This window comes from Corvus moneduloides, chromosome 9 (assembly GCF_009650955.1).
Source record: "Corvus moneduloides isolate bCorMon1 chromosome 9, bCorMon1.pri, whole genome shotgun sequence".
Taxonomy (NCBI): Eukaryota; Metazoa; Chordata; class Aves; order Passeriformes; family Corvidae; genus Corvus; species Corvus moneduloides.
Genome location: NC_045484.1, coordinates 23,564,475 through 23,808,840, shown reverse-complemented (window position 1 = coordinate 23,808,840; position 244,366 = coordinate 23,564,475). Strand labels below are relative to the sequence as shown.

At 51.2% G+C, this 244,366-nt stretch overlaps 10 protein-coding genes and 1 long non-coding RNA gene across 18 annotated transcripts; 5 read left to right on the top strand and 6 right to left on the bottom strand.

Annotated features, from left to right (window-relative positions):
- Positions 1–5,029: 5,029 nt before the first annotated feature.
- LOC116448253 (vitamin D3 hydroxylase-associated protein-like) lies at positions 5,030–14,904 on the top strand. Its single transcript, XM_032118407.1, has 15 exons — positions 5,030–5,351; positions 6,685–6,798; positions 7,118–7,261; positions 8,510–8,643; positions 9,027–9,233; positions 9,702–9,742; positions 9,958–10,082; positions 11,210–11,335; positions 11,717–11,814; positions 11,986–12,085; positions 12,186–12,229; positions 12,676–12,715; positions 13,158–13,266; positions 13,524–13,669; positions 14,338–14,904. Exons 1-15 carry the CDS (start codon positions 5,142–5,144, stop codon positions 14,461–14,463), a joined length of 1,764 nt encoding a protein of 587 aa, XP_031974298.1. The 5' UTR covers positions 5,030–5,141; the 3' UTR covers positions 14,464–14,904.
- A 548-nt stretch (positions 14,905–15,452) lies between these two features.
- On the bottom strand, positions 15,453–20,402 carry NSUN4 (NOP2/Sun RNA methyltransferase 4). Its single transcript, XM_032118319.1, has 7 exons — positions 20,380–20,402; positions 19,090–19,201; positions 18,043–18,464; positions 17,745–17,899; positions 17,424–17,578; positions 16,616–16,740; positions 15,453–15,879 (listed from the first exon to the last, which is right to left on the bottom strand). The coding sequence occupies exons 1-7, from the start codon at positions 20,400–20,402 to the stop codon at positions 15,606–15,608; spliced, it is 1,266 nt and encodes a 421-aa protein (XP_031974210.1). The 3' UTR covers positions 15,453–15,605.
- A 693-nt stretch (positions 20,403–21,095) lies between these two features.
- On the bottom strand, positions 21,096–22,424 carry LOC116447916 (cytochrome b-c1 complex subunit 6, mitochondrial). 2 transcript variants are annotated; one of them, XM_032117685.1, is made up of 4 exons: positions 22,309–22,424; positions 22,202–22,222; positions 21,799–21,960; positions 21,096–21,352 (listed from the first exon to the last, which is right to left on the bottom strand). In XM_032117685.1, exons 1-4 carry the CDS (start codon positions 22,330–22,332, stop codon positions 21,320–21,322), a joined length of 240 nt encoding a protein of 79 aa, XP_031973576.1. In that variant the 5' UTR covers positions 22,333–22,424; the 3' UTR covers positions 21,096–21,319. The 2 variants fall into 2 exon arrangements, with proteins under 2 accessions (XP_031973576.1, XP_031973575.1); XM_032117684.1 differs by having other exon boundaries at positions 21,799–22,222; positions 22,309–22,355.
- Positions 22,425–22,521: 97 nt separating this feature from the next.
- Positions 22,522–30,993, top strand: LRRC41 (leucine rich repeat containing 41). 3 transcript variants are annotated; one of them, XM_032117678.1, is made up of 10 exons: positions 22,522–22,764; positions 22,850–22,936; positions 23,258–23,328; positions 24,088–25,222; positions 25,635–25,880; positions 26,757–26,921; positions 27,256–27,354; positions 27,830–27,952; positions 28,829–28,904; positions 30,047–30,993. In XM_032117678.1, exons 1-10 carry the CDS (start codon positions 22,638–22,640, stop codon positions 30,279–30,281), a joined length of 2,364 nt encoding a protein of 787 aa, XP_031973569.1. In that variant the 5' UTR covers positions 22,522–22,637; the 3' UTR covers positions 30,282–30,993. The 3 variants fall into 3 exon arrangements, with proteins under 3 accessions (XP_031973569.1, XP_031973570.1, XP_031973571.1); XM_032117679.1 differs by lacking the exon at positions 26,757–26,921; XM_032117680.1 differs by lacking the exon at positions 22,522–22,764 and having other exon boundaries at positions 22,929–23,012.
- Positions 29,523–30,047, bottom strand: LOC116447917. The gene is made up of 2 exons (XR_004241739.1): positions 29,949–30,047; positions 29,523–29,904 (listed from the first exon to the last, which is right to left on the bottom strand). It is a non-coding gene; the product is annotated as an uncharacterized LOC116447917 (long non-coding RNA).
- A 2-nt stretch (positions 30,994–30,995) lies between the features above and the next one.
- Positions 30,996–49,427, bottom strand: RAD54L (RAD54 like). 3 transcript variants are annotated; one of them, XM_032117681.1, is made up of 18 exons: positions 49,343–49,427; positions 49,129–49,218; positions 47,974–48,093; positions 47,166–47,226; positions 45,467–45,602; positions 44,622–44,691; positions 42,167–42,455; positions 41,621–41,745; positions 39,751–39,901; positions 38,470–38,596; positions 36,274–36,348; positions 35,735–35,865; positions 35,525–35,635; positions 35,258–35,381; positions 34,862–34,940; positions 34,577–34,756; positions 32,993–33,156; positions 30,996–31,863 (listed from the first exon to the last, which is right to left on the bottom strand). In XM_032117681.1, exons 1-18 carry the CDS (start codon positions 49,343–49,345, stop codon positions 31,662–31,664), a joined length of 2,238 nt encoding a protein of 745 aa, XP_031973572.1. In that variant the 5' UTR covers positions 49,346–49,427; the 3' UTR covers positions 30,996–31,661. The 3 variants fall into 3 exon arrangements, with proteins under 3 accessions (XP_031973572.1, XP_031973573.1, XP_031973574.1); XM_032117682.1 differs by lacking the exons at positions 47,166–47,226; positions 49,343–49,427 and having other exon boundaries at positions 31,593–31,863; positions 49,129–49,217; XM_032117683.1 differs by lacking the exons at positions 44,622–44,691; positions 45,467–45,602; positions 47,166–47,226; ... (1 more) ...; positions 49,129–49,218; positions 49,343–49,427 and adding an exon at positions 42,956–43,071 and having other exon boundaries at positions 31,593–31,863.
- A 59,638-nt stretch (positions 49,428–109,065) lies between these two features.
- LOC116447990 lies at positions 109,066–121,419 on the top strand. The gene is made up of 3 exons (XM_032117855.1): positions 109,066–109,823; positions 109,924–110,969; positions 120,873–121,419. The coding sequence occupies exons 2-3, from the start codon at positions 110,492–110,494 to the stop codon at positions 121,046–121,048; spliced, it is 654 nt and encodes a 217-aa protein (XP_031973746.1). The 5' UTR covers positions 109,066–109,823; positions 109,924–110,491; the 3' UTR covers positions 121,049–121,419.
- A 7,437-nt stretch (positions 121,420–128,856) lies between these two features.
- On the bottom strand, positions 128,857–134,736 carry LURAP1 (leucine rich adaptor protein 1). The gene is made up of 2 exons (XM_032117853.1): positions 134,497–134,736; positions 128,857–131,501 (listed from the first exon to the last, which is right to left on the bottom strand). Exons 1-2 carry the CDS (start codon positions 134,713–134,715, stop codon positions 130,812–130,814), a joined length of 909 nt encoding a protein of 302 aa, XP_031973744.1. The 5' UTR covers positions 134,716–134,736; the 3' UTR covers positions 128,857–130,811.
- POMGNT1 (protein O-linked mannose N-acetylglucosaminyltransferase 1 (beta 1,2-)) lies at positions 134,001–149,676 on the top strand. 2 transcript variants are annotated; one of them, XM_032117851.1, is made up of 22 exons: positions 134,001–134,167; positions 135,897–136,091; positions 138,087–138,195; positions 138,581–138,696; positions 138,953–139,018; positions 139,427–139,540; positions 140,197–140,314; positions 140,613–140,711; positions 141,192–141,319; positions 141,893–141,963; positions 142,240–142,315; positions 143,711–143,794; positions 143,925–143,966; positions 144,136–144,194; positions 144,645–144,717; positions 145,028–145,156; positions 145,449–145,574; positions 145,730–145,794; positions 146,135–146,179; positions 146,358–146,493; positions 146,811–146,920; positions 147,197–149,676. In XM_032117851.1, exons 2-22 carry the CDS (start codon positions 135,981–135,983, stop codon positions 147,297–147,299), a joined length of 1,980 nt encoding a protein of 659 aa, XP_031973742.1. In that variant the 5' UTR covers positions 134,001–134,167; positions 135,897–135,980; the 3' UTR covers positions 147,300–149,676. The 2 variants fall into 2 exon arrangements, with proteins under 2 accessions (XP_031973742.1, XP_031973741.1); XM_032117850.1 differs by lacking the exon at positions 134,001–134,167 and adding an exon at positions 134,994–135,078.
- Positions 149,677–153,882: 4,206 nt separating this feature from the next.
- On the bottom strand, positions 153,883–158,720 carry TSPAN1 (tetraspanin 1). The gene is made up of 8 exons (XM_032117854.1): positions 158,624–158,720; positions 158,432–158,496; positions 157,207–157,413; positions 156,758–156,832; positions 155,955–156,053; positions 155,448–155,585; positions 154,888–154,971; positions 153,883–154,633 (listed from the first exon to the last, which is right to left on the bottom strand). Exons 2-8 carry the CDS (start codon positions 158,486–158,488, stop codon positions 154,580–154,582), a joined length of 714 nt encoding a protein of 237 aa, XP_031973745.1. The 5' UTR covers positions 158,489–158,496; positions 158,624–158,720; the 3' UTR covers positions 153,883–154,579.
- Positions 158,721–164,185: 5,465 nt separating this feature from the next.
- Positions 164,186–242,049, top strand: LOC116447986 (phosphatidylinositol 3-kinase regulatory subunit gamma). Of its 2 annotated transcripts, XM_032117848.1 has the most exons (16): positions 164,186–164,313; positions 164,903–165,586; positions 169,606–169,701; positions 169,938–170,015; positions 178,346–178,477; positions 181,275–181,476; positions 181,828–181,913; positions 224,990–225,101; positions 227,406–227,504; positions 228,939–229,119; positions 229,933–230,058; positions 230,820–230,962; positions 232,053–232,229; positions 232,706–232,780; positions 233,093–233,263; positions 234,691–242,049. In XM_032117848.1, the coding sequence occupies exons 2-16, from the start codon at positions 165,271–165,273 to the stop codon at positions 234,890–234,892; spliced, it is 2,196 nt and encodes a 731-aa protein (XP_031973739.1). In that variant the 5' UTR covers positions 164,186–164,313; positions 164,903–165,270; the 3' UTR covers positions 234,893–242,049. The 2 variants fall into 2 exon arrangements, with proteins under 2 accessions (XP_031973739.1, XP_031973740.1); XM_032117849.1 differs by lacking the exons at positions 164,186–164,313; positions 164,903–165,586; positions 169,606–169,701; ... (2 more) ...; positions 181,275–181,476; positions 181,828–181,913 and adding an exon at positions 209,793–210,117.
- The last annotated feature ends 2,317 nt before the right edge of the window (positions 242,050–244,366 follow it).

Below are 244,366 nucleotides of genomic sequence, written 5' to 3'. Positions count from 1 at the left end.
GTGTGTGTTGAAACAAGGCACGCTCATTAGCGACGATCATTAGGGTGATTCTTTCCCCAAGCCTGCAGGCAAAGGGAGAGAGGCAAGGGGTGACACTGCCCCTGGTACTCATCTGCCTCCCCGGGGCTGTTCGGGGATGCTGCAGTCACCCAGCTGCCTGCCGTGGCCACCAGCAGGTCTGAGTCACAGAGCGAGCGTGACAGTCACACAGCCTGACTCACCACCCTCTGACCCCAGCGGAGCCGGAGGAAGCTCCATGGCACACCTTGCTCCGAGGAGATGCCCTGCCTCTGCAGGATTGCTGCCGGGGGCACCAGCCACGGAACCCCTGCCTGGGGGGAGCCTGTGGAATGACTGTGACCCTCTCAGGCCAGGAGCAAAGGGTCTTTAGCTGAACTCTCATAGGGAAGATGGGAGCTCTCCATTAAAGTCGTAATCTGCTCAGGTAACGCTCCTGGCTAGATGTGAGCATGCACAGACCTTGTTTTGAAAGGAAAGGACTGTGTCCTTCACTCCTATATCTCTCCATATCTTTGCAAGGCTGAGCCAGGTGAAAAAGTCCTGTTTCTAAAAGGAATTTCCCCAGGCATACTTGTGCTCTGCATTCCAGCTGCTCCTTGTGGATGGCTCTAGCAGGGATTTGCTGTTCCTCCCACTCTCCTCTCTCCTGCCTCCAGCTAGTCACTAGATCTCAGGATCCTGCAGCACTTGCTCCCAGACCCAGCAGCCAAAGGGAATTTCTTCTAATGGTCCAGTAGATGCTGAAGTAGAGTGCATGGATGCTCCAGTAAAGCTCTCCTGGCGCTGAAGTGGATGAAGTGGAGAAGACATGCAAAGAAGAAGGTTGAAAAAGTGTGAGGGAAATAAGATACATGTTTGGACCTGACTTAGGGTCTGCCCAGGAATTTAGAGACCAGGTAAGCTCCTCAACTGGGCAGAGAGCAAAGCATCTTCCTGGGTAAAACTCAGGGCCCTTCTCCAGCCGGGTTGTCCATGACATCAGTTGTCATTGCTGCATAAATGTAGGGAAAGTGGGGAGGATGATGCTGAGAGCAGTCTGGTGAGCCCAGAGGCTGAAACACTAGCAGAGCAAGGCCTTTAGCAGGGTATAACCTTAAGTTTTCAGGAGAGTTCTTCCCCCAGACCTCCTCCAGGCTGGAGAAGGAATGTCAGCCTCTTCCACACCCACCAGCACAGTGCTGCTGTTTCCAGCCCTGCTGCAGCTCCTTCACCAAGAGCTGTCAGCTCGGGCTGTGCAGCCATTGCAGACCTGCACCATGTGTTTGCAGAGTGCTTGTCCAGCTGCCTGGCACTGACCAAAGTCCAGGCTTTGCTCTGTCTCAGAGAATTATGTACAAATGCTGCTTGAGCCAAAAGGGCTTTGTTTTTACTAGTTTCTTTCATCTTCAGCACAATGTCCTGGAGGCGGTCTTTGATCCTTTTTCCTCCTCCCTCTTTATTTGAATACTTTAAATCTGCCCTCCTTAATCCATCTTCTATTCTGTGGCCAGATAAATAACCAAGCAAAGTTGAGAGATTGAGGTATCAGGAAATCCAGGGGTTTTATTTTATTTTATTTTGCAGGACTTTTTCTTTTGTTTGCAGTTCACATTGGTGTGTAATCACAACACCAGGAGCAAATAAAACTCTCTAGAAGGATTTGCACCAGCAGAACATGAGTGGTTAGAACGGGTCAGTTGTCCCCTTACAGTATCCAAAGCACACAGAGCTCTCTATGTAGCAGGCAGTGGCGGAGAAAATTAGGGATACAAACATTCCCAGGACCCCAGACATTCACTTCAAATAAGTTTCAAGGAAGGTGGAAGTTGAAAAGCTTAAAGCAAATGTTTAAAAGTGGGTGAATTGAAACACCTGAATATAACAAGGCTCACCCTGGAAAAACAAAACCAGCAAGAATTAGGGTTGGTACATCTTTCCCTCTGAAACAGCTGTTTACTGCACAAATCCTCACCCCTCCAAAAATCTCGATCTGCTCTTTCTTTCTTTCCTGTTATTGTTCTCCAGCTTCCTACATTCCCTACTTCCCCACAGGAGACCAGTGAAAGCCCAGTTTGCTGCTGTAAGCTTTGTGCCCAGCCATGGAGCAGCTGGGAACATCCCAGTCCCTCACCCTCAGGGCACTGGAGTCTCAGCTGTAACTCAGTGGGGACAGACCTGTGCAAGACACCAGACATGATGGAAGAAGTAGGGATGCTTCTGGACTCCTGGTGAAGAACTAAGAGCTCTCTGCAGCACCCTTTCTGATCATGTCTCTGTCTTGCTGGACAAGTTCTAAGTAGGATTCATACAACCCACCTGGCTATGGAAAGGCTAAAGGAAAAGAGTGCAATACCCACAAAAGTGGGGAAAATGTGGGAACGGTCAGGAGAGAAAGCAGCCCCTGCTGTCAGAGGTCTGAGGATTGCTATGGGAGTTCTCTGTTCCCATCCTATCGCAGTTTATTCAGGAAAAGCCAGCAGGGTCCTGGGTGAGCAAGGTGAAAAAGAGCTGATAGAGGCAGACCCTCACCTCTCAACTGATGCTCGTGGTATTTGGAAAGGTGCAGCTTAGGCAGTGGCAAGTTTCTTAGCAGCTGTTATGTTCTGTGAGTGCCAGTGGAGCTGGCCTGGAACTGAGGAAAGTGTTATGCTTCCAATGGATATTCCAGGCTGAAATGAGTCAGAAACTGGAGAGTTCCCAGAAAACATTTATTCAGCCCTCTGAGCCAGATTGAACAAGTTCCCTGAAGGGGTCCAGTGCATTTCACTATGATTTCAGTATTTTGTAAAATGTCTAGAATTCTTTCAGAGCAGCATGGTTAATACGCCTCGTTTTGTAAATCATTTTAAAAAGAGCATCAGGGTGTTTGGTTACAAATACATGAACACAAGACACAGATGTCAGGATTCATTCTTTGTCATTTTAATCAAGGCTGACTTAAAAATATTTCTTACCAAATTGGAGAGAAAACAGTTCAGTTATAAAAATTTCTGACAAGACCCAGCCTGCTTGAGAGCTGAACCTGCTGACAGTGAATCAGTGCAGTTTTGCTCTTGCAAGCAAGGATGGTGCAGCTCTTGCTGGGGACACGAGGGGACTCTCTGACTTGGTTTAACTGCCTTTTTCTGGGATGGTCCAAAGTGAAGGACGTGTTGTGGATGCCACAATGAAATCCCACATCAGAAATCCCACGGGCTGACTCTCCCTTTGAAAAGGGTCATGGTTGTCATCTGAACTCCACTAGTGGAGTTTGACCTTGGACCTGGATCAACTCAGGTGACAAAACCAACATGGAGGAGTGAACATCAATCTGCAAGTCAGGCAGGTCTGTCTCCTCTGCTATGGACTTGAAACTGGACTTGGGACATCCCTCTACTTCCCTCCTTTACATTCCCTTGGATTTGTGGCCTTGTGGTGGCAGGAGGAGCCATACCTCGGATTCATGAAGGATGTGGAGATGCTGGCACATTGATAGGAAAAGGGTTTTCCCCAGCAGCATCTGGCCATCTGGAAATGCAGCAGTGCCTGCTGAAAAAGCTGTCCTTTGAAATGCCAAGTCAGTCTGGACACAGCTGTGTCTGTCTCTGTTAAACATTTACCAAGTGTCTAAAGGGCAGGATCAGGGCACAGATCCCAGTGCACAGGTGGGTGTGGGAGGCCAGTGCCCTGACACTTCCCAGCACAGGGAGGAAACCCTCCCACATCTGCTCAGCCCATCACAGAGGTTGCAGTGCTGTCACACAGGCAAAGAACCCACCTCTGCCTCAGGAAATGCTTGCATGGATTCCTGGAGGCTGGATGAGGACTGGGAGAGGGCTGGGCATTGCTACATGCTGACTCTGCTCACATGCACCCTCTGGAAGCTCCTGCTGCAGCCAGCACCATGGAGCAGGAGAAGGATGAGCTGCAGGCGCATCCGCAAGCTGCAGTTCTTGTCACACCAGCAGTGCCATAGCTGAGGGAGCATCCCCCAAGGAAGGGTGCTGCTAGAAAGGACACAGGAAAAGGCCAGCTCAGTTTGTTACCACATTGCTGCCAGCTCCAGAATGTTTCCTTGAGGGCGCCAAAGCCAATTTTGTTCAGAGTCCATAAATTTCTCTAGTTAAGAACATTCCCAGCTGACACAAATTGTGACAGAAAACAGCAGTGAACTCTTACAAGTGCTAAGAACAGACATGACAATGGAAAACTGAGCACTAGAGGACCACGTAGCCCTGAAGGGAGAAGGCTCTTCAGCCTCCTATCCAAATCCAGTTCCACACTCTGCTGGAAGCTTGCAAAGTTTTGTAATGCACAATCCACAGCCGCCTAAACACTTCTCCCAAGGAGGGGACCCACAGGGAGGACCCACCATCCAAAAGCAACAGAGGAGATTGCAGACAGACCATGGCTGATGTTGGCTGGATTGTTGCCTTCAGCTCAGTGTGTGGTTCTTGGTGCTTGTAGTGAGAGGTATCTGTGCTGGAAAGATGTCAGACACCAGCCATTCCAATGTCTGGTGGAAATCGCTTGCTTCTGGCCTGCAAGCCTACGGGATTTTCCACTGCTGAGGCAATACCAGCATGCTTTGTCACAGGGTGGAACAGCCTCTCCTTCTGGTGCCTGAGGACACCACAGCAGTGCCAAAACAGCCTCTGGCCACCAAGGCAGCAGCAGAAGGGGCTTGGTGAGCCCAGGGTACCCCGCAGATATGCATCCCCTTGGCATGCCACTCCCCAGCCCTGTGCAGGGAAGACTTCTTATTTCAAGCTGGTTTTCCTCTTCTCCCATTGTCCTCTCAGGCTACACAGGAAATAGGAGAGCAGCTATTCCCTTGCTTCATTTGTTCAGTTGACCCTACAGTCTTCCCCAGCGGAGAACCTCCCACAGCCCAGAAAGCCCCTATAAACCCAACACCCCAATGAACCCAAGGTTCATTGGCCAAACTTTGCATTCTGCATTTAGTGGTTAATCATTTTCACTGCATGCTCCACCTACGGTAGCTTTGCAGGGGTCAGCTTTGGGCTGAACTATCTGAACTATTTGCTGACCCTGAATAGTGGTGCTGGGGGGAGGGATGGGCCTGGGGAGTCAGGGAAGGTCTCCTGCACCTGCCTTGCTTTTCTTCCTCATTCCATCCCTGGAGACCAGAAACACACACGATGGTCCAGCAGCTGCTGAGACAGCTCCTGCCAGAGAGGAAGGTGGACACTTCTGCTGCCCTCGCCCTGCTTGGCGGCTCCGTGGCAGCCCTGGTGCTCTGGAAATGGCTGGGCAAAAAGATGATCCAGAAGAAAATGGAAGAGGCTCGGAGGACCCGAGACGAGGGTATGAAGAAAATGGCAAAGGCTGTCCAGCAGTTCAGGGAGCAGGTAACCCGTCCTTCTGGGGGGTCTGAGTCCCACTGGGGTGTCTGCTGATGTTGTCCTTCAGCTCCTCCGTCCAGCTCATGGTCCCATAGGTTTTATAAGGAGGAGATGTGCCAGCAGCCCTCAACAAGAGGAAAGGGTGCCTTAGGAGAAAGGGAGATCACTGCCCTCCTCAAGCTGGATGAGATGTGGTGGGAGCCTACAGCTTGGGCAATGTGAATTACTCACTGAGATGAGGTTTTTGAACAACTCAGGTGATCATGCACCAGAACTTCATTGATGTAAACTCCAGTTCTTTCACGATCTGCAAATGTCTCTTGCCTATAATGGGTAGAAGCAAGAAAGATTTTTCCTCTACTTAACTCTAAGTTTGCACATCTGTTCACAGTCCTACACCTTTGTCTCTAAAACCTGGCCTCTGGATGGCTCTTGGGGTGTCTCCAAAAGAACTTTTGCAGTGTTCCCAGTCAGTGGCACCTCCCATCAGGCTGCCCAGAAGGTGCCTGGTCTAACTTAACACTAATGAAGCACAGGGTTTTCAGTGTCCCCTGGGAGCAACCAGGAGGTGATGTGGGGGTGACTGAGCCAGGCATCCAACCAGCATAGCCCTGAATTCCTACTGCAACTCACATTTCTAACCATCTTTGCGTTCTGCTCTATTCACTTCTGAATACGTACTGGATAAACCAGCTCATGTTTACACAGGTAACATACCTGGAGATAAAGCCTCCAAGTGATACATATCTCTACAGCCTTTTTTCTTAAATATATATCTATATACCTATAAATATATGATATAAAACCTCTAAAAACCTGATGGCACTGAGAACTGCCAGTCTTCTTTACCTGAGTAGGCCACCTGTGAGTCCCTGCTGACTTCCTTGCAGTTTGATGGGCTGGAGCTATTAAATGTTTTTTCTCAGCCTGGGCTGTCCTGCACTGCTTGTACCTGTTCTGAGGGATGAAAGGACAGCCTGAGACTTGTGTACAAGGACTTTGGTACCTCCTGCCCTGGGCAGTGTTTGTTCAGCTGAGGTTATGTTTTGGTCAGTGGGTAAATCCCACTGCGCCAGGAGGAAGGCATTGCCATGTCCTCTGCTGCAGTGGATGGACAAAGCCCTTCTACACCTGGGTTCCTGTGTTTGCATCCTGTTTGTGACATCCAAACTCAGGATAAAATACTTGGCAGCTCAAGGTCTGAGCCCCCACGTGCAGGATCTGCCTTTCCAGCTAGCTCTGTTGATAATGTTGACAAAACTTAACAACCCTATCCTCTGAGCCAAAGGGTAACTGGAGCTGCTGCCCTGGATCCCCCTCATCTTCCCCCTCTCTGCAGGTCCCCAGTGTCCAGACAGATGCCATCCTGTCCCTGCCCCTGCTGGAACTCACTGGAAGACTCCGGGAAGGGTCTCTGTCCCCCAGGACTGTCCTCTACACCTACTTAGAGAAGGTGAGTGTCCATCCACAGTGAGATGGACAAAGCAAATCTTTTACATTCTCCACACCATGGTGTGTGTGCTGGTGGCTGAAAAAGCTCATTGGAGCTGGATTATGACCAGCCTTTAATATAGCAGCTGTTTAGAGAAAAACATGCTGTGTCTCCTAGGTCAGATCCATCACTGGGAGAGTCCTTTGAGATGGCTTGAGCTGGGATGATCTGGGGATAGGGTTATTTATGCCACATTTTGTAGATCAAGGTAGCTACTGAATGCAGCTGTGTAATGATGCTGTTCTTATCTAACCCCTGTTCCTCCACACATCCAACAAAGGCCCTGGAAGTGACCCAGCAGACAAACTGCTTGCGACACTTTATCCCAGAGTGTGAGGAGCAGCTCCAGGAGATACAACGGCACAAGGAGAAAGGGCTGCTCTACGGCATCCCTGTCAGCATCAAGGATCACATCGGCCACAAGGTTCTTCCCTTTGTGCTTGTGGAGTGTCCCATCGTGGGCTGGACTGGGTGCTGAAGTGGTGGGACACAGGGAATGGGGAAGGGGCCCAATCCCTCCCTGCCTGCACCACAGGAAACCTGTCTGTGTCTGAGGCAGCTGCAGCCCAGGAGGCACTCACTCACTCCCTCAGTCACTCACTCCCTCAGTCACTCACTCACTCACTCCCTCACTCCCTCACTCACTCCACACCCAGTGGGATGGGGGGAGAGAGAATAGAAAGGCTAAAAGTGAGAAAACTTGTGGGTTGAGATAAAGACAGTTTATTAGGTAAACTGTGGACACAAGAAAAGCAAAACAAGGAATTAATTCACCACGGGCAGGCAGGTGTTCAGCCACCCCCAGGAGAGCAGGGCTCCATCATGTGTGATGGTAACTGGGAAAGGCAAACGCCATCACCTCAAAAATCTCCACAAAATCTCCCCTTCCTTCTTCTTCCCCCAGCTTTATATGCTGAGCATGACTCCATATGGTATGGAATGTCCCTCTGGTCACTTGGGATCAGCTATTCTGGCTGACCCCTCCCAGTTTCTTGTGCACCCCCAGCCTGCTCACTGGTGAGGTGGTACAAGAAGCCCTGGGCAAGCCCTGCTCAGTGATAACAATAACATCCCTGTGTTATCAACACTGTTTATAGCACACAGTCCAAAACACAGCCCTGAAGTAGCTACTGTGAAGAAAATAAACTCTACCCTGGCCAAAAGCAGCACAAACCTCCATCAGCAGATAAAAAACAGGGGTGAATAGTTATAGACACAAATGATTTCTCCTCTGATACGTGACACAGTACAGGCTGCACTAAGGTTGAGGGCTCTAAGCCCAAAGCAAGCCCCAAATACCAAGGCTAACTGAAAAAAGGTCACACTCTGTTTACCTGGGATTATTCCTTCCCTGGACATCCACTGATGGATTCACTTGGACAGCAGGATGCTGGGTTTGCTCCTGAGCGAGTGCACCTGTGGAGTAGGGAGTTGCATTTGGGTCACGGGAGAAAAGGAGCATGGAAAAGAGCAAGGAGAGCTTCAGGAGAAGCTTTAACCCAGCTCTCTGCCAAGGATGGAAGGAGAGGGAGTCCTTGGCCCTTTGAGCAAGGGCTTGCAAGGGAGTGGCTTGGTACCAAACACACAGCCCCTGAGGGAACACCGGATGATCCTTCCAAAAGAGCAAGGGAACTGCACTGACCGTGTCCCTTGTCACTTCTCCTCTCTGCAGGGGCACTTGGCGACCTGTGGGCTTGTGCAGTGCCTGGGCACTCTGATGGAGGAAGACAGCGTCCTGGTCAAGGTCCTGAAGAGACAAGGGGCCATCCCATTTGCAATGACCAACGTGCCACAATCCCTCTTCAGGTGACACACATCATTAAAAATCTTCCCTCTGGTTGTGCTTCTGAAGGAAAAACCCAGCCTGTAGGTCCCTGGACAAGCTCCTCCCTGGCTCCTGAGATGTGGCCTGGAGAGTCCCTCTTCCATTATCTGGCAAAAATCTCAACTGAAAGAGCCGTCAGATAAGATTAAGAGGGGAAGAACCTACCATGGTTTAAGAGAAATCAAGTGCACTTGTGCATGGGAGGGAGAGCAGAGGCTCGTGGGAATGAGCCATGTCCTGAGGGACTTATGGGATGGAAGGAAGGGGTTGGCTCTGCCACACAGGCTCCCTGCAAGGGAAAGCAAACAAACCCAAAGCATTCAGCCGTCCCTCACAGCCTGTTCCCTGGCTTTTTTCTCTCCAGCTATGACTGCAGCAACCCCATCTTTGGCCAGACCTTGAACCCCCTCAACCACCAGAAGAGCCCCGGGGGCTCCTCGGGTGGGGAGGGAGCTCTGATTGCGGGGGGAGGCTCCATCCTGGGCATCGGCTCCGACGTCGGCGGCAGCATCCGCCTGCCCTCCAGCTTCTGCGGGCTCTGTGGCCTCAAACCCACGGCTGAGAGGCTCAGGTGGGTGCTGGGTCTGCCCTTCCAACCCTCCTCATGGTCAAGCTTGGCCGAAGGGGCAAAGTACTGGGCGAGTACTTGGAGGGAGGAGAGAGAGTGGCTCTTAAAGGGTGGCTTGCTTTGCTCAAAACCTCTCCCAGGAGACAGCATGGTTAGATTTTGTGGGAAATGGGCACATTTTCATTGTAAATCTAGCCTGGAGTTAAAAGTAAAAGGGGGTTAAAGCAGTTAAATAATGCCAAAAGGGAACAATTTTGGTTAAACCAAAACTAAGATTTGTTGGGGTTTAGGTTTGTTTGTTTGTTTTATTTTGGCCAAAAGTTCCTGTTTTGCACTACTCAATTCGAATTTTTGAAATAAGTTCTTTCTGTTTCTGGTCCTGAGCTGGAGACCCCACCATGCTATTCAAACACACTGGGAATATTTCCCCATTACTGAAACGACAATATACTGCTTTTTCTTTTCCCACAGCCTATCTGGAGTGACTGGCCCTATCAATGGCATCCTGGCAGGTACATGAATTATAAATTCATTTTCCCTGGATCCTGTGGAGAGCCTGATATTCTCCTGCAGGCCAGAAGAAAACCTAAGACAACAAAGGCCTGCCTGGAGTCCATCTGAAGCACCCCTCACTGCCTGCTCACCCCAGCATGGCTGTGCAGAGGGGTGGGACGGTGTTTGGCACATCCATCTGCTCAGTGTGGGTGTTTGCTCTTGTCCCATCCAGTCCCTTGTGCACTGGGGCCCATGGCGAGGGACGTGGACAGCCTGGCCCTGTGCATGAAGGCGCTGCTGTGCCAGGAGATGTTCCAGCTGGACCCCTCCGTGCCCCCCATCCCCTTCAATGAGGAGGTGAGGCTTTCAGTCAGCGAGCCCTGGTTCCCCCCAGGGTGCTACACACCTTCCTGAAGGGTCCAGTTACCTCTACAATACTGGTTTTCAGTAAAATAGCTCTCTTTGAGGGCACAATTCATAATCCTCATGAAAAAAAAATAGGCAAATCAGTAGTTATCCTGTCTGTCTTCTCAGCTGGAATGCAGCTTATTGAATTGAGAGAATCCAGGAAAGAGTGGGGAAGAAAGCAATACTGGGAGCAAATAGCTGGAGATCTTTAGGGCAAGATGAGACAGGATCAGAAACTGCTGCACAAAATCTCTTAGCTGAGGGCATTTACTTTCCCTCTGCAGCAGAGCAGCTGCAGAAGGTTTTTCCACCTCCATCCTTTGCAGCAGTGGTTGAATGTACTGATTTGAAGTAGCTGGGCTTTTTCTGAAGGGTGGGATGAAGAGGGGTCTGGAAAAAAAGGCAGGGGTAGACATTTGGAAAGGGTACCTATAATTAGCAAACCAGAAAATTAGTCACTCCTTAACATTTGGAGCTCTTGCCCTCTTCTGCAGCGGGTGTCAGCATGGGAGCAGACCTACCCCCAGCAGGGTGGGTGTCACGAATGAGTGATTTAGGTCACCTAAAGAATCACCGGCAAAGGCATTGGAATAATCAGGTTTTAACATAAATTTGCAGAAGGGTGACCAAGTTCAATGACAGGGTTCACTCTGTTACTCATTACGAAGATGGAGCATCCAGAGGAAAATCAACTCTGGAATGATTTGCATGGAGCCTGGGGATGCAAAGGACAAGGGTGCGAAGGGCAGGGATGACCCTCCCATTGAACCACGAGGTTCAGAAAGGACCCCCTTGCTTTCTGAACTCCTGACAGAGTCTAGGTACAGCTGAGTCCAACCCTAGTCCCAGACTGGCCAACAGTTCATATCTGAGTTTAATAGGGAACTACAAGGAGTAGGGGAGACCCTCCCACTGCATCACAAGGTCCAGAGAGGCCCCCCTTGCTTTCTTGATGGAGCATGGATGTGGCTGGATCCAGTCTTGATCCCAGACCTGGTCCATGGTGTATGTCTAAAGGATTTTCACAGCAACCCCATTAGAAATAGGAACGCTAACGTGGTGTCTCCTTGCTCCAGGTGTACTCCAGCTCCACTCCCCTGCGGGTCGGGTACTACGACACTGACGGCTACTTCCCGCTGCCCCCCTGCATGAGGAGGGCAGTGAAGGAAACCAGGCATGCTCTGCAGGCAGCTGGGCACCAGGTGAGCACCACCACCCCCTGCTCTTCTCCCCAGGGTGTCCCCAGCCTCACTCCACGCTGAGGAAATCACCCTTCAGAAACCAGACGCAGCTCCCAAGCCCAGCTGTGGGAAAAATGACCCAGCAGAGGTATGGGATTAGGTTACCCCAGCCACGTAACACCAGGCAGAGACACCCCTGCTTGCGGGAGCAGTGCATCTCATGGGCAACCAGCAGGAATAATCTCATGGGGAGATGGCTGGATGGAAAAGGGTTGAGGCAAGGCTTATCTTGGCACGTGGAGCCCAGGGAGGTGCTTCTCTGCCTTTGAGGAATATCCACATTTGGGTCTTGGAAACTCTTCACATCCCCAGGCCGCAACATAATCTTGTGTTTTGGTGCAGCTGGTGCCCTTCTCTCCTCCTCGGATCCCCTATGTCATGACTGAACTGTTTTTTAAGACCTTTTTTGCTGATGGAGGCCGTGCCTGGTTGGACGTGTTGTAAGTAGGAGCCCTCTGGCAGCAGTGCTGCCAACACCTGCAGCCCCACTCCATGAGCACGGCACAAGCACAATGAGCCCAGCTCTCCCACCCCAAACAGGAAACACCCAGGCCTCTGAGAAAGGGCAAACAGCTTCTGTGGCATGACCCCATCCTCTTGTCATCTCTCAGCACAGGAGATATTGTTGATCCAGGCTTGAAACCACAGGTGAATTCCTGCAAGATGCCAAGGCTGGTGAAGAAGCTGCTGGCTCTGCTTCTTAAGCCTCTGGTGAGTCCCTGTCCCTCAGGAGAGGAATGGGGGCTTCCCAGGGTGACACAAGTAACTGCACCCCCACTACATGTCCCTAAGGAACCTCCTGCCTTTCCAGTTTCCCCGCCTGGCTGCCTACCTGAGTGCCTTGGCAGGAATGAGGTAAGATGGCATTGTCCTCATGGATGTCCATGGAAATGGGTGGTACCTTCTCCTCTAGGCATCCATGGCTGGGGGGGACTGGATTCACAACAGGCTGTGATCAGCTCTCTGCAGGGGTTGTCCTTCATTGCTGGACATGGCTTCACTGCCTCTAGTGATATCCTGACAGGAATGAGGCATTTGAATGGATAAGGTCATTACAGGAAGCCTGTGGAAGAGATGAGTATTAAATCCAGGCCCATCAGGGAAACCTTCTCTCCAGCACTTCCAGACATTTGCTGCTTAATTGCTTGGCCAGATGCCAAAGGAAACTTTAGGAAGATTGTGAAACCTGTATTGTTTTAAGCAATTGCCTAAATCACCAGGGCTTATCAATCCAGAGGACTATTTAAGCAATTCCTCATCCTCTTAAAGCTTAAAGATGTTGCTATGATTTCCACTTGCAGGTCAGTGAAGGAGATGTGGAATCATCACCATCAAATACAGGTGTGTTTTGAGAACTTTACTCTCTGGCATCATGCCACAAGTTGAGGCTTTGTGGCAAGCACCAGGTCAGAAAGTCATCGGTTTGGAAAGGGATTGTGCAGGGGAGGGATTGCTGGGGAGGAGACAAGATGGAGGGAAATGCACAAAGAAGGGTAGGAATGGGTAGATGGGCTTTTGAGTCAGCCCAGACAGGACTTCATTGGTTGCCTGCAGTGCTCATGCCCAGGCACAATGAAGGCTGTCCTGGGAGTGGGGATGACTGAAGTGGGACCTTTCAAATTCCTGGCCACGGTCTGGCCACATGCTGTGGAGGCAAACACACACTCCTCTGCCTCATCCCTCAAGCACTGCTGCCTGCTGCTGCCTCCTCAGCTCTGCCTGGAGAGGCTGAGATGCTCCAGGCATGGACATGGCTCCATGGCATCCCCCTCTCCTCGCCCAGGTGTACCGCTCCCAGTTCATCGCCCGGTGGAAGGAACTCCAGCTGGACGTTGTGCTGTGCCCTGTCCTGGGGCCAGCCTTCACCACGGGATACCCTGGGAAACTCCTCAGTAAGTGAGTCTGGGGCCTTCCCAGGAGGGCAGAGAACCACAGTGTCTGAGACTGGCGGGAAACATCCACCACCATGGAGCTTCACTGCCCACCCAAGCATTTTATGGGAATTGGGAAGGAAAAGTAACTCTAAAGAGCTCTCTGAGCAGGTGGAGACAGACACATAGTTCTCAGGGGCTTCAGTGAATATGGAATGTGTAAGTTTGAAGTAAGACAGGAGGCTGTCACTGCCTGCATCCTCTCCTGCTTCTCTCAGCTGCCATCTCCTCCACGATGCTGTACAACGTCTTGAACTTCCCCGCCGGGGTTGTTCCTGTCAGCACCGTGACAGAGGCTGATGAGGAAGAGCTAAAGCTTTACCAAGGATGCTGTGATGACCCCTGGGACCGGACACTGAAACAGGTATGGGAAGTGTGGAGCAGAGACTGCTGATGGAAGCTCAGGTAACAGTTTCAATGATATCAAGGGCTCCTAAATATCTCCATCAGCATGGGCACAGTGCAAAAAAATTCATATCTTTTTTATACACCCTTGCTAATCCCCAAATCCACCTTGAATACACCCCTTGTTTTTTGCCCAAGCCCCCAAATGGTTAAGTGACTAAGCTTTGGGGGGACTAAAGGATCTCCCCCAGGCTGGGTAGGCTGAAGCCAGCAAGGAGCCATGCAGCAAAGCTTCTGGGAGCAGGTCCTTGCAACAGCCACAGCCCACAGCACTGCACTGCACTTTCCCCCTGCTTCATGACGCCTTCAACCAAGCCCAGGCTGTCACTGGAGCATGGATCAGGAATGAGGATGCTGAAGGAAAAGGGATCTGCCTACAAGACAGCTCAAAGCAGAGCTGGCTGGGGTGTGTGCGGGGGAAGGTGTTTCAAACATGTTACCCTAGATTTGGCAAGCATTTCCATCACAGAAGAGCAAGAACCTTCCCTCTGCCCAGCACATTAACAGGGCTCAAACTCCAACCTCCACACTCTCTGGGATGAGTCACAGGCCTAAACCAAGTCCCCAAAATCTGCTGGAGGTCTGAGCCCCCCAGATGACCCCTCACTGCTTGTCCACCCACTACAGGCTGTGTCAGGAGCTGTGGGGCTGCCCGTGGCCGTGCAGTGCGTGGCCTTGCCGTGGCAGGAGGAGCTGTGCCTGCGCTTCATGAAGGAGGTGGAGACCCTCAGCCGTGACAAGAGAGTGGCATAGTCACCATGGTCCCCAAGGAGAAGGGACGGCGCTGCACGACTGCCACCAGCAGTGCAGAGACTACACTGAGGAGGGGAGGAGGAAGGAAACGCCACCTCCTGACCCCTCTCCTTGCCAATAAGGAACCAAGGATGCCCTGCAGGAGCTGGCTTAAGATAGGTTCAAACAGTGATAAATCTAGGAGCTGCACCTTCCTGCAGGGATGGCCATGGATGTGGGTTCAGCCCTTCACCCCCATTTCCGTCAGTGCTGCCTCTCACAGCAGGGCGGTGCTGTGAGGGAAGGATTACAGAAATTCAATAGTATTTTCTTGCTGGCACTGGAGTAACTTCATAAGGATGTAACTGTGGGCTGCCCCATGAGGAATACAGCCGTGTCCGTCACTTCCCATCACTATATTTTGCTCATAAAAATAAAAATTTAACTATTAAGCAACTCTTATCATGAGCTCCAGTAATCCTTCACTGAAGGTGATGATTCTATAAACAAAGTCACTGCTCAGAATCATACAAACACCTGCCTACTGGACATTAAATGGCATCTAGCATGGGAACATTCACACTTATCCACAGCCTTGCTAGATGTGAGGGACAGCAACAGTCGCTGGCCTCTCCACAGCACCAGATCTCCAGCATCCCAAGCACATTTCCAACCCCACAGGAGGGGCACTCTTAGGAACCTCTGATTTCAGGACCTCAGGCTGCTCTGTCTGAAGGCAGGAGATAAGGAGAGACAGATGCAACTCATTTATGCAGATGGTGAGATCCCGGACAGAAAGGCTGAGATCCCCGACAGAAAGGCTGAGATCCCCAGATGGTGTTTGTTAACCCAAACCTGCTCATGTAGGATCAAAGCAGACAGGAGGGAGAGAGCAGGGCCATTTATCCTGTCCCACACAGGCAGATAACTAGCTCCCTCTAATAAGACCTCTCTCTTTCCTAGATTAAACACCTCAGTCTCAAACAGATAAATATTCAGGAAACACCACAGCAGGTCTTTCTCATTTATTCCCCATGTCTACAGTAAAAAAGCAGACTTCCTTTGGGACATTTTAGAAAGAAAAATAAATATAAAGCAGTTCTGCTTTCCCTTAAAGATTGGGGTATCTCCTGACAGCAGATGGACAGAGTCTGTCGCCCCTTCTACATCCGACGTAATTTGCAGAAATACATCGGCCCAAAGTTGGCTGTGAGGTGAGGCAGGACAAGCTCCCCGAGCCGGCAGTCTGAGAAGAAGGAAAACGTGTCCTGGAAGAGCGTCCGGAAGTGGCTCAAGTCCTCAACGTGGATACTGATGTTGAACTGGGCTTCTGCAATGTCCAGTGCCCTCTCCACCACACACTCGTTCTGCAGCGGGGACAGGGAGCACGTGGAATACACCACCTCTCCTCCCGGCTTCGCGGCGAGGATCCCAGCCCTGCAGGCAAGGTGAACACATGCGTGGTCACGGGATGAGGAGGTCTCTATGGGACATGGGCATTCCCACCCACCGAAACTGGGAAGCCAACAGGGAACTCATAGGAAGTGACAGACAAACCCCCCTTGAACTCCACAGGCTCGGCAGTCTGGGTCACTGCAACATGAGGAGTGTTTTGGGCCAGGGCAATGAGTCAAACAGATACTTAAATTGATAAAGAATTTAACGTGGGAGAGATGCTTCTGGAGAGCAGCTGGAAGGTGTAATCCTGCTGTCACATTCAAAGGAACGGGATACACATACAGGGGAAGGAATTCTTGCAGTTCAAGTGCTGCCATGGGACTCTCTAATCTGTTTCCTTATTGCCACAGCACACAGTGACAAGCTGTGGCACTTTCCAGCACCTGCCGAGTGCTGGGAGAAGCGGGCACTCAGGAATCCTCCAGGGTGCCAGGACCCAGGAGATCACCACCCAAAACAACTGCACCCATCCTGTTCCTTAGACCCTTCTCCCTACATGCTACAGCTACTGCTGGGGACAGCAGGACACTTGACCTGACCAGGAACACCTGCACTTTCTTACACTTACTGTGATTTGATGTGTTCCAACTACTGCCAGAAAACTACACGTGGTTTCCACATTTCCCAGTTGGGGACAGACAGAGTAAGAAGAGGTTTCAGTGCTGGAGAGCTGCTCCCAGCACCCGAGGAACACAACACAACCGAGCTCACTCACATCAGCAGCTGCAGCTGCAGCATGGGCAGCATCTGACGCTCCTTGGTTCGCCTCTTGTGGAAGATGTTGTTGTCCTCCTCCATGGCAGAGTGTCTGTCTGTCGTGCAGGGCACATCCACCAGCACCTGCAGCAGCAGAGGTCCCACCTCAGACTCCTGCCCAGGTCAAGCTCAGCAAATCCCCTCCTGCAGCCAGCCCTGTGCCCACCACCTCCACCCCTGCCAGCAGCTCTCAGTGCCCAAGCAGAGGTGTGCACCACACTGAACTGTCATCATCTGGCTGCTTCGGCATTTTGGGAATGTGCAAAAATGCTGGAAAACATCCTGCACTAACTCGTGTCCTCATTTAATGTCCCTGCTCTGCGTGTGTCCCTGGCAATGTTCCTGCAGCACACACAGGCGGTGCTGCTAGAGCGACGCCTCCCGGAGTACCCAACCCAGCCCCAGGAGTACCCAATGCAACCTCTGGAACACCAAACCCAGCCCCTGGGCCTGGACATAGCTGAGAAGCCAGAATTATCTAATCTTCACATTTAACCCCTTCCAGGTGATGGACAAGAACAAGATTTCTATGGGGGATTACACAGGCAAATAAAGGTACAAGTCTAGATGCACACATGCACCAGATCCTGCAGAAAGGGATATCAGGTGGAAATCCTACTCCTTATGTGGCTTGGCCTTCTCTCTTTCTCTGCACTTAAGATTATGGAAAACCACACAATTATACAGAAAGATAAGCTGCTGTCTTCCTCAAAAAGAGGAGGGAAGTGAATTGATGGGTTTATCTTCACTGGTTCCCAAACACCTACCTTATGGAAAGTGCCACCTTTCACCTGGTCCCAGTCCCTTCCATCGTAGGACGTGACACTCACAGTATCCCTGACTTCTTTGGGGACATAGCTATGGAGAATCTGGTACAGCCTCTTTGTCCGGGAAACGGAGACGTCGTTGGCTGCCAGATGCCCTGACAGGACAGAACAGGCACACTGGGAATGTCACTTTTGCAAAACCACACCTGATTCCCAACTCTTGCACACAGAAATTATTAATGGTCAGACACGAATGGGCACAGCACACTGCTCCAGCCCTGTTGTACACACGGGAACAAGGCAATGCCCACCCACACTCACCACAAATCCCAGTCTGCAGCAGAGCCAGACTCTTCCCACCCGGAGCAGCACAGAGGTCGAGGACAAAGTCATCTGGCTGCATGTTGAGCGCCAGGACTGGCAGGAGAGATGCTGCATCCATGAGGTAATAGTCGAGGAGCCCCAGAGCATCTGGCCTGGAAATCATCAGTTTGCGTAACAATAGCAAACATTGGAGGGGAAAAGAAAAGAAAAGAGCAGTTGGAAGTGAGGATGGAGACACATGGAAGGAGCCCCTGAGGCTGGCAAAGACAGGGCGGTCTGTCCAGGGGTGTCTCACCGTGCAGGGCGAAAGCGCGTGATGTCGCCCCTGGGGAAGGTGTAACACTTGATTTTGGAGCTGATGGAGGCACTAAACAGTGGCGATGTCTCTGCCTGTGTCATTATTTCTGCCTGCATCACAGTCCTGCCCTCATCAGAGCCCTCCTGGCACCCTCTGGCCGCTTCCCCTGCAGCTCCAACCCGCTGCCATTGCTGCGCCTTTTGGGAGGCCTCAGAAATGAAATCGGTGGCGTTGAGCAGCTCCAGCTCTTGGGGAATGTGGTCAGCAGCAGCGAAGTTGTTGAGGAGGGCCCCGTACTTCTGCTCGCAGAGAAGCCCAGCACGGACCGAGGGCCACAGGGCCCCCAGGTGCAGGCTGTAGCTCGTGTCGAAGTGGTGCAGGGCCAGCCGCGTGGACGCGATGCGGGGGGCCGTGGCAGCCTTGTGGGGAAAAATAAGTGGTGTTAAAAGACAAAATACCTTGATATCCCAGTACCCAGCCCCTCCAGCCAGCCTTCGTGTTTTTCTGGGAGAAGCCAGCACTGGGTTACGTGCTGGCAGAAGTCCATGGGGCCTTTCTGGAGTGTGAGTGTGACAGGACCAGATGGAATGGCATAAATCTGTGACAGGGGGGCTTAAGTTGGGTAACAGGAAAAGGCTTTTCACCCACGGGGTGGCTGGGCACTGAAAGAGGCTCCCCAGGGAAGTGGTCAGAGCACCAAGCCTGTCTGAGTTCAAGAAGCATTTGGACAATGCTCTCAGGCACAGGGTGGGATTGCTGGGGCGTCCTGCGCAGAGCCAGGAGTTGCACACGATGATCCTGATGCATCCCTTCGAACTCAGCATATTCAGCGATTCCAGGATTCTGGGAATGGCCGAATGGGGTCGGGGCCCTGGGTGGGCACGGCTGCACACAGAGCGGCGGCACGGGGGTGCAGCGAGAGGTGAAATGGGGGGCTTAGAGGGGGATTTGCAGTGGGGTGCGAAAGGGTTAGTGGGGAAAAAAGCGGGGTGAGAGCAGCGCCGCGGGGTGCGGGTGCTCTGGTCCCGGCCCGGCCTCGCTCACCCACTTCTCCTTGTGCCGGTGCCGGCGCGGCCCCGCTCCCAGTATCGCTCCCGATGCCGCTCCCGGTGCCGCTCCCGGTGCCGCTCCCGGTGCCGCTCCCCGCCGCAGCAGCGCGGCCGCCGCCCGCCCGCGCCCGCCCAGCGCCGCCATGGCCGCGGCGCCTTCCGGGGCGGGACCGGGGAGTGCTCGGGGCTCCGAGCTGCAAAGGGCTCCGAGCTGCAAAGGGCTCCGGGCTGCAAAGGGCTCCGGGCTGCACAGGGGCTCCGAGCTGCAAAGGGCTCCGGGCTGCACAGGGCTCCGAGCTGCAAAGGGCTCCGAGCTGCAAAGGGCTCCGGGCTGCACAGGGGCTCCGAGCTGCAAAGGGCTCCGAGCTGCAAAGGGCTCCGGGCTGCAAAGGGCTCCGGGCTGCACAGGGCTCCGAGCTGCAAAGGGCTCCGAGCTGCAAAGGGCTCCGGGCTGCACAGGGCTCCGGGCTGCACAGGGCTCCGAGCTGCAAAGGGCTCCGGGCTGCACAGGGGCTCCGAGCTGCAAAGGGCTCCGGGCTGCACAGGGGCTCCGAGCTGCAAAGGGCTCCGGGCTGCACAGGGGCTCCGAGCTGCAAAGGGCTCCGAGCTGCAAAGGGCTCCGGGCTGCACAGGGCTCCGAGCTGCAAAGGGCTCCGGGCTGCACAGGGGCTCCGAGCTGCAAAGGGCTCCGCGCTGCAAAGGGCTCCGGGCTGCACAGGGCTCCGGGCTGCAAAGGGCTCCGGGCTGCAAAGGGGCTCCGGGCTGCACGGGGCTCCGGGCTGCAAAGGGCTCCGGGCTGCACAGGGGCTCCGGGCTGCAAAGGGCTCCGGGCTGCAAAGGGGCTCCGGGCTGCACGGGGCTCCGGGCTGCAAAGGGCTCCGGGCTGCACAGGGCTCCGGGCTGCAAAGGGGCTCCGGGCTGCAAAGGGGCTCCGGGCTGCAAAGGGCTCCGGGCTGCAAAGGGCTCCGCGCTGCAAAGGGGCTCCGGGCTGCAAAGGGTTCCGAGCTGCACGGGGCTCCGGGCTGCAAAGGGCTCCGGGCTGCACAGGGCTCGGAGAGCGTGTCCGTGCCCGCGGCGCGGGGATGAACTGAATGGCCTTTAAGGTCCCTTCCAACCTAAACGTCCTGTGATTGCTGAGCTGGGTTTGGGCATCAGCTGCTGAAAAGGGTCCGGCAACAAACGTGCTTTGCAGCAGAAACGCACAGGCACAGCTGGACCCTGCCCCGTGCCACAGGAGAAAAAACACACACACCAAAACCTGATGGAATTTACATGGTACGCTTACCCTAATAAAAGTCCGAAATCCATCAGCAAAAGGACCGTGAACCACTACATGGATAAAGAACAGCCAAATTTATAAGGTGGTGGCCTTCATTCCACTTTGAAGAATAGCCAAGAAATTTTCTACCCCGTGAGATACCCTTGTTTTCCTCCTAAACATTCTCTCTCGTGAAAGGAGCAGGCAGAGCATGGACAGGACAGTCCCAGGTGAGGAGAATGGGCTGGTAACTCACACAGAAAGCCTTCAGCTCCCCCCGGTGACCCTGAGCGGGCTTTGAGCAGGTGAACCACCCACACGCGCCTCCACAGCCACGGGGTTGGTTTCCTGGGCAAGAGGGCAGAGCTGGCTGCTGCCAAGAGGCTCTTCCAGCCGCTGGCAGCAGCAGGAGACAGTGAGGGACAGGTGACAGCTTTCCGCTGAGGGTGGGGAGGAACTTTTCTCTCCTAGAAAAGGGTCACTCCCTTCAGTCTAACTTAGTCAGAACATACTGCTTGAACAACACTGGTCTTGAGGGGCTTGGAAATAACCTTTGTGGCTCCAACAGACAAATTCTTCCCCATGGGACTGGCCTGCAGCAGCTGTCCATCACAGCAGCATGAAAAGGATATTCCCACAGGTGAGGAAAACTCTCCCGCCCTTACCTGGGTTCTGACACCCAGCAATTTCATCTTAACCCAGTACGAGTCAAGCACAAGAACTAGGAAATAAACACAGGGCACTTCCACAGGAACTCTCAACGTTTAATATGGAAAATTACAGAACATCAACACGTTTGTGGTTTTTTGCACGGCTGCACATCTTCCAGGAGCACAGAGGCAGTGACAGGCTGCCAGGAAGCCGTTTCGTTCATGCTCAGCATGGAGGATGGACTGCAGGAAGCAGAACTGTGATCCAGGAACCACTGGCACTGGCTGTGGAAGCAGATGGTCAACTATGCCCCCTTTCACTTCAGCTTACTGAAAAGCTTGTGAGCAACCTGCAAAGAGAGAGAGAGCCCTCAGTAACTCATGGTTTAGGGATGGAAATCAGCAGGGTGTCACCACCAGCCTCTTGGTTTTCTGGGCCACCAATGCACACATCCTCACAGCCCCTGGCTCTTGTTCTGCAACAAGTCATTCAAAAAAGTTACTGAGATGCCTTGGAAAGCTTCAGCTCAGGTTAAAAAGGTTTAACTGTAAAATGGCAAATACAAGACTGAAATAGCCGAGTGATTTACTGCACACAAGCAATGGGTTTGAGTTACTTAACTGTGTAATAACATACCGAATCCCTGCTAGATCTGTTGTAACAAGGAGGAACCCAACGTTAAACAAGAAAAAGCGACTGAACAACTACCACAGCTCACACTCGACCTGGCAGCACTGTCAGCAGCGTGGCTGAAGGCAGCTCTGCTCACAGCCGCAGCAGGGACGCTGCACTTACACAGTGGTCCCTGGCGTGCAGGAAGTCGAAGAGCTCCTCTGTGCACTGCTCCTCCGTCTCGGAGCGGGAGGACACCCGCGCGTCACACAGCTCCAGCCGCTCCCGCGCCTTCACGCATTTCTCCGTCTGCTCGCAGTGCTCCCGCACCGTGGTCAGGGGGTCCTGCGGACACGGGGCTGCGGTGAGCACAGGGACACCCGCGCACGCCGCTTCCCCCGAGCCCCAGCGCTTTGAGAGGGAGCCGCGCATCCGCACCGCGCATCCACCCGGCCTCCCCACGGAGCTCTGGGTCGCCGGCACAGCGCGGCCCGGCCCGAGCCCCCCGAGCCTGTTAGTCGGTGCTGACGGCCCCGGGCAGCCGCTCCTGGCAGCTGCGAGTCCCAGCCGCGGCTCCCCGTCTTACCACGAGCTCTTCCTCTTCCTCCTGCAGAAAGAAAAGAGAGCACAGCGTTACCGCCCGCCTGCCCGTCCCGGTGGTCCCGTGCGGGCCCGGTGCCGCCCCGCGCTCACCTCGGGCTCCCCGCGCTGCCCCATCGCGCTCCCGCCGCACAGAAGGACTCGCCAGGGTCACCCGCCGGAAGCGCCGCTGCCCGCGCCGGAAGCGGAAGCGCCCCTCCGCAGGGCGGTGCTGCGGCCCTTCCAAACATGGCAGCCGGCAGCGGCCGCGCGTGTGGCCGCGCCAAGATGGACATTGCTGCGCTCCTTGCCTTTCCTCTCCCTTCTTCCTGTGTGTCTCGGCCTCGGAGCCGGCTCGGCCTGGCTGCCGCCGCCGGCCTCTCCGGTGCCGCTGCTCGACGCGACCTCCTCAACATGGCCGCTCGCTCCCGCCGCCTCCCAAGATGGCGGCGCGGTGCGGGCGGTGCGTGCCCGAGGCGGCCATGGTGGCGGAGCGGCCGCGCAGCCTGTTCGCGCTGAGCGCGGCCGTCGTGAGCCGCAGCATGGCCGCCCTGGAGCGGGACGTCTGGGGTAAGGCGCGGGCGGCGCGGGGCGGCGGGGCGCGGGGTCCGGGCCTGCCCGCACCCTGCCGCCCTCTCCCTCTGGCTCTCCACAGCGCTGCCCGGGCACCTCCTGCGGGGGCTCCTGCCGCTCCTCACTGTCTTCCATCTCGAGCGGGCCGAGGACGCCGCGCGGAGAGCAGGTGACACCGGCGGGGACGGCGACGAACCCGTGGGGACACCCCTGGGCGGGAGGGACGAGCCCCTCAAACTGATGGGGCGAGAAACTGGGGAGATGCTTCCAAACCTGGCGGGAGGAGCCCCAGGGACCCTCAGCTGGAGAGAGGAGCTGCTCTAGGCTGGAAATGGCAGCCCTTAGGCAGAGGGGTCCCAGGGACACCGCCCTGCATCCCACACCCGGGCACGGTCTGCGGCTGTGCCTCCGGCACCCCAGCAAGCCCCGGAGCAGGACACTGGGAGAGGGAGAGGGGTGAAAGCGCCCGGTTGATGCTTCTTCCCCCCAGGCGTCTCGACACAGCCCATCTGGCGCAAGCTGTGGGACGATGTGATGAAAACCAGGCCGCCCAACTCGGAGGTGAGGAAACGCTCTGGTGGGAGAAGGGGCTCGACACGGGTGCCCTGTTTCTGCTGTTTTCCATGAGGTTTTGTTTCTGGCTGCCTCCAAGCAATTCCTGGCGCCTGTTTATGTGTTTGTAGAGCTCTGGACCGAGGTGTGATCCTGGTAATACATTTTGTGAAACGTGGTTCATGAAGGAAGTGTAGTGCACAGCCACACCCTTCATCTCCCCACAGTGAGTTTGTGAAAAGAGCAAATCTGTCTTCAGAGATTATCAGTGAAACAGAGGATAAAAACAGTATCTTATATCATGTTTACACCCATGCTGGCAAAAAAAAATAAGCTGATGTCTTAGAAAGCATGAGAAAAATGAAGAAGACTGAGTTTGGAGAATGGTTTTATGTAGAAAAAATGAAGCAGCTTCATTGTTTCATCATCTTAAAAGAATTATTAACAGACAACTTAATGACAGCCGGTAAAATAGGTGCTCTGGAAGAAAATTGCTGGTGACATGGTTTTTAATAGGCAAAAAAAATGGCCCAGCTCCAAACCAGTGAGTGTTTAAATTAGGCCAGAAGGAGGATGAAGAGAGCAATGGGATTCACTCAGGTTTTCAAGGAATACACTGAGGAAGGATGCTGAGAACTGGAGAGGTGGTCCCAGTGGAGCTAACAGGAGGGGTGACACCAGGTTAGCGTACAGCAATAATTTTACTTTAAAAGAATGAGAAAAATGGATTCTGACTTTCTGTTCCTACACCCTGTTGTTCTATTGCAGAGCATAACCTGCTGGAGGAAGAAGTTCCTTGAAACGTTCTTCTCCAACGTCCTCCACGGTGTCTTGGACGTTTCCTCTGACTGGCGCCTCAACGACCGTCACTTTTCGCCACTGCTCCACAGCTCCCCGCACGTTTCCCAGCTCACCCTCTGCAACATGCTCCAGGGGGCCGTGGAACTCACTGCCGAGCACAACCACAAGGTGCTTGAAAACCTGGCTGGCTCCCTGCAGATCCTGAAGTTCCAGCACCTCCTCTCCTGCGACCAGTCTGTGAGGCGCTCGCTGGTTTTGCTCCTTCACCGGCTGATCCACCACGGCTCTGTCAGCCAGGTGTCCATGTGTTCCTGGCCTGTTCCTGACCCAGTTCTTCTCGTTCTCATCTTGAGCATGAGCGCTGGGTTTTGGCGCTCAGGAAATGCCCTTGCCTATCACGGCAGCCCGTGTGGCCTTTGCAGAGAGGAGGACAAAGCCCAAAGCCAGGAGTCAGCACAGGAGGGAGCAGAGAGGGGCTGTACTGCTGAGCGGGAGGGGAGCAGTGGTGAGGACCAGAAGGGATCCCCAGAAGAGGCTGAAGCTCACATGAACTCTGTCCTCTCTGACCCCAGAAATCCTCCCACCTGGCAAAACCCAGCGTGTGAGGAAACAAGCAGCGAGGTGCCCTGTGACCACACCAACATTCAGGGTGGATCTTCCCCTTGTTCCAGCTCAGAGCAGCTGTCCTGTCACCCTGTTCCTCAAAAGACACGCAGACGGCTGAAACCTGCAGTGGGGAGGAAACGTCGCTGCCTCAGACGGAGCAGGGGACGCTATGCTGACCCAGAAGATCTGTATGATTTTGTTTTTACTGTTGCTAGAGAGGATAATTCAGGGTTACTGGACAAAAGCAGGACCACAGAGGGAGAGAACACTGAGAACTGGACTAGTTCCTCCCCAGGATCTCCATGCACTAGCCATGCAGGCTGTAAGAAAAGAGGAGGATCTGCTGGAATCTTTTCTCTGAAAGCTGCTCACCGCTTCCGAAGTGTCTCCACACTGGAATTGTTCTCCATTCCTTTGACTGGGGAGACATGTCGGGCTCTGAGTAACCTGCTGAGCTCCTGGGTGTCTTTAGAAAACCTCATTCTGTCTTACAATGGTCAGTGCTGGGAATAGGGCATTTCCTTCCAGTGCTGTTCTAATGGTCTGGCTTACTGCTCGGGTTTACCCTGGTTTAATTTTCACTGGAAGGGGAATTTTAGGAGTATTGGTGCCCCATCTTGAGAAAGGTGTTGGGTGAGATGTTTAATGAGTGTGAGGACTTGAGGGAGAGAATGGGATCCCTCTGCCCCAGAACAGCCTCTGGCTTTGTGCTTAAACGCCCTTCAGAGCGGGCAGAGGGAAGAGCCAGATCTCCATCTCCCACGCACACAGTGTAGCTTAAGGATGCGTGGATAAAGCGGTGTGTGAGTTTAGCCTTAGACTCGGGCTGCCATCGCTGCGGCCTCATCTCTGCGTGTCGGTGTCTGTACACACACAGCTGATACTTTTCTGTACAAATGCTGTTCCAGGCCTGCATGCCAACATCTCCTGCATCCTCTCCGGGCTCCGGGCCCTGTCCCGCCACCCGGAATGCCGCTTCCGTGTGCTGCGCGTGAGCGACATGTTCTCCCACATGCCTTGCATGGAGCTCGTTCGCTGCGTCCTGAGCGCCCTTCCCCAGCTCCACACGCTCTCGGTCAGCTTCGACCTCAAAAACCATCTGGAGGGCAGCAGGCCGGAGGAGAGTCCAAGCTGCAGCGAGGCAGAAATCCCAGGTAGGAATCATCATTCTGAAAGATGGCCAGGACTTGCCAGGCAGGTAGAGCTGTAAAGGCTTGGTACATGCTTCACTCTACACTATTATGGTGGTTTGTTATTAGGCAATTACAGCCTCACCTTTCTGATTTAGATGTTGTTACAGTTTGTCACTTCCAGTCTGAGGTGTTCTGTGGAGCCGGAATCTTGGTGAAAATGTTTTATTGCTGTATCCCAGCCTGCTGCAACAGCAGCTTTGTACAGGGCCAGTCATAACCTGCTACCTGTGACTGTCCATGGGAGTCTATCCCACCAGATCTGTAAATTGATCAGGAGCTTCCACTTTGTCCATCCCCTTAACTGTGAGGCTGTAAGCCTTAGACACACCCTTAAGCAGAAGGAAAGCATCCTTTGATCATCACAGTACCACAGGGGATGGCAAAGCACTGCCCAAGCCTTTGGATTACAGCCTGGGAGCTACAGCAGTGTGTGCTCAGCTCACAGGTCTCCCATCACCCTTATTAGCCCTTGAATTGCCAGAAAAGCAGTGAGCAAAGCCTGAGCGAGTTTGGAGTGGGGTCAGGAAAGACCTGTGCTCTGGGAAGACACTGACTGGTTTGTGCATTCAAGGGTGAGCTTTTCTCAAGCACTGTTGAGCACAGTAGAAATTGGTGGCCCTGTGGTCTGGCAGGAATCCTGAATGAGCTGTAAGTGACTGACATCACTCCAGGTCTGAGTTGCCAGAGCTTCTCAGGGCAGGGCACGTTGCATAGGCAATTTCTACCAACCTAAAGGACAGTGGTGTTGGGCAGACAGGCTTTCTGCTTGCTTTACGACCAGCTACACTGAAGACAGGCACTCCAGAGCAAACTATTTCATTGTTTTTCTTCCCTTAGAAAGCTGCCTGGAGGTGCTGGACATCCGATTCCCCAGGGAACCTCTGCACACCGCATTCCTGCTGCCAGTGCTCAAGGCGTCCAAGTCCCTCCAGCAGCTGTCCCTTGACAGTGCCACACTGCCCTGCCCCCAGGAGCTTGGGCTCCTTTTGGAGGTGCTCAGAGGTACTCTGCTAACCCATGGGCAGCATCACTGGGCACACACAGTGTGGCTTCCATGCTGTGGTCTTCCATCCTCTAGCATGAAGGCAGCTTACTGGGTCCATTTCTTCAGTGTGGACATCATTGACGTCTCCAAGAAAAGGAAATGGGTGTCAGCCATCCCATATGCCGTGCTATGTGGATGATCCTGTACAGCATAATGGTTCCTTTTTAATTCTCCACAATCCAGCACAAATTACCCAGAGTCTAAGCCAGTTTCTGGGTGTTAGCAGGTAGCTGGGTCAGGGTCTTTTTATCCCAAGGATGTGCAGTACCTGAGAATTTGTTTTGGTTTTAGAGTGTACTCCAAATTTGAAGAAACTGAGCTTTCATGATGTGAACCTGGCTGAGCACCAGAGAGAAGTTCTGCTTTTGCTTCAGGATCCCGGCCTGCAAGGTACAGCCAACTCCTGGGTGCTGTTGCTTGGAAAGGTCCTGCAGGTGGCTGCTTTTGGGTGGCTGACATTTAAGGGGGGGATCTTGGGATGTGTAAGGTTTAGCCAAATGTCACAGTCCCTGGAGCAGATCTGCAGGTGTTGTCAGAATGGGAACATGCCTGGTTCTTTGTGCCAGTGGAGCAGAGGAGCTGCTGGGCGGCTGGCAAATGCTGCAGGGAAGAATCCGTAGTCTCAGCTATAAAACAAAGATTTTTAACCTGCAGAGCCCATCAGCCTTTAACTGGGTGAGCTGGCAGAGCCACTGGCCTGGGTGTGATCTCTGCTCTCTGCAGAAGTGCTGTTACATGCAATCCACTGCTGGGGGAGCTTTGCTTTTGCATGTGGATTAGGGGCTGGAGCTGTCTGCAGAAAGTAATTATGGAATCATGAAGCACAGGGAGTACTCATATGTACTGTAAATGCATTTCTTCACAGAAATCACGTTTTCCTTCTGCCGGCTGTTTGAAAGCTCTACTGCTGGGTTTTTGTCAGAAATAATCAATACAGTGAAAAGAAATTCGTCGCTGAAGAGCCTCAAACTGCCCGGGAACCGCCTTGGTGCGTACTGGGAGTGTTGCTGTGGGGCCTCAGAGCAGCTCTCTTGGAGGGAACTTCAGGGCTGGAGTCAGGACCATTGAGAGTGCTGAACTTACCACATGCAGGAACAGAGTGGATTTAGTTCACAAAATAAGGAGCACTGGATCCCTTTTTTAAAGGCAGAATTTCAGTTGCATTCAGCAATGTACCAAGGGCCCAGGTAGTGTGCAGGAATTATGGCTGCTCTTCTCTGCAGCAAAAGCAAGTTCCAGCAGGTCTCCAGATTTGACTGAACACTGATCTGCTTCAGACTGTAACAGGAACAGATCCAGCAGCAGATGCACTGCCTCTGATGCAGACGCACAGATTTTGCCCAAGTTTGGGCAATTTGTGTCTTAACAGTTGTTGGCAGCTACTGGAGGGATGAGAACAAGTAAAGGAGGAGTTTGTGTAAAAGAAGTGGAATTGAACTTACAGGAATGATAGGCTTTTTGGATCACAGGCCAAGTAGAAATGTTTGAGAAATTAATTTCAGATAAATTCTGAGTATTGGTTCCTGTTCTTTTAATGAAGTAAAACAGGAAAGCTTGGGATAACCTGAATACACATAATTTCTAAAAAAAAGCTGCATCTGGACTTCTCAAACAAAACCAGGATTTTTCTAGGGAAACAAACTGCTCTATCAGCAAATGCTTTCATTGCCTCGAACACTGCTCAGGGGGATGAACTCACTTGGTGCCACTAGGGGAACAAACTGAGGGTGCAGAGGTGGCCCCTTTGTGTTCCAATCACATGTTTACAGACTCCTTTTTTGCCCTACAATCCCAGCCCTATGGCCACTTAAATTTTAAGACAGTTTCTTATTTGCATCTAATAGGTGCGTTTCTCCCCTTTCAGGGAATCAGAGGCTGGTTGCCCTTGCAGACATTTTCTCTGAAGATTCCTCCTCTTCTCTCTGCCAGCTGGATGTCAGGTATTCTGCTGCTCTAAACACTGAATTTCTTGTTATTGGAGGGAGAGAGCTGAACTGGGCTCTGACAGCAGGAGAACCTGAGCATGGCTTTGTTCCTTCCTTGAGGGAATGTATGCCCAAGAAAAGCTTAGAGAATACTGCAATGGGCACATACAACCTCAAGGGAGCTCCAGGATCTCTGAGACATTTCACCTTTATAAGGAGTCAGGCTCCATCTTTAAAGCAGCTTTGGTTTGCTGCTTCCTTGGGATTCACCTGCAGGCCTTCCCTGAGCTGTAGTTAGGACTAACTTGCCTACATACTTTTATTCTTGGGCATCAGTGTGAACAGCTCTGTTCCCACTGCCCCTTCATAGCAAGGGAATGCTGTCACTGTTCCTGGCAGATCCTGAGAGTGCCTCTGCATTCGTTTCCTCATCTTTGGGCTTAAGAATGCTGCTCTCTTCTTGATCCTGAATGGCCGTACAGATAGGCAGTAACCTTCATGAAGCACATGGGGGTGGCATTTCTGCAATACTAACAACTGCTTTGCTTGATTCTGCCCCTTCTTTACATCCTAATGGGGCAGGCTGCTCAGAGTACACAGGCTTGACAATTTATGTAACCACGGCCACACTCCTTCAGCAGGCTTGAAGCTTGATTGTTACTGTTCCTCTGACAAGATTTCAGTCCAGCATGCAACTTGATACTTACTTACACATCTCTGCATGGGAATTGACCTTTTAATCTCTTAGAAATACCAGGACCTGACACATGCCCTTCAGATTTTCTCAGCAGGAAGAGAGAAATGATCACTTACTGCTGAGTCTTGCACTGGGACTAGGCAGTTGGGCCAGGCCGCTTGGGTCCAGCAACATTTTAAGGCCACAACTAGGTCTACTTGAGTAGTAGGAGGTCTGGATAATGAGTTTAACTTGGCCATTGTTACCACCTTGGTTTAAAAAAGTTTCCAGCCCTTCATACTCAGTTTTGTTTTTCATAAGAAACACTCACACTTTATACTGCTGAAGGAAGGTGCATTTTGCCTTGAAACATCCTCAGGTACCTGCACAGGCAGTTACTAGAAGGAACAGTAATTTAAACTGCTCAAATTATAGCCTAGACTCTTAATGGCTTTCTTTTTCTTCTTCTTTCCCTGGAAAGCTCAAACTGCATCAAACCCGATGGGCTGCTGGAGTTCACAAAGAAGCTGGAAGGCCACATCCAGCAGAGAGGGGGACAGATTCCATTCACACACCTCCGCCTCTTCCAAAATTGGCTGGACCAGGATGCAGAAACAGCCCAGGAGGCGCTGCGGCGTCTCAAAGCCCTGTGCAGTGTAGTCAATGACTCGTGGGACTCCTCCCAGGCCTTCGCTGACTACATCAGTGTCATGTGAGGGACACAGGAACAGGAGAAACCCATGAGCTTGAATGAAGCAATTCTGATTTCACAGCACAGGTGGAGGTTTCTTCCCCAGTTCAAGCAGTACAGAGTTGTTCTTTTCACTTTGGTGTTCATTTGAAGAAGGGGTGTGACACTGACATGCCACACCAGACCACGTGGGCCAACAGCTCTATTTCCAGGTGATCTAACCCTTACCATCTTTTTGAGTATTTTAAATGGGACATTCATCAAATGAGCTTCTGAACAAACAGTTGTTTATGTCATTGGGTGTTGCGACAAATTTCATGTTGTTTCAGCTAATGCCTCACCAATAACCATCTCCAGCGTGGGAGAGACTCAAAAGCCATTGGGTTGTGGTCCTTGGAAACCAGGTCTAGGTGATCTTGTTTTTGAGGAGGGGTATTGGACAGTATCACCTGACATCCCTTCCACCTTCATTATTCTGTGATCTGTGAATCTCATGTGAAGAACTCCTTCCTCTACTTAAAGGGAGTAGAAAACAAGCTAACAAAGCCCCCAGCCTTGACCTTTTCCATTTGGAAAGTTATACTTTATACCAAAAAAGTTCTTTATGTACCAAGTAGCTTGCTGTTTATTTGCAATCACACTGCCCTTTTCCAGTGTCTGCAGTCATTTTACAGAGGTTTTGAATAGTTTGTTATTTTGTAACATTTTTATAATAAAATTATAATTAAGACCCATAATGTACCAAACTGTGAATTTTATTACTGTCATGTAATGTGATCTCATTAAAACACTGCTAGATCAGGGGATCCTGCCCATAACAAATCAAGTGGTTTTAGAAATGGAGTTACTGGAATAGAGCCTTGCTTGCATGATCTTTCAGGCCAGATGTTCAACATACAAGCTAAAAATTTTTTCCCTTGTACAAAATCCTCTTGTTCCCAAGTAATCAGCAAGGTTCACATTTCACAGCAAAGTGGATCCTGCAAGTTTTGATCAGCAGCTGTAAGCTGGAGCTGTCAAGGAAAAAAACTTGACTGCACATCAAATGCTATAAAACCTGAAGACAAAACCTGGGTGAGTAGAAGGCACAGACACCAAAGGCCTAGAGTGAACCAGTGCTAAATCTGATCAAGCATGGAAGGTCCCGTTATTCCCAGTTCCCATGGGGGTGTTTTTCAGGCACACAATACAACAGGAGAAAAAAAGCCATGGACTCCTTGCTGCTGCAGTAGACTGAACACTGCCAAGGGCCTTCCAGCCACTCCGAAGCCATACTGTTCTGCTGTCCCACGGCCACACAAAGTCCAGCATGCACAGCTGCCCACTGTCCCTTTCCTTGAAAGGGATCAAAGTGAGGCAGGCTGCCACAGAGCCTGCCCTTGCCCCCATAGGGGACAGTAACCTCTTAGGGAATCCCTCGCTGCTCCTCATGGGAGTGATGATGGAAAGTGAAGGTGACAGCAGCATCCCATGCAGCCTTCAGCACAGAGTCCTGCAGGCCCCGCTTATCGGCGCAGTGGTGCCACTGGGACAGGTCCGAGGTGCAGTCGGAGCCGTCGGGAGGGGGCCGGACCTGGTGCCCGTTCACACAGCGGCGACACTTGATCCTGCAACAAGGGCAGTGCAAGGGCAGTCAGTGCACGGCTCCTCTGCTGCTTCAGCACAGGGGCTGTTTAAAACTGCAGCCCCCTAACGTTTGGATTAACTCCACTGGAGCTGGATTGTCAGTTTCTGAATTACTACTGCATTTCATTTAAACACACAACTACCTTCCGGTGTGTGTGACAGATAAGGAGTGACTCGCAGTTTGAAAACCTGGGGTTCTGTTTCTAATGGCAGTTGCTCTTCATGTTTGCACATGGTTAAATGGTCCAGCAGGACGCAGAGGAAGTTCAGGAGGAGTTTCTCTTAAAAGGTGTGGGATGTTGCTTAAGGCAGATCTCAAGTGACTGCTGCTGTTAGTATTGCATCAGGACTCCTGAATTCAAAGAGCACACCATGCTCCGAAACACTCCATTCTGGCTCCCACCACAGCCACCACGATGTACTGAGGCTGTTTTGGAGAGGCCCTACTGAGCTGTCACTTCAGGAGACAAAGAGCAGCAGCAGCCCTGCCAGCAAGGGCTGTTGCCATGCAGAATGGATACCTACCCCGAGCTAAGCTTTGAGTCAGCTTAAAACTAATCCCCTTCACTTCTTGCCTGAACTAAGAGTCTTAATTTTCACAGTGAAGCATTTTCCTGCACTCCCTGTCCTCTCTTTCTGGTGGCTATAATACCACAGGTCTCTGGGCTGGGGGAGAAGGGCAGACAATGGAGAAGAGGATTCTTTTAGTTCCCAGAACAGCTTTATAAATTCTTAGCCAGTGGAGAAGGCCTGGTATGAAAGCAGTTCAGCAGTTAGAGACCACAGACCACCAGGAAGAGAACAGCAAGGAAGAACCAATAGGCTCCACCAATTTGAACAGTTCTGATCAGTTTTTTCATTAGCTGCAGTATTTCAGTCTCCAAAACGGGCAGCTACAAGATAGTTTGCTCACCTGTCCAACCAGCACAGCTTTTCTAGACAACAAAAAGGGAGGACAGCAAGAAAGTGCTCATGTCTAGGTGGTTAACAGCTTCAGAAGCAGAACCACTTGAGGCTCACTCTCTGGACTTCCTCCTGCTGCCTGGGAAACCCCTGAATTACACAATCAAACTTTTGTTATCCCAGCCATTAGTCATTCAGAATACTCACTTGTCATGGGTGTCACTGGTGGTGGTCTCATTCAGCGTGAAGAGCTCCTTCAGCTCCCCAAGTGAGAAATGCCTTTCTACATCCTGCTCTTCATCCACCACGCAGCTGCTCAGGGCCTTCTTGTGGGTCTGGCGCTGGAATATCTTCTCCTCTATGGTCCCTGTCTACAGGTGAGTCAGAGATGAAGCACAGTTGGAACACTGGTGTTAAAGCAGCACTACACTGGGAAGGTGTCACAGATCAAACAGCACTAAGATGTCAGGATCACTCAGTGCCTCGCCAGTACAGGTAACAGGCAAGTTTTAGTAGCTGCACTCCAACCACGTCTGTTTTATTGCAGATCTAACCCAACTCTGCTTGTCTTTCCCTGTGGCTACAGAAGTGGATCCAGTGGAGATATGGATGAGGAAGAGGTGGAACTGCCACTCGTGGCTAAAGGTCACACACTGCACCAGGTTGTGCTGACAAGAAGGAAGGGAAAGGAGCTGAGCAGCTACAGCTGCTCCCTGACAAAAAATCCCAACCACAATCTCCCCAAGAAGCAGCAACAAGGTCTAGCCCTGGGTGACACCATCAGCACTATTTGCTGGTTCACCCACACACGGATCAATCACATCCTGTCTGGAGGGAGATGTCTGCTTCTAGAGCAGATGTGCAGAAAGCTCAGTATGCTACATTTCTAAGGCAAAAATCTAAGAGCAACATGTCTGTTTTGCAAACGAATGTGTACCAAGGAGCAGGGTGATTAGTCATGATTTGCAGACTGATTTCCTGTTTCTAAAAGCAAAGGAGCTCCCTGCTTCCAAGTGCAGCCAGGTCAGAGAAGAACTCCATTAAGAAAAGATAGGCAAAGAATGTCTGTTTTCTCAAAGTAAAAATAATAATTGACCACGGAACCCAAACTTACACAAAAAAAAGAACCAAAACCAAAAACCACACACAAAAAAAACCACCCAACAACTTCCCCCTCCCAAACAAAACAAAAAAATCCCACAGTCTGAACTAAAGAGAGAGAGGTGAACAAGGGCAGAGAGGGGACACTTCTAAGCAGTAATCACTACTGGCACTGCTGGACAAAGTGTTAGAGCAGCCTGAAAAGATTAGTCTCCTTCATGGTTTTCCTCTACAGAGCAGCTATCCCACCTGCTCACTGGCAGCTCATCCCAAATGCTGCTGGTAATTCCAGGAATGTACTTGCTGTTTCCTAAGTACACGTACACCCAACTGAAACAGACTGCAGCCTGGCTGAAAAACAGCAACTTCTGCATCAGCCACCCCATGAAATTAAAGAAGTCAGATGCCTAAATGACTTCAAAGGAACATCTTATCTGCAAAGCCACAGTTGTTTCTATTTCTCAGAAGCCAGCCACTGCTAGAAACCAAGGGCTGCAGTAATGACCCTCCAGCTAGAACCTTCATGGTTTTCCATGGCAACACATCTAAGGGCAGGAAGCAATTAAGTTCCAATCAATTCTGGTCACCAACACAAAAGAGTTCTTTCCCTTCTGGCCCCCATCAGAGCAGCTGCAGTCTGGGCTGGCACCCAGAGCTCCATGCTGAGGAGGGGAGAGGAGTTTGCCTCACCGAAAGCAGTCGGTAGATGTAGCACATCTTCTTCTGGCCATCCCGCCACACGCGAGCCATGGCCTGCTCGTCGTTGGCGGGGTTCCAGTCAGGGTCGAACATCACCAGTCTGTTGGCCCCAATCAGGTTCAAACCACAGCCACCTGCTTTGCTGCTTAACATGAAGATGAACTCGGGGCTCTGCAAAAAGGCAGGCTTGGATTAGAGCACAGAGGCAGCCATGCTTTTACTCACAGCACTCGGAACTGGCAGGAGAGCTGCTCCCATCTGGCAGGTTCTACTCACCGAGGGGCTGTTGAATCGCTCCACGATCTTTGCTCTCTTTTTAATGGACATGGTGCCGTCCAGGCGGACATACAAATACCTGGAACAGACAGCATTTACTACAATCAGACTGCTGCTATCTTTAGAGCATCCTACTTAAAACAGAAAAATCTGTCACCATCAGCCTTATAACAACAGAATGGGCTTTAGAAACGTTAGCAGAGGGCCAGAGACTTTCTGCTGAGTGACCCCAGGAGACAAAGCACAAGCCACATTAGTTCCAATTCAGGAACACCTGAGCTACAAGACAGATCACAAGTTCCTGCTGATAGAAAGTGTAGAAATAGCCAGTTCTTTTACAGCATAGGCTACAAGTCAAATCTAGCAGGATTAAACCAGCAAAACCCAAAGACAAACCTTCTGCTCCTGCAGAGCTTTTCAAATAGATCCAGTGTCTGAGTGTAGTTAGACACTAAAACCACCTTGTCATTACTGGTGCTTTTGGTAACAGCAAGGATGTAATCCAAAACCAGCATCTTGCCTGGATAAAAAGGAAAGAAAGAAAAAGCTAGAGCAGAATTCCCAAATTCCAGATCTTGTAGGGGGCACTTGGTAAGATGTTAGATACAGTCCCATGGTTGCCTGTGTTAGGCAGCACATCTGTACTCCTGAGTTCCACAGTACCTGAAAGCTGGGGCTCCACAGATTTGGTGCTGTAGCCAGCAGGGAACAAGTCCAGGGCTCCCATAAATCCTTCTTCCTCTTCCACACACTTATCATAGATAAGAGCAGGATCTGGAGAATAAACAGAGCTCAGAGACTGTGGTGTGCACAAGGGAGACCCAAAAAAGTTCCACCAACAGTGCAAAACCCAAACCCAAGTGAACAACTCACGATTACAGAGCTTCTTCAAGGAAGTGATGGAAGAGAGAGATGAAACACTGATTTTGCCCTCCTTCAGCTCCTCCACTGGCTTGGCTTGCTTCAGGAAGTTCTTGTACAGCTCAGTCTGCAAAGGTGTCAGTCTGAAACACAACAAGAGCTCTGCAGCCCCAGTCTGCAGCCAAACAAAAACCCATCCTGCTCAATCTACACAGTTCCTTTCAGCTCAGCTTTTTTGGCTACAGCACAGACAGCTTAGAGCCCCCAAGGCTGCTGGTAGAGCACTGCTATCTGCCAGAGCTGGAAGAGAAGCTTGCAGAGACTGCACAGCCCAGGGCTCTGCCCTACACAGCTGCCCAGAGCTCACCAGCTGGCTGGCAGAACCACCAGTTGTGGGCTGTGGCTTCAGGAGGAAAAGCAACATTGCCAATGCCTACAACATCATTCCTAGAGGGAAGCAGTCACCACAAGAATGGAAGGGCTTTTTGCAATTTTTCAGTCCTTCCTACAGCTTCCACTATTTCCCAGACACAGCAGATGCTTTTTGGTACCTGCAGCAGACCACCTGTTCAATCTTCACTGGCAGGTATTTGGACAGGATGTCTGAAGTTCTCCGGATTAAGCACCTGCAGGGAGAGACATTACCATCAGATGCTTGGATGACTCTGTTTTATCACTACTATTCCTCAAGTGGTCAACACACAGTCCCTCTGATGTCTTCTCTCCATGGGTCTGTGACTGTCCAACACATGGCAGAGGCCAGACACCCACCACCCACATGTATTACAGGGCCTCATATAACCCCCTGTCTTTGCAAGGCTTCCAAACGTGGTTCATGAGATTTGGAGGGATCAGACATGATTCCACCTACAGAGCTCAGTCACAAGAGAATCTCTGCTCTTCCTTAGACTACCAACAGCATTTGCAATTTGAACTACAACAGACCAGCAGCATGGACAGCAAACAAGGACAGGAATCAACCACCACAAACCGGGGGCATAACCCAAAGTACAGGCAGGCAACTCCCCATTTAATAAATCAGTAGCCATCCTTGGCCAAGATGGGCTCATTGCCTGGCCCAGGATTCCAGAAAAGGACATATCTCCTTTGGGGCTCTGGAAATGCCCCATGAAGCAGTTTTTGCCACACTTCGGGAAGGTGGAATGGACTAGAAAAAGTGCTGAGCTGAGACAGAGTAAAAGGTGCAGAAACCCAGTTCTGCCAGGAAGCATCAAAAATATGTTACAAAACCTATAGAAGAAAGACAGCAGGGATATATGACAACCCCAAAATCAGTCAAAGGCTGGTAAATAAAGGAATAATCTGGTCTCTGAACCCATAAGCAGAAGGATGAAAAGTAATAGGCTTAAACTGCAGTAAGGAAGATTTATGTTACACATTAAGAGCATTTTCTAACTGCAAAGAGAGCAATGCCCTGGAAAAGGTGTCCTAGGAAAATTGCAAGGTCTTCAGTGCTGGGTGGGGATTAAGAGATGGTCTAGGTCTAACACCTTCTACCTTAGGACAGCAAGACTGATTAGATGCCTTCTCCAGCACCCTTCCAGCCTTACATCCATGATTCTATATGTCTTTGCATCACTGTCCCATTTGCAATTCCTACCAAATTCAACAGATTCATCTGCCACTACTTTTGTGCCTTGTCTTCCCTATTTGTGTATCACGACTGTTGCACAGTAAAGGGAAGGACACAGACCTCAACAGAGCCAGGCACCGGCATTCCTGAACACACTTTTACACCCATTTTCCATCAACTATAAAAAGAAATAAATGCACTTCAAGAAAGAATAAGCTTTTCTCCTCCCAACCTTTCCTTTTCCTTAGGCTTCTGCAAGCTGATCTGAGTCAAGGTCAGGACTGTCTCTATGGAGTGACTATACTCAGTGTGAAATTTAATTTACCATGACCATAAACTGCAGGATTGTATTTGTGATGGCTGAAAAAGATCAGATTAAAAAAAACAAAACAAAACCAACCAAACAAAAACCACCAAACCAAACCCACAAACAAAAAATCAGATAAAGAACTGAAGACACCAGCAGTGCTGAGAATTCAAGTCTTTTCTAGAACGTTCTTAGAGACAGCCAAGCAATTGCCAGCAGATGTGGATAAATTGGTTGTATTCATGAAAAAACACCAGGTTAAAACAAATACCACAAATCAACCAAAGATAAATAAGACAGCGCTTCACATGACAGAGGTGCTTCTTGAGGATCAGAAGTCCCATCTCTGACACTTGTAGTCTCCTATCAGCCCTACACAGCCAACACAACTATTAAAGTGTTAGCTGGACTCTATTGTGACTTGGGCAATCAACAGCACAACTGAGTGACATTCCTTATTCTCCTTCTGCTACTCAGCATCTGGGCTGGATGGATCTCAAGTCTGATCCAGCCCAAACTTGTAGTTATCTTAAAATAAATAAAAGGATGCTGCCTGATTATTCAGATCCCAGGAAAAACAGAAACATAGGAGTCAAATAATAATTCAGTACCTGAGAGTACTGCTTGGGGGTGACTGCAGCTGACTGTGCCATGTCAGTACCATTTAGCAGACAAAAGCTCCATGCTATGTGGATTTCTTAGGCAATAAATACTTGCACAATCACTTGCTGAATAGATGTAACAGGCAAGAGAATTCATTACAGCTACTGTAATTTGGAAAGATAGCAGGGCTTATGCAAAGGGCTTATGCAAAAGCCTTGCAAAGAGAAGAGGGATGAAGTTCACCTGTTCACAATACTGATCAGCTCTTTAAGCCTCTCTTCTCCCTTGTGTCGCTCAGCTTCACTTGCATCTGCATCTCTTCCTTTCAAGATGGGCATTTCAAAATGTCTTTTAAATTCCTGTGCAGTTCCTGTATAAAACAGAAGTGAAAAGGTGACAACTACTACCAAAGAACCTTTGATCAGCATCCCACAGCCCCAGTTATCACTCCCCAAGCACAGAGCCCAGCAGATAAAACAAACCCTCATCCCATCCATAAGATTGTTTTTCGTTCTAGCCAGGAAAGACTCCAACAAGGCAGGCAAATCAGTACAACAGAGAATCATTTTGTACTCTAACAACAGTGCAAAGCCAACAGTTACATGATTTTACTTCAACAGTTAGGCACATACTGCTTTTGCTCACATTCCAGTCATACTTTTATTCCCAGATTTTGTCCTTGCAAACAACAGCACAGGCATTATCTGTGCCTGCTCTAAAATTATCTGTAATCAGTTGCTTATTACTGGCCAGAGGCTGAAAGTGGGAAAAACACCTACTGAGTACATGCAGCTTTGCTGCAGTAGTTACACCATTAACCTCATCTCAGAAAGCACGAGCTGCAAGTACAGGGAGAGTCATCTTGCCCAAAGTACAGGTCAAGGGGGCCAGGTAAAATCCCATCAGCTTCCTGTAATAACTACCCAAATTTGAAGCACATGAGAAAAGCAGATGTAGAACATGTACTATCCCATTCCATCCTTTCCTTGAGAACATCTGGGGGCAGAACAGCTGAACGGAAAAGATTAAGCCCAAATTCTGCTTGCAAGACTAAGAATCTGATGAATTATGTTTAACTAGAGTTGTGCATGCACTGGAATTAATGAGAAGCCTCTTGGACTGAATGCCCAACAACCTGAGACAATCATGGGTGACGAGTTACAGCAACAAAGAAATCATTTACAGTAGTACTCAGTTTCACATTTTTATTTTACTCTGATTCCCCTTCCAAAACACCTGTTAAACTGGTGTACTTTGCTTTACAACCTTGTTGAAACAGATCAGATGAGACACGGCCTCTAGAACAGGGCACCCTGACCTAGGCTTTCCGGTTACAAAGAGGAAGAGACTAAGTCTCATAGAATCACAGAATGGTTTGAGGTGGAAAAAACCTTGGAGATCATCTAGTTCCAAGCCCCTGACATGACTTTTCACCAACGTCTCAGTTGTTGCTTTTGCTGGCATTGAGAGAAGCCTGGCCAGCACCTGCCCCTCCCTCACATCTTCCACACATTGATCTCTTACCCAAGATGCCCGAATTGACGAAGTGCACCAGGCTGAAATACTCCAGCAGGTCGTTCTGAATGGGGGTGCCTGAGATAAGGACTCGTCGAGGTGTGTTTAAGCTGTTGAGAGCCTGGTAAGTTTGGTTTTCTGAGTTCTTCAGTCTATGGCCCTTTGAAAAACAGAGAAGAGGAATAAGGCTGATAAATCCAGTGGCCCTGTTAGGAAGCAGCTTGGAGAGCCTCATCAGCACTGATAAAAAGCATCTCACCACTTTTCGCATTCCTGGTAGTGGAGTAAGTCTTGCAACAGACTTGTTTCAAAGACAAGGATCTAGTGCAAAACCTGAAGCCATTATGTGAGGGAACAAGACATTACAAGCTTCCAAGACCAGGAATATCTGAGCTCCACCCAGACAAGAAAGTCTACTATGAAAGTAACAACCATCGCACAGTATAACTCTAGGAACTGTTTCCTACTCAAAGATGGGAATGTTTTCAGCTATCAACACAAGCACTGAACTCTGGACCAGTAAAACTGCACCACCCAAGGTCAAGATCACAAGCCTCTCGGACCACCTATGTAGAGGATTGCCAGACCTTTGCACACTAATAAAGAGAGATTCTTCACCTCTTACAGGGGTAATCTGAACACAGGTGCAATTTCTCATGCCTGGGAAGAGAAACTTTATTAGCATCTGAGTGCTGTGTAGGATAAAGCACAAGTGATAAGAGGCTTTTTACGAGTGCCAGACAGCACCAGAGGTATTTATTGGAAATATACAGAAGCCACATGGCCAAGGATGTGGGTTCCCAGACTCCCTAGGTGCTGGTCCCATCCCAGGGGCACTGAGAGGTGGGGGCAGTCACAGACTGGCAGATAAAAGGTTTATGGGAGCTACATTTCTGGGGATACTCGCTCTGTTTAAGCCTCTCTCTGGCAATTACAAAGCCAAACCACTGGGTGGCACCGCCATTTAATTAATCCTCTCAACCCCTGCCAGGCCCCAGCTTGATAGTTTCAAGGAGGCAGAGGACACTTCCAAAGCATCTCTGGCTCGCACTGCCTATAACCACAAGTAGGGAATGACAAATGAAAAAACAACTCAATTTTGGCCATGTGAAAGCAGAGCTTGACAACAAAAGCTTGGCAAAGCTCGATCCAGTGCGCAGGGAGTCAAGCCAGCCCCGTCTCCTCTTGAACAAGCAGCATGAGTAACTCCTCACCCAGCTCTCCTACCTCTGCTCCAGGCATGAGAGTACAGAGAGAGGAAGAAGGTCGTGCCATGGGAGCATCCTTCAAACTCGCCCATAAGCACAGAATGCCAGATATAATGGCTGACAGCAGCCAACACTACTCACAAGAGCATGCTGAATCACAGAATTATTTAGGCTGTGAGAGACCTCAGAAGCCTCCAGTCCAACCTCTTGCTCCAAAAAGAGACAGGTTAAAAATTACTGTGCAGAACATGAGGCCAGGCCAAACAGGAAGTACTTCCCACTTTAACAAAGACACACAGCAATGAATGAAAACCAGTAAGCCAGGGCACTACCCAACAGAGTCAGAGACAGGCATGGACCTCCTTTCTGGTACATATTTCACATGGAGAGGGCCCTAGTAGTAGGACCTATCAGACACCTACAAGTGGACACAGTTACCACCAACTGGATTTTCTTCATATCTTGGCTCATGAAGACACCATCTCCCATTTCACACTCACAACAGTATGGTTGATTTTATTACTTAGAACCTCTGAAACACCTGAATGGGTGCTGTCCACAGCCACATCTTATTTCCCACTGTCCAGTCGCTTTTTAAGAAAGCAGATCCAGTCTCACCCAGATGTTGAGAAAATACCAGGAATGGATTCTCCTTAAAGGTGCCCCCATACCTCATCACATATGACCAGCCCAACACTGCCCTTCTGCAGCACCTCGGCGTGGAGTCGGAAGGTTTCATAGGAGATAATCAGGATGGGTGAAGGCACTCGCAGGCCACGCTGGTTCATAAAGCCAACTGCAGATGGGAAGGGAACAAAGGAAAAAAAAAAAAGAAGGATGAGGAAAACGGGTCAAACAATCAAATATTTTGTCTTAAAAATCTAGGAAAACCCTTCCATCCATATATACCCATTCTTCCTTCCCCAAAACTGTTCCCATTTCCATGGCCCTTCTGCCTCCTTTCCTGCCTTCCAGCTGGAGCAAAATAAGAGCACTGGGACTACTATAATACCTGACTAGATTTGGATTATGCCAAAAGATCAACTATTACCAAACATGCAAGGGTCTGATCTAAACATGTAAGTGGAGAGACAGCCATCAGTGTGCAGAGATCCAGTGACTACACGGAGATGTTCACATGAGCTGCTGCAGGCTTCTTCCAATGCAAGATTTTGACCTCAACCAGCCCAACGCACAGATTGCAAACATTTCTGTACCTAGTTTACGGTCAATCTCTTCTTTGGAGCCTCCATCAATGGCCAGTGGCTGGATCCTTCCCCCCAGCCATTTCTCTACTTCATTGTACCAGTTTCTCACCAGGCTGGAGGGAGACACCACCACGGCTTTCTCGATTTCGGGCTTGCAGTCCGGGCTTTGCCGGAGAAGCGTCCACATGAGTGTGATGCACTGGAGAGTTTTGCCCAGCCCCATTTCGTCTGCCATGATACAGCCATGGCTCCCAGGGATCCGCCGGCTCGTCACACAGTCCCAGAGGAATTTAACTCCCTGCCAAAAAATTGTTCTCTCAGAGCAGGATGGGGACATCAGCAGAGCGACAATTTCATTACCACAATGCACAGGACCAATAGCACAACAAACAGCAGATCTGTGTAGCACACACATCCCTGGGGACATGCAGTGTTCTAATGAGACAGAGGGAAATCACCCGAGGCACAGCTAAAATGCCACCACATCTGGAGTGGAACAGCATTACCGGTGCCAACATGTACCTCATAACATGCATAAAATCTCAGTACATTTTATTTGTACAATTATAACGAGCTTCCTAACATGAATTCCCAGAAATTTCTACCATTGGCTGCATTAGACAGGGTCTGGCCATGAACTAACATGCATTAATCATTTCAAAGAGGTTTATCATCTTAACAACACCCAATCAGGTAATTTTAAAGAATCAGAGTGAGTAGAGTTGTTTCTGCTGCCCGATTAATTCCCAAAATACCATCATCAGCCTTCATCACTTCTGCTTAGAAGCAGTGACTCACCTGGGGGCTCAAGGTCCAAAGCAGATTTAGCTTTAGAGAAGACACAGGGCTGAGGTTATAACCCACGTCACATGGTGGGAGAAGAGCTCAGCTCTGCATTAGGCTCTGACACATCACTGAGACAGATAAAGGGGGGGGAAGGAGGGGAAGGGCAAAAAAAAGAGAAAGACAAACTGCAAAATGTTCATGTAGCATGTGATGACAAGAGAGTCAGAGAAAACCAGGGCATTGTGCTGGGAAGGTACAAGCTACCTGCATTGTGCCAACGGAGCAGGGAGTGTGGGACACAAGCTAAACACAGCTGTAAGGATTCACTCCTCTCTACTCCACTATTTAGGACTTGAAGATGGAGCACCTTGACTTGCACTTTCAAGTTCTTTTCCTTCTCTCTTTCTTAGGCCTTTAGTTACAGGTTAATGGAATTTATTTAAGCCAGTTGAACATACATGAAGTTCATTACTGGCTACATGACTTCATTTGGCTGCAGAACCAGTACCTGGGCAAAAGTCACAATAAAGTTGGAGCAGAGCTGTACTACCATTTAGGAGCATCAGCTGAATAAAGCAGCATAGGAATCTTAGCATGCAGAGACCTATTAATCAGACTAGAGCAGAAACTGCTTTATCATCGATATTTACCTGGCAAAAAAAAGCGTGCCTAGGACACCAACATAACTTTGATTACTTGACAAAAGCACCAGCAGGCAGTAGCTTACCCAAAACCAGAGTGCCTCCAGCTATGTAGCCAGAGATGAGCGTAACACTGAGACACAGGTTCAGTACCAAATCCAAGATAAAACTACAAGCCATGAGCAGCCTACAATGCTCTCAGACCCATCTGAAGATCTCCCGAGCAGGGAGACATCCAGCTTGACCTGCTTAGCCTGCAAGATCAGCAATCACAGCTTCCATCTGTGCTGCCTCCAGGCTTAAATGATAATATACTGCATCTGGGATGAACTTCGAGCTGTCCAGAAGCCTATATCAGATATTTGGAGAGTTGTACCCACTGCTGCCATATTATAATGTCGCACATATTTACAACATAAAATGTTTTTTGGCAGTCTCCACTATCGAATTTCAAGTCTGCATAGGTCAGGGACAGCTCACACCTACCAAGAGCAGCCTCCAAACAAAGCACACTGAAGTAGGAACCTACTCTCCACTTTGCTGGGAACCATGGTACCAGAAATTGGAGCCTCAGTGCTTCCCGGCTCAGGGACTTGCAGATCCAGTCAATTCTGCTGAGCAGTAAAATGGTGGTGGACAGTCTGCCCTGCCTGACTCAAGACTGGGCTGCAAAATAGTTTATTGCAACTATGTCCCATCACCTTCCACACCAAATTCCACCCAGCAGAGCTACATCTCCAGACTTCAAGGTAAGTAAAGGCAGGACTTTCAGCCCTGACTCTTTGCTTGAAAAGGGACAGGGAGTATCGGCAGCATTCAGGCCTCTCAGAGGATGCTTAAAACAAATGTTTCACTTTGTATTTGCAACAGACTGGAGTCTGTTAGACTGTCAGTCTGTGAGGTCTGTGCAAACCTGTTACAACTCCAGCAGAAGAACTGCGGCTTTTTGAAATGGACCAAATCCTCCAGCCACATCCTCAGGTCCCAGTGGAAAACTTAAGTTCTCTCTGACCTTTAGGTCCTAGTGGAAAACTTACTTCTCTCTGATGGGGTCGTAAAACACGGCTGAGGACAGGATCCACCACAACATGGACAGGTGCCTTGTCCCTACAGGAGGGAGTCAAGAAAGAAGAGAGTGTGATTAAGGAATTCGGCACATGTTTAGGTTTTGTTAAATCTCACTGTTATACTGAGGACTCCCCTGTGGCACAGGCGAAGCAACTTCAAACAAGAAAGTGAAAAATGGATTAATTCAGCTTTGAGAATCAAGTTAGAGACCGACCCACAGTCTAAAACATCAGTGAAACCATGTATGTGGGCTGTGGTTAAAACAAGGGTAGAATGTGGTTCCGAGACACAGTTAAAAAGTCAGTATTATTTTTCTTGCTTCTGTAACAATATTGTAATTGCATTTCTGGAGAGAGAAAACCCCCTCTCTGTCCATGAAGATCCAGTTGACAGCCTTTTTAAGTTATAACAATAGCACAAAAGAAACCACCTCAGAATAAAAACCAGTAGGCAGCCTAACATTTGTCAGTCATGTCCCTTTGCTTGTCCTTAGATGCTGATGTTTCCTGACACACGTCTAAGCCATAATATTTTCTAAGCAACTTCTCCGTATGTGTATGCTCATTCCCTGCAACAGGTTTAAATTTTTGATGCATGAGAGATGGAAAAGTCAGTGAAAGAACCCGAACAATCCAGCATGGGTACATTCCTTCTTTGATTGTAACCACACCTGAACCAATCCAGGCAGAATACTTGGAATCAAACTCCCCCTTGATGTTCAGACCCCAGCTCAAACACATTTGGGAGAAAAGCACATAAACCCACACCCAGAAAGAAGCCAGAGCTACAGCATTCATGCCAGGTGATGACTCACTTGTCTATTTTCAGCTGGTCATGGGCACTCAGCACCGGGGGCTCATACAGAACCAGAGCTCCATCCTCAAATGGGTCATGGAGAGGACTCCTCACTCCCGCCCGTTTGACACCCAGCGAGCGCAAGCCCAGGGGCCCTGAAAGCAAACAAAGGCACAACTCAAACAACAACATCTTCCTGGAAGCAAGCAGAGCCTTGCAGCAGAGTCTGATTACACTTAGGAACAGTGAATTAATTGGGTGCTGGAGTGGAGGTGCACGCACAGATGGTGCAGACAGCAAACCTAAGCAGGGCCATTGTTTGGCAGCACTCTGGAAGCACACAGTGGGAAGCTCAGAGGCAGGAAAAAACAGAACGAATGAACAGAGGCAAAGATGGAGCAATGGCACTGGTTGTTCTAGATTTTTGAAAGCCAAGGAGGGTTCCAGAATGTACATCTCAACAGCTCAACAAATACACTCCTACATATAGAATAAGCTGGGTGAAATCTTCTTTTGGGGTCACCTAACCCAGTCTTAGCCAGTTGTATCTTTGATGCAAGGTCAGGAATTGATCTTTAACAGTGACAAAATTCTACAGTATCACAGTCAGCATCATATTGTCACTACCTGCTCTGGGGTATTATTTTCTCTCTGCTGAGCAATAGTAGATGTTTGGCCTTGGAGCCAATTTCTGTGAAAAGTAGAAACCAAGCATGAGTCCCTTTCCCTAGTACTGTATTTTGATGTCACAGTTTTGAAATGGAGATGAACACAACAACCTACATAGAAATCCCTTTTCTCATCAAAACTCAGGCAACTGTGCTCCCAGGATTGATTTTGCTTGAAAAAGATTCAATCAGTCTATTTGTCCATTGTTCGCTAAAGCTCCTTGCAAAACAGAAGTGTATCACAAGCTGAGGCAGCAGTGCACACACAACAAGAAAGAAAGCACAAGAAACAGCCACTTTTCCCAATTAAGAGACTGAGGTAACAGCCACAGAAAGCCGCTTTGCCAGTTACAGTTCTGTTTGAGCCTCCTGACAAATCCGCTTCTCCAGAAGCGAGCTTTGCCAAACTCTTTTGGGGCTTGTCATTCCATATTCAGTGGCTGCTTAAAAACATTTTTATAACAAAAGTTTGAGTGAAACTGGTTGATCTGCATTCGTGTTTTTAAGCTGGAGGGTGAAGGGGAAGCAGGGGACATGAAAAGGCCCATTTGTTTCCAAGATCTTATGTTTCACTGATTCAAACCAGCTGACGCTTTGAACTTCAAAATGATCTTGTTTTGAAGATCACCTTGAGGCTGAACACACCAGGCCAAGCAGAAATAAAACTGGCACATACAATCTTTTTCACCTCAGCCTTCTGTCTGTTAGCATCATTATTTAAATGATAAACCTTCGTGGCTTGGAATTCATTTTGCTTTTGTATTTGTGATATGGTGTAAAATCTCCTGGCAGTACATCAAATACATAGCAGTAAGACTACAAAATCCAATTCTGAAATGTAGGATTATCCAAACTAAACACTAGTAAGAAATATGAAGACTTTGCTAATATGCCAGTATTTTTCTTTCAAAATTAAGTCAGGATTTCTGGAACATATGCATCAGTGCAAAAAATAACAATAATCCCCACAGATATATTTGACAGGCCTAAGCATCATCTGTTTTAATCAAGTCAGCCAACATAGACAATCCTTAAACCTCCTCATCTTACCTTTATAATTTGGAATGGGGACTTTGAAGGGTTTGGACAAAATGCTGCGGATAAAAGCCTCCTAGGAATCCAGAAAAAAAACACATTTCAGAAGTCTGAAATCAGAGATTGCTCAAGAGAGCAAGTCCAGGACATTTTTTGAGAACTCAGTTTTGCCAAGTACTTGGAGTCCCTCTATTTAATCTACTCAAGCTTCAACTCCAACTACTTTCAAGACTATCCAAAAGGAAGAAAGTAACAATCCAGCACAATTTCCTCCACCAGTTCTGCTTTTCAAAACTGTTTTCCTTTGGGTTTTCTAATACATGAAATTGATTTTTCATAGCTCCCATCTTCCTAAATCCACTGGTTTTATTCACTTCTTTAAAAGCTATTGCTTTCCCCTGCCTTGGTAATTCAGTCAGGCAACTCATTTCCTGTAAAGGAGCTGGGTTACCATTGCAGGAACATCCGTGCTGGATCAGCAAGCACCCAGCCAGTCCAGCATCTGGTCTCCAGTAGTGGAAGCCCAGAGAGAACCAGGCAGGCACACAGCATTTGACCCACCTGGGTGGAAAGCAACTCACATCTCTGGGCACTGTCCTTCACCAGGGCCCCATGGAACAACCTCACCCAGGACTTCACTATAGGAAGTTCTCCCCCCACACCTCCATCAACATTGAAGGATTGGAGCTGGCAAAAAGCCTCTCCAAAAGACTTTGTGTGTGCGTGGCACTTCCATAACACCTCTGATTAAATGGGGCCATGAAGGCACTTGGAGTTGGTTGCTGAGTGAGCTCTGTGTGTGCCAGCAGCAACCCCCACTCACGTGCTGACTGCTGTCCAGGCAGTGGGGTCTGTTGGTCAGCTGAGCCAAGGGTTTGCGGAAGGGCGACCTGTAGCATTCTCCACTCTCCGTCTCACTGGCTGCCTTCTGCCTCTTCCGGCTCTGGAAAACAGAATCGCAACTGAACAACTCAGGGGCAGCTGGGGAGAGCAGAAGATGCTCTGCTGTCACACTCAGTAAGCACCAAAGCACACACTCCATCGCCCAGGCAGCCGAGCAGCTCTGAGCCCACACAGCCATCACTCACCCCTGCTGCCAAAGGGCTCACACAGCAATGCCACCAAGGTCACTGCGCCCTAAAGTTTAATTTATATGAAGCTTAAAATATTCTCCTAGTTAAGAAAATAACTACCACCTTCTAACCTGTAAAAGGGCAGGCTTGTCCACACTAAGATTTGTCCTGTCACCCAAAAAAAGCAGAATTAAGAAAAGGAAAGGTCAGTAGCATGGAACAAATGACATCAAAGTCCCCAGAGGCTCCATGGCACCTGGTGTTATGCAGGTGAAAGGCCTCGCACTGAACCCTACATTTCAAACACTTAGAAAAGCATGAAAATAAATGTCAATGATCTGTTTCCTGATTTAACACATTCCTCTTCAGCGTGAAGCATGGTTTCAACCACCTGCTGGCACAGAAAAATGGATTTGACACAGAAAACATTAGGTGAGACTCTTTGACCTGTGTGACATAAAACATAACTGTATACTAGGATTAGGGCTGGGACTAGTGGCTAAACGAGGTCTTTACTGTTTCTTACAGATAATCGGTGAAATTGATCCTCCCGTGTCCTGTTACAAAAAGATGCAACATTCTGTCTTAAACATTGACCTATTCCTAGTTACCCAGTCACCCTTCCTTTCACACAGCACTCGGAAGCTCTCACAGGAAGAAGTTTTCCCGCAACCACGACGCACCACCTGTACCCAACGAAGCTCTTCCACCAACCACACGCCGAGACACAAAGTTTTACGGCAGCATAAACCGGGGGCCTGATGCCAAGAGGATGAGGGAAGGCTCAGGCACCAGGGAGTGACTCGGATGCAGCCCCGCCCCGCATCCCCCTGCCCACGGCTGCGGGGTCACACGGGGCCGAGAACACGCACACACCGAGCCACGTCCCGGGGCCCCTCGCTCACCGTCGGGGGTCGCCAGTCCTCCTCCTCCTCTTCCTCATCTTCATCGCCCGCCTTCCTCTTGGCCAGCTGGCTGGGGGCCAGGCTCCTCCTCTGCAACAGAGACACAACACACACACACACATAGAGTGAGGGGCCGGGAGGTTCCCAGCACAGACACCTCCCTTCCTCCCCCCCCTCGGTCCGGTCCCGTCCGGTGCCCCTGCCCCACACCCACCATCGCCTCACGGGAGCGCGCGGACGCGGTAACAGCCCGCGCTAACGGCCCGCGCGCGCCGCCGGCGGGAAAAGCGCCGGGCCCGCTCCGCCCCCCCGCCACAGGCGTGGCCAAGCGAGCACCGAGCCGCATCGACCCGCTCGGGGCTCCGCGGAGGGAAAAAAGAGAAAAAGAAAAAGAAAAAGAAAAAGAAAAAGAAAAAGAAAAAGAAAAAGAAAAAGAAAAAGAAAAAGAAAAAGAAAAAGAAAAAGAAAAAGAAAAAGAGAAAGAAAAAAGGAAGGGAGGGAAGGGAAGGAGGAAAGGGGTCACGGCAAAGACATACACTCCACTGCTTTTTATATATATATATATATAGATATATGTGTGTGTGTGTATATATGTATCAATAAGAGGCTTGAGATTTATCATTAATTTCTGTGTCAAGCAGAGCTGTTCAGAGGGGGACTGGGAGAGAAAATGGAAAAAAAAAGAAAAAGAAAGTGGGGTTGTTTGGTTTTTTTCTTTCCAAGAAAGATCCTGCCAGGTCTGTTCCCTTCACACAAGGGTAGCGCTGGCCTACAGAAGTTGTGCCACAGGAGAGTCAGGGTGTAGGGAAATCAGTCCAAAGGAATATGCAATTAAGCCATTTCTTTCAGCTCTTCAGCAGCTCGGGTGCTGGCAGGGAGATGAAGGGAGCTGTCTCCACACAAAGGTGTGAAGACGAGAGTGTGGGCGTGGCTGCAGAGAATCCTGGCAGCAGGAATTACAGCCCTGGGTGTTGTCATGAGCAGATGGGTGACCCTTGGCACCTCGGAAAGAGCAGTGCAGAGGGAGAAGCTGTCCCTTTAGAATTTTGTCTCAATTTGGCACAGTTGTACGCTATTTTGCGAGCTTACCTGTTCTGACAGGTTTGCCTTTACCTATATTTTATGTGACATTATGGCTGACCCAAAATCTCTGCATATGGGCCAGCATAGTTTTTTGCACTCATGGAACAAAGAGAAAAATCCCTTTGGAGCACCCTAAAGGGTATTTGTGAGACTCCAGGGCAAAAAAGCAAACTCAGGGCAGCAGCAATTTCGGCACAGATTTGTTTTCCTTCAAAGAGAAGGGCGGGCTAGTCCTCAGGAAAGAGCGAGGCTGCTGCTGTTCCATGGATCACAGCTGACATGATAAATGAAGGCTGGTGCTCACCAAGCAATTTAAAGGACAGACATTTTACAGGGTGCAAAACCGCAGCATTTTGAAGACACACAGCTAAATTATCCTTCTGGCTACACAGGGAAAACCCCAAACAACTGAGCCAAGTCCTCTGACACATGCAGTTAACCCTTCCATTGCTGGGTAGGAAAGGCATCCTCATCAGGATGAGATTCCCACACAGCTTGTGGGGAAGAGGTGCTGCTCACAGGCCTCAGAGCACATCTCCCAGAGCCTGTGGGTTCCTGGAGGCCTCAGCAGCTGATAACATTAATAAATCTTGAGAAAACTGACAAATCTCTAGATGCTGTCCATGGAGCACCCGGGGACAGGCAGGGAGTGAAATGTGGCCTTCAGTCCAGCAGAGCAAACATATTCAATGCCCTGCAGCTCTTGAAAGGACTTTGTCTTCTCTTCCTCCTCCAAGGAGGAAAAGGATAAAGGGGAGGATGGGTTTCCCCTCTGTTGGTTGTTTCACTGGTAAACCCGGGAAATAAATGCAAGAACTTACTTGTGTCACAGTTGCACAGCTGACCTTCTTATACACCAAGGAAGCCCCTTTGGCAGTATCCCCACCTCAGTCACAACCTATTTTACTATTCAGTTTATTAAACATCTACATTAATACAGTTACGGACCTTTAAAACATAAAATAGAGTGGATATAAGACAAAGCCAAATCCTTGCACCTGTAGGACTTGAGGGGTAAGTGGGCATGGATTCCCTGCAGCCATTTTACACCCTCTGAATATCCTGTGCCTTAAGTTTACTTTTTTCCCCTGTCTTTTTCAAGTCCATCCATTTGCCAGTATTTTATTCCCGGAGTGCTTTCAGAGCTCTGTGATGAATGTTAGCTGTTGCAATTACTGGCTCACTGGGCAGAGAGTGGTTCTATAGGAAGGTAATTGGCTATTTTTCCTGGCATGAATAATATTCGCATTAATAGCCTCCCTCTCTGTGGCTCCGAGAGCAGTTCTGCTGCGTGCTTTTTTCCCCTGCAATGGGAACAGACACACTTTATGGCCCAGGCCAGGCTGGGTCAATAATAAAGGGAAGGGGAGGCAAAATTCCTGCTCCATGTGGAGCAGCAGGAAAGATCTTAGTCATCGTACACCCAACACAGAACTGCTGTGGGTTCCATCCTGCAACGGCTCTTCTCTTCTAACCATTCATGACAAGTCCCAGAGGGAAATTTGGGGTGATGCCAATGTCTGAGTACAGCCAGTCGACTTGTAAGGCAACCACACTGCAAGCCTGGGGCAAGGTGGACATGCACGAGGGACTTTCTTCGCAAAGAAACTGGCCAAGAGTCTCAGCAGAAAGAGATATTTTGTTCTTTGTCCAGAAGGGAAGATCAAAGGGCTCACCCAAAGCAACAAGAGCAGCCAGGGACCAGGTCAGCCCTTTCTAGGGCTGTGGGGCCCAGCACAGACACTGCTCAGTGTTCTCTTTTCCACTCTTCTCTCCAAACCAGCACCTTCAGGCAGAGGTTAAGTCCTCCCCTCTTCCCCCTCTCTAATTACACAATTTACTCCTTTTCTGCTGTAATCAGCTCCCATTTATACAGAGAGATCCTGAGAGATCACAGGATAATCACCATGGGGAATAATCCTGTCATTTCCCTTGCTGTCTCTGCAGGATACTGAGTCCCTCCAGTACAAGCAAGGGGAGGATGCCAAGCATCTTCCTCAGGGACTCTAGAATTAAGCAAAAAAGCAGTCCAAAAATATTTCTCATTTATATTGTTTGTCCACATCAAACAGAGCCTGTCTTCCAGTCACCACCGTGGTATGAGCTCGTGGCACTCCCTGGGTGTCAACCACCACCACATCCCCCGGGACCACTGCTGCATTCAGACCCCGTGGATCTCCACTGACCTCCCTGAGTTGTGGCATTCCCTTTCTTTTACACCCTCCCCATTTTTTTCTTTTCTTTTTGAGGGTCCTTCCTTTTCTGTGGAAAGCAGGCCTTGCTCAGTTCCCCATGGAAACTTTTAAGAAATGTCTTGGAAGAACTGGGGCCTCTTATCCAGGTCTTCACAGGCAGAAATAAGGACAGGTCCTATGTAAGAGAACTTGTGACCTTTGTAGCAGGCAGAAAACAGCATGAGGGAGAGATAAAGTAAGAAAATATCTCCTAATGGAAGGACACTTCATACCGTGTCCAACAGCTCCAGCCATTCTGCAGTGGAAAGCAGAGGCAAAAATCTGTAATTGTGACCAGAAGGGCAGAGATACAGCTTTAACAAAATTCAGCAGTGCCACCTGCATCTTCTCAGGTGAAGCTCTGAAGGGATCACAACTGCAGGATGCACCAACATAGCTTGACCATATTCACCTCAGAAAGTAATTAAATATCTTTCCAGTTATTTCCTTTGCAAACCACGAGAGGGAAACTGAGTATGATCATACCAAGTTACTGCCAGCTGGAGTTGTGATCCCGTCTCATCACCACCAGAGACAGCTCATCTGCCCTTTCAACACAGCTACTTACTGAGAGGGGGGACATTGAGTGCTTTGAAAATATTAACTTCAGGCAGAAGAATCCTATTCCTTTCTGGAGGCCTGGTGCCATTCTACACGCGGCCAGGTCACAGGCTGGAAGGAGACAGGAGATCGGCAGCAAGGATCCCAGCACTGCTGCTGCTCTTGGCACGTTTGCATGATTACCACCCAAAGGAACACAGTCACGAGCCCAGAGTGATGTGAGTCAGGCGCTGATCCACATCCCACCCCCGGCCGTCTGGATGCTGAGCTGGCACAGCCTCCAGCTCTTACAGCTGTGCCTGGCGGGGAAGGGCTGAGGGGGCTGACCCTCATCCCCCCCTCCATCACCCACTGCAGCCTGAGCACACCCGGGCACAGCTCTGTGTCCCTCGGCGGGGTGGCACAGCCGGGTGACCCTGTCTGAGTCACTCTGGGGGCCCTTCACCTTCAAATATTACGTACCAGATTTCACTGTTTCTTTTGGTTCATTTGTCTGCTGTCCCTTTGGCTCCAGTGGTAGCTAATCCTTATTACTGTTAGAAGAGAAAAAAATAAATCTTTGCTAATCGCGTTTATTTACAAAAAAAAAAAAAAAAAGAAAGAAAGAAAGAAAAGAGACATGCAAAATCCTATTTCCTTAAAGCAGCAAAGGCAAAAGGAGCAGGGAAAAATCTCCACAGCCACTGCTCCAGTGAGCTCCGAGCCCCAGAAATGCTGCAAGCTCACTTTCTTCCTCATGGATTTGCTGCACCCTTCTCCAAATACCTCCTTGCCCCTGTGCTGGAAATCAGCCTGGAGGACAGAGACTTCCACACCGTGCTGAGCCACAGGCCATGGCTTGAGAGTCATGAGATGGAGAAGGGACCAGTGACCCAGAGACAGAGGAGGATGTGGGAGCAGCGGCATAGCAGGAAGAAGGATAGCCTCCAGGTAACACAACAACCTCCTCCAGAGACTAAACCGGGAACTTTCTCCTTCTATGTTGTTGCTGCATCCAACATTAATCACAGAATGTGGTACTAATTTCACATTAATCATCTCTTCAGGCTCAGGGCACTGGCTGAAAAGTACCTGTAAACAGAGGCTCACCCACCAAGTGATATCCCCCCACTCTGAGAAAAACCATCAGCAGCTTGAGTGCTTCAGGCATTTTCCCACTTGTCAGGACTGCTTTCAGGAGCCAGCCCTCCATTCAAGAGGAAGGCAATCCCCACAGGGTATTTTCCCCTGCACCACCTTTGCCTCTAATTTAATTTTTTTGCCAAAATGTTTTTAAACATGCATAAGTCTGACTCAGCTACCCAAAATATTTCATTTGATGCAAAGCAAAATGTTCTATTTTGTTTACAAGCTAATTAGCCAGTCTTATCTCACTCACCTTTATAAGCACATGCAAGCCAACAAGACAACCTGTGAATATGAAAAAGCCTGGATTTACGAAACATCAGAGTCAAGCTATATTGGCACTTCCAAAAACACATCCCTCATTTCTTATGGGGAGGATGGGAGGCTGAAATGACTTCCCAAATTCACCTTGATTTTGCAAATTGGCTTAGCCCTGATGAAGGTCCATTTTTGCAAGAAATTTACGATCAGTTACAATTTTCCTTGCCAAGCTCAGGTACTTACTGAGCACTCAGAGAGCTGCAGAGCAAATCCAAAGGCAGATCCCAGCCTTATGGACCATGTACAGCCCCTGATCCTGCTGGGTCCTTACCAGGTAGTAAGGGATGTGTCTCCTCTAACCGTGTGGGACTGCTCTCCCTAACCCCTTTGTCTTTGCTTAGAGAAGTCCTCCGTCTGGCAGGAGGCAAAATATTATTCTCTCTGCCCCTGATTAAATCTCAATACAAAAATAAAAAACCTGGCTTCTGTAAGTAATGGCTCAGGACAGAGGAAACATCATTTCATTGGGGCAATTAGAGCAGTCTAATTAAACCCAAGTCTTCTGATCAGGCTCTGCTGATTAAGTGGGTTACAGGCACTCTGGATTATATTAACGAAATGAATCAGTTAATTATATGACAATCAATAAGCAGCAAAAAGTAGGACAAGCAATTTGCCTTTAAATGACCATCTAAATTCATCAACATGATACGTTTGTAAGTGTTAAGGGAAGGAGCAGATCTCTTAGGCACTGAGACAATCATTTCTGATAGCTGCAATTCCTGAAAAGCAAAGAACTTAACAGCATCTCCCAAAAAAAAAAAAAAAAAAAAAAAAAAATTTCTTTTTAAAAATAGCTTGCAAAACAAACAGGGCACCAGTGAAAAAAGCTACTGGGAAAAAAAAACCACCTTCAAACTCAGGGCTTTAATAAACTGAGAGTCTTAGTTTAGAGTTGTGAGCTCAAATGGTCAGCACTGCTTTGAACCAGACATTGTGGTCTTGAATGATTATCTGACTTAGAGCTCCTGTCCAAACTGAGAACCTTGGTTAAGAGGGAGCTGGAAAATGACATTGTTAAAGAGGCAATTTTTGCCCTGAAAAGCTCACAGCCTGAATGGAAAGACTTAAAAAAAATAAAGGGGAAGAACTATTTCGTGAAAAATACAGAACTATCTGTTGTTCTCATTTTGCTGGGTTCAAAACAGGCAGACTGTGAGGGATTTTTCACCATTTGTAGTGAGGGCTTTTTAATCATTTGGGGTTTTTAAAAAAACAACAGAAAGCATTATCAAGATGGCTATTGGGAAGTTCTCTCTGAAAGCAGGGTTTTCAGTCAAGCTAAAAAGCAATAACATTTTCAGGAAAAAAAAATCAGTGAAAATGTCATAAAAAATGAAATGTCTGACAAGCACAACAATCTTCAGCCTTGAAAAAAGGGATTGGGTATTTTATTTTTGACTTTCCGCTTTATGATTTCAGCTGGATGGGTAATGCAGAATCAGGAAGGTGACTTTGCCTTCTACAGGAGATGGAGACCTCAGGACCAGAGAGATGAGTTTTACCCCAAACCATGCCTGCAATCACAGACTCATTTAGGTAAGGAGGGACCTCTGGCAGTCTCTAGTCTAAGTTCATGTTCCAGCTTCCAAGGACCAGCTTCAAAGATTAAATCAGTTTGCTCTGGGCATTTTCTGGTTGAGCTTTGAGGACCTCTGAGGATGGGCACCCCTACCCCCTGTCCCACTCACACTAACTCAAGTTTTCAGCCTTCTGGTTCAGTGCCCCAATAAAAATGTCCTAATGCCTCTCACTGCCCTGGGATTGTCATAGAAGGAGATCTGGGATGTGAAGTGGCATCTACAGTCATGGGGGAAGTAGCTTTTAAAAGGAAGAGATGTGGGCCAGAACTTCTGAAACCTTCAGGCTCTGTCCACAGCAGGGACATGAATAATTGAGTGTGGATGTTCTCCCAGCCAGCTTCATCCAAAGCAGCCGTGCTGGACACACTCAGCCCCACCACAATACAGACTTCAAGATGTACTCTAAAGCTGTGACACCTTGTTTGTCATCCTTGTTTTCTCCTCCTGTACAAGAATGTTTATGAGTCTTGGCAGGAAAAAATTTAAAAGGAAGAACCTCAATGCCATAGCCTGGGCTGCCAGGCAAGGAATTGACTTGCTATTTGTGGGCAAGCGCTTGCCATCTTGCACAGGAAGTGGATCAAACTACTGGGGGACTTTCAGCTCAAAAAAAACCACTGTAAAAAACTGAAACTGCCAGGAAGCAGAGGAAAGCGGATTGCAGTGAGACAGCTCCGCTGTCCCAGCAGCAGGTTTTACTGACAGTAAGAGCTCCGGGCTCCTGGAATTGCTTTCCCAAATTCTCTCCAGCTGGCTGCCGAGTTAGAGCCTACAGAGAGTGAAGGCAAATACCTTTCATCTTTTTTAAGCTTTATTTTTGAAGGAAGCAGAATTATGCTGCTGTTTCCTTTTTTTTTTTTTTTTTTTCCCCTAATAACTTTTAAATCCTTTGGCTGCTTGCACCAAATTTTTCACAGGGGAACCAGACATGCAGTTCTGACAGGTCTGGAGTAAACAGGCAGCTGGGGAGAGGAGGGAGAAACTCTGCTGGTGCAAAATGCCTCTCAACAGCGACACCGGAACATGAAACATCTCATTTACAGGACACCATGGACTCCAAGCAGAGCTCATCCTCCAGGAATAACTCCACGGGACATGGGCTGTGCTTGATTCAACCCACGTGTCTCCCAAGTAACTTGTCATGCTTTACAGCAGGGTTTTGCAGTTTGCTCTGAGCAGTGCTTGTGTGCAAGCAGCAATAATTTCTAGCGTGGATGGAGATTGTGCTCAGGGCTCCTTTAAGTCCTCAGCTGCTGGAGCCACCACATGTGCAGCTCTTAAGGAGCTCTGCTGCATCCTGGACTGTATCATCAGGTATAAACCATCAGATGCTGCACAGCATCTTTCCCTCAATGCTGCAATTCTGTGTCCAGTGTTGGCTATCCAGTCTCAGTGTGTTTGGAGGTGAGAGTGAGCAGTGTTATCAAAGCCCTTGAAAATAGAAAGTGCCGGGGGAGACTGAAGAGGCTGTGATTGTTTTAATCTTGGGAAATGGAAATATGAGAGCAGTCTGCAAATTTATAAGAAGTTTTTGCGAAGTAGGGCATCTTCTCAGTGATGACAACAAGTAGGAAAGGAAGTGGTAGGCTTCAGTTGCAGCTCAAGAGGATATGTATGGGTCAGAAATTAAGGAAAACCTTGACTGGACAGGGACAGCCTTCCACCTCTGCAGTTTTTAAGAGCAGGCAGTACACCCTTCAGCTGAGTTTATGCTTTGGGTGGAAGTGACCCCTAGACCTCCCTCTTGACTTAATTTCTAGTTTTCTGTAAGAAACCACCATCTCTGAGGAGACCACCAGCAGCTTAATGCTCTGCTTGATGTAGATGGGCAGGATACACATCTTGGAAGGGAGGATGTAGTTTTTTCAGCTTGGCTGGTGTGCTCAGTGCTGCACAAAGCCCAAGGACAACTCCTGCCCCATTGCTGTGGACAATAAGGATGCTGCAAATTCCAGATTATCATTCATGCTTAAGTGTCCTATCTGTATTCAGGAAAACCTTAGGATTTTCCTCCATGCCACAACTAAACTACAGTGAATTGGCATTTTAAAAGCTCTGCTGAATCCATATTCAGTAAGAACAATGTGATTGTTGCCAATTTAAACTCAGTCAAACCACCATCCCACTATATAGTGGAGAATTTCCATCTGTATCTGGACTTTGGCATTTCCACCCAGGACATTTAACTGTCTGCAGTAAATCAGCCCTTGCAGCTTGAATTGCAAAACGTCGCTCACACAGGAGGCACCTATCACACAGCCCCCAAATCTCTCTGCTTGCCAGAGCAAAGAACCCACTGCCCACGTCCAGGACATATGTGAAGTGCATATGGATGCTCATGCTGGACACTGTTGATGCCACTCTGAAGATTAGGAAGAAGGCTTTTCCCCTTCAAAGGCCACTTACTAACTTGTTCTTCTTGGAGGGTCTCTTTGAAGGCACAAGGGCTCTGATTGTGCCACACACAGTCTAATCAGCAAACCTGGCACGTCTGTGTGCAGGAAAGGAAATAAAAACCACCTTGATCACTACTTGCCTTTTACCTTAACTAAGCCTGCCTTGATCTCACAAAACCCAGGGTGCTTGGAGTACAGAGACACAAGTTCAAAGAGACAGCAAGAAGTTAATCTGAAAGCAAAAGGTGCTCTTCAGGCAGGTGGGAAGAAGTAATTAGAAAGCACAGCTATTCCAAAGCTTCAATAAATGACATCAAGGCAGCCATTATACACTCACTAAAGCACGAGGGTCCTTCACTCTTGTCAATCAAGGAAAAAAAGTGCACAAGACTGTAGACATATGGGCCAGACTGCAAAGGCAGGAGCTCTAGGGCTCCTCATCACCCTGCTCTGCTCGAGGCAGAGACTCTGCAGGAAACAAGCAGCTTCAGGAGGCCTGTATCTGTCAAGACTTTTTTTTCATTTAGTTATGCTTCTCCTATCTCCTCCACCATCAATATTTACTCTGTTCCATGAGCTCTGTGGAGCTCCATGAGGTTCAGCTTTCCATGGGCGATGTCCCATTTTGGTGTTACCCAACAAAATGTATTGTTTTTTTCACTTCAGCATTTTAGTTATTTCATTCACCTTCAGAAACTGTAGCCTGTCCCTCTCTGAAGCCTGGTGTCAAATCAAAGGGTGACTTATATTTCTGAGTCTCCCACCCCCAGGCAAACGTAGCCCTGGATTCAGGATTCTGTTGCTTCAAAACTGCAGTTGCAGAGGGAGATTCCTTCCCTCAGAGTTCTTCCATCTCTCGCTCCTTGTCTGTAAAACGCAGCTGATCGCTGCACAGCTTTCGTCTGTGTAGGCTGTGAGCTCTTGGGGGCTGTCCAAGGACACCACAGGCGAGCAGCCCCTCTGTCAGACAACAGAAGATGATCTGCATGCGCTGAACACAGGCAGGTTGGCAGAGATTGCATCTTTTATCAGAAAAATTGATTCACAAAAGCCGAGAGGAGCAGTTTTCTCTCTGTGAGCAACATCAATACACTCATATGGATCCAGAGTTAGTGTTTTTCCCATAGCATTTCATCGCCCCGTTCGACCATCCCTTTCTACCCCTGACTGACTCGAGCTTTTCACACGCCACAGCTAGGCCTGCCTCCCATGTGGCAGTGATGCAGACCCAAACCCTCTGTTCTACACCAGATGTGTGCCAGCTGCAGCAGAGCAGCACGAGCTGCGATGCTCTGCTCAGCTGCCTCCGGCTGAAGGAGCAGGAGGAGGTTGTGGTACCCAGCTGCTGCCAAAGGGGAGCGGTGCCACTGGGCAGCAGAGCACATCCCTGCTGCAGGCCAGCAGCTCCTCCCTCCTTCTTCCCCAAGCCTGGGAGGCACCTGCCGCATTATACAGCGTGATGCTGCTTCTGATCCTTGCGGGCTCAGGGAATCGCCTGGACACTGAGTCCTGCTGGACTTGGGAAGGTGCCCATGTGAGTCTGTGATTCCAGCCTCTGCTGTCAGCTCTGCTCACAGGCAGATCCCTGTAAGCCACCCAAGCTGCTGCGGAGCTGCGGCTGCCGGCAACAGTAGGAGCCCTTTCCCGTGCTGTAAGCACTGATCCCTCCTAAAACCTGAAGCGATCGCTTTAATCAGTTTGCCTCGAAGTAGGCCATGCGAAATGTGTTTGAGCCTGGCTGATAAAATGGGGAGAGGAAGAAGTTCAAGGAGATTAGAAAGGAATCATGCTTAATTTGGGAACATCTCTGAAGATTTATTCCAAAGCATGAAAGCCATGGAGAACGCTCCTGCCCAGAGATTAAAGATGCTGTGACTCACATCTCTGAGGCCTGACAATAGCTTATTCAGGAGAACTGCCTGTAGCCACGCGACAGAGGATACAGTTTTCCCAAGGCATTTCAATTTTCAAGAGAAAAAAAAAGATTAGACTTCATTAATTTCACCAAGTAACATGAGACACCATTGGCCTCATCTCTCCTAAATGGGCTATAGATCTCCAAGCTTTTGTCAGCCTGAAAAAAAAACAGGGCCAGCAGCTGGAGGGAACTTCCACCTTCTAGCATTTCCTATTGCATTTGACCTCCAAACAAAAGCAGAGAGAAGAAGCCAGTGCAAGGCCCTTGCCACTCAGGGTGGAATACAGCAACCATTGCTTGCCTGTGTCTCCTTCTTCCACAGAAATGAAATCCAGGGGCTGAAGGTGTTCAGCTGTTTTATCATGTTCTACTTGCTGCACATCCAAGTGTGTGAGGATCACACAACTCCTGAGCAGGTGTCCCCATTCTATGGGGCAGCCCACTGAGCACTGGCTGAGTGGATGGCTCCAGGACCTCAGCATCTCTTTCCCCACAAGCTCATGATGGTCCCACTGTCCATGCCAACTCCAGGTGAGCCTTCAAAGGAAATGAGGTGGCACCTGCAAGAGGGTGTGTGTAGGAATTAGTCTTGTGTTTTCTGCTTTGCTTCTTCCATTAGGTGCAGAAGGGAAGGCGGTGGTGAGTTTGGGAGAGGGGGTAAGGCAGGTAGAGGGAAGAGCGGCAGAGCAGCCGTGGCACTGCGTTGCTGATGCTCAAGAGGTTCCCCTGCATCGTTGTGCTGCAGATCATCTTTGGTACAGCATTACAGATGGTCCTTGCTGAGCAGCTGCCACTGGTGCTCCTTGTTCTGTTCTCCAAGATAGCTGGGGCAGAGACAAGCCCAGCCCCATAAGAGGCTCTGCAGACTTTGTTTTGATCTTCCTGCTGATGGGCAAGGACAGCCAGAGTCTGCTGAACCTAAAAGGCTGTGTACCAGCTCTAGGCATGCAGGTAATTCTACTCATCTCCCATACATCATCCTCGTAATGGCAGCCTCTCTTGCCAGATCTAATGCCCTTTATGCAATTTCTTTTGTGGAACCAGCTTGAAATTGATTTTGAAAGAGCAGCAAGAGGCTGTATCAGTTTTCCCCTTGGAGGTGTGACAGCCTGCCTGCTTTCTGCCGGGTTAGGTTATTTCTGTTCTCTGCTGTATGTGTGTGTGTTCCCCTGGCACTGTTCACTGAGACAGGTAGAAAGAATCCCATCTTTCCCAAGTTGGGCTGGTGGGGAGAGGAGATGACTGATGACGTGACATAGCAGAATTACAGCCACCCCCACACTTCATGCTGTGTCCATCTCCTGCATTTTGTTTGACAGGAGAAGGGTTCAAGGCAGAGATCTGAGGCACATCCATCCTCTCCAGCTTAGTCAGACCTTTCCAAATCGTGAAATCCATCTGCCAAGCTGTAGAAGAAAACTGAGCTTAAAGGCTAATACACATGGTTGCCTCACCTGTGGCAAGAGGATGCCATGAAAAGGCATCCCCAGATTTCTAAGCAGTGCAAGGTCATACGATTGCTTCTTGATGTCTTTTTTTTTTTTTTTTTTTGAGATTCCTGCTTTAGAATTTGTCTCTCTAACTCAAACCTGTAGCACCAAAGAGGTGACAGCCATGCCCACAGGTGCCCCTCTTCTTCTGTAGCTGTGCAGCAACATTACAATCTTCTGACTGGAGATGGAGTTGCAGGAGAAAACCCAAAATCAGAAAGAGTGTGGAATGTGGGGGGTTTTTTCCACACAGCTTTCAGTTTAAATATTAACAAAGCAATCAAGATTTCCCCCAATCTTGAGCAAAAATCTTCTAGCACCATCTGTTCTTGAAGATTCCTGTTAGCAGCACAGTGTCACTGAGCAAACGCAGCTGCTAGGTCTGGTCCGGTGGCAGCCTGAGACACTGCCAGCTGGTGCAGACCTGGTGTGAAGATACTCCTCTCACCCCCAGCCAGAATCCAGGCAGGACTGGGGGAGCCTTCACAAGGTTAGTCCATCCTCCTAAAAGAGTCTGAACATGTATTTGTTCAACCTCCCCTTTAAAACCTCCTCAGAGTCACAGAGCTTCAGAGTGGTTGAGGCTGACAGGGACTGAAGGTCAGCTGGTCTGCATGGCTCAAACAGGGCCACCTTGAGCTCTTTGCCCAGGACCATGTCCAGTCAGCTTTTGAATATCTCCAAGGATGGAGACTCTACAGCCTCTCGGGGCAACCTGTACCAGTGCTTGGTCACCTCAGTGGACTGGTGGTGCCTGGGGCAGGACTTTTCACTCTTGCTGAACTTCATGAGGTTCCTGTCAGCCCATTTCTCCAGCATGTCAAGGTCCCTCTGGATGGCAGCACGACCCTTGGGTGTATCAGCCACTCCTCCTAGTTTTGTATCTCAGGGTACACTCTTGCCCCATCATCCAGATCATTAATAAAGATGTTGAACATGACTGGGTCCAGTACTGACCCCGGGACACACTGTTACCTGCTGGACTCCAGCTGGACCTTATGCTGATGATCATCACCCTCTGGAATGGCCCTCCAGAGAGTTTTCAATGCATTTCACTCTCTGTTCAACACAGAGGTCTTGCTTTTGTCTGCAGATCTGTTGTCATGCTTCGCTGTTCTCCATCCTGGGACTTTTTTTCCTTCCTCAATGCCTTTTGAAGCTGACTTTCAAACAGTCCCCCCTTGCACCTGGCTAAGCCTCGGTGCCACATACAGGGGCAGGTGGGAGAGATGCTGCTCTTCACAATGTGCTCTGTCACTGGAGTGGCCCTGGTTTGTAGCACAGGCTCATGCAGCAATGTTTCATGTCTGTGCATCTGAGCATCTCGTTTTCAGATTACTCCGGGGCTGGTTTTATTAGTGGTTGACTGAGTGGTCTCAGCATGGCTCTTGTGGAATACCCACATTTTCCGCTCACCATGGAGCGGATGGGAATGTTCTCAGTGAGACACTCATACATGTGTATTATCTACAGAGGAAATATCCACATCTCAGGTCTTATTGCTGCTACCACCCCCTGTCGGCTTCTGGGGAAATTTGACTGGTATTTATTTGGGCTCTATCAGAATGGAGTCCTGGCAGAAAATTCCCCAAGTCATGTAAAAATGCCATTGATTCTCCTGGTGGAAAATCCTCAAATGCTGTAAATACCCTATTGAAGTTGGTTTTTTTTGTCACTGTGGGTTGAAATCTTGACAGAAAGCCTGGGGGAAAAAAAGTTCCTTATGAATGTTTTGACCACTTTTTCAAAAAGAGTGTGATTAATAAACACAATGGGCTTTTTTTTTCCACTTCAGCAGCCCTTTATACCTGCTGGAGTCTTCTGGGTGAACGAGATGAAGGTATGAAAGACTTCAGGAAGCAAAACCACCAACAGATCTGGAAAAGACAGAGCATTAAAAAGGAGCAGCAGACACCCCCATTTAGGGATATTCTGGAACTGGCATTAAATCACTTTTGTGCTGCCCAAGGGTTACGTGGCTAAAAAAGGACATACAAAGCAGTCCCATGACTGGAGTGGCAATTTTGGCACCCTCATGTTAGGAGGAACAAGGGAGCAAGGAAACAAGTGGAAGTGTGCTCTCAGCAGCTGTAAATGGATGCTGTGGTTGATGCACCTGCACAGCACAAACACGTTTAGGTTTATATGTATGGCTGAGTGAATTATGATCCTGCAAATTCCTGTTTGTCTGCAGTACAATAGACCATCTTTCCTCTCCCACCTACCGTTCTTAATTATCATTGGTTTGGGATTTTTAATGTTAAAAAAAGTCATGTTTTCCATCAGTCGTGTCCATTCTCTAACCATCATCCTGGATCCAGACTGCCCCTCCACTGACCACAAATATCCCTCAGTCAAAATTGTGATGTCCTCAACAAGACCCAAAAGGTATAAATGTTTCATATTAGTAGAAGTTGAGTTTTTCTTGATCTCTCACCTGTAGACACAGGTCTCTGTAAATCCTGTTCTGAATCCTGTGAAATGCTGAGTGGCAAAACAGCGAGGCACCAGGCTCAGGCCATGCTTGCACCAATTTGGCTGATCCCTGACTGATGTGTGGATGTTTTATGCTTTGTTCACTAATGTACCTTCAGCAGCACTAATAAAATTTCCTTTGAACAAGCGGGAACAGGTGATCACACAATTATGTGTGTCTTGTCTGTCTGGATGATTCAGCCTCATGTTGTTGTCATAGCAGCATGTCTCCATCATGGGCTCGCACATCGAGGTAGGTCTGGTTTGCGATTTCCAAATAATAAACAAAGCCTGGTGCCCTGATTTGATAGAAGAGAATGTGTTGTGTTGTTGGAATTGTGACTGTGGGAGGAAAAATGGAGCTGATTGTCAGCACCCTTAGGATACCCCGTAAGGAGTTCCAAGGATGCAAACTCAGCCCCAGCTGGGACTCAGCACCAGGCTGTGACAGTGCATGTGAAGGGCTTAAGTGAGTGTCACACACAGGTCCTGAGAGCCAGCAGGTCCTTGGGGGTCACAGGGAGAGCACCTCTGCTAGGCAAGTCTCTTGTTACTGCTTTTGAAGGGGCAGCTCTCCTTGCAGCTGATCCCTGCAAGTTCAAAGTGACAAACACGGAGGCAAGATTCTCAGTCAGGGCAGATCACCATTTGACTAATTCAATTTGTTCCATGCAGAGAGGGCCTGAGCCATTGTAAGCTCATTTGAAGTTGATTTCAACCAGTTGTGGTTTGGGGCATGTTAAAACAGCACAAAAAGCCAACACACTTGCACATAAAATGGGTAAGGAAGAGGAGAGTAGAGATCCTGAAAGAACCCTACCTAGGACCACTCTAAACACCACTAATTTTCCTTCTTTTTTTTTTCACTCTGGTAGACAGAGCACAACACGCTTCAAGTGTCTAAGGAAATTTTCAATCATACGGAGAGAGAGAGGAAACTGCAAAATGGGATGGGATTGCACTGCAATGCTGTGACCCGTGTGCACCCAGAGCTCTGCCTCAAATTGGAAGAAAAGTGCCTATTAATCTGACACTGAGGAAGGCATAGGCAACAAAACCATTTCATGTCTGCTCATTTCCCCCCATGACATGTAGTCCTCTCCACCTTGCTAATTGGAGAAAGCTTGCTAACAGGGATCTGATGTGGGTTTAATTAAATATCTTCTGAATGCCTCTGAGCGGTGGGGAAAGCTGGTGGAGTCATTCCAAGTCTGACACACTTAGGAAGGGCTTCAAATCCAGGGCTCATTGCTTCATCAATGAAAAAATGCAGAGGCTGTGGGAGCACTGGAGGATCTCTAATAAAAACAGTGCTAGAAACTAAAGGCTGACAACATCTAGCTGCAAAAAGCAGGATTTTCCATATCCTGCAGTTCTTATAATATGCAGAGAAGATGCTTGGTCATCCTGCGGCAAAGGAAGGGCACTGAGGGAGGGAGACACCTCTGCAAGGGCCATGTGCGGGGTGAGGATGCTGCTGTTGTGTCCTGAGGAGAAGGGCTGCAGGCCCATAAAGGGGGTGAAGCAGTGAAGGGTGGAGGAGAAGAGAGGAAGAAGATGTGCTCTGGGAAGGGGACAGCTGGAGAGAGCAGCACCAGCTGTGATGGGGCACAGCTCTGTCCCAAGTCCACGAGAAACACTTTGGCAGGTCTGTTCAGTGGGTGTTGAGTGCTCCAGGTGAAGAGAAGGATTCCTGCCTGGGAACTGGGGCTGACACGTGCTGAGACCATTTGTACCCTAAATAGGAGAATTCATTTTATGAAGGGTGAGTTCGGGCATGTGTAGATAAAGAACGAGCATGCCATGGGTATCAGATAGGCTGTGGGCAAGTAGATGCCCCTGTAGAAAAGTCAGACCCTAAGCCAAAGCCTCAGCTATGCCACAACTCTTCCCATTTCTTTAAAAAAAACATATTCCACCTCCCCATCCTAGGAGGAGTCCGGGAGCGCTGTGCTCAGGCTGAGTGCTGCAGGAGAGAGCTTGCAAATAATCTGAGAGCAACAGAAAAAATTTCAACAAGACCTTGAAAGAGTCTATTTAGCTTATCAGAAAGGAGGTCAAGAGGTGATTTGATTACAGTGCCTAAGTGCCACCAGCGGAAGAAAACACCAGTTTCTAAAGAGCTTTTTAATCTATCAGAGAAAGCCGGAACAAGAGCCAGTGGCTGAGAGATGAAGGCAGACAAATGCAAATAAGACACGGGGAGCATATCTTTAGCAGAGGGGAGATAAAGGGCAAGAGCAAACTCAAGGAGAATGGCCTCAGTATCTCTGGGTGCCTTCAAGTGGAAGCTGGATAATGTGCTCAAGCCAGAGAGGAGCCGGATTGGTTCCAAGGTGGCACTTAGAAGCCTGTGGTATGTGGGTACATCTATAAAGTGCTCTGGCACTTCTTTGTCTCCTAATTGCAAGAAAATCCAAATTCCTTGGTCTTGTCAGAAAAATGTTTGAGCACAGGCTTTGGGCAAAGCCTGGTTCCGTCACCAGGAAGAATTCAGCTCAGTGTTCGTGGTTTCTAAGTCAAAACTGAATCCTGGGGGCCTGGCCTTCCAAAGGCTTGGTGGGCTGAGCGTGTTCCTCCTGGCATTGGACTGGCCACATGCTGGTGAAAAATTCCAGTCTAGTGGAAGGAAAAGCTGTCATGGGTAGGAATTAAGGCATTGCCAATGAAAAGCATAAACCAAAAAAGATTACCAGAAGTCCATCTGATCCTGCACCTGTATCTGGCACTGGTAGGGAACTCTAGCAGGGGGTTGTTTAAAATAAAAAACCTCAAGTCTGGAGTGATTTTTCCTTGGAATTTCTTCCTTCTTTCAAGCAGTTTCTGACTGATGGACTCCCGAAGTGGACGTTGACACACAGCTGTTAACAGGCCCTCGTGCTTCTCCCATGAAAACTTCAGGCTGGTTTTGGATCTATTACATTTTTCCCTGGAGCAATAACATTCATCACTTAATAATTCAGAGTGGGGAAAAGTTTTTTTTTTTTTTTTTGCTTGTTTCAAGTCCTCTGATACTCACTGGTACCCTTTATTTTTTTGGTGTGAGGAGCATGATATATTTACTAATTGCCATTTCTTTGTGCTATTCAAGATTGTTGAGGCTTCTTTCTCACCATTTTGTATGTACAAATAGGATGTGAGAAAATGCTATTATTTTGGATTTTCCTTATCTTGGATTGGCCAGGAAAATTCTTATTTTTTAATTTTAATTTGACCTATTTCTTACTCAAACATCTTTGTGCGTCTCTGGAGAACAGACACTAAGCTCAAGCGAAAGAACTTCTAAGCACTAATTTCTGTGTTTCTCATCTGAATCCCCCCTGTTTGGTGATAAGAGAAGGTTTCTAAGTCTGGATTCTCCTGGGATGTCTGGGCAGCTACCTCTTTAGTATTGCTGTGTTTTCTCCTTTTTTCCTCTGTACAGCTGTGTTCAATAAAACAAAACTATTAACAAAGAAACCAAGCAAGACCTCTATGGCCCAGGGGCTGTTTACTGGTGAAATCAGTGTTTAAATATTTGCCACTTGAATATGAAGGAATTTCCTGGGTTGTGCTGTCTGGCAAATAAGGCAGATTATTCAGCATACAGTTAGAGTTCTGGTGAAGTACAGGAAATAATTTCCTGTCAGTAATGGGTGTTTACCAGCGAGTGAGTGAATTCTACTGTGACTGGACCCATCTTCTTTCTCCTTAATTCCATGAGCTGTTGTAGTGAGGGTCCACCTACAGGTGGGAAAAATAGGCCAAAGATGGGTCACCCCTGCCAAATGTTTGCCAAACCATGCTGAAGGCAGCTATTTTGTCTGAAACCAGCAAACAAAAAAACCCAACCAAAAAAACCAACCAATCAACCAACAAAACAAACAAAACAAAAAAAAAAAAACCCAACCAAAAAACCCCCAAAACCAAATTAAAAAACCACTCTGATTCATTTCACATTCTTTCTTAATATGGCTATAGGAATAAAAAAAAATCCAGTTTCAGACATCAGCTTTTTAAAAGTTATTAATCTTTTCAATTTAATTAATTTAATTTATAAAATAAAAGTTCAAATAAAGTTTAACTATCAAAAAAAGAAAAGGAAATATAGCCACTTATCTAAAAGAAATATATTACTTGACCCATGCTGAAGGTGAAGGAGTTTGGTAGCGGAACAAAAGTCAATGTTCAGCTTTCCAATCCAGCCCATGCTTGGAAAGTTTTTTTCAACTCTTGAAAGGTATTTTAGTTGTGACAGCTGTTTCCTCTGTTTGTTTGGGTGGGAAACCTGAGTGAATAATCCTGCCTATTCGAGTCATTAGGGACATACAGGAATTCTCTTCGCTGTTTGCTACAAAACAGCATGTGCCCAGTTTCTGTCTGAAAATTAGACCAACAATTCCCAGCTGGACGAGCTAGGAGATAATCTTGATGTGGAAGTGTTTGCAGTGTAAATACACAAACCACAGATTGTTAGCCCTGCTTTACCAAGTCCATAATAAAGGCCAGAGCCTTAAAATTTGGAATTTGATTGTTCCAGTAAGGGCTAGAGAGTCTGCACAGAACTTAGCTTTGATTTTCTGAATCTGTTCCTTGTTTTGAGCAGATCACCCTTCCAATGAGGGAAAAAACTTGTCCAAAACATCCCTTAACAGCACGAACTTTTTTTTTCAAGTACCTACTTAGGGATGAGGGAAACACACTTAAATGTGGCTTTACCAGCTGTGTTTAATCACTCTTAATGCTTGGAAGCCTCATGAGGATACAAACATGTGAGAGCAGCCATCTGGAGATGATTCTGGTCCAGCCAGACTGTCCCTGTTGTCACTCACAGCTGTACCACCCATCCCAAGTGTGTGGCAAGGATGGCATGGGATCCTGAGCACATGCTGGAGTCATTCCTGTTGGGATGCACATCAGGCTGTTTGCTCAGCACCACCAGTGCTGCTTTTCCAAAAAGCAGGAGTGACAAATCCTGGCTTCAAATACATTCATGGCATCCCAACACTCCTTCCGTGGAGACCATCCCTGTGGACAGTGGCAGAATGATTGAATAAACAATATGTTGTATTAAAGCCCCCAAGGTACAAGCTTGTCCTGCTCTGGGTAAAGAAATGACCAGTCTTGAGTTCACTCCCCTTCCTCACCCCAGGCAGTAAATTTCCAAGGTTCAAAAAGCACATGCATGGCTTCAAAACATAATAATCCACTTTGCTCTTTTTTATTTTTTTTCCCTCTGAGCCTTTTGGGGCCGTCTGCCGACATTTCTCAGTTTGGGATTTCATCCCATCACTGTGAAGCTCTAAAAACCCAAGTAGAAAGGCAAGGTGTGATCCTCAGCTCACCCTGTGGCTCCTCAAGGCTTTACCCCGAGCACTGGTTTTTATGAGGCTTATGCCACAGCTCCCAAGGAACACAATGCCAGCAGCCACAACATGACAGCATCCAAATGACATTCATCAAGCCAGCATGGTTTGCTTTCAGCTGCTTTTAATCTTTCCCAGTGTCTCAGAGGGAACAGCTTGGATGCTCCTGTGAATTGGAGAGTGCAGTCTCCCTCAGCAGACCCCAGACACGGGCAGTTAGCAGCAACAGGCTTTTCAGCAGCCACAAAATAAAGGGCTGGATTTTTTTTTTTTTTTTAATGGATGCTATTAGTGTTCTGGGAAGAGCCTGGACTCATGCTCATTAAGTCAGCAGTTTCCAAAGTATTTCTAGAGAGGAAAAGAGCATAACTGGTTGAAATTCTTATTGTTGTAGCAAATGATCAATGCACTCACTCACAGAGCCTCAGTGGCTGTGATTAATTCATAGCCAGAAATAACAGTGGAGGACCTGCTGCGATGCCATTACCTTATCTCTGTCTCACTGGTCGATTCTCAGGTACAAGTGAAAACAACTCTTAATTGCTTGGTTAAAAACCTGTTGGCCACTGGGGAACAAATGAACTGATACAGCCACCTCTGCCATCACAATTCAGAGCTCCCAGAGATAATTGAATGGAAGAAAATGCACTTCAAAGTCCTCCAAGAGCCAGCACAGAGAGGAAATACCTGGATGTGCCCAGTGGAACAGCCAGTGACCAGGGAAGGGCCAGCTGCAGGGATGACCTGCACTGGGAGCACACTTCCCACTGCTGGAGGGCTGGCTTATTCCTATGGTGCTTTCAGGAGCACCTTCACCATCCCATTCAGGTGCCTCTCACCAGTTTTACAGTCATCAGCGCTGTTCCCTTTTTTTAGAGAGAAGTTGATGTCTTCAGACATGTAACCCAGCCAGCAAAGCTTAAAGGTGGCCAGCCAGTACCCCTCTGGTACCAGCCAGGGACAGCTTTGTGCAGTCAAGGCTTGAGTATCTCTAAGGACTCACCACCTTCCTGGGCCCCTGTGCCAGGGTCTCACCATCCCAAGGGTGAATTTCTCTCCTAATGTCTAATTGGAATTTCACTGGCCACAAATTGCATCCATTGCTCTCTTCCTTTCACTTGGGATCTCCAAGAAGAGTCTTGCTCCACCTTCTCACCCCAATCAGTGGCCCTGTTCTCAAAATTAATTTTTATCCTCTTTCCCCTGCTGCCTTGCTGGCTGTGCCAGCAGCAGAAGAGCTATCTCATATGGAGATGTGCCTGCACAGTGCTTCTTCAGGTGGATTAGGGCATCCTCTTAGAGTCCAGGCTTCCAGGGCTGTGTAAGTATGGAGCAGGCATTCAGCTGCCCTTGACAGGGGCGAGCAGCAGGGCTTGTTCCTGCTGCAGTAGGATGGATGTCATTGCTTCTGAGCTGCTCTCTTTAAGGACACAGGCAAATAAAAATGCAGGAGAAAATCCGCCACTTTACATGGTGATGCTTTTAATTGCCTTGGCTAAATGGGAAATTAAACGCTGGAAACTTCAAGTCCTGTTTGATGTTTAGCATCCCTGCTCCAAGAGCTCGAGTTCTCCAGGCATAGCTTTGGTCCGCCCAGGGAGCGTGAAATCACTCCCAAATTGCTCAACGTGTAAGGTAATTGGCTTCCATTGCCTGGAACACTCCGGCTGCAGGCTTGGGGAGCAGGCACCACCTCCCAAGGGGAGCAAACTCAGAGATCCCTGAGAGCCTGTGTACGTGGCATCAAGAGCTCCCTGTGCAACTGCTGCAGAGAACATCTTCTGTTTCTCTGGAGGAGCTCGGTGCATGGCAAGGTTGGGGAAATCAGTCCCCAGAGACAGAGCAAGAGAGACTCCTATCATCAGCCCTGTCCTATGCATTTTCCATCTTCTCCTTGTTTCAAGGCACATTTGATTTCATATTAGGAGCATCAGGAAAGAGAAAATATCCCAGGTGAAAGCATGTTTCTGCTCCAAGACCAAACAGTCCTGTCCCCTTTGTCCTTTGCACAGACACCTCACACACTGGTGGCCATCCTCACTGCCTCTCCCAGTCCTACCATGCCTTTGGAGGACTGGGAGACTTGAGGACTTTGGGTGTGGGGATGAAACCCAATCTTCAAGATTCACGTTCATGGATTTGTACAGTGGCTCAGAGGTATTTCCTGCTCTCTTTTGTCCTTTCCTAATAACTCCTTGCAGCAACAGGAGAGGTCACAAGAGTGCTTTGCAAACCTGTGCAACTCTCCAGGACTGTGGAGCAGGGCTGAGATCCAGTTCCAAGCTCATGACCAAGCTTCAGAAGAAATCCCACCCTCACATTTCAGGACCCTCTCCCCACAGCTTCTGTAATCTCCAGAAGCCCAGACACCCCCCAGGGAACGTGCAGGAACTCCCAGCCTTCCACACTTCAAAAAGCTGTTTCATTAGCAAAATTCCTGGGCATGATCTGCTGCCAGACTGCAGGAAATCTTGGCAGGCTCATGGGATGTCAGGACTTGGGAATCAGCACAACAGTTCCTTTCCACACACATCATCCCTGTAGTCTGATGCTGCTGGCCTCTCCTGTTCACTCTCCATATATTTACTTAGATGTTAGGACCAGAGGATCAGACGACAACCTGCAAGATTCATGTGCAGCTGTGACTCTTTTGGCAGAGAAGGGGGCTGGTGGCCTTGAGAGGAGTTACTCTCCTCTAACTGAAGGAAAGAAAAAAGGTGGTATTTGAAATCTTGGTTCTTTTCTTATTTTTTAACCTTTTTTTTTTCCCCACTTCAGACACAAAAGGCCAGACCAATAAATACTTGAAGCTATGTTAAAACCTATTTACAGCTGCTGAAAAATTTCATGTCTTCGGATTATTGTTTTTAATGGTTGATCGTTGGTCATTTGGGGAGCACGGGAAGGATCTTTGTATCAGTACACTGAAGAAGGTGAGAGATCACCTGACCAAAACCAAGTTCCAAAACTTTTAGAGAAGGCATTTCCACCTCTTCCCCTAGGAGATACGAGGCATCAGTATCACAATGCTGGTGAGAAAATACAGGCTAACAGGGAAAAATACAACCCTGCTGCCAAGGGAGGGGGACAGCCACTGGCAGCACGAGGGAGGTACCAGGAGCAGAGATGCTCCTCCGGACACGGCACACTCCGCGCATAAAGTGCTTTTGCTGGCCAGCAGGAGAGACAGGAGGGAGGCAGCAGAGCTTGCCCAGTTTTTCTCCTCCACAAGGGATAGACTCAGCCGATTTCAGCACTCATAAAGATCACCTCATTATCTCCGACAAAGACCACACAATTACTGAGTGTCTTTGATGGGCGTGGTGATAAACACCAGCATGAGCTCACCTCCTCCATTCACTCACTTGTTTGTTTGGGAGGTTTCTTAATATGCTAAGAGGCATATTAAGCAGTGAAACCACTGCTGTTCCAGCCCCCAGAAGGATCTTGGCCAGGAAAGAGGAGCTGTCATCACCACCACATCCTTTCAGCCAGACACTAGAGATCAACAGCTGCGATACTGCACGGAAACTCCCAACAGCGGCTCCTGGCATCAGTGTCTCCTCCCTGCAGTCCTGGTCCTTGCCCGACCCCCTGTAACCAAACCGTCTCAGTCCCTTCCCGTCAGCCGAGTGCCAGGAGCAACCTCAAGGACTGGCAGGTCCTGGAAGGGCTCTGGTGACACCAGTGCTTGATGCTGTCCTCTCCACCCGCTCTACTCTCTCTTCCCAGCCTGAATCCTTTCAAGAACAGGTGGGTGGATCTTCTCAAAGCCCCCAGGATTTATACAGCTGATCCAGCACACAGCTGGCAGGGAGCACATCCATCACACATTTCCAAAAGCCCACGGAGCTTTACTTCTCCCTGCTTTCTTCCTCCTCTTCCTTTTATTTTTTATATTCTCGGGAGAACACAGAATATTTCAAAGAGATCTCTGCCAGCACTGAAGCTTTGAAGCCAGCTGGTGGAGCAACCTCAGGTGACATGGAGAAGGAGCAGGGCCCAGCTGGGTGTCTTCCCAGGAGAACTGAATCAAAGCCAGAAGAAATGACAGCACAAGCTGATCCGACTCAGTCTGCCTGGGCTTTCTCCCTCCCTCTGTTACTGAGCCCAGCCCAACAGCCCTTCCAGGTTTAAAATTAGCAAAACCTTTGCTAAGCTTTAGATTAAGTTCCTGGGTCACCAGCAGAGATGGCCTGTAGCAAAGCCCTGTATTTTATCTTTAATTATCAGCAGAAATACTATATTCTTGCAGAAACTGAGCTGAGAAAAAGCCAGCATCTGTGATCCCTGCTGCAGAGCTGAGCATCTGCTCGAGGGAGGGCTGGTAATTAGGAGGAGAGGGGTCAATAGAAGATGATCTTCTAAGTATTCCTCTATAGACTGAATCTCTAATATGTTTACTTAGCCACATGCAAATCCTTTTCGCAAACTCATGGCACTGCTGAGTACAAGCACACACAGAAAATTAACAAAGCTGGAGCATCAATTCCTCGCCTATCGCCAGTGTGAGACTCCTGGTGACTACGTGGGAGGAAGGAAAATGTGCTCTTTCCAGCATCCAGGGAAACAAAGCTGTGTTTCCAGCGGTGTTCTCCAATTCTTAACCAAGAAATCCTGTCCAGCACCTCACAGCTTCCCACTCTCTCCTGGGCTGCTCCTTCCCTGTGTCCCCAGGGGTTTGGTCTTGCCTTTGTCCACACCCAGCAGCAGAGTTTGCCCACGGCCAGTGAATTAAGGCTGGAGAGCCTCAAAACACAGGAATGGCATGAAGTGCAAAACCATTGCAGGGCCAGCAGTTGGACTTTGGTGATTTTTGTGGGTCCCTTTCAACTCAGGATGTTCTATGGTTATATGGTGTCCAAGTGTGCTCAGAAGCAGATGAAAGAGGACTACAGCAGCCTGGGATATAGACCCCACACCTGGGCATCCTGTGACTGCGGGAGACAATCCTGCTTCCTCCTGCCTGCTGGTTGGAGGTTATTTTCCTTGATGGGAACTAGAGAAGCATCCTAGTGACCACTCTGCTGGAGTAGAAACCTCTCATGGCCACCTTATTTCTTGCTGGGGCAAGGACAAAGTGTCGCTTGGAAAGTGGGGACACTGACTGCATTTATCTGTTCACATATGTCTGATCTGTGATGGAGCAGGAGGAACTGGAGGCCAAGCTATGGATTATTACATGGCTGTGGAGCCACCAGAAATTCCCTGTATAGCATCATGGACTTGAAAGGGTGCTTTCCCTGGAGAAGAGGCATGGGCAGGAAAGGACAGGAAGGCAGCACAGCGTGGGCTGAGCTACTCACAGCATGGATGGCCCTGGCTTGGGGCAGGTCAGCGTATCTGGAGCTCATCTTTTCACGGCTCCTTCTTCTCTCTGCTCTTGACAAAACACGCTCAGATGAATGTGCAGTGTGCCTAAGGTTCAAGGTCACCTTGTATCCAACCCAGCACAATGAAATCTTAAAGGAATGGGGTATAACAAAAGAGCTGGGTGGCTTTGAGCCTCTCAAGGAGTGAAAGGACTTGAAATAGATCACAGCTACCTGGAGCTTAGAAAGCCCTCTGTCCACTGCCTTTGCTGGCCACTTCGTGAGACATCCTGCTCCTGTAGTGCAGAGGTCTGGGGATCCCCTCTGAGCTGACGGTGACAGCTGAGGAGGAATGAGGCTGGCTGAAGCAGTGCCTGTGTAATGCCATTCCAACCCAGCCAGCCAGGTCAATTAAAAAATAAAGACAAAGGCTCTTGGTGTGGGTCTGCCGTCCCTATCAAATTCATTATCTCCCCCCACCAACAGAAAGAGGGCAACTGTTCACGTAAGACACAGCTAATAATATCTGAGTACAGGACATTGCTGCTAAATTATAGGGAGGGCTTGGGAAGGGAAATTAGTGTCATTTGCAAGCCCAATAATAGGGGCTGTGCAGCATGAATGCCGATGCGGGAGCGGGCTGGAGGACAGACAGTGGCTTATGCAACCGTCCCCGTCCTCCCGCGGCGGCACAGCCGGGCTGGCAGGAGGCACAGTGTGGGGCTGAGGAGAGGGAGAGCACAGGAGAAGTGGGCTTGAAACCCAAAGGCAGGTAAAAGCAGAGGGCAGAGCAGATGCCTCTGTGCAAGGGCGAAGACATCAGAAGCTTTTCTTAGGGAAGAAGGCTCGGTCCTTCCCTCCCAGCTGAGCTTTGGCACAAAAGACCCAGAGCACAGTGTAGGGGCCTCACAGTTTAGGGTTCCCCCCAGGGCAGTAGCTACAAGGGGTGAGAGATCTGGTGGTTTCAACTGAAGGGGCACTTTCTGGGCAACTTCTAGGAGCAGTCAATTCCAGTGGGGAAACTGAGGCACAGAGAGACTGCACAGTCTGTGCTGTGGCTTGAACCCTGAGGCAATTCTTGAGCACTTCTCAGTGATGTGAAATGTCATGCTGCTCCCTGGGACAGCTGCATTCCTGCAGCAGGCAAAGCTTTTCCCATTTCTGACTACAGACACATCTTGAGCAAAAATCATAGAATCATTGAATAGTTGGGATTAGAAGGGACCTTAAAAATCATCCAGTTCAAACTCCCATGCCATGGGCAGGGATACCTTCCACTAGACCAGGCTGCTCAGAGCCCCATCCAGCTCAGCCTTGAACACTTCCAGGGATGGGGAATCCACAACTTCTCTGGGCAACCTGTTCCAGCGCCTCCCCACCCTCACAGTAAAGAACTTCTTAATATCCAATCTAAACCTACTCTGTCAGTTTGAAGCCATTCCCCCTTGTCCTGTCACTACAGACCCTTGTAAATAGTCCCTCTCCATCTTCCTTGTAGGTTCCCTTCAGGTACTGAAAGGCCACAGTTAGGTCACCCTGAAGCCTTCTCCAGGCTGAAGAACCCCAATTCTCTCAGCCTTTCCTCATAGCAGAGGTTCTCATCCATCAACACCCCCAAACCCTTCTCAGCAGGGCTGCTCTCAATCCGTCCATCCCCCAGCCTGGATTGATACCAGGGGTTGCCCCAACCCACATACAGCACCTTGCACGTGGTCTTGCTAAACCTTATGAGATTCCCATGGTCCCTGTGGATGGCATCCCATACTTCAGGTGTGTTACCCGCACCACTCAGCTTGGTGTCATCGGCAAACTTGCTGAGGGTGCACTCAACCCCCTCATCTATGTCATTAATGAAGGTATTAAACAACACCGACCCCTGGGGGACACCACTTGTCACTGATGTCTGTCATGACTGAGCCATCGACCAATGAGCAGAAGTGCTCTCTGACCAAATGCTCTCAGGCTGCTGCCAAACCTAAAGGGTACCTAAACAACAACAACAAAAAAAGAAATGGAGCTGTGTCCAGCACCTGCAAAGACCAGTATCCCCTTCCTGCCTGCTGAGTTATTTTTCAAATTCCTCGACCTTGGACCCCTCTCAGTGCCCCTCCTGTGGCTGATTAGGAAGTGCTCCATTCCTGATGAAGAGGTGAAGCTGTGATTATACTAATCAGCTGCTCATTAGGGTTGCTTGGCTTCAGCTGATGGTGTATGGCCAACTCCCTCAACTGGGGATGTCGAAGATCCTCAGCTCTGTTGTTGTCCCCACCTGGTTTTGCTCACAGACAGGGAAGGGCTCTCCAGGGCACAGCTGGGATCTGGCAAGCAAATCTCATCCCAGCACATATGAGCCTCTTTCAGGCTGTGGATTGATCGCCACAGAGCTGTGCCTCTGACTCTCAGATAGGGAATTTTGGACACTGAGAGACCTGACCCCTCAGGTGGAGGTAGCAGGGACCCTCAGTGGTAGAGCCAGCAGAGGCTGGTTCAAATTCCTTTCCATGTTCCTATGGATGTGGCAGCTCCATGAGTCGGGCCCTGGGCAGGCAGAAGAGTCACCATTGATCTCATCCCACCCCCTTCACAGCTGTGACATGGGGCAGAAATCCCCCTGGGCTACCTGCAGTCTTTGGAGACTTCCCTGAAGAAGCTACTGCTCTTCCTTTTGGGTCTGTCATCCTGACAGCTGTCCCCAAGGAGATCTCAACGCCAAGACCCCAGCACAGCAGAGTGCCAGAGACACACACACTACTGCACTCTGGCAAATCTCAGCCTCCTCCAGCCCTCCTCACCAAAAGCTGGGGACATGGGCCATGCTCTTCTCCTTCTCTTTCTTCCTTTGTTCCATCCTCTCAATCAGGCTCTGGCTCAGAAAGGTTTCATTGCACAACAGCTACACTGGCTTTAGAAAGATGCAATTAAGATGAAACCCACTTATTTAAAGCAGCTCCTCTCCCAGCACTGCTCTAATGTCACCTTTGATCACTGAAACCAACCCAGCTCACAGACTGCCAGGGACATGTCCTTTCATTTCTCCCTTTCCTCCTCGCTCCATTCAGACAAAACTGGTTTCTTTCTTCCTGCTGGTGTTCCGAGCATTTTGCAGAGCAAAGGACGGTCATTTTTGCATTGGCCAGCAGGAAAAAAAAGAGTGAAACGCCCTGGCTGTGGGCCATGAAGGTTGGAAAGGTCACATAGATCATGCTGCATTTTGGGCTAAGACAGCTTGGCCCAGGCACAGCACTGCCCTGGGACTGTGCTGCAAATAAAGGTGGGCTTGGGATGGGCAGGGACCCCTCTACTAATGAATCTGAAAGGAAGTGTCCTGAATTTGTTGGGGAAGGCTAGACCATTTCCCCCACTTATAACAGTCAGTTCAGCTCAAACCATTACTTAGGCATGGCTTAGCTTTAAACCCCCCGGCAGATCCTGCTTTCACCTGCACACAGGAGCTGCTGGATCAGGACTCTGCTCAGCAACCTCCATCCATACACACATACACATTTGATTGTCAGGCACTGAAACCCCAGATTTCCTTGTCATTAAATGCATCCATCAGGTAGCGTTTTCTATTAGACTGGAGGTGTCCTGGTTGTCAGTGCTTCCACCCACACAGGCAGGGCGCTTCTGAACTCCATCTCTCTGCCTCCAAACCTCACTGCATCGCATTTTCTTTGGAAATGGAGAGCAAATACATGTATATCCCTCTGTTCTCCCAGGGAGATGGCAGAGCAATTTGCAGGGTTCCCTGGGTGGACAGGTTCCTTCATCTGAACTGTTACTTCAATCTATTTTGTTCTGATCTGCAGGAGAGATATCTCTTCCTGTGGGTGGAGAGAAGAGCAAGAAGCTGTCCTGTTAAAAAACACCAGTGATTTGCAATTCATCACCAGCCCAGGGCCAGGTGCACTCCCCACTGCCATCTCAGGGGGACATTTTTTTCTGATTCTTAGAAGTGGACGTTGTCATGCCAAAAGTCTCAACACTGGCATTACAGATTCCTTCTGATCTCTCCAGGTATCTCTGATTTTGCAGCTTCTGAGGATTTCTGAGCACAGAGCAGATTGCCACCCTACCCAGGTGACAGCCCATGGGCCACAGTCTGTGTATCAGTGACTGTTGGAGTGACACTACAGTGAGGGACCCCAGCCCCTGGCTCAGCCAAATCATTTGGTCACCCCTGACAGGGAGAAATTTGTCAACTCCCAGCAAAAGATACAATTTTAGAGGCATCCTACTCCATCGGACTGCTGCGAGGGGCTGCACCCTGCATTCCTGCTTTGATTAGGAGCTGGAGTTAGCAGGGGTTAAATGCACCCTCTCTCCCTCCCGATCCATGATGCCAGCTGAGCTGAAGCTGGCTCCCAAGATCTTGGTGCTTCCAGAGAGAGGTGTCAACGATGGCTCTGGGGAGGACAGCGAAGAAACCAGCCCAGGTGCTCCTTCTGCCTGTGAATCAGTCCAGATGGGCCATGGCTGCCCTGCTGAGAGCCGAGTGCTCTTCCAGGCAGCTTGGACACAGATGGGGTATCGAGCATGGCAGGGCTCCCACAGCACACCCTGCTCAGAGCAGCCAGGGAGGGTGAAGAACAAAGCAAGTGGTTTCTAGGGAACGCTGAGATCTCCACAGCACACCCCGCTCTGCCCACAGTCACGGGGCCTAAACAGCCACTGCTTGAGAGGCTGTGCCTGTGCCTGCCTCCTCCAGGTCTCTCCTCCTGCCTTCCCCCTCCATGGAGACTGGCTTTTGTCTCTTAAAGGTGTGATCGGGAAATGGAGGGCTTTAAAAAACACTGCTATTAAGAGCAATAAAAATAATAGAGCAGGAACATATGTCTCTCCACAGGCCCATCACCTTCTGCTCACTTGGATTGAAGTGTTTTACCACCAGAGCCTGACAGCATGCTGATACCTCACCAGAGCAGCAAAGCTGAAGGCTTATTACTGTTATTAACCTGGTTTTCTGAAGAAAGGCAACAGAACACCACATGTGCCCATCAGTGGGTCAGCCCAGCCTCATAACTCCTTAATCGGTCAGCTTATTTCAACCCACAGGGCTCAAGAGGTGGAGGCTGCCAGAAGCCTCAGTCTGTGCACATGCCACCAAACAGGCAGAGGGACAGGCAGAGCCCCAGTGAACACCCAGCTGGACAGCCCATGGGGACAGATCAGCATCTTCCCAGACCCAAGAGAGCACCCTGGGAAAGCATGCAATCCCCACCTCATACCTTTTAGACTGCAGGGAAACAGAAAGACAGGGTGTGGGCTTTTTTAAGCCCTTCTTGGTTCCCTGGTCCAGGATGGAGCCAGCACCAAGCTACAGGACCCAGGGGAGGCTGGGTCTGAGCTCTTTGTCCCCATTTGTCATGTCACAGCACTGCCAGCAGGCAGTTCCCAAAGCCTTGGTTTGATATAAGCACTGATACATCCCATGTCCCAGAGAGACTCCCAAGGAGTTTTCAGGCCCTCCAGGCTGGGCTGGCTGAACAGGGATAACTGGACACTCCAACCCAAGCTCTGCAGCTGCACAGGGCTCCTCTCAAGGGACCCAGAGCTGGTTTGAGCAATCGACCATCCCTCTTCATGGTCATTCCTCCAACACACACAGCTCAGCCCCGCTGCTAACACCACACATCCCAGTCACACCTGTTTGGGCACTGGCTCTCAAAGGCTTTCCATTTCATCCCTCTATATTCTTCAAATAATTGTCCCTAGGACTGTTGGTTTTCCGTAGGCTGCTCAGGGAAGCAAAAGGCACATTAACTTTCCTCCAGGGAGGTCAGAGCTGCCCATGTCCTTCAAGAGCCATGGGGAAGAGCAGGGAATATGAGCCTCCACGCACAACCACAGGCAATGCCGCGTGTCCAGGAGCACAGCACCAATCCATCACCCAGACACTGACCCAGGCAAGCAGCCAGGCTGACAAGGACAGGGAGGGTTTCCCATGGAAAGCCAAATTCAGTCCAAGCCATGGGCACAATTCAGCCAAGAGTCCTTGCTCCTCACGCTCCCTGAGGAGCAGGGAGAGCTCTCCATCCATTACCTGGAGCTCACGTGTTTTGGTCTGTCACTTTTGCCCACTCCCACACTGCTGTGACGAGGCTTCTCGCTCTGTTTAGCAACACATGTGGACAGGCTAAACAGCAGGTCTGGAGCAGTTTGTTCTTGCTCACATTTTCTTCTTTCATTACTGAGGTAAATAATCTGTTTTAGTAGGCAGAGGGGCATTGCTACTTTACATGCTGCTTGTTGAAAGCAAGGTTGCCCTGATGTCAGCCTGTGTGAGGCAGATTAAGGCCTCCATAACTGCCCTTTCTCTAGTAAAGTCTCAGTTGTTGCTGCCATGATTGAAGTTCCCCTGTCCCCTCAGTGGTGGCAGGAAGGAACAATTTCACCCTGCCCAGCAGTTTAATCCCTGACCCGCACCAAATTGGTGAGTGTTGTGCACAAACAACACTGATCAAGGGTTGACCAACTTCCTCATGGTGAGAAACCCCAAGGGCCTAAATCACCTCTGGGGTGAAGCAGGTCTCAGCACCAGGCTGTTTGGACTGGCAATAGGCAACTATAAAGAAGCAGGAGTGGGAACTAAGGATCAATCTACACCAAGGGCTTAAAACTGAGCTGAACTTCTGGCCAGGTTAAATCCTCTCCAGGGTCTAAGCTGCACAGCAGCACACCCTCAGAGTAAAGCAGCAAAACAAATGAAGTCACCGAAACAATCACACTCCCTTTAAGGTCAGGATTTTCACACCATTCTCTCTCCTGTGTTTTGGCTTTCAGAGGTCTGTTCTTCACAAGTACAGAGAGTCACAAGTCTCTGCAAGGGGGAAAGAAAACACAACAAAACCAACAAACCAGGGAAGTGACTTTTACCGTTGTCATTTTCCCTGTCTCCCAGCAACAACCGTGTCTTCCTCACTTTGCTCCCCTCCCAGCACCTCACAGCTGGCAGAGATCTTACGAACAAACAAGGCTCCCTGCAGCGAGGGCTGCCTGGCAAGGGTTGATGCTTCAGTCTAGCATGAGGACGATCTTTTCACCTGCAGAGGTGACAGCTCTTGGTTTATGTCTAACCATCAGCTCCCAGCCCCCATCTGTGAAGACTCCCAACCCCATTCCAGGGTGGAACAGATGGTGACAATGTCTGGGCTGATGCCCAAGTGTCAACAAGATAGCTTCTTGTTTCCACACAGACATATCCCAGGGAAGGGAAATGGAAAAAAAGCATGTGATAAGACACTGCCACCTCACCCTGTCTAAACGGTCACACTAACCCCAGGACAAGTTCTCTGGGTTTGTGTTATTAATGTTCCCTCTCTAAGGCTGAGGGAGGGCTTCCAGGGGGTGGATTTTCCTCCAAAAGACCTTTCTGTGCCTGTCTCAGGAGGGGAATTAGCAATCGGAGCCACCTCCAGAGCTTGTCTTTTTTCCAATTAATACCTGAATAATCAGCATAATTTCATGCCAATTGTTTTGTGTTTTGACACCACAGATATTCTGTGTTCCTCTGCTCCTTTTAATGGAATTGATTAAGTGCTAAACCACGACTTCCACATCCTCAGAATCATTCACACAACAGGTGCTGTGACAGAGCTGGGCACAGGCAGAAGCACATCCTCAGAAGGATGTACCATTGGCACCTTAAAGTCAAGTACAGTCAGTGTTCAAGGACAAAGGGCAAAGCTGTTGAGAAGAGATTGTGGCTGGGTGGCTCTGAAAGGATCCCATCAGCTTACTCACATGTGTGGTCAACCGTGCCTGACTGGGGACAGCAGAATTTGACACCTCTATAGATGTGTTTTCCTGACATTTTCATCATCAAACACTTATTTCAGCTTCCAGATGGCTTGGAATGCCTGCATGCTGGGGAAAATACATTGCTCTGTACTGCCTCATGAAACCCATTCTGGAAACATATTGTGGGTGTCCATCCATTGCTTACTGGTCCTAGTGGTGATGGAGGACCAGAAAGCTTTTCTTCAGAGCACTTGTGTGGAATTTTTGCCACCCCTTTATCTATGCCACGCAGGAGATAAGGAGACATGCTCTCTACACCATGAGATTTCCTCTAGAAAATTTCAGGACAAAAATCCACAGACAAGGGTAGAAAAATGTCCCTGAGCAGTTGAAGTCCATAGGGCCATTGAGGAACTCAAAGATCCCAGTAAGGCCAAAGGCAAGATGAACCTCTGTATCCCTGAGGGCAGACCCGTCTGATCTGCTGTTCATACTGCCACCAACCTCAGTGCCTTTGTGTGCCATCACAGACAAATCACAAACAGTACCTATGAGCAAGTGCATTCAGCACACTCTGGTCAGGCAGTGTCTCAGCCAGATTCAGGACCGCTGAGGAGCAGGGGAGCACCAGCAAAGTTGTATTCAAAGAAATTGTGATCCGTGCTGAATTTAGCCGGGGAAGCAACAAGGATTTACAATCCATCACAAATATAGGACCATATTTGAGTTCATTAACCCCGTTTGCATTCCAGTGGCACATTGTGCTTGGATTCACAATCTCTCAGGCAAAGCAGGCTGGGCCCTGCTCGTGCCACATGTGAGCCATCTCTATTAAATTCAAGGGAATCTCTTATTTGCTGTCCAGGGATGCTGGATCAAGGCTTCCTTACATGCAGGGCTGCCAGGAGGAGGCCAAGGGCTGTGAGCCATGAAGGTCCTCCGGTAGTCCAGAGCCACAGCTGCTTACAGGCACCACAGGCCTCCTCCTGACCCTTTTCCTGTGAGTGCAGAACAGCAGCAGAGTTATTAAAACACCAGCTGGGCTGGCAAAAATAAATCTCTCCAATCTGCCTGCAAAACCAGAGTGGCACAAGATGACTCTTGACTCCCTCTTGGGTGCCCCTCTGAGGCACCTGCCATCCTCCGTCCTGCATGTGTTTGTGGGCACATCCTCAAGCTGTGTTTACAAAGGGATTTCAGGCTCCTTTAGGATAAGATGTTGCTATAGAAACAGCAGAAAGGAGACTGTGCTCTCTGGGAGAAGGCCTAGACTCTGTTGGCTTAAACAACGGGAAAGCCCAGGAGGGGAATACAATTGTCTGGAGACTGAGCAGGGAGCACAGTCTGTTTTAATGAGCACATCCTCCTTTTGGGGCATGTAGGAAACTGAGTTTCTACAGCCCTCTACAAGACAAAAAAGTTTCCAGTGCAAGAAGAAGGTGCCCAAGACGGAGAAAACCAAGAGATATTTTCCAGCCTTGAGGTGGTATCCTGAGCTTAACCACCCTGCCAGAAAACTTCTGCCCAGCTGGAGCTTGAGCTATACCTCACCACTGCTGTCGTCACTGCATGGTGCCTCTGCATGGCAGATGGGGGTATGACTGGCCACAGAAAATGCAGAGGACCAGAGTCAAGATGCAGCTGGATAATTGAAACCTCTTACAACAGATGAGCTCTGAATAAACCTGCAACAGAATCATTAAGAAGGTGACCAGTTCTGATCCAGGTGAGAGCCATTTCAAAATGCAAACTACAAACCAAGAAAATAGTAAGTCAGACCCAGGGCCACATCCTCCAAAAGGAGGAATGTGACCATGGAAGCCAAGCTAAGATGTTTGGCTGCAGGTTGATGTTTACCCCTTTTCTTGTTTCCTCCTGCAGCCTCAGACAGGAGGGGGAACAGAAGATTACATACCACACACACACAAAAAAAAAACCAACTCACACCACCTGGAATAAAAACCCTCCAAAGAAAAACCTCTGTGCAAAGCTGAGCCAGGGCTCATCAGCAAAGGGCCATGATTAACTGCTGAAGTAGCAGGGCGGGTGTTTCCTTTTCCAGAGGCAGAGCTACCACACAGCCCTGAGAACACCTCTTCACAATCAGCCTGTGTTGAAACAAACCCAATCAGTGAGACACTGAGAATGAGTGTCCCTCCATGGATCCCTGCCGGGAGCTGATCTGATTACAGAGTGAGCTGGGGAGGGACCAGAAAGCACCCAGTGGGGAGTTGTGGAGAGGAAAATCAGAGCAAAGTCTCAGACCTGAGAGCCTGTGAGCAATAAACTCCACTGGGTGCAAGTAAGAGACACTGGGGGAGAGTCTGCCTTGAAAAAGCTGCAGCTCCACAGCTGCACCAGCCTGTACTGAAGTGGTCAGCTGGGAAAAGGAGAGCACAGAGTCAGATCTCCACAGTGGCCTGAACAGCTGAGAACCCAAGGGAGGAAAGCTCCAGCCATGTTAAAGCCTGGTGACCAGGAAGAGAGTCTTTCTGCAGCTACAAGCCACAGCACAACGGCTGCAGAGCCAAGAAGCACTTCCCACACCCACAAGGATGGAGCCTTGGCATGGGCACAGGGTGCGGGTGACACTTCCTCACCCTCACGAGCAGGCAGGGTAGGGCTTACAGGTGTTCCCTGAGGGCTCCATCCCCAGTCAGGCTCGTCCCACTTTCTGGCAGGTGACAGGGCTCAGATGTACTGTCAGCAGTCCATACCTCGTGAGCACCCCTAATGTCAGCTCCAGGGAGATGCTTTCAGAATGAATTTGACCCCACCATGCACAGGAACCAACATGCCACCAGCTGCCCCTAAGATGAACACCTTGGCACTTCTTGTATGCTGTCATTTGTCATTGGCCTCTCCCCAGGACTGTTTCCCAGAATTTGCCTTCCCCAACAGCTGGGTCACCCAAACCCTGCCAAAAGTCCTATTTCCCCTCCCCCCAAAAAAGCGGCAGAACTTGTGCCCCCAAATCAAAAACCTGCTGATAGTGGGGTCTGAACCCAAACACAACTTCCAGGAGACACCTAGCTCTCCTCAAAAGCTTTTGGATACACTGCCTAGAGCTAAGCTTGTGTGTGGGACTGGTGCTTAGGATCAAGTCCTCTCTTTACCTGTGTCAGACACCCCGAACAGCAGGAAGGGCCTGGAGCTGGTGACCCCGAGCCCCCTGATTGTTGTGTGGCACCACACAGTGCACAGTCCCTCCTGTCACGCTGCGAGCTGGGAGCTATGAAGAACCTTATGAGACAGGCACCAGAGGGAAGATGTGCAAAATCATCTGCAAACCAGATGCAAATCTAATAATATTGCCAGCTCCCCAAAGGGAATGAGGAAGTGAAGCAACCTGGAACAACTGTCAGAATAATACACTCCCCAGTGTGGATGGGAATGGGTTTCTCACTAGGTGCCAGAGTCACTGGTTTAACCTTTCTGCTCACCCCTGTCTTCTCACTTTAAAGTAAAATGCTTATTTAGCACCAAGGAAAAAAAAAAAAAAAAGAAGAAGAGCAGAAAACAGAGTCAGAGCATCCCCTGGAAGTGGGGATGAAAGGACACTGGAGGACAGAAATAGACCTGAGAGAAAGGCAGGTGCTCTGGGGAGGAATGTGTGCTCTGCTCAGGGTCAGAACACCCTCCCCTTGGCCAGATCCTCTTACAGGCAGCAGGGTTTGGATATACACAGAGAAATACAGAGATACAGTGATGGCAGCTGAACAAATCCTTCTGTAGTCAGGCAGGAGCCTTTCCTCCCATTACTTCTGGAGTCTTAGACAAGGTCCCAGCCAACAGACCCTTAAGTGGAGCAAGAGGATAACACATTGAAAGACTTTGGTCTGTCTACACCACACTTGTGTTTCTATTGATTTCATTCATCTTTCAACTCCTTTATTCCTACCCACATCTCTCTGATTTACACACCCATGCATGCAGAGCAGCACTGGAGCTGTTTGGCAAAGTAACATCAAAACTCAGGAAAAATTCTTTTCTGAGCCAGAAGGACCCATCCATCTCCCAAACATTCAGGGAACAAGGCATTTCAATTTCTCGAGTCCTGCATTTGGTAACAACAACTTTCCCAGAGGAGAAATCAATGTCAGGACCCTTGAAGAAGGTAAGGTGCCTGTAGCCTTCCCTAGGATCATCCATCTGCAGGCCATGGGAGCATGATCCTGATGTAATTAAGAGTATTTTTCAATGCTAATGGCACCAGCAGGACACAGATGCAAGAAGCTCTGTTACACTGACACCAGTCCACGAGGAGAATCTCTTGGCTGGGACCAGCTCAGTTTGCTTTTCACGTAGGGGACAGTTGGGGAAGTTTTATTTGAACAAAAAGACAATTCAGGTTTGCATCAGGAGTAAGATAAAAACACACGTTTTCTTTCAGCTCCCAAAAGAGAAAAACCAGTTTTGGAGGTCAAGGTCCAGGTCCTGCTCTCAGGTGAGGGGCAGGACAGCACCCATTTAACTGGCGAAAGGGGCTTAACTGGAGCTCTATAAGGTAATAGGATAGAAGTAACCAAAAAAAGAGGAGGTGGAAGGACACTTAATCGCTTCAGTAAATAGTCACGCTAACATCTATATTTGTGCATTTGCTGATCACAGTTGAGTTGGAAACAAAAGTAGACTGGGTGGCAGAGAGCACCAAGAGCCTGGACGCTTCTGAGGAGCCGGGAGCAGAGGTGGAGGAAGCCCCAGCACCTGAACAGGAGGAGCAGAGCAGGTGCTGTTGTCAGGTCCATTGACAACCCAGTTAAGGCAAAATGATAAATCAAGCCCAAAGAGACAAGTAAAAATAAATCTAAAGTAGCAAGGGGTGTTTCTAGATTTTTTTTCTCATATCTTATTGCCTGCCAGAAATAAGAGCAAGGGAAGAATTCACTTCTTATCATACCTTCTCAGAGGTGCTGAGCAGGGTAATGAAATAGAAAATCTCTTTCCAAGGTACATTCAGCCCTGAAATGTGAACATATTTCCCTGGATGGTTGTAAAAGGAAAAAGAAATAAATCATAACTGTGGTGTCCCAAAGTCATGGCAGAAATTGAGGTGTTCCTTAAAAAAATAAGGAGGGGATATGTTTCTGGAAGAATATCTCAACAGAACTGGTCGCTCTGATATTTGCCAGGCAAATTCAGGGTATGCCATGTCAATGAGTAACTAGAGATTCACTGTGTCTCAGCCACTGTTTGAAACAAAACACTGCATTTTGGGATTCAGGGCAACACTTCCTCTCAGCTGCATTAAAAGCCAATGTTCAGATGCTCCCCGTGGGCCATATCCTGGACAGCCTGTATAGACAAAGCACACTGCTTATCTCCTGAGCTGGAGCATGGTACAAGCAGCAAACACAGCACGTGTCTGGGAGCATCCAGGGAACTTTGCCTTCACAGTCCTCTTGCCTTACACCTCACAGCTGAGGCTATGGATTAGGGAAGCAGGTAGAGACCCTGGGAACAGCACCTTGCACTGCACTGCAAGGATAGTTCAGAACCGGAGCTTGGGGTGCAGGATCCTCAAAGCCACCCAGACCTGCAGACTGGAACAAAGCTCTCGAAGGAGCACCCGAAGATAAGGAAGGTATAACTGAGTCCATGTGGGAGCGAGTTAATCCCAGTCCTTTTGCTGGCTATGTAAAAAAGATTCCAGTAGCAAGAAACCAAGATCTACATGAGCAGCTCTTCACATTCTGAAAATCCCCTCCTGCTACCCCTGCCCCCGAAGAGGGCAGGGAGGCTGTGCACCCCAGCCCACAAGCACTGCCCAAACATCCTACCCTTCTTACACAAACCTAGCTAAAATTTATAATTATTTGGGCCCCATCCAGCCCAGTTCCTGCGAATCTCTTCATAAGAAGAGATCAATCAATCTCTTTGAGCCCCCATTGACTGCAGGGACACTGTGCTGCCCTGCCCCCCTTGGACAGGTCTTCACCCTTTGGTGCTTCTCTCCCCTTTCATGCCATATTGCAGGTTACTCTCCTGATGAAACGTGCTGAAAAGCCCATCTGTCTGCCTGCAGGACAGGCAGCTCCTGACAGATGTGTTGCCAGTGTCCACACTCTTCCATCACTTTCCTGTCTGCCACTGCCTCTTGGATATTAAAAATCACCTGGAGCGATGATTCCTCATTACTCTGCACTCCCTCCTCCAGTCTGTCACCATGTAAGCCACTTGACAGGTGATTATTCGGTCATTGAAGCCAGGGAAGCCGGGCTGAAGGAAATTAGTGTCTCCTTAAATAAACGCGCCGGCCGATTTGGAGAGGGTGTCTCGCTGGACAAGCAGGCTATTTTGGGCTCACACCACTAAGCTGCATTATGGCTGTGTGGACAGACTGGCTCGGAGCAGCTGCCCTGCTGCCCTTTTGCACCCCTTGTTCCTCCCCTGAGGCACTGCTTAGCCTGAGCCATGGCCCATGTCCATGGTTTTTCCCTGCCTCTTGGTCAGGCTGGGCTCTTCTCCCTGCACAGTCACGGACTCGGTTCCCTCTTCCAGGAAACACCACTGTCCCCTCCGTTATGTAAGATGAATAATAAGCAGCGTAATTTCCCTGGACATGCATTGTGTTGTTCTGATTAAGGCAATGCACTTTTTGGCTTTAAGAATTGATTTGGGCAGTGTTAGTCTCTGGTGGTCTGCCACCCCAGCTGGAGATGTCTTCTCTTCCAGGAGATCCCTAGATCAAAAGTAGTGTGGAACCATCCCTGTGCCTGGTGAGTGCATCACCAACTTCAAAATGGCCGTGAGAAGCTGTGCAAAAGTCATGTCTCCCTGCAGTTCTTTGCTTAATGACCCCTCCAAACTACGTTTCAGTGGGAGACAAATACTGATGATGCTTCATACAAGCTCCTCTACATTCCTGGCTGTGCTTGCTGTGGGATAAGACACCCTCTTCATCACAATCCCTCAGAAAACCAGTGGGATGAAAGTGAAAAGATTACTTTTGAGACTGTCCACAGGCTGATTGGGTCCAAATTATCATCCCCTTTTGCACTCATTTTCCATCCGTATTTTTATTTCATAGTTGGAGAACTGGCCTACGTTCTTCACTAGCTGAACCTCCCACTTCATTCGGCTCCCATATGCTGGGAGTAACTGGCACAACTTGAGGCATTTCCTCTCATTCTATCACTCATTACTTGGAAAGAGAGATCAACAGCCACCTCACCCTCATTCAGGAAAAAAAATAGGATATTTTACATGCCATGAGTGTTAGAGCCAGGGGTTGATTTTCTTGCTTACTGACACCACCCCATAAATTTTCCTGAGACCAAACCTCCCAGGACCTGCTGGGAGATAATCTCTGTCCTTCAGCATGAGCATAAAGCAAAGCCTGGGCATGGTCAGAGCCCTGTAAGACCCCTTTTAGCACTGCTGACCGTTTAATCCCTGCCCACTGTGGCTCCTCTGCCAGGTGAGCACCCTCCACATCAAAGCTTAGTCTGTCATGGCCCAGCTCCTGGAATCACACGTGTGTCAGCTTTCCCACTAAACATGTGGAACACCTTCAGCTGGACCCTGAGTAATTTTGTATTTTCCCCTCATATTTGCATCTGGAGTATTTGTCCCCCTGCAGGTACAGTCTCGTGAGCAGTTCAAAGGGAATTTTCTCTGGCTACAGGAGCTGCTCTGTGGATGGAGTCAGGATGGATTTCTACTCTGCCCTCAGCTGCCACTTCTCCAAAAATATGTTAAAATACATGAACGTGAACTTCTGATTTGAAAACCCTTTCCACAGAGACACTGGGGTGTGCCACCAGAGTTCAGATCAAATGTGATCTATTTTGAAGTGGAAAGGATTGCTTTTTTGCCCATATTGCTGATCACACCGGGCTCCTCTTGGTTCGGGTGTCACTGAATTCTGCTCACTCCCATGACCCAAATGTTTGCATTATTTGTAAATGAAGGCAGACACTGACTCTGCACCTGAAGCTTCTTGAAGAACCGAGCTGAACATTTCCACAGCAGTCACAGTCAACAACCAGTTGCTTTTCACTCAGCATCTGCCTGCTGTCAACCAAGGTGAAATGGAAACAAGCCCACCCCCATTCATCACCTTAAAAAAACCCCATCACTTAACATCATCCCTGACACAAAGATCTCCTCATCCCCAGAGCTGATGCACTGGTCTCCACGCAAGCTGCCAGAGCAATGCTATCAGCAGCACCAGTGGGAGGTTCTGCAGTTGGATGTGAGCTGGGCATCCAGGCATGAAGCACAGCAGCAAGTCCCCTGAACTGAAGTGATGTGTCACGTCACTCCCCAATACTCTCAATCTGCTTGAACCTGACGAGTTGGTTCCACTGTTTTCTGTGCTGCTGGTTGTTTTCTCTTCTCATGAGCGATTCCCTGTTTGATGAAAATGTTTTGCTTCTTTCCAAATGCCTGGGGTTTCTGGAAATAATCATCTGTGCCCCAGACAGAAGAGCTAATAGCCAGGATTAAGGAACAGGGAGGGGAAAAAAACAAGTTCATTCACAGTTTGATACTCTGACCTGCTTCTCCTCAGCTGTCTACCTGTCATCCTCCTCCTGGCCCCCTGAGTTAGATAAACTTTGCCCTGCTGCTGCTATGCACTCAAAAAAAGTCTTCATTTCCTCTGTCAAATTTGCCTTCTTGAAAACGGGTAGAAATCAGCCAGGAAAGCAGAGGGAAGTGCAATAATCAGCACTGTTTTTCAGGCCAGGGAAATCAAGGCTCAGAAAAAGGAAAGTGAGTTTCCAGAGGTCACAGGGACTGTCAGTGGCAGAGAGGGAAGGGACTGTGGGACTGTGTCCTTCTAACACCTTGGCTGCATCTCACAGCCTCTAGAGACAGACTTAGAGCATAGCATATTTCTCTGGCCCTCTTACAAAGCATTTGCCTGCCAGCAGCTCACTTCTCAGGGAGGGAGTCCGGGAGATGGACCCACAGCAGCACTGGGAAGCTGAGTGACAGCAGGACTGGTTTGCTGTCCCAAGGTGCAGCCAGACCCTGGGGACAGGCTCCCCTTGGACAGCACACAGCCCTCCCTCTCCCCCTTCACTCCTGCTCTGATCTTCACCGTTCCCATTCATCTTCCCTCTCCTCTTCATCCCCAGATAATCCCATCACTTAAACTGATGTCAAGCTTCTGCTAAGCACTGTCACCTCTACCCTTGGCTGGGCTACAAAGCTGCCCTGAGCACAGACACACTCAAGAGGATGCTCCTACTGGCATGGGCATTGCTGGAGTCAATCATTTGGCTTGGAAGCTTCCCTCTGGGGCCATGAGAGTTTGAAAACATGACCCTGAGTTGTCACCTCACAGAGAGATCCCAAAAATTTGAAAGAAATTGTCTGAAAGCAACTGATGAAATACAAAGTTCTGCTTCAAGGAGAAAACCCTCTGGAGTCAGGGCAGTTTGGTCACAGGTGAAAAGCAGATTCATGAGGACCACTAGTTTTTAATGGCACAGGGGTCCTGTGCCAGGTTTACAGCTGTGAGCTCCTGGCTCACAAGCTGCAGGCTCACATGCTGTCCGCAGCCCCTCCACAGCCTGCTGCACTTCCCCAGGCCAGTGCCTGTTCCCTGAGCAGACCTGGAAGAGAAGACGCACTACATAAAAGGCAAAAAGGGCTACAGGGGGAGAACATTAAAATGAAACATTTAGAGCTGCCTCTTTCTGTTGTGTTTTCCCCCACACTGTCAGCCTGGCATTTCCTTGCTCGGCGCTGTAGGAGTGACTGGCTCTGATCAATCGCCCTTTAATTCCATATTAAGTGAAGCAGTTGGGGCATGAGTATCTCCCTCTGCCATGCAGCCCCGTGCATAATTTTTGTTAAAAGGTTGTTAACTTGCCCTTTTTATTACTATTATTATTATGATTTCCTCCTTCCAAAGTCTTTGTTTCTACATGCCATTTAGAGAACCATAGGAAAGAATTTTAAGAGTTATGAAATGCCAAATTATGCTAAATAGATTCTGGATGACCTTAGCAGAAAGCTGGCATGTTGACAGACCTGCTATACCACCCACTGCGTCCAATATCAAGTCAAAGTCCTGTTTGAATCTCCTCCATGAGTGCCACATGGAATCCCACCAGCTCAAGGAATGGTCCCACCTGATATTGCCCAGTGAATATTCCAGGGCACTGCTAAGATCAGCTGCTCAAAGAACCAGAAACCTCTCTGCTGCAGTTACCCCATTCTCCTGACACTCCAACACAGGACATCTGTACCAGACACTGGTCTATAGACCTGGCTTTCATCAGTCAGGTGTCTGTCCACATGCTGGGGCTGATGGGCTTTCCCTCCAGAGCATTAGGCAGCTTCCCTCCCTGGAAAGAGCTGCATCTTGTACCACCCCATGGCAGAGGAGTGCAGGACAGCACAGAGCTCGTGCGACCGCTTCTAGGGAAGATCCCTCCACCGCCATCTCCCTGGCTAATTGGGAAGCTCAGGAGGTGCTGTGGAAAACAAATATCTGCCCCTCAGCATGCCTGAGAGCTCTCCCTCATCAGGGAAGGCTCAGCATTCAGATGAGCTGTGTGTTTACATCTGCCACGCTCGCTCCGAGAGCTGCACTGCACACACTTGGATGAGTACGACAAAAGGTCACTTGGTCCCGCTGCATGGGGACTCTGCACTCCCTCATGCGTGAGCCTGGCAGGGAGCTGGACAGGCACCTTCAGGGGGAAGGGCAAGACAGGCTTTTATCTCTTTTGCCCACAGAGGAAACAGCAACGGCAACCTTAGAAATTCAGGTTAGGAACCTTTCAGGGGAAAACGCGGCTTCTTCCGCGTACCTGCCTGCTACACTGGGACATGTCGCCTGCCAACAGAGCAGCTGAAAGAGATGTGTGCACAGGCTTCATTCAGGTCACCTCTGAGTGTCTTTGCTTGCAGAACAGCCAGCTGAGAGCTGTTCTTACTTAGCCAGAAGAGAGGCAGCTTTAGTGAGCCCAGCAACAGGCAAAGACACAAAGACATGAGGCTTTCTTCCACGTACTAGTGCTAAGAGCAGGCTGGGAAAAGGGTTTACTTCACAAAGCTTCTGGAGATTTCTTTTTTCCTCTCCTGGTCAAGCTGAAGATCAAAATCCCAAGATCCTGTGAAACTGAAGGAAAATAAAGCCACCTGGTTTGTGCCAATTAAAATGTTTTGTTTCAGTAGCTTCTGAACATGCTGTTAATAATCAGCTTAAATTGCAGAACAAGGGTGTTTCAAATTAGAAAACTAAAAATCTTGGTTGTCAAAAGGGGACTTTTCAAGAATTTGAGGGCTCTTTTTTTAAACTGAGATATTTGTCAAAGCTGCTCTGTTTTTACCCCAAAAAAAAAAGTTTCCACTTCAGTAGATCTGCTACCTTTTTGACACAGAGACAAGGAGAGAGAAAGGTAAGGCCCAAACCTGGTTGGAAACCAAGGTCATAACCAAGGTCACTCACTAAATCACCATCACATCAAAGGTTTGAAACTATATATTGAATTCCTCACTGGCATCTGCTATTGCCTTTCTTAACACCAGGATTTCGCTAATGACTTAAAATCTCCAGCCCATCTTTCATCCTCACGCATTACATGGAAGCCACATTTCCTCCTTGGGAGATTAACGGGACCATATTGCTCAGGAACTGGAGGTTCCCTCATCATCCACACTGCTGATCCAGCATGTTATGACCACTCTGCCTGGGCAGCTTGGACATGACTGAAGTGATAAATAACCACCTCTGCTTTGTGTGCAAGAAGAGACACCCCCTCAGCACTGGTTCTATTGCTAAGGCAGAGCAGAAGATGACGTTGCTCTTCACAGCATCAGCTTGGAACCCCAAGAACCACATCAAAAATGATGGTTTGTCACCTGAGTTACTGCCAGGGCTTCAGGCATTGTCAGATTCCTGGGCAAGCAGCAGCAGTGTTCACTTAAGAGCAGGAGGCTCGAAGGCAGCAGTGGCAGAAAGAAACCTGCATGTCTGAGGACTCCACAAAGGCAGCGATGACAAGAATGCAGCCAGGAAATAGTTCCCAGTGTGTTGTGACAAGGACGCTTCCACACAAGAGTTAGCAGAGGGAAAAAAAAAAGGAAAGATGGCTCCATGGAGCCACCTCAGCCACTTCCCCATGCCAATATTGGGAAAACAGCCTCAAAAAGATCCATGAAGGAGGAAGGGATCTAGCGAAACAACAAAAAGAGATTTTTAGAATTCCTAGGAAGCATCCAGGCAAAATCCTGCAAAGTGACATAAAACTCCTAGAAAGAAAAGAACTTCCTAGAAAATACTTTTTTTTTCTACAGAGAATCCTGGAGGAAACTGAGGAAGTATTTACAAAGTTCCTGATAAGCATGCTAGGACATTTCTAGAAAGCAACACAAGAAATGGCTTAAAAACAACATTGACATGGAAAAGCAAAGGGGAGATTTCTAGCACGTAATGTGGAAATTTCTGGGAAGAAACTTAAGAAGTCCTGGAAAGTAACCTGAGAATTTCTAGAAATCATACAGAGATATTCCTTGGAAGGAACCCAAAAAATTCCTTGGAAGCATCCTGATAAAATTCAAAAGAAATCAAAGGAGAAATTTCAGAAAAAGGAAAATTATTGGAAAACATCCTGGGACATTTCTAGAAAGCAGAGAAGAGATTACTGGAAAGTGACTCCTGTGGTAAAATGTCTAGAAAACATCAGGGAAGTTTCTAGAAATCAAATCTGAAATTCCTGGATAGAATCTGAGGACAGTCCTGGAAGGCTAGGGGAAAATTCCTGGAAAACAACCTGAGAAATTTCCAAAAAGCAACATGGAGCTTCCTAGAAAGAACTCTGGAAAATTTGGAGAAAACTTACGATGTGTTCCCAAAAAGCACTGCAGAACATTCAGAAAAAACAAATCAGAAATTCCTAGCAAGAAAAAATTGGTGTCAAAATTGCTTCAAAATTGCTAGAAATCAATGGGGCATTCCTGGAAGATGTGCTGGGACATTCCTAGAAAGCAATGTGGAAATTCCTGAAAAGAAATGAGGAAAATTCCAGAAAAGAACTCGAGATAATGTCATGATATCCCCAAGATGCCAAGAGTGCTGAAGGTGAAAGGTAGAGGAGCAGCACCCAACCTCAGGAAGGTCCAGCTCAGTGCTGGAATGGCAGGAGACCAGGAATGTCACCTCAGAGACCAAGACTCACACGTGAAGGCACACAAAGTCACATTAAGTCTGCCCACATGGTCCTGATCCATATGCATCTAGTCTGTTCCTAGAAATTTCCAGTGAAGAATAAACTCCCCTTTCCATGTCAAGGCATCTCTGTATTTACCTCTCCATATTTCTGGAAGGGCTTTCTTTGGTGTACAGCTTCAATCTCTGAACCTTCTCTCTCCCTGTCCCCTCGGGCACTGAGAAGGATGTGTTCCTAGGGCCATAGGATAATTCAAGTGGAAAGGGAGCTCAGGAGGTCTTTATGTCTGACTTCCTGCCCAAAGCAAGGTCAGCTCTTGAGCTGAGACCAGGTTGTTCAGGGCTTTGTCTGCTTGGGGCTTAAAATCCTCCAAAGGCCGAGACTGCACAGCCCTTCTGGGCATCTGTCCCACTGCTGGACTGCCCTCACACGAAAAATCTGTGTTGTATAAGGAGGATGTATATATAACCTAAGAAGCATGTATATATAACCTCTCTTGTTCCACAGGATGTCCACTGCTGCTCATTCTCCTGCTGTGTTCCACTGCAAAGAGCCCGATTTTGAGTTCCCCATAAATTCCTTTCTAAAGTCTCCTGAGCACATTCATGGTTGCCCTCCCTTCCTCCCTGGCAGATGATGGGCCCATCTGCCCAACTCCCTTAAGACCAACTCTGTTTTTTTCCCATGGCTTCTTCAGAAGCTGTTTTTCTGACCATTTCTGCTCAGAAAGAAGAAGAGATCACAGAGGAACTGGTGACATCACTTCTATGATGTTCCTCTCCCCGGCTGACTCAGCTGTCTGGGAGAGAGCCTAGCAATTATCTCCAGTAGGCCTCTGCACATCTGATTGACTTGCCTTTGCTTTCATGCCTGGCACTTCAAACATCGGGGACAGCAAGGCAGGGGGAGAATTTTCCGAATGGAATGAAACAAGGGCTCCAAAAATTGTAGCTGCCTCATCTGGAAAGCAGAGCATGTCTCAGCCTCCCCACTGCACTCAGCCTCCAGGTTATCACCCACATGCCCAGGCTCAACAGCACTGACAGTAATCTTTGTAAACAATTAATTATGGAAGTGGAAGAGATAGCACTCATATCGCTCGCTGAAAGGCAACATGGAATATGACCTCAGAACGTGAAATCCACTCTTGGAGGCTCCTGTTAGGTGTGGAGAGGGATGTGACACATCCTAGAAAGCCTGAGCTCCTACCTCTGCCACTGACTCCAGGCAAGTCCCTTAACTGGTTCGTGCCTCAGTTTCTCCACTGTTTCACCTGGGAATGGCTCCCGCTGTGCAGGAGGAGAGTATCCAGCACAACAGCCCCTTGATCTGTAGCTAGCCAAATAAAACAGGCCCGGTTCTGGTCGCAGGCCAGTGGCCACGGTACAGCCCCCATCTGAGAGTCAAACCAAAAGGTCTCCTCAGAGCCAGGTGACTTCATCCATATTGTCACATGGGAACGGGTCCTGGCCTGCCTGTCCCTGTAGCTGGGCCGAGTCACTGGCCAGAGGATGTTAGCTAATGGTGAAAGAGGGCAGACCACTCTGGGACAGGGCCCTCTCTCTCAGGTCTAGTGTAGATACGGCCACCATGGCCCCTCTGGGGCAATCTCTACACCCTGGGGGTAAAAGGAGATTCCTTTCTGTCCCCGCTGTTCAACTGCAGCCCAGGTTGCAGGTGTCCAACTTGGGCTCAGGAAGAGCTGAGTTGAAAGCATCTCTGAGGGAAATGGCTTCAGCATCACTGTGTTCAGCCTCTCCCACACCACCTGGGCATCTCTGTGGGGTGGTGGCTGCTCTCCAAGGGAATTCCTGCTGTAGCAGAGTGCGGGTACTGCCTATGAGATGACAGCTGCTGCTGGGGCAGAGCCACACACCCACATGCTGTCTGAATAATGAAAACAAAAATGCCTCGCTCCCACTGGATGCTGTTTTATTGCCTGACTGGTGGTTGCTGCCATGTGAGTCACTTCCAGGGGAGACCACAAGGTACTTCTGTTGCAAAAAGAAGAAATGATGCAGAGCCCAAGCTGCTGTGCGCTTGGGAAAGCAGATCAATACATGATCAGCAGATCAATCACTGGGCAAGGGAATTCTAGCTGGAAAGGCTCTACTGCTTTTTCTGGGTCATTAGTAGAGCCCCTATTCTAAAGCAGGGCCTCCATCTAACAACAGTGCTCTACTTGATTAATGCTGATTAGCCCTGCTTTGCTTGGTACGTTGATTAAAAAGCAAGGTTCATTTCCCAGGTTTCCTTCCCAATCACATTCCCTAATTTCTTTTGGCACTGCCACAACCTCTTAATTCTTCAGTCCTTCAAGAAGCTCATCAGACAAGGACAATGCTGAGGCAGTAGCAGGCAAAGGTCAGGTGTGGATTATATCCAAAGGGAAGCTCTCTCCTGGACTGTGTTACTCTATGTAGTGGGCTGGCTAGTGGCATTGTCGCCTTAAAATGTTGCTCATGACAACTCTGAAGGGAGACAAAAACCCATCACCACTCAGGATATTCCTACAAACTGGCCTTCTCAGACACATCTGCTTGATTCCCAGCAACCGTAGAAGCAAAGGGCCCCGTATTGCCTTTTCTCCAAATTATCAGCTAAATTGCTGTAGAAATGGCTTTATGGTTTAGACCAAAGGCCCACCCAGCTTGTTCAGTCGCTGCAGCAGATGCAAAGAAATCAAGGGAAACAGGGCACATACAAAGTGGTCTTGGCCCACTCTTCCCATCTTTGGTGGTCTGTGGTTCAAGGGTCTCCATCAGTTCAAAGCCATACTCAGCTTATGGGGTTTAACATCCACCAATGCTTTGTTAAATCCCATGTGGACTTGTGTGGCAACAGGATGGGCAATGCAGTCGCACTCCGTGGGAATGCAAGAGGGACTTGCTTCTGTCTGTGTCAAATCTACTGCTTGCCTAATTTCAGAAACACCTGGTTATGAGGAAAGGGCAGCAATCCTTCCCTCACAGCTCCGTGCTGTCCATGATATGAGAGGTCTCTGTCGTTGTCCCTTTAGGCACCTCTTGTTCTAGCCAGGGAGTCCTCCCTTCACACAGAGCCAATTTTGCAGTTTATTGGAAGTTGTTTCAATGAAACAACCAGGGCTCAAGAAAACAAACATCCCATTACTGCCTCTTTCACAATAAGAAAGTGGAAATACAGAGTATCTTTATAACACAACCAAGTAAATAGCAATTTGAAGCAGAGAGCAATGAGTTAATCTGACATCTGAATATTCACTGCTATTAAGATGAAGACTTGCCTCCTTCAGCTCTTATGTAAATAGAACTCATCTGCGATGCAGATTTTATTAATTAACTGGCAAATCGAGAAAACCCCAATAGGCTGTAATTGAACTTCGTGTTGATGATAGATGAGGAGACACTTACAGGCCATCCGCTGTGTCTGCACAGTGACTCCTGGATCTGCTGCCATCCCTACCCATCCTCACAGCAGAGGGGCTGCCCCATCCTGAGCAAAATCAAGACTATCTGAGGGGCAAACGCCTGGAGCTGATGGGATGCCTGAAGCTGATGAGATACCTGGCACGTATTCCTCCTGAAGCACCCTCTGGCTCATCACATTGCTTTTGTTCATATTTTCTGCAGCTCCCAGGTGCTCTCAGGAGGCAGGCACTAGCTGCTGAAGCTCTAACAGAAGTGAGGATGCTCATAGCTTTGAGGGGACATAATTCCCCCTAACATGAAGAGGGGACACTTGTTAATGCTGTGGAGAGCTGGGCTGTTCAGATGTCCCCGGGAGTGCCAAGTAACCTGGGAAATGTAAGATTTCTCTATATCTGGGGATGGTACACGCCAGTGATGATATGCCCTATAGAAACACACCCCAAACCAAGACCTTAGGTGAAGTGCAGACCAGTCAGATTTATGTGTGTCCCAGTGGTGACTCCCTGCTGGGTAACATGGATAGTGGCAGAGCAGCCTGTGTGTGGAAAAGGCAGCCCTAAAGCCCTGCAGGAGCACCATGCTGCCCTTCTCCGTCGATGCAGCACACGGCAGAGCCCAGCGGGAAGGAGATTAAGGCATTATTGATGCAGGAGGAGAAGGGATGAATGAAACAACCCCCTGCACGGGTGCTTTGCAGTTCTTGGAGGGGAACTAATTTTGCTTTTATTTTGCTAGAGAAACAGCAAGGCAGCAGCAAGGAGCCCACCCTCAGAGCTGCTGAAGCCTGGGTTCTTCTCAGTGCGGGAAGAGGAAGTGGTATTTGAAGCACTGAGATATGAGAAGAGTTTCATTATTGCTCTGGATGGCCCCTTCATTAGAGGAAAACACAGTATTTAATGAAGGGGAAAGAAAACAGGAGCTCCCTGCTGCATCCAGAAAGCCGTCTCTTTTCAGCTTTGCTTCTTTCCCCTTATTTACGGGAATGAGGGAGGCTAGACCTATTCATCCACGTAGCAGCCCATCCCTGAGTCTCATGAGGAATGCTCCGAGGCCACCCCAAATGAAGATCTACCTGCACAGACCCACAAGCACAGTCCCTGCTGGACTCCCCAGCTTTGGGATAACTCCGGGTGGGCAGAGGCTGCTGGCTGTGGGTGCGGATATGGGATACAAAGATCTACCCCCCCTCCAATCACACCCACACCCCCCAGGAGCTCTACACCAGAAATTCAGTGCCATCAAGGAGAAGCTGAGGCACAGTGGATGTGTTACACACACCTGTGAAGACCATGCTTGATTAAAAGGCACAGGGAATGCTCTCCCCATGGCTTCCTTGCAAAGTGCCTTCAGATTAACAGGGAAGGACTTGGTTTCTCATGACTGGCTTAACAAACCCAACATGGGATTTACACGTCAAGCTAATTCTTCCCAGCTGGCACCAATTATTTGCCAAGGTAGTTTTGATCTCTCAATTACACCCCACCAAGTTTTCAGCATGGAAAAGCAGAATATCTTTTCTTTCTCTTCCTCCTCTCCTAATAATTGGGGTTTTTTATAGCAACATGTCAACAGACTTCAGGAGTAGAACTGGCTCACATTCCCTTTGCTGGGACAACTCTAGCTCTGCTAGGAATTGAGATAAAAGGAAGCTTGCTTTCATCCCAGCATAAGCAGGCAAGAAGTGGAGCATGAACAGAGAGAAGACAAGCAGAGAAGCGAGCACTGTGATTTTATTCTGAGTCTCTGCACCTAAAGCTGTCCTTAATCACCACTCATGACTCACAGCCATTTCTTTCACTGGGAGCTCTAGACAGGGTAATTTGGTTTCAGAGGCTCAGAGCCACATTGGCTGCAAGGAACCTCTGGATGTCTCCCATTCAACCACTCAGAATTTGCTCTCAGAATTTGCTTGGGTTCCCTCATGATCTGTCCCGTTCCCAAAGTGATGAGCCTTGAATGTGTCCTGAGGTGAGAAAGCTTCCTGCAGCAGAGAACATGTGGGAGGAAGAAGAGTAGTTTCAACAGTTGCCTGCTCTCTTGGCTGCTCTGGAAAACTCCCCAGCCCCAGTCACCAAGTCAGCTGTGCCAGGAGATGGACTCTGGGGCCTGTGTGGGTCAGGGTTCATGGAAGACAGCAGGAGGAGGGGATCCATAGGATCTCAGGAGACTGAGAAAAACATAGGACAGGGGACACAGCTTGCAGGAAGCAGTGAGGTTCAGGATAAGGTCAGGAGCTGAAGAGGGGCTGTGTGTGTGAAGGTTGGATAACCACAGACTCGGACCATCAAACCCAGCCATCATCTGACATTAATCATTTTTTCCTGCTTGATTCTCAGCTGCAGCTGGAAGCTGGACTGAGGTTTGACTGGAGCCAGGATCAGAATCTGCCTGCTCTGCCTGCTTCAGAGACAAAATCCTTCGTCCTGGGCCTTCCTGCATTATTTACAGAGACCACAGCCCATTTTCAGTACCATCACCAGGACATTCCAGTGATTTCCAAGCAAAGGAGCAAGTTTCCTGTAAATTACATTTCCAGCAAGCATCTCTGCTAATTAAAGATTATGAAATGAATTTACCATTGCGTCAATTAAAATCCATTCACAGTTAATACCTTCCTCTTTTCCAACGTCATTTATTTATTGAGGGTGGGGAAGGAAGGAACCGTGCTCGGAGTCTCCAGAAGTTCTCTGGATTTGGAACAGACTTGGCTCTGCCTCGTTACATGGAATAGGTCCCTGGAGAATGCAGACTGATTGCAATCTAATTTATGGCATTCATCAACATATGAATTAATGCTGGGGTCTCAGATATGAGATCTCTCTATTTTCCCCTCCCTCCTCACACAGGCTCAGCAGCTCAGTTCCACTGCCATACTTTCTTCCCTCCCAGTACTGCCACTTTCCCGCATTAAAGAAACAACCTTCGCTTTGGTTAGGAAAGCTTGTTTATCATGAACAAACCAGGCATCTCACCTAAATTTCTGGGAACTGAAGTGAACTGAAACCAAGGAGAATCTGATCCCTGTTTTGAACGAGTTTGGGATCTGGTGCTCAGCGGCCGTGCGCCTCAGCTTCCCCATCTGTGACACAGGGACGCTGTTCCCAGCTTCCCTCTGAAAGCCACAGGGAGAATAAAAATACACTCGTGCTTTGGAGCCCTGCAGAGAAGTTTGCAGAGGGCTTTTGTGTGTTTTACTATTGCTTCTCTGTATTGTTCTTGGTTTTGACCTTGGACTGAGCTGAACCAAAGAATAATCAAACAAAGCACTTACATTTCAGGTGCATGTTGGACACTTGTTAAAGGAAGCCTAAAACTGCAAAGTCTTCTGGTAGCAGCCATTAACCCATGTAGTGACTAGAAGCCCTGGAGGTGCTGGCAGGGTTATAAATCATGCAAGTGGTGGATGAAGGGCCGCTTGTTTGCTCTCTGCTGAGAGGCTGCCACAGACAAAACACGACAGCAAAACAAATCTGAGGACAGAAAGTCGGTGTGCAGGATGCCTTGGGGCAGACAAGGCAGGTCAGGGAATAGAAGGAGATTGCAGAGGAGCAGAGTGCATTCAGCTGTGGAAAGGGGAGGCTTCTGCTTCGTTGGCATGAGCAAGCAGTAGTTGCACAGGGTAACTGAAAGCAGGCATAGCCTAGGATGGGAACTATAGGATGTCTGGCTGCTGAGGTCAGGCTTCCTTTCCTTGGGGCACAACTGCACAGACAGACCTGGTTTTGAGACAGAAATCTCAGCATCTGGGCTCTCTCTGCTCAGATCCCAAGGTCACCTTCAGCAGAGTTCAGTTCTGGAGGAAAGGTCTGTGTGCAATGTCATTGAAGCTCAGCATCACCCTGAACAGAAAGGCTGCTGTTCCATCACTCACCTGCTCTTCCTCAATTGTCTGAATGTGCATGGACTTAGTGCATGTGGCTTAGTTTCTTGCTCTTCTCTCTGATGAAAGAAATAATGCAAGTAAAGTAATTTTTAGACTTACCTATAGATGACTATGTCCATCAAAAGCATCAAAGAGTGCTCCAGGGAAAAAGGAAATATGAAGTTCCCTGTGCTTGATGGCACAGAGAAGATGTGGATTGCAGCTGCACTGAGGAAGACTCAAGCTGGAGTCACCAGGAAAAGCCATAACTCAGAAGGACAGGAACTGACTGCAGAGCTCCTCACTGATGGGAGACCTCCTTCATCTGGGGAACAGCAGGTTCAGCCAGAAGGACACACAATGCAACCAACATTTTAAAAACCAAGGGCTTTGGTGAGCTGTGGACAATTTGATGTAGCATTAGTAGACATTTAATACCTTCATAGCAGTAAAGTGCAGGAGTCAAAGGATTCTGTCTCCGTATGGTAAACAGCTTATGCCAAAAAAATCCTGCCCTGCTCATTAGGAAGGTCACCTTCACTCTTAATTTCAGACTTCTCCTGGGGCTTCAACTCAAACTTCAAGTGAACATTTCCCTGGCTAAATTACTCCTTGGTAGCAGTAGGGAGGCAGATTGGTAAAAAAAAAAACATGCAGCACTTCCATCACAAAATAAAAAGATGGAAGGGATGCAATCCCACCTCTGGCTGCGCATGGGTTAAAAGTGGTTTCCATACTTGTTGAAAATACTTTTTTCTTTTCCTGGTTCCACTCCTGAGTTTATCCTATCCCAAAGTAATCAAGCATTTTGCTGCCATTGCCAATCACAGCTGCCTGCTGCTGACAAGAGAAGCATTGCTGCTAGAGCTGGAGCACCACGGGATGCTCGAGGCAATGCCCCTGCTGGGATGCAGCAGAGCTCAGGCCAGGCTGGAGCTGTTTCATGCTCCTGTCACTCAGTGCAGGGCTCCTACAGTTCACCAGGAGCTGGCTGACCTTGCCAGACCTGAACGGGGAAAAGGGATGCTCTCACTCATTGTCAGCCTTCAATCCAGGAGGGCTGTGCCCACTCCTTTCCTCTTTCCAGCACCCACAGCAGCTGGATGTTCCCATCCAGGATCCACCATCTGCACACATTGCTTTGCTTTGGAACACAGGAAAGGGAGTGTTACTCACTCCCATTCAGGACACAGGCAAATGTTACTGTGCCCCTCTGCCATCAGTTCCTTTAATGTGATCGTGCCTTGTATGGCAGGGATGGCCAGGATGTGGCCCCAGGGGCTGCTTTCCTACCTGTGAGGTTGGGATCAGTCTGCAGACACAGTTACAGCCTGGGCAGGCAACAACACACGGCTCAGGCACGCAATGAATGCACTGTGAGACACTGAATGAGTGCCTGGGAAATAGCAGGTGAGGGTTCTGAAAGGTGGTGGGGAAAGGGCACGGCGGGAGCACAATCTGCAATGCAGAAGAGAGCACTGCATCACCTCTCGTGTGAGGTGGCAGATTAATCAGGAGGCACAGAGTGCATTTGTAACCTGCCTGGCAACCCAGCAGCACTTCTCAACCCTACCCAGCTCTCCCTCCACACCTGAAACACCAGCATAACTTTACAGGTTCCTCGTTAGAAACGGGTCCTGCTCTGGGAGGAGAAAACACTGGAGCAAGGACTTTGTGAGGGACAGGCAGCAGAGCCCCTCCTGGGTGTGTGTCTGTAGGGAATGAGGACTGGCATCTGGGGAGGTCTCTGCTCCTCTACCTCTGCCTGCAATGAGAGGGATATTTCAGGGAAGGAGGTAAGTTTTCCTGTTTGCCTTGCTCAATTCCTTCATTTCTTCCATTTCTCTACCACTGTTGACACTTAAAAGTTTCCTTCTGAAGCCCAGATATCAGCAGGTGGACAGGCACCTCAGTCCTGCCCTTTCAAGCTCTCTGAAAACCCAACAGGTTTGCATCCACACAGTTTTTTCTCCATTTTGCTTGAAAGAAACAGCAGGTGAGGGTTTGGGTTTTTTTTTTTTTTTTTTAGATCTACATATCCAGCTTAGATGGCAGAGAAGATAGAAAATGTAGAGACTTCCAGCTTGTCCCTCCAGAACCCTTTGAGAGGCTTTGGGAGGTGTTGGATGCACACAGCCTGGCTCACCTTCTCACTGGATTTCAGGATAGCAAAGTGAGTCAAAAGAGACGTGGAAAAACTACTTTCCCACCTGTTGGGATGAGGCCTTCCTGTTCTGCTTTGTGTCACACTTAGCCCAGATAACCCCTACAAATGCTTTTCAGCTATTTTTACCTATTTCCTGGCCAAGCAGCACTTTCCTGAGATGCAAACAAAACATGTAATTCATTCTTCCCACCTCACCTCCACTGTAACTACTCCTGTTGCCCTGGCTTTGTTTATTTGGAAAATGTTCCCCTTTCTTTCATGAAGCCAGCTTTTCTTGCTGGATAATTTTGTGCTTGCCTTCAGCCTCTCAAGTCCTTTATATAAGCCAGGCTGTCCATGAGATGGTGCCACATGCAGAGTTAAAACCCTACTTTGCTTACCAGAGACAGCAGACTGGGAACAGTCTTCCTAGGCACTGCACTTAATATGGCATGTTTATTATGCCTATTATTATTATAATCTGGACTTCTTCAGCTTTGGGAACATGAATAATACAGCATCAAAAAAAAAAGTTTTTAAAAAGGTGTTTTTATATATAGATAGATAAAGATAGCTCACTCTGATTCATCTGCTAAAAATTGCTGCTGCTCCTTGTTTGTTTGTTTTGTTCAAGCAGAAATCACTGGGCAAGATGAATGCCAGGAATGGGAATACAGTATAAGCCTATATTTCACAACTTCTTGTCATGCAGGAAGGTTGCTGTCAAAACTTTGGTACAGGTCTGGAATTTGCTTAGAGATGAAGTCGCTGCTCCTGGGTGTAGTGCAGCAGCTGAGCACAGCCAGGCAGGGAGGCAGGGAAGAGCATCTGGCCCATGCAGGAGTGAATGAAGGTCCGCATGCCTCATCCAGGGGAAGGCTACAGGGACTGGAACAGGAGCTGTGCAGCCCCCATGAGCCAGCACCTGGATAGGAATGTGGATGTCACCCTGCACAGCTATAATTTGAGTGCTCTGAAGAACTCCTGTGATGACTGTTTTACCTTGTGCCATATGAGGGTGTAAATTGTGCCTGCTCTTCTGACCAGGTGCACTGGTTTCTCTGGTGGGGATCAGGGTTTGGAGTCGGCAGCCAGCTCAGAAAAGAGACACAAAAAACCCTTCAGGCTGTAAAAATGACTCTTGGGCAGACAAATATCTCACTCAAAAGTACAGATGGAGGTATTGCATAGCTCTGAGCCAGGGAGAGACACGACGCCTTCCCAAGCCATGGCACAGTGCACAGCAATAAACTCCAACTCTGCTCTCCACCCCTCTCCACAGTTCTGTTTGCACCTGACAGATGCTGCCACATCCACAGCCTGTGGCCTCCTCGTCCCTCACATGTCACAAAGGAGGACACACAGCCAGCAGAGGAGCTGGGAGCAGCATCAGATCTCCAGATATGGTGTAGAACCTGGGCTTCACCTTCTGTAGAGACCCTGGGATCTGGTCCCAGTCACAGACAGGAATCCAGACTGTCTGCTCTGGGCAGTGCTAGTGATGTGTCAGAGGGGTTTTTCAGCTCTGCATGGACACAGCCATTATCAGAGTCGTGTCCCAGTAGTCAGTTGGATCCTGCCTTGCTGGAAATAAAACACCACTGCTTTGACTGTAGCTTCACAGAGGGTAAGCCATCAAATAAAAATACTGAGGAAATAGCTGAAACAAACACTTGACATCCATCATGAGGGACAAGATCTGTCTTGACCCACTAAAACATTATTTGTTCTTTTTCCCAGGGGCCAAAACACTGCTCTTCTGCATGAGATATGTGTGTCATTGGATATGTGTGTATCCCTAAATTTAATTTGTCCAATTGCACTAGGACAAGCAGCTAATTCCGAAATTCATTTTGTTCCCATAATCAACCCCTCTGCCAAATGGCATTTGGGTGGAATTGTGGAGATTGTGATTTTTATTTAAAGTGATTTATTGAAATCATTAGCAATGTTCCCTAAGTGGAATCCATGGCAATCCTTTTAATCTTCCTCCCATCACAGTAAATGCAAACATTTTTTTTAATAACAGAGAGTTTGAAATATAAGGTTATTAAAATCCACACTTGTATATTTCTCCATGCTCTCTCCCTCTGTAATGGGTTGGAAACCATAATTGTGGAAATAAAGGCTCCCTTTCAGACCGGAGATGCAGAGACTGTATAATGAACAGTTAAGCATCTATTTAGTCACTTTGAATTGATAAGGGTGTTAATGAAACTGAAAGGAGCCAACGTTATTTCCGCTGCAGGGAAATACAAATGGTGCGGGGGTATTTTTTTGGTATTGCCCTAAGCCCCTTTACTGGAGTTAATGTCTGCAGCAGAGCTCAGAGCTTCCCCAAGTGCTTTTCCAGCCTCTTCCCAGATGTACTCAACGGAGGCCTAGGAAACTGAGGGGGTTTGCCCTATGTCCCACTAGAGCAAGGTCTGGGCTGTTGTCACCAGCTGTCCCCAGGCACACAGAGAGATGCCCCTGTTGCCCTCAGCTCTGATTAATCCTCCCAGGTACACCTTTGCAAACCATTTGCCCCAAATCACTCAGCTCCATCCCCTCCTGTGAATGAAGGGGCACAGCATGGTGGGAGCCTGCCTGGGACACTCGCAGCTGGAGCCAGGCACAGGGATGGGTCAGCCTGGACCAGATTCTCTCCTGTTCCCTCTGGTTGATGCACTGGTGCCATGGCAACTGCTAACACCAAACAGCTGTGGTGAAAGTACAGCTTCAGAGTAGCTTCAGTCCCCAACGACCAGTGGGCATCTCCTGGGGTTGTCCTTTCCTCCTAAGAACCCAAGCAAAAAGATGTGCCTCTGAGCAGGGCAAAGCCAGACTGGACTGTGCCACCCCTGCACAGAGCCCAAAACTCACTTCACATTGAAAAGTTCTTATAAAAAAATAATCTTGCCATATTTTCCATCTTGGAAGGATGAAATCTGGTGTGGGAGAATGTGACAGAGGAGCCATTTGCCCTTAGCTCCTAACTCCTGCTCTGGCCCTCCAAGTAATCTGCAGCTTCATGCTCTGGAGGCAGAGCAGCAGCTCCATCTCTGGGCGTCAAGATGCTGGGGGCAGGGGGACATCAGGACCTATCCCACTGCAGGATATGTATCCATGCAGTTGCCCAGATATCCTTCTGTAACCACTCACAGCTCCGTCACTGGTGAGAAGAAATTTTAAGATGCTGTTAAATGGTCCTGGGCACCAGAATTGGCTGTGACATGGTCCATGCACATTCTAGGGAGGACAGAAAAGCTTTTTCCTCCACATTTTCTTTGCTTCTGGGCTGCACAATCTGTCCATCACCAACTCAAACCCTGTTGATATTATTGTATGGGAGAGATGTTACCATTTTATTCTATACTCTTCCAACCCCCAGGCAGCTGGCAGGATTGCTGCTGGCTGGTAACAACACACATACACACACACACACACACACACATACACAAAGCTAATCTTTTGCTATTATTTCTCAGAAGCTCCATTTGGCTGCTTTCAGGCGTAATGTGGTGATTTCCTTGCCCTCGTGGCAGCTGTTTCTTACACGGGGGAGCAGCACCAAAAAAAAACCCAAAAAAACAAATAGGTGAAAAATGGAGCTGTGACTTATTTTCACTATTTTCACCTCCAAATATAGAAAGACAATTCCTCTCTGAGATTTCCTCTTCCTCCTCTTTAAATATGTCCCACTGCCTTCGAGCCAAGCCAACACCCCAGTGATGCCAGAGATCCCATCACCAAGGCAGATGAGATGTATTTGTAGGGAACATGAACCAGTTTAAGACCATTATCAAGGTGACCAAGGACAGGCTGGTTCTTACCAGCTGGCACAGACACCTTACGAGGGAGGGGAGATGCTGAGGGAGCTCAGCCTCAAACCCTCCGTGCTTTCTGCAAACCAGGCACCCCTCCGATGCCAAAACTTTGCTGGGTGGAGGCTGCCGGGGAGGCAGCGGGGCTGTGGGGAGCATCACTCTTCCGGGATGCTGGCGGTGGGATGGATGATGTCCTCCCCGCTCCCGGCAGCGCCCGCGATGTGATTCCTCCCTGCCGGCGGCAGCGCTCCCAGACAAAGGCTGAGCTCAGCACCCGCGGGCGGCTGGACCTGGGGTACCCACGCGCACCCACGCGAGCGCTCCGGCTGCTCCCCACCTTCCCCGGGAACATCCAGCAGACGGATCAAAGCTCATCGTTTGTCATCGAGAGGATTAACTCCGCGGGGAGCAGCGGCGGAGGCTGAGCCGACGCTCCCGCCACGCATCGCCTGCTTCGCAGCACGCTCAGGAGTTGTGGAGCCAACCTCCCGGCAGCTAATCCCCCTCGCTGCTGGAGCCGGGGAGGCTGGGAAGAGCCAGCAGGGCTGCAGGGTGAAGGGACGGGAGGGAAGAGGACGGGAAGGAGTGTCCGCACACACACACGCGTGCACCACCGGCACCCCGCACACGGCATCGGGCAGCGGCACCGGATCGGCGGCTGCTTGCGGGGAGCTCCGCAGGGAGCCCAGCCCTGAATAAAACAAGCTGGAGCATCAGGCGAGAGGATCTGTTCGCTTGGAGAAGTCTTTAAGGTAAAACCCGAGACCGGCCGCTTTGGGGCTGAGCTGGGGGCCGGGTGCCAGGCTCTCTGCCGGCGTGCTCGGTGTCTCTGACTTGGTTCTGTTTTTAAAGGAATCGATCGGGAGATGCCGGTAAAAGAAGTTGCTGAAAGCCAAGCAGGAATGGCCAGGAGCTGCGCGCCGCCGGCCCCGTCACACACCGGGAGCAGCTGAACTTTGTGGGGTCTGAACATTTTTCTCCTCCGCGAACGCTCTGGGCAGCGCTGACAGGAGAGTCAGGACGGCACCGCACACCTTGCGCCTGACCGAGTCTGGGGCAGAGCCACGGGGGAATTTCTCTCTCCCCAAGGACCATCGCCTCTGAAAAAAAAAAAAAAAAGCTGGAGAAGGGCAATTTATCTTTCTTTTCCAGATGACTGAAAATATCTACAGGATCCTGTCTCTCCAGTTTTCATCAGTGAGTAGCATAAGGGAGAGGCGGCTGAGGAACAAAAATGATATCGGTCAAAATCATTCCAGCACCTACTTTTTCCTAAGGAACTTCATGCCCATAGGGGTTTTCTGCAGGCATTTCCAGGAGTGAGACCGAGGTACCACAGATGCATCCCTACCAGATCATGTAAGAATTTGCAAATGAGAAACCTACCCCATCCAGACCTTCTCTGCCTGCTTTGCAGTACATGGTTTGGTGTAAGCAGAGCAATTCTCACCTCTTTCTGTCCTTTTTAAGTATCTTGAGCTTGGAGACCTCTTTCCTCATTGCAATTATGATTATTTGCAACATCAGTGCCATCAAAGATTGGAGCACTTTCCTTTCCCAAATCCTCCCCAGCGTCAACAAGACTCTGAACTTGGTGCAGCAAGTGGAAGCCACCACCAGCTCGGTGGTAAGTGTCCTCCAGGACCCCGAACAGGACAACTACCTGTCCAATAGCCAGTCCATGAACTCCAGCAACTTCACAGCTGGCCTGGACCACTTGTTCCAGTACTCATACTCGGACAATGACCAGCTCTACAAGGAGTACAAACCCCCTCCTCGAGACGCCATTCCTTTGCCCAAGGCTGTCCTCTACCTTCTCATGGCAGCCCTGGTGGTGGTGGCAGTGGCGTACGCCATCGTCGGGCATCTCATCAAGGACCTCATTTACGACTTTGTAGGTGAGTGTGGGCTTCACGCGTTGTGTGCTTGTGGCCAAAAAGAGCCTGGTGCCAAGCCTGGACGTGCTGGCTTGTGTCTCTGATTTGTGTGGGGTTTAGACCAAGCCTTGACCCTTTCACATTTGCAAGAGTGTTAGATTATTTAATGTGCTGGGTTCTCCAAACTGAGTTCTGTGTTGACCACCTTCCCAGAGAAAATCCTTGGGTTTAGCCGCCTTCCTAAAGAAGCAGATCTTGTGCCTCTGTGCGTGTGTATAAATGTGTGTGCATGAGTCTGTGTTGCCAAATGACTGTAAAATCCCTTGGCCAGTTTCAACTGAGCTTGGATTAGAGGTCTCCAACATTAAAAGTTTCATGGCAACAGATACCTGAGCACAGGATAACAACCCACCAGCGCACTGCAAAAGAAAAGCTGCCATAGGAGCTTAACCCCTTATTAGACACCAGTGAATCCACAAACTCCTAGGAAACACTGCTCAGCAGTCTGGTTCCCTTGTTGCCTTAGAAAAGCCATCACAGCCCCTGCAACAAATCCCTGTAATGACAGCCCAAAGAGGGTGCATTTTTTTGAGGTTTGGCTTCCTGGCTCTTTGGTTTCATCCTGTTGCTGATGAGTGCTGTCCCTCACCATTGGGGCCGAGAGCACAGACACTTGGCTGGCTGCTGTAGTCAGGCAGCGGGGCAGGCAGAGGTGCTTGGCTGCTTATGGCAAGCCCTCAGTGGCAGTCTTGCTCTTTGCCCCATAATTTGTAAGGCTGGTCACGCTGGGGAGTGTGAATGTGCCCAGTTCCCATCTGAATCCCTGGTACTTTTGGCCCCCACACCCCGACAGCCAGTTCACTGTGTCCTTTTGGGGGTTAGGGCCTTGCTTCAGGGTGCTGGCGACAGTTTTCCAGCTTGGATAGGGAGCCAGAAGGGATCCCCAGAGAGATTTAAGCTCCTGGCTCCTGCAGTTGTGCATATCCCCCAAAAGCTGTGGGGAGCAATGCCCTGCACAGGGGAGCGGGGCTGAAATCCCTTTGCACGCCCTTGCTCTGAGCCTGACCCCCAGTCAGGGTTGAAGCCCTGCAGGCTCCATCTCTGCAGGGGGAGGGAGATCACACTCATCTGGAACAAAATCCACGTGTTCATTCATGATTCTGCTTTATCTCCCTGCTCCTGGGACACAGGAGACACACACCCACTAAAACTCTGACCAGTGCCTGCGGGTGGGCAGCACCCCTGCCTCGCTGAAGGGAGGGCAAGCCAAGTCCTGTGGGCAGAGGGTCATGACTGGGCAAGGGCCGACAGATGCAGGGACACAGGGATTTAGAGAGAAGTTACCTGGGACAAGAAAGGTCAAACCTCCTGGCAGGGAGCAGTACTTGGGGTCTCACATGAGGCCGAGCCAGGAAAACGGCAGGGAGCTGCTGCTGAGCAGTCTTTCTTTGCCCCAGATGGAAGGGAATGGATATATTGTCTTAAAGTGATAAATTTAACACTTAATCAGCAGCTCGCTGGGGTTGTAACATCACCTGGCTCTGCTGCTCATCTGATTAAGTGTTGCCTTCCCCACAAAGGTAGGCAGTGGGGATAGCACCTAAAAATATACATGCTGCTGCCCCAAGATGCTCAAAGGACCAGGTCAGGCCAGGTTAGAAACTCCTCCGAGGAAGGGGCCGGTCCAGCCCCAGTGCCCCCACAGAGTAGACACCCCTGCCCCCATTGCTGGGGTCCCTAATGCAGGAGAGCACAGATGTGGGTGCTCAAAACCACCGCTTGCATGGGTACTGCAAAGCAGGGCCAAAATACAGAGAAATGCCATGCCCCTCCAGGCAGGGATGGAGGCTGCAGCCACGGTCAGGGGGCACCTGTGCCCCTGATGTGCTGCTTCCAACTCGGCACCAATGCTCCCTGGTGACCTTTAACTTTAGCCTTTGTGTGGGGCAAACTCAGCCAGGTGTCCCTTCTCTTGCAAAGCCCTTTGCAAAGGGACTTCCATGGCCTTTCACAGCACCACGGCCATCCCAGGGGCTGGACAAGCTCAGGGACAAGGGTCTGCCCACTTCCTGCCACTTTGGAAGAAGCCTTTTCCCAGTTCAACAGCCCTTGATGAGGGCACAGCACCCTCCCTGCCCTGGGTGGAGGTAATATCTGTCCGAGTTAGGGGCAGAAATCCAGATTTGAGCTTCTTCCCCCTCCAGGCAGAGAGGAAAAGGCATTTTCCAGACTCTAGCAGCAACCCTTAGTGCCGAAGGCTGCCTCCAGCTCACCCTAGTTAGCACTCTGGGCCCATCTTCCCACAATTTACACACTTAAAATGAGCCAGTCCTCGAAGGAGAGCGGATGAGACCGTGTTTGTTAACACTGCCAAGGAACAGCCTTTAAAGAGAAGGTTTCATTTGAATGAGTTTGCATAAAATCACTTTAGGGACAGGACAGAGAGACCAAGGGACAGTAAATAAGAAGCTGCTCTATTAACTGCCTTAACACAATGCCTGGATTTATATACTCGGCAGCAGCTCCAACCTCTGCTATCAGCGTTTCTGCACTAATCATGCTCAGAAATATACAGGGAAAGATGGAAATAAGATGCCAAAGGGCTGGAGCCTGTTTCAGAGAGATTAAAGTGTGAATAGTTAATCGCTGCCTTAAACAGTCACTTGGAGGCATCAGGGATGATTATGACCCCTCAATAACAGCTTGTCGGACACGGCTTGGGGAGTCAAAGCATCACCCAGCCCCCTGCACTCACAGGAACAATGAGAAGCAGGTGCCGGGCTCAGTTTCGGATGGTGAAGGGGTCCTCAGGATGCTGCCAAGGTTTTTTCCCTGCGAAATCTAAACGGGTATTTGAGACACTGACACCTATCTTGCAGATGCTTCTTAAAAAATCAATTAGAGCTTGCCCAGGCATTCCCAGGAGGAGATGAACATCGCTGCTTTGCCCAGCGGGCTGGGGAGCAGTGGAAAATGGGAGGCTGCACTGGAGAAGGAGGAAAGATGCACTGTCGGAGAGAGGGAACGCAGAGCACCTGGATATGGAAAAGAGGGCTCTGAAAGAGCCCCTCTTCGGCTCTTCCTGGAGACACCTGGCCAAGGAGAGCCCCAAACAGCTTAATTTCTCTCCAGTCCCACCCGCTTGCTCTGAGCTGACCAAGTCTCACATTTGGCTTTCCCAAAATTCATCAGATGTCTCTGCTTGGGGTCGGACGCGAGCCCCACGAGGAGGGTGGGAAGGAGGCTGCTGCGTGAGCACAGCTCAGACCCCACCACCAGTTAAGGCAAATTGAGTCGAAGCATTTGGAAAGCTGCTTAACTCGGAAGCGCTGGAGAGCTGCCAGAGCCGGCGCTGCGGCGAGGAGCTGGCTCGGCAAATGACAAGCCTGTCACCAACGTACGAGGCGCCTAATTACTGCAATCCTTGGGAATCAGCCCGCCCTCCCTCCTCCGACCCCAGCAGCTCGCTGAATATCGCTCTTATTTAAACATTTAAAAAAAAAAAAAGCAGGAAAAAGGGGAAAAAATGAAAAGTTTGACTGGAAACAAAGCTGTTGCCATGGAGACTGCACGCGTGTGGTCGCTGGGAAAGGGGAAAGCATCTTGCTCCTGCACGGGAACCACACGGGAAGGGTCTGATGGTCTGCGTGGGAGCAATGCCTTGCAGGGAGACCTTGGCTGGTGTCACCTGGTTCAGCCAAGGTCTCCTCTGAGCTGCTCATCTCCAGAGGAGACCTTGGAGGAAACTTTTCCCTCGGGAATGGGCCCAAGGCAGATGCCCAGCTGGGGCAAGGCAGGGCAGGTTCACTGACACTGGCGGGACTGTGCTGGTCGATGGCTTTGGGACTGCTCAAAACCCTACGCCATCCTTGGAGTGAGGTCTTTCTTTTCTTTGCCCTTTTGACCCACCAGCCATATTTTTATTTTTCAGCCTTATCTCCAACCACCACATTTCAGGCTTCTTTAGGAAACGGTCTCCTTGAACAAAGAAACTGTGCATGAATGTAGCATTGCTGAAAATAGTTGCTGGGTGATCCTGCAGAGACACGGGATCCACTTGTAATTGCTCCCCCAGAATCGCAGGGCTCTGAGGATAATTCAGCCCACGGCAGGGATTGCAGACAGCATCTTAGGCCCATCAGAGAGGACTCATATGTCTTCTTTTTAAGCTCTGTTTTGATGATGATTCGTTTGCCTCCCAAAAGCTGTGGGAAGAAACCACGTCAGGTTCCCTTCTGCTTTCCCATCTCAGTGCTAACCCACCTCTGACACTAATCCCCTGCCTGTTTCCCTTCTGGTGCATGGAGGTGCATCAGGAGCTCCTTAGCTGCGGTGTAGGGAAGCAGTGGCTGCTGTAGGATGACTTTCACCAGGATAATTCCCACTCCCACTCACAGGCTGGAGCTGTTGGCCGGACAATCAGCCACAGTGGTCTGACCCTGCAAAAAGGGGCCACTCCAGGACAGCTGCATTTGCAGCCAAACCTTTGGAGCTCAGAGCTGGAGGAGAGGGACGGCTTCCAGCACACACTGCTGGGCATCGGCCGAGGCGTCAGGGATACAACATCCCACAGCAGCCTTCCCATTCCTGCCGTCGTGTGGTCAAGGGATGTGTCAGGTCCTTGGGGCAATGGCTGTGTTTCTCTACTGCTCTACAAGTGCTGGTGGTCTTCCTTGAGCTGAGACCAAGCACAGCTCCTCACTCTCTGGTCACCTCCACTCTGCCTCTGGAAGATATGGGTAGCAAACATCCACCCCCAGGAGCATGCCTGCCTCCCACCTACCACACCTGAGCCACCACCTCTCAGAGACCCACTCTCTGGAGCAGCAATGCTGCCTGATGGATGGGACTGGGATCAAATGCAGGCTTGGTCCGGGGTTGCTCTGGTGCACAGAAGCTGTTTCTAAGAGAATATCGTAATTAATTGAATGCCTCTTCTGTGTCACCCCTTTCCCCACCAGATGCTTCATACTGGTGGCAGCTCTGCAGGGGAACAGTGTCCTTACCTGTCCATCAGCAAAGCAGAGTGCTCATGCTGTTTGGGGTGCAGGACAATTTTGACTCAGCCAGCACAGCAGATCTGACAATTTTTTGCAAAACAGGGAAGGAAGAACAAACCTCAAGATCAAATTCATTTAGAAAGAAGTGAATCTGAGGTGGAAAGGGGGATTTCTAACAAATTACTGTTGCCAGGGATAGACGTAGATTTTCCATCAGAACAAACCTGGGAGTTACCTGCTGATTTTGCTAATGAATAAGTAGAGTCTGTCCTGCAAATGAGACAGATACAATGTCCAGCTGCGACTGCTGCATCATGTCAAAGACATGAGGGATACCCTTGAACTCATGTCCATCGGGAATGCTCCAGCCAGAGCTGGCCCTGCCTTGCTGCAGAGCACCATGTGACTGCTGGGTCAGTACTTGTTTCAAAGAAAGAGGTGCTTCTGCTCCTGCTGATGGGAAAGGAGCTTTTTTAGCAGCTGCTTTCACACCCAGCTCCATTTAAAGCAAAACTAGAGCACGAGTTTGATTGTTCATCGAACATGTTGCCCCTTCCTTTGCTTGTTTCCATCTCTACAGTGACTGTGAATGTCTCACTCACCAGGCTGCATTTAAATTCCAGCCCTTTCTTCCACTTCCTTCTGCTCTTCTGCTTGGGATATCTCTTTTCCAGTGGCTGAAGTGCCTCGTGGACATCCCACCCTGCCACCAGTGAATGCGGGGGACCTGGCCACCCCACTGGGATGACCCTGAGCATAGGGCAACCCCATGCCCCTCTGCACAGAGAAAACAGGAGGCTGCTCCCTGCTGCCTGCACCGTCAGGGATTTCTGAGCAAGGACCAGCCCTCATGCTGCTGGTACGAGAAGGGCACGCTGTGACATCTGGGCAACCCTGGTGCTTTTCTGTCCCTAAAAATACAGCATATCCCAAGGGTCCTGCTTCCAGGGGTGCTGTCAAAGACTCGGACAGAGCCAGGGATGTGCAGGGGCATTTTGAGCCACATCGCTCTGCTCCTTGGGGATAATAGTAATAATAACAACAGAATTGCTATTCCACAGCTCCTGATTTTGCCAGTCTGCTCTATCTCCTCTCTCCAGCTGCTTTGGATCAATCGCTCCATATCGATCTCACCCCACCTCAGCACTTCCCACCTCTCCACTGGCCCTGCAGACCCCAGCAGGCACACTGAGCCTCGGCAGCACCTGATGAGCAGGAAGAGGTGTCTCTGGGTTAGACGCTGCTCCCCCAGCCTGGCTGAGAAAGGCACTTTGTCCCTCTCTTTTATCCAAGACATTCACACACACGCCCGCGTGCACGCCCTGGGTTTTGCAGCATGTGTTATGAGCTCCTTCCAGTGGCTGGGTACGGGCAGGCAATGCTTTTTTCTTATCTCCAAAGTGTGACTGTCCTGAGTGTGGACATGCCACTGCCCCAGGAGCACATTGTGTGATCTCTGCTCACCCCAGCTCTGCCCTCGGCTCTCCCAGGTGCATTGGGTGTCCTGGTTCAGCCTGAGTTTGCTCACCTTCTGGCTGGAGATATTGTGTGAACCCATACGTGGACTTTGATGCAAAAGAGGATTTTGTTTTCCTCTCAGTGGCAATTGTGTCTAATTTTTGTGGCTCATGCATCCCCCCTGCCAGCTGTAAGGGATGGAGAGAGAAATACCTGACAAGGTGCTGAGGGCTGCAGCTCCCTTGGGCCGGTCACCACCACTCCTTGGCTCCCAGCCCTTGGCCACCCCCATTACTGAATTACACCCCCCTGCAGGGTTCATTATCCGAGGTTTGCAGCCTGTGCTTGCGCATGACGTGAGGTTGTGCCTCCCATCCCCTGCAAAGTTCCTTCCGCATCAGAGCGAGGTTTAATCCCATTGACGCCAAAGATGTGCAGGTCTCCTCTCTCTTCTCCCTTATCTCTCCCCAGACATGCCATGGGTGACCCTGGGAGACCTTGGTTTCTCCCCCACAAACTGAGAGGAGCCAGAGGGAGAAACTGGGGAGGATCATGCATGGCTGTGACAGAGCTGGTGGTGGCTGGCAGGGGACCTGAGGGTGCTGACATTTTTATGGTTGTTTCTCAGGAGATCCTCTGCCAGCTCCACGGGGCCTTGCTCCCCTCTTCCACACATGGCAACACGCTGAAGTTACAGGCCATAAATGGCCACAAATAACATGTAATTGTGTAATTACTTCACTCCTTACTTACACAGTCAAATCATAAAGGCATCGCAGTAAATACCCACTAATGACAGCCTAATTACATCTTCCTGCAGATTACTGGGTAATTAGATCCAGCAGGCTCCAGAAATAATTCCCAGGGAAGCAGTGGTTGGGATTAGCGCGTACAATCCAGCCTGCTCTTACCCAGGAATTAGACTGCAGCAGCCTCACACGAGCCACCTTCCCTGGGCACCCCGGCCAGCCACATCCCCTTTGGTGACAATGCACTGTGACACTTTTCCCATGCAAATGGCTTTTGCTGGTGCCCTTGGCGCTCTCCCAAAACACCCATCCACTGCATTTCTGCCTTTACCACAGTGCCTCATCCAGCTCTTGCTTCTTCTTCTGCCCACAAATGTCACCAGGGGTTCATCATCAGGCCACCAAATGCCACTCACGGGCATGCAGCGCTCTGTGCTTCCTGTTGCATGCAGCAATCCTCATCCACTGGCTCCTGGGATATTTGAGGACCCATCACCCCTTTTTCACAGGTTATTCCCCTTCTTCGCTGCTGCTCCCACTGGAGTTTTATGGCTGACGTCAAGAAAAGCAAGCTGAGAACTTTAATAGTATTTGTAGGAGGCAATCTTGTTACTGTCTTCGGATTCTCCTCACGGCAAGCAGCTGCGCGGGGGCTGGAGATGCCTGCAAGGTCTTGGGGGCAAGAGGCTCTGTCTGGGATGGACCAGACAGGGCCAGACCAGAAAGAAGGTGGTGGAGTGTTTGGCCTTTAGTCTAAAGCCAGTAAAGCCAAGCAAAATCAAAGCTAAAAAGGAAAAAAAGACCTAAATGAGCCTTCTGGGCTTGGCTGATTTCCTTGGGGAAGGGTTGTGATGGGGAGCCCAGTCTCTGGTGGGGGCTGTGGGTTATGCAAGTGAAAGCTAAATGTCCTGGTTGGGACTCAGGGCAGACACAGGGCTCCTCAAAACCTTTTGACTACTTCTTTGCTGAGTTTCCCAACCACTCTTGCCAGCACTGTGGTGGCTGAGGGAACTGTGGTCGTTCTTCTCCTGCCTTTCCTGTTGGACAACCAGGAAACCCTGCTAGCGCAGTGATGAAGGGGAAGAAAAGAGGAAAATCAAGGAAAAACTCTCCAGACATGTTGCCTGTGCCCAGAGTGGGGGGAGCTCTATTCTCCTCCAGCCAGCCGATGCTGGCAGTGGGGCACAAACCTCTCCACTCCCTGTCCAGTTCCCTTGGCAGGATGGACACCTACCCTGGCTCCACAGCATGAGCATCATCCTGAAAGTCATGTTCTGCTCTCTTGGGGGTGGTGTGGCCAAATGGCTTCAGGCTGCAGAGAAAATTCAAATATTGCATTGCAAAAACAACAAAACTTCTGGCTTTTTTTTTAAAGAAAAAAAAAGAAGGAGAAGCTCTGGGGCTATCAAAAAAGCCCAAAATTTGACCTACAGCGCACACACTGAGCACAGGGAGGCCCACAGGTCATTTCTGTCTCTCTGCTCACACCTGAAGAAATGTCTGGACACCACTGGTGAGCTGAGAAATGAGAACTTCCATTCCCTTCACACCTGGCATCCCACCCTGGCATTTGCTGTCATTCAGCCCCAGTTTTGCCTCAAAACTTTTTTCTGCAGCCCATGAGAAAGGCATCATCTCACTGGGATTGCATTTCAGTGTCCCTGCTCCATCAGGAAGCCTGTGTCTTCCACTGAAGAGCTGTAACTGGAATGCCCTGTGGGGACAGAAAATACCCCATGCTGCAAAGGAGAGAAATGGTATTCCTTGAGATCCAGTGGCAAATAAGCAGAGTTCCTCAGGAACAGCAAAACCAGGCTGCTCCTTTTGTCTGCCTCCTGACAGCCACCTCTGCTTTATTTTGGTAGCAGAGCTAAAGCAGAGGGATGCTGGTGCTCCACTGCCCACCACCACCAGGTCCTGGGGCTACTCTCCCCTCACCTGGGTTTCCCCAGCTTTGGTACCCTCGTTGCTGGTGCATTCCCATCTTGGCTGGGCATGGCCCCTCACTGCCCAAACAGCCAAATTTTTTTAAAGATAGCTGTTTGGGAAGCAGCACCACCTGCTTTCACTGAGCTGCAGCCCCTTGTGCTGCAGGGGATGTTTCAGTCATGCTGTCATCCAGCATGTATTTTAAAGGGGGATCACTCACCCCCAGCGTTGTGGCAGTGGCGTGGATCAGCTCAGAGCCAGGTCCTGGTGCTCTGGTGACCAGCAAGAAGCACAGCCCCAAAGTTGCCATGGGGGGTTTGAGGCCCTGGTATGGCTGTAATATACTCTCAAGGCAGAAAATCCATGTCCCCAACCATGTCTCCAGCCCCATTTGGATGTCACATAGTTATTTAATCGTTCACTCTGTCTGACAGCAAAAACCCACTGCAGGAAATAGATTGCTAGAGACCCCAGATGCACACTTCACTTTGGAGGCACTTCACTCTCATTTGTGGGATTAACAGGGTGATTTCATCTGCCTAAGCCGGGAGGGCTTCCAGAAACCAGCAGCTTGAAAACCAGCCCAGAGCTGGGAAGAGCAGAGATCCCAGCACCAGGGGAGTGGAGGGAGCTGAAGGGGCAGGTGTGGGCAAGGAACACTCCTGGAGGGGTAAGCACCCAAAGCTGGAGGTAGGTCGTAGCAGGAGGCAGCAAGTTTGGAGCCACCTTGAACTCTGGAAACAGCTGGCGGTAACCAGGTGCCTGTTTTGTGCTTTTCCCTCCTCCAGAATGGATCTTTGGCCCCAACCCGGATGACAACAGCAACAAGAGCGACATCAACTGCATCAGCAACAGCGTCAACGAGATGAGTGAGATGCCCGAGGTGCCGCGGCACCGGGACCGCCAGCCCCAGGACGTGGTCATTGCCATCGGCGAGACTTGCCACTTGCCACAGCAGACGTGACCGGCGCCACATCTGGGCCAGGCGGGATGGAGCAGTGGGATGGAGCAGCAGGATGGAGAGGAGGGATGGAGTAGAGGGATGGAGCGGAAGGATGGAGCAGTGAAAGTGCAGCAGCCACCTTGCAGGACCGGGCAGGGAGAGGAAGGGATGGGCAGAGCCGGCACCGTGGAGCAAAGCCCTTCTCCCCCTGGTTTTACCAGCCTTTAAAGACCTTTCCGGGGTGGGTGGCATCACCCCTTCTCCCAGGCTTGTCAGCCCTGTCCTGACATCTGCCCTTGGGTTTGTGACCCCCTCTTTGTTCCCTGTGAATAGCAAAAAAGAAAAAGCAAATGCAAAATACACCCACCAAACAAAGCTTGCAAGAGAAATGAGCCGGAGAGAGGCCGGGCGGTCCTTTGGCATGTGGCTGTCCACTGGTGTGGGAATGGGGTGGTGAAAAGGGCAAAGGAGACAAGGAGGCTGCAGAGAAATGGGGATGTCTGCATTTCTGGGGACCGGCCCAGGACACAGCAGAGAGAGCTGGGAGCTGCAGAAAGGCACAGAAGGGTCAGTAGGGCCCAAATCCCCCGGTACATTGGTGACCTGCCTGGGCCACCACTCCTGCCTTTAGTTTTGCAGCTCCAGCTCACAGCCCATTTCAGCAGGTGTGTCCTGTGCCTCTGGGACAGCAGGGTGACCGCCCAAACTCCCCAGGGAGCCTTATTCCTCCACACCGGTGGCCAGGCCAGGGCCATCACATTCCCTCCACCACAGCTCTGCTTGAGCCCAGTACCCCCTGATGGGAGCAGCTCTCTTGGGACCAGGCACAACCCCTTTCTCTGAGGAATGTTGCTAGAGAGGACAGGGACCCACCTGCATGAAATCCCAACTCTTCAAGGGGGAAAATAGCCCTTATATGTCTGCATCCTTCAGACTATCCCAGCGTAACCACCTCCTACACCAACCCCAAAGTTTCTGCCGCCCCAAGGGGTGCTGGCTCTGTACTGGGGTCAGCCCCATGTGCACTGATGGAGCAGGGAGACCTCCCTCTTCTCCCTGCATGCCTTCCTCTTCCCTGCCAGAGCACCACCAACCAAAATTGCCCTTCTCTCTGCCCAAAGACATTCTTTCCCATTTCTAACTCCGGGCAGATCCCTGCTCCTCACTTTTTAAGGGGCTCAGGGGAAAATGTGGGGGCAAGCTCCCAAACCATGTGGGGAAAGGAGCATGCTGATGGCTTCATTGCTATTTTAAGGTCAGGTCTTATCCCACTCAGGATTTTAAACTAGGATCCATAATTTCTCTGTATAGCAGAGTGGAGGCACTGGGACCAAGCATATTCCTTGTGCCTCTCCCTGATGAAGATCGCTTTTCTCTCCACATCTTTCCTGAACTTAGAAAAAATGGTTATATGGACGTGCCACAGACCCAGTCCTGAGAAAAGGCCATGGCCCAGATTCCTTCCTCTGCATTCATGGAGACAAGCCCTGCCTTTTCCCAGCCTGCAGTACCCAGCACACCACGAATAGCAGGGGCCAGAACAGCATTTTCCCCTCCTGAAAGTGGTTAAGGAAACTGGATGTGGTTCCAAACTCCTGCTCCAAGGGCTTTAATGAGAGCCATTACCAGCAGTCCCATGCTGGGGCTTTGTCGGCTTTTCAGCGAGCAAAGGCAGAGGACAGTATCTCGGACCTCCCCCCCGTAACTAACCATTTCCCATCAGACTCAGTGTCCTGCCACCATCATCTTTCTCCGGTTTTTTGGCCCTGGCTTTGTAGCGTGGCTGCTCTGGCAGCTGCCAGGCTTCTCCTGTGCTGCTGGGGCTGTGGAGGGGAGCTGGACAGCGATGCCCTGGCAGCACGAGGGGGATGTTGGGGCATGATCCCACCAGTAACTCTCAGCTATTGGGAATAGGGTTGCAGCACCAGAGCTGGAAACTGGGAAGGTCCAGATTCCTGGGGGACAGGAGGCTGCATATGAGGGGTTGGTTTCCTTGCTCCCCTGCTCTTTCAACATCAGCAGGCTGGACATCGGGGTCACCCAGGTGCCTCTGACCACCGCTCAGGAGGGACAGTGGCACACTGTGTCTCACACTGGCACTGCTCACAGAGGGACTGGTTCCTGCCATGGGGACACGCCACTCACTGGGCACAACTGGTCCCCCCACGGCTGCAGCAACAGCCCAGGGACTCACCTGCACTGCAGACCCATCACCCATCAACTGCTGGAAATAAGGTGGAGGCTTCCCTGAGCATGGAGGCAGCCACCTCCACTCCAGCCGGGCTCTTTTTCCCTTCCTGAGACATCTGGGGTCCCACATGGCGTGGTTTGAACCCCAGGAGATGCTCCTGCACCAAGCAGCAACTCGCACGCAGGGCCGGCGTGGCTGTCACCCACCCGAGGCCACTGTCCTCTGAGCAGGAGCAGAAGGAAGGAGCCCAGCTCCCTCCTGTGGCCACCTGCACCGGGGTCCGCCAGACTGCGCAATTCTGGCAAGGGGCTGGCGAGGAAGTGCCCTCAGCCCCCTCCCCTCAGCCTCTTTGAAGCCCCTCATTTGCAGGGGTGCCAGGAGGGACCCTGGTGCTGTGTCCATCTCCAGGACTGACCAAGCACTGGGTGGTGTTACGGCAGTGTCCATGGTGAGGTAAAACACCAAATCCCTCCCTGAGCCGCGGGGTCACACCTGGTCAATGCCAGGAGGCAGGGCTGGCACCAGAGCTCTGCAGGACCCCGTGGCTGTGGCTGCTTTTGGAACTGACCCCCCTGGAACCTGCCACGGACGGGGGAACACCACGGAGGACAGCAGTTTCCCACATCCCCTTTCTCCACATCCCCCCATCCCTGCATCATTGCCATAATCTGGCACCGGCCTTCCCCCTAATTTGTCCCCAGACATATCACCAGACACTAGTGCTGAGCTCTGAGGATGATTGTGAGCCTATCAGAGAGCCCCAAGACCGCGGAGCCATTCTGCCTCCAGACACCGGAGGCAGAGTGTGGCTTTTGGCTGCCACAACCCCTGTCCCTCCAAGAATTCAGTGTTTTCCTGCCCAGCCATGCACCCATGCAGCTGGCTGCATTTTGGAGGACATCTCCAGTACCCTCAGAGGACCTTTGAAGTGGCGTGGCAGGACAGGACCAGGCAGATGAGTGAGGCTGTGAGGATGGGGAAGAGAAAATTCCATGTTTTTGTTAGGGGTGTGCAAATGGCACAGCACCCTCGTGTGCCCTTCCACCAGGACCCTCTCTCCAGGCTCAGCTGTCCCCCTCAGCCCTCTCCTTGCCCCCCACAACCTCTGAGCAGGGGACAAGTGTCTGGTCATACCACAGCAGTGACCAGGAAGGGGGGGGGAGAGGGGAGGCTTCTTTGGGGATTTTTGGGGATGCTGAGGGGGAAGGGGTCTGATGAGTGTGCCAGGCTATTCCGACTGCTCCCATCCCTGCACCTCTTCAGTGCAGGAGGTTGCTCTTTAATTCCCTCTTTCCTCTCCTAAGCGCCTTAGGGAGCAGAGATGAGAGATGCTGGTGCTTTTTATAGCAGCCATAATCCCTGCTGCTCACACTGCCTGCACCTCCTGCCCTGAGACAGAGGGCTGAGCCTCCAAAATGGGGGCTGCTGCCCAAAAACTGCCTCGAACCCCTTGGGCTCCCAGCATTGCCTCTCTCCCAGCGCACAGATCCCAGCTGGGGCTGGTTCTGGACTCAAGACCCCTTTGCAGAAGGCGTTGGACAGCCACAGGTGCTGCGCTCTGACAAGGAGGGAAGGGCAGAGAGATGTACAGAGACACATGGATGAGCATCAGAACAACTGCCAGGTCTCCCTCTCCTCCAAGACTTGTGGAACTGGAACCAACCCCACAGCACAGCCACAAGAAAGTCCTCAGGGACAAGAGGAGACTGGGGGTTTCTTTCCTTTCTATCTCCCCCAGCTTTACAAAAGGAAAACTGAGGCAGGGAGGGAGCAGGGAAGGGGCTCCTGGCCCTTCAGCCCAGGAGCTGAGTCCTTTGCAGGGCAGCTGATGAGCTTTAAAGGCTAAGAAAGCCTTTACTTGGATGTAACCCCAGGACATGAGCTTCAGCATTTCACCAGGATCATTTTGGTGCTGGGGTGGCTGGTTTCCCTCACCCAGCCTGTGCCTGCAAAGCCACGGATGGCATTTGGGCCATCCAGGTTTCATCCCTGGGGATGAAGGGGACTGAGGAAAAGGGATGTGAAATGGGGCAGTGGGACGTTTGGTGTGGGGCAGGAGCAGGTCCTGGGAGAGGCATATTTCACCTCCTGTCCCTGTCCTGGTGGTCAGTGCTGTCCTTCCACCCAGCCCCAGTCCATGTCACCACCCCAGGACCACAGCCACCAAGGGAGGGCACGAGCACTGCAGCTGCTTTGTTCCCATTGCCATTTCTCTCTCCAGCAGCTCAGCTGTTACTTCTCTCCAGCCAAAAGTCCCCCTGACTGCCAGGAGGAACCAGCACAGCTCCCAGCCTTTTACTGTTTCTGTTTTACTGCCCATGGTTGGGCAGATGAAATTTTCTCTGCTCATGCACCCCAGACCAGAGGGAGGAGAGGGCATCCTGGCAAATACTGCTTAAAACCATTCCAGCCCTGCCTGCCAACTTTGCCCTGCTGTAGGTCTGGCCCTTGTCTCCCACAGCTTCTTTGCAAGACATTTGCTGTAATTTTCCCTCTAAACACCCCCCAGGGGAAAAAAAACAACCCAGAGGGGGGTGGTTCTTCTAGGTCGGGCTGAGCTAAGACAGGGAAAGAAGATTAATTTCTCAGAGGAGCAATTCAGATTTTTCTTCTGCTCCTCTCTGAGGACTGAGACAGAGCTGGTGGCAGGACCACACTCCTGGGCACACACGGGTTTTGGTTGTCACCCCTGGGGTGGCACTGAGCGGGACGTCCCCAGATCCAAGTCCTGCATGGGAGGCGTCAGGGGATTCCTCCCAAGCAATGAGTGATGTAAGTGGGAAGAAGGTGGCATATCAGGGATGCTGATGGGCCAGGGTGTGTGCCCAGCACTCAGGGAGCTGTGCCACCACTCGTCCCTGGCCCCCTGGCTGGGCAGGAACAGGGCACAGGCAGGGAATGAAGCCCTGAGCCTGTCCTTGTCACCCACCCATGCCCACACACTCTTGAGGGCCTGAGCAGCCACACTTGTTTTTCACTCCCAAGGAGTGCTGGGAAGCTCTAAAGCCAGCGGATTATTCTCCAGAGCAAAGACCTGGCCTGCTGCCAGCCCCTGGCAGGGAACAAACAGGCTGGGGAGACACTTCCCAAAGGCTCAGCTCGTTCCTGGTTCACGCTCTGTCTTTGTGCCCCTGTTCAGAAGCCTCAGAGTCACTCAGCTGCGGACACCAAGATCTCAGGAGGGGGTTCCCAAAGCTGGGGAGGAGGCAGGAGGTTATCAGGAGACCCCACTTGGTGTCTGAGCTTCCCTGGGCAGAGCATCCTCTGTCCAGAGTGGCTTCTCCAGAGGTTCCGCAGAAGACGGGCACAGGGAGGGGGGATGTCTCTCCCCTCTCCTCTTTGCACAAAACCTGTAGGAGGTCCCCACCTTTGGAGACCTGTGACCCTGGGGCAGTGGGAAGGAAAAGCTGGAAGCCGTCTGGAAACTCAGGGCACAAGAATCCTACACTGGGCTGATTTAACCCAGTACTGGGGGGTCATGGACACAGTGTGGGGGGCAGGCTGGGCAATGAGGCCAGCCTGGGTACCATGTCCCAAAGGAGTGGACCGAATTCAATTGTCCTAAATTGGAGGCAGCTTTGGCATCATGGGGCTCTTCCTGGGGATCTGGGGATCGCCACTTTGCTGTAACCAGCACCAACACTTCAGCCTTGCCCAGGAGACCATCAGAACATCCCCACTGCCAAAACAGGGTGGGCTGGCGGAAAGTTGGGGGCTACATTTAGCCTTTCTTGTCCAATTTGTTGACTTCTCCTGCCCCACGCTGTCTGCAGTGGGTCAGGCAGCACAAAACCAGAGCTCTGCTCACAGCGCTGCGCCCCAGAAAGGGTTACAGATAACCGGGGTGCGTGGGAGCTGCGCAGGGAACAGCACAAAGGTCAACAAGGGAGCATCGACCTCCAGATAAGAGGAGGGTGGGGGTGCTGTGATCCAACCCCACAGGCTGTGCTTGCACCCACACACCCCCTGCACCCGCTCCCAGGGTCACCCCACAGTGATGCTCCCCACGCCAGCGAGCCCACAGGGTGGTGTGGGGCCCCAGGGCTGCCAGACCAAAGGCCACGGAGTTTGGCCACCTCCCTTCTGACCATGGGGACCATGCTCTTTTTCCCCTGGGAAAAGGATATTTTCATGCTTCCTCCCTGCAGGAACTAACAGAAATTGCTTAAATGGCTGCATTGCTCTGGGGACAGGCCGTTTCGGAGCTGAGCCGCATGCAGGGAAGGGAAAGCCCAGGGGACATTTTAATAACAAGCAAGGAGAGCTATTGAAGTGTTTTACTGCCTCGTTAAGGCAGTCTAATCTCTGTGTATATCTGGGGAAAAAAATTGGCTTGCTGGTGTTTTCATTGTAACAGAGGTGGGTGTTTTCTGGCACGGCTGAGATCCCGCCTGCTTTATCTGCTTGTTTTCTTACCTGATACTGGCACTGAACAGCCCAAGAGCAGCTCAAGGGCAGGAGCAGGCAGGGTCAGGGCCAGGCAGACCAGGTCGGCTGTGGATCCGTGCTGTGGGCTGTTCCCCACCCATGGGTGCTCTGCACCCCATTGCTGCACCCACCTTTCAGCAAGACGCAGGTGCCCAGGGTGTTTCCCCAGAGGAGGTTTGGGACATTTGGCTCTGCACGTGCCTGGGCAAAACCCAAAGGTGGGTGATCCCTCATCCAGGCAGGCCAGAGACAGATCAGGGAGAAAACCATGAGGTCCCATCCCTCCCTCCAGCTCCAAGGGCTGGGATTTGGGGGATACACAGATTTTGGGGCTATGGGCACCTCGGGCTGATGTAAGCCAGGCTGAAGAGTCCATACCCCAGGGAGCAACAGCAAAAGTTCTTCTGCAGCATTACAGGGTTATCTGACTGCTGAGGTCTAGATTTGGAAGAGGAATAGGCTGGGCATTTTATTTCTAAGGTCTTTTTCATGATTCTATTTTTTACCTCAGCCCAGCAGAAAGTGGGGAAATCCTGCTGAGTCCTGCTGGCTCTGGCATCCAATTTCCCCTTTGCAAAAGCTCACAGTGTCAGAGCCGTGAGCCGGAAGGGATGCTGAGGCTGGGATGGCAGGGCTGGATAAGCCGATTGCATTTGCTTTGGAAAAGCTGATGTTTGCATGAGCACCGGCTCTAGTGGTTTTAAAAGGATCCACCCAGGAGCAAATCCCAACAGCCTGATATCAGAGCTCAGCTGCTCCCACTCCAGCTGGGCTGGGGAAGTCTCTGCTCTACACCCAGATCCACGATGTGCCTCCTGGGTGGAGGAAGCCATGGGAGCCAAAGCTGCCACTGCAGAACACAGGAAGCAAACAAAGACTCCAGCACCGCTAACAGGGCTGGCAAACACCTAAAATGTTCTTCCTTGGAAATCTGGAGGAGGAAGGGTGAGGCTGCTGTTTGACACATAGTTCAGCCGAGATCAATACAGTCACCCTTGCTCCTGGCAAATGTGCGCTGCTACCCAGCTGCTTCAGGAAAAGAGACTTTTATGTGCCACCACACTGATGTGAGAAGGGACAGATCCCCAGACACTTGGTCTGTGCCTGTTTCAGGGCTGGGGCTAAACCTGCCCTTCTGCAGGGCTGCCAGAGGCTCCTCTCCCCTTCCCCTAGAAACACCGGTGAGCTCAGCAAAGCACCGACAGCGTGGTCTGGGAGAAACACGAACATTTATTAAGCCAGCTATTTTTTGTTGAGAATGATTTTAACAGTGCCGAAGGACTCACCCTGTCTCCCCCAGGGCCCCTCAGCTGATTCAATGCATGCAGGGTTAGCAGGAAAGCAGCAGACAGCCAGCCTTGGGGACATGGTGGCTCAGTGTCAGCGGCACAGCTACACAGGGAGCCACAAGCTACTCGCAGGCAAAGGCAAGCCAAGCACAGCTGCTCCAGGGCAGGCAGAGGGATGCTTGCATATGGCAACCCAGTCCCAGTTTGCTGGGATTCCCCCAAGTCCTCAGCAGGTGCTGTCTCTGAGAAATTTGGGCGTTGTCCTGCTCTCCGAATCCATCCAGGGAAGTCCTGAGAATCTGCAGGGGAAGGGAGGGTGCTTGGGGCTCTCAGAACAGAGGGTGATTTCCACTGAAGGTGCTGCTTCAGAGACACCAAGCTGAACCTGTTGTGCACCCAACCACCTTCCTAACCACAGCCAGCTCACATCTCACATCTGGAAAGGCACAGCCTGTCACTTCCCTCTCTCTTAGCTTCCCACTGACATCACGAGATGATGTCCTCACTCCGACCATCCCAGCAAGGACAGATCCAAGCTGCGACCCATGCAGGCAACAGAACAATGGCACGATGGTGAGAGCAAAGCTGTCACAGCACTCGGCTGGGGACAGATGTACCTATGGGTTCTGAAGTCAGGACACTCCAGGCTTATCCACAAATGTGGAAGAGCTTGGCTCCTTGAAGCAGCATGCTCAGGTCCTTCCCTGCATCATCTGGTGAAGGCAGCAGGTCCTGCCCAAGCTCTCACATGGCTCCAGCTGCAAGCCATGCTCTACAAGCCAGCAAGGGGCGTGCTGAGAGGCATGGTGGGGACAGCAAAAGGCACGGGCAGAAGCCAAGGCTAAAAAGAGATGTCTCCAGGGCAGAGTCACTGCAAATCCACCCCAGACAGAACAGCCTCATGTTTCTGGTTGCTGGTAGGAGGCAGAGACCTGGCACCACTCATCACACAGACAGAGAAACCCAGCCTTCACCACCATCACACCGTGTCAGGGGAAAGCAGGAGCCTCACCAAGTCTGAGCCCTGCAGGCTCTGCCAGGCTGCCCGTGCGCTGCCATGTCCTGGGGATTCTGCAGCACTGCTCCCAAGGTGGAAGACAGTCCAGGAACAAACAGGGAGAACTGGATTTCCATTTCCCACCCAGTGCTTTGTTGTTCTCGTGTCATCCCACCGGGAAGTCTGCACCATCATCCTTCCTCCACAGGGCACGGACAGAGGCTCCCCAGCCCCACCTCAGATTGGCTTCACAGAGGCATTGAAACCAGGCAGGGCTTCACCCGCAGGGAAGGGGTTTCTCGCATCCACCATGTGCTGGGGCCAAACCCCAGGTCAGCTGTGCCCTGAGTGGACACTGGCCTTGAAGACAATGATGGAAGTGAGCAGATGCAACAGGGATGCCCTGCTGATGGTCCTGCCCCACACTGAGCATGCTGGTGCCACTGAGCTGTGGATGCATGGCAGTGTCTCCTGTCCTCTCTGGGTAGTCATTTTGGGAGAAGGGTCCCCAGTTTTTGCACACAGGAAGGTGAGGATTAGAGGGAGAGATCTCAGGAGCCCCACTGTCCCAGGTTTCCCCATAACCACCACCAAGGACAATAGAGGGACATCCAGCCACTTGTAAGCATCACCCTAGAGCAAAGGATTAAATCTCCCAGGACCCACCTCATCCCTCCTCTCCCAGAAATGTGCTGCAGAGCAGGCAGCCAGTCCCTCATGGCTGCATCACCAAAGGCTGTTGGGGGCTTCAGAGGAACAGTGCAACACCACCAAGCCAGCCTGGCCCCCCGCCTCCAGCCACCCCAACTCTCCCAAGCACAGACAGGTGAAGCAGAGTGGGCAGCTGGGAGAGCTGGGCTGGGAAGGCGAAGCCACGGGCTATAGGAATGTCACATCATCCTGTGACTGGAGCCAGCGCCAGTGGGCATCGTACTCCAGGTGCAGTTTGCTGTTGAGTTTGCAGTTCTCAAGGTCAGCCTCAGCTTTCCAAGCCTTCCCATCTGGATTTCCCTTCCCCAGCCATTCCCCGGCCCCCGGTGGTGATTTGGTGTCTCTGTCTGGTTCCAGAGAGGGGGACTGCTGGCCCAAATACCCGTTGGCCACCTGGGGCTCCTTAGCAAACCGGTGATCCTGGGGCAACCCTGGTGGGGAGAGGTCCACATGGGGCCACTCGTGCTCCTCTTTGTCCTTCACTTGCTTTGCAAGACCTCTCTCAGGGTCGATCCTGACCCAATCCTGCTCTGCCCTGGCCAGGGCTCTGCCCGATGTGGATGCAGCAGCAGTTTCAGCAGCGTTCTGGGAGTACTCATCCATGTCATCAGCCAAGGTGTCCAGGTAGCTGCCGACAGAGATGCTGTCCAGCCTGTCGTTGGGGTCCTGCAGGCTGTCCCAGCTGCCCCGCCGCGAGGCCTCCTGGCTCTCCACCAGGCTGTACTGGCTGCTGGCCAGGCTGCTGCAGCGGCTGGTCAGCGTGCTCCGCTCCTCCAGCAGCCACTTCACCGCCTCGATGCCCTCGTTCACCACCACCAGCTGCTGCAGGATCTTCACGTCGACCGCTCGCAGGTAGGCCTGGGGGGGACACAGAGAGCACAGGGGGGTTGAGGTGACCCAAGGGCCCCATGTCCCAGCCCAGCCTGGCAGAGGTGTCACCATGGTGGCCACAGGTCTCCTAAGCTGCTTGATGAAAAGCATGGTGTGGGAGAACGCCCTGCAGGGAATCATCCCAGGGGGCCCTGTCCAGGACCTGGGGACACGGCCATCGGTGACCAACGACTTGTGGTTCCCACCAGCCACCAACCCCCTTGGGGAAATAAATCCAGGGCATTTATGTTGCTATCTTCTATGGGAACAAGGAGTAAGCGAGGAACTGGAGGTACTGGATGCAGACCTAATCCCGGAGCATCCTCCAAGACCTGGGAGGCAGCTGGCAGTGCAAGAGGATCAGGCATTGCTCAGTGCAAGCGTCTGGCTGGACCCTTCATGCCTTTACTTCTCTCCTTCTAGGGGCTGAACCAAGCCTGCTGACAATGTCACATGGCAAGATTTGGAGACCCAAATCACTCCCAAAATGGGAGGACAAGGAGGACAGGCATCGCTGATCACACCACTCGCCTCACCGATTCCTGCCCCTCCAAGCCTGGGGAAGCTCTTTGCAAACCTCAGTTGCTGCAGAAACATCTGTTTTCCTAATGGAAAGCCCCGTGTGCCAAGACATTCCTGTCTGCATGATACTGGCCGCCAAAAGCCACTGGATTTCCCCTGCACAGGACACAAATATTTTGCCAGGAAAAGAAATAAGGCCACGATGGGGGGGGAAAGGGAGAAAACCCACTGCAGGCCAGGTACAGGCATCTTGAGGGCTGCAGATGCCCATGGACTCCTTCACAAACACATCCTGTGCCCAGCATCAGCAAGCTGTGACAGAAATCCATGCGATCCCTGGGGATCATTTTTAAGCACAGCGCCCAATCCTCAGCATCCGGTACCCTGGGAGTCACTCGCCCGCCCACGGGTGACCCCAGAGTCTCCTGAGACCCCTGTCTCCGGTCCCACAGCCAGCGCAGCAACAGAAGCATCTGAGGAAGGAGCCTGGGAAAACTCCAGCCAGGATTTCAGCACGTGACACCTCTTCCTCCAGACGACACCAAAAAAAGGGTCAAAGATTTGTAAAGACCCAACGCCAGCCCTCCCACTCCCTCCTCACGCTCCTCAAGCTGGATTTAAATAAAAAATAGCAGCGATGTGCCTGGATTGGGGCAGGAGCCAGCTTCCAAGTGCAGAAATTTCCTTTCTAGGCAAGTTATTTAAAAAACTGCCTACAATGGACTTTTCTGCACACACTGCTAAAGCATCTGGCCTTGGCAGAGAGACCACGAAGGAGGAGGGCTGGAAACCCCTGGTGGGGGGTTCCCCATTTTTCTCTGCCTCGTTCAGAACTGCAGCTGTCAGAGATGCCAGGGGAGCCACCCCAAAAGCAGAGGGTGGGATAACACTCCCCACTTTCCATGCTGCTTGCTGGAAGGAGTTGGCCATCAATTTGCTGCTAGTTCAGGCCAGCCTGACCTCCCCACTGCACTCCAAGAACCCCCCTCTCCAGCAAGTCAAGGTTACTGTGGGAGGAGACCCAGCACAGGCTGCTCTCTGTACTCCTCCAGATGCACTGAAGTTCACTGCACAACCTCGCATCAAGGACGGCCATACAGGGGACTGTCACACTCCTCCTCACACTCTCCAGGGGCAGATACAGCCCTGCTCCCCTCCCCAGCATGCAAGAAACCTCAGGCGCCTTCTCCTTTCAAGATATCTAGCCCTAAGGATAAATCTTCCTCCTCAGATCAGGAGGCGAGAGTGGGAATTTGCTAAATTCTCCTCCCACCGCCCACTCCCAGGCCAGCTTATCCTCTGAGCACTGGGTTTGCTGGTTTCCTGCTGCTCGGGGGGGGAGGGGGGGATTCTCGTCCCTGTTCATGGGGATGGTGAGATGAGGGGAGCCCTGTGCTGGGTTTTGGCATCTGGGTCCCAATCCCAAGCTGCTGATCCGGGTGTGAGGTGCCCCCACTTCTTCCCTAGCCAGCAAGAACAGCCAGGACAGGGCAAGGAAATGCCCTTCTGAGCCAAGGTGAACAACGCCCGGCCCAAGCCAGGCCTTGCTGGCCATAGGCTGAGCCTGCTTGCACCTGGGCAGGGCAAACACCACACTGCCCCAGAGACCTTTCTCCTCCGGTCAGGGTGCAGCCTGGAAGCCGGTGCGGAGGGAGGATGAAAGCAGAGGGAGGATGAAAGCTCTCGCACCGATGGGAATATTGAATCAGCCAAAGCGGAGGGCTCAGGCGGGGTGGCGCTCCAGCCCCCCGGGGGCACGCAGGGATGCGGGCGTATTGAGCCTGTTTCCCTACGGAAACAATGCTCATTCCCACCCGCTCGGCATGTTCATGCGTGGGAGAGTCCCTTCCCCCAGCTGCACTTGAACCCATTGCCCAATCTCGCCACGTTTCCCGAAGGCGCAAGCACCGCCGGTATTTGCTCCCTCCACCAAAGAGGTAGGCGAGAAAGCTGCCATCGGCACTCCCACGGTTCCCGGGAAAGGCTGCCACCGCAGCCCAACCCTGTACGAGGCACTCGAGAAGCCCCAGCAGGAACCGAACGCAGGGAAAGCTCCCGGCGATGCTTGTGCCTTGTCACCCAGGGGGTCACACCCGGGGGAGAGAAGATCCACCACCGTGCCCTTGGCGAAGGTCCCTGCCCTAAATTCTGATCTCGGACACCGCGATCCCCGACGGAGCCGGCGTCTGGGGGCGCGCGGGGCGACGGGGGCAGGACGGAGGTGGCAGAAGAGGATCCCGGGGGTGGAGGGAAGAGAGAGGCCGGGGAAGGGGTCTGAGCTGGGGGTTTAACCCGTACACGGCGGAGCAAGGTTTCCCAAAATGCAGGCAGAGCGCGGGCACTATTCGGGGCTGTCACCGGGGGTGGCAAGCAGCTGCCCGGAGTGGATGCGGTGACGGCGGGATGGGACGGTCAGTTACCGGCGGGCGGCCGGCAGCGCTCCCGGCACCGCGGCACTCACCAGCTCGAGGCGGAGCGTCCGGAGGCGTTCGGCGAGCGGCGGGTGGGCACCGCGGGCCGGTGCGGGTGTCGCGGGCGGCGCGGGCGGCGCGGACGGCGCGGACGGCGCGGGGGCGGTGTCGGCCCGCAGCCCCCGGAGCAGCACGGCGGGCGGGCGCCGTCCCACCTTGCCCGCCAGGTCCCGCAGGTCCGCGGGCAGCGCCTCCCCGCCGCCCTCCATGCAGGTGGGGCGGCGGCGGCCGCGCTGTCACCGCGGCCCGCGCTCGGCCGCGCCCCTCGCCGCGGGCACGCCCCCGGCCACGCCCCCGCCGCCACCTGCCCGCGCACCAGCGAGGTCCGCCGGGGCGCGCAGAGCGGCGCGGGGGCGGGCCCGGGGCGGGGCCAGCGCTGGCCACGCCCCCGCGGTGTCGCTGCGGCGCCGGAAGCGGCGCGGAGGGTGCGCGGGGCGGCGGCGGCACCGCCGAGCCGGGACCGGCCCTGCCCGGCCCAGCCCAGCAGAGCCCAGCCCGGCCCGGCCCAGCCCAGCCCAGCCCAGCTCGGCCCTTCCCAGCCCGGCCCTTCCCGGCCCCGCCTCAACCTCCCCGTGAGTAGCGCGGCCGGCACACGCCTTCCGGCGCCCCCCGGACTCGCCGCGGTCCCGAATCGCCTGGGTCCCCCTTTCCCCGCCGCCGCTCACTGCCGCCCGCAGACACTCGGCTCTCCCGCCCCGCCCGGAGCGCCTGGGTGCCCTTCGCCCCCTCCGCCCCCGAGTGCCTCTGGGCCCCTCAGCGCTCCTCTCCCCGCCCAGCCTGGCCTTGCTGGGGCACGCTGTGCTCCAGCCAGATCCCTGACTCTGCCGGGGCTCCACATCCCGCCCAAGCCCAGCGGTTTGCTCCCCGCAGGGAGCCCGGCCTCCTGTTGGCACAGCTCCTCTGCCCAGGGGTGCTGGGAGCTCCAGCAGGACGGTGGCCCGGTGCTGCACTCCGATAGCGGGGATGGGGCTGTTAGTGGGGAGGGTGTCTCCCCACCAGGAAGCCCGCTGGCACATATGGCCAGTGATGGCCCGTTCCATAACACCTGCTGGTCCAGGATCTGTTGTCTGCTTGTGACTTTGGGCTGCTGTTCTTTCCCAGAGCGTGGGAGTGGGCCCATGGCACTGCAGCAGCCTCGCTGAGGGGTTGGGCTGGAGCGGAGGCTGTCACTGGCCAATGAGTTTAGGGGCTTCCCCTCACTCACCCTGCAGCAAAGCCAGACCTCCTGCATTGCTCCCAGCAGGAGTTCGGCAGGCAAAGAGGCTCCAAAGGGCTTTTGCTCATGGCACATCAGTGCTGTCCATGGCCACCTCTTGTGCCAGGCTCTGTCTTTGCTGGGGAGAGAATTTGAAGGCACCTCCCTCACCCTGCGCCCATCCCATCCCGGCAGGGAGCCCTGATGGACATGAGAACGGAGCAGCACGCATCCTGACCCCTGCCCCACACGGCTGCCCCCGTGCCAGCCCCCGGGACTATGGACGAGTGGAAGCCAAACCCCGCTGTGAAGCCCCACAAGAAGCGGAGCTGGTACCTTGCCTGGAAGTACAAGCTGATGAACCAGCGCGCGCTGCGGAAGCTGTGTCAGGTGAGTCACCCGCGGCCCTGCGGTAGATTAGGAAGGATAATCTACAGGATTTGCAAGTTCACGGAGCAGCTGCATAGGTGGAAGTGCATCTGCTGGCAGTCTGGCTGACCTGACATGCTGAGGAAGCATAACTTGTTTTCCAAGAAGCTGCCTCCAAGTGCCTGTGTGTGGAAGGCTCTGCCTTGTGTAGCAGCTCCTTTCAGCTACCAGCAGACTTGTTGAGTGGCTATGGGAGGAGATACAATTATCCAAGTGGCCTTGGGAAGCTTTCAGCTAGAAACCAACTTGATTCCTCCCATCCTGGCTCTGAACCCATGCTGAGTGCTGCAGGGCTCAGCTTTGAGCTGTTTGATTTGCAAACCAAGCCTGGTATAAGGCACAACAGGTGGACAGAGAAAATAGGGCTTAGTAACAGGATCTCATGCCCCAGAGGCAGCTGGTGTCTGGGAAAGCCTCAGCCTTGGTTGCTGGTGCTGTAAAACAGCTAATCCTTGGTGGAGACGGTGTCCTGGTGGGTGTCTGGGGCTGTAAGGACAGGAAGGTTTGGCCCCATGGCGGCAAAACACAGAAAAGGGACCTTTCCTGAGAGGAGTTCATGAGACCTGGCAGTTGGTTTCTGTGGGAGGGAGCAGGGGAGGGTTTTGCATGTGCCTGGGAGGACAAAGGCTCATGAGGGCTCCCTGGGCAAGGAGACTGCTCAGTTCTGTGTCTGATGGGGTGTTCAAGGCTTGGGAATGGGTCTGGTCATGGCAGGCATTGCTCACCATGCTAGAGCCTGCACGCTCTATAGTACAGTCATCTCTGTACTTTGTGGCACCACTTAGAACACAGATGAAAATTTGCCTTAAAATAGGTAGACCAGAGTTGCAGATATGGAATTGCCAGGTCTACAGCAGCCAAGCATCCATCAGTTAGCTTTGACGGAGCCAGCTTTGCTAGACTTGGCTGCTGGTCTTGCTTAATTCTTATTCCTTCTTGCTTATTCGCTCTGGTCGCTAGGGCTGTTCCCTCATGTCCCCAGTGCTGACCAGGGTGGAAGGTCTGGGCAGGTTAGTGAGGTGGCCTTGGTGCCTCTCCGTGAGCCCACAGCTCTGTTCGTGCCTAATTAAAAGCTTTCTGTGCACAGATCCCAAAAGGTGCTCATAGTCTTGAGTCAACAGCAAATTAACAAGCCAAAATGCCACAGTGACATTTATACCATCGTGTTGTCTTATTGCTGGTTTTCCATTTTCCTTAGTTACTCCTTGAACCTGCTTGGCAGAGATAGCAGCAGCACAGAGCTTCGTTCGAGGCAGTAGCTGGACAGATAGGACAGGAATCCTTTTAGTGCCTCTCACCAAGGGCAGGACAGTGTGTCAGAGAATCAAGGGTTTGTTCCACAGCCCCTGGACCTTCCCAAGCCCTCTGTGTCAGCATCCACAAGGGTTGCACTGAAGTTTGCTGCAGACAGTAAGGCTGCAGGCTGGTCTCTGCAGCCTGTGGTACAGTGCAGTTTTCTGAAATCAGACGTCAGCTTCTTCCCTTTGTTTGACTCAGCTGCACAGGATCTCCTCTCCTCTGAATACCCTGAGTGCATCCTCTGGTTCCAGAGGGACAGATGAGAGTAGTGATGCTGCAGCAGAGGCAGAAGTTAATGTTACCCTGGGAGCTGTAACTCTGAATTACCAAACTCTTTGCCTGTGGGGACCCTCAACCTTGATGCAATAATTTAGCAGGAATCTGCTCACAGATCTGGAAGCAGGGATACGTTGGAAGTGGGTTAATTCTCACATATCAAAGAGTCGGTGCTCTCCAGCTGACAAGTGTATTTCACCATGAAACTCGGTCACCTGTATTTCTTTCTCTTTGCTTTCTTCAGGAAAAAAACAGGGGAAATGACAGATGCTTGTGATCCCATGCAAGATCTCCTTGGAGTGCCCTGCAGCCCGTGCCAAGGTGGGCTTGTTTTGGGGTTGGTACTTGCAAATTTCTAACACAAAACATCCTGCATTGCAGACAGGTGCTGTCCTTTTCCTGCTTGTGACTGTAATTGTGAACATCAAGCTGATCTTGGACACCAGGAGAGCGGCTTATGAGGAGGAAGAGGAGTCTGCACAGGACTATGGTGAGGGGCAGCATCCTGTTGTGCTTTGAAAGCAAGGAAACCAGAGGGTCCCTTTAAGTCAGAGCTAACTTGTGACCAGCTACATCATGAGAGACACGTCTGTGCATGTGGCTTTAACAAAAATTAATAGAAAATGCTGCTCCCTTCCTGGCCTGTCTACCGAAGGCTTCGGCACATTTGGCTGAAGAGATCTATGTGGGGTCACCTGAGGCCAGAGCTGTTGCCATTTGGTATTTCCCCTTACCTACCATCCCTGTAAATTCTGACCCATGTCTCCTTGGGCTGGGGTGCCTGGTGGGATGCCCTTCTGGAGGTTTGGCTGGGCTAGCACAGAGCAGGGACAAACTAGGTGTGCCAGTTGAAACTGGGAATTTCTCCACTTTAGATGATGAGATGCTGAATGTGGAGGTCCCCAGGCACCCTGTCAACAACAAGAAGGTCCTGGATGTTGAGGTGTACTCCAGCCGGTCGAAGGTCTACGTGGCCGTGGATGGGACGACGGTGAGTGGCAGGTGCTGGCTGTCCCTGTGAGCAGAGGATGGACAGAGCTGAATGGGTGAAGCCACAAACAGCAGTGATGAGAGCACTTCAGAGGCTGGCAAGAAGTTCTGCTTCCAGGACTTCTGCTCTGGCGCCCATCACTGCTGTGAGCAAAGCCAAAGAGATTTGCCTCTTGTTTGGATGCTGTGTTGTGCAGAAGGGGCAGGGAATAAGAAGAGGTCTTGGCATATGATTCTCATCATTTGTCCACTTTCAGGTCCTGGAAGATGAAGCTCGGGAGCAGGGAAGAGGGATCCATGTCATCGTCTTAAATCAGGCCACGGTAAAATATCACCATGTCTTTCTTACTGGGCAGTTTGTCCTTGCTCTTGAGCTGTTGGGTGTGTGAGGCCAGGGGCAGCCAGGAGGGAAGTCCCTGAATGGTTTTTGTGTGCAATTTGTAGAGCATGACATAGTCACCCAGAGAGTCCCTGCAGGGTTTCCTTGTGCTGCCTGCTGTCCTTGGGGAGTGGGCAGGGGAGGAGTTGTGAGGTTGGGTGATGCTTCCCATGGACCTCCCCATGCAGGAAGGCCTGAGGGGCGAGCTTGCCTGGGGACTAACTCCCTGGCATACCAGAAAAGCCACTCCCTGTGTTGCTCAGGGAATGAGGCTTCCAGGGCAGATTTCCATAATTCTGTGTGTCCATACCATGTAGTATTTAAGATCCATCTGACGTGTGAATACCAACAGGGTCACGTGATGGCCAAGAGGGTCTTTGACACCTATTCCCCCCATGAAGATGAAGCCATGGTACTTTTCCTGAATATGGTTGCCCGGGGCCGGATCCTGATCTTCACCATTAAGGTATGTGACCCTAATATAAAAAAAAAAAAGTCATCTTGAGTCAGGATGTCCTGAAGCTCGTCTAGGCAGTAGCCTCGTGAATGTCATCAGGCATTCTTAGGACTAAATGTCACATCCCCACGGGGCTGTTACTCCCTGTCTGGATCACCTCCCTTGTCCTCTTGCTCTCCCTTCTTGTTGCAGATACTGCTGTGCCCAGCAAAGCAGGAGAGCAAAAAGCAGATGTGTCAGAGCACACAGCAATAGACAAGGGGTTAGATGGAGAATGGGCATGAGGAAATACAAGGATGTGGTGGGATCTTTCTGGCTCCCAGTTCCAGGGCTTTACAGGGGCCCTGTGGACTGTGCTGAGTCTGGGCTGCTGTGCAAGCAGCACTGTGCTGCCTCAAGGTTTCTGGCTTAGCTGTGTGAAGTGTTGCCTAACACATGGCCCTGCTTGAGAGCAATTTGGTCTCAAGGAAACAGAGTTCATGATTCCTCTGACCTCCCTGTGGGTCATGGTGAAGCCACTGGCAGCTTTAGTGGCACAGAGACCTTGAAGGTTTCTGGCTCAGCTGGTTCAAGGGTAGGAGTGGGCCCTGTACCCCTTTGGTACTGATGGGAGACTTTCCCTGTCAGGAGCCAGAGCTCAGCTGCAGGGTTGTGCTTTGTTCCAGGACGAAGGCTCCTTTCACCTCAAGGAGACAGCCAAGAATGTCCTGAAAAGCCTGGGGAGCCAAGTTGCACCATTCCTGAGCTGGAGAGACATGTGGACATTTGTGGGGAAGAAGGGGGGTGAGTCTTGCACAGGCTGGGAGAGGGTTTGTGGCTCCTTTCTTTGAGAAGCCAGGTGAAGACAAACCCAGCCCATCCCGAACAGGCTCTGTGAGCAGGGAACAAGTCACAGAGAGCGGCAGCTCCATTCCTGGGGGTCAAGGAGGGTATGGAGGCAGAGCATGTTCCTTCAGCAGTTTGCTAGAGGCCAGTGGGAAAAGGTGCCAGGCTGTCCCCCAGGCTGACAGCCCCAGGTCATGCCTTTACACAGCAGGGCTGGGCCCTTCCAGGCAGTCCTGACCCTATGTTCCTGCTCCAGGGGAAGTATATGGGGAGAAGCACGCCAAGTCACCTGCCCTCTCAACGTGGGGTGACCCTGTTCTGCTGAAGACAGAAGTTCACCTGACATCTGTGGAAGGTAGGAAGTACAGTCTGCTCTGTGGTGTCTGTGGGAGATGTTTGCCTGCTGCCTGGTTTTAAGTCAAAGCCATGGGTCTGTTAGAAAATCCCAGGATGGATTTAAGGCTTGAGATGATGATGGTAACTTTTAAAATGGGCTTAGCTCCCTTTCTTCCTACTTCCATGGCAATTCCAGGCATGGTTGTTGAGAAGGGTGAGGATGGAGAAGGGGGAACATGGCCTGGCCAATTGTCACCTCTCCAAAGCAGACCTGGTCTGGTCTTTTCTGACTGTTGGCCTTGAACAACCCATTGCTGCTCAGAGAGACCAGAAGTGGCGCTGGGCTCTGAATGGCTCCTGGGGTTGTATCTGGCATCCGAAGTGTTGCTTGTTCACTGCCAAGGACTGGCTTGGTCCATGTGTGTGGTATCCCAGCCTGGAGCACACGAGGCGAGTCTGTGGGGTTGACAGGTCTGTTCTCTCTCCTCGGTGCTTCCAGATGCTGAGTGCCATTGGCCTGACACGGAGCTGAACCGGCGCCGCAAGAGGTTCTGCAGCAAAGTGGAAGGTTATGGCAGCGTCTGCAGCTGCAAAGACCCCACACCCATCGAGTTCAACCCTGATCCTGTGAGTGCAAGGGCACGGTGTTCAGGGAGGGCTGGGCTGCACCAGGTGTGTTTTGCAGCTCAGATGCAGAGCACTGTCCTTAAGTGCCAGCTGAGTGATGCAAACTGCCCCTGGGCAAGCCCTGAGCCCTAGCAAAGGTGATGTGAATACCTGGGGACAGGTCATGCTGGGGAAGGGGAATTCCTTTGCTCTGAGTTGCCAGGAATAGTTACCCTGTTCCAGGGATATCAGTGTAGCAGCAGAGCCTGGACTTCTACAGACAGAGCAGCTATTGTGACTTTTGGGCTGTCCTTGGGACAGTGCTGAAGGGTTCAGACACAGGTCTCTGAGTGGATGCAAACTGGGATTTTGGAGCTGTGTCAGAGGTGGGGTGATGGAGGGAAGCTGGCAGGGTCTCCAGGAGTGCTGAGGGCATCCTGGTTGGTTGGTATGGCCCTGAGCCAAGAGGTAGGACTATGCAGCTCTGCTGTGGTCTGTACCCCTTGGATCCTGCTCTCAGTGGCATAGAACGATAGCATCATTTTGGTTTGCATGGCCTCTCCCACCCCCATCACACACGTTGTTCTCTTCCAGCTCAAAGACAATAAAGTCTTTGATGTGCCAGTAGCTGTCATTGCAGGGAACCGCCCCAACTACCTGTACAGGTAAGCACTCCCAGAGGGCACAGCTGCTCTGCTCTGTGCCACAAGACCAGGCATGGCCCAGGCCCTTCCCTTTCTCCTGCTGGCAGGATCCAGCCTCCTCCTGGGGTTGCATGAGTACCAAGGGCAGACCTTGGGGGAGGGGAAGGGGAGGCCTAGGTAGGTCCTGTTCCCTAATCATGCACACTTTCCCCCATCCCAAGGGATCCATACCCCTGTGCTGAAGGGCCTGTGCCCGCTGGGGCTGTGCTGCACTCAGGCCCCTCCGTCTCTCCTCAGGATGCTGCGTTCCTTGCTGTCGGCTCAGGGCGTCAATCCACAGATGATCACAGTCTTCATCGATGGGTACTATGAGGTGAGAGCATTGCCAGAGATCCCTGTGGCCAGCTCCATGCTCCTCCAGCCCAGTGCTGGCCCAGTCCTTGGAGCCTTGTCACCTTCTTCCTGCTGTGTGTCACACTGCTCCTCACCTGCTCCTACACAAAGTCAGCTTAGCCAAGCCATGGGTGTGGATAAAGCTGCCTTGGCCTTTCCCAAAGCCCAGGGCTGACCATCCCCATGTCAGAAGAGGCTTGGTGTGCAGGAATGACACCTGGTGGTCATGCTGGGCTCTCCGCATACCCTTTTCTCACTTGATGAGCATTGCCAGCCCCTTGAGCAGGCTCTGCATGTAATACCACCTGTCCAGCTGCTTCACGTGGAGAGGAACAAACCAGTCCGGCCATGCCTGTCCAGCTCCATTCTCACTAGGGGGTAAAGAGACCCAAAACTGTGTTTTCCCAAGGCTCAAAGCTTGGGGTTCATGAAAGCTGGGGCCAGGTGAAGGAGAACTGGCCCTTTAGAGGCAAAGACCTTCCTCTTACTCAACACTGAATAGTCCTGAAAGCCCTGTCTCTCTGGCAGTGGAATGTACTCTGGGACAGGCACATGGGATCTTAGTAGATCTCAGGAGCTTGCTAGGCCTCATCTCTGCAGCATCCAGTGAGGTACTGCCTGGTTGTCCTGGGATGGAGACAGTTGTTCCTTGCAGGCCTCTCCTACCACTGCCACATTGTGGAGCTGGGGGAGCTGACTTGTTTATGCAGACTCTTGCTGCACCACATCAGAGCAGATAAAGATAGCAGCATCCATTGCCATGGCAACTGGAGCAGCATCCCTTAGCTACGAGGGGGCAGCCTGGATGCTCGAGCTGCCATGGTGGATACCAGGGAAAGAGGGAAGGGTTGGTACAATGGGAGTTCCTTCTCTCTCCTGTGGGTAGGAGGTGGGATGCACAGTAAGGGGATGGAGAAGGCCTTGGTGGCTCCTTCTTGGGGCAGAGATATGTCAGCCCAAATTTGGATTGCTTCTGACCCCTGTGCTTGGTCAGAAAGGTCCTTTTCTTGGCAACTGTGAGAGAACATTGAGTTGATTGTGGTCTTGCCATTAAGCAGCTACTAGATGGTCCTGGCTGTACCTGTTTTCTCTCTGCACTGTCTATGGGGGACTGGGAATCTGGGACCTCTCAGACATTCTTGGATACAACTTTGGGTCTGCAAAAAATGCTGACGAAGTCATGGTGATACTGAAGGGCTGAAGGGCCACAAAGGTTTGGCAAGCTCTGTGCTGCAGGGTGTATACTGAGCCTCACTAGTCCCCAAGAAGACAGGCACCTGCAGGGGATGTTCCTGTTGTCCTGGGGAGCTGACACAGGCAGGGGAGGGGAGTATGACCCACACATTTGAGGAGCTTTGTACTTTTTCCATTGCAGGAGCCGATGGATGTCGTAGAGCTGTTTGGCCTCTCAGGAATACAGCACACTCCCATCAGCATTAAAAATGCCAGAGTTTCCCAGGTGAGAGAGCTTTCCAAATCCTGGGACAGTTATTTCCAGGGACCTCCAATAGCATTTGAGGGAGGCAGGCTTAGCCCCACATCTGTGCCAGGTTGATGCTAACATGGGCAATGATTGTCTTTTCTTGTAGCACTACAAAGCCAGTCTGACTGCAACCTTCAACCTGTTCCCGGTGAGTGGGACTGCTACAGCGCAGGCTTTCCCTGGCATTTGTGATCCCTATCCCACAGGAGCTGGGATCAGTCCTGTGGGGCAAGGAACCACACAGGCAGGGGACATTGCTTGTGGCTCTGCTCTGTCCTGTTCATCTCCACGCTTCTGATGTTCTCCTTGCCCTACAGGATGCTAAATTTGCTGTGGTTCTGGAGGAAGATCTTGACATTTCCGTTGACTTCTTCAGGTAAAGTTGTGGGTTCCTCTGTAGGTGGACCATTTCCTGGAAGCTCTCTATATGCTCAGGAGAGACCAGATCCTTGCCATGCTGTAACTCACTTATCTGAGGCTGAGTAGACCCCAGGCAACAGCCAGAACTGAGCTCTGCTTTCAGAGTCTTGAGGCCGCTGTCCTGGCAATCAGTGCAGGCTGACTTCAGGGTTGGGGATCTCTTCCTGGTTTGCTTTTTGGGGATACTGATCCATTCTGTGCACACATGGTTGGGGCTGCCCCATAGCCAGATGACAGGGGCAGCATCTAATGCTGCTTGTTTGTTCTTAAGGAGAAGAAACTGATGGGCAGGAGACAATGAGGAGGAGATGCAGCTTAGCTTGTTTGGGTGCTCATCTCCTGGTGGACCGTTTGCCTTGGTTTGCATGGTAGAAGGATGTTTGACCAGAGTCAACTCTTTCCTTAGCTTTCTGAGCCAGTCAATTCACCTTCTGGAGGAGGATGAGAGCCTGTACTGCATCTCTGCTTGGAACGACCAGGTGGGTCAGGGAAGGATGGTGAAGCAGGGCCACCTCTGCTCTGCTGTGTTGTTCCCATGTCAGACTGGGGTTCAGGTTCCATCTTTAAAGCAGACTGTGTCCCCCTACTTTCATCCTAAGCGGGTCTGTCTCCCCAGCCCTGAACTCTTCAGAAGTGCCCCTGCAAATCACCATCCTGTCCCTGCCATGTGCTTCCCAGTGGTTGTTCCCTTCTTCCCGTGATGAGAAAGTCAATGGAGCACGATGCCTCCCTTTTTTTGGTGGGGGAGGGGTGCATTCAGGGTGCTGAGCACTCCCCATAACATTGCAGGGCTATGAGCACACAGCTGAGGACCCCTCACTCCTGTACCGTGTGGAAACCATGCCAGGCCTGGGATGGGTCCTCCGGAAGAGCCTGTACAAGGATGAGCTGGAGCCAAAGTGGCCAACCCCTGAGAAGGTGAGTACCTTGGAGACCCTGTCTTCTGCACCCCCATCTCTGCCCTGATCTTCACCCAGTCCCTGGGTGTACAGCTCCTGGAGGAGCTATCCCTGTGCTTATACTGGGAAGGATGCCCAAGCAGAATGGATTTGGGACAGGCAGTGACTTGACGAGGAGCATAACCATCCATAGAGCTGGGCCCAAAGAGGGGGACTGGACCTGGTGTGGGCGCCCATAAAGGTCCCTGGATGGCCACACTACCAAACCCTGTCCCCAGACTTGAGTGTGAGTAGCAGTTTTCCCTCCCCAGCTCTGGGACTGGGACATGTGGATGCGGATGCCTGAGCAGCGGAAGGGCCGGGAGTGCATCATCCCGGACATCTCGCGCTCCTACCACTTCGGCATTGTGGGGCTCAACATGAATGGCTACTTCCATGTGAGTGACCTCCCGCAGCCCCCACGCCCTGTCCTGCTGCTGAGCTCTGACTCGGACACCTCCCCAAGTAGTGGGGATGCCTGAGGTGATCTCCAGATATTGCTGACCCGTGATCAAACTTGGTTTTCCTTCCCTCCTGTCTCTCTTCCTCCCAGGAAGCCTATTTCAAGAAGCACAAGTTCAACACAGTTCCAAATGTCCAGCTTAAAAATGTGGAGAGGTGAGTGTTGGTTACAATGAGATCTTGATGAAACAGTTGCTTGGCCTGACCCTTGTCTCCTTGTGCTGGAGTCATTTCCCATCTGGAGCAGCCATAACCTCCCATATCAGCACACTGGCCTCTGCTGGGGAGTGCTGGCAGTGGTTTTTGCAAGTTTGGGTTTGGCTACCCTGTGCTCCAGGGGCACCTGTTGAAGGGTGCCACATCTCAAGAATGTGTGGCAGTCCCCACCCTCCATTTATTGTTTCCAGCTGCCTTTAGTGTTACACTGGGGCAGTCTTAAGTTTGGATCAAACTGTCTGACTCCGCCCTGATCTCTGTGTTCTCTCCTCTCCAACAGCTTGAGGAAGGATAACTATGAGACCGAAATTCATCGGCTCCTGGGGTGAGTGCCTGCTGGAAGGTGGGGAGACCACGGGGCACACTGGGTGAACCATAACAGAAGGAAAGGTGGAGGTGGCCTTGGTGACCCCAGCCACGTTTTGCATGTCTGAAGTAGTCTGCATGGGAGTGGGGAGAAGGGCAGAGGGTGTCCCCTCTCACTCCCTGTTCCATTTCCACAGTGAGGCTGTGGTCTTGGACCACAGTAAGAACCCCTGTGAGGACTCCTTCGTGCCCGACACCGAGGGCAGGGTCTATGTCATGTTTATCAGGATGGAGCAGGAAGCGGATTTCACCACCTGGACTCAACTTGCCAAGGTGAGGCCCCTGACATGGCCTGTCCTCAGCCCTGCACTGGTCTCTGCATCGGTGGGAAATGCCTGGCTGTTGTTCTTGGGTTTGCCCATGGCATTGACACAGGTCACCAAATGGGTTCTCACTGTCCCTGGGTGCTGTTGAAGCTCTTGGTGTGGCTGGAGGGATGCAGCCCTGTGCCACCCCAGTCTTGGGGTGCAGTCCTCTCTGCTGTGTCTCGTTGAGAGCAGGGGTTGTGCCTCTTCCCATGCCAGGGGATGCCTGGCCCTGCTGTCCATCCCCAGGCTCTGATGCCTTTTCCTCCCTCCCCACTATCCTAGTGCCTCCACATCTGGGACCTGGATGTCCGCGGGAACCACAAGGGGCTGTGGCGGCTCTTCCGCAAGAAGAACCACTTCCTTGTGGTGGGGGTCCCTGCCTCCCCCTACTCGTGAGTATCAGGGACACAAGGGTCTGAGTAATGCCCCATCCTTACAGCACTGTCCCCTGCCTGGCACACACCATCATCCACTTCAGTCCCAGCCCAATCCTGGGGGGACACCATCGCCACTTCTTATTCAGTGTGGTGGGAGGGGGGACGGGATACGTTCCCAGGGCTGGAGATTCACAGTGGGAAGGAGATCATGCCAGGCAGTGCTGTTGGAAATTGGGGTCCTGAGGGGGACCACCAGCCCTGCCTGCTCCCATCCAGCCCCCTCACCTGCAGGTCCAAGAAGCCCTCGTCAGTGACACCAATCTACATGGAGCCCCCTGCCAAGGAGGAGGGGGCGGTGGCAGTGCCAGCGGTTCCAGCAGCAGAGCAGACGTGAGGCTGGCAGCTGGAAGCAGAGGGGACCTGGGGAGCACAGAGGCCCCCACAGTGCAGAGACAGAGTTGGCAGCAGCTCTCGGAGGCTGGTGACTGGATACAGACTCCTGCTTTGGGCTGCAAAAGCAGATGTTGGGCTCCCTCCAGCCCCCTGTTGTGGTTTCCCTTGCCCATGCACAGGACAGGGTCCTTCCCTGTAGATAGGCCACCCCCATCCCAGGAACTTGGGTTTTTTTAACACAGACACTCTACTAACGCTGCTCCTTTTGCCCCCTGGCTGGGCAAGGTTGGAGGAAGGAGATGCTCAACTGGAGCCTAGAGGGGGCCTCAAGAAACACCTCTGCTCTCCTTTTTGGCCCCAAAGTCCTGAGAAGGCAGCATGGTGCAAGTGCTGCAGCCTGCCAGCTGGGTGTTATTTATTAACTCTTGCCTGCTGGCTTTGTGCCCCATGGTGAACACAGTGCTGAAGAGGGGATATTCCAGCATCTCTCCTGTCACCTGCACGATGGATGCACCTTGAAGACTGTGCTGGGCTGGACATCTTCCTGCACACTGGCTTTACTCCGTGGGCTGCAGGCAGTGGTGCAGCCCAGCTCACAGAAAAGGGAATGCTGAAGAGGAGCTGGACTTGCTGTGGACACGGAGGGGACACCCCACACCCAGCACGAGGGCAGTCAGTTCTGGGAGCTGGAGGTGATGTAGATAGAAGTGGACCAGGCTGTGTGCTCTGGTTCAGACTGCTCTCACCCACCTTCTCTGTGGGGAGCAGCCCTGCCCCTGGGTCGTGGGAGAGGGGGTGAAAGTGCCTTGCAGAGCGAGATGGGAGCAGCCAGCAGGCATCCCCTGGCTGCAGGGGCAGGGGGGGCCGGGGTCCTCTGGAACGAGAGATGCTGCACTATGGTCCTTGCCTGTGGTGCTGTACCCTGTCTCTCCATTCTCCCTGCCTAGGTATCCCCTGCTTTTGCTGAAGGCAGAGGGAGTTTCTTCTCCTGAATCCCCACCCTTACTGCAGTAAGTTGCTGGCAGGCAAGCTGTGAGCTGGTCTGGGATGGGCAGCCTGTGCCTCCCGCTGTGGTACACCCCTTGTGCAGAGGGAGAGGGAGGGGGTTCCGTGCCTTAGGAAGGATCCCAGGGCCCCCTCCCATCCCCAACCATTCGGTACTAATGTCTCTGCACCCCGAGGGGGCAGTCCTGGTCCCCTTGCTCAGTACAGCCACTCTCACCCGTGCAGCAAGAGATCCATTCTCTGCCCATCCCCTGGCCTTGGGCAGGGATGCAGTGCTCTGGCTTGCCTTTGGGAGAAGGAGTTGCTGCTCAGTCCTTTCCCTGAGGTCACAGGGGCTCTTCTCCTTCATTTTCTCACTGTGAACTGAGCATTGGGGTCTACACTACACTAACTTATTTATTTATTGCTTCTGGGAAGGGGCAGATCACAGGAAGCATCATGGAGAGCTGGCAGCCCCCCGCCTGTGCAGGGGCAGTCATGGGAGGTTTGTCTCTTGTCCCCCTGGCTCCACCCTCTGTTCCCTGCTTTCCTCCCTTGCCCAGAATAGGAATGAAAACTTGTGAACCAGGAAACTCCTCTTGGCCAAGATGATCCCAGGGTGGATGCAGCACAGCTCTAGCATGACTGCAGGGACTCTGACCTTCACAGGCCCTTGCATGCCTGCCCCAGCAGGTGGGATGGGATGGATGCAGGAAGGGAACAAGAGCGTGCAGGGTGGCACCCTTGAGGCTGCACTACTGGTCTGGGGCTCAGCCCTGCCCCCCCTCAGTGCTGCCCTTCTGTGGGACTCTCCTCTGGCAGCCAGTGGGCAGGTGGCCCCTGGTGGCCCTGTGCTGGCCCTCAGGGTAAAGCAGGTCTTTTAAGAGGATGGAAAAGGGACTTGTCTTCTTCTGAGAACAAGTAGCTTGCTCCCCATGCCCTGCTTTGGAAAAACTTCCATGGCTCTCCATTGCCCTTTCCTTGGCACCTCTGTTCCCAAGGCTCAGTTTCTCTTCCCCTTGAAACTAAATGCACCCTCTTTCCCTTCTCGGGTAGGGCTCAGGCTTGGCTTCCTCCCAGCTCCTCTTGGGGCTGGGGAAGGTGGTCCTAGGGATAGGGGATGGCTAAACATGAGTTCTCCTCTACTCCCCTGCCAGCCAGGGGTCTGTGGCTCCCTGCTCTCAGTGACAGCAGGACTTGGCTGGTGGGCTTTAGGCTCCCCCTTCTCCACACACCACACCAGGCCTATGGGGTGCTGTTCTCCGTCCCTCCCCGTTCCCCCAGCAAGGCTCTGGGGTGGCAGCCGTGGCAGGGCTGGGTGTGTGGCATCACCAGGGTTTGACGCTTTCTGAATTGAATTATTTTTTCAAGAGTAAACATTGCAAAGCTGTTGAGCCTCGTGTGTTTCTTAGCTGGCCTTGTGCAGGGTCCAGGGCCGGGGTCCCTGGAAAGGACAGACCCCTGTTCTCTGGTGTCTTGCTCTGCCTAGGGTTGTGCAGGCCTGGCCATGGGCTAACAGTGGCCCCAGGCCTGTGCCAGCAGAGGTCCTCTGTGTGGTGCGAGCTGTTTGTGAGCTGTTTCCTCCTTGAGCTTTATCACTTTTATCTTCAGTTCAGCAACTGATGGAAACTTTGACGAGCTGCCTGGTGACTCGCCCCCATCTTCTTCCTGGCAACGCCAGCTGCTGTATCCTGAGAACTACAGCCTTGTCACCCTCTTGACCATTCCAAATACCTGCCCCCATGGGGCAGGGAGCCCTGGGAGGGCTGGGGATGCACCCATTTCAGGGGCAGAGACCACAGGACTGAAATAAAGAGGCACTGGGAGAGTGTCAGCCACCAGCATGCACCAGCTGCCTCCTGCTGCCTCCGGCTCCCCTGCCTGACCCCTGCAGCCAGGCAGGGCTGCCAGCCCCTCCCCAGGACCAAGCACAGCTCTCTGGCTGGGCAACCCCTTAGCAGAAGTTTCTTGCATAGCCCCGGGTGCTTGGTGAGGGGCTCTCATCTTGGGGGATCTCTCTCACTTCCTGGTGTATCCTGCTGGTGCTGGAGCATTCCCGGCTGGCCCAAGAGCTGGTTGGGCCACTGGCCCCTCGCCTGCCTGCCCTGGAAGTCCGATGCAGTGGCTGCCACAGCTCAGCCCCATGAGGCAGCAGCTGCAGCACGTGCTGCCCGAGCTGCAGTTCTCACCAGCCCCTGGAGCCCCCCAGCCCGGCCTCCCTGGCTTTGTGCAGCTGCACAAAGGAGAACCTGTCCGGGCTGCTCCACCTCCCAGGAGCTGGCTGATAATTAAACAAAAGCAAAATAGCATTGGCATGAAACTTGACCTTTCCAGAGCTTGTGGGGGGTGGGGAATTTTGCATGATTTCTGGTGGTGTTTATTTCTATGCATTATGGTTTTTTGTTGGAGATCTCTGGGCCGGGGAAGCAGGAAGTCCCTGTGCTCTGATGACGGGCTGCTATGTGGCAGACAAGGTCCACACTGACCCTTCCCATGGCACATCGGTTCTTCTGTGCCCCACAGATGGAGGAAAGTGCCTTCCAGCCAGAGTCCTCTGGGATAACACACCCGGTTCTCTTGAACGGAGAGATCTCAGCACTAGAGGGATGCTGTGTGTGCTGGCCCCATCTCCTTCCCTGTGTGGGAGGGAGTCGATGGTGCTGTGTCCAGCCACTTGCATCCCAGCCCAGGGAACTGATCCGAAATTTTCAGCACCCTCTGCTTCATAAAAAGTCATAAATGCCAGATGCATTTATGAATGAAAAGTCATAAATGCCAAGGTGCCCAAACTGCTCCCAGGAAGGGACTCTGCTTGGCTTCTCCCCTTGTTCTCAGCTGTGGGGGGGTTCTTTCCCTGCACCCAGCCCATTCCTGTCCCTGTTCCCTGCTGTGCCTGTGGACACAGGGCTGCCACCTCCTGTGCCCACGTCTAAGGTAGGTGGCAAATTAATCTTCAACTGGTTATCCAGGATTGCTGTGACAGTTATTGTGCCATTCCTGCCCAGTGCAGCATTAATGATTAACACGCCAGACTCAATGTCAGCTCCTGCCTGTTGCCGTTTGAATAGCCCTTGCATCGCCTCCTCTGATATCTCGGCAAACAATTAGGGCAGGGAGCTGCCTAAAAAGCACCGTTGGCCTTAGGCTGGCACTCGGGATGGTTTATCTCTGAGGAAGAGGAGAAGGGGAGTCAAGCAGGAAGTCTGTGCCAGGGAAAGTGTGCATGGGCTCGCTTTTTCCCCTGGACCAGCCTGCGCCCTTCAAGGATATCCTCTTCCCCCCACTCTGGGAACATCCTGGCCAGGCTGCTACGGCAGGCAGGGGAAATTCTCCACAGCGGGCACTCCTTGGGCAGTTGGTGCTGGATGAGTTTGCTTTTGCTTCTTAGTTTTACCCCCTTTATCAGCACAAACCCAAAGAGTTGCAGTTCCTCCTTCTTTTCATGTGCCTGTTCCTATCAACGCTAATTCCCAGGAAGGAGGGGGCGGCTCCTTTCCTGAATTGCTGATCACTGCCCACTCCCTGCCAGCCCAGGCGCCTGCACCACACAGGGTTTGCCTGCTGTGCCCCGGGGCAAGCGATGCCGGTGGAGAGCGCACCCTACAAATCCCCAGGAATTTTGGTCTGTGCGCAGCTCCCATCATGGCACTGGCTGCTTTCCCAACGTCCCTGCAGGGAGACTTTCCCCTCCTGCCTTCCCTCACCCTGTGTCCCAGGCGGAAAAGAAGAATCCCCACTTTGGCACACACCCAGATGCGTCAAGTGCTCGAGCCATCTCCTGCCATCTTCCCGGGAGCAATAAGGAAGTTTCTGTTTGCCAGCACAAGCCCTCGGGGACATTTCGGCCTTGTGCTGTCGGTTTCTGATGGCCCCAGCATGCCAGTCTGGGAGAACTGGGCAAGTCTAAGGGGTACAAGGTGCAGAGGTGCCTGGTGGCACCCACATGGGCTGGTGGGGATGGTTGGGCTGGGATGTGCCGCGGGGCTCGTGGGGAACCAGCTGGAATGGGATCTCCTTGGAGAGCCCAAAGGCTGTGGCAGTGGAGGGCAGGGGCACAGAGGGAGCACAGGGAGGCTGTGCCAGTCCAGTTTACCCCTCACTGCTCTGCTTTTGGCTGCCAGGGCAGCCAAGAGCCGCAAAGGGCAACTGGGAGGAGTCGCATCCGCAAGGAGAAACTGGTCCTTCAAGTTTTCCCGGCAGGTGGAGGGCAGGAACCAAGCCAGTGTTTGCAGGGCTATTTACAAAGCTCAGTGCCACAGAAACAGCCTGTTCTGCCCCATGGCTGGGAGGAGTTGTGAAGGTGGAAGGCAGCAGCTGGCCAGGCATCACCCCTGAGCCTGCTCAACCCTGCAGGGGTGATGGTGAGAGGGTGTGTGCCAGGAGTCAGCTCTGCAAGGCATCCCAGAAACAAGGGGCAGGGGAGGACATGGCTGGGTGTGCCCAGCACTGTGCCAGCTGGTTCCTGGGCACCACAACACCCCTAGGAAGGGGTGCCTGGCAGCTCCTACAGCCTTGGAGAGGGAAAAAGGAGTCATAAAAGCCCTGACGTCACCCATGAGGTGGCGCCAGTTTATGGTACAACTGGAACCTATTCACCTGTCCAGGAAAGACAAGGCTATTTTCTGGCAGCTTCCCCCCACACCTTGCCAGGAGGCAGGGCCAAATCCCATGGCCCCAGGGCTGAGGAACCCCAGGTGGGGAGTGGGTGCCCATGCCTGTCTCACTGTCCCTTGCCCACTCCTGCCACTGTGACAGGTACTGGATGGCACCAGGGAGATGCCAGACCATGGCAGTGCCTCGGTGCAGCCCCGTACCCAGGGCAGGAGCTGATAAGGGGGTGGCACAGCAGACAGGGAGCAAGGCAGTGCATGGAGAGGCTGTTTGCACACTGGCCTCCTGCCACTCACCCTGCCCTCCACCCCCCTGCCCCACAGCCAGAGAGGCAGGAAGCCTTGTGGCAAAAACAGGGTGAAGGAGCCCCTTGGGAGCACCCACCCTGGCTGTGCTTTCCAAGTGGAGAAACTGAGGCAGAGCAAGTATATCCTCAAGGGAACAGAGGGAGCAGTGCTGGGGAAAGAGGGGGTCTGGAAACCCCCCAAGCCCACCCATGACCTCCCCCATCCCCACCCACAGAGGGAGAGCAGATGCATCACACACAGGCAGTGCAGGACAATGCTGGAGTGGAGATGTTCAGAGGTGGGGCTGGCAGGATCCATCCCTCCTCACCACCCCAGTCCAGGTTCCTGCAGCTGATGGGGATGCAGGAACCCCTCAGCCAGCCCTGCCTTTCAAGCCAAGCTGTTGCTCAGTCCCTGACAGATGCTGTGAGCAAGCAGTGCTGTTGCAGAGGGTGAGGGGTGCAAGGCTGGTGGTCCCCCTGCACCCTGTCTGTTGTGCAAACAGGGGGCTGTTCTGTTTTCAAGCACCTGAACAGGTGAGGAGCCACATGCAAGGAGGGCAGGTAGGCTGTGGGCACAGCTGTGCTGCTTGCAAGGACATGGAAGGGAAGGTGGGAGGGAGGCAAGGCAGGCCCTACCCCTGCATCCCCCCGGCAGAGGGTATTTATTAAAGGCAACACCGAGATCAACTCCAGAAAATAATTTGTATCCAAGATGAAAAATTTATTTGCATTTCTTTACAGCGTGGAGAGGGGCTTAGGCACAAAATGTCAGGGGGTATAAGGGGCAGCCCCAGCCCCTGCAGAGCCAGGGACCACCAGGGCTGTCTTCATGCCAGGGAAGGGGCAGAGACCAGCCAGCACCCAGCCAGCCCTTCTTTTAGGGGACAACATGGCAACAAGGCCAGGGGTGGCAGAAAATGGGTGCAAGAGTAGATACATGCCCTATGAGGGTGTAGTTACCCCCTAAAACTGATGCAGGGGGACACGGTGGGAACAGCGTGGGAGAGGTACAGCACCCGCCTCCAGGAGTTTATCAAGGCATTGCTGTGCCATTGCCAGATCAGCAGCCCTGAACTGCCTTCATCACCGGCTGGTATCAGCCCTGTGCTGCTTTATCACGTGCTGGTATCAGCCAAACGGACCAAGCAGCTTCTCCCAACAACCCCCCCAATCAAAAACCACCCCAAATCTCTATGTACAGACTCCATATACCATATCAGTACAAAAATATACACAAACTCTACAGATCCCAGCTCAGTAGATCAAAATACAGCTATAAATCACAGTGCACAGGAGAGCATCAGACCCAGAGAGGGACGGGGTCCCCCCAAGAGCATGGCACGCCACGGGTGCACCCCGGCATGGGGGTTGGCAGGTCATCCTCCTGCCTCGGGGGGTCACTTCTCATCCAGCCGACAGTACAGGTACATGGAAACTGCCATGGCCGCGATCTGGGGGCAGCAAGGTGCAAATCAGCCCCCTTAAATGTGCACCTCCCCTCCCCAACACGGGTTTGGGTCACAGCCCACCATCCCCAGTGCGCCAAGGCAGGAGGGCTGGATGTGCCCAGGGAACAAGGCTCAGTAGCCTGGAGCTGCAGGTGGTCCATGGAGCTGCACCAGTCCCCTGAACGCCCCCCAGGGCTGGTCCCAGCCCCACCTACAGGCACAAGGAGGAGGCAGCCCAGCAGTGCTCAGGCACTCACCTCCAAGGCAGCAATGCCAGCTGCCACACCACCTGCCACTCCTGCGTTTGTCTTGATTTCTTCCAAGATCTGTTTGAAACAGCCCTGCGGGAGGCAACCATGCAGGTGAGGATGAGCAAGAGGTGGTGATACCCCAATTGCCAGGGCACAGCATCCCCCAGAAAGGGAGGTACAGCTTCTCCAACCCAGAGCACACAGCCATGGAGAAGGTCTGGGGGCTTCAGGGGACAACTCAGCCACTTCTCAGATCAAATACTGGGTGGGGAGCAAGGAAAGGAAGGGAAGAAGCAGGGAAATCACCTAAAAAGGCAGAGCAGTGCCTGGGTTCATGCCCAGCATTAGGCACACCACTCCATTCCCCTTGTGACCAGAGCAACATAACAGCTTTACTTGTCTCTGCCAGGGACAAGCCGAAGCCACCATAGCATCCCCCCAGAACTTAAAGCCCATGGGACCACCACGTGCAGAGCTGGAGCTACAGGAGAGGTCTCCCCCTCTGTGCCCAGGCACACCCCAAGCCAGGCTCTGCCAGAGGGCAAGAGCCATGGGCACGTCCGTACCTCGATGTCCTTTTCTGCAGCCAGCGTGTCGTTGCAGGGCTCCAGCATGTCACAGCACTGCCTGGGGTAGCTGTTGTACGTCTTATAGAAGTAGGAGTTGTTGAAGTCCGTGTAGTTATTCAGGCCACAGCAGTGAACCTAAGAGGGAGAGAGAGGAAGGCATGGGAAGAGCATCCTTCAGGTCTCCCTCCAGGCTCCAACACCACCTGGACCCCACTGGCTCATGGAGGGTATCACCCAGCTCAACCCTGCTTCTGTGGGGTGCTCAGTAGGCACCTTGGGTCCAGGATTTTGCCCCATGCATCATCACATACAGCTCTCACACCACTAGGTCCCAAGCAGGTAATTCCCAGGCACCTGGGGAGCCGAGGAGGTGGTGACAGCTCAGCACATCCAGGATTGTGGTGTGTCCCCACTCCCATCTCACTGTCCCACCCAGATGTGCACCACCTAGCCTGTGTTGGGAGGATCCCGACCCACAGGTGAGGGCCCCAGGGCTCAGCACACCTCTTCCATGGTGGCATTCCAGATGTGCGTGAATGTGTCGTTCACCCCATACCTCTCCTTCAGGAGAGGGGTCACCAGACCTGTCAGCAATGTCTCTGCCTGGAAGAAAGGGCAGAAAAACACCATCAGAGAAGGTTCTGGGGAGCACCACAGAGCTGAGCACCCCCATACTGGTCTCAGCCTATGGAGAGGAGACCAAACAGACCCAGCACAGCCAGAAGTCACACCATGTCCATTTGACCCACAGAGAGTTTGTCGCCTTCCCCACTAACCAGTGTTTTATGGCACCAAGGTCACTTATGCCCAGTGAGTCATCTGATAAGCGGCATTAAGTGAGGGAGCCAGGAATGATGTTGGCCCTGTGGCTGACTTCTCCAGTGCCTAATGAGGCAGTCCTCTTTCTCCCCAGGTGGTTTCTCAGGTGCCTAATAAGGGGGTGAGTTTGCTCGGCATGAGGCAATAGGGACTTCCTCCCCCAGTGGCTCCCACCCTCAGAGGTGGGGAGGTGTCAAGCCTAAGCTGGTTAGGGACTGAGGGGCTCAACAGAAAGAAGTGGGCAAAACTTGGCCTAAAAAATGAGGGTTATGATAAAACAGAAACCCCCATTCCCACCACCCTCAGGCTACTCCAGCCTACCCACGTAGCTGCCACCAGCAGCAGCCAACATCCCTTCCTCCTGCAGCACTGACCACTGCACAGCTTCCACACCCATGGGCAGCACTGCCAGCCCGTGTCTCCTCTTTTCCCAAGGGGTAGGACGGGTCCCAGATCAGCCCAACCCAAGACTCAGGCATTGCACTCACAAGACCTGTGAAGACCAGAGCCACCACGGCAGCAGCAACTTCAGCAATGAAGATGATCAGCACCACTGAGAAGAACTAGGACACAGCAAGGGGCAGGAGGTCAAACAGACAGCCAGAACCCTCAGGGGCCCCTGGAACTCATCAGCTTCCCCAGGGCTCAAGCCCTCCTGCCTCATTGCCTTCAGCTCTGCTCCTGGGCAGGAGCAGCACAGCCTTGTCCTCCAGCCCTCCACCTGCATGGGGCTGAGCTCTCTGGACACACTCCAAGAGAGACCTCAGCTCAGGAGCAGACTTTGAGTCCAGCATTGCCCTTCCACGGGCCACCCAGACTGCCACTACATGGAAACATCCACAGAGAACATCTTTGCAGAGAAATCTGCCCATCAGGTCTCCCCCACCACAGCCCCAGTTCAAACAAGGCTTGGTAAGGAGGTCAGTCAGGTCCATACCATTATCAGGAGACATTTGCTCTCCTTCTGGGCGCCATAGCACCCGAGGAAGCCAATCACCAGCAGGATGGCACCAATGACGATGAGAAGATAGCTCACATTCACAACCTGCAGGACGCTAGAGGAGAGCGCCCCAAATATTTTCAGGAATGACTCTCCATCCACTTTGACCCAGATGCCAACTCCCAGGAGGGTCCCGCCACCGAGCTGGGAGGAGAAAGGCAATATCAGCTTCCAGATAGGCATGAGATTTGCTATTTGGGGAAGGCCCTGGCACAGGTGTTTCTCCCCTCAGCAGTTTTTCACCACACCAAAGCAAGACTTTGTGGCACTGCAGGCAGCTCAGGGCATTGGCAGACGGGTCAGTACCCTGAAACACACCCCACCACCCTGGGCACATCCCCTGGGCTGTGTCACAGCCGCCCCCCTCCCCAGCCCCAGGGGTTTCAGTGCCAGCAGTGCCACTAGCCTCCCCACGACCCCACACCGCCAGTTCGGACCCTGGCCACACACCACCACAAGTTCCTCCATACAGGGCAGCTGCCCGTCCACCCAGAGGAGAAGCTGAGCAGCCCCTGGCCACAGACACTCATGCACTCCTGGGCCAGGTGAACTCTGGGCTGCCTGCAGTCTGTGCCAGCCCTTCCCTCTGCCCACTCAACCTTCCCCACCGCATTCAGATCCTGGCAGGAGCTTTACAGGGGGGTTGTTTCACCAGAGTGAGCCTGGAGGCTCTGCATCCCCTCCTTCCCAAGGCTGTATCCTATCACACCCTCTTCCAGGTGGCTCCTGCAGAGCCAGGGCAGCTCTTGGGAGCTCCACTACCCTTCTCCCTGGGTGGGAGTAGAGCCCGCATGTGCTCTGAATTCCCGACATCCAGGAACCCCAACACCACAGTCACACGTGGGCTGCTCCCCTACAGAGGTAGGGCCCCCAGGCAGGGACCCAGCAAACCCCCTTTTCTGGGGCACTCAGCACCCCTTCCCAAGCTTCAGCACAGCGAGGGACAGGGGCAGCTGATGCAACAGCCACTGTCCCCAGAGCACGGCGCAGCCCTCTGGGCTTTGCAAGTCCCACATACACCCACCTGCCACACTCTCCACCCCATCGCCCACAGAAAGGAACACGGAGGGGCAGGAGAGCCCAGCCAGACACACCCCACACCCGGCTCCGGGAGCTCCCCGAGACCCCCTCCCGCAGACCTCAGCTCCCGGGGCGCACTTACGAAGATGGCCAGGTTGAAGAGGATCATCATGACCTTGATAAAGGTGAAGCACCCCATCTTTGCACCTGGGGAGAGTAGAGAGGTTACCGGGAGAACCCCCACCCGGCACAGCCGCTGCCGTCCCGAGAGCCCAGCGTCCCTCTAGGGGAGCCCGGGGTCCCCACGGGCGGGGAAGGACGGAACCCAACTTACCTGAACGCAGAGCAGATCCCAACACTCCGTCCCGTCCGGACCCAGCCCGCTCTGCCTCCACCGCCCCGCCGGTGCCGCCCTTTAACGGGGCGCGGCCCCGGGGCCGCCCCCGCCGCCGGAGCCCCCCGCCCCGTCCGGCCCCGCCGGGGCCACCCCTCGGTGTCGCGGGGAGCCCGGAGCCCTGCTGCCCTCTGCTGCTGGCAGCCTCCGTGGGACGCACGCCAGGGTCCCTGCCCGTGTCCCGCGGGGTCCCTCCTGCCGTGGGGGCACTGCGGGGCAGCGATATCAGCCCGGGGCTGTTCCAGCCTGTGCCGGATGCTGCAGCTGTGGGGTGCCACCCCGCCGCCCCTCTCCGCGAGCTGGGCAATGGGCTCGGGATTTTCCAGCTGTGGGCACTCACGGCCCCCCGGGTCACGGCCTCCCTCTGCCAGCCAAGGCTGAGGCATCCCGTCTTCGCAGGCTGGTTCTGTGGGTGAGCTGCTGGCCCCCTTCTCGGTACCACTCAGTCAGGGATCTTCCCAAAACCCGAACCTCCAACATCCTGGGCCAAAAGAGAAGCAGGCAAAGGAGGGCGCTGGGGAACGGCCACACGAGCCGGTTCGCAAAGGAAAAGCCAGAGCTGTCCGGGCCGTTCCCAGCTGCTGCACAGGGAGGTGGATTTTTGCTGGCGGGGACACAACAGGGTGACGGCGGCGGGAGAGGACAGTGACAGCCATGACAGATGCCAGCGCTGGAGCAGTCAATGAGGACTTGCCATTGCCTAAGGGCTGCCAAAAGTGATTTTCTTTGGAAAGACACTTTGAAACAGGGCTGGTTTCCCAAAGAGCAGGACAGCAAGAGAGCCACACCTCACAGAGGATGCTGCCTCCCCAGGCCTGACCCTGGCAGTGGTCCTTGCCCATCCAGTGCACCTTTGGGGCAGGAGCTTGTGCTGGTCCCCTCCCCAGTGCCCACAGTGTGTCCCTCCAGCTTGTGATCAAACCACAGAGCGATGCAGGAGGCACAGGAGACCCCATCCTGCAGGAAACCAGGCTCTGTGTGCTCAGCACGCTCCACCCCACCCCTGGCTCCCCCGAAACCCCACAGCCCATTCCCTGCCTGGCTGTAATGATACATTTCAGCAGGATGAAGTCAGCCCCACTGGGCTCCAGCCAAATCGCAGTGGTATTTGGGGGAAGCCTCTAACCCTCCCAGGCACCCTGGGTATGAACACAACCCGTGCTGCAGCTGGGGGCTGTAGCCCTCGCCCCCTCACTGCCTGTAGCCTCAGTCCTTTTCTGCAGCAGCTGCTAGGAAGCTGCTCAGAGTTAGGGCCAAGCCTTCATTCCTCTCCCAAAGGGGGACAGCTGCTCCTAAACCCTCTCTCATATTGCCCCTCTCCCAAAAGTTGCCCCATCCCAGCCTGACCCTGTTTGCTGCACACAATCCCTCCACCCCAATGACAATTTTGGCAAATAAGTAAATACTTGCTCTCCTCCCCAGTCATTGCCAGCCACAGGGAAAAACAGAGGACAAGCTATGGACTGGTGCCCTCACCTCCTCCAGCACCTGGTGCTGCAGCCTGGGGTTCAATCACTCCCCAGTATCACCCACCCGAGCCCCATTAGGAAGCCAGGGCTGGATTTTCTGGTTGTCTGGGAAGGCCTGACCTGACCACAGAAGGACGAGTCCAGTGGCATTCCCATGTCCCTCCTGCCCAGCAAGGCCACGCCATCTCCCAGCTGTCCCCATCCTCTCACACAGGCCAGCTGGATCCTGAGCATCCCCTTTCCTGGAGCATGGGGATGCCTCTCACAGGGCATGGGCAGCAAGACTCCTTCAAGCAACCTGGCCCTGGGAGACTGGGAGCAGGGAAGTGGCCTCAGTTTCCCTCCTGGTAAAGCACGGGGTAAGAAGCCCCAGGCACCACCAGCCATGGAGACCAGCCAGGTCTGTGATTGACAGGATTTTGGGATATCCCCAGCCAGGTGAGTCCCTTGCAAAGGGCTTTCACATGTCTGTTTGAGGCTGGCAGCATGTACCCAGCTGTCTCTCCAGCATCCGGACACCTGGGGAGTCGGGATGGATGGACACACTGCAATGTGCCAGCGATGAATCCGACTTCGGATTTGCAGATGGAAGTTACTGAATGTTGCAAATTTGTGCTGAATTCATCACTTCCCACCTCCTGATGCAGAGAAATAAATATCTACATCAGCCAAAAGTTTTTGATGTCTTGAAATATTCCAGTTCTCAGCTTCGAAAGGACTCAAAGCATTTTGGTTGGAGAGCCGGGGAAATCCCAATTCCCCCACTTTGGGAGGGAGCAGGCAGTGGGACCACACCGATTTCCCTGGGGCTGCAGCTCCAGCTTCCGGGGGAATCCTCCCCATTTCTGTGGCTGTGTGCAAAACCACAGCATGAATCCCAAAAGCAGGAGCTGCCCCATCTGGTGCTACGATCTCTGCCATGTGGGGCCCGGGGTGTAAATCCAGGGGTGATACTGTGTCCCAGCAGTGCATGGCCCTGGTGCGTGTCCCTCAGGGGGAGGACCTGTCCCTGTGCCTCACGTAGCCGATGTTAATCGCGGTGTTAATAAGGACACTAACGAGGGGCTCGATGACAACGCCCCTCCTTTGTAGCGGGCTGAGCTTCTCCCCGTGCATGTTCCCCCCACAGCGAGTCCCCCGAGCCTGCCCTGCCGCTGACTGCCTGCCCACCCCTCCAGATCACATCTCCTTGCTTCTCACGCGTGTCCAGGCCGGCAAATCCCTCCTGAATTAATTACCAAGGGCCACGCCGAGGCGGCAGCTGCCGTAAAGCCAAGCCGGGCAGGTTCGGGGATGCAAAGGGCTGCGCTGCAGGGTCACATCAGGACAGCTCCATGCCTGCGTGCCGGCGCTCCGGGGGCTGCTGCAGGCAGAGCCAGCCTGGGGAGCCTCCGCCGCCGTCTCGCCAGCGAGGCTGGCCAGGGCTGGGTGGGTGCTGGAGCTTCCTCCCCGGGTCGGGCTCTGCTCCTGGGGTGTGCTGTGCCCGCTGCCCAGGGAGGGGGCATTGAGGGGCCCTGGGTCCCCAGCTCTAGCCCTGCAGAGAGGCACAGGAAAGGGCCCCAGCAGCACCTCCAGTCTTCCCTCACGTCCCTCGGGTTTTCTCCAGCCTATCCCTCCCCAGGCCCGGGGTAGCCCAGCCCAGCAGGCAGGTTGGTGGTGGTGGTGGCAGAGCGCAGCTGTGGGAGCCGGCAGTGAGAGGATGTCCGCGGATGCCACCCTGGGAGGTTGTTTGAAGAAGCACTTGGCTCTCCCTAAACCAAAAGCCACAGAAGCCTGAGCTCAATCCTGGGCACCCTGGAAGAAAACCAAGAGACAGGGAGTTTTCCTGCGTCTAAAGAGAAAGCAAAGCATGGCCCTTTCCGAATTGGGGAAACAGAGGTGATACCAAAAAAGCCAACTCTGAAAGGTCAAAGGAAATCAAAAACCTTTTCTCTCCATTTTTTCTGGCTGGGCAGGGCTCAGCCCAGTGCTGCAGCCTCACTTTCTCCAGCCAGGCATGTTAACAGCTCTATTTATGCTCTATTTATTCACAGCCATGTGGCCAACTTCCCTGGACATGAGTGTGACAGCCCCCAAAAGCAAAGATGAGAGCAGTGGGACCCCTGTCACTTTGGAAAGGCCAGGACAGGCAGCCAAGGTGGATGCTGAGCATCTGCTGGAGATGCTCCCACCAAGGGTTGTCCCTCCAGCCAGGAGAGGAGAGAAGCTGCAGAAGGGCATGGGGACCCCAGTGAGGAGATGTCACTCTCCTCCCCACAGACCCATCCTGGGCTGCCCAGACAGGGAGCAAAGGGCAGCCTGGAGGGGACTGTGGGGTACAGGGAGCAAGGACGGCTCCTCCTGCTCTCTCCACAGAACAGTCAAGGCCAGGTAAGCCAAGGCGAAGCTCTCATTGCCATGAGTGCTGCTCATTAATCCAGCGAGGATGGATTAGTCAGGGCCTGACAGGCAGCTCCTCTGGCTCAATCAATAGCAGTGAAGGCCTGAAGCACCTCTTGTGTCTTCACAGGGTGCTCTCTGAGAGCCCTCTGCCCGCCTTGGGGGATGTGCCAAACTCTGGGCTGGAGTGCTGTGGGGGTTTAAATTAGCCAGGTAGGGGTGACACAGGGTGAGGGGCAGCCCAGGGCGCAGAGTTTTGGGAATGATCCTGGTGCAGTGCAGCTGGAATGGGGTGTCAGGGGTGCTCTGAGGGTTCTGAGGAGAGGAGCCATCCAGGGAGAGCTGGGGTGATGCTCAGCCTCATCCAGCCGCAGGACTGTGTTGATTCCCAGTCTGTATATCGGATTGACCCTAGGACAGGATGGGTGGTGATGAACCCACCAGCCTCCCCAGCTCTGATCCTGTCCCAGGAGGGAAACACCTCCTTGCCTTTCTCCAGGCAGGCCCCAGAGCACTGACACTGTGCTCAGCCTGGTTGAATTCACAGCCTCTTGGGACATGCTGGGGAGACCAGGCAGGGCTTTAGAGACTCAGCAAAACCTCTTCACCCCTGGTGGGGCACAGGGAACATGACTGGGGAAGCATGACTTGGGTGGAGGGCAGCATCTGGCTGTTCACAGCCAACTCTGACTCTGTCCCAGCAGCAGCAGCAGCAGCATGGTGCCAGCAGAAATGGGATGAGGTAGAGAAAAATCCCTTTTAATCTCCAACGACCAGCAGCTGGGCAGGATCCAGCTGGGGAGTGGGGCAATGGGGGCTGCATGCTGCCCAAGGAAGTGCAGCTGGGAGGAATCCCCCAGGATGCTGCTGCCCTGCACCATCAGGCCGTGCGCTGCAGGGAAAGGAGGGGGGGTTTGCTGGAATTATGGATAAGAAGGGCCATACATCTCCTGCATTGCTCTGATGGCCTCTGTGTCTGTTTCCTCAGTTTTCCCAGCACTTGGGATTCCTCCTTGGACTTCATGCCACCCCTGCACTGCTGCTTGCAGTGGCTTGGATTCAGCCAGCGTGCATTTCCCAGAGCCCGTGTTTTAGGTACCATCTATTTTTAGGATGTCCAACCTGCAGCAAAGACAAGGAGCCACGACCATTTCAGAGAAGTCAGCGTGAGAAGCAAGGATTAAAAAAAAAAAAAAAATACAACCAAAACAAGGCTTTGAGCCTCTGGAAACATCACATCCACCTCTCAGTGCCTCACAGACAGACAAATACTGGGATAGCTTGTCCAGGCTCAGGAGGAGAGCGAGGAACCAGAACATCCCTGAGCTGGGATTCTCCATGACGTCTCCTGCCTGTCCTGTGCATGTTTTGTAGCCTGGGTAAGGGATGGGACTCTGTGTGAGTGCACAGGGAGAGCTGGCTGGCACAAGGGCGGTGTCCATGGGGTGCTGGCCCTCTCCTGTCCTTTAGCACCCCTAAGGATGGATGGAGACCCACAGATGGGAGATCTCCATCCTACAGAGGATGCAATTTGGGAGCAGAGATGCTGCATCTGGGGATGAAGTCATCCACCTACTCCTACAATTCTCCCTCCTCCTGCTCGGTAGCCGGGTGCCCCCCCCCCTCGACGCGCTGCGGCGGGGGGGCCGCCCGGCTACCGAGCAGGAGGAGGAGGAGGAGGAGGGACGCTGACATCACCGCCGGAGCGCGGCTCGGCGGGGCCGGGAGCCGGCTCCGCTCCCCTCCCGTTCTCCGCTCCCGCCGCTGGAGCCACCGCGCCCGGTAAGGCTGCAGGGGCGGCGGGAGGGCTCTGGGAGGCGGGTGGATGGATGGACAGACAGACGGCTGCTGCTCATCATCCCTCCATCCCTCTTCCGCGGGGTCCTGCTGGAAGCTGGGGGGCAGTGGGTCGGCAGCAGCACAGTCTTTCCCCCCAGGGATGATGTCACTCTTGGAGGAATATATAAAAATGCACCAAAAAAATTAAAAAAAAAAAAAAAAAAAAAGAAAAAAAGAAAGGGGAAAAAAAACCAAACCCACATGAAAAACCTACATCTTCATCTGCCAGCTCCGTGCAGCAATGCCAGGCTGGAGCTGCCGGAGGGGAGCTGCGTGCGGCAGGAGGTTTCTCAGCACATATGTCTATTTTAAAAACCCGTGGCGTGATCTCTTGCCCTACTTTCCAGACTCTTGCCGGCACTTTCCTTGCGTGCAGTGGCCGAGCCCTGCTGGTGGGAGCTCCCTGGGAAGCAGGAGTCGAGCGAGGCGCTGGGCTCTCCCTGGTGCCGGGCGGCTGGGATGGGGGGACGGGCACGAGGCTGAGGTCAAGGCAGAGGTTTGGTCACTAACGCGCTGCCTTTCTCTCCGGCAGAGGAGGGATGTCCCCAGCACCGTGCGGATGAGGCCAGGCTAACGAGGATCCACGTTTGTCCCCTCTACCCCCGTTAGCCTCATTTGCTCCCCTCCGTTTGCTCTGGTGAAGAAACAGCTCCTTACCCACACCTGAGCCAACGCTGACGAGTCCCAGGCGTTGGCGTGGCTCCGCAGCAATTTTGGGGTTGGAGGGTCAGGAGCCGCTCTCCATGTCGCAGATTTTCCAACACTGAGGTTTTCCTCCTGCGTGTGCAGGGAAAGGAACGCTCCCGACGCCGCATTGCCCAAGCCCAGCCCCGTGCGGCCACCCCGGGCCCCCAATGCCCGGCTGGCCGGGGGCGGTGTGACCCACGCCACGCTGCCGCCATGGCCTCCTCGGACGGGCTGCAGTACCGGGCTCTCTACGAGTACCAGAAGGACCGGGAGGAGGACCTGGCGCTGTGCCCCGGGGACGTGCTGACGGTCAGCAGGGCCGGGCTCCTCAGCAGCCCCAACTACAAGGACGGGGACGAGCGCAACCCCCAGGGTTGGCTGCACGGCGTCAACGAGCGCACCAAGGAGCGCGGAGACTTCCCCGGCACCTACGTGGAGTACCTGGGTCCCACCCGCATCGCCACCACCGCCACCAAGGCCAGGCCACGGCCCCTGCCCCTGCCGCCCGCTGGGACCCCCACGCCCTGGGGTGAGTGTGAGGGGAGCAGGAAGGCGGGAGCCCACGGGCAGGTGTCCCCTGCAAGATGGCGAGGGTGGTGTGGAGCCGGGGTGGATGCTTGCAGCTGAGCTGGCTTGGTGGGAATCCACGCTCAGGATGGGGATCCAGCTCCAGAAAAAGGAGTTGTCCTGGGAATTATCTGCCCTTGTGTATCAAGGCAGCCTCAGGAGGGGCAGGGGATGCCCTGAGTGTTGCTACCCCCCAGGCAAACATGCTGCAGGGATTGCTCCTCACCAGCAGCCCAGGCTGGCTGCTGTGCTGGCATGGAGTGTCCAAGGGGATCCACATCCATGAGAGCACAGGAGAAGATGCAAAGCCCCTTTGACCCCTCAGAGAGGAGCAGAAAGACCCATGGTGGTCCTCGGGGACCTTTTTTCCAAGTGCTTCTCTCCCAACCACTGCGGCACCTGATTCAGGCTGCTCTCAGTGCCCGGGCAAGTGCTGGCCCTCGGCCAGCTCCCAGTCTCACTGTCACTTTGTGCAAGCTGGGACAGGGGACAATCTTGGCAAGCGGTGTGGTCAGTCCCTGGGGGGCTCCTCTGTCCCTGGGGGCTGCAGGAGAACACTGTGGGGGGGATACTTGGCAGGACCCTTCCTGGCACAGGGGCCTCCGGCCATTCCTCTGCCTGGATCTGCTGAGTTTGTGCAGCCAGCTCTGCCCTCGCCACTCACCATGGCCGAGTGCGTTGGGGCCGGGAGGGATTTCACAGCACTTGCACAATGTACACAAGCTGAAAAAAAATAAAAGCCAAGTAAGAATCCCCCCCCTTCCAGCCAGGCATGCCCTGGTGACCCCAGCCAAAGCCATGGTGCTCTCCTGCTCCGGGATGTATGCAGCAGAAATGGCTGTCCGTGTGGGCCTGGGGCTGGGAGAGCAGCATCGCCTTCAGCTGTGGCAGGAAAACCTGCCCAGCTGTTGGTCTGGCACCTCAGGAACCCTCCTCACCCAGTTTGGGACCAGCATGGTAACCAAAGGGGCAGCCCCTGTGCTGGCTAGGCATTGGATGTGCCTTGGTCTGGGTTTAGAGGGGCACCGACTGCTGAGGAGTCCATCTGTCCATCTCCCTTCAAAATACGGTTCAGGACCCCCTTGCCAGTGTGATTTGAGCTGGGGACCCCCTGGTTCCTGGGCTGAGCACAGCACCATCCATGCCCATGTGTGGGGTTGCCATGCGGTTCCTGAAGTGCAGCCCCACAACCACATGGGAAGGATACTGGGCCCCCCCACACCTCCCCTCACCAAAATGCAGGTGCTCCTCCCCGACCAGTGCGCCAAGGCAGCCGCAGTCCCAGCAGCACTGGGGAGGCTCCCTGAGCAGCTACGTGCTGGATTTGCAGGAGGGTGGAGGCCACTTTTTGGGGCTATTTATCCTGCCACGCGAGGGGTTTGAGCCCCCTGCCCAGTCCAGCTCAGTGGTGAGACCTCTGACTGCTCAGCAGGCAGAGCCCTGGAAAACTCAGTGCCGTGGGGAGGTTTCGGGTGAGACAGGAGCAGACCCCAGGGCTCTCCAGCCCCACTCACCAGGGAAGGTGAAGCCACCTTCTTGTTTCTGCCTTTGCTGCCCCTCACCATTGTGTCGTACCTGCCGCACGCAGGGGTGGCACAGGCTCCTCTGCGAGGGAGATGTGCCCAGGGACCCCTGCCCGCAGCTGCTGGGGACGTGGTGATTCCCTACAAATCAAGGAATGCCCGCAGCAGGAAGCACGGCCTGGCTGGAGAGCCAGGCCCGTGTGGAAGGTCTCAGTGCAGTCACCCCAGCCCTGCATGCACTCAGGTGAAAGGATAACCAAATTTTAGAAAACATAAAATCCATAGTTTTTAGTCAGGAGAAAAGCCCTAAAGCCAGGTTTTGGGGTAGGTTGGGGAGGCCGCTGCCATCTGCAGAACGTGCTCTGACCATGGCCAGGTGTCCATTCCTGCTGTCCAGGGGGACACTGGGTGCTGCCTTCCCAGTGCTGTGCCATGGGGTGCCCCTCCATGGGGTGCCTTTCCCAGGGTGATGCCAGGGTGTGCAGGCACCTCAGGAGGGGACATTCTGTCCCACAGCCACATCTTTCTGCGGCATGGGAGCAGTGTGTGCCATTTTGTGTCAGTTTAAACCCAAACCTGCCAGCTCACAGGATTCCCCTTAGAGTAAAAATCTCCAACGTCCTCTTGGAAGAGAAGGTACTTTTGTTTTGGTTTGGGGTTTTTTTGAAAATTCTTCCCATACTGATTCCATTTCCAGATGGAGGTTTGAGGGACGTTTTTTTGGCAAGTCCTAATTTATATTTCTGCGACAGCAGCGTAGCCCCCCTGAGTGCCCTCAGTTCCCACCGAGCCCTGCTGCCACACAGGGACCCTGAGCTGGCTCAGGCCATGGAGGGAGCCCTGAATGACAAACACTGCATGTTCCAGCCATGCCTTCGAGCCAGGGCTGGCTCCGCAGGGAGGAATGGTCCTTTTTTTAATTAAATAACATCCCGAAAATGGCTCTGCAGCAGATCTGAGTCCCAGGGGACTTCCAAGATCTTGCTGGCTGTTTTGGCCCTGACTCGTTGTCCTGGGCGGCCCCACTGCCACAAGGCATCACCTCCATTTCCCCTGGGGCTGGAGTCGAGTGGGGCAGCAGGGGTCCAGCCTGGCACAGCTGGGGGCCATTCCGGCCATTCCCAGCAAGGAGAAATTTTTTTTTTTTTGCAGTCGCCACCTTTCCCCCAAGCCACTGATTTGGAGGAAAAGCCCAGTTTCCCTAATTACAAATCCACTCATGCAGTGGGGATATTTTTGCATGAGTTTCCAACGATGCACTTTGCTTTTAACCCTGCCATCTTCCCTGTTCCCAGCCAAGGCACCAACACACCTTCACTGAGTGGCAGAGGGGACTCCCTTGCTGTGCTTGGGGGTTGTGGCCGTGCCTGGGGACTGGATCAGCCACCCACGTGTGGGAGGTTTGCATCACTCCCTGTTCTCCAGGGAGCACCAGGGCATCACTGTGGTGAGGATCAGAGCCTGGATCTACCTGTTGCAGCCAGGTTGTGTTTTTGGCAAAAGGCTGAAGGCATCAAGGCCCTGCCCAAAGTCCCTCTTTTATTTTTTTCTAGCCTTTCCACATGCTGTCCATGCTGCAGCAGTCACACAAGGCCCTGGTGTGCTGCAGTCCGTGGCAGCCCCTGCCCCTGCCAGCCCCCTGCCCGCTGCCTTTCTGGGGCTCCAAAGGCCACTAAAGAGAGAGCAGGGAGAAATCCCAGCACTGCACTGCCAAGGTCTCCATCGGGTTTTACCCACACAGGAAGGGCTTATCAGCTGGGGTGATAAAGACAGATGGATGGATACAACATGCCCTGGGGTAAGGACAGCCGCTCTCCTGCCTGCCAAGGGGTTTGCTCCTCTCTGCCATGGTCTGGAGTGAGGTGTCCTTGGTCTAAAACCCAGCAGCACATGGGGATTTGTGCTGTGGGAAGCCTGTTTGGCTGAAGGGCTCTTCAGGGGCTGAGGGAGGTCTGCACCAGCCGAGGAGAGACTGAGTCCTCGCTGGGCCTGTGCTCAATCCTGTTGTGCACATCAGAGAACCCAAGCAGGTGAGAGCTGCAGAGAGACACGTCTGTGGTGGGTATGGATCTGGGTCCCCAGCTCCTGCCTGGTGTCACTACGGGCTGTGGGTGATGAGAGGGAGCAGTCTCAGTGCCATGGGAAGGGAGGCGGGGAAGGGGTTTTGGCCTGGAGGATCTCCATGCCCAGGATGGGATGCTCCCCACGGGCAGGGCACATGCCTGAGCAGGTCTTTGTATCACAACAAGCAGCTGAGCCCCCAACGGTGACTCTTATTGCAAAAAGAGGATAAAATAAAGGGAGAAGTGCTCCAAAATTAGACACGCATGAGCCAAAGCATTGGTTGTGGCTGTGCCAAAGCAGCAGCTTGATCCTGTCCTGGGGCAGCTGAGGAAAGAGTCTGGAATTCCTGCAGGCAGGAATTTCCAAACCCCTTCTCCCCTTCTTTCCACCACAGGACTCCCCGGGCAGGCAGAGCTCACGGAGCACCCCGCCCTCCCCGAGCAGGCGCTGCCCACCGTGGCCAGGCTCATCGAGGCGCTGGAAAAACAAGGTACGGAGAACCACGGCCCTCATCCTCAGGGCACAGCCGGGGGTACTCACAGCCACCTGCTCTGCCCTGTTCAGAGTGCCCCGAGAGCATCCCTAGAGCCAAACCTCTCGCCGTGCCCCCCGGCACCCGAGGGCAGGGCGAGGGAGCGCGGTGTTCTGAGCCCCTGCCTGCTTCCCCCGTGCCGGAAAGGAGCCTGTGGGCTCAGCACTGACCCCTCTCTCCCGTCTGTCCCCCAGGGATCGACAGCGAGGTGCTCTACAGGTCCGGCCCCGGCGTGCTGGGGGATGCTGAGCTGAAACAGGCCCTCCTGGCTGGTGAGTCCCGGAGCCGCATCCCCTCCCCGTATTCCCAGGAGGGAAGGGGGCTGTGGAGGTGGTGCTGCCCTGGCAGGGAGGGGTTACGGCTCCAACGTCATTACAGACCTAATCCCAGCTCTGTGAGGTCCTGCCTGCATGCAGACCCCCCTCTTCTCCCCGTGTGATGCAGCCAAAAGTGATGCAGGTTCAGGGCTGGGGTGCTTCACTAGAACCTCTTTTTTTTGGGAGGGGGGATGGAGTGGGGGGAGAAAAATTCTTGGGTTTTTAAATCTCTAGGGTTTGTGTCTGAGAAGCAGGGCAGGGAGAAAACCTCTTGTGGATTGGGAAAAAGAAAGAGGAAAGGGAAAGCTTATGATTTACAAGAATGGGAAGCTGTTTGCAGGACTTGGGGGCATGAGCAGGGTGGGGAGCAGGGGAAAACCATCTCCCCTGAGCTGCTTCTAAACCCCCGGCTGGGATAGGATGGCACGCGGCGAGGGGCGGGGGGGACGCGATGCATCCGGTGTGCTGCTCAGATCTGGGTATTTGGGGGGTGGGGGGTGCATCGAGCATCCCCATCCTCCGGCCGCGGTGCCCAGAGGGCGGCACTGTGACACCAGGCACGGGCGGCCCCGCACAGCCCCGGGCTGGCCCCGCATCCCACCGCATCCCGGGAGCTGCCGGCCGGGGGGCGGCGGGAGCCGGGCGGTGTTGCTGGGGAGAAGGGCTGTGATGAAATCGCTATATTAAGCACCATGACCTCATCGCTTCCCGCGCACCGGGAGCCGAGTCCCGCCGGGCGGGGAAGGAGGGATGCAGGAGAGGAGAGCTGGAGCTCCCAGGGATGCTCCTTCCCCACTGCCCGAAGAGGACTGCGCTCCCCGCGGAGGTGATGGGGGCTCGGGGCACCCCACCACCCCACTCTTCTCCCCCGGCTGTGGGCTGAGGAAGCCCGGAGCAGTGAGTGCTCTTCTTCACAGCTTGTACCCCGGGCCAAATTGACTGGCTGAGCTCTGAAGGAGGTGAAGGCATCTGAGAGCAACCCCCTGGACTGCCCGGGCACTGGTGCCTAGGCTGGACAGGGGCAGGGGCAGCAACAACAGCATGAGAAGGATGCTTTGTTTTCCAAGCACGCAGGAGTTGTGGGTCCTCTGCTGTTCCCATGCAGCTGGTGCAGCATCCCAGGCAGGTCCAGGGCTCCCCACAGGGCAGCACTACAGCAGAGTTACTGCCACAACCCTGCTCAGCCTTCGGAGATTCTCCCAGCCCTGGGGCAAACCCCACTGGCTTGGGCAGAGCTCTGGGCACTCGGTGGGTCTGTCCAGGTCTGTCCATCTCCCACAGCAGGGCCCAGCACTGGTCAGAGAAATGTCATTGTGGTTTTCAAACCATTTGAAAGCCCTTAAAAATCACCAACAGCCCCAGGAGACTCGATACTCTCAAGCCCACATCTCCTCTGGGACTGAAATCTTTAACTGGGCACCTCAGGGGGGTGCCCCATGTGCTTGGCAACACTGAGCTGGGCAAAGTCAGAGCTCCCCAGAGCTGCAGGGGGTAGGACAAGTCTCACACTTATTAGCTCTCTGCTGAAGGGGCTGATGCTCAGCCTTGCCAGAAGGATGCTCTGCAACAAGATGGGAATGACGTTCCTGCCAGGGTCAAGCATCCCAGCAGAGGCCAAACTTGGCAGCCCACTCCTACTGCAACCTCCTGCAGACCACAGACCCAGTGGTGCTTCCCCAGGACCCTGCTGGAGCCCATATTGGGCTGGGGAGGGCAGGAGAGCAGCTCTGCTTTGGCTCCCAGACAAGCCCTTTCATCGCATTTGGTGGAGTAAAACTTCCCTGCCAGAATATTGGAGTTCGCCTGCCCCATGTGTGAGAAAACAGAGGCAAGAGTCACATTTCCCTTCCTCCCATGCTCCTGGTGGTTTGTCCCTCCAGCATCCCATCTCTGCCAGCAGCCTGCCTGCAAAAGCCAAGCTTCATCCTGGGCAATGGGGAGAAATCAGAGCCGGGGTTGGTGGTGGCTGGAACCAAACCACGGCTCACTGGGGAGAAAACCGGGTTCTCACCGGGGGTTTCAGCTTCCCTGTGAATACCCAAATCACGCTGGTGTTTGGCAGTGGTGGCAGGAAAACTGATAGACAGTGCAAGGGAAAAGGAACAAGGGCTGGAAAAGTTGAGATGTTGGTTTTCTAACCCCCAAATCTCAATGTGTCAGAGAACTCGACATGTCTCCTGCACTGAAAGAGCATCCGAACTTCCAGTGGGGAGGAAGAGGAGGACCTTGGGAGACAAGGAACCATGCAAGTCAGAGCAGCCCTGGCAGTCCCCAGGAGCCCATGGGCACTGTGTCCCCAGAGCTGGCAGCACAGGCACTCATCTGAGTTGTGCTGATTGCGCCCTTTCCCCATTCCTGGCCTTTTTAGAGCCCTTACCCGTGAGGGATCTCACCTGTGGGCAGCCCCTGAGCTGGACATCAGCCATGTTTGGGATGAAGGTTTCCCATCCTCATGGCAGCATTGGACAGAGTGGTCCCACATGGCTCTACAGCCTGAGCTGAGCCTGTCCCCACCCTGGCACTGGTGACATTCTGCAAGTCAGTGGCATCTGACTGCTGTCTAGAGCCTGTGCACCAAAATTGGTATTTCCATGATGGATGGTGCAAGAACAATTAAGAGAGGCAAGGGGAGCATGCACCATCACTGAACATGAGAATCAGAGTCACATGGTGGTACCAAAAAGGGACTTAAAGAAAAGGTGCAGCTCCATGGTGAGGGGAGCTCACCAAAGGGTGGGAGGTGATCAGCCAGGAGCCCTGCTGCAGTGTTAGGGAAAGAGTACGGGCCAAAAGAGAGGAATAAAGCAGTTTTACCCTGCTGCCCCCAACACCCCCTGCAGTGCCTGGCTGGGGGCTGCTTCATGCTCTGGGGTATTTCTGTGGCGTGGGGTCACACACTGACCCCAAGAGTTTCCAGCTCCCAGCACTCCTGCTGTCCCCTGTGTGCAGCTCAGGGGCTGTTTGAAGCTCAAGGGGTGGGGCAAATTACCTGCTAAATCCACAGTGCCTGGGGACATGGGGCGTATAAGCCCCTTCAGTGCCCAGTCCTGATGTCTCACCCCCCCCCCCCCCCAAGCTTGCTCAGGGTCCTGTCCCCGCCCCTCTCCCCCCGGGACGTGGCAGGCAGCCTTCTCACGGCTGCTGCTGGAAACTTGGGACATTCTCTCTCTGGGCGATAGCAGCAGAGCTGTGGGTGGGCTGGTGGGTGCGGGAGCCCTTCGGAGCTGAGGGACCCGACCTGGGAGATTTGGCTTGGGAATGGCTGCAAAGCGTTGTGTGTAATGGCCGGGCAGCGCTTTGCCACCGCTGAGTAGGGAAGGTCTGCATCCTCATCCCTCCTCCCTGCGGGGGGACAGCGCACAGAGACCTTGCAGGGCCCTCACCCCAAAGCTCCGTGCGTGCTCCCTACGGCTCAGATGGGCCTGAGCCCACCCGGGATGGCGGCGAAGCACTGAAACCTCCCCCGCACTTTGGATAACCCCCTCTCTGATCGGAGCTCTGGAGTCCAGCTGCAGGCGTAAACACCGAGACCCTTCCCCAGATACAAGCGCAGCAATGGGAAAAGGCTGCGCTGTTGTCAGGGCCGGGCAGGAGCCGGCTGCAGCTCGGGTGCCAGGGAGAGCGCGTCGGCAGCGAGAGGCGGATTGGAGCCGGTGTCTCCGGGCGTGCCGGGCTGCGCTGCCACCCTGCGCGCTTTGATCCGGGCCCGGGCGCGGAGCAGTCTGCCTGGAGACACGCTCACGTGCCCGGGAATTAGGTCAGGTCTCGGTGGGGATTAGCGAGCGATGGTGGGTCCCGGGGCTTCACTGGGGCTGCCAGGAGCTGCTGCTAGGCAGAAAGGGTCGGGGAGCGAGGAGCAGCTCGGGGAGGCTCACGCCGCTCCCCCCATCACGACGGTGTGGATGCACAGGGAGGGAGCGGATCCCCATCCTCATGCCTGGGATGCCACAGGGGATCGGTGGCTCCCAGGGGCTCCGGTTTCCCCTGGCCGAGCTCACCCCACCAGGATGACTTTCCTCCCGAGGCGCCCCGGTGCCTGCGGCACTGCTTTTTATTTATACCTGCAGTGGAAATAAACCCCGTGTCGTCAGAGCCTGGCGAGAGGCATGAGCTCATCTCTTATATTTGGTGGTGATGAAAGAAGGGTAAATAAACGGCAGCGGCAGAGACATCCCTGGCAGACCCATCAGGGAGAACTGGGGGTGAGTTTTTGCCATCCTCTCCCATTGCTGCTGGGAAAACTGAGGAAGGGGATTGCCTTAGGGAAGGTGAAATGGGGGAAGACAGCCTCAGTGAGCACCCTCAAAGGGGATCCCAGCGCCCCTACCCTGGCTGAGTGCAAGCCAAGGGTATGGTGAGGTGAAACCCAGCTGGGAGAGTGTTTGGGGCTGCCAGGAGCCCCTGTGCATGGGCTGGGGGTGTCCTGGCAGCTGTCAAGTCCCCAGCACAAGATATCAGCAGGCTCGCTGGGAGATTTTACAATGATGCTGAGACAAAGCTGGGAAATATTCCCTGATTTGGTGCACAGTTTCCCTGTTAAACCCTCCCTGTGAGATGCCTGGTCAGGTCCTCAGACAGGCGGCACCCATATGGACGGGAACGTACAGCCCACGACTGGACAGCAAGGACATCTCTCTAGCACGCACTGACAATTAAAACTGAAAGGTCTGGAAAGAGTAGGGAAACTCCCAAGTCAGTATTTCAGTCAGCCCCAGGGTGGTTTGGGTGCCCCTCTGTCACAGGGACCACGCACCTGAGAGCATCTCGCTGCAGCAGTGCTCGGTGGCCAAGGTCCAGCTCAGCCTCTTGGACTCCCTGCTGGGAGAGGGGCCCTGGGGGCTGGGCATCCTCATCCTGTCACCCACGAGCTGCTCAGGGGTGTGGGAGCAGCCGTCACCTGTGGCCACACGCAGGGGACAGCTGGTTACCAGGACCCGCTCGAGCCTGTCCTTCAAAACAACCCCCACCTTCCCCACAAGCCCTCCTGGCCAAACATCCTCCGCGTTTACCGAAACCCTGGGCTTACTCACGCCTCCCCGGCTGGCTGCAGCTGCGGGAGAGGTCCTGGAGTTTCCTGCCCAGCCTGACTCAGCCCAAAGCTCCAGCACCTTTCTGCCTCCGCTGGGATGTGGGCTCTGAAATCCCAGTGGGAGGAGGCTGGGAGTCTTTCCCTCTGGGCTAGTGGTCAGCCCACGCACCCTGACCCCAGTCCCAAATTTATTCCTGCTTTTCACCGCTCCACGGGCAAGGCATGCTCTCCGCTGGTCCCCGGATGCTTGCTCTGCCAGCAGGTCAGCAAGCAGGTTGTGTGCTGGAGGGGGTTGGTATGGGGTCGAGGTTGGGGTTTTGGGGTGTTTTCCTTCTGTATATGGCAGGCAGATGGAATCCCTCCGTCATTCCTCCATCATTCGCCTGGGGATAGGATGGGAACATCTGGAGAGCAGCAGGAGAGCATTGACTCATCCTGCAGCTTCATTAACTTCTTATAGCTGGTTATCATCTCCCTCAGATAAGAAGAGAGCAGCATCCGTGGGGTCAGGCCGGCGGTAATTGTCTGGGAAGGCTCCGGGGTTAACCCTTCCCCAGCTGCTGGCTGAGCCTCCCTGAGCTGAACAGCTCGGAGCATCCCCCGGTTGTGCTCTCAGCCTGATGGAGACCCCAGCTCGCCGGGGCAGCTCTTGGGGCAGGAGGAGAGTTCCTGCTGGGGCAGGAGGATGCCGCTGCATTTCCAGGAGGATGGGGACAACAGGCTAATGGCTATTTCTAGTCGACGTACCACGGAGAATGGTGCCATCAGCAATCAGTCCCCGTCAGCGAGGTGTGAATCCCCCTGGTCTCCCCATCACGCCTCTCTCTGGGTGTAAAGATGTTTTTGAGTCTTGCTTTGAAACCGGCTGAGCCTTCCCTTTGAACACCCCCCAGGCTCTTGCCTAACGAGGCAGACAAGCTAATTAGGCCACGGTGGAGCCCGGGGCTGATCGCCTGGGGCCAGAGCCCGGGCAGCGGCCCCTTCCCTGCGCAGGAACAGCTTGTGGCTGCTCTCCTCAATCCGTGCCAGCATCCTTAAGGCGAGTGACAGGTCCCTGCAGAAACCTTCGTGGCGGGTAGGAAGGGCTTTGGGGTTTGCTCGGTGCATTCCACTGATGGGAAAAGCTCTCTGCAATGCAATGAGACCCCGGGACCCCCCAGTAGCATCCCTGGGTTTGAGCCATGCACTGTGTGTATTCAGCCCAAGACAGGTGTTGGAGCATCATGTGGGATCCCTGACCCCACTGTCCTACACCTGCCCAGCTCGAGACAACCTGCCAGATCACATCTCCAGGGCAGGTGCTAGGAAAAATGGGGAACTGCTGTCATTCCCCTCAAAACCTGGCAGAAATAACCCTTTTGGCCAGCCAGGAAGGTCCAGAATTGTGGCTGGAAGATGAGAGCATGAGCACAGACCAGAATGGGGCCAGGGTGCAGCTGGCACAGCCCTGCCCACCTCGAGGACGCCAAGGGCAGAGTGGTCCATGGGGCAATGCTGTGACTTTGTGGGGTGCCAGAAAGGCAGCACCCCATTTGCCCTGGGTCACGTTTGGCCACGCTGGATGGCTGCCTACCCCAGTGTGGTGGCATCTGTCCTGGCTGTCCCCACTCTGCCCCGGGACACAGTTCCCAGCTGGCCGGGTGCTTGCTCCTGACAATGAGGTAGCGTCTCCCACGGCTGGGTTAAAGGCTTTGCTTCGGGCATTGGCCAATCTGTTTTCTCTCCATCTGGGAGCCAAATGGAAGGCACTGGCCATAAGGGACCCACTGCAGCTTCGTGTTCCCACGCAGGCAGGCAGGCTCTCAGGCTGCCTGGCCCACAGCAGGGACACTCCAACGAGAGGAGATCAAGGTCGAGGTGCTCCAAACCAGCTTTTCCCAGCTGTTCCCCATCCCAGCCCTGCTGAATGCGTGTCTCTAAAGCCTTGTCCCAGGAAATAGCGTTTCTCCCCTCTTTTGAGTTTATTGCCCCAGAAGGAAGCACAGCTGGAATGGTTGGAGACTCGCAACATTTTCTTTTGGAAAATGCTGGGCTGGGAGATGGAGCATCTCCCAAAATGGCACCAATTTCAGTAAAACTGCATCTGGGGGTAAAGACCCAGCAAGGGGAGTGGAAGCGGGCTCCGAGCAAGGCAAGCCCACTGTCTTCTCTGTCACTCCAGGCCATTTGGGGCCTGACACAGCACCTTTAAGAAAATGACAAATTTGATTTTCTTTTTTTAAATTAACCATTTCAAACCATTCCAAATATCTTCATCTTTTTTATTATTCCCAAACCCCCGTACCCCTCACCCTCCAAATTCTCCTACAAGGAGAATTTCAAAACATTGCATTTGGGTCCAGTTTGAATCAAAGCCAGATTTTGAAACCTTCAGATCTTTGCAAAAGGCACCATCACCGTCCAGACAGCCACCACCCAGCCCAGCCAGGATGGGAGACCTCCAAGACAAACACATGAGGCAATACCAAAGGATGCTGAAAGGCTTCTTCCCCCTGGACCATGGTGAAGCAATGTTCCTGTGCTGGCCTGGCCGTGGGGCTCAGACAGACACATCTCACCCTCTGTCTCCTGACAGACCGTGAGACTTTTCTGCTCCTAGCACTGCCGCTGTCCTGAGCCCAGGACCCCTGAGCCCCGGCTGTGTGGCCTCAGACCCCCTGTGTGCTTTCCTCCATTCCTGGAGCATCCTTCAGTACCTCCCCAGGGCAGCCGCCTCTCAGGGTTGGGAGAAGTGATGCCAATTGGGGAACATTCACAGAATTTCAGGATCACTGGGGGTCACATGGGCCTTCAGCAACTTGAATTGCCTGGGAACCATAACCCCATTCCATGGATGCATTTTCCAAGCAGTTCCTGCCGGGCTGGGATTGGCACAGGGCACCCAGCCCTGATAACTGGAAGGTTCCTGGGGCAGTTGCTCAGTCCTTCCCATGTGTCCTACTCTGCAGTGGGAGCCCAGTGGGATGGCGAGACTCCCTGTCCCATGCACTGGATGTAGAGTTCACACAAAGCAGAGTTGCTGCCTCGTGCTCTCCTTGGGCACGTGGAACTCAGGGTCAGTGGAAATTTGGACAGGAATATTTGCTGGGGGAGTGGTGGCAGTGAAATCATGCACTGCCACACTGCGGAGATGGGGGCATGGGCAAAGAAATCCTCCATGTCTGGAGGAAGGCCCACAGGGATGGAAGAGCTCCGAGCTCTGTGCCAGAGGGGAAGAACCACAGGCTCAGGGTTCCCTCTGTCTCTCTCCCTGCAGATGCCTCGGCTGTGGATATGAACCTGTATGAGGCCCAGACGCTGGCGGATGCCCTGAAGTGGTACCTCCAGGAGCTCCCCATGCCCCTCATCCCTCCAGCTCTCTACAGCGACTTGGTGCACATGGCTCAAGGTAAGCACACATGGGCTCCGCCTATACTTGGGACCTCTGTGGGGCTGGAGAAGCTTTGGGAAGCCCCTAGAAAGGTTTCCCAGCATCTCCAGGGTGTCTCTGACCCCATCCCCTGCCCACTGCTGCACCAAGGGCAGATCCTGAGAAGGGCCATTGGGAACATCACCTGTGCCAGAGCAGCACAGCAGTGTTTGGGAGATGCTTTCCCTTCTCTGGGAAAGAAAGGGACATCCAGGGGGCTGCTTTGCCCCCACCACAGTGGGGTCTTCTCCCTCTGCAGTGCCAGGATGGGCAGTTGCCAAGACTGGGTGATGCCGGCCCCAGACGAAAGCATTATTATAATATTTTGGCTCTGCTGCCTGGGAATTTTTTCCTGTAATCTCATTAACTCCTGGCTTTATATGGGCACAGAAAATTCTTAGCTTTTTCAGCTTAGTGCCATTAGGAAGTGTCTTTAGATCCCTACAAGCTTTTGTGCTTCTGTGCAAATGTATGAGACCATCAGGGTTTTAGTTCTATTTGATTTCTTTTCGAATAAACAGAGCAGGGCTCACACCCAGGTCAGCAGAGCACACGGTCCATCCCAACAGTGAGCCTGGACCAGAACCCACTTCAAGTGAGTCCTCACAGAGTCTCTCTGCCTCTCCCAGCCTGAGGCCCCATGGGCATCACCAGGTGCACAGGAAACCCTTGCCCACTGTGTTAGGCAGGACCTGAACCTCTTGCTGCCTGTGAAACCAGGATTTCTTCTCCTTCCACAGCAGCTCTCATCTCGCTGCCAGTTGCTGCAGTATCCTCCATGCCTGAGCGTCACCTCCCCATCCTAAGCCAGATTAGTGCTTGGGCAGATCATGTTCTTGGCTGCCTTAAGAGGCACCAAAAGATCACCCGTGGCCAGACCAGCATGGCCTTTTCCTACCATGTCTTGATGGGAAAAGGCCACGGGCTCTTTGTGGCCTCCAGCAAGGCAGAAGGGACGCACGGAGAAGGTGAGGAATAACTCACACCCCATCCTCCCTGCCCTGCACTGAGACACAGAGCCAGAAGAAATACCCCTGGGGCTGATGGCACAGAGAAGCTGCCTTCCCCTGACCCGTCAGAGGAGAAATCAAAGGCTGCCTCCCTTCCAAGGATAAAAATGCAATTAGGAAGCAATTAGCTGGGTTGCCTCGTTAAGCAACTTCAAAGGGAAGCGCCTTTCCCTGCAGCCTGTGCTGCAGCGGGCTCTGCTCCTGGCACAACAGGGGCAGGAGAAGGAGGGGGCAGAACAGGGGAGAAACCAATAGGAAGAGGATTTCTCTGGGGCTTAAAAGAAAAAATTAAAATATAAGTCTTTGAGGAGACGGTGCTGGGTTTTGGCAGCCTGCCCTGCAAGGCTCCTCTGCCCTGCTTGAGGCTGAGAGCTGAGAAAGCAGCACGATGACCACCTTCAAAAGGAGGGGAGAAACATCCCCAAATTCCCCCTTTGGCTGTGAGCCTTCTCCTGCAGGATCCTCTAGGTGCAAGAAAAGCAGGAATTGTGGCAGGGGAGGCCTGACGCAAAGCTAAACATCCCTCAGGAGCAGCTTGTCGGATACGAGGGCTCACCAACACCCCATTGCCAACGCGGCTGGGTTGCAGACCTGCTTTGGAGGGGATCCCAGGCCCCTGCCCCTCTGGCTCTCGTGCACCCTGGCTCCAAGGATGGATGTTGGGAGCTGGCTGGGCACTGGCCAAGCATCAGTCCTGGTGCAAAGAGCCACGGGGAGCTGAGTCAGCCCCCAGCCGAGCCGGGCTTTGAAGCCAGCTGAGAGCAACCCAGCCCTGGGGACCTCCCTGTCCCCAGCAGATAAAAGGGCTGCGACAAGGCAGGAATGGAGGATGGCTGGAGAGTGGCTGTTTCCTGTGCCAGGATCACAGTCCCAGGGCGCTGAGCTCACAGCTCACAAGACCGGGGAGCCCCTGCCAAGGCTGCCAGAGGGCATTGGGGACATGGTGGGAACTCATGGGCTGCTCGGGGCACCCGTGACAGTGGCTTTGGCAGCACCTCTGTGATGTGCAGTGCTATTAAGTGCCTCATTTTATTCATATGGGCAATCTGAGTATCACTGGAAGCAGCTGTACCCCAGTCAGCCCTCCCTGTGCTGTGTTTCATGGGGTGTGAGACCATGGTGTGGGGTGTGCAGTGAGTGTCCTGCAGCCCAGGTGCACATTATTTTTTCTTCCTAAAAAGCCTTTTCCCTCCCAGCTTGCTGTTTCTGCAGGGTAGGGCTGAGCCTTTAAATTCAGCTATCTTCCAGCTGGTGCCCATTTCCCCACCTCTGCTTTGCTCTGCCTTTACGATGGCTTTGCTCTGCATCAGGGCAGGGTTCTCGCTCTTCTCCATTTCAGCAGCAGTGAGGGATTTTGAGGTGCAGCCCCTAGCAGGTGAGCAGCTCAGCCCTCTGAGCTCTCTCCCTGGGTGTGCTGAGAGGGAGAATGTGCTAAAGGTACTTGACAACTTGATCTGGGGTGGTGGTGTGAATGGGTAAATGGGGCAGGCAAACCCCAGAAAGAGGTGGTCAAGACCGTGAAGAAATCACCTCTGCCCACCCTGGGATATCCATGAGTCCCACAGCCTGTCTGGGAAGGGATGGGCTGCAAAGAAATCGTGGTGGCAGAGGTTGTGGTCAGGTTTATTTTTGGGTCTCTGGGGGGAGTAGAGAACTGCCACAGCTCATGCCCTGTGTGTTGGTAGGTGCTGGGCTCCTGTGAGAGGCAAGAGGATGCCCCAACTTCCCAAACTGATAATTTTTCTCCTGTGTCCCCTCTGCTACAGAGACCCCAGGCCTGGAGGAGTGTGGCCAGAGAGCCAGAGCCCTGCTGGCCCCCCCAGCCCTGCCACAGCCGCAGGCACTGCTCCTGCGCCAGCTCGCCCGCCACTTCTGCCGCCTCTGCCAGGGCAGCCACCGCAGCCGCCTGTCACCCCGGCTCCTCGGGGAGCTCTTCGGGGAGCTGCTGCTCCACCCTGCGGCGGCCAGGTGAGGTCCCCTGCCGTGCACAGGACAGGGCGGGTGACAGGAGGGTGTCCATGGACACACTGGTCCCAACCCAGCTGGTTTTGCTGTATGACAGCCCACCAGTACCCCAGCCACAGGGCTCTCCAAAGGGGGAGGCCAGATCTGGAAGCTTCCATTCCAGCTGTGATGCTCAGACATCACACCCGTTCCCAAAGTGACCAGGCATGATGCACACATGAGACTGGGGTTCACAGCATGGCCTCAGTCCCACAGCAGATCCATTGGGGTAGCTGGCTGCTGTCCTGGGGAGTTGGGGGTCTCCAGGGAGGTTGAACTGCTGGCATCTTCACACACCTCTCCTTCTCCTCACAGCACCGAGGCAGGCCCTGAGCTCCGTGCAAGGATCCTCGAGTCCTTCATCATGGCCAGTGAGGTGGCAGAGCTGCCAACAGCTCCTGGTAAGAGATGTCTGGCTGGTGGCGGAGGGGGGACAGCGAGTGTGACATTCAGAGCAGTGATAGCAGCAGGTCATGGGGCAGTTTTGGTGGCTGGTGCAGTGACAAGAAGGTGCTTCTGTCCCTGTGGCAGTGCCCAGGCTCTGCTGGCTTCCTGTCCCATTTCCCTCTCTCCGTTCTCCTCAGAGACACTGATTTGGGGGCATTTCTTTGCAGCCCCTCAGGTCTGCAGCTGTTTTCTGGCTTCATGTCTCTGCCATTGTGCTCTGGACCCTGGGTTTGTGATGCAAACAGGTTCTGCTCCCCCATCTTGGAGGCTCTTGGTAGGGGGCTCGTGTGCAGCTTGTTTCAGTGAGCAGGGATCTGAATATAATCTGGGAGGAAAAAAATAGCAGCATGACCATAAAATGGCAGGATGGTACTTGCTACAGGATCCAGTCAAGGGTTATGATTTTTGACTTGCATTTAGTCCCCACATGTGCAGAATCATGCTGCACCCACTGCTGCCTCCCCCACAGGGCTGCCTCCATCCCCAGGGTGGGGATGAGGACAGGTACTTGCCCCCCACCTCTCCATGCATGGACAGCAGCCAGGAGAGTGGCTTTTTCTGCAGATGTTAATGAGCTTCACCCCCAGGGCTGCAGTCCTGCCCCTTTCATTACTGGATGGCAGCTTGTGATCCCATCAGTGTCCAAAACTGAAGCATGTGCTCCTTGTGCCCTCTGCAGCACTCCAAGGATGGGGGGAAGTGGTCCATCCTAGCAGGGATGTACATGGGAGGGAGAGAGGGTGCTCAGAGGAGCACAAACCTCAGACCTTGAGGACCACAGAGACCCATTCTTGTGGGATTCCATCTCCAGGTTGTCACTGAGACCCATCTGTTCCCCCACACCAAGCTGCCCAGATGCCTGAGAGGCACAATTGCTTCCAGCCCTTCTGCTTGGAGATATGTTGGCACTGTCCCCAGTGAATCCTGTTGGTTTGTGATGTCTCTGGGTCCTTGTCACCACCCTGCCTCCCTGGGGGATGGCCAGGCCAGGCAGGATTACGACTCTTAATATTCCTCATAAATCAGCCCTTTCAGACCTGTCATCTCATTTATTGCTCTCCTCCAAGCTCTCACCCATGAGTTTGTCAGGATACATCTGTCTCTTCCACCTGCTGATCCAGCTGATGGGCAGCTGCAGCCCAGCAGACCCCGGCGTCACTGCTGCCATCCCCACACTTTGTACTGTCATTGGTTGTCACCACCCCAAACTGAGGAGAGGGTTTGGGCAGGATCCTGAGGGCCTCATCCCCTTTCTGAGTCAAAATCTCCCCCGTGGGCATCCCGCAAGTGTGGGGCAGGAGACAGGACACCAGGACTCGCTGTGGGACTTCAGGCAAGTCCTGCCACCACCCCTCTCTTTGTACCTAAAAGTGAGGATATTATTACTCGGCTGTCATCACATTAGGATGTTGGGAAGCTTAATTAAATGCCTGCAAAGCGATTTTGAGAGCTGCAGATGAAAGGGGCTATATATAAAGTGCAAAGAATTATTATTAGCGGTGCGGCCCATGCCCTGGTCCTGCTCCCACCACCCTGGCCCCACTCCCTGCATCCCGGCACCGGGATTATTTTGGTGCATGTGTGGAGTTGTGGTTTTATAATTATACATGTAAAATAGCTATAAATACCCTGCAATAACACGGCGGCTGTGTGCGCATAGCACAGGAATAGGAGTCGGGAGCTGACATAAGGAAACCGTGGTGTGACCTCATTCTGACTCAGATGTAAATATACCTCATGTGAGGGGGCAGCTGGGGGGCTTGGGGCTGCTTGGGGCTGCAGGGACAGTGGCCTCCTCAGCAGGGAGAGGTTTGGGGAGAGATCTGAAGCTGTCTGCTAACTCCAGGGAGGCTCCTGCAGGGCCAGGATCCTTTCTCTCCCATGCATCCTGGGACTGATGTGGGACTCTTTGAGTCTTGGATGTTAAAATCTTAAAGAATAAAAACGTCAGTTATGGAATTTGGTTCCTGGAGGGGCTTCTCTGGGTGAACTTGCTGTTGTTGAGTTTGCAGCGTCCCTTGCTCTGGGCACTGCTCCTGGGGGGTCTCTTTAGCTGTGCTGCGAAGGAGAAAACGGGTCTGTGCTGGCTCCTGAAAGTTATTCCTGGGATGCAGCACTGGGGTCATGCTGGAGGCACTGGTTTGCACAGGGCCATGCACTGGTTTGCACAGGGCAATGCCACAGATCCACGCCGAAGCTGGGATGGAGCCTGGGGCCAAGTGACTGCATTCAGGCCACCTTGCTGTGCTCTCCAGCACCCCGGGGGGACGTTTCTCAGCCCCGTGGGGGCTCAGGGGGGCATACAGAGCCCACAGCAGGATCCCAGTGTCTGGGAAAGACTGTTTCCCGAGCAGGGTGAGGGGGCAGGGGAAGGCAAAGGGAAGAAGTGATGCAAATACCAGCTCAGCTGAAGGAAGATGACTTCATCTCCTTTTCCTCTCCTGGTGCTATTTATAGTCACTTTAATTTACTCCCCTTTGCTTTATTATCTCTCCAAGAAGCCGTTAGCCCTCAGACAGCAGGGTGCCTTTACTCACCATGCAGCCCAAAGTTCTGAAAAAAAACCTCAACTCACCACCAAAAACACCCGAAAGTGGGGGCAGGAGGCAGAGTAAGGCGGCAGAGCGCTTGGGCAGGAGCATCGCCGTCGTATGACATAGCTTTCTGGAAAAAATGAGAGGATTTTTGGCTCCTTTTGGAGAAAGGAGTGAGAACTGGGCAAGGAAGATGTCCCCTTCCTCCTTCAGAGCAGTGGCGGGAGGGGCAGAACCAGCGGTGCCAGGGTCCCCTTCTGTTTTGTTGGACCCTGCTGAGGCAGACACCCCCTGGTTCCGCCCAGGACCCCCAGCCCTGCCCTGCTTCACTTGGGGCAGTGGTATCATGCCAGGAGATGGGGATCAGCACTATCCCAGGTTCCTTGAAAACATCTTCCCAACAAGCAGGTTTGGCAGCCCTGGGCCATGGGGAAACTGAAGCACAGCATCCCATGGAATCACCCTTCCAGTGGCTTGAAAATGCAGTCCCTGGGAAGGTTGGTCCCCACATGCCCTGCCCCGAGCCCAGCTCTGTGGCACCCCATACCCCAGTGCTCAGCAGGGCTGCAGTGGTGGGTGACAATCCCATGAACATCCTGTGATGTGACACTCTGGGCACTTCCCAGCCCGAGCTCCATGCAGGCACCTCGGGGACAGCATCGACACTGAGCAGGGCTGCCGTGTTAAGCCAAATTAGAAAGATCTGGCTTTGAAGTTTTTAATTAACTTTTTCCCTGTTTGCTTTCTTTTGGATCCAAGGGAAAAGCCCAGCCTCCTGCTCTCCCCAGCTTGTGTGGCATGGTGGCAGTTGCAGACTCGGATGTACAGGGGATCGGGAGGGAGCAGGGGGCTCGGTATGTCGTCCAGCACAGAGGGTGCAGCTGGGGGCTATGTCCAGGTGCTGCCCTGCCTCCATGGGAGCACCCCTGCCCAGCCATGAGCATCCTCCCACCTGGCCTGGCACACTGGCCACAGGGAACCTCAAATTTGTGTTACCCCTCGGTGTTTCATCCCCTTGGAGCTGTCGGTGTAGGTTAAAAATAGCCAGGAAAAAAACCCAACCAAAAGCCCTGCATGGAGAGCAGCATGAAGAAGCCATGGCTGAGTGGTCCCCTGTGCCAAAACACCTCGTTCTGCCTCCCCGAATCTGCAAATAATACAGAGAAAACAAATTAACGCCGGGGAAAGGGAGGGAAAAGAGCCAGAGCCGAGCTAGCAACATGAGGTAGGGAGAGCAGCTAAAAATAACAGATCCCTGAAGGCATGGGGAGGAACATGACGGAGATCCACACTCCTGCCATCCCAAAAGGCAGCCTTGTGCCTTCCCAGCTGCTCCTCACAACACAGCCCTGCCTGGTGAATCCAGAGAGGGAAAAGCCTCCAAGAAGGGCAGGAGCAGGGAGGCAAGAGGTGCGGAGCTGGGCTGTGGAGCCAGGAGCAATGCTCCCACCTTCAGCAGAGCATGGGGGTCCCCCAAGCACCCAGGGGGCCCAGCTGGGAGGGAGCTGCTGCCCGACCCACTTGCAGGCAGCTGGCGGGCAGTGGGATGCTGCTGGGAGACCCCAGGGGTGCTGCCTCTGCAGCTAATTTTAGCCTGTGTTCAATTAATCATGGAACGGGAGGGGATCGCAGCAAGCCCAGCCTTTGCCAGCGCCTCCGCCAGCTCCCCTTTCCACCCCGGGTGTGCTGCTGCAGGGTTTGGAGGAGCAGGGGCCAGGCATTCCCTGATCCTGTGATTTTGATCTAGGAGACATCCTGTGCCACAGTCCTCTTCCTCCAGTCAGCTTTAAAAGGCTGGGGCAGCCCTGGGAAGGATGTTATCTCCTCGTGCCTCAGTTTCCCCCTGTAGCTGGCAGCGGTGACGTTTGCTGTGGAATTTCTCAGGTTGCCTGTACAACTCTGAGCAGGCATTTTCCTGGCATGCCAGAGCTCTGGGATGCCCCTGGGGTGGGGAGCAGTGACCCCCAGCAAGACATGTCCCAGCCTGCCCAGACCTCTGCTGCATGTCCTAATGGCAGCCCCTTTCCTGGGACTCACCAGCTCTGCTCTGTAAAGTTGGGGCAGGAACAGCTGCATTGCTCGGAGTCAGGCAGCTTTCCTGGCACAAGGAGACACCCTGGCAATGCATTTGGGGTACAACATGAGAGCCCTATGATCCTGCTCTCCCCACAGCCCAGCTTCACTGGACTCAGTGTCAAAAGCACAGCATGATCTAGCCCTCCCCCGTGACAGAGGGAACAGCTCCTGACGGAAACAGGGCTCGGCTGGGATTGAAACCCTTTTCCTGCCCGCACTGCGTGGCCAGAGCTGATAAGGCCTGGATAACCCCAAGTATTGTGTGTGCCGCCAGCCCGTGACCTGCCAGCATGAGAGGAAATGCTGCTGCTCGGCCAGCCAGGATCCAGGGGGAGACTCTGTGTGCCGGCAGTGGGGTGCTGGAGTGCCCTGCTGTCTGGCCAGCCTCCTCTCCCTTTGGCCAGCACATGAAGCGTTGGGATGGCTCTGTCAGATGGTCATTGGTGCCAGCCCAGGTTGCTGTGTCAGCACTCACTGGCCAGCTCTAGGCTGTATGGTCATGAAAGCTGCCAGCGTGAAAAAGCTGGGGGTTCAGGGTGATTGTCTGGCACAGGCAGGGTTTGGTCCTCAGGATCAGCAGGGCTTTTGGCATGGAGCTTTGAACCTGGGGCACCTCGGCCTGTTCCAGAGGGCAGCTCCTGGAGGCCAGACTGGCTGAGCAACCCGGAGGGAACCACCAGCTTTGCTGTCCCACCCCAGTCAGGGCTGGCTTGCTCCCTGTGCCAGCTGCTTGCCAAGCCAGGCTGCGGGAATGTGTGTGCCCGTGCGCGTGTCCTCCCAGCTCCTGCCCTCAGACACTGTCTGGGCTAGCGTCACCCTTTCTGCTGCAGTGGCTCTGGCTAAACACCACGGGCAGCTTCACAAAAGAAAATGGGGAGGGTGACAAAGCGCCAGCCACCGCCGGTCCAGCTTGGCACCAAAGCCAGGAGCATCCTCTACTGTGCAGTGGCATTTCCATCCCCTGCCTCCTGCCAGGCACCGGGTGGGCAGCAGCACGTCCCCCTGCTGCCCTTTTGGCCAGGAGATGCCAGAAAAGGGCAATACTTCCCATGGGGAATTTCATGCTGGAGTAGGGAAGCTGATCTCTCTGTGATCCCACCAGCACCCCTGGACTCTGCCTCCCTTGAGAGCACACCAGCTCTGCTCCAAAGGGGTGGGAGGAGGCAGGCTACCCGACGCAGACACATGAGCAGCTCTGGGGAAAGGCAGGATTTGTGCTTCCAGGAGAGAAAATGAGTCACAGGGGGATGACAGGGCTGTGCCAGCAGCGGAGCGCGGGACTGGGGTAAGCGGTGGTGTCGGCTGCTATCCGGGAGGTCAGGCAGAAATGCTCTTACAGGCCTTGCCTGGCTTTAAAATCTATTAACGTCATTTTGCTGTTCGAGCCAAGAGCCGCACAGGCAGCAGAAACGTTCGGGCATGGCTCAGATCAGAGCAGGATTTCAATTACAGTAATCAAAGGTGACATAGATAAGAAACCCCTGGTCTATGGAGCTGCGACAGCTGTCCTCTGGCTCCAACCGGCACCCATCCAGAGCAGCTCCATCAAAATCACTGAAGTGGTACTAGGGTAAAATTGGATTGGATTCCATTTTCATCTGCCGTGGTGGAAAACGCTTTCCCTGCACTCCTTGGGGAGGAAAACCACCTTCTCAGGGACAGCAAGGGAGGAAGGTGCCAGGCATGGAGGAGGGGACAATGTTCGCAGCAACAGCACTGATGGCTGCTTTTAGATGATGGAGGCAGCAGAAGGAATAGCTGGGATGCTGGAGCATCAAGGCTCTGCCTCCTGCTTTCCCCTCTCCATTTCAGCCTGGCTCCACAGTGACTGTCATGGCTGAGGCAGGGATGTGCTCAGCTTGCTGTCAGGCTCCCCAGAGGGCTGGGCAGCCCTCTGAGCCCCATCCATGGCCAGAGCATCCCAGGATGTGCTGCAGGATGGACCCCCAGCCAAGGAAAGTCTGCAGAGAGGGTTGGGAGGTTGGAGGAGAAGATCCCAAGGGGCGGGAGCTAGCACTCTTCTCTCATCCTTGTAAATGGCAAGGTGGTGCCCAAGGGAAAGCTGCCTCTGCCACTGCTTGCATGTGCCCCTGGTCAATCGTCCCCGCACTGCTTTTGTGATTTTTTGCAAATCTTTTGGATGGCAGCAGGGCATCCCTACCTCTGACTCCCTCACCCCTCTGGGATCCGACTCCACAGAGCCACTGGTGCTCACTGCCACGGCCTCATGGGACCCTGGCTGCAGCCAAGCCATGGGAGCATCCCTGGGTCCTGTACACACAAGGGGTCCTTTCTGCCCGTGCCCCAGCACGGCAGGATCCGGCCAAGACACAGCATCTCTTTCTGTGCCCTCTGGCCCCGCTCCAGCCTGGCCAGGTGTCAACTGCCTGACCGCAACGTGTCCCCCCCACAGTGCTCCGCCAGGAGCAGGAGCCCTCTCCCAAACACTGGAGGTTTGTGCAGGGCGGCAGGGCTGAATGGTGGGTCTGTGTGGCTGGGAATGCTGGGGGGAGGGAAGTTGACCGCTTGTTTCATCTGTTTACCTGGAAGTGGAGATCAGGGCCAGGCGCGGCTGCCGCAGCAGCGGCACTTTCATGCCAGTGCTAACAGGATGGGGAGTGCCGTGCTGCACCCATCCCGAGCAGCCTGCAGCATGCCAACGATGGGGACACAGCAGGGACTTGGCAGTGCTTCCCTCCCTCCATGTGCCTGCACAGTCCTGAACCCTCCTGCTTGCTGCAGCTGGAGAGCCAGAGCCCGGGGAGGGATGAGGGGATGACCCCAAGCCATCACAGGGGTGGGTGATACTGCAGGTCATCCTTTGTCCTGCAGCATCACTATGCCCCAGGGCTCTACAGGGTTCCTCCACATATGTCCCCATGCCAGCTGGCTCCCCATCCTGGCTGTGTTCCTCATACTACTGGTGGTCTCCATCCTGGCTGCACATCCCTGCCCCATCCATAGCTCTCTGTACTGGCTGTAGGCTCCCACACTGGCTGTGGATGGCTGTACCAGCCCTATAACTGTGAAGGTTGTGCATCCCTGCACCAGCTGTGTCCCTGTACTAGCAGTGTGCCCGTGGGAGCCACTTAGCAGCTCTGGGAGAGAGGGGCCACCCAAGCAAGTGCCGGGTTTTGTCCTTGCATGGCCAGGACTGACAGCCACACATAAGCTGCTGGGGAGGGAAAGGGGATGATAGCATCTTCGTCAGTGCCTGGATGCACGGGGATTAATGAAGCTGGCTCGCCATCCCCAGGATTCAGGTTGCCTTATCTGTGTCTATCTGCTCTTACCCAGGCACTGCTAGAGCTGCTCCCGATGCGCACAGCTAATCCCAGAGGCTGGCAGATAGGGCAGGGACTGCTGCCTCTACTCACACCCTGCCCACGCCCACAGGGCCAGGGGCATGGAGCTGGGCCATGACCTCTCCTGCCCCAGACCAGCTGGTGCTGGAGATAACCAGAGGCACAGGGCAGAGGTGCCATGAGTTGGGGGTCTCAGTCTGGCAGTAGTACGTGCAGGGTTGTGAGGCAGGCACTGGCATTGCCTCTGATCCTGATTTTGAGGCTGTGTGACCTTCCAGTTCTCCCAACAAAGCTGTGTCTGCCCAGTTCATCTCTATTCATCTTTCAACTCAAAAAAGTCACTGCCCCATGGCTGGAGCTACACCAAGTCTCTGGGAACTTGTGGCCGTTCCTTGGTTGAGTAGATTTCTCCATCTTTTGGATACTTCTGGCATTTGGGGAGGGTTGCAGGTGGTGAAGGGGCTGGGGTATCCACAGAGGCTGGCATCTCACTGAGCAGCCTGGCACCGTGTCATCCTCAGGAGACAGGGAGCAAGGGCGAGATCATTTCACCTCACACCACACAGATGTGGCTGCATCCTTGGCTCTTCCCAAGTACCTGACTGCCTATCCCTGGTGCCATCAGGAGGATATCTTCCCTCTGGCTCCTGGCACCTCTTCTTTCCCCATTCTGTGTTGGCTCTTCATACCCTGGGGCAGGCGGAGCATCCGGGGCTGTGCTTCGGCACCATCCCAAATTTCCGACCTGGCGTGCACAGTGCCATGGCAACGCCTTTATTTTTTCAGCTGCTTCCCTGTTTTCTTTGCAATTGGGCTCTTCCACTGGGTGATGGTGATCACAGGGGCTATTTGGGCAGGGTTCGGCATGCTGCTGAGCAAGCAGCTTGTAGCGTGATGCCTCGTGGTGGCCTGCCCTGCCACATGCCCCACACCTTGCATGGCTCTGACCCTCCCTGGCCAGGCACGGAGGGAAAAACATCACCTGGGTTTGGGAGTGACTGCTCAGCTCTGCACACCTCAAAGTTGCCCTGGGACCTCAAAGCCACCCATTTTCCATGGGCTGTACAGCTCCATGTACCACAGACATGGACTCCACAGACTGATGTCCCCAAGGTCACCAATGCCACCAGAGCTCTGGGTCTGTAGCAAAATGGTGCTGAGCATGGTGAAGTGGGTGCCCAGCATAGCTGGCACTGTTCTCACTTCCACGACAGTCCTTCCTGCTAGGAAGCATCTTTTCTGTTGCCTCCTGACCCTGCTACAGTGGGGTTTAAAGCTATAAGGAAGGTGGCCTGAGGAAGGCTTTGTAAAATGCCAGTGGGGAACCATGGCAAAGGGACCCCATGCCAAGGGGGAGAGCGGAGTCAAGAGAGCACGAGTGCCCAGGACCCCTGTAAGAACAGGGTTTGGAGGACAGTGACAGGAGTCTGGAAATGCAAAAAGCACAAGGCAGAGCTGGCCCTGCCCAAAGAGTCTCACTGGGCAGTTTCAGGAACAGTCACAACCACTGAGTGGCTGCACGTGTCTGAAGGAAGCTCTGCTCCACACCTTCTGACAGCTGCTTCTGCAAGAGCCTTAAATTGAAACATTGGGGTGTTTCAGAAAGAGAAACCTGAGTGGTTTGGGGACCAGAACAATTCAAAAGGTCCTAGACAAATTCACAAGCCATCAGTCTTGGCAGGAATCTGGTCTTTTCAGCAAGAAAGACAAAAGCCCTTGTCCAAGTAGTTTCCACCCAGCTTTTAGTGGGATTCGAGCTGCAGTGTCCTGTGCTGGCAGGCATCCCCCGGGCCAAGCACAGCCAGCCCCTGCAATCACTTTGTGCAGGGCCCAGAGTCCATGCCGGCACTTGCTGCTGCCATCACTTCCAATTTGGACCTGCTCATGGCAGAGACCAATATAGAAGCACTTTGCAGGATGGCACTTCCCCTCCCTGGGGAGCCGGTGCTGGCACTTCACTCTTGCTGCTCCCCAGCTCCAAGGAAGACTGAGGAGCTTAAAGTACTTTTTTCCAAGAAAGGTGGATTTGGTTTGCAGAAAGATCAGGACTGGGGAACAGTTGTTCTGCTCTGCCAAGCCTTCTGCCATCTGGAACAGCTTTTGGTTTCCTTCTGGATACCTCTTCCATGAGATGGCAGGACAAGAAGAGGGGCGAGGGCATCACTGGGACCCTCAAGGAGTAGAAGGATGAGATGGAGTCCGGGGACACATGGGTCTGTCCCTGTGTGCCCTCTTCACAGGGGTGGGTGAAAGTCAACCCGGGCAAGTGGAGAGCTGGTTTAAGGAAGGGCTTGGAACAAACTTCACTGTGGAAGGCTGTGGAAGCCCCCAGCCAGCCTGTGCATGGCATGTGCCCATTCTGCCTTTCCCCTTTCCAGGGTGGTGGCCATGAGCTCCTGCAGCCACTGGTTCCCATTCCACATTCTCCAGCCCAGGGGTGGGGAAAGCCTCATCATCTCCATCTTCCCTCTTTTCTTCCTGGGGAAAAACATAAAAGCAAAGTCATCACATCAGGGCTGGGTTACTCACAGACTAAAGAGAGGAGAGCTCTTCCAAGGCAGTGGGCACTGCTAACCCCAGCTCCCCCTCGGTGAGGTTTCTGGTGTCTAGTAAGGGGTTGGTGCTCCTGCAGCTTTATCCTCAGTAAAGTCATAAAAAATGTCTCCCATTCCTCCAGCTGATTGTTCCCACAGAAACTGGGAGAGAACTGGGTCTCTTGGGCACAGTCCTCCTCACAGCTGGAAAACACCCCACAGAGCTCTTCCAGGGGCTGGACACCAGCTCCCATTGGCCCTGCATGGCTCTGAGCCACTCATGTCTGTGCCACATATTGATGTCCCCTGATCCCTACCAACTGCTCTGCGCCAAACATTTCCTGCATGGTGGATGTGATTTGGTGTCCCCGAGGCTGACACTCAGCTCAGGACCATGCTGCCACTGTCCAGGCAGCCTGTGCTGTCCTCAGCATCCAGTGCTTGAAACTACAACCTCTTGGTGAGCATTCTCCCTGGAGAGGCCGCTCTCTGCAATTAATCCAGGCATGGTTTATGCTAACGACTCTCCCCACTTTAAATTATAAATGGCCCTTGGCATGTGTGCACACAAACACACGTGTGTGCACAGAGATCCTTTAAGGCCATCATTAGCTGTAATTAGCAGGATCTGTCATTCATCTTTGGCAGTTAACGATGAGCCCTGAGTCAGAGGAATCCAGCGGCAGATAAAATAAACACGATTTCAAACAGTTTGGAAATAACAAGCCCTCATTAATCAGACAAGCCCCAAAGGGAAGCACTTGGAAAGTGGCGGCTTCTTTGCTGTTGCCAAGAGTGGGGCTGGGTGGGCTCCAGGCCGACCCCTGTGCTCCCCAAACCCTCGCTCCAGTGGGAGTGGGAGGCAAGATATTCTTGCTTGTCTGACTTCATGGCAGGACTGAGGTGTCAGAGCCAGTCAGCTCGAGCAAAGAACCTGAAAACTGGCAAAATCCACCCAAAAGGGCTCTGCACGGCCCCTCTCTGGGTGACAGCAGCTGAGGCGCGACCTGGCCCTGAGGTGCAGGTGGGGGTGGTGCTGGTGCAGGGCTCAGCTCTGGGTAGAGATGAAGCAGTGCCAGGGCAGCACATCCCACAGCCATCACTCACCCCAAGAGCTTAAAGGCTGTGTGGAGGGGAGCACCCCCAGGATCCAGCAGCACAGGGGAGAGAGGATTTGGGGAAGGGGATGGTACAAGGGATGTTTCCTAGGGAGCAGGGGGAGCTGGGGAGACTTCTAACTGTCACAGCTGCAGCTAAATCACAGCAAATAGGAGGGGAATGGGACACACGAGGCTGGTTTATATTACAAAGGAGCGGTCCATCATGGGGTATTTAAAATAATCCGCTTAGATGCACAGTAGCAGATTTGGAGTGCTAAGGGAATTGAAGGCGCTGTGGCTTTGCAAGGCTGGATCAGATCTAGTTAAGATGCCACTTAGGACAGTACATCCCATTCTGCCTTGATGCCCCAGGGCACAGGCACACAGCACCTGCAGCCCCTGCAAGGCCGCTCCCATCCCACCAGGGAGGCACCCAAGGTGACACTGGCCACATCAGGATGGGTGACAGCATCCTGTGGTATCTCCCTGGGACTGGTGGCAGGTTTGGGGAGCATCGAGATATGGTCTGGATTAGGCACAGGACAGGGGATTCCCATGAGAGGCCAAGCCTTTGGAGTGGTGGAGGAGGTGTAACTGGTGCTTGGGGTCCAAGGGCACCTTCATGCTGAAGCCAGGTGCCTGGCAAAACAGCTGGGACCAGGGGGTGCTCAGGAGAGAGCTGTACCCACACTGCCAGGGGTGGGAACCTTCTCTAAGGGTATCCATGTGCCATTGCCTGCTCAGCTGGGGCGGGGGACCTGGTGTGGGGTCCTGGTAGGCTGGGACCAGGTGCTTCAGGGGAAGAGCTGGGGCTGGGGCTGCCTCTGCATGGCCTTGCAAGCGCCCCCAGCATGTGGCTCCTAATGCCACAAGCTAGGGGGTCCTCTGCTGGGGTCTGGGTTCAGTCTGGGGTCTGTGTGGGTAGGAACATGGGCTGTCTGAGCATCCCTGAGCATTCTCACACTGCTCCTTTAAGCTAGGCTGAAAGCTCAGCCCCAGGGAAGCCAATTCATCCTGAGAGAGGGATTTCATCCCAGAGACTTCATTACAGGCAGGCATTGCCCCAGAAGAGCATCCTTCCAAGGGCAGATGGTTTCCACCTTGGGCTGGCTCAGGGGGTTCAGCCTGCAGTGGCCCTGCAGAGCCAGAGCAGCAGCAGCAGCCTCTCAGAGCCAGGCAGCGTAGCCAGACGTGACCCCATCACCGAGCTGGGCCTCACACTGCCCATCTCTCTGCTCCCAGGGAGGGCAGGGCCCAGGAACATGCCCACAAAATCTGAGGCTGCATGTCAGATTAGGCCACAGGACTGGCTGCCCCTCTTCTTGTCCTCAACCTGTGCCCTCTGTCCCCCTCTGACCCTGCTACAGGGCTGTGCTCAGCACAAGGGCTCACTCTGACAGGTTTAAACACTGTCCCCAGCTCCCCTAAGCATTAATCCAAGGGAGGATTAAGGTTACCAAGCTCCTGGAGCCACCCAGTTCTCACGTCTCCCACAATGGACCCCTCTGTCCTGGCCCCAGAGAGGGCACAGGGCTCTGTTGTCTCCCTGGGACTTGCTGCTGTCCCCCCTCACGAGCCCCCCAAGCTCTCCTCCATCAGCAGGCACCTCACTGGGGTTGGGCAGCACCTGTTCAGCTCTCCTCGAATTGGGGACCACAGATCATCTCTGGGGCTTTGGGGGGTTCCAAGCCCCTGTGACCACCTTCCCCCTGCTCCTTGCAAGCCCTGGGGTGAGGTTTGGGGTGGGCATGAGCTTCTCCCCTCTCTTCTCCCCTGTTCCCTAGGTGCTGTGCTCTGGGTCAGCTCTGGGTTTGTGACAACCAGTTTAAATGCATAGAAAATACCTTAATCCTGGTAAGACCCTGGTCCCTGCCTGCTCATGCTTCCCGTGAAAGCCCCCCACTTCAGCCATAATCCCCTGGGAGAGGTTATCTGTGCACCCTCCACTTGTGGGAGCAAGGGACTCTCCATGGCACCCACAAACTCCTGGGGTTGGCACATAGGGTCCTGGCTAGTACTGCCCAGGGATTTCTGTCACCTGCAGGGGACAGCAGGGACAGAGGTGCTCCTGCCACAGGGTGAGATGTCCAGTGGCTCCTGCCACCCTCCTGTGCCCCTTAGTGCCACCAGCTCCAGAAGTTTTCAGAGAGAACCAAGTAACTGTAAACTATTTTTACATAGTTATGATCATTTTTCATTTCTGTTTTGAGTTACTATATACTCCACAATGAGCTGAACTCCTAGCTTCCCAGTTCCTACCCCTTTGCAACTCCTGCCCCATCCCATCCAGAGGGCTCCCCAGGGCATGGGATTGGGGGAACCCCTGGCTTGTGTGGTGAAAGAGGGCTCTGGCTCTACCCCCCAGTCCCCTTTCCCCAATGTCAGGAGCTTCTGCTGCCTTTACCTGCCCTGACCTGCGGCCCCACGAGCTGTAATCCCCCTCCTGCTGCACCCACAGGATCAGAGGCTGCCAGTGTCCAACCCATCCCAGAGAAAGGAGGGCATTGGGGGGGTGGTAATAAATCCTAATGATAACCTGGGGAGAGGGGTAGGGCAACAGGTTCTCACCACTCCCTTGCATGGCAATAGGAAAAGTCTGTGTTTGCAGAATTGTCTCTTTTATTTATAAGAAGCAAGGACAATGCTGGGATAGAGACTGAGCTGAGCTTTTAACCAGTCAGATTACACTTAGCAGGAGCATTTACCTCTGCCTCTAATCCGCCTGCCACAAAGACTTGCTAACTCCTTCCCGGATTTAACTGGAAGGCTTCAAATCTTCCTGCAGAGGAGAGAGTTAAGCCTGGGCTGGTGCTGGAGGGCTGCACGGGTCAGGGTCAGTGCTCCTCCCCTCAGGCACATCAGGTTTGGGCTGGACATTTGAGTCCCAGACTCAGTTTTTTTCTGGCAACAGGTCCTGCAGTCAGGACAGGCAGGGGATGGGAAGGTGCCAGGAGCCCTTCAGTCCTTGGGAGCTCAAAATCAGAGCCTATGCAGAGCAAAGATTTGGACATTCCTGAGCAAAAATCACTGCTGCTTAAACACAGAGCAGAGGAGAAAGTTCTGGAAGAGCCACCTGGTTGGAACAGTCCCTTGCTTTTATCTGGATTTCTTGTAAGAACACAAAACATCCATAGCCAGTGCTGGGTGGCTTGGGAAGGCTGGGATGGCTGCTGTAGCATATGGTCATGCTCCCGACACCCAGTGTCCCCTGATACATGGCTGTTGTCCCCTGACTCCCCCAGCCCACCCTGGAAAAGCCATGTTCTCCACTGCCTGCACAGGGTCAGGCCCATCGATCCACTGGTGGGCAGCAGCTCTGTGGCTCATGCCAGCAGAATCCCTCCCTTTATGAGCATTCCCTCGCAGGATGCTTTGCATCCATGCCAGGAAGGGGAGAGACAAAACTCCTGGCCCTTGACCCTGCAGCACACCCCTACAGCACCCCCAGCACAGTGACCCCGACACTGCTGGGGCCCATGGTGCCTCAATAGGAGCACTGTGAGGCTTTGGGGCAGGGGGACAGGGATGTGGCACACGCTGATGTCACTGAGCTGGCTGGCATTGGGCAGCTCGTGGCGCTGTGGGAGACCCACCAGCAAAGATGGTCTGACTGGGAGAGCGGCCAGGAGAAGGGCTGGAGCTCTGTGGCTGGCTCCACAAAGCCTGGCCTGACAGGCTGCCCACCCTTGGTCTCACCCCGCTCTGCTGGCTCTAAGCCTCACATGCCAGGGTCACAGGCTGAGCCGGGAGAGACGCGTGAGCTGAGACAGCAGAGCCAGGGATGAAACCTCCCCTGACTTCTGGGAAGCCGGCAGTATCGGAAATTTCCCTCCCAGCACAGCTGCGTGGGAGGGGACAGCAAGTCCCCTCGGCCAGACCTTGCACGGTCTCCCGCCATCCGGCAGCACCTCTCGGGCTGCAGGGACACGCGAGGCTCCATGGCAGCCCGGGCCAGGATGACAGGATGGCAGCCATCCCACTGCCACCGCCCCGCCGCTGGCTCCACGCACAAAGGCCGGAAGCTGGGCGCAGCCGGGGGGTTTCCCGGCTCGGCCGTGGCCCCAAGTGCCCCAGGGATGAGCTGGCTGCCAGCCAGCAGCACCCAGCCTGGCCTCTGAGTCCCTTTGCTGTGCCGTTCAAGGGGCTTCTGCCACAGTCAGGAATTCCCTGCCTTTCCTCCAGCTGCCCCAGTGCTGCCACGGTGGAATCAATATGGGGGGCTCCATCTACAGCATCACCCTCTCCTTTATACTGGGTGCAGAAAGCACCTGGCAACAGAAAATCCACCTCATGTGTTTCTGAGCCAGGCTCTGGGGCCTGCAGCGGGCAGAGGGTGCAGGGCTGAGGGTGCTGTGCTGGGGTAGGGCTGCAGAGTCCCCCCCCGCTCTCCTCCTCCAGCCTGCTGGGCAAGGGGCCAGCTTGGCTTCCGCAGCCCTTTCTGCAGGCAGGGCTGGTATGTTCACCACAAGCTATGGACGGCCTGGCTGCCGCTTACAGTAAATGTGAGCGAGTTGTTTTGGGCAGGGCAGTCCCGCAGGCAGCAAACCGGCCGTGTCCTACTGGCACCGCCGCCTGCTGCAGGTGTCTCCCGTTTCCAGCGCGCCCCTTGGCTTTCCCAGCACTGACCCACCGCGTGCCAGACCCCGGCATCAGCACGACGCTGCTGTTCCAGGGTTCCCCCACCTTCGTGGACTTCCCCAGTGTCTAGGGGAGGGAAGAAGCACCTGCCATCACCCCCCTGCTTTGCCTCAAGGTGCGCAAGGAAGCTGGCGAGGAAGGATACTGGGGCACACAGTGATGCCAGCACAGTCCCACAAACTGCTGCCCAACCACCCTCTTGCTGCTGCTTTCTCCCATCACTGCCCTCCAGCCATCAGTTCCAGCAGAGGGACAGGGGGATTTTTCTGCCTTCTTGGGACAGTGTGAAGCCTTTGTTCCTGTGGTGGCCAGCAGATGAACCTGAAGCAACGCTGAAGCATTTTCTTTAGGGCTTAAGTGGGATTTATGGGGTGAAGATGCCTGCTCCAGCCCTCTTCATGGATGGGTAATTTCCAGCATTGGGAAAAGGCAAGATTTGGCTTAACCAACAGAGTTTCCCTGAGCCCTCAGGATCCTATTTTCCATTTCCTTATCCACAAGTATTTTCTCCCTACCCATCTTTTAAGTGAAAATCACTAAGGGGTGCATGTCACCAGAGACTGTGAGGTTTGGGGCTGCAAGGACAGTCCCACACTTTGCCTCACACCCATACCCCAAATCCAGAGGAGGGTGAGGTACATGCTAGCAAAATTTCATTCTGTTGAATGACCAAGATGCAGAAAACAAGCAAGGCACTAAGTGACCCAAGGACAGACCACCTCCCAGCAGCTAAACCCTGCCACCCTGACCCACCAGCCTGGGGACATTGCCCCAGAACAGCTTTGCCAGCTCCATGGTGCCTTCTGCATTTGGCCCAACCTTTCCCTGCATGGGAAAGGATGCATAGCAGACACAGGCAAGAGATTTTCCAGGGTGGAAGCTTGCTCCTAGTCTGGTTTTTCAGAAGCAGACTGCAAGCTTGTGAATCGGAGGTATTTGTCAAGTTGGTTCCTGCAGTGGAAATGATCAAATAATTGTTCATACACCCGTCTGGCCCAATGGCTCATGCTCACAGAGCAGAAACTGGCTGTCAGGCTGCAGGATTGTGGTTCCCCATGATGCTGTGGCATGTTTGTAAGAGGAAGATGCTGAGGCTGCAGGTGCCTTTCCAAGGCAGAGCTCTGCCACGCTCCAGGCACGCTGCCAGACTGTCGCTCGGCCGGATTCGTGCTGCCTTTCTCTCAGAGAGTCTCAGAGAGGGCTGTACTTCACAGCAGGGTTTTCCCGTTCCACTTGCCCAACAGAGTGCTTCCAGCATCTTCTCCACCCCTTGTCCTCTCCTTCCTCTTCTCACCAGTTTGCAGTTCTGACAGCCCGTCTTTGGCTCTCCCCACTTCCCCATGCTCAAGCAGGCATCCAGAACAACCCTGCTGGTCTGAGTGAGGATGGAGGACATGCATTCCTACGGGAAAGTCAGGTTCTCCCAGCTGCAGCCTCTTCCAGCCCCTAAAGTGACAGTGACCTGAACATTTCTATTCAGGCCAACTATTTTTTCAGGCATTTTTTACCTCCTCTAATGTATTTTTCTTTTTCCTTTGGGGTTGAAATTATTCTGGCTTTGTGCAAAAACCAACTCTGAAGTGCTTGGGGAGTGGAAACCTCCCATTATACTTTTGAAAAATAATATTAATCTTCCCTCTCCTTTTATGAAAAGCTCTCTCCCCAATGGCTCAGGACTGGAGGTAGGCATTTGATGTGGAAATAGCCCTTGCTGGAAGAGCCCTTTGATGTTTGATTTTCACAGGGCCAACTCCTAACCAACCATGGGGGACACAGGGTGCTGGCAGGGTTGGGCTCCAAAGGGTGCCCAGGAAGGACACGGAACAAAGGGGAGGTGCTGCCAGACCCTTATCCTGCTAGCCTTGTTTCCCTGAGCAACAGGCAGGTGTTTCCAGGCTTTAAAGACAATAAAACCAGGGGGATTTCCATTCATGAAGACTGCCCTTGGCCTGATTCAGCTCCAGGACCTAAGGCAGGTGCCCAGCCTGCACTGAGCCAGAGTGATCCTTCACCCAGGGCAAGAAAGACCTGGAATCTCCCATCAACCAAAGAGCCCAGAGGGGACTGCAAGAAGCAGGGTTTGGCCTCAGCCGCAGAAATGCAATGGCAAAGGGAAGGAGGACACACTGTCTGATACCGTCACCTGCTGGGTTCCCCAAAATGCCTATGCTGAAACACCCCCACTGCAGAGAGATGGGGCCATACCTTGAGGATGAGATGCCTGAGTTTGGTGTGTGGTGCACTGGGGGCTGGAGCACCACAGACCTGGGCAGCATCTGCAAGCAACAGCATCCCCACCCTTGCTGCAGGGGAAAGGGGACAGTAAAGTGGATTCCCGCTTTGGGACTGAGCCATTGTCTTGAAGTGCCTCTAATGGCAGGGAGCCGGGTCACACGCTTGCTTCTTTCAGTCTGACATAGACCCCAGCTCCATATTTAGTGGGTTTAGTATCCCACCGACTTTGCCTCCTGTAGTGCGGCAGCAGGTTTTTCTCCCCTTCCCCTCCCCTTCCCTCTCCTACTGTTTTCATTCATTTAATTCCTCAAAGCACTTCTAAGAGGCCGTTCATCTGGGAGGTATCGCCCAAAACAAAGCTGTATTGTGTACGCTTGGTCAAAGCAAGATAAGAGCTTCCCAGCGATAGGGGAGTAAAGGTGCTTCTTCAGGTGCTGGCAGCTCTCAGAGAGCGCAGTGTTTGGGATATGTCAACTCACCAGCCAGGATTTGCCTAGGTACAATATCGCTCTTCACTTTCTGGCACCCTGGAAACTGTTGTATCAAACCTTAGTTCAGTGTTTCGGCCTGGTAATCAGCATCACATGATTTACTTTGTTTCTCCCCTTTTTCTTTTCGGAGACAATATGCATTTTATGCTCAGTCAGCAGAAGGCAGGGCAGAGCTCACCCTTTGGAGCATCCCACTCCTGCGATCTCTGGCAGCTGATGGCTGTCTCTACTCTCCACAAAGAGCTCATGTCCAGCACATTCATGGCACCAGGAAACAAAAGGTTTTCCACTGAGTCCTCTACTAACCTATGTGTTGTGAGAGAGACTTTTTACCCAAAAGCTTTGTCCTTAGTAAAATCTGAAGATGTTGCAAGTTTTGTCTGGTCCTTGAGGAACAGATAAACTGCTGGACATCCGGAAATCCTGGACACAAGCACCATGCCGGCACAACTCAGCCCTCAGGCACAAGCTGAGCAAGGCCAGTGATCCCAGCCGTACATGTGCTGCGCAGTCCCTCTGTGCATGGGCTGTAAAGCTCATGCTTTCCAAAAACTCTGGATTTGTTGAATGTTTTGAGGACATCTGTGCAGCGTAGGCACTGGTGGGCTCAGGATTCCAGCAAATGGCCCAAAGATTTACCTGGTGTGCTGGGAAGCTGAGCTTCATGCTGCAGTGGCTGATCTGCCAGCCTGTGCCCACCACTTGCTATGACAGTGTAGTCAGGATTTGGCGGATGTGAGAAATTTTGGGGTTTGATGGATAAAGTCTTGTCTAGTGGCACAATGTGGTGTGCTGGTTTGTAGGGATAAGGGAGGTGCTTTCCTGCATGTTTTTAGAGGATACCTAAGACTCCACAAGGCAGGCGTGGCAGCGGAGACAGAGTCAGTTCTCAGTGCCCTGAAGTCCCACCCGTCCTCCAGGGAAATAATACTCTTCTCTTGGGAACACAGAATTATTCAACCAAATTGTTTGGAAATCTTCAGCAGGGAAAGAACCTTAATGCAAAGGACAGATAAAAAAAGGTCTTAATGAACCTGACCTGCAAGTTGCCTTTGCTCAAACCCTCCCTGCTCATCACCTTGGCTGGACAAGGAAGGCATTGCATTCACATGCTGGATTTTAAATGCTCACCCTATACCGCGCTGTTTGTTTTATTTCCCCACTCAGCATTCGGAGGCTCTTCTTCTTATGCTTATTTACTGTAAAGCAGAGAAAGCCAGGGAAAATGATCTCCAAAGCAAATAGAGCCATGTTTCCATTTGGGAAAACTTAGAAGGAAAGTGCGTGTAGCTAAGCAACAATGCATGATGGTAAATGGGTCATTTTCCAAGGCATGAATTGCATGTGGATAACTGCAAGGAAAACAACCCCAGCCAACACGCTGCCGACACTTGAATTCTTGGCCTAAGTGATTAATAAGAAATGAGAGGACTTTTCAATACCCCCGAGAGCTCCCTGGGTTGTTATGGGGGTTTTTCTCCAGCTTTCAATCTCCACCCAAAATCTGGGGTGGGAGTCTCCGTTCCTGCAGCTGGGCAGAGATCCGAGTATGGATGTGTTGCAGTGAGGTTCCCTGGACACACAACAATCGGTCAGTTCCACCAAATCCCAGGGAAAGCAATGGGGGCAAAGGAGTTGCGTGACAGGACTGGGGACTCAGCCATGAGAAACTCCCTTCTATTTTCGGCCAGAGGGAAGCCAGCATTCCCTGGTGCATTAGGACTGAAGTTTGATCCCAGCCTCCTCCAGCATTGCCCAGAGGTGGCTTTGCTCCCTTTGCCTCCCTGTGAAACCAGATGATCTCTGCTGCAAGGAAAGGGGGGAGGTTCTTAGTGGGGGGTAACATTTTACGGACTTATGAGGGTACTACTACCAGGATAACACCAGCAGAGGGATGGTAAAATCGTTTGGGAGGCCAGGAATGGGAGAGTTTGCTGCAAGATAAATAGGTGAGGCCACACTGGGTTGGGGGCGTAATGTCCACATCATGTAGCTGCTGCATAATGGGGGACCATGCCTGGCTCAGCCACAGGTGGAGGGTTAGGATACCCTTCAGCTTGGCATCCTAGGGTAGGGAAACTATTGTGGTGGGGTTTTTTTTCATAATAATAACAAATCTACAAAGTTCAAGCTTTGCTTTTGAGGAAGTGAAAAGTCCTCTGGGCTTTTCAGAATTCCTCTTACTGGGAATGGTGCCACCTTCAAACCCATGCTGGCAATCCAGCTTGAAGGTCACCAAGTGGGATGTCAGCAGAGCAGGGCTGAGACCTCACTTTTCCTAAACGTGCTGTTGATTTCCTCTTCCTGCTGCTTGCATCACTGGCTGGGATCAAAACATAGACTGCCATGTTTATTAAAAAGAGTTACTTCAGGAAGGTATTGGGATTATTTCTTTCCTCCATGAATAAAGTTCTACAGTACCTCTTAAAATCAGACCTGAGGAATTTACAGAGTGGTTATTGTACATTCCTTGGGGGGCAAAAAAAAAAAAATCTAAGCAAGTAGTTCCAGTGCATTGGAGCAATGAATAGAGGAAGTGAAAAATATTTTAAATTCCTATACAGTGTTACATTTTAAAAGTGTAGGTTTAGGACATTAGAATCAGGGAAAGAGCTTTTTTCTCTCTTTTTTTCCCCCCCTCTAATTTCTCTGAACTTGTTACAAGTCTCCTTCCATTTTGCTCACCATTTCCAAGCAACTAAATAGAGAGAGGCCTGGAACGATGACAGAGATGCGAAGTGCACAAAGGGACCAGAGTGTGGTCCGATAATTCTGTAATTGGAGCTGCTCGAGGCAAAATTTTTTTCAAGCCAGTGTAAATGGGAATCGCTGAAACCCTTAACAATCGGTCTGTCAGGCTGCTTCTTTAATGGATTGCTCTGTTTAACTCTCACTGTTTGTCACTGGCAAGATGACAAGAGAAATTAGTGTACTGGAAAATATAAGGTAACTGGCAGTTCCCCAGCCCGGTTCCACAGCCCCGCAGACCCCGGGGTGCTGCAGCGCCAGAACCCGGCTCACCGGCTGCTCTCCTCCCTCTGTGGAGGAGGAGAAGGAGGAGGAGGGGAGCTTACAACCTCCTGCCCTTCCTAGGGATAGGAAGACCTGCAAAAATACCCCGTGGCTCTGGGACTGACCTAGTGAAGAGCATGTGGAGAGAAGGGGTGCCCCATGGCTGGTAGTAGGCCAGGACTGGGGTGGGGAGAGCACCGAAGCGTCCTCCCAAGTAGCAAACCTTTCATCAGCTGCGAACGGGCTTTGCCGCCTGCTTTTACACCACGGATACCCTTTGTTAAAGCGCTGCGGGTTAGTGTCAGTTTTCTGGGAGTAGTGGGTGTGGGTGGGAGCAGTCACCGTTAGAGAAGATGCTTCCAGCGTGTGCGTGAGTGTGCGTGAGCACATGTGAGTGCGTGCAAGGGTGCACTGCTTTGGAGATGCTCCGACATCTCCATTGTTTGCAGCCAGACCCTGAAACTTGGCAGCAACGATGCCCCGAGGCTAGAGATGTACCTTTCACTTTTCCCATGAAATTCCATTCTGGTTTGGCTGAGTTATAAAAAAAAAAAGTTTGAAAATCACCATTTCCCTTCTGCTGCCTGCATTCCTCAGGAAAACTTTGGCAGTCTGTCAAAACAATAACTGAACGTGAACTTTCTAAAGAGCTGGCCCGGTGCTGTCTGCCAAAGCAGCAATTCAGCACAGCTCAGTGCAGCGTGTCCTTTCCCTCACCCCCCCATGCCCACCCCCTCGCACGCCCGTCCGTGGGCACCCTCCAGGTGCAGATGTGCCCACCCCAGACGCCAGTGTGCAGAGCACAGGGTTGGCATTCACTCTCCAGCTGCAAAAGCAACACACACCTCCTCTCCCCTCACAGGAGAGCAGCTTTCTGCTTCCATCCCGGACCGTTACTCCTGCAATTTTTTGGGCAGAAGCCCCCGGAGTAGTGAGGAAAGGCCAGTCCAAGCCTTGCTGAGGAATACCTTAGGTCCAGCTGCAGCAACCTACATTGTAGACATTTATTTAAAAGATCTTTTTCTTTATTTTTTTTTAATGTTATTTCCTATGTTAAAAGAATGTTGTTTACAATGCAAAGCCAAGTGCTTTTAAGTTAGGAAATGCCTAATGTATGATTCCTTGCAAGCTCAGCTCTGTGTGCATGCCTTGTGTTCCGACCTTTATGGACATGAGCCCCTATTTCAAACTCTTCCTTATTCTGTGGACAGGGAAGGGAAAAGGGCACAAGCTGCTCCTGGAGCTGTAAATAAGACACTTCCTAACACTGAAGCATTTCATTTGAATGTTTCTTGCAGACCGCATATTATTCTTTAATACAGGTTTTTAATGCAATGTATAATTTTCAAACCAAAGCACCCAACTTCGGCACACTTGCCAGAGTTTTTCCTCACCACAGAAATGTGGCCGCATCTGGGGTGGAGTGAGGCAACTGTTTTGCAGCCTGTTAGGACATAAAATGACTCTAAAGCAGAGAGAGGAAGCACAGTCCTTGTTAAAAATGCCCATTACATTTCACATGAAGGTTCTGGAGGATGCAGGAAAGCAAACTGCTGCTACTTCACCCCTGCAGGGAGTAATACTCTTAATCTTGTGGCAAATGCTTTGTGGTCCTTATGGTACTTTTGGGGCTCAGACCATATAACTGAAGGGGAAGATGGTGCTTGCACTGTCACCGTGGTTCAGGAAAGTGGGATGAACCTCTGCCATTCCCAACACCTCTTCTCCTGGCAGCAAGCCCCAAGGTTGGTTTGCAGCGCACTGAGCCACACTGAGACCCCAGCGGCAGGATCTGAGCCAAAGCAGACCAACCCTTCCTCCTTCCCTCATCTCCTCACCTCCAGGAGCTGAGAAACAGGCAGGAAGAATCCGTTAACTAAACCAAACTGCTGTAACTGGTTGTTCTTGTGCTGTTCCTTGCAAGGTGTGGCTGCACCCGTGGGAAGCTGGCCAGCAGTCTCAGCACATTCTCCAAAAATCCCAGTGTCTGTGCAGCAAAAGGCCAGTAATTTCATGTAGCATCTACTGACGGCCAGGGAGTTGTCCTTTCTGATGTTAATGCAGTTCTACCTTTTCCAAGCTCCCCTCCATCAGGCCCTAAGCTTGTGCTAACAGTGAAGCTAATATCTGGATCTCGGGAGTGGCCAGGAGTCTCCAGCCTGCCCCAAAAGTCTCGCATCATTTTCGTGCATTTGGCTGGCAGCACTGTGGATTCAGCCCCCCTCCCTCTTCCACCCCTCCAACTATAAAAGCCTGTTGTGGCCCACATTCAGCTGTCGGATATCACATTATCATGGCTCGGCAAAGAGGAAACCAAGCAGTTTGGCACAAATGGCTTTTCTGTGTTCAGTCTGTTCCAGCACAGGTCTGTTCAGCTCCTCCTGAAGCACATGGAAGCGCTCAAAACTTCAATATTTAATCTTGCCTTGAAATGTGAATTGTCAGATCCGAGGAAAGGAAAGGGAGCAAATGCACAGCCGTCGACACAGGATGTTGGGAAGGCAGCAGGCACTGGGCTCATTTCTTGTCTTTCAGCCTTTGTGTGGGGTACCAGGTCCCCTCCTCCAGCACTTTGACTCCTGCTCAGGCACTGCCAAATCACCATTATTTTGTTTCAGTGTTTGAATGTAGCTTTTCCTATCTTGGGGTGATGTATTGAGTCTGCGTGGCCATTTTTGGCAGTGGGAGTGCTACCACACCTTGAGCATCCCTGAGCCCTCGGCATGCTCCCGGTTTTGTGTCTGCTCTGTGATGCTCAGACTTTGTGCCTGTGGAGGAGAGGCACAGGCAGAGGGGGTTTAGCAGTGTGTAAGGCAGCACATGAGCCTCCCTCTCCCCCCTGGGCACACACATGGACACCATGCTCATCCCTGGTGCAAGGTAGGCAGTGTGGTAGGAAAAGGAGCACCCCATACGTGCATGTTGGGAGCCAAGCAATCTTGGGTAAATTATAAGCACAGTTTTGAGAAATAAAAACACATTAATATTCTGTTCTCTCAAGGCATTATCCTACTGTTTACCATTACACACAATCCTCTGCCTTAAATTGCATCTTTGATTAAAGCAGCAATGAGAGAAACCAGTGCTAATAACAAAATGTATTCTGCTTTAAATCACTAAAGTGAAAACATCAATAAGCTGTAACCATCAGTGCCGCCATGAAAATGAAGGCAACCACCATGGGAAACAGCAAGGATGAAATCCACTTTGCCAGCATAAAAGCCAAGTAATTAGGTCTTATGTGGGTGGAACTTATAATGAGGTGCAGGAAGGGGGAAAATGAATTTCAACCTGAGTCTGCCTCCTCCCCCCACTCTGCCAGAGCTGCTAATCAAAGTTTGGGTGCTGCCATAGGGACCCCAGCCCCATTTTTTAGCTCTGCAGGGCCTGCAAAGCAGCATTCACCTCTGCACCTCCACCCACGTCTGACCCTTGTGGGATACCCCACACCCTGCCAGTGGGCAGCCGATTGCTTGCACCCAAAGCACCAAGTTAAATTTCACTGGGGGAGCCAGCTGTGCTTCCAAGGAGGGCATTTCCCTTTGAAGAAGCTGGAGCTGATACATGGTATCAGCTCAATAATTTAATTTAAAAATGAGAAAAAGGAATCGTATCTGGTTATCGTGGATTAATCAGAGTTTGCGGATGGGTTTATAAAATTAATTTATATACAGTGAGTGACTTGAATCAAAGCCCTGTGCTCCTTTGCAGCTGTCCATCCCTCAAGAAGCTCTGTTCCTGGAGCAGGCTGCTCTCAGTTGCTTGCTGTGGAAGTTGTGATACATCAGCAAACTTCAGATCTTCCCTCATACTCTTCCGTCGGGTACGGCCTTTCAGTTATTCAGTGCCGCAGTCACCCTAAGGTTCAGCCAAGCCAGGAGGGTGTTTTCAGGAGCTGCTACCTAATGCCACAGCAGGACAAATTATTCGTCACTTGCTGTTCCACGCTTTGAAGTGCAAATAAAGCAGGCAACTTCAGTGCTGGGTTTTCCAACATTCCCTGACATCTCCACAGCAGATCAAGGTGTTGTCCATCTTTGTGCCTGTGACACTGGTTGGGAGTCTCAGGAAGGGACTTTTCCTTAATTTCTCAGCAGCAGCCTTTCTCTAAGGATGCTTTGCCGCGCTAAAACCGAGGCTGAGTGCCGAGCTGGCTGCACTTCTGCCTCCTGCCAGTGCCTGCGGGCTGTGGCTGCCCATCGGGATGTGGCTGCCAGGCAGGCTGAGGTTCCATTTCGGGTGTGTTTGCAGCTCAGACTTAGCCCAAACCCTGTGAGAGGCAGACATCCAGTTTGGTGCCTTTTCCTGTGGGTTTTGTTTGTTTTTCCTTTTTTTTCCCCCCGCTGGTTATGCCACTAGAAAGCGCGCCGGATTCTTCTCGGGGGTCACACTCCTTACCGATGGTGCCCTCTGAAATGGTCAAGGTATTAGGTGGATTACGTGGCTAACACAGCGGGCAGCTGCCACGGCCCTGGCAGAGGAGGGAGGAGAGCCCATGTTTGTGGCCAGTGCAGAGGCTGAGGGGTCAGCCAACACAGGCTCCCGCAGGGGATGTGGCCAGCGGCTTCACCTGCACAGGGTCCCCTGTGCCCGGGTCTCCCGCAGGCCCCATCCCCACAGGGCGGCCGGCCCGGGCTGGAGAGTGGCAGGGAGACCCGGCGCTGCGGCGCACCAGCTCGGGGCGGGGGCAGCACCGCCGGGGGTGCGGGCAGGAGGTGTTTCCCCAGGGGCAGCGCTGGGGCCGGCGGTGTCGGGGAGCGACTCAGCCGGGGAGCGGGGCCGGGAAGCGGGGCCGAGTCACCCCGCGCCCGCCGAGCCCCGCTCTCGCCTCAGCGCTCACCTTCCTTTGTCCCGCTTAGTAACCGGCGCTCGCGGCCAATCGCCATCGAGCCGGCCGGCCCCGCCGCGCGCTGATTGGCTGGGCAGCCCGCAGCCCTCTGCCAATCCCGGCGCCCGCTGCTCCCTCAGACAAAGGCAGCAGCTCTGGCAACTGCGCTCCGCTCCCCCCGCCCCCCGCGCGTGCTCCGCGGCAGCGGCCCCTTGGCGGCCGGCCAGCCAGGGGACCTACCACCTCCGCTGCTCGCCTCAGAACAGGGGGGCACTACGAAAAGGCGTCGAGAAAAGTGGCGAAAGCGAGCCGGGTAGAAGTTAGAAAAGAGAGGAAGCAGATTTTTATTGTGCCCTAAGCTTTCTGTATGGGTGTGCCTCGCCGGCGCTAAGAGGGATGTTTCCCCTTTATGTCTTTATTTTTTTTGCCCACCCCTCCTTCCGCCTCGTGGAAGCGGTCCCTCACACACATACCCGTTCACCTCCAAGGGGTTAAAAAGCCGGCGCGAAGCCCCGCCCCCTGGCGCCGGGGGGGCGTGGCCCGGTCCTCGGCAAGAGGCGGGTGGCGGTGGCCGGGCCCCTCAGAGCCGCTTAAAGTGTCACCGAGCGCGGCTGCCCCGAGCCTGGCCCCGCCGCCCGCCGCTGCCGCCCGCCGCCCCGCGCCGCCAGCAGGGCACGGTGGGCCCCGCCGCGGACCGCCCGCCCGCCGCTGAGCCCCGCGCACCCAGCCCCGCCGGCGCGCACCGCACCGCGGGCATAGCGCCGCCCGCCCCGCTCGGGCTCCGCGCCTGCCCGTATTGTTGCCCGCCGCCGCTGCCTCCTTTCTCGTCCTCCGCCGGCGGAAAGAATTCATCCAGAGACTGAAATCGCCCCTTTTTATCCGCTGCTCGCCACCTTCCCCCCGCTTTCCTGCGGGGGGCTTGTTTGGCTTGTGTTTTAAAAATACCCTGAAAACGGCGATTTTTAGAGAGAATTCAGGAAAGTGGCTTTTCTGTGGAAAGGTGTCTTTTTAAACAAAAAGAAGCACTCTCTCTGTATATATTATATATATAACTACCTATCTTTAGTTCCTGCAGGGCAGCTGCTGCGGTGACTTGCGTGGAGGTTTTTTTTTAAGTTTAATTTTGCGATTTTAATTTTTTTTTTCTTTTTGCTAAAAGTGTTATTTTAGAGCGAGGTGGATTCTTCTCGGCTTTGTTTTCTTTTTTTTTTTTTTTTTTTTTCTTCCCCCCCACCTCTCGATTAAAAGCCGAGCTATCCAACCTCTTATTTCTAACCCTGCCGGGACTTGGCTGTCGCGATGTACAACACGGTGTGGGATATGGACCGCGATGACACGGACTGGAGGGAAGTGATGATGCCCTATTCCACTGAGCTGATATTTTACATTGAAATGGACCCTCCAGGTAGGGAGCCGAAGCCTGCGAGCTGCCCCCGCACCCCTGGCAGCGGCTCGGCGGCTGCCGTCCATCCCTGCCCTCACTCCTCCTGCAGACTTTTCCCTTTTAAAATAAAAGGAGAGGGGGAGGGGGGGGTGGGAAATTAATATCTGTAGTTAAACTTTGTGTAAACTTTCCAGGGACTTGAGCTCGCTGTCTCCTGGGCAAAGTATTTTAATACTGGGGGTTTTTTTGTGGGGGAGGTGGGAGGATAAGAGCAATTTATGGTGCCTTTTGGGAGATGGAAGGAGGCAGGAGGAGGAGAGCTGGTCGCAGCCCCTCTCTCGTGTCTCCTTTTTTAAAAGCCTTTATCGAAAAGCGTATATTTCGGCTGTATTCGCTCCTAGAGGAGCTCTTTTATTATCCTCTTCACCTGTGTGCCTTTATGTGCCTGTAACGCTTTGATGGTGGTGATTTACCCACCTCCATTCAGTTCCAGTTTAATCGCTTTTACAGTCTCCAAGACCCTTTTCTCCCCAGCTCTCTTCCAGCAGTGACAGATGAGGTGGTCGCTGGGTTTTGGTGGAGGGGGGATAATACTTGGGAACAGGCTGGAATCCATCCCTGGAGGCACAGTTACTTTGATAACACGTAAAAACCTTGTTCAAAAGGATTTGATGCACTTTCTCTTCCCTCCCCCCTCCATGGATTGCTAGTGCTGAAAATGGGGAAATGTATTATCCTTCGCTTGCCTGAAGTTTTTGATGGGACAAAAAGTTTCTTTTGTGTCTGAAGAGGGAGGGAAGGCTTGTGAGGAGGAGAGGTTGAGCCTTTCTTTGGTAATGAATTAAAGTAAGCATAAATGGGTACTGGTGAAACTGTATCTATACCTGTAAGAGTCAAACAGGCTGAAGCAGTAAGGTAATTGAAGGGCCTTTATCTTCTCAGGTCTCTGATCTGTACAGCCAGAAGGTACAGTAAAATATGCACCAAAAGTGTTAGCCTGCAGAGAAATTGATAGCAAATAAGTACTTCCAAGTGGTGTCTTTTATGGGGCACGTACTTTCAGAATGTGCTTTTCAACCTGTGCCTGAATCGTGGCATGTGTCTGCAAGTGTGGTTTATTCTCTTTGTTTCAGCACAGTGAGCTGTGTTTTTCTCTCTGGAGGTATGTGGTACTTTAATTAAAACAGGAGGAGGTGATCATCCTGAGATTTTTGGATCACAAGGACCTGTACTTGCTTCCTTTGGTAACTCTGACACTTTAAAAATTAAAAAGATCTCTCAGACACCCAATACTGTCCACTACTCGTTAAATTCTTGCATACCTGACACTACCTATTTTTAGATGTTACTCCTGAAAGCCTAAAGTTCAGTCAAGTCACTTTGCTTCTGTGAATTTTAAAGGATATCTTTCTTGTAAATGCTTTCGATTTTTTACTATTCATGAGGTAAGTATTTGTGTGTGCTTGTATCAAATGAACAAAAACCCAAGTCCCGTTGTAGGTGACTTAAAGCAATTAGTGTGGGGTTTTTATTTAAAAAAAAAATAAAGCCCCTTGAATGGCTTAGTACAAGGAGGCTGCTAAAAGGGGCTGGACAAACGGAACTGGTCAGAAAACAACTTTCCAGTGTTTCTGCAGGAATTTGGCCATGCAAAATTTTTAGGAAGCCTTTCAAAGTTTACATTAAGAAGCAGCTCTTCTATCATTACTAATGCCAGTGCTTCCATCATTGGAGCCTTCTTGTCAGGGATCAAGGCTCTGCACAGTCCAAACACCAGTTAGCAAAAGGACTTAGTGTTACAGGCTGATCCCTGAAGTGTTCAGTAACTTTATCTTTCATATTTTTAAACTAGATGAGCCAGAGCTGGAAGTGATGCATGGGATAATCCCCATGTGTATGTCCTGATTTTGTGGAACTGCAGTTTTTAAATTGCAGGGGGAGGGAGGGAGACTGTGGCAGAGGGGGTCTGCTTTCTCCCTGTCCAGAGGCAGGGTGGGAAAGTGTTTTCTGGCCTGGGATGATAGGTCATCCCTAAGGGGAGTGTGGAGGAATTCATTTGGAAGGCTTAAACACTCGGCATGCCTTGGGATAAAGTCACTGCGTTTGCACCCGGTAACAACCACAGCTCCATTTGGCCCACTTCCAACAAAAATTTGTGAAGGTTTTCGGTGCAGCATTCCCGGCGCGGTGGCCGGAGCTCCTGGGAGGCTGAGTGGTGGCAGCGTTCCCTCGGCAGCGCCCAGAGCAGTGATGTGCAGCCCCGCTGCCGAGGCAGCCCGAGCGCTCTTTTGTTCCCGCAACTTGAGCGGAGAGATCCCCGCTTGGGTTTTGTGCCGCAGCACCGGGCACTGGCGGATCCCGGGAGCCAAGTGTCTGGGCTCACGCATGAGTGCCCCTGATTACATTTTACTGCGTCCAAACTTGAGGCAGAAGACAAAAGCAAGGTGAACATAATGTGCGGTGTCACCCGTGACCTCCGAGCCGAGGGTGGGGATACTGTTTCTCGTTAAAGGCCAGCAGACCTTTAATTTATCTTGGCAGGCCGTCCTAATACCCACCTTAGCGTTGCCCAATAATAATGCAGAAATAAAATCTGGTGATGGCAGGCAGCCTGCAGCGCAGCCGGAGCTTCTGTCAGGCCTCAGTGCACCTGCACCAGCTTATCAGTGTGCTCATGTTTGCTGTTCAGGGCTGTAGGTGTAAATGGATGTTCAGAGCAGGTCCTGGAGCCTCTCTGCTACAAGGTTTGCTCTAAAGTTCAGAAATAAAAATAATAACACATCTCTCTCACTTGAGTTTTTCACAACTCAAGCAGAGGCAGTCAGGTAACAAGGGACTGACTGCAAGCTTTCTGCTAGGCTTTAATCCATCCTAAACGTAGGAGTAGGACAGTTTTCCCAAACAGAGTGGTGGAACTAGGGATTCAGCTCTGCCAGCCTCACAAAGCATAATTTAGAGCAGTACAACTAACACAGGAGCCACTGTGGTGACAACCAGCAGGGTGACTCCTGTTACCTCCTGCTTTTTCCTTCTGCTTACATTTTGTTTTGCATTTATACGTGCACCACTGGCATAAGGGAGGATCTCTTTGTGGCAAATAATACTGCATGCAGCAAATAACTTTCAGTATCTAAAGACACAACTGGGACCATCAGTTGCATATAGCTAACGTAGCAGCTTCTCAACTTTCTGATGATGGATTAAGTTAAAGTGTTGCGGCTGTAGCAGCATTGTGTGCTGGCTCTGGCATTAGGGAGCTGTCAGGGGTTCACTCCTATGTTTGTTGTTGCTGTGGGTCTTGCTGTCTGAAAAGACAAGAAAATAGGTTCTGGGTTGAATTTAGTTTATTTGACAATACCAGTTTAGGTCTGCAAAAAAGTTGTTACTGCCAGAAGTTTTTGAACAGAGGATTTCAAATTGACTGCAGAAGTTACCAGAGTATCTGAAGTACCACTACCTATGTATTGCCTCACTTTTATTTAGTAGGGCTAAGCAATGTCTTTCCTTCTGTAGATCTGGGATATGTTATCAGTTGTGTTGATGATAAAATGTGTAATCACTGAATACATTTTGTCACAGTTGGATGAAAATCAGTAAAGAGTGTTCTGCTGGAATTTCTGATACAGATGTCAGCAAAGATATTTGGCTCAACTACAAATTAGAGGTTAGTTTCCTTTGGGTGGCTTATGAAGAAAACCACAAGTTTAAGGTAGGTTTCTAGTGCAGAATGGGCTCTATGAACAAATAGTTCAATAACTCTTTGACCTAAAGCTATATGGAAGCTGCCTGTTTGAACCCTGAAATATGACCAGCTGCATTTATAACTTGATCCAGCTGTCTTTTTCAAGAACAGTACTTTGCCTTGCCTCATATGCTGTAACAATGCAGTTGCTACAAAATCTTTTGATAATTAGGTGGGGGGAGCACTAATCTATGGGCTGCTTAGTTTAGTCTTTGTAGAAGCAGCACTGCCAGTGTATGAGTGAGACAAGTATTCAAGGGAAAAACTGTATTTATTCATTATAGTTTCTATTTCCTTCTCATATATAATTTGACAACCCTTATTTTAGGGGAGCGATCCTATAATTGTAATTTGGAAAACACAGGGTTCCAAGCTCAAGGGCAGTGTTTACTGGGATACTAGGCGTGCTGTATCATTATCAGTGTTACAGTGGAAACTGGATGTGGCTTCTTGAATTGGGTTTGTGGTACACAGTAGCCAGATGTAGGTGATCACTGCCTGTCTATGCCTGACTAGTTTTCCAGTGGGAGAACAGATGCAAATTTGAATAGCATTATCAGTGTTGTCCTTCAGCTTATCTGAACTGACTTCAGAAGCTTATCAAAGTAAAGTTCTGTTCTTACACATCTTAAAAAAAAAAAAAAAGTTCTACTAGGGCATGTATTCAAAACAACAGCACTGTAGCTTCAACTGTATTTTTTGCAAATTTAAGTCTTGCTGGAAATTGTATTTAAAAAAAAGTAGATGTTTGGGATTGAGAGTTGCCTTATTACAGAAGGGAAGTTTGTGCGGGCTGATTTGGGGTAGAGCAGGGAGTAAATAAGGCTCAGTCACTGTATTCTGCATATCTGGGAAAATGGTTTGGATTCGAGTCTCAGCTCCTGTGAAGACAGTGGTGTGAATTGCTTATACTCTGTTCTTGTTAACACCTAGATTTCTCTACTAGCCTTTTCATTTAATGACTGCTGTAACAATTTTTTACTTCTGATTGCATTTTTAGGCTTGCTTTTGCATTCCTTGCATTTCGTTTTCATTTTGATGGCTCTAACTGTTAAAGAATATCACTCATCGGCTTTCAATTAAATACATGACCACAAAAAATAGCATCATTAATAGAAAGTGAAATGCTGTTTTGCTTGAGATGAGAGAGCCTGCTTTAAAAGGCTAACATTTGTGTTTATCACTAGGTTTTTAGATTATGTAGAAGTAGTTGGGGGTGGGAAGGTTTGCTAATAGGAGTTGTTCAGCTTTGTTCTGTAAAGCTATAGGTTCATGCAAACTAAAACATGAGGGGACATCTGAGAAGAAACCAAGCTCTTCAACATGTGTTCTTGCAGCAAATGTTATTTCTGCAATTGTTGTTCCAAACAATTTTGTGTATTGCATGATTCCTGAAAGGAGTTATTCATGGTGTTGCTTCTGTTTCACCTGTTTAAAAGGAGAAAACTCTTCCCAGAGTTTCCTGTGGGGGCTATTGCTTTCTCAAGCAGCAGAGTTGACTTCTGTCTTTGCCATTGCCTGCATGATTATCTTATTCCAGACTAAAGCTATTTGGGCTTATCTTTGCTCTACAGCTTGGGAAAACAGAGGCATAGCTGGTCATATGCATCTGCGCCCAGGACTGAACACAGTTGGGTGCCTTACATCACCTCACGTTGGTTGTTTAGTGAGTCACTTTTTGGGCAGAGAGCTGGAGAAGCATAAAGAATACATTTATCAGCATGCCCTGTGTGTTTTAAAGCTTAGGCTTTATTATTGTCAGAAAGACTGTTAACTGTGTTGAAACAGGTTGCTGTAAAACTTTAGTCCCATTAAAGCAATAGGTGTGCTCTAGCTGGATTTTTTTGGAAAACGCATTTTTGTAAAGTAGGTTGCTGAGTAATGCTTAAGGAACAATCTCTGCTCATGTTCTAAGTGCCCCTATGGAAATGAGTCAGATTGTCTTTTTTTCTTCTGCTTTTTATCTCATTTCTTCTGACAGGTTAAAGTCTGCACAATAGCTAAGTAAGCAAGAATTCACTTCTCCACATAATATAAACTACAGCAATGAGCTGGTCCTGAGTCCCCAATCAGTGTGAGTGGATGTAACTTCTTTAGAAAATATTTTCATTGTCCTTCCTGTTTGCTGTGTCCTCCGTTCAATAGACAAAGATTCTGCCATGTTCCAGTGCATACATTCCAGTATCTTAAGCTTTTCTAGTTCTCAAGGAAAGTGTCTATATACAGGGAGCTTTACAAGGATTCATACAGTACAAAAAAAGGCAAAGTGCAGGTGGTGCCTCTTGTAGCCCTTTCCAAAAAGGACTCCAGCTGCCCTGCTGAACATCAACCAGCTGCCTGGTGAATCCTGATGCCGAAGCACAATGAGCTCTTAAGCTTTCCTGTGGCTGAACAGGATCCAGGATCTTCACTGGCTTTGAGTCCAGCAGCACACTCAAGATGGATGCCTTCCATCCAGAGCGCTTTGAAAAAAGAGATGAAATACTTCAACTGCTTCAGGCTGTGGCTGCTTCCAGCATTCACCCAGACTGTACCAGTTTTTGTGATTTTAATGGTAGTTCATAGGAGTGTTACTTCTAAAAGCAGATATCCCTGAAGATGACACATAGTTATCTAGAAATGGCTTCAAAAACATCACATTTCTCTGCACAAAAGTTGGTGGGTTTGGAAGAATTATAAAAGTACCAATCTGTTCCTTATCCCGTTAATATTGTTTGTTCTTTTGCTACAAAATAACTTGACTTTTGGTTCAGTGTCACTTTGTGACTCTTGTATTTCAGGTCAGGTTTCTCCTTCCAAACATAAACCTGTTTCCTTTTATTAGCTACAGCTTACTCTCTGTTTCTTCCTCTAACCCTTGAAAGAAGAAAATCTACTGGAGCCATTTTTTCAGGTTTTTACCTTCTGTAGCCTCCCCCTAACTTTGTCTCTGGAGTCCCTAAAATCTGATGCTGCACACAATCATATTTTCTTTCGGAGGAATTCTTTCCTTCCTTGCATGCCTCCCCTTAAAAAACCCAAACAAAACACCTGAAGGCACAGCTGCTGCAATGGAGTTCAAGAAAATTTGCTGTAATGGGGGAACTTGGCTCACTGTTGACATGTGAGGCTTTCTGAGTGTGGGCAGTAGGGCTTGCACTCAACACCTATCCCAGAAAAATGTCTTAGAGGTAAAATGGATGAGAAGGTCTTTGACAGTGTTATGCTTGTAAGTTCTGTTGTCTGTTATAACCTGAATTTGTACATTGCAACTGAATTTCCCAGGCTGTCAGTACTCCTGCTGCTCTGCCCTGTGTAGCCATCCTGGGGACATTGTCAGAATCTACATCATTGGTCCTCAAGGAACTGCTCCCAAGTGTCAAATTAGAAGTCTTTGGTGGTTTTGGCTTTGTTACCCCGATTCGTCTCCTGTTTCCAAGAGTGCCTCTTGAAGGATACAAGGCAGCTTGAATAAATGAGATGAGTGTTTAAGATCCTTTCAGTTTTGAAGGGTACAGTACAGTCTCACTGATAATTTTTGGGGCAGTGAGAGAAGTCAAGCTGCTGCTCTGAAATGGATTTCATTAAAATGCTTTGAAGATCACTGTGTACTGAGTAAGGAGATTGAATCTGAGCATGAGCAATGGCCAGGCTTGACTATTCTAGGTCTGCTCTGAATCTCCCCTTCTGCTGTAGGCACTGCGTGGGGTCCCAGGGATTGGGACTTCTGCCTCAGTGGAGCTTCCTTCAAGATTAAGGTTCTTAAAAAAGATGACTCATGACGAAGTGTACAACAGATTTCCTCTGAATACTTTCTACCTTCAAATTCTCCTGGATTCTTGATTTAGAAATGCACCTTTTGATCTTGATTTAGATGGCTCGCTCTTAGCAATTTAGACGGTGTTGAAATATTTGTACTTGGTAACTAGAAAATGGTTTGACACAGCACAAGGACAGGTACTGTATGAGGAACAGTTTTACATACTGCTTTGAAAGATTGGAGCTAGTGGTAAGCTGAAATAAAATGCTGCTTAGAGCAGCAAGAATCATATGCATTTGCAGCTGTATTACTATTATTTTTAAATAGCCTCTTGTGCAGTAAACTTCTCAGTAGCACCAATTATTTCTGTGAATTGGATCCCCTGTGAGGTTTGTACTTGACGTCTGGACAGATATTTAGTCTTTGAAATACCTGGAGAAAACAGCCCTGAGCTGTTTTTATTTAAATTATTTATTGTTTAAAATTAGTTATTATTTAAAAGATCATCTTTTGGCTTTGGTATATCCCCTAGCCATAGCTGTCATTGCTTGGGCCTGACTTCATTCTCTCTCTTCCACAATGAAAAGCCAGTTCTTTGTTCTCGATTGCTGTAGTTCTTTGCTTATCCTGAATTTTGTGTTTTCCTTGCTCTTATCAAAATATCTGTTCCCACATATTGACCAAAGAGTACTTTTAATAGTGGTTTGAAGACTCCGCCTGTGGAGGAGTAAAGAATATGCTGTGGTGTTTCTTCTGTGAAGGCAGATGAGGAGCTGCTTTAGTTAGAAAGCAAAAAGGAGAAACTCCTTGCGCTTTACATTTACTTTTGCTGTATAGTCTTCTAGACCTGACATTGTAAAGTACAATGTTCTTGTTGAATATCTGAAATTTTCATGGCAATAAAATGTCTGTCATGGACTTTCATCCAGAGTTGGCAAAAGCCTGGGCCTGCTGTCTGCATGATAAAATTATTCCTTCCTTGTGTGAGCCAGGCATGTGATGCTGGTAGTGATAATCTCTGAGTGATAAAACATGGCAAAAGTTCTAAAACCTCTCCAGTTTATTAGGAGTGTGCTAATTATGCCTGGTAGGTGGAAGAGGACTTACCCTTTTTATCCTTCTCATGTTAATTTTGGGGCAGTCACCTCAGCCCTGTTGATTATGGAACCTCTGACACTACTGTAGCTTTGCAGCAGTTACACTGGGCTCTAAGTTGGAAGGAAAACTGTTTTTCTTTGGGCAGTGAAAATAATTGGGAAGCTGAGGTTTTTTTTGGCTTTGCACCTTCATGCAAAGGCTGGAATGAAGGGGAGGAGCTGTGTTTTAGTACAGAAGTCAAAGATGCCCATGTCATTTGTCTGACTGTGAGCATCTTCCATTTCTTATATCTCAGCCCATGAAGTAATAGGGCTTGCAAAGTAGTGAGAGATGCTTTTGAAATGCCCAAAGGAATGCTGAATTTGACCCAGCCTCTTCACACACTGTTGCTGTCCCCTGTTCTGCAGATGTCCCAGAGCAGATAATATTTTAACCTGTGCAGTAGCTGAGGATGCTCATGAGGAGCAGAGTGCAGCAGAAGCCTGGCAGGCTGTAGGAGGTGAAACAGTGATTGGGAGGTGTGGGAGAGGGCTGGATAGCTGGTGGGTTTTCAAACAAAACAGATCTTTATCAAAAAAGCCAATTAATCAAAACTGAAATATTTCTTAAAGGTGTTGTTTTTTATGAAAGTTCATAGAAACACAAGCAAAGCTATAATGGGAGTGTTTTTGTTGGAAGCCTGCCTGGCTTTCTGCCAACTTGTCTGCTGTTTTCTGTAATGAGATATTGAAAGACTTCAATTCTTTGAATATGTCTTACTCCTTGGCATCTTGCCTATTTTGGGGGAGGAGAGTGAAAATGTGAGCATGCCTGAGGTTCTGTGGCCAGCAATAATTCCATCAAGGAGCTTCCTTTCCCATTCCCAGAGCAGTTCTCTGTGCACATTAGCTGCCCTTTGAGGAAGGGCAGCTTGGAAGGGCATCGGTGCTCAACACTCTGCAAGAGGGGTCTTGGCAAGAGAACTGAGATGTGAAGCTGCCAAGATAATTGACCTGCCAGTGGTGGGGAATGGGCTGCTGTCAGCAGGTGTGCATGACCCTCCTCCTTGTCAGCTGGAAAACCTCTGCAAAAGCCTGTGCTTTTTTTCACAGATGTCTTTGAGGGGTTCTCATGCAGCAGGGACGGGTACAGGACTCCCAAGGGAGGGAAAGATTTTGAGGCTTTGCCTGAAATGTGTTAGAGAAATTGAGAAGAGTGTTTGAGAAATTGAGTAAGATGGCAGAGAGCAGTTAAAGGTTGGGGAGAATTTTTCTCTTCAACAAAGCTAGCCTACATTTTCATTCCAAGTCTTCATCTATATCTCCAAAGGGAAAACCCTTCTCTCCTCAAGGACTGTGTCATTAAAATGTTAGCCAGCCTAACCACAGATTACTTGCATGTTTCCATAGCAATGACACTTTGTAGAGCTTTATATTACAGTTTGCAGGGTATCTACTGTACATCAGCCTTTTTGAAGCTGAGTAACTGTCTTGGAAATCCTCTGATCTGTTTTCTGCTTGTCACAATGTGGAGGGAGAGTAGATTGAGAGCATCAGAAAGAAGGCTAGTAAACAAGCCCGTGAAAGTGCTGAGGGACTTTAAATTGACTTTATCAGAGTACTTGGTAGTTGTGATTATTTGTAACAGTAAGGTAGACCTAATGCTGCATTTAAACCTGCTATGCTTTTAAGTATCTGGCTTGAAGCTCTTGGAAAATACTGGAAGAAGTAAGTTGTGGAGCCATTCTTAGACTAAGTGGCATCTGCCTTAAAACTGAAAGCTAGAGTTTAATTAACTGGCAGGTTGATTTTGTACACAAGTACTGCAGCCAGAGAAGAAACAAGCTGCTGCACTGGATACTGCATGGGATATAGCACTTGGAAAACTGATGCATTCTTCCTGTTTTACTCCTGAATCAGTGCCATTGAAAACCCTCACACATAGGGTTCAGTGGCTCTTAGATCATGTAAACTTGTAAAATTTTTTATTCAAAACCTGACTGCGGAATGTGTGTATCTCATTGAAGTCACAGCCTACTTCGCTGCAGTTAAATTCAGGATTAATACAGCCCACGATTTTTTACGAGGGACTTTAAAGGAAATACAGCGGCGTTGGACTTCAGACACTTGCCAGCTTTCCTACTTGCCTTGGTGTTGGAGGAGCTTTGAATTTCAGAGAGTCGAGTCAGTTAAAGTCACGAGTCGCCTTTTCAAAAAACAATTCTGCACAGTCAAGAAAGCATTCCAAAACTACCTTTGGCAGATCCCAGTCCATAGGCTTTTCTCTCTGAGGGCCTGCACAGCAGCTCTGGGAGCAGTTCAGCTGAAGATACCTGCTGGAAACGGCACGGCAGCCTTCGGGCCCTGACGTTAGCAACATCCGATCCCGCACCTGGCACACATTGGCTGCCATGCCTCTGCTCCATCACCAGCTTGTTTTTATTTCCCCCTTCTAAGTGACACTGAGCTGGGGTTGGGATTTAGGTCAAGCTAGTCTGCCTGGGAAAGCTAGAAAGAGGGAACTAGAGTTGCTAAAGAAATTAAAGCCAGATATGCCCATGAATGCGTGAGGGAGAGCCAGTCTGCTCTCATTGCCAGGCAGTCACTGAGGGCTGAACCTGACCTTTGGAATGTTCTCATGTGGGAGTGGAAGGGTACAACTGAGCTGTCACCTCTTGGGATTTGGAAAGATCTGTGCTCTTAAACTGTCCTAGAGACATGGTAGAGGAAGGATGCTTGTGTATCTGGTGCTAAGAGACAGTTCTTTATTAGAATGGATAGATCTGTTGTGCTGTTAATCACTTGTGATCAGTGTTCTTTCTCTCCCAGGAAAAAGGAGGCAAGAAACCATCAGGATCATTCACTTTAATCAGAGCTGGTTTAGAGATAAAGTAAAATTGTGCCTGTGGCTAGATCAGAATTGGACTCAGTGACATGGAAAGAAACACGGCTGCTCTTGAAAGTGTTCCTGTTGACTTCAAGCCAGTCTCATATTACTTTGCTCTAGGATTTTAGCTCTCTAATATTCATTGAGTAAGGTATATAAAACTGGATTATTTTGAATTTAAAATCAAAATCTGTGGACTCTTTGAGGCTCTCTGTAGCTTCTCATAGAAACAGCACAGGATTTCTCCTAGCAGCGTTGTTAGTATCATCTAGGTACTAAGTAAAAACTGTTTAAGGATGCGTCTTCTAGCTACCTATTGGGCCAGCGTTACAAGAGCGGCCGTGTGGTGGGTGCTGCTCTGTTGCACTATACTTGACATGCTGTTACAAAATATTCCCTTTGTGTCGTCACAGGGACTGGGCTGTGAGGTTTTTAAACTACCTTTGTGAGTGTTCTCAGTTTGTACAGACTCAAGTCTATGGGGTGAGAGCGTAGCCAGGAAATGCTGAAATGAATGGGCATGTTGGTCCATGGGGTAAAGCAATAGCAAGAGCCTGGTTCCGTATCCAGTACAGGGGAAAATCTGTTATGACTCAAAGAGCTCAAAGCATTGAAAGTAAAGAATTAGATACATAGCTCTCTGGAAACAGGATCCACCCTTGCAAATAGTTTTGTATTTTTGAAATGTGCATGCTATTAAAAAGCATTTTTCAAAAGTCTATTGTGTAAAGGACTGGCTTCCCTGAGTCAGGTTTTACAGGAACTGGTCCAAGCCTTATTCTTCTCCCTGAAATAATTTCCTTCCAGTTTTCTCATGCAGAATGAAGTTCCGTAGGCAACCTCCTGATAGTGAGAACTGATATCTGCCTATTAAGGGAAAGGAGAAACTCCCACTTGTAGTAGGGACACTTGGTGTAATGTATAGTGCTCTGTGTCCAAACTCCCATTCCTTACCTTTCTCGTCTTCCTTAGTTTGCTTTTCTGTACCCAGTGCTTTGGAGTGAGCCTAACAAAGCTGCTAAATAATCCCACAGTGTATAAACGAGCAAGACTTAATCTTACAAGGAGGGCTAGAGAAGTATTCAAGTACTCTAGAGAACACTTGAAAGCCTCTTCTGGAAATCCCCTATTAACAGTGTAAAACAGGCTTTTTACACTGTAAAATACATTGGAGTTTTTGATACGTCCAGGCCTTAATTTGAAAGACCCAGTGAAATAATTGCAGGTGCTGGTATAGTTTTCTAAGAACTCTCTGCACTCTTGTATGTTTATTATGTAAAACTTAATATGCTTTTCGGTGACTCAGAGCCTGCAAGAGATTCTGGAGTGGGTCAGAACATCTGCAGGTTTTCTGAACTCAAATTTACTGTCACTGATGAGACTCAGAACTGCTGTAGCTGTCTTGTCCCAGGTGAGATGTTGGGAGCAGGCAGGACCTGAAGACATTTTTTAATTCAGGAATTTTGAATGGGGGAGATGGAACAGCACAGTGAATGCAATTGATGCTACAGGCTTAGCCTGGATATATGTTCCTATGACCCTGGATGGGGTGGGAGCTTCAAGCAAAGTAGGGTTGGAGCCGTGTCTTACTCTCAATGGTGCTTTGTGCGAATACTTGTGTGCTACACAAACAACCGTAGTAGTTGAGCTAGGAATAACTGAAGCTTCCTAACCAGGAAGCTACTTCACTGAATCCGAAGGTTTTCACCTTCCTTTTACAACAAGACCTGTTATTGCCTCACTAGATGTGTGCACACCTGAAAGTTCCCAGCTCACCCCATAAAAAGAACCTGTATGCTACGGTTTAATGCTCGGTCCCACAGAATGAATGCTGCTATCTGAATCAGGTGTTTGGTCAGCAACCCCAGGGTGCAAACGTCTGGGTCAAGGTTCAGATTTAGTTTAGATTGGCTCAATTAAAGCATCTACTGGTTTGTCAGAGAACAGTGAAGTTACTGTGTTGGATATTCAGCCTGAAATGGTATTTGGAACTGCAGTTAGAAGCCTGTTTTCTCTTCTTTAATGTGGGGGGTGTGGCTCAGAGGTGAGCAGATGGATGGTGCCAAGTAGCACGCCTCTCAGTGCTAAGCCATTCCATGCTGGAGATCAAAATCTTCTTTCTGCTGCCTTTATTTGTGTTTCTGTGCGTACGCAGGGACTGTGCATCTGAAAGATGGCTGTTGTCACTGTGTCAGGCCTGCTCGCTGGTGCTTGTGTAATCTGATGGTGAGGGCACAGGGCTGGGAGCACAGATGTTCAGGGTCTGACTTAGAAATGTGCTAGCAGCAAATCAATGTGTGTAGCTACTTTCTTACTCTGAATGTGAATGTGACCTGTCCCTCTATGAAACAGTCTCACGAAATGCCTAAAAAATGCTCAGTTTCAGTGGCAATGTTCTTGATGAAGCATCCAGTCTTTGCAAAATAGGGGAGAGCACTCAGGACACTTTCCCAAAGAAAATAAGAAAGAAAATGTATCATACATTTCTGTTCACAGACCAGTCTCTCCCAGTACATGAATGTGCCTGTGGCTGCTGAATTACTAATTCAGGGCTTACAGTCAGGTTCGTGATAAAGTTGTTTGAGCAAAAACTGGCCAAACAGAAAACAGCTTTGGTGTCTTGTATGCCCTTACATTGTGTAACCTATTTTGAGAATGGAAGTAAAAGCATGTTTGCCATGAATTCAGGATGGGGGAATTCTGGGCAGGTATGCACCAGGCCTGCAGGTGTGCAGTTCTGCCTGTGTGTTGGGCATCTGTAGCATCCCCTTTCCTGTGGTAAACACTTGAGCTATGCAAAGTGGTGCAGGCACTCTAATAGTTATCTAACATCCCCTGTCCCCTTCCCTTACCACCTCATGTTCTGTAGTAGTCAAAGAGTCACAGCCTTTGTTCCAAACAGGAGCCTGAATGACAAACCCAGTGCGCAGCATGAACCTCTGGTCTGTGACAGATACAGCCCTGCCCAGCCACCACTGCTCTCTAGCAGTGTTTTTCCCTCTGAAGAGTTCACCTGTTTGCTCTTGTGGGTTGGCTTCAGGACTGGTGATGCCTGAGCAACTGGAGTTTTTCCACAGTGGTGCCCAGTGCTCTCCAGGCTGTGGCTTTCAAACACAATACACCTTTGTCATTTGTTTGGAGCTTTAGGCGGCACCTGCCCTTGTAGTCGTGCCTGCACCAGTCTTCTTTTAACAAAAACGCACATTTCCTCATACTCCTTCCTTTTCCCCTCCCTCACACAAGTGCTTGATACTAGAAAATCTGGGATCACGGTGGAACAGTTGACTTCAGACTTCCTTTATGATTACAAGTTCCATTTGGTTTGAGAGAGCTTGAAAGCTGAGTTCAAGATGCACATTTTCTCTTGGTTTTTTACTGTCATATTGTATTAACAGTTTAGTGATTATTTTCTGCTGTTTGCCTTTCTTTAATCTGTTTTTCGTTTTCAGCTCTTCCTCCAAAGCCCCCCAAACCAATGACTCCAGTCAATACAAATGGAATAAAGGACAATTCCAGTTTCTCTCTGCAGGAAGCAGAGTGGTACTGGGGGGACATCTCAAGGTAAGCAATATTGCTAGAATATATTAATTAAAATACGTTAATATATGTTGTTAAAATTAGGATAAGCCTGCCAGAATTCAAGACAAAAAGAACATGCTTATTTCAAGCAGCATTTTACAGTAGGAGAATGCTTTAGGACTATTCTTGGCAAAGCACCTAAGTGAAAGTATTCAGCTGGATTCAAGATATTTATGTTGTTGCTCCTCTGGTGCAGATATTGCAAGCCTTGGTGACAATAATTTTTGAGTTTCTAAATTTGTCCAGATACACAATCTTTAAAAAGAAGAAAAATGCTTCTGAATTCGATATTTAATAAAGTGTTGTAAGCATGCAATCCTGGAATGCGTGCAGTTCAGCAAAATTTCAGTATAAAAATAATACTTCAGGATAAAAGGAATTGCATTCCTATTTTTGGTTTCTTTAACGTTTATTTAAAATTACATCTATATTAATTTCTATTACATGGCGATGTGAAAAAGAGCTCTTGCAAATGCTAACCATCACCCATCTACACTGAGCAGATGATAGAGACACATACCAAACAAATTAAGTCTTGCCTCTTAAGAAAACCCTTTTCTGTGTACTTGAGAAAGTAGATGGCTTGGGTTTGGTTCAGGAAATGAAAGGCCTGTTTTTATATACTTAATTGCATAAAAGAACTGAAGTGTTCAGTCATCTCTTACCCTCTTAAGGCACTTTTGAAGAGTCTAGAATTTGGAGCTGTAAGAGGACAGGCAAGCGTGCTGGGAGTGCGATCAGGAATTGCTCAAACTTGTGCACGTAATACTTTGAAGCACTTTGGCAGATAGAGGCAAGAAGAGCGTGTTTGCCACATGAGCTCATTGACATTCTGAGAAGGGAAATAAGGTTTTCATATCTTTATTGTACCACCCTTATCTTTTTATAAAGTAAACCCTTGTAGATCTTGCTTTTGAAGGGCCTTGGCAGAGATATTTTTCTGTTAATTTTAAGTTGAAGCAGAGTGGCAAAACCTGATTACAAAACCCACTAGGCACAGTTTGTTTAAAACTGCTCAATATTGGTATCAGTTTATTGACTGTGGATTTGTCCCTCAATTAGCAGTGCCCATGATGGCAGGAGCTAATGCACTGCAAATCACATTGGAATGGCTTTATTAGATTAAAACTTGATACACGCTCATGTAAAGATGGAATTGTTTATGAGCCTGGTTTGGCAGCCAGCAGGTACAGGCTTCATCAGGCTATCAGGACAGGAGCAATGTTCTGCAGTCAAGAACTTGTGCTGAAAATTCTGTGATGAGCTCCAGGGTGCAACTTGCAGGCCCAAACTTGTAGGTCATATCTGTCCATTCAAAAAGGAGTTAACTGGATCCAGTCTGTAAAAATGGTCTGCGAGGAGTAAATGGATATGCATGTGATACTCAATAGGAGTCAGTTTTACTAACAGAATAGTTTTCAGGTAGCTAAATCAAAGCTAAGGCTATTCTTTTGTTATTCTTTTGAGTACTTTTGTTCCTTAGTATTTGAACAAAGAAACCTGCTGTTTATTTTTCTTTGTAAGGTTCAACTAGGCTTCCTACAGCACTTAAAGAATGTTGAGGCTATCTGAGAAACTTTAGTTTCCAAATGATTGTATTAAAAAGTGCTTAGGGCTTTCAAGATCTTTGAGGGAGCTGTTATAAAGTGAGATACATAATCTGGGTGAAATGCTCATAAGCAAGATGCATATCTCTTCAACTGAAATAATTTTCTTAGTGCTTACAGGTACTCACTTTCACTAAAAGATTTCTTGGTTTAGCTTAAAGCTCTGGACTGAGTGTCCTTCTGCCTCAGTTGTAAATAAGGAAAAGTTGTACTGAAGCTAGCAAGGTTGTAGTGATTTAAAAGGGCTGTCAATAAGATCAGAGTTAAGCCAACAATGAGCCTCTTGAGACTAAAACTACGCTAAACTCTAGGCACCTTTGAGCTGTGATTCTAGAGACGTGTCTTCAGAGGTCAGGTCTGGCTTCTCAAAGGGAACCTGTTCCAGTGTGGACTTCAAAACCTGAGCAGATTAAAGGGAAGGGTTGTGAACTGAGTCACAGCTGCCACTGTTGTTTAAACAGAGACTCCTTCCTAAGTGGCGGTTGACTGTAGCTACTTTTCCTTAGTGCAGCTACACAAGTTGAGACTTGCTTTAGGTGGCCTAAAAAACTTGAGAGCCTGACCGTGACAGAAGATTGAGCTCTGCAGATGTTTATATTGCTGGGTCTGATGTTTCACCTGTGGCAAAGATGATCATGTCCTTAGCACTTCTAATTTTGCCTCCCTTTCCATTCTCCAGGGAAGAAGTCAATGACAAATTACGAGACATGCCAGATGGAACATTCCTGGTGCGCGACGCATCGACCAAGATGCAGGGAGACTACACTTTGACACTGCGGTGAGCACTGAGCACTTGTGGTCCCCTCAGCAAAACCCTGAGGAGCTGTTGCCATAACAGTGACAGCCCTGGCTGTGTAAAGCTCATGTGGCTCAAGCTGAGAGATGTTCCCAGTTCTGCACATCACAGAACAAGCAAATAAAGAGCCAGGTCTGACAGTTCTACTCTTTGCATTGAGTCCTGCCCCTCACTAAACATTACCCTAAGGATCTCTGCAGGTTAGATGGGACTCAGGGAGGAGAGCTGCTTCATAGTTTCAGAACTGCTAAGGTAAAAGGTGTTTGTAAACTAGACCTTTGATTAATGGGAGAGTGTTGAATATCTTACCAGCACACAGCTCTGGAGAACTGAACACAATATCTTGGTAAAAAGAGTATCTTATGCTTTCTGATCTAAAGTTAATACTGACTTGGAGTCATGTTCTTTTCTTCATTAAAATCGTCTGCAAGTAGCAGGTTTCCCAGAGCTGCCTCAGCCCTGTCTGCTGCAGTTAGGCAGAGCGCTCCTCATGTGACTGGCCCTGGTGCCTTGCCCAGCCTCTTGCCTCTGACAGGCTCCCAAGGCTGGCTGTTAGAGGCAAGTGGGCAAGGCACAGAAGCCACAGCCTTTGTAGCACACCCTTGGGAGTTACTGTGATATGGCAGGTATTTGATCCTGCCGTGAAATTCCATTGCCTTAATGGTAGGCTTGTTCCCAAGGGTGTAGTTAAAATTCTGCTTTAACTTCTGCCTCAAAGTTCACAGCCTGTGTGCTAAGGTTTGGCATGATTTGGTTATTTTACTGAATGCAGCTGTCTTTAGGAGGCAAAATTGTAAGTGTGGGAGAAGGACAGGACAGTGTCTAAACAGTCTGTTGCTGGAAAAAAAAAAAAGGAAGAAATAAGGACTATATTTGGAGAAACCACTAGAATGTATAAATCTGGATAACATAACGCCCTAAATTTACAACCATCTTGTAATCCTCAAAGGATTTTGTTTAGGTTCATGTATCCTGTATTAGCACCTATAACTCAAAAAGACTTGTTAATAATTGTATAAATCTGTACTCAATTGTATATTATTAGTGACCCTGAATTGCAGGAAATTATGGGTTTGGGTTTTCTTATGGCTCCTTTATTCATCCTTCAGTATCCTCCTTTTCCCTTGCAAAACTTCTGGCAAAGCTAGGATTTAAATACCATAAGCTGGCTTCAGAATGAACACATAGAAAGAGATTTACTTTGGGCTTTGCTCCTGTTCAAGTAATCAGATGATAATTCTGTGTGTATTGACTCTTAAACTACTTAATACTGCTACTGTGTAAAGAATCACAGTGAAGGTGTGCAGTGTGGAAGCCACTTGCCCAGGAATTTCACTGGTGTCTTTGTTAGCAGCCTTAGTTCTGATGAGGGATGGGAGGGACACAATAAAACCTCTGAATGACTGTACTTTACAGGAAGGGTGGCAACAACAAACTGATAAAGATCTACCATCGGGATGGAAAATACGGCTTTTCTGACCCACTGACGTTTAATTCAGTTGTGGAGCTCATTAACCACTACCGCAATGAGTCTCTTGCTCAGTACAACCCAAAGCTCGATGTGAAGTTGATGTACCCCGTGTCCCGGTACCAGCAGGTAAGATCTTCATCAGACCCCAATAACTATTAGTGCAGACAAGAAAAAAAAAAAAATGCAGATGTGTATATAATTCTGGGTTTTCTCTATGAATAGCCTGGTTTGTTTATTTTTTTAACAGGGGAAAAAAAAAAGGTGAATTTTCATATTTGGCCTCACTTGGGTCTTCCAAATTGTCTAACCATCTAAGCTACTACATTTTATCAGGTTTCTAGTCTCCATCTGAGCCCAACAGAGAATTGAAACCCTGACATGCAGCAGAGTTGAGCCTCTGAGAAGCCTTTTAATTTCCCCTTGGACCTTTATGAACCCACTGAGCACTGTTCTAGCCAGTGCTACCCGTACGAGTTGTGCAGCTGCTCACTCTGTGCATAGCCATCTAAATTTTTCAAGAACATTTTTTAAACTTTTATTCAGTAGCCCGAGACGCATTCTTGCATTAAGGAAAAAGAACTGCAGAGCTTCTTGGAGATATAAGAAACAACTCTGATCTTTAGCTTAAGAGTCTAAGCAATTTGCTTCCTTCTTTCTTGAATAGGGGATAGCAATCCTGAAAGTAAGGTGTGGTGTGTTTTTGGAAATTTAGTATTTTGGCACAGCTCTTGGTGTCCCGTAGTTCCAGTTCCTACTGTCTGTAAACTGTGGAACATGTTGCACAAAGAAAGGTGGGTTTTAAACACAGTGTTCTCTAGAAACTGGATTATAAACACGATGCTAGTATCTGTAAAATGCAAATGTGCATAAGAGGACAAATGAATACTCTTAAGGAAAAGCTGCTTTGCTTGAAGACTTAATAGCTCTTTGTATGTGCAGGATCAGTTGGTGAAAGAAGATAATATAGATGCAGTAGGTAAAAAGCTTCAAGAATACCATGCTCAGTATCAGGAAAAGAGCAAAGAGTACGACAAATTGTATGAAGAATATACCAGAACATCACAGGTTGGTTCTGATTTGGCTCTTTGTAGAATCTGTTTCTTGTTTAAAAAGCAAAGAAAATTATTTTAACCTGTTAAGGCTAATAAAGGCAATATAAGGAAAAATCTTAGTAAATTGTGGAATTAGAGACAGGAAGTTTCAGATTTGATGGAGGCAGTGAATATTGCTCGTTGCTGTAAGTCCTAGAGGTGTAGTATCGGGCAAGGAAGAAAGAGGAGCTGAACCTTCTGGTATAAGGTAAAGCTGTAGAGAAGGCCAACACTACAGGCTTTACACTGCAGGCTTCTTCCTTGGCTGCTGAATATTTCCAGCTGCCACATGCTGCAGTGAGAATTGTAGAGGGGTTTGTCCAGGTTTTTTGTGAAGTCATGTGCGAGTCAGTTACCAGATATTACGCCTTAAGGAAGCGTGAATACAGTATTTGGACTGCTTCTTGTAAAATAAGATAGTTCATCTATGGGGAGGAGGTTTGCTGGCAGTCTTCCTGCAAACTAAGATGGAAAATACGACTAAAATATTTGAGGGGTTTGCAGCCTAATCGAGAGCATCGTGTAGGGGAGGAGGATAGACTTACAGGAAGTAAGTCTGCCTGGTTCTTTCCTGACCCTACTCAGACATTTGACTGAATTTAAAGCTGATTAATCCCATTTTGACTTAGTGGGGGGAGAAAAGATCATCGTCTCAGTCAGTTTAGGGAACATGATTGAGTCTTGCATTGTCATCTTTATTATGAACAAATGATGAAGGGCTCTTTCCTTACGTAGGAAATTCAGATGAAGAGGACTGCAATCGAAGCATTTAATGAAACAATTAAGATATTTGAGGAACAGTGCCACTCACAAGAGCGATACAGCAAAGAATACATCGAGCGATTCCGCAGGGAGGGGAATGACAAAGAAATTGAACGGTGAGCTCTCGGGTCGCGTTTGCTTGCCTGGAAGAGCTGGTGCCCACACTGACACTGACATTACAGCATCATATAAACCACTTTGGAAGCTCAGTGTTTTCTAAGACCTTCCCTCAAGGTATCTCACCTTTCAGTAAAGCTCTCTCCTCTCAAGGAATTGCTGAGCTGGGAAATCTCTGGATTATCCTCTCTTAACTTCAGTAAATCAAGATACTTCTTATCCTCTCTTAACTTCAGTAAATCAGAGGACCAGGAAAGAACAGGAAATAATTATTTAATTTGCTTATCCCATTTCTATTTGGATTTGCTCAGAATATAATTCAGAGAAATCTTTACTTGCAAACTGTGAAATGTACATATATCTGGTGAATCTCATTGTCCATGGTTGGTTTTAGTCGCTTTCAAAGAAGATCAATAGTAGCTGTCATCTAACAAATTCAGTAAGGACCTGGTTTGAAACTGCCCTTCTGAGAGGGTATTAGCAGAAAAGGCTGGATCTAGGCCTTTGAAGAAAGGCCAGGTATAATGCCTAAGTTGATGTAGTGCTTTATGAACCAGCTGAGGGAGGTTTCTGGACCAGAAACAGTTACCTGTAACAATCTCACTATGCAACTGTGGTGCTTCATTCTTAGTAAAGACAATTAACAAGCAAAAGATGTAATTTTCCTGAATCTCTCAAAACCTGCAAACTAACCTTGAATGAAGAGATTCAGCATTACTTCCTGGTAGCTCTTGATAGTAATTGAAGTCTGCATTTGAAATCTTGCTACTGCTGATACCTGTGGTGGGCTCACATAACTGATAGAACAAAAACTGAATCTGACAGTGAAGGAGGAATCTGTTCTAGCTTACCTTCCTACAGATAATTTCTTCCTGCATCTCTGCTAGAAGGAAATATATTAAGGTAAACTGAAGGCCCTCTGGCAAGAAGTCTTTCCTGTCACTCTTACAGTAATTTTCATGTAAGGATGAGGTGTTCAGAGAGAGGAGCTGCTGTTACAGTAGTCCTTGTGATACTCTTCTGTAAGTGCTACCACTAGGTTCAGTCCTTCTGGACTGGCTTGACCTCTTCTCTCATACTCATTTGCAGGATAATGATGAACTACGAAAAATTAAAATCACGCTTGGGTGAAATCCATGACAGTAAAATGCGCCTGGAACAAGACTTGAAGAAACAAGCTCTGGACAACAGGGAAACTGATAAGAAAATGAACAGTATCAAGCCTGACCTAATTCAGCTCCGCAAAATCAGAGATCAGTATCTTGTGTAAGTAAGCCTGACCCATACCTCAGAATAGTGTCTCTGATGAATCTGATTAATGGCTGTTTCCATCAGGATAATGAGAATTTAATTTTCTTTTCATAACCAAAGTTCTGTTAGTGCTAAGGTGCTACGGTCTGGCGGGGGATATCTGAGTGCTGCTTGGCCTCTTCATGACTTCATTATTTAAAGAGCTAGCCACAACTAGGTGCACATTCTGCAACTCCTGTAAAGAAAAAATTTAAGAAAAATTAGTTATAAACAAAACCTGTGCCTGCTAATTCAACAGGTGTTAGTACTTTTTTTGTTAGGTGTCTCAGATGTTGCTTATACCCACACTTGATTTCACCACCACTGTTACCCAGCTCTTAATGTCCCTGGGCTGGACACAGACTGTCTTGTGTCTGAGCTTCAGCTTGCTCACTATGAAAACCCATATACATGCTCTGAAGTAATGTATTAATGTTCTCTTCTTCTGGCAGATGGCTCAATCACAAGGGGGTGAGACAGAAGCGAATAAATGACTGGCTGGGGATCAAAAATGAAAATATTGACGAGTAAGTGTCACTATACATATGATTTTATTGAGAAGTTTTCCATTAGTAAGTGTTTTTTCTTGTGGGGTTGGTAACAAAAGCCACCAGTTTCTCAATAAAGGACTGGAGCCATGGTGATGTCATGTGAGGCAGCAGCTCTGCTGAAACATGTAGGATTAAAATCAAGATCTAAGTGGAAGCCTTTAATATATGTTCCCTAGGAGCCTGACCTCCCAGTTTGGGCAATTCTGGTATTTCTTGGTATGATTTCTGCAAAAGTAACTGCTTATTAACTCCTTTACTGATCACTAGTTAATAAATTTATCCTCTCAGCACATACTTTGTGAATGAAGAAGATGAAAACCTGCCACATCATGATGAGAAAACTTGGTTTGTTGGGGATCTCAACCGTATCCAAGCAGAAGACTTGCTCTGTGGGAAACCTGATGGAGCATTTTTAATTCGCGAGAGTAGCAAGAAAGGATGTTATGCTTGTTCTGTGGTGTAAGTCTGTTTTCCTTTTTGTTCTAACTACTCAATTCATAAATCTCTACCAAAGCTCTTTATTTTGGAGAACAAAAGCCAGGCCTAGCTTAGGCCTACCCATTGGAATGTGTTGCATGTTTGCAGGAAGACCGGCATGGTAAAAGCTTTGTAACAAAAATGTGCTTTGAATGTGCAATAACTGTAGTCCTGCAACCTCTGCAGTTCCCACAGTAGTTAGTACAAAGTTCTGAAGTATCCCAACTTGAAGCTCTGTAGTCTATAAGCAAATTAGGGCCTAATTCTCCCATATTCTTCCCTGCTAAGAGACACATGGGAAGAAATAAAGTGGGGCTGTAAAGGTGTGGCATCCTCTGTTCTCATTTTCATGTCCAACTCTAGATCTTTCTCTTGTATTTGTAAGGTAATGGTGATGCTTCACAGGATTACTTGTGAGCAGTAGTTTTGATGACATTCACACAGCCTTGCATTGATTTCTTGTATTTCACTTCATTTTATGCTGGTGTAAGGAAGGTCAGAAATACTCTGACTCCATTATCTAAAAATCCTTCAAGCCTGTCCTGGAGTCCAAAATGGCTTTCAGTGATTTATTTCACATGAGGTTAATTGCTTCTGAGCACAAGTCTGAGAAATGAATATATGAAGGTTTAGCACCTCAAGATAACTGAAGATTGTAGTATCTGCTGTGTTCAGTGTTCAGTTCATTGCAGTCACTCAAGTGTTGGGTACATCAGATGCTTCTGTTTGGTTGGGATCGTGCTACAGGCTCGCAAAGGGGTGGCGTAAAGTAACCTGCTCCTACATGTGACTGGGATTATAACAGGCTCCAGGACAGGGATTACATAATACCTGATCTTTCTGGCAGATAAGTTTTTCTAGCAGCTTTGGAATCGCTATGTTCCAGTAGCTGCTTTGCCAAGTTAGAGACTTGGTCGCTATGGCTTCAGATAATGAATCAGCTTGAACCCTTCCCATGCTTAACATTAAAAAATACACATGGAAGTTTAGCACTGTGTTTCATGGAATACTTTGTAGGTCCTGATAATTTGTGGGTTTTGGTTTCTTTGCTTAGTGGAAAGGTTTCTAGGTAAGTTGAGCACAAAGTCATTGCTGACTTCGGGTGCTTATCTTCTTGGTTCAGCTCTTGACTTTTTTTCCAAGGAACATTTGGAGAACAATGTAGTAGGGAATTGTGCTGCTGGGATGGAAGAGCCCTCTTATGTGGATTATTATGCAAGAGTGTTTAATCGCATGCCCTGAAGCACTGTTTCTTCACAGACTATATTAATCTCCTCCACTTGCATCTACTGGGTCCTCCATTATGTAATCCAGTGACTGGCGGAGTTGCTGCATTAGTTAATTGTTAATAGACTGTCACTTTGAGTTTGTCCTTTTACATTAAACTCTCCTCTTTCCTTTCCTTGCAGAGCTGATGGAGAGGTGAAACACTGTGTGATCTACAGCACTCCAAGAGGTTATGGGTTTGCAGAACCGTACAACCTGTACAGCACACTTAAGGATTTGGTTCTTCATTACCAGCAGACATCCCTTGTCCAACACAATGATTCCCTAAATGTCAGGCTTGCCTATCCTGTCTACGCACAGATGCCCCCCTCTCTCTGCAGGTAAATTTTGGGGAGGAGGAAAGCGTTGGCTATCTTGGATTCTTTTCTACGATTTTTATTAGAACTCGGAGGGCATTCTTTCTCCTTAGACTGCTTGTTTTGCACAAGAAGTGATTCTGCGAATGTGAATCAAAAAGAGGCCTAGCAGCAACAAGACGACAACTTGGGTGTAGGTGTCCTGGTGCTACCTTAAAAGCTCAGCTGTGCTTTTACACCGATACTTTTGTTTCCTTATGAGGGGAATAAACTCAACGCAACGCATATGAAAATACTGGAAGCAAAGCATCATTTTATGGAGATGATTTTTTGCCAGGCACCTTCAGTGGAACTTCTAATTGGATTTTGTTTTCTCTTGTTCTAGTAGACACAATTTGAAGCCTCTACCCGAGGCACTGGTAATGTCTTTCAGTCTTAAACTCCCAACAAACTAGGGGGGAAACTCTGCCACAGCAATTCTTCTCTGCTAATTTTAGCAGCTTCACTGCGATTCAGCCGGACTTCAAAAGAGGGCTTGTCTTGAGGTAGCATGGAATTTGGTGAGAGAAGACCAAAGGAATTATGGGGAAGTTTCAGGTTTTTATTTAAATGGAAAAATGCTTGTAAAAGGAAAGTTGCTTTATTTTTTTGCCAACAGTAACAAAGTTTTGGTTTCAATGGCACTGCAGGTCTTTGCTTAAAGGAAACATAACCAAATTGAACACGCCAAAACTTTGTTCGTTGCTAGATCGAGCACTTACGGGGGAGGTTGCATTAGCATCCGCACATACTTTCTACACCAAAACTTGAAACAAATAAAAGGAAAAGCTAAACATTGTGTGTCTTCAAAACACTAAATTTGTCTGATCTGATGTAATTGCTCACTCTCCTCTTTCTTCACCCCCTCTCCCTCCCATTCCTCAGCTTGGGATTCTGTTTTCAGATTTTTAATGATACTGTGCTTCAGAATGTAAACCAGAATGAAGCTTGCACTCGCCTGCTGCAGGTCTCTTGCTGAACAGTGACAGACTCTTGTAACACTTGATTTTGGTACAGAAGAGGTCGGTGTAATCAAATGCTTCTGGATGGCTTGTTGTGCCAAATTGTTTGGTGGGGTATAGTCACTTCCAGTTGTAAGAAGTGAGCATGCTAATCCTAGATCTCCTCTGATTTGTTCTTTGCAAACTGGGTTATGAACTCTCACACCACTGCAGCCAAGCAAGATTTTACCCTGGTATAATCTAAATTCCCTTGTAGTTATTTTAGACATGATGCAAAACAGATGAAGGGAAGAGAGCCATACTCCTCAGTTACTGGATGTCTGGTACCATCCTTTGGCAAGGGCTGCTGTCAAATACTGGAGTGGGTAGTCCTGGGCTTCATCAACTACAGCAATCATCAAATAAATCCCTCCCTGGAAAGTGTACAAAGCAGCTTATTTCCATTCCTTAAGCTTCTAAAATGAAAAAGAGCTAAGTTTGGCAAAGCGAACCACTTGGCATCAAAGCACAACTGGCAAAGCAATTGTTCAGTGTGCAACCTTGAAAGTTACTTTTGTTCCCATTACTGGAAGCGTTTCCCTTGCAATGCACCCATTGTGCAGGACAGGAAGCAGACAGTCATGCAGGTCTGAGAATGCTGGAGACCCGTTTCTGACCCTGGGGCTGATTTCCTGTTCAAATGGCTTTTTTCTGTAATGCCTGGGCAGTAGTGCCAGGCTTGTTGATGTATAATGTTTACACTAGAAGTATTATTTCCCTGAATGTCTTGAATTCACAAGTAGGGAAGTGACAAAGCTGGAGCACTGACAGCCATTGCAGGAAGGGTAGTCTGGTTCCCTGGCATGCCATGACATTTTTTATTTTGCACTAATGACCCTGATGCATCCCAGACACTTCCTAATTGGCCAGCGTGCAATCTTCAGGCAAGGAATTGTGTAGATGCCACTTTTCTCATTTAAATGATACCCTAAAAAGCTTAACCAAAACTGTGTGAGAGAAGAATAAAATTCACATAAGCTGCTATGTCAAAATGAACCACATCTGCTTGGGTGTCTCTCCTACTTCCCCAGGAAAAAAGGAAAAATGAGACATAGCCTTTGCTGTTAGTGGAAATCTTGAATGGTTTCCTCAGTGGTCTGTGGACATGGAATTTTTTCTTTATAAAGAAACTTGCCTCTACATCTTGGCTAATTTGCAGTTCTAATCTGGTAGCTGTACAGCTGCCATTCTCACACTTCTTGGGCATCTAGAATTCCCTTGATGCTGGGCTGCAACCAAATGCCCGATGAGGGAAATCAGTTCAAAGGCACAAATGATAGCCAGGTGCCTCGTGCCTGTGGAAAAGCCTGTGTGAGAAGAGTGTCTGCTTGTTTTCCCTGCCCTTGTGAGCTCTCTGCACTCTCTTACTGACAGTGTTAACATTTGAGGCTGATGAGGCCCATATATCTGATCCCTGCTTTCATGACAGAGATAACCTGGCCAAAGTGTTTCACATCTGCCCCAGTTTCAGGTAGGGCTCAGTTTTGTTTTAAACAGGCACAGATCTGCTTCCAGGGTCGTAAATCCTGGCACACCCTCACAGTCCTGACAGCAGCAGGATAGCAGAGCAGGGCTGTCTGAAGTCTCTCTGTAGTGGAATCTGATTGATCCTGTGAGGTCTTGGTCCAGGCTCCAGCCCTGGCTTTGCCAAGGTAAATACAGTGTGATTCCATTAGCATCTGTGAAGGTAGCTTGGCTTTATCGTGGTGTGAGTGAGTTGGGACTCTTGGCCCCTTGCTCCCCAAGATCTTTTTGCTGATCACAGGTGATGTATTTGCTGTGAATGATGGACCCAGAGCCAATAAGCCATCCTGAAGTGTTCTTTGAAGTTCTGTTTTGCCCAAACCTTCAGACCAGGGCTATGGGCGGACTAAGCCTGCATTCCTTGTACTGGCTCCATTACTCTGAGCAGTCTCCCTGGGGCTGTTTTGCCACTGTATCTCTCTGTGTTTGGTTTAGGCACCTGAAGTCCCAGCTGCTGCCATTGTTCCCCGTTGATTTGCATGTGTTACTGCACAGATTCTTTTTACAACTATTTTGCACTCACAAAGCGAATGAAAATTGGTATAAAATCAACTGGTATGATCTATGGGGCAAGGGCTTGGTCCTGCACCTCTCATTGTGCTTGGCCTAATTCTGTTTGCTCAGTAGCATTAGACCTGTGAGAAAACCCACAGCTTCCAGAAGCTGTTCTACACTTGCATGACTGAGAAATCAGAAATGGGCCTGTGAAGTGCAGGATTACACCCCAGGATGAAAAGCAGCTGTTAAGCCTGAAACAAATACAGGAAGTGTGAACATGGAGGCAAAACAAAGAAACTCAAGTTCTTTTAAAACAGTAAGATGTGAGAAGGTTTTAATTTTAAGAGTCAGAACATCAGGAGGAAAGGGGGAAGTAACCTCACTGTTGTAGCAGCCATCTGGTACCAGGCTGCAGTTAGAGGAGCATTGATCTCATTGACCCACATTGTATTAAATATATATGTAGAGTTAAATAAATAACTTTTGCACAGTGTTAAATGGGGGAAGGGGGAAGGGGATGCTGAAACTCGAATATGCACAGTTTCTTCTAATCTGTTTTGAAGTATATTTGCAGGGAATTAGGGGTGATTCAGTATTTTGTATTGGTATGGATGGAAATCAGGTCTGCTTCCACAGTTGCCATTGGCCCCATTGTGTCAGCCACGAGTGCCATGTTTTTGAAGTTAGTAAGTTATCAATCTTTTCTCACTACTTTCTTTATTGATTACAAGTAACCTGAGCATGGGAAGAACCTAGGAACAGAGGGATGTCCAACAGATGCTTCACTAGTGTGTGGAGCAGTAATGTGTGATTGTCCACCTTCTGATACTGGAGTGCTCTAGTTTTGGGGGTTGTATTTAGGTTTTTATTTCATTCTCATCAGCAGTGAAGTGAGTTGCTGCTTTGCACCGTTGGTAGTTGCAATCTAGAGTTATATCCAGTACAGCCCTCTGTCTTATGCCAAAAATAAAATGCTCTTTCCCCACTCATCTCTCTTGACGTGGCAGATGTTCAAGAAATTTTCCATTTAATGTGATGGGCCTGATTCTTTTCTCGCTGACACTAGTGTTAGCAAGCCTTCCACAACCAAAATCAACCATTCCCAGGAAAAAAACTTGCATTTACTCATAACTGAATTCTAGTCACAGCAGGGCAAAAATCAAAGTTTTTCCCTCGCAAAGCCAGGCAACTGTAATGGGACTGTGGAAATGAATGTTGACACTTAGTGCTGTTTTGGGGAGGACAGGAGAAGGAGGAGGGTCTTGGTTGCCCCAAATCCTGGGCTCTCTGCAGGCGTGGCACCATGTCTGTAACTGAACGCTGTGGCTGTTTAAAACAGCAGAATTGCTATAGGAGTGTCACACTTTAAGTTTGGAAAAGCCCCTTATTTGGTACTTGAACAATCTTGCTTCTGTTTTTGAATGTCTGTTTATTTTTTATTTTTTGTTACACTAACAGGGAGTAAAAATCTGAAATGTTAGTGAGTCTTGTATGCTTGCTGCATTGTGCAGACATGGAACAGGTACTGCTTGTGGATCAGGAGGGGTAAGAGACAGGTTCAAAATGCAGTTTTACAAAGCACTATGATGGGTTGGGGGTTGTTTTGTTTAGACCATGTTTAAAATCAAGTTTTCTTATGTGTAGTTTCCTTATAGTTGATTTGCAACCTCTGCTTTTGCAATAGCAAAATCAAAATAACATTCCCGAAGAGCAAAAATGCTGTAAGGGGAGGGGGGTCAGGCTTGCTCAAATCCAGCATTCAAAGCAAATAGCTTTAGTGGAGAGGAAGGATCAGCACCCTAAAGCATCCCTCTGGTTGTAGTTTGATGAAGCAGGAGACAGACCATGAAGCAGAAACCTCTGCTTGGAACCACGAAAATAAGAGGAGATGCCAGAGCAGACCCTTCCCTTTGGAATTACCAGTTGTACTCTCCTTAAATGCACATGCAGGAGAGGGTTTAAGGAATTGATGTAAGTCCTTGAGGAGCTGCTGCCCTTTCTGTATGGGAAGGGAACTTGCACTGCTGATCCCCTTGTTTCCCTTGGCACACGAGCAGCCGGGAGAAGGGAAGGACCAGCCCAAAGAAGCGCCGGCCTGTTTGTCAGGCAGCTCGGCCAGTTCAGCCCTGCGTGAGCAGCAGCTTTGGACGGGGTTACATGAAGTTTGGCCAACATTTTTGTGAATCTTGCATTCTGTGGGCAGAAATACTTTCCACCGAATGGGAAGGGGAAAAAAAAAAATCTCTTGAAATCTTTTCAGTTCCTTCCTGTTTGTTCAAAGGGGCAGAATGGGAGCTTTAGCTTGTTAACTGTTCAGATGATGACAGTGCTTGAAGTGCTGGTCTTTGGGGCTGGCTCCATATAATTGATGCAGAATTTGCATTTTTTAAATTGCTATTGGCATAGACTCACCGTATTTTATGACTAGACTGGCCATTTGTTCTGAAGTTTGCCTTTAAAAAATGTAATATGAGCTTCAGAGGCAAGGGGAAAAAAAGTGAGACAGGTCCTTTTTAATAGAAAAAAACGCTTCGTTGATCAACCTGTATTAGAGAAAGCAGCTTTAGTTTGATGCCCCCCTCCACCGCCTTCCCTTGGGATTGCATCTGTGAGATCGGCATTGGCAAATGAGGGGAGGGATATTTCCCCCTGTATCCAGCAACGCCGTTCCCATGCACTTTCCAAGTGCTTGTAGCAAGAGGCTCGGGATCGTTTGGTGAAAGTTACTGCATCCAAAGACAAAAGAAAAGGTCTCTAAGGGTGGCAGTCACCCCCAGCAGGGGGTTGTAGGATGCTGGGGCCGGCCCCGAGCTGCCCCCGGGTCTCTGTTGGCTGCAGGGCGGGGCTCACCTTCAGTCGGCTGGGTCGGGGTTTTGATCTGTTTTGTTTTCGTGAGTGACTTCTACATCCAACAAAGATCTGTTTGATGAAAACCTGTTAATTTTGTATATCTGGCTGTTTATTGCACCATGGGATTGTAATGGTCTGCATCATCCGTGTGTGTGTGCGCGTGCGTGTGTGTGTATATGTACTGTATGTATATAGATATATGTAAAATATATTCACGTACACCTTTATATGCATTAGCTGTAAGTGGCACTGCCCCTTAAAAATAAAACAAAACTCACCGTTAGCACATTCTGCCACGTGGTCAGGCAGAATTGGGTTGGTTTTTTTGTCAAATGAAAAGGAGTTTATTGTGTTCATCTTGCATATGTGCTTCTGAAATGCTGAACTCTGGATTTCCTCGGGGGGGTTGCTACTATATTTGTAAACAGAGTTGATTTGGGGTGTTACTTATTCTGGGACAAAGCGTTCAACCGTGTCCCAAGCAAAGGCTTAGCAAAAGAAACCCCTCTTGCTCTCCTGTGAGACGCAGTGATTGTTTGCACGTTTCAGTGGCCCCTCAGTGCCCCCTGTCCAGAGCTGATGTGCAATGGGTGGTGTTGGTGCGTGTCCCTTTGTGAGTGGACTCTTTGTACAAGGTGTGGTTCAATGTAAAGCATGAGTGGGTGTTTGATCTTGTGTCGAGGGCTGAAATAACAGCACACTCCTTTGTACAACCTTTGCATCAATGTTTCTGCTTTTCTTTGACTTCTATTTTCTTTAAGGGAAACTGCATCTGTTAAGAACCTGCTTCTCCAGAAGCTATTGAATTATTTTGTTTTCCAGATGAATTCCAGCATGTAACTTTGGTACTCTTGTTTGTTATTTGTGTAAAATCTGTTCTTCTGTCGTTTATGGTGTAGTCGGGGAGGGGGGTGGGGGGAAGAAAAGAAAAAAAAAAAGGAATTAATGTAGTTTAACTTTTAAAGAAAAGAAACAAATTGCTTCATAAGGAAACCAAGTGTATGTTAGTGTTTTCTGACAAGTCATCCTGTAGTTTCTAGCTCAGTAATGCAACACTGTACTTGTCACCGGGTGTGTTACAATTTTGCTGTACTTTCTTTTACTAGATGGTTGGGCTTTTAAATCCCAGACACTAAGCATCCTGGGCCTACTTGCTCTAGATCAAAAAAAATGCAATAAAAAAAAGATTGCAATAAAGCACATTGACATGTAATGTTTTAGAAGGATGTACTGACAGCTGTTTCTAATAAATTCCGAACTGCAGTGTGGTCAGGCTGCCGTGGTGTAGCTGTGTCTGTCTCCCAGCCAAGGCCATGGGCATCATCTTGAACAGAAGCAGAGGTCTTGCAGAGGTCTGATTTCCTCTAGGCTGGAGAGAAAGCCCCTCCTGGGGCTGGGAGGAGGGAGGACTACACGTAGCACACGCACGTTCCTTAATGGAACCTTCCCTGCGTTCCTTTCACAGCGTCTTCCGAGGGAGCAGGAGCCATCAGCAGTGTTCTTCCATGGTCACTGCTTCCTCTGCCATCAGGGAAAGCCACATTTGGTGATGCCACTGTTGGTGCTGGGGAGAGAGGGGATGCACCACTTGGGCAGACTTAGGAAAGACATGGCTCAGCTGCATCCGTTCACCTAGACATTGCAGGAGTTTGGGAAATCCCTGTTTGCTTTCCCAGTTCCTTCACGAGTACCAGGCACTGGAACCACTCAAAAATCAGTGAGTTTGGCGGTGGTGTTGCTGATCCTCTTTCATTTCACACACACGTTATGGCAGGAGGGCAAACCTGGGGGGATGTTTTGCCCCTTAAACTTGGGAGTCAGATGGGATGCCACCCCAGCATCCTCAGAAATTTAGGGCAGCGGCAGTGGCTGTGCGTGGCTCGGTGTTTTTGCGGCCCCATGAGTCAACGTTTTTGCAGACTGACGAGCAACATTTTTCCAACCTCCTGAGTCGACCTTTTTTTTTTTTTTAATGCTGCGTCAGCATTTTTCACAGGACCGAGTAAGCCTTTTCAGCTGCTGAGTCAGCATTCCCTCCATCACCCACACCACAGGCCCCTCCACCAGCAGGCAGGGAACACCCAACTGGGCAGAAAAGTCCCTGATCATGGTGCAGGGGAGCTGGGAGCACCCAAATGGACCCTGAGGGCTCACTCGGGCATCTGTCATTACACCCAGCAAGGAGCTTACCCCATGTTACAGCACCTCAGGGTGCTCCCTGCTGTCCTGCTCAAGGGAAGGGGCACTGCACAGGAGGGATGCAGCCACTCAGAAACGTCACCTGGAACAGCAGGAGCCACATGGTACCCACTGGATGAGCCATGGGCTTTGTGAGCCGGTGTTCACTGCATCGGCACCACCAGGCGAGAGGAGAGTGGTGGGGAAACGTCAGCAAGAACCTGGGAGGACTCTGCAAGGTGCTGCAGGGGCCTGGATCTTTTTCATTATTATTTAATTTATTTATTTTTAATAAGGGCTAATGAGGTAGAATTGCAGGAAAGATGTAAGTCACTAATTGGCGAATGGTTTTTCAGGGCTTTGCCAGACTGTTCGCTGTGTTATGAAAACATCACAGCCAGAGACGGCGTAGGAAATTTCCAAGCGGCTGTGCTGACTGGATGGAAAGAAAAACACCTCCCAGCTCAGATGTCTTCTCAGAGAAAGGGCAGATCCCAGGGATTTTTCCATCCTCAGCAATTCCACAGAGCTTCCTGCAAGTCCCCTGGGTTCCCCCCCACTCACACACAGGAGCCTTCCCAGGGGCAGGCAGTGGCCCGGCACCCCCAGACGTGGCACCACAGGGCAGGGGTGCAAGATGGATGGACAGAAGTCCCCAGGCTGCTTTCATGGGATTTCTGTTCCCCCCCATGCAGGGGCCCACTGTAGTGGGAGATTCATGCAAGGAGCTTGCCCATGGGAAAAAAAATCTGGTGGGAAAAACCCAAACACCTCCAAAAGCCCATCATCCCCCAGCCAAAATGCCTTGATGTAAGGGATCAGGGTTTGGTTTGAAACCCGGGGCTTGTTGCAGCAACCAGGCTGCTCCACTTCTCCTCCTTGGTTTCAGCTCTCAAAATAGACTTATTTTAGTCTAATAGTTTAGTTTAATAGACGCCGTGTTGCTGGGCAGCAGGAGCAACACAATCACAGCCATAGCTCTGAGTGCCACAGTCATAAATAAAGGGCGGGGTGGTGAGTGTGCTGCACAGGACCTTCAGCAGCCCTAAATCCAGGAGGGATGTGGTTGCCTGTCCCCTCCATCCCACTCCAACATGCACAGCCAGAATGTGGGATCCATCAGGTGCCTCTGCCATGAATGAAGCACCTGAGCCTGGAAATCCAGCCTGGGCAGCTGCTTCTCACACCAGTCCCACTGGGTTTGGGGTTGGGGTGGGTGCAAACGTACCCAAGATGGAGAGTGCTGCCTAAATCCCCCGGGAACAAAACCCCTCCCAAAGAAGCACAACCTGGCTGAGCCCCAGGGACACACAAGGATGGGGGAGTGTTCACCCTGGCCATGAGCCACAATTCATCCCAGTGAGACATGAGACACAGCATTTCCCTCCATGGAGCATCAAGTCCAAGCTTGG

Bases quoted from the DNA above. Each gene is read 5' to 3' on its own strand.
- LURAP1 (XM_032117853.1), bottom strand. From the start codon at position 134,715: ATGGAGGGCGGCGGGGAGGCGCTGCCCGCGGACCTGCGGGACCTGGCG. The intron at 131,502-134,496 runs GTGAGTGCCGCG...TGTCCCCCCCAG, and splicing joins GGACGCTCCGCCTCGAGCTG to GCCTACCTGCGAGCGGTCGA.
- LOC116448253 (XM_032118407.1), top strand. From the start codon at position 5,142: ATGGTCCAGCAGCTGCTGAGACAGCTCCTGCCAGAGAGGAAGGTGGAC. The intron at 11,336-11,716 runs GTGAGCACCACC...GTTTTGGTGCAG, and splicing joins TGCAGGCAGCTGGGCACCAG to CTGGTGCCCTTCTCTCCTCC. The intron at 12,716-13,157 runs GTGTGTTTTGAG...CTCCTCGCCCAG, and splicing joins ATCATCACCATCAAATACAG to GTGTACCGCTCCCAGTTCAT.
- LOC116447990 (XM_032117855.1), top strand. From the start codon at position 110,492: ATGGTTTGGTGTAAGCAGAGCAATTCTCACCTCTTTCTGTCCTTTTTA. The intron at 110,970-120,872 runs GTGAGTGTGGGC...TCCCTCCTCCAG, and splicing joins CCTCATTTACGACTTTGTAG to AATGGATCTTTGGCCCCAAC.
- TSPAN1 (XM_032117854.1), bottom strand. From the start codon at position 158,488: ATGGGGTGCTTCACCTTTATCAAGGTCATGATGATCCTCTTCAACCTG. The intron at 155,586-155,954 runs GTGTGCTGAGCC...TCTCCCTCTTAG, and splicing joins GGAATGCCACCATGGAAGAG to GTTCACTGCTGTGGCCTGAA. The intron at 154,634-154,887 runs GTGAGTGCCTGA...TGCTGCCCCCAG, and splicing joins CTGGCATTGCTGCCTTGGAG to ATCGCGGCCATGGCAGTTTC.
- LRRC41 (XM_032117678.1), top strand. From the start codon at position 22,638: ATGGCGGCGCGGTGCGGGCGGTGCGTGCCCGAGGCGGCCATGGTGGCG. The intron at 22,765-22,849 runs GTAAGGCGCGGG...GGCTCTCCACAG, and splicing joins CCTGGAGCGGGACGTCTGGG to CGCTGCCCGGGCACCTCCTG. The intron at 23,329-24,087 runs GTGAGGAAACGC...GTTCTATTGCAG, and splicing joins CCAGGCCGCCCAACTCGGAG to AGCATAACCTGCTGGAGGAA.
- POMGNT1 (XM_032117851.1), top strand. From the start codon at position 135,981: ATGGACGAGTGGAAGCCAAACCCCGCTGTGAAGCCCCACAAGAAGCGG. The intron at 139,019-139,426 runs GTAAAATATCAC...GAATACCAACAG, and splicing joins TCGTCTTAAATCAGGCCACG to GGTCACGTGATGGCCAAGAG. The intron at 141,964-142,239 runs GTAAGCACTCCC...GTCTCTCCTCAG, and splicing joins CGCCCCAACTACCTGTACAG to GATGCTGCGTTCCTTGCTGT.
- RAD54L (XM_032117681.1), bottom strand. The intron at 45,603-47,165 runs GTAAGATGAGGA...GTTTGCTTTCAG, and splicing joins CCCCATTCCAAATTATAAAG to GGCCCCTGGGCTTGCGCTCG. The intron at 38,597-39,750 runs GTAAGAGATCAA...TGTTTTATACAG, and splicing joins CGTCAATTCGGGCATCTTGG to GAACTGCACAGGAATTTAAA.
- LOC116447986 (XM_032117848.1), top strand. From the start codon at position 165,271: ATGGCCTCCTCGGACGGGCTGCAGTACCGGGCTCTCTACGAGTACCAG. The intron at 230,059-230,819 runs GTTGGTTCTGAT...TTCCTTACGTAG, and splicing joins AATATACCAGAACATCACAG to GAAATTCAGATGAAGAGGAC. The intron at 233,264-234,690 runs GTAAGTCTGTTT...CTTTCCTTGCAG, and splicing joins TGTTATGCTTGTTCTGTGGT to AGCTGATGGAGAGGTGAAAC.
- LOC116447916 (XM_032117684.1), bottom strand. From the start codon at position 22,047: ATGCGCGGCTCCCTCTCAAAGCGCTGGGGCTCGGGGGAAGCGGCGTGC. The intron at 21,353-21,798 runs GTAAGTGCAGCG...CTCTCTTTGCAG, and splicing joins TGCACGCCAGGGACCACTGT to GTTGCTCACAAGCTTTTCAG.
- NSUN4 (XM_032118319.1), bottom strand. From the start codon at position 20,402: ATGGATTTCGGACTTTTATTAGG. The intron at 17,900-18,042 runs GTGAGACACCCC...GATGATTTCCAG, and splicing joins ACGCGCTTTCGCCCTGCACG to GCCAGATGCTCTGGGGCTCC. The intron at 17,579-17,744 runs GTGAGTGTGGGT...CTGTCCTGTCAG, and splicing joins GCTGCAGACTGGGATTTGTG to GGCATCTGGCAGCCAACGAC.